This window comes from Diospyros lotus, chromosome 1 (genome assembly GCF_014633365.1).
Source record: "Diospyros lotus cultivar Yz01 chromosome 1, ASM1463336v1, whole genome shotgun sequence".
NCBI lineage: Eukaryota > Viridiplantae > Streptophyta > Magnoliopsida > Ericales > Ebenaceae > Diospyros > Diospyros lotus.
The window spans coordinates 35,764,723-36,047,131 of record NC_068338.1 but is presented as its reverse complement, the minus strand read 5'-3'; the positions used below and the strand labels follow the sequence as shown (position 1 = coordinate 36,047,131).

Sequence of the window (282,409 nt, the reverse complement as noted above, 5' to 3'; positions counted from 1 at the left end):
CCATACATAAAATAATTTTCCAAGAATTTTGGAAAAAAAATCAGAAAATACTTATGTGGCACGTGCCCCCACGCGTGGCGCGAGTGGGCTGGAGGATTCGACCTGTGCGTGACAGTCACGCGCCGATTGTCTTCTTCATTTTTCCGGTTGCCGGCGATGCTCAGATGCCCGATTTTCTTACACCGATCGAAAGCCCATTTCTAGTCGATCACGATGCCACTGGTCTCCAATAGAAATGTCACTGGAAAAGCCCCCAATCAGGCATTTACAAGCGCGGTGCGGCGGTCCGCCTCGCTTTTTCGATCAGCCCTCAAAACACCTCAAAAATTGACGAAACTTACCAGAAATTCTCCTCTTGCTTCAAGGATCAAAAGCCCCTTATTGGCTTCCCTCGATTCGCCCTCAAACTCGAGCGATTTGGTGTTTCAAAATCGGCCAAAACCCTTTGCTATTTATAGGCCAAAATCGACCCCACGTGGCCAATTTTCGGCCATGCCTTCTCCCACATGCCTCCTAGACTACCCTTGGCCATGCCCTGACGAGATTTTCTGCCCAAATCTCTGGATTTTTCAGTCTAATCCGCGGCCAGATCTGCCATGCTTTGGCACATTTTCGAAAATTGCATTTTAGCTCCTTTGAAACTTTCTTTTGCATTTTGGTCCTTATCCTCAAGCCCATGATCTTCCCAGTATCATCGTTAAGACCATCAGGATTAGTACTTCTCATTTCTCCCTTGAAACTTCCAAAAAATTACCGTTTTGACCTCCCTCTGGCAAATTTAAAAAATTGTACTTAGGCCTGACTAATCGTTTTGACCCTAAATCCACTCGATTCAACCCGAAATCACTTAAGGGTTGTTCTATACATCAATTATTAGTCCTTGACATGCTCTGTTGACTTTTTAGATGTCTCTTACGTTGATTCGATTTTCTCAACCCGGTCGACAGCTGTACCGAAAACTGTTCCCGATCCAATTTCTTTCATCACCAAAAATCATAACTTATATTACTTGATGACGCTATGCTATTTTTATTAATTATCTAGGGTCCGAGTCACGCCCTTTGGTCGATCCCGTGATCTATTTTACTATTAAACCCACTTTTTGGTATTTTAAACTTGCCCAAATCACGTGATGACCTCACACAAATATGGGGTATTACAATGTTGACAATAGCCCGAGTAATGTTTCTATTAATATTTATGATCCGAAAAGATGAAAAAATATTGATATTAAGTTAAGAGACTTGTTAGTCGAAAAATGAGAAGGCAATCAAATGGGGAAAGTGATATAGATTTTCCAAAGGATGAAACTTCTAGGCATTTCTCCACTTTTTATTAAATGAGGAGGCAATCAAATGGGGAAACTCATAATAGAAAATGGTTGGTATATTCAAAGGATTTTGACAAAGTTTATTGCTTTTGTTGCAAACTGTTTGGTACAAAACATAGTGGGAGCCAATTTGGCAATGAAGGAACTAAAGATTGGAGAAATCTTAGTACTAGGTTGAAAGGTCATGAAACAAGTAAGGAGCACTTACTTAACATGGATGCTTAGTTTGCTTTAGAATTGAGATTTTCTAAGTGTAAAGAAATTGACAGGGATGTGCAAGTAAGAATTAGTAAAGAAAAAGAACATTAGAGAAATATTTTAAAAAGAATAATTGTTGTGGTAAAAGCTCTAGCTAAAAATAATTTGGCATTTTGTGGAACTAATGAAAAGATTTATCATGTGAATAATGAAAATTTTTTAAGTCTTATTGAGATAATAGTTGAATTTAATCCAATATTACAAGAACATGTCCGGCGTATTCAAAATGGTGAAATTCATAATCATTACTTGGAACATAAAATCCAAAATGAATTGATACATATGATAGCACATGAAGTCAAGAATATGATTTTGAAGAAAATTAAAGAGGTAAAATATTTTTCCATTATACTTCATTGTACTCCAGATTTAAGTCACCAAGAACAAATGTCTCTCATATTAAGGTATGTGGATATTTCAACTGGTCCAAAAATAAGTGAAGAATACTTTGTAGGATTTTTAAAAATGGATGACACTTTTGAAAAATGCCTCTTTAGTGAACTTATAAGAGAAATTGAAAATTTGAATCTTGATATCAATGATATAAAAGGACAAGAATATGATAATGGATCTAATATGAAGGGAAAACATCAAGGTGTTCAAAAAAGACTATTGGAGATCAATTTTAGAGCATTATATACACCATGTGATTGTCATAGTCTTAATTTAGTAATTTCTTATGTTGCCGCCTCTTGTGTTAGAGCTATATAATTTTTTGGAGTTCTATAACACATATATTTATTATTCTCTTCTTCATCCAAAATATGGAAAATATTAAAGGATAACATATCTAACTTAACTGTCAAATCATTGTCACAAACTCGTTGAGAAAGTCGTATTGAAAGTGTCAAGGCAAGTAGATTTCAAGCTCCAAAAATATGAGATGCTTTGTTTGATTTAGTAAAAAATAGTGATGATTCTAAACTAAAGAGTGAAGTTAAATGTCTTGCAATATATGAATTAGAGAATTTTGAATTTTTTTTAGGCATGATTATTTGGTATAATATTTTGCATGCGACTAATTCAGTTAGTCAGAGCTTTCAAAGTGAATATATGCATATTGATGTTGTTATAGATCAATTAAAAGGTCTTCTTTCTTTTCTTGAAACTTATAGGAAAAACGAATTTGAATCTACTATGATTTCTGCCAAAAAACTTGCAAATGAAATAGAAGTAGAACCCATATTTTGTGAAAAAACATGTGATTTGTAGAAAAAAATAATTTGATGAAAACGTTGATGATAATAAAACACAATCTGCTGAATAATTCTTTAGAGTTGATTATTTTATATACATGATTGATCAATTCATTTTTGCACTTTGAAATAGGTTTGAGCAATTTGGAATATATGAAAAAAAATTGGATTTCTATGCAATTTCAAGAAATTAAAATCAATGGATAAAGTTATTTTAAAAGAGTATTGTTTGAATATTGAAAACGTTCTTAAATTTAATGAACTTTGTGATATAAATGGTTTAGATTTATTTTTAGAATTAAGAGTGTTAAGAGAAACTTTTTAAGAGAAAAAAAATAGTCTAATGGAAATTTTTTATTACATCAAAAGAGTCGATTCTTTTCTGAATGCATATATTACTTATAGAATATTGTTCACAAATCTAGTTTTAGTAGCTTCAGCAAAAAGAAGTTTTTCAAAATTGAAGTTGATAAAATCATATTTGAGATCAATTTTGTTGCAAGAAAGATTGAATGGATTACCTATATTATCTATTGAACATGATTTATTAGATAAACTTGATTATGGAGATTTAATCAATAATTTTGCATCTCAAAAGACAAGAACAATTGATTTTACATAAAAATGAATATAGTTCAATACATATTTGTAGAATGAAAAGTTGTTCATTATTGGTAAATTTTATCTTTTTAATTCTATATATTAGTTTAATGTTTTGTTTTGTTTCTTTTTATAAGAGAATTATGAATGTATAATTTTTTGTTTACAATGACTTTTTTAGAGTTTCAAGAAAAATTAGTTTTGTTTTTCTTTGTTTATTGTAGAAGGTTGTTTGGGTTTTTTTTTTTTTTTTTTTATCTCTGAGACATTATATTTTAGTCGAAAATTTATTATCGTTAAGAGATTATTATATTTTGAAGTTGACCAAATTTTAACTTTTTATTTTTTTATTTTTTTTAATAAAATAATGAAATGTTTGTGTAAAAATGTGTGTTATTTTTTTTTTTTATAAAAAAAAATTAATACTTTTGAGAATGTCTCAACAAATTTTTTCGCTTAAGCTCCCAAATTCTTTGGGTCAGCTCTGATTGAACAGGGGTAAGGAATGCACTTTTAGATGAAATAACCAACTAAAATATTAATTCAATATTGCTTACTTTTCTCAATAAGTGGCAGAAGGAAATTGATTGGCAAGTGGTATTTTATAACTATAAATTATTATAATAAATTTTATTTACTAATAAATAAAAATAACGAAATAATTAATATTCTAACTTGCCCACTAAATATAAGATGAGAAAACATTACTTTTCACCTAAGCACCTCAAGCTCCTACAAGGAAAGCAAACCATCTATAAATAATAAGATATGCCCAAAAATAGATTGGAATAAGAAGGAGAAAAGACTCTTTAATATTGTGTTTTTGTTATTTATATGTAGTGAGTTTTGAAAATTAGTATTTATAACATTAAAGTTATTATTGACATTTATGAAAATTTGTAAGATTTTCTTTGGTCACGGTATGTCTCAAACACAAAACATATAATGGGGTGATTAATAACATTAAAAAAAAGAAGTAATGCGCTACCAACTCCTCCACACCATGACATATATGTAAATAAGTATAAGTATAAATATAAATACAAATATCAATTTATTGGGCTATTAAAAATCACAAATTTGTTTATTTAGACTTTTTAGGTAATGTTTCAGCCATCACACCCTAAAGATCTAAGTTAAAAGACGAAAAAATATATATAAGCATTTATATGGTTGATTGCAATAATGTAAAAGATAGGATGATATTTTTGAATAAGTTTCCTTTTTCTTGTTTAGTTCCCTTTCATTTTTGTAATATATAAATATATTCATACGGATATAATGATAATAAAAGCAAGATCTTAACTTTTTTTTATCAGCCATGATAATAAAATGTATATATATATTCGAACACTGCTTTATTATATAGATTTAGTATTTTTTTATTATAAAATATTAACAAGTATACAATAATTTTAATTTCTATTTTTTATTTAGTGTTTGTATTTTTTTTATAATATTAGTGAATATTATTATATTTTAATCTTAATATTATATACAGCGTGACTTTAGGCACGGGTATACACTAGTAAGCATATAAACCTTGTTAGTAATGCGTATTCCAAAATTATTTCTTAACATTTTTTAATATGATTTATTAGGCCAAAATAAAATAATCACAAATTTTGAGCTTTCTTCTTTACCATACATCACAAGATATTATTGAGACTATTTTTTTTTTTTTTTTGAAAGACCTATACTCGTTTTACCCATCGCAACTTGAAAACCTTTTTTTTTTTTTTTATAAAAAAGTAAAATAGATACGAGGCTCCATTTTCAAAATTTTTGGGTCAAGACATATATGTCCGTGTTAATTAATTTAATCTTGAAAGGTTTTTGACTACATTAAAACTAACTATAATGAGATAAAGACTAGAGATATCATTCCATGGTGTCCCTAAACCATCTAGACTTACCCTTCCTTTAGACAAAAAATACATAATGTTTCTTCAAGATTTGATTTTTTTTACTTTTTTTTTTATCCTAAATGGAGAATAATTTGTTTAGTTATTGTGTTATGCAAGAATAACTTGATATAAAGAGTTGTCTGACGCAAAATGACTAGAACACATTTTCTCTTAATATATATAAAAAGCGATCACAAACTTTAGAGTGAGGGTAAGGTGATGCTTGCCTTCCTGATTAGGTGATGCACTGGCGAAGCCACGTTATGGCCAGCTGGGGCCTTGGCCCCAACTGAATTTTTTATTTTTTATATATGTTACTATAGATAATTATAATTTTTTTAATTTAGTGAGAACTAAAATTATAATTTAGTCCGAACTAAAAATCTTTCTTGGCTCCGCCACTAAAGTGACAAGCCATGCCTCTTAAAGACAACATATTAAACCTTCACCATTCCTTATAAATTTTGTGCCTACCTTTTAACAAACATTCAAATAATATCTCTCGGTCGATTCATTTTGTGTCAAAGATCAAAGCCATGGGCTCAAGATTCATTAATTCTTCATCAAATGTGTTTAAAGGTCTCTGTCTCTCTCTCTCCGTCACTTAAAATCATACTATTTTATGTTATTCTGATAATAGTTTTTAATTTTTTACAAAATGATAAATTAAAAATTAAGGACATAATCTTTTGAAACCCATAAAAATTCAATATCATATACATATGTAACATACATTTTTAGCCCTAGAGCAGATGACTGTTGTAATTAGCATTTAACTTTGACCCTTAATCTCTACAAGAGAGGCTCCGCCAGTGCACTATTTTCTCAAAATTCAATGATTTCAACTCATTTTCGAAATCAATCTACTCTTAACCGTATTAACTTGTTTTTGTCTTTTTCGAATAGATGTTTTCTTTGCAAGGTGGATGCGAAAAGACAACCACCTGTTTTTTGAGTGCCCCTATTCCCGAGAGGTGCTATCTTTCTTTTGCAAATCGAAGAAATTTAGCTAGCCGTGGTGTCAATGGGATACAGGTGTGCGATGGGCAGCAGCTAGATGGAGTGGAAAAAATCCTTAGTAAGGGGCGAATAGGTTGGTGCTTCATGCTTTGGTATATTTCATCTGGAGGGAACGTAACAATAGGTCCTTCCATGATTAGGAGACTTTCTCTTCTCAGTTGGCTCACCAGACTTTCTCTTCGTCATGTCTGGCGGCTTCCGAGGGATCAGACCGTTTCTTCTCATTGAGTGATAGCTTGTTTGCTTTGGAGGCTGGTTTGTGATCTAGGTGTAACGACCCGAGTTTTCAAGATAGAGAGAAAGGTGGTCTCATGTGGGCTTTAAAGGAATTTTGTGGGTGTTTTGGGAGGTTATCGTTCGTAGGTTTTTGGTTTTGTATGAGTTTAGTCGAGTCTTCAAGCTAAAAATTTCAAAATAGTCAAACTGAAACCTATATTTCGAAACATGACCTCTATATTTCAAAACATGCCCTTTATATTTCAAAACATGCCTTCTATGCTTCGAAACATGCAAAACAGAGACTTTTATTTTGAAACATGGCTCTTATATTTCGAAACTTTCTCAAAGGAACACTACGCAACTTGCATTGTTTTGTTCATAACTTTTGATGCAGAATTTCGAATTGAGATTCGTTTGAAGCATCATAATCTAGACTTCGAGGGCTTCAATTTGATATATATATATATATAATATTTCATATTTTGGTTATAGTTTCAATCGGTTAAGTTTTTCCTCAACCCAAAATTTAAGCATAAAGGCCACTAGGATGTGGGGTTTAATTATGTATGTGTGGAGTGCATTTGGATATGAGAAATCCCTATTCAAATGTTTTTAAGAGCATTCAGATAAAGGCCACGCGTCCTGTTTTCCTCTCGTTTCTATGTTTTTGGCTTGCTTTGTGGTTAAGTAAAGAGGTAAGGTGGTGAGGTACCAAGGTATGGGGAAAGTCAGTCAAAGTATGGCTGAGAGTAAGGGGTAGTTTACCTAATACCTATAAAGAAAATTAATGAGGGATGGCTGGGAATGGGTTTGACTCACCTAACCCATGTAAGAAATTGATTAGAGGGATGGTGAAGCATGGTGAGGGATGGAGTGAAAAATCATGAAGATGTGATTGAGATGAGCTTTGGGTGTATTTAAATAGAGAGAGAAGCTTGGATAAAGGAAGAGAATAGAAGAAGAAGTCTCAGCAATAGTTGAAAATAGAAGAAGAAAAGAAAAGAAGTTAAAAGAAGAAGAAGTAGCAGCTAACAACAAGAAGACGGTTGAAGAAGATCATCGCATCAGAAGTTTAAGACAACCTCCCTCCCCTCTCTTTTACTTATAATCGTTGCGATGATCCATGAGTTATTTTCTATTTTTGGCTTCATTAAAATCCCTCTTTCAACATGAAAATAGGGTTTGTTTCACCCTATTATCCATTGGGAATGATGTTTTCTTGGCTAGGTTCAAATATATGCAAGATTTTGTGGCGTCTTGCAGGAAGATAATGTATGGGTGCGGGCTGGTTCTCGAGTTTATTGAGTCTAAGTTGGAAATATTAACGTTAAAATAAGGGTTTATGCTAAAAGAAAGTTTAATGACTGTATGAAATGGAATTGATCGGGACAGGTTAAAGATCTTAATGGGGAAAATGAAGGAAGAGGACGGAGAGCTATGTTAATGATCATAATGGTAGCATGTATGAAAAGTTACAAGAAGGATTATGGGATGCTAAGTTAAGATACATAAGTTTAATATTGTTCGTATGTGGTTAAAGGTGTAGGGTACAAAGCTACTGGCTCTCAACCGTGGGTCTTGACAGTAGATGGCTAGATGTATGGGTGCCAGCTATCAGCTGTTATAATAAGCGATAGACGGGTCGGGAAAGCTGGTACTATCGGTCACCACCTTGATGTTTGTGAATGTCTTGATATGATTGTGATGCATGGGAACAAGTTGCACTTAGTGGAGGGAAATCATGCTTTGTATGTGTGGGAATGTATGAGCATTGGCGTGACCCGGTTGGCCTAAGAGCTGACTTGGGTACTTTAGATGAGCATTTTCATTTAGAGCATTTCGCATGTGTGTGTTCTTATGTGGGTGTAGCATGGCCTGATATTTGGTTTATGGGGGTCTTGTCATCACATTTATGCTGCAGATGCCATTGCATAGTGAGGATGAGTGGCTATGAGAGGTGGGTTTGACCCACAGTAAGACTATGGGGATGAGACCCACGGCGGCAACATGTTATGACGAGGTTATGTTATGAATGGCAGGAAAAGGCATGTATGTCAGGAAAAGCCAAATGATGCGACGAAAGGCATGGCAAGGGAAATGATATCGTAGTTATGATGAGCTGCTCTCAGGTTTGTATGTGGGACTTGGGCACCAATGTGTGTATGTTATGTGGGCCCCAAGGACCGTTTATGTGCAAGCTACTTTATGTTATGCATTCAGGACAGAAGCACGTATGGTACATGGCATGTATGATATACTGCAATTGTATGAAAACATATGAGGTCTGAGGGAAGTTCTAGTTAGGGCTTAATGCTTATTTTCTTATGTTTGCTGAGTCTTGTGACTCACTCTTGCTATTGCATCATTCCAGGTTCATGTGTGGTCGAGCTATGGAGCTAAGAGGCCTAAAGGAGTCAATGTATAAATGTTGCGTATAGGGTCATCCCGACCGTGAAGATTCTGGGGATGTGCTGGGCTATAAGGGATCTAATGTTGTAATCCTTACTAGGAGTTTTTGATTGAGTTAGATATATGTGAAGTGATGTTGTATTCACCACGCTCTTATGATGTAAAAGAATAGTGAGGAAGAATGTAAGGTATTCTTATTTAAATTTTTAGTCGCGGCCTCATGAATTTGGGGTTGTGACACTAGGAGTCTTATGTTTGATGTTAGTTTTAGTTTTCTCTTGGGCATTGTATATATCTTTAGTTTTTTTTATTTCTTTTATTTTATTTCTATTTTTACTTTTATTTTATTTTTGACCGAGTGGGTGATCATGGTTGTGTCTTAGCCCCTGGTTTTCTTTGTGGTTCGAGATTTGCCTTGGCCTTGGTTTGTAGCCAATTTGGCGTGATTTTTGTTTTATTTATTCTTACTTATACAAATATATATATATATATAGTTTAGACAAGTTCGAAGCAGAATACTACAAATGGTATTTAATTTCATCCATCCATGAATTTTGTGTCAATTAATTACTTATTCATATATAAATAACTTTATCTTAATCTTAATTAATAATGATCATCATATATAGGAGATTAATGATATACCCAGGTGGGAACAAGGACAAAGGTGGGTAGGGCTATATTTCGATATTCTTAACATTAGTGGACACAAGTTTGCTCCTTGTCGAATGGGAGCTCCATGTTGTCTTTAACTTCTTCGTGTACGATTAGCATTATGACAAGTACTTCTCACTCACAGGTATATAAATGTGGCATGGTTTTGTTACAAAAAGGTAACTTCGCATATACACCGACTTTATCCATTCAATCTAATTATATATGTAGGTTTTAACCAACCTATTTTCTCATCCAAACACAGATCAAGCGTAGTAAACAGAAAACGAAAAGTTCCAAACCACAACTCACACACACAAACAAAGACACAATGATATACGTGTTCGGATCAATAGATCATATTCACAGTAGAGGCTCCGCCTCTAGTCAATCCACTAGATCTCAAGTTTTACAATCGATTACAAGATATCAAACGGAAGTAAAACAATATTACATAAATACAATTGAAACAGAAACCAAAAACAAGAACAAGAGTAGATCTGTTCTATACCGATCTCGCGATCAAGGCTAAGTATATGTTCTTTCAGTCAACCAATCTCTCACGCCTCAGGCGTTTAAAACAATATAGAGATTAAGCAATAAAGCCACTTATCACACGATCTTACTATGGAAACAACCAACCAACCGATCGAAAACAGAAATCAGAACGAAGGATTCACGGGATGTGTCTCGCTTCAAGAAATCGCCAACTAGGGTTTTAGAGAGAGAGCACGAGAGAAATATCAAAATGTTCTGGAGATTAGGGCATCAGATTGCCCTTATATAGCAATGCCAATTGGACCAAGAAATGGGCTGCGCCAGTAATGAAAATGCAACACGGAAAATAGATATGGGGTCAGCCCATAATAAACTCAGCAGCCCACAACAACATAACATGCATGATAATTAATAGCATATAACAGCAATTAATATAAATAACAATTACATTCAAAAGAATATAATATGCATCTCAATATCATATAACAGCATGTCATCATTCTGATAAATCAAAAGAATGCAAATAAAAATTCATTTAAACAATTTGAATCACACAAAATCAACAATATACATGCACCAACTTGTTGCAAACAACCAACTAAGGCGTTTCCACGCGATGAAGATAGAACGAGTCGAGGTCAAATTCGTGGAGCTTTAAGTCTTTAATGACTCTTCCAATGGGTACTTGATCAATGACGAGTACGTGTTCTGTGCTAAAGTCTTCATTCTGAAGCAGACTCGCAAAGCTGAGTGCTTGTCGGTTTTGGAAAAACCCAATGTCGGTAGCTGCACCTGGTCGACGATCAAGCCCTTTTCTACTTTCACCTCGAATCGTTACGAGTTGCAGTGGTTCGTCGCTGGAGGCCATAAATGGTACATCATTTCTTTTGTGGTATGACAGTCAGTGAAGTTAACTAAACCTCACAACCCGTGTAGCTGAATTGAAAACATGTAAGGAAATTCTACTCACAACCCGTGTTTTTACTCTTCACAACCCAAATCTCATAAAATTCCACACTAATTTTAAAATTCCTATTTTATCCCTCCCACAGCCCACAACCCACTTTCTTCTCTAACCGTCAGCCTCCGCCTTGCCTCTCTCTTTCTCTCCTGCACACAAACATACACACACAAACACATACATACACACACACACACACATATATATATATATACACACACACACATGCGGCTGCCATGGCCGACCCAGCTACTGGGTCGGCCATGGCGACCGACCCCCCACACACACGAGCGCGCACACGCACACGCACACACTCTCTCTCTCTCTCTCTCTATATATATATATATATATATATATGCGAAGGCATATACACACACACACGAAAACCATGGCCACGACCATGGCAGTAATCGGGCAACCCAGCGTTCCCCGACTGGCCCGAGCTGGGGAACGATGGGTTCCCTGACTGCTGGCAGTCGGGGAAACCAGGTAGTTGGGGAAACCAGGTTTCAGTCATGGGCCTTTTTTTATTTTTTTTATTTTTTATTTTAATTAAAAAAATTATTATAATAAAATAAAATTAAAAAATAATACAAATAAATAAATTTTAAATATCTACATTTTAAGTAATTATAATTTAACTAATTTTAAATCATGGTATTGAATTTTTAATACTTAAAAAAATTTAAAATTAGTTAACTTATCTTATTAAATTATTTAAAGATACACATATTGAAAATTCTACCATCATTTAAAATAATTTTTTAAATATATATATCATTACCTAATTCAATAAGATAAATTAATTAATTTTAATTTTAATTTTTTTAAGTATAAAAAATTCAGCACCTAATTAGGATGATTTAATACTTAAATCATGTGTATCTTTAAGTAATTCAATAAGATAAATTAATTAATTTTAAATTTTTTTAAGTATTAAAAATTCAACAAGATTATTTAAAATTTAAAATTAGTTAAATTATAATTAATTAAAGTACAGATATTTAAAATTTATTTATTTGTATTATTTGGCAATTTATCTTTGACAATTTAATTATATTTGTTATTTTTCATATTAATTATACTTTTACACTTCATATTTTAAATATATGTGTGAGAATAATATGAAATCAATGATATTTTAAAAGAAGAGTAAAAAAATTTAAAAGGCCTAAACTTAAAAAAAAATAATAAATACATTAATAAAAAAAATAAAAAAATTTAAAAAACCCCCACACCTCGCGGTGCGGAGGTTTGAGAATCCTCCGCACCGCTGCTGAAACCCCAGCACCGCGAGGTGCGGAGGTTTCCATGGCCGCAACTGCCATGGCCGCGGCCATGCTTTTGTGTATGAATGTGTGATATATATATATATATATAAGTGTGTGTGTTGGGTTCCATGCATGGCCGCAGCCATGGCAACAGTAGCCAGGCTATGTGTGTATATATATATATTTATATAGGTATGTGTGATATATATATATATAAGTGTGTGCTGGGTTCCATGGCCGCGGCCATGCTATGTGTGTATATATATATTTATATAGGTATTTGTGAGTGTGTATATATATATATAAGTGTGTGTGCTGGGTTCCATGGCCGCGGCTGATGGGTCAGCCATGGTAGCTGCATGTGTGGGTATATATATATGTATATGTTTGTGTGTGTGCGAGAGATAAAGAAAGAGGCAGAGACTGGTGGTCGGAGAAGAAAATGGGTTGTGGGCTGTGGGAGGGATAAAATAGGAATTTTAAAATTAGTGTAGAATTTTATGAGGTTTGGGCTGTGAAGAGTAATAACATGGATTCTTAATAGAATTTCCCTAAATGTTTTCAATTTAGCTATATTTCATGTGAATATTATTTGGTTTTAATTTCATTAACATTTCAATGTTATTTGGCTGAATTTAATATCAATCATTGATCTCTTATAAGTGGTCATCATGTGGCTAGCATTTTTTTTCACTCTCAATATATAAGGCTGCTATCCAAAACCCAATCATCACTTTTCACTGTTGCAATCAAAGAAATCCTAAATCGGCACAAAGAGAGGAGACACAACCTGTGAATCCTCTGATTGGTAAGAACCTATGGTGTATTGCTCTATCTTCAATTTAATTAAATCGCTTCGTCGAAGGAGGTAAGGTCAAGAGGCAGTGGTAAGTACAATGTTTGCTCTTGATGTTGGTGCATTCTTGTACTTGTTTTCTGATTTCTACCTTCTTTATGTAATACTATAATCAATTTGTTCTTTGTTGAATCGGTGTAATCGCTTTATACTCTCTTTGATATAGTGGATTGACTAAGGGCGAAAACTTCTACCATGATTAGAATCCAGTTACGGATATGAACATATATATCTTGTATTTTGTTGTGTGTTGTGTTCTTGGTGCGATTGGTTTATTTCGATTCGATTTCTTGACTTGGTTCTTGGTTTCGTTTGTTGGCCAATCAAATCGATTGAGGGAAAATTAACATAAAAGTTTAAAATTTAAAATACAACTTTTCTTTGTTTCGCAAGAGGATTCAGATGTATCCTCACGGGAAGGGCGATGGGAAGGGCAACAATGTTTCGAAGTTCCTGTCTATATATGGACGAGTCCTCGCTTCTATCGAACATTCAACTCGTTGTGAAATGTATTATCCGCATGCTTGATCAAAATGAATCCAAAGCAGACCCATTTGAATTTACAAGTGAGATGATTACAATTAAAGCTAAATTTAATATCATACTTGACAACAAAATCTTTATGATTAATTAATTTTGTGGGATCCAATTGTAGGTGACAACCATTTTGGAGCATCTAGCTTGGTGTGGGGTGCTCCAAAGTTCATGCCATTGGCTAAGCTCAGTGACCCAAACCAGACCTACTTGGTGGGAGACACTTGCATAATAGAAGCTGGTGTTATTTTGTTCGGAACAATCTCCACAGTTTCTTAACAATTGAGATGATTTTAATAGCTGTGTCTAATGCGATTAACAAAAGTTGATGTATAATAAATAAATTCTGAGATATTTATACCTTTTCTTGTTTTTAACCGAAAGTATATTGTGTACTCTTGATGGAATTTAAAATTACTTTAGAAGAATTAATCTAGTCGAGTAAAGATTTATTTCCAATAAAAATAGGGACAGTTTTTTGGGATATAGTAAATCTTAGTTGTTCCCCTGTATATGTAGAGTGGTATAATTTTGTTTAAAAAAAAATTGAAGTTGCCCGTCAATGGAAACTGGGCAAGTTGGGCTTTGATTGTTAGAGCCCTGGTCTAGATCAATATAGTTGGGCCTCAGCAGCATTCTTAATTGAGGAATTTTACTGTTTTGAAGAAGGCACAGATGAGATTACTTGTATTTTCCAAGTAGATAAACCCGCTTTTACATTTCTATAGAAATAGAGTAGTGTTTAATTAATATATATACATATAAACAAGTATTCAACGTAAAATTTACTAATCATAGAGTAGTGTTTAATATATAGAGTAGTTAAGGTGTTATTTGTTTCAATGTAAAATATTTTACATTAGAAATTACTTTTCATATTAAAAGAGTGATGTGATGACGGACAGAACATACTCATGAAGGTGAGAGATAGGCAAAAGGGTTGACTGCCTCCGCTTAAAACAGAGATGAATTGATTTATTATGTTACTTGCATTGTACAATTGATTGGTACTTCATCAATTGGATCCGAATATGAAAAAAATGACATTTTGCTCGTTCGGAAGATGGAAACTCAAATGTTAAATTGGAGGGTCTCTATACTGAATATCAAATCCAAAAATTCTCCAAGTAGCCTCACAAGGTGATATGTACATATTTATTTCATTGAAACATTTTTTTCAGAATTGTATCTGCAGGACTCTTGTAAAAAGTTGTTGTAACGCAATCATGTCCCTTGTTAACATATTTGAATAAATACTTTATCAATCGAGATTGATTGCACCACTCAACATTCATATGAGCATCGTATTTCAACAACAAATAGCGATTGTGAGGAATCACAAATCTGTTATCAAGCTCAATACCCTTTTGTGACTCGTCTTCCATCATTCCTCTTTCTGTACACCAGATAGCCATCTTCATCAATATTGATAAATTCAACAAATTTTTTCGAAAAATATTTGGTACAACAGTTGTTCGCCATGCATGGCAAGAAATTCCTTGTAATGCCACATGGTCTGTGCACCATGAAATCTTTCACAGCATAATAATAATGAGGATCTGAGACCTCATTAGGAATTTTGTCCGAGATTATCCTATCAATATCATCTGTCATGGGATATTTATCTTCTGATGAAAGGAATAACAAAACATATGCATGTAATAGCCCATGTTTCTAAAACTCTATGGTGTACTAACTGCATTAAAATTCAAAGGTGCAATGATGTAAACAACATTTGTATTATATGTGACCAAAACTAAATAACGTTAAAAAGTTTATGAAATTCTTATGCAAAAGAGCAAATATTATACCTAATCTGACTATTCTAAAAATTTTATTTTGCTTAAGATCCTTAATCAAACCATCCAAGTTCATTTTGAAAATCTAACACACAATATCAGGTCGGTCATCAGGTCTTAAACCTCTGCTTCTTAAAAATTGTATTATCTCTGACCACTTTGAATTACACATAAAAGTAATAAACATATCAGGATAATCAACCCATCAGCATATAACCATCACGTCTTGGAAGTTTTGTACCATATATTGTGCTCCACCAGTAAAAGTAGATGGTGATATGACACGTTTACCCTATGTCGTTAGATTGGTCTCTCTTCTCAAAATTACATCAGATAAACCTCTATACATATCTAATCTCACCTCTTTTTGATGACTTCGCATGTAAGCTAACCGAGATGACTCAACCATCATGTAAGCATCCACCACAAATTGTTGGAAAAGCCTTCTTAAGAATAAAAGTATTGGCGATTCACATTCCCTTTCTTGCAATCTATATGCAAAATACTCTCTCATGCTAACCTTTTTCTCTCCCACTCGATTTTTTTGTACTTGCATTTGTAAGCAAAATTTTTCAGTATAACCATCCTGACCATACAGGAAAAGCAAAGGATATTGCAAGCCAAAATAAGAAGGATGCAATTCATTGATATGTTTCAAACCAAGAGATGTATCGAAATTGCCGAGAAGTAATCCTGCAACTTCGTCAACACTTGGCATATTTCTCCTTGCGTCACGATCCCTTTTCCCAATCAATTTGAGCCTCAGGTTCAAGCAATGCTCATCATGTATTCTATCCCTAACCATCCTGAACGACTTCACCAAGGCATTATTCACATCTAACATAGACTTTAATTCTGATACAATCTGGGCATGGAGCATGTTTACATCACTGTTTTGCCTGTAAGAATGCCATGATTTGAATAAAATTCGAACCAAACACAGAAAGTTAGAGCTCCATATGGGAATGACAGAAGTGGAAATTGTTTTTAATAATTCAAGGTAAGAGAAAGAGTTATTCACCTAACAGATTGCATCCTATTCGTGACTTCGTTTTCAATGTCGTAAATATATAACTGAGCAAATTTTGGGTTTGAACCTTCAGGTAGAAATAGACTTCCAATTAAATGATAGTTTTGGCCATGCAACCTGAACACAGAAGGAGAATTTCCTTTATTTATACTCAGATCTATATTCCCTCCCATCGAAGTAAAGCTAAACATATTGTTGTACGATGGAATGTTATCAATAAAAATGCCCTCTCTTCTCATTCGTCCCAAACAACAATTCATTAAGCACTTGAGGCAGACTCTACATACGTGGTAGCTGAACTTTTCCTTGCATACAACATAAAGGAAATTTTGGCTTCAACGATTTGTAGTGTCAATCTACTCTCTTGTTGTACCAAAACATAGCTCCGCAAAATTGACATTTGTGGACAAGATCTCCAACATCGCAGTAATCTGAAAATATTTAAATATATTATAGACTATAATTGAAATATACACATTATAATTTTAGAAAGTATATCTGAAGATAATATTAATAAAAAATTAGATGATTAACCTATAATTGTAGATATAATGAATTGGTATACATATCACTTCAAACTGCTGTATAAGTCGCTTTGGTTCGAATGCTCAAAGGAACAAATTGTAACAAATTTTAAAAAATAAAAATGTACTGCACTTGTTAAAAACAATAAAAAAAAAATTAATAAAAGCTAATTTGTTTTGTGAACACTTCATGAGATCAAATGAAAAAAAAAAAGAAAAAGAAAAAAGATCACAACAAATATGAATATCTGACATATAAGTCAAAAATATGCCCAAAAAAATAGCAAAATAAAATAATACAACAAGGCACCTTGAGAACTATTCCCAACATAATTACTTTCCAAGCCCTCTCCTACAAAATCGAATACTAAAAATAGTTATATCATATTAGATAACCAAAAAACCAAGATATGAAACCATTATGAAAAGCATAGGTTGGTAAGCGTGTACCATCGACATTGGCTTCATCATCAAGTGTGATATCTGACATAAAAAGAAAACACCATAAATAAATAAATGTTGTTAATACTACAATTATCAGGGCCCGCTCTCAAATTTTTCCCGCTAGCATAGGAAGTTCAAGAGAAGGTCCGTTAAGTATGGATACAGATACTCAAAATTTTCAAGAAATTTCTTTTTCGAATTTTCTCACTAACAATAGGAGCCATAATAATTTACATATCATTCTGTACATTATCATTTTGGGCTTACTGCCCATATATTTTCAAAGTAAAAAGGGCACTCAGGTTTTAAAATGAACTCTCTATTTCTTGCCCTCAACATACACCCACGAATCTTTGAGACCGGTACATCTCTGTACACATCTAATCTGAACTCGTCCCAAAAATATCTATCTTCCATTACCTAGAATTACAAAAGAAACAATGTGAGCCATAAGGCTCAACAAGTATATAGCAAAGGAAGTATCCATAGCATGATACATAAAGGCATGAATAACTTAGAGCCAAAGAAAGACCATTACCCAACATCCAGATACCTATTGGGTTCATGCCTTCTAGACTGGACAACAACATTCTCAAAGAAATATACTTCCTTTTGGTTCATTAACCCATATTCCAAAGTGAGCCATAAGACTCAACAAGTATATATACATATAATACCGAGAGCACGAATGAAGGAATGGGTACAAAATAGGGTACACCTGACTTCTCAATACAATTTTAAATTCATCCTTCAATTCGCATTAATAAAGCCATTTCATAATCAAGCATATATTACAACAAAGGGGGAAATAAAGTTAAGGCATGGATAAATCAAAGTGGAATAGACCATATTCTCCAATTACGAGTAGCATTTCCCATTTAGCTCCAATCAATAAAATCATTCTCATGCCATTTTCATTATGCATTTTATGCACCGATTCATTCCCCAACAATACATAAATCTTCATACTTCACATTGGTTCTCAAGTCCTTTATTCACATGCATAAATGCATACATATATATATACAAAATCGATTTGTCACTCATTGGCTCGAGCATTGCCTATCGGGTTTATGGCCACCTTACCCGCATCAGACGTTCTTTAGGATATCCTTTTTTTCCCTATTTGCGGAACATAGCCGCCGCGTCAAAATAATAGCAATAGGGTGCAAATCGTAATGCCATGCAATGTTCATGGAATCTCACATAAGTATAACACACATGTTCTATTATAGAAGTGTACAGTACATCATGCACATTTAAACACTCAATAACATATTCACTCATGAGCCAATTCATGCAATATACATATCTTCAATCACATCCTTTTATGGCCACTCCATTTTATTTAAGGGTAATTATTTATCTGGAGTTATCAATGCATCCCCCATGAGACTCCATGAACATACCAACCAAGGATATTTCTTAACAATCTCCCAATTGATTATTATTATACCTCCTTATGCAAGTCAATTGTATTTTTATCTTATGAATCCCATGTATTTACATATATATATATATATATATCTTCAAGCACATCTTATCATTTAGAGGATTGAGGGATATCTAAGGGAGCATTGAAAAACAATTTACTTTAACACTCTCACTTGATTTGGGCTAAGAAAAGCTTTAATCAACTCAAATCATATCCAAAATATATTATATTATATATCAAATCGAAACCCTCAAAGTCTAGTTTATAACACTTCAAACGGATCTCAATTCTTAATTCTACGTCAAAAGTTATGGCCTAAAAAACGAAGCATATGCAGAGTAGTCAAAGCTGCGGCCGAGTCGACTCGGCGGAAATCGAAGTCGACTTGGCCCGAGTCGACTTGCCCAAAACCGAGTCGACTCAGCCCGAGTCGACTTGACCTCCTGGGTGAGTCGACTTGGCCGAGAACGCACAAAAAGGGCCAAAAAACCTCCAAAACCCCTCAAAATGACCAATAAACGCCCCAAAACAATCCCAAAACCACCCATGGCTAATCTCCTAACCCCCAAGTTGTTATTCCATGAAATAAAGATGGAGAAAACAAGCCCCAACGAGACTATAACAAAGACCCGACAAAGCTTTGATATAACAAATGGCTTGAAGAAAATATATAACTGATTCCAAAATACTTTTTAACCATAAGAAAATAAAGAACCATGAGACATTCGACATCACAATAGAAAATAAAGCAAGCTTGCACAAAATAAAATAAATGTGCAAGAAGAACTTGCCTTAAAAGAAAACCAATGAAGCTTGTTCAGATGCCAAATGATCCATCTTCTTGAAGCTTCAAATATAGCAACAAAAATGGAAGAAAAAGAAGATAGAAGAGAGGGCCATGAGAGAGAGATTGAGAGAGGAAGAATGTGGTCTCCCAACTAATACCCCCCACAAATGACCATTATGCCCTTCACCTCTCACACACACACAAAATATCCCATGGCCATTTTAGACTTTTTCCATTTTCTATTTTTTTCTTTCTCATTTTCTTTATTTAACCCATTATGAAATTCCTTAATTGCCCTCACCTTTTTCAATAAAGTAAGGACCATTTCGTCCCTTTGCATTTTGCATTTTCTTTCTTCTTTTCTTTTAATCCCCAAAATACAATTATATATATATATATAGTTTCATTTATTTAATTCCATCTCTCATATTATACACATAGGCCTAAGCCCAATTCAAAAAGTCCACTCACATAAATACATGGGCCCAAGCCCAACTCATTGGCCCAATTAAATATAGTGGCCCATTTCCATTAGCCCACCAAAAGGCCCTCAACAAAACTTTAAGCCCAATGGGCATTCACAACATTGCAAAAATTAATATATACAAAATCTCCACTTAGCTCAACCAAAGCTTTCAAAACCCAATCCATTAATTTAATACTTAATTTATTTACATAAATTTTGCCACATAAAAATATATATAATGCCCAGGCCCACTTTACTAATGGCCCAATTCATTTTAGGCCCATGGGATTTCTTTAAACCTATCACATTCATTGACCTTAAACACTTGGCCCAAATGGGCAACCCAATTCATGAATTTAAATATATAAATTTTGACACATAAGAATATTTCCTAACATTTAATTTAATAGAGCAAATTTTTAAATTTTCATAATTAAAATATTAATAAACTTCTAGACCCACTAACGGGTCGTTACAAGGTACACTTAGTTTGCTGATTTTTTATTTCTAAATATTTTGGTTGTTCTGGATTTATGTCTAGGCAATTTGTTTGATTTACATGTTTTTTGTTTTCTTTTATTATTTAGTTTTTTTTTCTTTTTAGTATTAAAAAGAAAATTGTGAACAAAATATTTAGAAATAAAAAAACAAGTAAATCAAACAAATATTATGGTTAACTTCATTGAGTTATTAAAAATATTATGGTTAAATTTATTGTTATAAAAACTAATATATTTTTCACGGTAAATTTTATATATTTTGTATTTTTAGTGTTTAATTTTAAATAAACATATTAAAATTGGTTAGTGTATTTTTAGTGTTTACTTTTTATTATATTTTATTTTTAATATTGCATTCCTTATATATTTTAATTTAAATATTTATCTAATTAATTTCTCATGTTATTTTTAATTTTTACCTAGTGTTTTATTTTAAATAATAATTTTAATCTATACCTTTTTAATTTTTAAAATAATTATCTAATTTATTTCATATGTTAGTTTTAAAATTTTTAATTAAAATTTTATTTATTATTTATTATTTATTATTTTTATATTTTAAATAGAATTTTTTATATTTTTAATAGAATTTTTTTAATTTTTTAATGTATACACTTAAATATTTTCTTATGACAATAAAATATATGCTTTCTTAAATAGTAAGTTTATTTTTAGTATATAATTTTTTTACATATTTTATTTAAAATTACAGTATTTTTCATTAAAAATATATCTAAAAAAATAAACATTATTTATATGTGTATGCTTAGAGTTGCACGGTTCCCTAGTCCAATTATTACATATCAGAATAACTAAAGAATTAATTTATAAACAATTAATAAACTTTACATTTTAATTTCTAAGCATTATAAATAATATAAACAATTAAACTAAAACTAAACTAATAATATAAAATAATCATTAAACTCAACAACTAATATAAAGTAAATTACTAAACTAACACAAAAATAAAATAACTACAACTAAACTAACACAAATAAATTATACTATTAAACTAAACTGACACAAAATAACTACAACGAAACTAACATAAAATAATTAAAACTAAAACAAACTAAAAAATACAAAATAATCACCTTCACTGATGAGCACCGCAAAGAGAGAAAACTAAGAGAGTGAGAGAGGGGGGGTGAAATGGGAGAGAAGGCTTGTACGGAGTGGGGAAGAAGGGGGGGACATTTTAAAGGGAAATCTATGACGGGGTTGACATGTCCCGTCGCAGTTCTGCGACGGGACAGACAAGTCCCGTTGTAGATTGTGACGGGGCGTCAGTCCCGCCGCAGATCTGCAACGGGACTGACATGCCCCGTTGCAGACCTGCGACGAGACAGTTTCGTCCCGTCGCAGAAATACAACGGGAGATTTATCCCGTCGCTATTTTGCGACGGGACAATGTATCCCGTCGTTGATTTGCGACGGGATATGCCATCCCGTCACTGATTTGAGACGAAAATAGCTATTCCGTCGCAATTTTGTGACGGTAATTTCAAACCGTCACTAAACCACTTTAGTGACAGCTTTCCATCACTAAATCCGTCACAAATTAGTGACGGGAGCATCCCCGTCACAAAACCTGTCACTAAAACTGATTTTTCTTGTAGTGAAACAATCATGCTTAAGAGGGACAACCTCGACATATGAACTCGGGAATCACCCCATTGTCATTGTTAGGCTTTAGGCTCCTACTCAAAAGTATTCCAAAACCCAACGCAACCTTAGCCCCAAGAGTGTCACATCAGCACTATCCCCGAAATCCACGACACCTCGGCCTTAATGCTATTGCTCAAAGGAACCTGGGGTGGTGTCCACTCTTAGCCCCGCCACTTGAGCCAACAATCGGGGTGGTGTCCACTCTCAGCCCCGCCACTTGAGTACCGTATGGTGAAGTCCATCTCAACCTCGTCCCAAGTGGGTCACATGGCATTAACCCTTGGCACGCATTCCGAGTGCTGACACTTGAGAGCTACGTCACAGCTTAACAACCCATGTCCCACATGGACAACATAACATGCCAATGCCGAAAAAATCATAACATACATGACTTAAAATCAGCAGTTCGATGTATGCAATCGTACGAAATTCAATGAATGTTTAAATAACCGTTTGGACAGACCATCACAATAAACCAAGCCATATGGATGAACACTCATAGTAAACCATTCACATGCTACTATAAGTCTTTTCGGGTAGAACCACTCACCTTTAGGTGCAATTCAAATTTTTTCTTGAAAAGCGCGATACGCCTCAATTTGCATGCCCACCTCGAACTTCGCACAAGTCACTTCGTCTCAACCCTCAAGGCACCCTAATCATCATATTTATCTAATAATTATAATTTTTCCTTAATTTTCTCACATTTTCCCATTTTTCTTCTCTAATAATCCAAAATAAATATCTACACAACTATTTTCTCAAATATTTTTACATAATAATTCATAAAATAATTTTCCAAGAATTTTAGAAAAAAAATCAAAAATTACCTACGTGGCACGCGCCCCCACGCGCGGGCGAGTGGGCTGGAGAGTTTGGGTTGGCGCGTGGCAGTCACGCGCCGGTCATCTTCTTCCTTTCTCCGGTCGTCGGTGATGCTTCGATGCCCTCGAAACCGGTACCTCTTGAAAGCCCACAAAGAGTCGATCCCAACCTCACTGGTTTTAGGCCGAAAGGCCACCGGAAAACCCACCAAACGGCCGGTTACAGGCGGCGGTTGGCAGTCCGCCCAGCTTTCCAATTGGCCCTCGAATCACCCTCAAAACACCTCAAAAATTCACAAAACTTACCAGAAATGCTCCACTCGTCTCAATGATCAAAAGCCCCTTATTGGCTTCCCTCGATTCGCCCTCAAACTCGAGCGATTTGTTGCTTCATTTTCGGCCGAAACCCTTGGCTATTTATAGGCCAAAACTCACCCCCCACGTGGCCGATTTCGGGCCAAAACTCCTCCCACACGCCTCCTAGACTACCCTAGGCCATGCCCTGATGAGATTTGCTGCCCAAATCTCCCGATTTTCCTGCCGAATTCGCGGCCAGATCTGCCCTGATCTTTCCAACACCATCACTAAGACCCTCAAGATTAGTACTTCTCATTTCTCCTTTGAAACTTTCAAAAAATTATCGTTTTGACCTCCCTCGAGCAATTTTTAAAAAATTACACTTAGGTCCGATTGATTGATTTGACCTCAAATCCACTCGATTCAACTTGAAACCACTTAAGGGTTGTTCTATACATCAAATATTAGTTCTAGATACACTCCGTTAATTTTTTGGACATCGTCTATAACGATTTGGTAATATGACCTAATTGGCAACAGTATTTTTTGTTGTACCGAAAATTGTTCCCGATCTCATTTCTTTTATCACTAAAAATCATAATTTAAATCACTCGTCGATACTATACCATTTTTCTTGGCTATCTAGGGTCTGAAGTACTCCCTTTGACTAATTCGGTCGTCCAAAGCTGTGTTAGTGTACCCTATAGTCTTATTTTGTCTAAAATTCCATTTATACCCCTTATCAAATATCATTTTTATCCTCAAATTATTCCCGAGTATTACACCTAAGGTTCATGCCAGGGCTAGAATGCTATCAAAAGCTATTATAGGGTGTCAATTGATTTTATATCTATGGATCATACATTCATGAAAACTGTTTTAACACTTATTTAGAAGTTTCATCTTCTAATTTGGACTTTGTCCCTGAGATATTCAACTTTCCAAGTGAGACAAGCAATAGGAAAGGAAAAAAGATTATTGAAATGTGATTATACTGGTAGTTGTGTAATAAAGTCATATATCCGTGTTAGGATAAGCTGTGAGAATCTTGTTAAAAGGCATATTTCACCTATTTTTATGTTAAATTTGTCTGCCAAATTTTGTAATTTTTGTGGTTATTGAAAAAGATTTTGTATGAATTTACTTCCTATACAATTACAATATTTTTTTAGGTTTCGATTTTACTTCCGCAAGTGGCTAGTTTATCGTTTCTTTAGCTTATCATTTGGAATATTAAATATATGTATGTTAAGGATTTTTAAATACAACACTGTGGATTTGAGAGACGATATTGTGGGAAGAGAAAATATATAAATAAAAAAAATCTTAGAATAGTGACATGTCTTGGGAGGGTGGGTTGTTACAATCTACATCTACAGAACAGAATAAAAAAATAAATCAAGTTTTTTAATTTCCACTTCAACAAGGGCCTGCTTGAGGCGTCAAGCATCGAGTTAGGCAAAGAAGCGAAGTGATGATGGATCTTCTTCTTCGTTCACAAAAATCAAGTAAACGAATGGATAGCATTGGAAACACGTAAACTCAACTTAGCCAACACCCAAATCCATGGCTTTGGTTGCACACTAAAACTCTCAACGTCGTAGTCAAAGCCCCACTGCCTAATCACACTCCAAAATCAAAACTCTGTTGTATATTCTCTTCTCACCTTCCCTTCTCTGCTTCCCATCATCACCCCCATTAAAAAACAACATAAGCAAAGAAGAAAAATTAATGTAAAAGAAATGAGAATATATAAATATATGTATGAATGAATGTATGTACATTGTACAGACACGTAAAAATAGCTTAACCAGTCATAACTACTGTCGCTAGCGGTCGCCAACGACCACTGCCGATCGAAGACTCCCACGATCAGAGCTTATCATTAGAAACACCAAGTCAAGAGGATTAACATACAAAAAAGTGGGTCAGATTTAACGATTGGATTTCGTAAATTTGATTTTTAATTTTCAGTTACAACTTAGAAACGCACTGCCAACCTCAACCAGACATCGTGGCCGGTGGTTTTCAACGATCAGAGGCAACCACCCGACACCCAAGAGCCCATCGACCAACATATTCAAAAACTAGCAAGATCCAACAACCGAATCTATGTAGATCTAAGCTTAAAGTTTCGATCAAACTCAAATATCACGTATGTACATATATATCATGGATTCATGCTGAAAATCATTGTGGATGGGTTTAAAAGACTTACTTCCTTCTAGATCAAGGCCAATGGAAACGTGCGGCGAACAATAGATCATAGAGAGAGGGTTGGAGCTATTGCAATAAAGAAAGTTCGGTCGCACGGGCGGGAGAGAAAGAGAGAAAAGGAAATGGGGAAAAGGATAAGTAGAAGGGAAGCATGAGAAGAGTGAGAGAGAGAGAAGAAGATATTGCTTTTGGGTTGCCGTTTCCATCGAAGATATTGCAAATCTTTTCCTTAAATATCACAATATATATCTCACCAAAATATAGTGAGATTTCATGGGGTGGCTAAATAGCATTACTCCTTGAAAAATACAAGCAATATCATATGGGCCTCCTTCAAAACTGAAAAATTCCTCAATTAAGAATGCTGCTGAGGCCAACTACATTGATCAGGGCTCCAACAATCAAAGCCTAACTTGCCCAATTTTTGATGATGGGCAACCTCAATTTTTTTTAAACAAAATTATACCATTCTAGATACATAGGGGAACAACTAAGATTTCTACTATTAAGATGCGTTTGATTGCAAGTATAGAATTTGTATGAAAAAAATAATTTTTAGGCAATTAAATTGCCTAAAATTAAATATCATAGAAAATATTAATTGAAATTATTTAATTACCTTAATTTTTTACCTAGAAATTGTTGTACTTTTTCAACTTTTGATATTTGATTGTCATTATTTTTCATTGAAATAATCACATACACAAATTAATAATTAACTACATAAAATAATTAGTTATACACATATTCAAAAAATAAATCAAATATATATACACAAATTATTCAAAAAAATAAATCAAATATACATAGAAAAATATATATACACCCAACCACTGCAAGTCACCGCCCAGCCATAATCGTCGTCGTCGTTCAGCCACATCCACTCCTATTGTCGCTGCCGCCGCTACCACTCTCCAGCCACTGCCCATGGCCTCGCTGTCGTCGATGGCCAACACTACAAGTTGTTGTCGTTGTCATCACTGATGTCATCATATATAGTCGCTGCCATTCTCCAGTCACCGCTCGCGCCTTCGCCGTCGCTGATGGCTGCCTCTGCAAGTTTCTATTAGTGGGCAATGGTGGAAGGGGAAGACCAGCTACTAGTGGGTGGCTTTTTCCATTTCCATGGAAAATGAAATCTTACCTGTAATACCCCATGTTCGTATGAGGTTGCCACGTAATTTCGATAAGTTTAGAATATCGAAAAATTGGCTTAATAGCAGTTATAAGTACCGAATCGACTGTAGAGAATGCTTCGGAGTGAAATTGTCTAAGGAAAATTATATGGTCTCGATGAGCTTATCGAGATAGGATTTATGGTATCAAAAGAAATTGAATCGGGAACAGTTTTCGGTACAGCTAAAATACAGCTGTCATTTAGGCTATAAAATCGAATCGTTGTAGGAGGCTCCCGAAAAATTAATGAAACCCTAGGGGGGCTTCGGTTTTGCGTAATGAACAACCCTTCAGTGGTTTTGGGATGAAACGACAGCTCGATAAAAATACTGGGGCGAAATCGTCCTTTTTAACTAGGCTTCAAGTTATTAATTTTGTGTTTTTGATATCGTAATGTCAATTAAATTCAGTGTTTGAGGATATTATTGTAATTAGATAATTATTCTAATGAATTTAAGATAAAATTGGGGTTAATTCATAATTTTTATATATATTAAATGTAATGTATAATATATATGTAGTATATATAGATTCAAATGGTTGTGCGCGTGAGAGTGGCCAATAGTTAGCTTCTGTGAAGCTTTAAATGGCCAAGATTTTGGCCGCAAAATGGGGAGATTGTGGCAGCATTTGAAGATTTGAGAGATTTAGCAATTAAATGTAACATGCAAAATATATAGATATATATACTTGTCCGTGCGCATGTGTGCGTGAATGAGAGCTTCTGTGAAGCTTCATTATGCTGCAAGATGAATTAATTGCTGGAGTGATGGCCAAGGATTTCCTGCAAGATTCAGCATCCAAGATTTGCGTGAGATTGGAGAAAATGTCAGCAAGATTTGAGGAAAATGGCAGTAAGATTATGATAAGATTGAGTCTATGTGTGATATACAATTTACACACACACACACACATATATATATATACGTTCATCCATGGCTGCCTATAAATAAGCAAAGAAGTTTGGCCAATTGAGAAGCATCAAAGCAAGGGAAAAAGAGAGAAAGTGTGTGTGTGCGTTGGAGCAGAGAGGGCCGAGAGGGAGGTAGCAACTTGCGGCTACCATGGCCGCAAGCTCTCGCGAGCTAGAGCAGAACAGAGGAGGCCGACGAGTTGAGGAGGCTGGTGCAGTAGCGGCGGCAGGACGAGAAGCGGCCGGTGGCATCAGAGGTAGCCGACAACGGTCGAGAGGCGGTCAGAAGCGGCAACTCGCGGCCATGGCAGCCATGGCCGCGAGCTCGCCAAGTTGGGTGCGAGGCAGGGGCGACTGCAGTGCTGCGCGAGCAGCCTCTAGCGAGGCCGATGCTCGGCCGGCGGGAGACGCCAGCAGCGGCGAAGGTGGCAGCAAGGCCGACTGGTGCAGCGGGCGGCGGTTGTCGCGGAAGTTGCAGGCGGAAAGGAATAAGAAGAAGAAGAAGAAGAAAAAAAAAGAAGAAAAGAAAAAGAAAAAAAAAAGAAATGAAGAAAAATTAGGAAAATAAAGAAAATGTGGAGAAAATTCTGAAAAAATAGGAAATAATTGTTTATTAATATTTCAGAGTTTTTGGCGAGAAAAGCGGCCCAGGCACAAGTTTCGGGAATAGGGCACGCATACCGAGGAAGCCGGAGAGGCTAAGTCAAGGTAAGTAAAAATTCTTAGAAAATTCAAGAAATTCAGAAATATTATTTTATGAATTTTCGTAGTGAAATATTTTAGAAATATTTAATCTGGATTTATTGAGGAAAAATAGGAAGAAATAGAGAAAAAATTATAGAAAATGCCAGAAATTATGAAAAAATAGGATTTAATGTTTATTTAAATAATTATGGTGATTATGATGCTTTGAGGAATAAGTTGAAGTGACTTGTCAAATTTTGAGGTTTGCACGCAAATCAAGGCGATGCACGAGGCAAGGCACGAATATCAAGGTAACCCGATAAGCTATAGAAGGTAAGTGGTACTTCCCAATTTAAGTTAGTTTATGGAAAATGTTTGGTTTGTAAGTGATTTATGTTTCTCGAAAATGTTTTCATCATATTGACATGCCTTGATATGTATCCATCACGTAGACTGCATACATGACATGACTATGAAATGCACGAATACACGTTGATATCATTGATCACTCGCATTTGAGGCCGTAGGGAGTACGAACTGGCACTGTTGCCTTCCCAAGGGTGCACCCATACACCTCGGCCTCGAAAGAGGTGACCGCAAAAATGGTAGGTAGCATGAGGGGTGCAGTTGACACCTACGATGAAAGACATTGTATACACACATGACATAGCATTATGTACCCTTACTTAGATGATTCATCATCTAACTTGGGCTTTGCCTCTGGAATATTCAAACGTTCCAGGTGGAGATTGTAGCAGATACGAGGATAGATGAGGCATGAAATGGCACTTATCAGAGTGCATGAATAATGGAATGTATGTTACGTAGCCCCTGTATTTAAGTTCTGCTACTTTAGGTTCTGAACGTTTTGAGGAATGTTGAAGATGTAAGAATTTATCTATGATTAATGTTAAGATATCAGGTTTCGATCTTTACTTCCGCATTTGATGTGTATAGTGATTCTCTTTTGAGATTAATGTATGAGAATTCTGGGACGGATTCCAGAAATGATGTGGTTTACCTTTAGTGATTGAAAGAAAAAAATTCATTATCCCAGAATTGTCTCAATTATAACACGCCCGAAAAAGCGGGGCGTTACATTACACCCTCCCCAATGAGAAAATCAATTCTAACAAAAGTGGGAAAAGAGTATGACGTGATCACAACTTAAAAAATATTTTTCATGTAAAATTTGGCCAATTAAACACCTCAAAAGGTAGAATTTGGGTGAAAAATGGTATTTTCCATAGAAAAAGAATGCCAATCAAAGAAACCCTTAATTAGTCAATTTAAGCTAGAAGAAAATCCCAAAAAATAGTCCCTAATTTTGTTGGAAATAAATCTTTATTCGACTGGATTCATACTTCTGAAGTAATTTTATATTTGTTCTAAATTCCATCAAGAGTGCACAATGTACTTTCGGTTAAAAACAAGAAAAAGTATAAATTAATATCTTGAAATTTATTTTATTACCCATCAACTTTTTTTAATCGCATTAGATCGATACAGATATTAAAGTCATCCCCATTTTTAAGAAACTGTGGAGATTGTTCCAAACAAAGTAATAGCAGCTTCCATTACGCAAGTGTCTCCCACCAAGTAGGTCTGCTTTGGGTTTCTGAGATTAGACAATGGCATGAACTTTGGAGCACCCCACAGCAAGCACGACTCTCCAAAATGGTTGTCACCTGCAGTTGGATCCCACAAAATTAATTAATCCTAAAAAATTTGTTTATGATATTAAATTCAGCTTTTATTGTAATCATCTCACCTGTAAATTCAAACGGGTCTGCTTTGAGTTCATTTTGATCAAACATGCGGATGATACAACTCACAACGAGTCGAGTGTTCGCTGGAAGCGAGGACTCGTCCAAAGACAGGAACACCGAAACACTGTTGCCCTTCCCGTCGCCGTACCCTTGAGGGTATATCAGAATCCTCCTACGAAACAAAGATACGTTGTATTTTAAATTTTAAACTTTTAGTTAACATTACTGACTATCATCTCATACCACAAAAGAAATGATGTACCATCTGTGGCCTACAGCGACGAACCACTGCGATTCGTGATGATCAAAGCAGGTTTGAGCAAAAAAGCGATTGATAGTCCAGGTATAGCTGCCGACGTTTGGTTTTTCAAAAGTCAACAAGCACTCAGCTTTTCGAGTCTGCTTCAGAACGAAGACTTCGGCACCGAACACGCAGGCGTTGTTGATCAAGTACCCATTGGAAGAGTCATTAAAGACTTGAAGCTCCACGAATTTGGCCTCGCCCCATTCTGTCTTCATTGCGTGGAAACGCCTTAGTTGGTTGTCTGCAACAAGTTGGTGCATGTTTATAATTAGATTGAATAGATAAAGCCGGTGTATATGCGAAGTTAACTTTTTGTAACAAATCATGCCACATTTAAATACCTGCTAGTGAGAGGTACTTGTCGCGAAGCTGATCGTACACGAAAAAGTTGAAGACGGCATGGAGCTCCCATCCGACAGGGAGCGAACTCGTGTCCACCAACGTTAAGAATATCGAAATATGGCCCTGCCCGCCTCTCTGTTTGTTCCCACCTGGGTATATCGTTAATCTCCTATATATGATGATCACTAATTAAGATTAAGATCAAGATATTTATATATATATATGAGTAAGTAATTAATTGGCACAAAATTCATAGATGGATGAAATTAAATACCATTTGTAGTCTCCTACTTCAAACTTATCTGAACTATATTTCTCCAAACAAGATCTCAAAAGTGAGTTGAATGATTGAATTTTGAGAAGGTAGTGTGCTGGCGGAGCCTCTCTTCCTGAAATTAATTAGCATCAAAATTAAATGCTAATTACAACTATCATCTGCTCTAAGGCTCAAAATGTATGTTAGATATGTATATGATATTGAATTTTTATGAGTTTCAAAAGATTGTCCTTAATACTTTTAGATTTATCATTTTGCAAAAAATAAAAACTATTATCAAAATAACATAAAAACAATACGATTTTAAGTGAGGGAGAGAGAGAGAGACCGTTAAGCATATCTAATGGAGAATTAGTGAATCTTAAGCCCATGGATTTGATCTTTGAGACAAAATAAACTGGACTGAGAGATCTTATTTGAATGTTTGTTAGAAGGTAGGCACAAAATTTATAAGGGATGGTGAAGGTTTAATATATTGTCTTTAGGAGGCATGGCTTGTTACCTTAAGGAGAAGGGCTAGCATCGCCTTACCTTCACTCTAAAGTTTGTGATCTGTTTTTATATATATTAGGAGAAAACTTATTTTAGTCATTTTACATTAGACAACTCCTTAAATCAAGTTATTCTTTCCGTGTAACACAATAACTAAACAAATAATTATTCATTTAGGATTAAAAAGTAAAAAAAAAATCAAATCTTGAAGAAACACTACATATTTTTGGTCTAAAGTAAGCAAGGGTAAGTCTAGATGGTTAAGAGACATCGTGGTATGATATCTCTAGTCTTTACTTTGTTATAGTTAGTTTTACTGTAGCAAAAAATCTTTTAAGATGAGGTTAATTAACACGAACATATATGTCACCTAAAAATTTCGAAAATTGAGCTTCCATATCTATTTTATTTTTTAAAAAAGAAAATTAGGTTCTTCAAGTTGCAATAGGTCAAACGAGTAGGTATTTCAAGAAAAAATAGTTTCGGTAATATCTTATTGTGTATGGTAAAGAAGAAACCTCAAAACTTATTATTACTTTATTTTGGCCTAATAAATCATATTAAGAAATGTTGAGAAATAATTTCGGAATATGTATTACTAACAAGGTGTATATGCTTATATATATATATACACACACACTGTTTTATTATCATGAATGATAAAAAAATGTTAAAATCTTGCTTTTTTATTATCATTATATTCATATGAATATATTTATATTTATATTTATATTTATATATTACAAAATAAAAGGGAACAAAACAAGAAAAAGGAAAGTTATTCAAAAATATCATCCTTTCTATACATTATTGCAGTCAACCATATGAATTTTTATATATATTTTTTCGTCTTTTAACTTAGATCTTTAGGGTGTGATGGCCGAAACATTATCTAAAAAGTCTAAATAAGCAAATGTATAATTTTTAATAGCCCAATAAATTGCTATTTGTTTTTATATTTATACTTATGTACATATATGTTATGGTGTGAAGGAGTTGATAGCGGATTACTTCTTATTTTTAATGTTATAAATCACCCCATCATATGTTTTGTGTGTGAGACATACTGTAATCAAGAAAAATCTTACAAATTTACATAAATGTCAAAATAACTTTAATGTTATAAATACTAATTTTCAAAACTCACTACATATGAAATAACACATAAATAACAAAAACACAATATCAAAGCGTCTTTTCTTCTTATTCTTCCTATCTGTTTTTAGGCAAATCTTGTTATTATTTATAGATGTTTTGCTTTCCTTCTAGGTGCTTGAGGTGCTTAGGTAAAAAGTAATGTTTTCTCATGTTATATTTAGTGGGCAAATTAGAGTATTAACTATTTCGTTAATTTTATTTATTAGTAAATAAAAATTGTGATAATAATTTATATTTATAAAATACCACTTGCTAAACAATTTCCTTCTGCCACTTATTGAGAAAAGTAAGCAATATTGGGTTAATAATTTAGTTGGTTATTTCATCTAAAAACGCTTTCCTGTTTTTGCTGTTAAATACATTGCTAAGAAAATTTAGAAGCAACATGGCCTTAAAGATGTTCTGTGCAATCGTTTGGGTTTCTGTTTTTTTCGATTTGAGACCCTTGATCAAATGATAAATATCTTTGAAGCAGGCCCTTGGCAATTTGCTGGCCACCCTCCTATTTCTTAAGGTTTGGGAATAGGGTATGCTTCTTACTCAATATTCTCATTCATCTATTCCCTTTTGAGTGAAAATTTATGACATTCTTTTAGAAGGTTGGACTAGCAACGGCTTATCTATCATTGTGAGTGCCCTTGGCCGCCACATACATGCAAATGCAATAACTGAAGACTAATTGCAACTAGGTTTTGCCAAAATTTTTATAAAGTTTCATATCTCTTTCTCCTTTCCAGGTCATATTGAGTTAATTCAAGGACTTGATGTTTCTCGAAGAATCGAAAATCTCCAAACTTTCGGTTGAATACGAACCAATAGCTTTCGTTTGTTTGCAAGCAATATTGTGGAGTCTTTGGTCACTCTTTGGTGAATTGACCAAATAAACTTAAATAGGTTTATGTCCCCAAGCAAGTTGTGTCCCACACTACTACTAGCCAGGGGCTAGTGAATGATGGTTTCTCTTCGATTCATGTTCCTCTAGAGTTGAATGCACAAAATAAGTCTCCCCAGTTGAATAGCTGTTTGAGAGGCCTTTTCTTCGTCAGGTCAGGTGTTTCCCTCGAGCCCAGTCATTGAATTCTAGTGATGTCCAAGGTACAATGAATGATATTCTAATGGCCATCTCGTATTCTGAAAATGGACTATTATTAAATGAATAAATTTTGCGAAGATTAAGAATGTTAATAACTATTATAAATAGTTAATTATTATACATTTAATATATATTTTAATTTATAAATTTTTATATATATTAGTTTACATGTATATATACTTTATTTTATATTTTATGCACATGAAATATATTAATTTATATATTTAGAGTTTAATTTCTATATCTATAGATAAAAAATTTATATTTTATAAATTAATATTTCAAAATTTTACATTTTATAAATTTGAGAAGGAAAAAAAATTTCGTCTCAAAATCTGTATCAATTTGAGAGGAATTTTGAGACGAAAAATATCTATCTTAAATTGAGATGGACATAGAGACGGAAATTAATCTGTCTCTAATTTGATACGAATTGAGACATATTTTTGGGACAAAAAAATTTTCGTCTCAAATTAGAGACAGATTTTTTTCCGTCTCTATATCCCTCTCAAATTGAGATGGATTAGTTTTCGTCTCTAAATTAGTCTCAAATTAGACATTACTTATTTTTCGTCTCTAAATCAATCTCAAATTAGAGATGAATTTTTTTCGTCTCTAAATCCATCTAAAAAAAAATCCACCTTTGAATTGTTGTTTTCTTGTAATGAACAGGTTCTATTCTCTAATACAGGTTCCATTAGTCACTCAAACCCCAAGATTGTCCATCTAGGGATAATGATCTAATAGATCCAATGAACGTGATGTTTGACTCCGATGATTTATCTTGCTTGCCTTCTATGGATCTCATTGCGAAAACAAACATCAAAAGAAAAAAGATCAACAGGATAGTTAGATCTTTAAATTGTCTGGGTAATAGTTTTTGTTGCTTCAGATGGTAATGTTAGCTTTACGTAAGTTGTTAGCTTTTGTTTGTGTTTTGCTTAGGATATGCCTTAACTTGTTATGTGCTAATTCTTTCATTTTCTGGGTAATGAAATTGTTTATTTATAGAAAAGAAAAAATAATTTGTAATTAAAGTCAACTCTCTCAAGTTTGACTTCTCCAATAAAAGGGATCCTGGAAAATCCCACACAGTCCCAAGCTCATTAAAGTTAGGATAATGCTATTCGGCTAGAAACAGTGCCCGAAAAAGTGCCACCCCATAAGAAAATTACAATATCACCCATAGTCTAATTGACAAAAATACCCCTATTCTAATTTCAGTCCTTCCCTCCCTCCGACGCTCAATCTCTCAGTCTCTTCTCATTTTTCTCTCATTTTCTCTTTCTGTGTTCTCTCTTGTTCAACCCTATCCATTGCAAAATCTCTCACTCTTCTTACTATCTTCTCTCTCACTTGCTTCCTCTTGTGCTCTCTGGTTCGACCTTCCCCATCGCTCAAAGACAAATCGGCCGTAGTGCGAGCCTTCTTCTCGGAACGAAGAAAAGTCGTCATCTTCCGCTCGTGCAACTTCATCTCCGACCCTCTCTCGGTCTCTTTCATTCTGAGGCACTCTCACGTCTCCATTGGCTCAGATCTACAAAGAGGTAAGTCTTTTAGACATTTTAGTCATATGCACATCTACGCGTTTTTTGGGTTTGACTGAGATTTTAATGTTAGATCTATGGAGATTGGGCCGTTGGATCTTGTTGATTTTTGGGTATGTTGGTTGATGGGCCCTTGGCTATAGGGTGGTCACCTCTGGTCGCCGAAAACCACCAGTTACGGTGGCCGGTGGTAGCTGTTAGTGCATTTTTAAATTTGGCCAAAAATTAAAAATCAGATCTGCTAAAATCTAACCGTTAAATATGTCATATTTTTTTGTATGTTATCTCTCTTAACTTGGTGTTTGTGATGGTAGGCTCTGATCGTGGGAAACTTCTGCCGGTAGTGGTCATCGACAGCGTTGGTCGCAGCGGTTACATACATACATATTCTTACATATTCTATTTTGTAATTATTTGAATTTTATTGTAAATATTGATATTTAATTGTGAATTTGTATGAACATGTGAAGTTAAATTGAATTTGTGAAGGTTTAAATATTAATAAATTAAATTGAATTATATTTGTTTTGTGAATTTTTAAATTAAAATTATTAAGTTTATTTAAGAATTGAATGATAAGTACTTATTGTTAATTTTATTTGAATTTAGATATTTATTAAATTAAATATTAAATTAATTTAATATTAAATTTATATTTATATTTATTAATGTGTATAAAGTTAAATTTTAATTTATTTAATATAATTTATTTAAATTTATATTAATGTGAAAGTTAACTGTGAAAATAGTTTTATTGTAAATGATATAATAAATATATAGTAAACCAACACTTAAAAGTGTATTGTACACTTTATTAAAAGGAAAATTAATTTTTTATTCATAAAAAGAAAAGTCTGACCTAATTTATATTTACATTCACTCGTTGGATTTATTTATATTTATAGCCACTTAACATGGCATAATTCATTTATATTTACAGTCACTTAACATGGCCTAATTTATCTGCAAGGAGAAAACTAATCTATTACTCTACCATCATAGTGGAAAATGAGTTGGGTAGGTCCTTATTTACGAAAAAGTATCTTTCCTCTTTTAAAATTTTATTTAACAATACTCATTATGTACATATATATAATTTATGAATCTTAATATTAAATAAAATTTTAAAAGAATAAAAATTTTAATCAAGATCATAATTTACTTGATAAATTAAAATAGAGCAAATACCAAATGAACAAATATTTGAACAAAAGGTTGGTATCGCCCATGATCCTTCTCCATCTATCTGATTAGAAAAATTTAAAAGAGTACAACTCAATCTCTATTATCACATAGAATTATTTAATTATTTTTTAAATTTTATTTAATATAAATTTAAAATATATCTACACATTAATAATTTCAAACAAAATTAACAAAAAGTACTTCCCATTCAATTCTTCGATAAACTTAATTATTTTAATTCAAAAATTCACAAAACAAATACAAATCAATTTAACTTTAACTTTCACAATATTCAAATATCACAAATTAAATATAAATTCAATATTAACTTCAACATCTTCAATACAAATTCATAATTAAATATCAATATTTACAATATAAATTCAAATAATTACAAAACAGAATATATAAAAATATGTATGTATGTAACCGTCGCGACCAATGCCGCCGCCGACCACTGCCGGTAGAAGCTTCACACGATCAGAGCCTACCATCACAAATACCAAGTCAAGAGAGATAACATACAAAAAAATAGGACATATTTAACGGTTATATTTTAGTAGATCTGATTTTTAATTTTTGGCCAAATTTAAAAATGCACTGACAGCCATCACTGACCACTGTAACCGGTGGTTTCCGGCGATCAGAGGTGACCACCCGATAGCCAAGGGCCCATCAACCAACATACCCAAAAATCAGCAAGATCCAACGGCCCAATCTCCCTAGATCTAACATTAAAGTCTCGGCCAAACCCAAAACCTATTTAAACGCACTACCGGTCGCCACTGGCCACCGTGGCCGGTGGTTTCCAGCGATCTGAGGCAACCACCCAACACCCTTATCCCCATTGAACAACATACCTAAAAATCAAAAAGATCCAACAACCGAATCTCCATAGATCTAAACTTAAACCTTCGGCCAAACCCAACACTCGCATATACCATTGCTAATAAAACTAAGGACTTACCTCCTTGTAGATCAGACTCGAATCAAGCCAAGGGACGTCGGAGACGCTATCGCACGAGGCTGGAGAGAGAGAGAGATGGCCGGAACGAGCCTAAGGGAGGCCAGAGGCTCGGTCGGACGTGCAGGAGAGAAAGAGAAAGAGATGGCCTGAACGAGAGGAATGGAGGAATGAGAGGAAGGAGGGTCATGCATGGGAGAGTGAGAGAGAGAGAGAAGGCTAGAATGAGAAGAAGGAAGGTCACGCAGAGAATGTGTGTGAGAGAGAGAGAGAGAGGAGGGAGACATGGGTCAGGCAGAGAATATGAGAGAGAGAGAAAAGAATTTAAATTTTTAAATTTCAGCTACCCTATTTTCATTGAAAATATCGCGAGATTTTGAAGATAATTTCGCAATATTTATGGGGTGGCACTTCTGGCCGAGTACCACGACAAGATGGCTTCTGAAGGCCAGAGGGAAACTCAGGTTTTCTTACATGTTTGGAGCAGTTTAATTATAAGAACGAAGCATATGTTAATTACACGTACCCGCTGCATAATTCATATTCGCCGGAGATATTCCCACCGCTGCCTTGCCTGTGGCCAAACCTTACCCACAGCCACCTCAACTGCACATTGTGCCCATGATTACCCGCCACCTCAGCTGGTGCAATACTCTCCTAGAATTGGTGGGCTATGCATATCCTACATATAGCGGGCACTTGCCGCCGCCTCAGTCGCTAGCGAGGTACTCCGTACTCACAGGACACCGATTATTTTCATTAGAAAAATAGAAATGGGTTAGATGATTTTCATTATAGGAAGGCAAGGATGGGTTAGATGATGCTTGTAAAAGGATAATGGACCATAAAGAGGAGCCAGGGGGGACGAGGGGGTTGTTGTTAGCATGCAAAGGCAACTTAGGCTAGATGAGACTAGTCGTCATCAGCGATAGGGAAGGGCCATGGCAGTGGTGAATGGGAAGGTGATGAATTAGTACTGTTGGTGCTGAAAGATCGCTGGAGACCCTTAGAACTCCAAGAAAGCAAGGAAAATTGTTGACTGACTGGCATAAAGACCAATATAACAATTAGGAAACATCTATCAGAAACCCTAGTAAAATATGGAGAAGTGATTTTTTTTCTAGCAAAGAAAAGGATGTGGCTTCCTTATTGGGCCTCGAGGAGATGCTTTAATGTGAACAAAACTAAGTATGCAAATGAAAAAAAAATTATTCGTAGACATTTTTGCGAATAACTAACAAATTTAAATTTATATAATTCAATTTAAGTAAACATCTCATTAAACTTAACGTTGATCGTGCTTTAATAGCTAGAAAATGTGTAATTTGGGCATACGACATACAATAAATGGTTAATCGGATTCCTTTAACTTTGGTAGTCTGATTGTAAATGTCAGTTAAGCATGTAGAGATCTTAACTTAAGGTGTGTGTTGTGTTTTTTAAATAATATTTATCTATAAAAAGAAACAAGAGATGTATTTTTGCTTGACAGCTACCCTTTTGTATTACATTAATTATAACTTAGAAAGCGTGTGTTGTATGTTAGGCCTGTGCACTCATCAACATCAATCCCAGAACTATACATATATTTCATAAGAAGAGGAACAAAATGCACTTAGCCATTTTTTTCCCTAAAAACACAACAAAATTATACAAAAATAATCTAAAATTTACAATTTATTTATCATACTATTGGCCTCCTAACGCGCGCGCGCGCACACACCCATATATTTAATTAGCTTAGTTAATTATTTTTTCTCCTTATATTCTAAAAGTTCTTCAGATCATACTCGCTTTGATCATTTTCCATTTAATCAAAGCTCGCAAGTCATCCCTACCTTGAGCAATTACTTGCGTGGAATATCAAATACCTCATCAGCCTGCCTCAAATTCAACCCCTAGAACCTGTATCCATAATCTATCAAAACCTTCTTCCCCAATCCGGCCCCTTTTCCGGCAACCACCTCGCTCTGCCCCACCAAGTGAACCACCCCATCTTGCCATGCCTTCTCCACCACCTCAACCTCTATATATCTCCAACTCGTAACTGTGGTTTCCATTGCTCTCGCTGTTGGGTTGCCTGTCCATCTGTTCATGATCATTGTGGTTATTCTGAACTATCATGGTGGAGAACTTGCAATCGTCACGAATGAACTCCTTGAGCCTCTCCACCAGCGTTCTCTCGAAGGGTTGGTCCTACTTGCTCCTCACGTCAATGTACGCATACCTCACCACGCACCAGAACACGTTCAGCTCCCTCGGCGGCATGCGGCGAAAGAGGAACCGCTCCTCCCGATGGAACCTTGCCCGTCGGCAACGATTTAAAAGGCACGAAGACAAGCACAGAGTGCAGCGCTGGCACGTTGCCGAGATAGTGCTTGAAAATGGGGGGAATCCCGTGGACAAGCTCTGAGTAGAACACGGCGAGGCCAGGAATTCAGCGCAAGTTGATGTTGTTAGCGATCTGCTTCACCTTCTCTGGCGAGATCTTGTGCTCGAGCTCATGGTAGTATTTCTTTCAATATACATAATTCCATATGTACATTACCGCGATTAGAACCATGGCAAAGGACAAGGGGAGATACCCTCCTTGATCAAATTTATAGAGGATTGAGCTCAAGTAGACCAGCTCAACTGAGCCGATTACGAGAACGTACAAGATGACGAGAGCGATATTGGCTTTCCATATCATGATCATGATCATGTTCATGTCAGCGTCATCACAAACAAGACAGCAATACCTGCATACAAACCACACACTAAATTAGAACACAAAAACAATGTAACAACAAATGATTTAAATATATATATATATGTAGCAGTATTAATTAAAATTAATTACCATATGCATTTCCAATCTTGGCTGTGGTTCTGAAGCCGGCAGTGATGGCAACGTTGCCGTGGTGCTTGGGAAGGAAAAAGGCTTGGCCGCTTCACATGCTTATTTGAATTGACCGGACAGTGAAGTGGCCGACGTCGGCCAATAATGCTTCAGTTCCTGTTTTATAATCATCCAAACAGAATTTTGACAATTAATTAGTTATTATTGCCTTAATTAATCAAATGAATCATTTTAATGTCCAGGAAGAAGGGAAGAGAATTATTGCCTTAGTTATTATTGCCTTAATTAACCAACAAATGTTTCTTGTTCGATGATGTACCAAGGAAGAAATTGTAGACGCCAATGCCAGCGATGCACAGGAACCAAACACAGATTAAAGGAGACTGATGTCTCCTTTTGTCAGTTCCGAATCTTTGGACCATGAACATCACGATTAAGATGGAGACTGATGTCTAAACAATCCGATCTGCAATACCCAAAATCATTATATTAAACCTAAATTACACTTACAACTTGAACATAGCCCAAAAATTTGTTGGTGACAATTAAGGGCCTCCAATCAATCAAGGCCCAAAAATTTACACAGTTTAACCGATGGAACCAACCAAAGCCCAAAAGGAGAAACATCAACCATATACTATATTATTTAGTGACAATTAAGGGCGTCCCTTTTACTATTATTTGTATATTTTGCTTTTAAAGAAATATTAAGAATTGGGTCTGTTGATGACGCTCCTACCCTGGTCTGATCGAGTAATTGACTAAGGGAAAGGGAAGACAAAAGCCAACATATTCTGCTGCCATATTTATTAAAATAAACAAATAATTGGCTGTATGCAATCGCGTATATCAAAGTACAGGAACACACTTGTTTGAGGTCAAATGTCAAGGACAATACAGAAATTCTAAGTACCTTTATATATAATTTAATTTATGTACAGAGTACAGTGGGTGGAGATGGGAAGCTCAATAATTTCCTGGAAGAAGCAAGAATCGGTTCAATGTGCCAAAAAGAAACAAAAAAGTAAATAATTATTTTAGAAAAGAAGAGCGAGTGGGAGGTGTAATTAAGTGTACCTTCGGTCATGGCGGAAGTGGCTTCCTTGATTCCAGCCACGGCTGATAAAACTGCAGACAAGTTAGAACATAGAAATGTCACCAGTTGTCTGTCCTAATTAAGTCAAGCCTCTGGAATTAACGGGTAAGATACGAAACCAATATATTTTATTTTAGAACAAATTAACGGATAATAATGAAAATCGTACGTTGTGCTCGAATTAGAATAGATTTGAGTTTAAAAAGGTTAAATATACTGCAATCTGTTGTTTTTGTTTCCCAAAGAGGCACAAGGCTATGACGAAATATTCGGATTTATCTTTATAGGTTTCAGCCCGGGACTGAAGTACCATCCAAAATACCACCCATTGACAGCTCATTAAAAGTCAGGCCATAAGCCCTTAATTAGGCATTTGGAGGAGAAATGGGCTGAGCCCATTTGCTCAAGGCTTAAGGAAGCCCAAGCCGAGCTCAAGCCCAAGCCAAATGACCCTTTGCAACCGTACCCTAGTACCACAATATAAAAGGCATATTTTCTGCCTTCTTTGCCCTCATTTGACGGCCTCTCTCTCTCTCTCTCTTCCTCTCTTTGCTCTCCCGATCCTTTCCTTCGATGGTTGAGATTCGTAAGCTGGTTCTTTCCTTCTTCGGTCAGATCTCATCTTCTTGGAGTGATCTTCCTTTCCTTTGGGAAGCCCATGGTCGGTCGGTGAGTAGCCTCTATTTACTTGGCGCGACAGATCCGTTTGAGGTAAGCTCTCGGGTACTGTTCTTCGTCTCATATCTCTATGATCGTTCTTGTTCCTTGGTGGATCTTGTGGTGAACGTTACCTATGTGGTTTTGGGAGAAGATTGGTGTTCTGGTCCAGAGGGTTTAGGGCTCCGATTTGGGGGTCTTGTGTGGCTTGTCCCTTGTGAGCTTCCGTGAAGCTTGGTGTCCCTATTTTGGTGTTACTTGGGTGGTATAATTTGGACTAACCCAGATCTAAGCCTTGACAAGTTATTTACAGGGAGTTTCTCTTGCTCTATCGTGTTCTTGGCTGGTTTGTTCGATATCTATTTGTTTTGATTATATATTGCTCTAACCTCTTTTCTGTTTTGGATTAGTTGTCTTCCGCAACAAATGGTATCAGAGCCTTGTGTGGCTCCTGGGTTGTGCAAAAATCAAACCCTAATCGAAAAAGCCCTCTAGTTTCTTCGATCGATTTTTTCACGGTAAGTGGTTCTAGGGTTTACTTGAAACCCGAATCGGTTAACTCCTATTGCTTTGTGCAGTGAATGATTCAGGGTAAACCAACCCCAGATCCGTGATCATCAGTCCGAGTAGCTTCGCCCTGACCGGCACGTGCCAGTCTACACTCCGGCTGGTAACGGCGCGTGTAGTGACAGACTTTGGCGCGTGAAGGTTGGCAGGCTCGAAAGATCCGACCCGATTCCATTCTAGATCTCTCTCTTGAGATCTAGCTCGGTAAATTTTGTATCAGCTTTAGTTATTTGTTCTGCTGTTACTGTTCTCAATTTTTTTTTGCCGATACATTCCTAGTGCATTCTGATAATTTACTGTGTGTGATATCAGTTATTCTTGGCTGTGTGCAAATCTATAATACTGATTACTTTGTAAATCAGTCTTCACTACTCTGTTTAGTCCTGATCAGTTCTGTTTTATTAACCTCTTGAGAATTTGCTGCCTGAATTAATTTAAAACTGTGTGTTTGTATTAAATTTAATTAGGCTGCATATTCTGCGTGAAATTCATATACTTAGTGAGTATGACTACACACTTTGAACTAGGGGTTTTCAATGGGAATGGGGACTTTTCTATTTGGCAACAAAAAATGAAGGGAATTTTAGTACAACAAAAGGTATCTAAGGCCATAGATGGTAAATACCCTGAAGGTACTAAAGAAGAACAAAAACTAAAAGCTGATGAATTGGCATACACTTCAATAATCTTACACCTCTCTGATTCAGTGTTAAGAAAGGTAGGAAAACTTAACACAACTAAAAAGCTATGGGAAAAACTGAAAAAATTATATGTAAAGAAGTCTACACCAAATAAACTCTATTTGTTAGAAAAAATTTTCAGTTTTAAGATTGACCCCTCTAAGGATCTAGATGGCAATTTAGATGTCTTCAACAAATTAGTTCAAGATATCACTAATTGTGATGAAACAGTATCTGAAGAATATAAGGCTGTGATCTTATTAAATGCAATTCCAGATATCTATAAAGAGGTAAAAAATGCCATTAAGTATGGTAGGGATACCTTAACACCTGAAATTGTTATAGATTCTTTAAGAAGTAAAGAAATGGAACTTAAACATGAGAAAAGGCATGGTGAGGTCCATATGATGAGAGGTAGGTCCCAATTTAAAAATCAAAAGGGAAGTAGTAAGAAAAAGGGTAGAAGTAGGTCCAAATCCAAAAACCGAGGAAAGGGGAAAAAGTGTTATGGGTGTGGTAAGATTGGGCACTTTATTAAAGATTGTTATGCAGAGAAAAATAAAAATAAAGAAAATGGTAAGGATCAAGAAGAAGCTAATGTAGTAACCTCATATGATCCTAGTGAAGTCTACATGCTCTTAGATTCTGATTCCACTGAAATTAATGTTGCTGCAAAATCATACATGCATGAATGGATCTTAGATTCAGGAGCATCATTTCATGTTACATCACAAAAATATTGGTTTGAAAACTTGCATGAATCTGAAGGTGGGCATGCCATAGTATGCAGTAACTTAGCATATAAAATCATTGGGGTAGGAAACATCTCTGTTAAGTTAAACAATGGCTATGTCTTAAATTTAAAAGATGTTAGATATATACCTGAAATGGCTAGAAATTTAATTTCAGTTGGAGAATTAGAAAAGAGTGGTCTTACTGGAAAAATTGAAAATAGGGTGTTAAAAATGTTTAAAGGATCAATGGTAGTATGTAAAGGGGTAAGGAGAAATGAGATCTATGTATTAAATGCTGAGGTAATTAATAATCTAGGATCCCATATAACATCAATCAATCCTGATGTCACTATCAAGTGGCACAACAGGTTAGCACATGTGAGTGTTAAAGGGCTTAAGTTGCTAAGTGATAAAGGTGTTTTTGGTAAGGACTTTGTGTCTGATATCCCTTTCTGTGATCATTGTGTCCTAGAAAAACATCATAGGCTATCTTTCTCCTCTAATGTTCATAGAGCCTCTAGAGCCTTAGAATACATTCATTCAGATCTTTGGGGGCCAGCATCAAAACCCACATCAGGTGGTGATAAGTATTTTTTGTCTATGATTGATGATTACTCTAGGCGAGTTTGGGTTGTTCTCTTAAAAGATAAATCAGAAACTTTTAAAAGTTTTAAAAATTGGAAAACTCAAATAGAGAATCAAACTGACAAGAAAATAAAATACCTTAGGACTGATAATGGCTTAGAATTTTGCAATTCTGATTTTGATAACCTATGCAAGGAGTATGGAATTACTAGGCATAGAACAATTCCCTACACTCCTCAACAGAATGGAGTAGCTGAGAGGATGAATAGGACCCTCTTAGATAAGGTTAGGTGTATGATGATTAGTTCTAATATACCTAAGTCATTATGGGGAGAAGTAGTTATGACTGCATGTTACCTAGTTAATCTTACTCCTTCAGCTGCATTAAATGGTGATACTCCTTATGAAAAATGGCATGGAAAATGTGTCAACTACTCAATTCTTAGAACCTTTGGTTGTGCAGCCTTCACTCATTAAAATGAGGGAAAATTAGAGCCGAGAGCTAAGAAATGTGTTTTCTTAGGATATCCTGAGGGAGTCAAAGGGTATAGGCTATAGGATAGAAACCAAAAGGGAATAAGAATTATTGTTAGTGAAGATGTCGTATTTAATGAATCAGAAATGCCTTGTACAAAGCCTTGTGGTGACAAAATTAATGAGTCCTCAAGAAGAGTTGAAAAACTCAAGCACCCAAGCCCTTACGAATTCAGATCAGGTGGAGAACACTTCCTCAACCTCTAGTGAAGTAGAAAGTCAAAATCAACCTGAAGTAAATGAGGAGAGAGAAACAGTAGAAGATTTTCAAAATGACTAGCCATCAGTTTCTGATTACCAACTAGCTAGGGATAGGGAAAGAAGGTCTCATAGGTTACCTCAAATATTAGCCTCAGATTTTGAATTATCCTATGCAAGCTATCAAGACCTAGCTGAAAATGAGCCTAACACATATGAGGAAGCCATAAGAAGTAAATACTCAAAAGAATGGATAGAAGCAATGAAAGAGAAGATGAGTTCCCTCAACAAGAACCAAACTTGGGAATTAGTCCCTAGACTTAAGGATAAGTCCATTGTAGGTTGCAAGTGGATTTATAGGGTTAAGGAGGGTACAACTGATAGAGAACCAATAAGGTTTAAGGCTAGGTTAGTAGCCAAGGGATTTACACAAAAGGAAGGGGTAGATTATAATGAGATTTTTTCACCAGTTGTTAAGTACACTACCATTCGTGTCATGCTTGCATTAGTTGCATATTTTGACTGGGAACTTGAACAACTAGAGGAAAGACTGCTTTCTTGCATGGTGATTTAGAAAAAAAAATCTTTATGTATCAACCCAAAGGTTTTGAAGACAAAAGAAAGCCTGATTTTGTGTGTTTCTTAAAAAAATCCTTATATGGTTTAAAACAGTCCCCAAGACAGTGGTATAAACGTTTTGACTCCTTTGTTAAAACAATTGGTTTTAAAAGAAGTGAGTTTGATCATTGCTTGTATTTTCAGCACAAAAATAATGATGACTGTGTGTTTCTTTTACTTTATATTGATGATATGCTTCTTATTGGTCCTGATGTCAAAAAGATAAATAACATAAAATCTGCATTAGGTGGAGAATTTGACATGAAAGACCTAGGAATGGCTAAGAGAATCCTAGGTATGGAAATTGAAAGAGATAGGTCAAATTCTATGTTATTTTTGCATCAAACAGCATATGTGTTAAAAATTTTAAAAAGATTTGGTATGCATGATAGTAAATCAATATCTTTGCCTTTAGGAAACCATTTCATATTATCTAAAGATAAATCTCCTGATAATGAGGAAGAAAAGGAATATATGAATAGAATCCCTTACTCAAATGCTATAGGTTTTGTCATGTATCTCATGGTATGTACTAGGCCAGACCTAGCCTATGCAGTTAGTACTCTCAGCAGATTTATGACAAACCCAGTTCCCTATCATTGGGAAGCAGTGAAATGGTTATTAAAGTATTTAAGAGGCATCTATAATGTAGGATTAATATATAAACATAAGTCTAATAATGTGATATTAAAAGGGTTTACTGATTCAAACTATGCTGGTGATAGAAATAATAGGAAGTCCACATCATCCTATGTATTTACTTTGTGTGAATCATGCATTAGTTGGAAGTCTCAGCTTCAACATATTGTTGCCCTCTCTACCACCGAGTCTGAATACATTGCTGCTATAGAGGCTATTAAGGAAGCTCTGTGGTTTAAGGGATTGCTAAATGAACTATGTGTTCTTAATGAAAATGTGACTGTTTTCTCTGATAGTCAATCTGCAATTCATTTATGTAAAAATCCTGTTTTTCACGAACGCACCAAACATATAGATGTGAGACTGCATTTTATTCGTGATATCCTATCTCAAAACATTATTAGATTGGAAAAAGTGCTTTCTGAATATAATCCTGCTGATATGGGAACTAAAATTTTGCTTGTGGCTAAATTTAAAAGCTGCCTAGATTTACTTAACATTGGCAAAATTACTTGATAGTTGCTTATGCATCATCTACATTATGTTGCATCTTGCTGTACATGTTTCTGTTTGTGTTTGCTGGCCTCTTTGGGAATCAGGTGGAGATTTGTTGTTTTTGTTTCCCAAAAAGGCCCAAGGCTATGACGAAATATTCGGGTTTATCTTCATAGGCTTTGGCCCGGGATTGAAGTACCGTCCAAAATACCACCCATTGGCAGCCCATTAAAAGTCGGGCCATAAGCCCTTAATTAGGCCTTTGGAGGAGAAATGGGCTGAGCCCATTTGCTCAAGGCTTAAGGAAGCCCAAGCCGAGCCCAAGCCCAAGCCAAATGGCCCTTTGCAACCGCGCCCTAGTACCACCATATAAAAGGCATCTTTTTTGCCTTCTTTGCCCTCATTTGACGGCCTCTCTCTCTCTCTCTTCCTCTCTTTGCTCTCCCGATCCTTTCCTTCGATGGCTGAGATCCGTAAGCTGGTTCTTTCCTTCTTCGGTCAGATCTCATCTTCTTGAAGTGATCTTCCTTTCCTTTAGGAAGCCCATGGTCGGTCGGTGAGTAGCCTCTATTTACTTGGCGCGACAGATCCGTTTGAGGTAAGCTCTCGGGTACTGTTCTTCGTCTCATATCTTTGTGATCGTTCTTGTTCCTTGGTGGATCTTGTGGTGAACGTTACCTGTGTGGTTTTAGGAGAAGATTGGTGTTCTGGCCGAGAGAGTTTAGGGCTCCGATTTGGGGGTCTTGTGTGGCTTGTCCCTTGTGAGCTTTCGTGAGGCTTGGTGTCCCTATTTTGGTGTTACTTGGGTGGTATAATCTGGACTGACCCAGATCTGAGCCTTGACAAGTTATTTACAGGGAGTTTCTCTTGCTCTATCGTGTTCTTGGCTAGTTTGTTCGATATCTATTTGTTTTGATTATATATTGCTCTAACCTCTTTTCTGTTTTAGATTAGTTGTCTTCCGCAACACAACCTAACAAGAGATAGTATCAATTTGGCAAGCAATACCGGGTTGCTTCTTCGCTTATTGACTGAGGAAAGAAGCAAGAAAGTGAACCTGAGATGCAACGAGTGAGGACGCCGTCGCCTATGACCATGGAAGTGACAAGCATGGTGGCGAAGAGCAGGAAGAACGTGGCGAACCGACTGTTCTCCAGCTTCGACTTTAGCTTTGACGCTAGCCGGAGGCCGCAACTGTAACGTCCCGTTTTCCCACAACGTGCATTACCTCGAGATTTCGGAATATCATATACATGACATAAACCTCTCGACATACATTCCTTCATCATAGACATTTCTCGACAATCCCAATCGTACTTTCTCAGCATATCAAAATTTAAAAATTTATAGATTAAGACAGGTATTATCAATCGCATCAGCGGAAGCAAGATCGAAACCTCAATGATATATATATCCGACAAATTCCTGTTACAATTAAATATCCAGATCGATGTTTCACACGAAAATATCAAAATATTACATAACCTCTGAACATCGTAATTATAAACAAAAACTTATTAAAACTAAACATAGCAGCTACATCTCGATGACATTCTTTCTCTTGGCGCCACTGCTTTCACCTGGAACGTTTAAATATTCCAGGGACATAGTCCAAATTAGATGCTGAATCATTTAAGTGAGAGTTCAAAAATATTTTCATGCAGATATGTAAAATTATATATAAAATCGACAAATCATGACATGCCCCAGCCTAAGAGAATCCCACATAGCACTTAGCCCTAATCGGGGAAAATGCAATTTCTCTAAAGGCGACACGACCACACGACCCATTGGCAAACCAATCCTGCTTAAGAGGGACAACCTTGACATATGAACCCGGGAATCACCACATTGTCATTGTTAGGCTTTACGCTCCTACTTAAAAGCATTCCAAAACCCAACGCAACCCTAACCCCAAGAGTGTCACATCAGCACTATCCCCGGAATCACGACACCTCAGTATTAATGCTATTGCTCAAAGGATTGTGGGGTGGTGTCCACTCTTAGCCCCGCCACTTGAGCCAACAACCGGGGTGGTGTCCACTCTCAGTCCCGCCACTTGAGTAAGGTAAGGTGAAGTCCGTCTTATCTCGTCCCAAGTGGGTCACATAACATTAACCCTTGGCACGCATCCCGAGTGTTGTCACTCGAGGGCTACGTCACAGGTTACAACCCACACCACATGCCAATACCGAAAATCATAATATGCATAACTTAAAATCAACATTTTGATGTATGCAATTTATCGTACGAAATTTAATGCATGTGTAAATAACCGTTTGGACAAACCAACACAATAAACCAAGTCATAGGGATGAACACTCACAGTAAACCATTCACATGCTACTATAAGTCTTTTCGGGTAGAACCTCTTACCTTTAGACGTAACTCTGATTTCCTCGAAAAGCGTGCCCGACCTCGTTTCTCGTGCCAAGCCTACTATAGTTCAATCTTGAGCCTCAATGTAACCTGAGCCTCCACGCGCCCTCACGCGTGGGCGAGTGGTGCTGCGCATGGCAGCCGCGCGTGTACTGCATGCGCCCTTTCTTCTCCGGCGAGTTGGTCGCCGGCCGGCACCGGAATTTGCCCCCGATCACACCAGCTGGGAGCCCACTTCCAGTCAATCACATTGCCACCGGTTTCAGGCCGAAAGGCCACCAGCAAGGCCCCCGATCAGGCAGTTTCAGGCGTGGCTCAGCGGTTTGCCCAATTTTTCGATCAGCCCTTAAATCACCATCAAAACAACTCAAAAATTCACGAAACTTACCAGAAATGCTCATCTTGCCTCAAGGACCAAAAGCCCCTTATTGACTTCCCTCAATTCGCCCTCAAAATCGAGCAATTTGTTGCTTCATTTTCGGCCGATACCCTTGGCTATTTATAGGCCAAAAACGACCTCCACGTGGCCAATTTCTGGCCATACATTTCCCCACACGCTTCCTAGACTACCCTAGGCCATGCCCTGACGAGATTTGCTGCCCAAATCTCTCGATTTTCTGGCCGAATCCACGGCCAAATCTGCCATGCTTTTGCAGATTTTCAAAAATTGCATTTTAGCCCCCTTAAAAACTTCTTTTTGCATTTTGGTCCTTATCCTCAAGCCCCTGATCTTTCCAACACCATCACTAAGACCCTTAATATTAGTACTTAATATTTCTCTTTTGAAACTTCCAAAAATTACCATTTTGACCTCCCTCGGATAAATTTAAAAAATTACACTTAGGCCCGATTGATCATTTTGACCTCAAATCCACTCGATTCAACCTGAAACCACTTAAGGGTTGTTCTATACATCAAATATTAGTTTTAGACACACTCCGTTTATTTTTTGGACATCGTCTATAACAATTCCGTATTACGACCTAATCGGCAGCTGTATTTTTACTGTGCCAAAAACTGTTCCCGATTTCATTTCTTTCGATGCCATAATTCTTTTCTCGGGATGTTTGTTATCGATGTATCATTTTCTTTAGACATCTAAGTCTGGAGGTACTCTCTCTGACTAATTCAATCGTTCAAACCTGTGTTAATGTACCCTATAGTCTCATTTTTTTCGTAAATTCTATTTATACCCTTCATTAAATACCGTTTATATCCTCAAATCATTCATGAGTATTACAACAAGTGTTCAACAGCTCCAGCTGATTAGTTGAAACATCTCGGTCTTCCGCCTCTTGGCTCGGAATCAGACCCACCTTCGCGTATCCGCATATCAGTGAGAGTACAGTACAAACGTTCCGCTTGAAACAATTGATTCATTCGTGTAAAATTGTCAATAAATATATATGATAATTAATTAGTATTGTTATTGGTATTTGTTAGATTATGAAATATTTCGTTCCTCCAAATCAGGGATTTAACAGTTTTAGTCAACTTTTCCCATCTGGTACATATACAGTCATGTACAATGATATCAATATAATAGATACATTTTTTATCCTTGCACTTTTGCGGTATTATTATTATATTAATTCATGCTTGATTCTTAGATTTATATATCTTACAAAATAATTAATTAAGGTGATTTTCAGATACGAGAAATGAAAAATATAATTTTTATATAAATGAATCAAGAGGTACTTGATTAGAGGAGTCAAGGTGATGGTGTAGAAGATGAGGGGGAGGACGTAGGCCGAGAATGTCGTCGCCATGGTCGGTGAAGGTGGAGGCGTAGACGTAGAGCGGCGACGTGCCGATGTCGCCGTAGACGATGCCGATGCTCTGGAAGACTGGAACGCCAGCTGCAATAACACCTACCATTTCGCGGCCCCTTTCGAGGAGCCATGGCCACCGTCGCCGTCCCAGTCGGCGGGAACCTTGCGGGATTCGATGTCCAAGGAGTCGTATCTCCTCAGCTTCTGTCATGAAATGTTTCTGCCCTTCAACTGCTTTGTTCGTGCTGATCTTGATCGGCAACCTCACCCTCCTTTTTCTCCTCCCAAACTTCGGCCCTATCTCCTATTCCATCAATATTGTTGCTTGACATTTCTTTTAAAAGGTTTGATGAGTTTGAATATATAAGTTTAGTGTGTACACATATATATATATATATCATGATATAGAAATAACAAAATTTAAAAATGATGAAACTGACTAATAACATATATAAACTTTGGATTAGATAAACTTTGGACTCATTAATTATTGAGAAAATTGAGACATTTGTGCTAGTTTAACAAAGATAAGTTGTATTTTAAATTTTAAAATAATGGAATACATATATGTCGTTCCGGCAAGGGTGGATCCGAATCCTCCTGCAAAACAATGATAAGTTGTATTTGTTCTAAATCCCATTAACTTTTGTTAATAGCATTAAATACAGATATTCAAATCATCTCGATTGTTAAGAAACTGTGGAAACTGTTCCAAACAAAGTAACATCAGCTTCTATTACACAAGTGTCTCCCACCAAATAGGGTTGCTCTGGGTCATTGAGCTTAGCCAATGGCATGAACTTTTGAGCTCCCCACTCCAAGCATGACGCTCCAAAATGGTTGTCATCTGCAGTTGGATCCCACAAAATTATTTAATCTTAAAGATTTTGTTGTCAAGTATGACATTAAATTTAGCTTTAATTGTTATCATCTCACATGTAAATTGAAACGGGTCTCCTTTGGGTTCATTTTGATCAAGCACACGGATGATAAATCTCACAACGAGTTGAGTGTCTGGTGAAACTGTGGACTCGTCTAGAAACAAGAACGCCGAAACACTGTTGCCCTTCCCGACGCCGTTCCCACGAGGATAGATCCGAATCCTCCTACGAAACAAAGATAAGTTGTATTTTAAGTTTGAAAATTTTAGTTTAACATCACTAACTATATATCATACGACAAAAGAAATTATATACCATTTGTGGCCTCCAATGACGAACCCCTCTGACTCGTAACGATCCAAGGTGAGAGCAGAAAAAAACTTGATCGTCCAGGTGTAGCAGCCGGTGTTGGGTTTTTCCCAAGGTGACAACCACTCAGCTTTGCAAGTCTGCCTCAGAAAGAAAACTTCAACACCGAACACGCAGGTGTCGTTGATCAAGTACCCATTGGAAGAGTCATTAAAGACTTGAAGCTCCACGAATTTGGCCACACCCCATTCCGTCTTCATCGCGTGGAAACGCCTTAGTTGGTTGTCTGCAACAAGTTGGTGCATGTATATAATTAGATTTAATAGATGAAGTTGGTGAAGTTAACTTTTTGTAACAAGCCGTGCCACATTTAAATACCCGGAAGCAAGAAGTACTTGTCGCCAAGTTGATCATACACGAAGAAGTTGAAGATGGCAAGGAGCTCCCATTTGCCAGGGAGCGAACTCGTGTCCGCCAACGTCAAGAATATCGAAATATGGCCCTGCCCACCTTCGTCCTTGTTCCCACCTGGGTATATCGTTAATCTCCTGTATATGATGATCATTAATTAAGATTAAGATCAAGTTATTTAAATATGAATAAGTAATTAATTGGCACAAAATTCATGGATGGATGAAATTAAATACCATTTGTAGTCTCCTGCTTCGAACTTGTCTGAACTGTATTTCTCCAATAAAGATCTCGACAATGAGTTGAATGATTGAATTTTGAGAAGGTAGTGCACTGGTGGAACCTCTCTTCCTAAGATTAAGTGTCAAAATTTAAACGCTATTTACAATGGTCACCCGCTCTAAGGCTCAAAATGTATGTTACATATGTATATATGTGATGATACTAAATTTTTATGGGTTTAAAAAGATTATGAAATTAATTTATTATTTTATACAAAAATAAAAACTATTATCATAATAACATAAAAACAGTATGATTTTAAGAGAAAGATAGAGAGAAAGACCTTTAAACACATCCGATGGAAGATTAGTAAATCTTAAACCCATGGCTTTGAACTTTGAGACAAAATGAACCTGGCCAAGAGATCTTATTTGAATGTTTGTTAAAGGGGAGGCACAAAATTTATAAGGGATGGTAAAGGTTTAATATGTTGTCTTTAAGAGGCATCACTTGTCACTTGAACAAGAAGGCAAGCATCACCTTACCCTCACTCTAAAGTTTGTGATCTCTTTTTATGTATATTAGGAGAAAACTTGTTCAAGTAATTTTGCATCAAGTAACTCTTCCATCAAGTTATCCTTTTAATATAATAAAAATAACTAAACACATTATTATCCATTTAGGAGAAAAATATAAAAAAATCAAATCTTGAAGAAACATTGTATTTTTGGTCTAAAGTAAACAAGGATAAGTTTTGATCATTAAGGGACATCATGTATAATATCTCTTCTCTGTATTCAAAGTCTTTATTTCATTGTAGTTAGTTAATTATAATGCAACTGAAATCTTTTAAGATTAGATTAATTAACACGAATATATATGTCATGACCTGAAAATTTTTAACATGGAGTCTCTCATATATGTTTTACTCTTTTTTTTTAAATGTAGATTTTTCAAGTTGCGATAAGTCAAACGAGTAAGTCTTATAAAAAAAATAATCTCAATAATATCATGCAGTGTACGGTTAAGAAGAAAGTTCAAAATCAATGATTACATTATTTTGGCCTAATAAATCATATTAAGAAATGTTAAGAAACAAGTTTAGAATACGGTATATATGCTTTTATTTATATATATATATATATTTTGTATTATCATGACTGTTAAAATCTTGCTTTTATTATCATTATATACACGTAAATATATTTATATATTAAAAAATAAAAGGAAACAAAACAAGAAAAAAGAACCTTATTCTAAAATATTATCATTTCTTTTACGATATTACAATCAACCATATGAATTTATATATATATATATATTGTCTTTTAACTTAGATCTTTATGGTATGACGTACGAAACATTACATAAAGAGTCTTAAATAAAAAAATGTGTAATTTTTAATATCTTAATAGAAAGTCTAATAAATTGATCTTTATTTTGGCCTAATAAACAAATGTATCATGGTTTGTCGACCAATTTTGGCCTAATAAACAAATGTATCATGGTTTGTCGACCACCCCCCCCCCCCCCCCCCCTTTTATGCGAGACATAAATACTATGATGAAAGACTAAAAATTTGTCTCCTAAGACATTAGGTCAAGTGATAGATAAATGATATATTGGGATTAGTATCAATAGGTGACAAGTTTGATAATCGATCTAAGTAAGGGTTAAATGTTCGCCTGTGATTTATTTCCTTTATCAAAATTGAGGGCACAAACGACGAGAACCGTGCAGGGACGATAATCCCAAGAACAATAAAAATATTACAAATTTACATAAATGTCAAAATAATTTTTGTTGTGCCAAAGAAATTAGAGGAAGAAAATTAAGGAAATTTTTGGCCCAAGCTCGGGGCAGTGCACCGCAAGCTCGCAGCACATTGCTGCAAGCCCCCTCAACTGACCACATGGGCTTGCGGCATTGGATATGCTATGTCGCAAGCTTGTGACAACCTGTCGCAAGCCCTAAGCATGGGCTCGCGGCAATCCAAGTGTGCCGCGAACCCAATCGTTTGGGCTCGCGGCACACTGCTGCAAGCACCCAAGCTTGAGGCAAGTCGAAGCCACGCGTGCTTGCCAAGAGGGCCTTGCAACCAACCCAACCCTACGGCATGCCCAAAAGCCTTGCGGCAATGTATGTCTTCTGAAAAAGCCAAGAGCCCCACTCGGCAAGTGCCACGTGTCAACACCAGCCACTCTTGAAAATCGCGCCCTATAAATATCCAGCTAGAAGACAGTGAGCAGGACTTCTAATTTTGGTAAAATCCAGACACTTTGAATGCACATTTATTTTTTTCGTGAATAGTCATTGAGATTGAAAACTGACTTTGGATCGGAGGGTCTTTGCGGGGGAAGATTCCCACGAGCCTTCTAACTCATTTTCTCAGCAATAACAAGGCCAAATCCTTGCAACGAACCTAGTGGCGAAGGAAAAGTCTTGCAGCGAATCTCGTGACGAAGCTAGTGGCAAAATCTCGTGGCGAAACTAGTGGCAAAAATCTTGTAGCAAGAGATAGTGGCGAAACTTTGTGGCAAGAGCTAGTGGCGAATCTTAGAGCTAGTGGTAAATCCTTGCGGCAAGCATTCTAACGGCAATCTCCCTTAAGACGACATTTCTTACGACAACCTAACTTCACCCGACACCGAGCTCGAGTAGATCCCACATTACAAATTTTAATTGTTGTATTTTAGCAACAACAACTTTAATCTCGTAAATAATACAAAGTATCAAAAATCATTACATATGAATAGCACATAAATAACAAAACACAATATCAAAGCAGCTTTGGTTCAATTCTCCTTCCTCCTCCCATCTGTTTCTCTGGACAAATCTTGTTATTGTTTACAGGTGTTTCGCTTTCCTTCTAGGAGATTGAGGTGCTTAACTAGGTGAAAAGTATTCCACATGCCTGGCTTCTTAATTTAGCTCCTTCTTCTTCTTCTTCTTCTTTTATTTTTCAAACAAACCTAATTTGTCTGTCATACTTATTTTTTATAAGAATGAATGCACCCATTTGTGTTCCATCAACCAATTAAGAACACATCAAAGTTAAAATAGACCACCCTCAAACTTCAGCTATATATTAATCTTGGACCCAACAAATATAACTCACTACTTAGACCATTTGAATTACCATCCGAAGGTAACAATTAATTGTTTTTTTTTATTAATTTCAAAAACATTTGGATGTTTGCATAAATTATTGCTCTCATTAGAGTATTATTTATTATAAAGTGTTATATTAATTGACCTTAGATTTTCATCATCTTTACCAAAATTTAACACATCTATTTTAAGTTTGCATATATTTCATTTTATAAACAATTTTCTTTTATAATATTCGTATGTAGTTTTCTAATGTTTTATATATATATTTAGTGGGCAAGTTTGAGTATTAACTATTTCGTTATTTTTATTTAATAATAATAATAATAATAATAATTTATAGTCATCAAATACCACTTGCTAATAATTTGTATTTAAAGTCAACTCTCTCGAGTTTGACTTCTCCAATGAGAGGGAAATCCTGGAAATTCCCACCTTCCGAGCTCATTCAAAGTCAACTGCTTCGCTCACTTATAAATCAACTTCAATCAATGTGACCAATCTCCATCGCCGTTTGGTAATCGTCGGCCTAAAATGGCGTACAGACCTTTGGAGATTACAGTTCTCTCGGCCAAAGGTCTCAAAGACGTCGGCCACTTCTCCAAGATGGACGTCTATGTCGCCGTCCGCATCTCTGGCGATCCTCGCAGCGAACACGTCACGCCGGTCGACCAGGACGGCGGGTCCGACCCCTCCTGGAACTACACCGTGAACTTCGCCGTCGACGAGGCCCGCGTTCAGACAAATAGTCTGAGTCTCGTCTTCAAGCTCCGCCACGAGCGGAAGCTCCTCGGAGACAAGGACGTTGGAGAAATCCACGTGCCCGTCAAGGAGCTCTTTGACAATGCCGGCAACGCCAAGTCGCCGGTCTTGGCTGAGTACCACGTCAGAATGGCCTCCGGCAAGGCCAGAGGGAAACTCAGGTTTTCTTACATGTTTGGAGCAGTTTATAAGAACGAAGCATATGTTAATTACACCCACACGCCGCATAATTCATATTCGCCGGAGATATACCCGCCGCCGCCTGTGGCCGGACCTTACCCGCCGCCACCTCTACCGCACACCGCACCCACTGCTTACCCGCCACCTCCGCCTGTGGGATACCCTCCTCTGCCAACGGAACCGGTGGGCTATGGATATCCAGCATACAGCGGGCACCCGCCGCCGGCGGGGTACCCATCGATGTGGCCGGGATATGGGTATACGGCGCCGCAGCAACAGCAACCGAAGAGGAAAAAGTCCGGGCTAGGATTGGGAACGGGTTTAGTAGGGGGTCTGATCGGCGGGATGTTGATCGGAGACATGATGTCTGATTCTTCTGGTTACGAGGCAGGATATGATGCCGGATTCGATGATGCCGATGGTTTCTAGTTTTCCGGTGATCCATTCACTATTAATTGGTTTGAATTTCTTTGTTTCCATTTCTTGTATCTCTGGCGTTTGTAATATCTGTGGCTTGTGTATGCATGGTTGCAAGTTGATACGCAGCAACATGCAACATGCACGGTTAACTTAAAGTTGATCGGAGAATGAAAATCTCTTTTTTTTTTTTTTTGCTTGCAACTACGACTGTATCATTTTATTATTATATATTTATAGTTTCAGTTTATTTTAATTACATTCACTCAATTTTCCCTCTAATTAATGTGATTAAAACTTGATTTGCTAATTGCTGTTGAATTTGGAGGGTGCACCTGGTGATGATTAACATTACACTTACCCTATTTTATCATTATTTCAATTCATTTTGAAATGACAAGGCACCAATTTTTTTTTTTTTTCAAAAAATTAATTACAACTTGACAAAATCAACTCTTAATTTCATCTGCACATTCTCTTTGGTCACGTACTCAAAGATTAATGGTTGATAGTGCTTACTTTTTACAAAATTCTTATATGTATAGTAGTAGTCTTATAAATATAAATTATTAAGATAAAATTTTTAGTTTTCATAAATAAAAGAAAGGGGATTAATTAGGTTATTATATTTGTAAATTCTGTATATACATGAGATGAGACTGTCGGTTGTGAATGGGCTTGGTCTTATTCAAATTACGGGCCTGATTGGGCTGGGCCCAAAATAAGACTGTACTTGGCGTGCGAACGAAGTAAAGGTGGGTGCAACCATGGGGTTTTAGAGTGCAAATTCATGTCGCCTTATCAACGGAAGATAAATGGATTGATATAATACAATAGATTTGGATTTGAATGTGTTTGATTTTTTATATTTAAAAATATTTTTATTAATTAGTGCAGCCCGTAGATGATAATAATTAAGGAGAAGAAGAGGAATTATAATACTGAATGAACGTAGTTTAATTAATTAATTTAGGTAATAAAGGAGAAAGATGAGGCCAAATTTGTCCTTCGAGAAGAGTGACAGAATAGAGAAATATCGTCTCTGGTTTCCGTACGAACTACGAACAAAACAAGTGCCGCTTCCTTCCAAATTCTCGGTCTCATCTGCAGCACTACACGTCAATCCCCGAATTTACAGGCAGAAATAATAGGAACGGCAATGGCGATCTCACTGCAATTTCTCCGAAATTTCGACTAGAGATCTCTTGTCTTCTCCCCATGGACACTCTCCCTGCTTTCTCGTCCACTTCTTGGCCAAACCCTAGCCCTAGCGCCACCTCCAACTTCAGCGACCTGTCTCAGATCCCCGACAACATCCCTCCGACGATGCTTCGAGACGCCGCCGAAGACGAGGACGATGCTGTTCTTGGCCCACCCCAGCCCGCCCTCGTCCAAAGCCCTGACTCTAATTTTCACGATCAACGGCACTCTCACTCCATTCCTAATCTGCTCCATGTTTCATTCAATCAGGACCACGGCTGCTTCGCCACCGGCACCGACCGCGGCTTCCGGATCTACAATTGTGACCCCTTCCGCGAGATATTCCGCCGCTATTTCGATGACGGTGGCGGCGTCGGCACCGTTGAGATGCTTTTCCGATGCAACATACTTGCTTTAGTCGGCGGCGGCCCGGATCCCCAGTACCCGCTGAATAAGGTCATGATTTGGGACGACCACCAGAGCCGCTGCATCGGCGAATTGTCGTTCCGGTCGGAGGTTCGCGGCGTTCGGCTCCGGCGGGACCGTATTGTGGTGGTTCTGGAACAGAAGATCTTCGTTTACAATTTTTCGGACCTGAAACTGTTGCACCAAATTGAGACGATTGCCAATCCGAAAGGGCTTTGTGCCGTTTCGCATGCTGCGGGTTCGTTCGTCTTGGTTTGCCCCGGGTTGCAGAAAGGGCAAGTTAGGGTTGAGCATTACGCGTCCAAGCGGACCAAGTTTGTCATGGCTCATGATTCCAGGATTGCCTGCTTTGCCCTCACGCAGGACGGGCACTTGCTGGCTACGGCCAGCACGAAGGGCACTCTCGTGAGGATTTTTAACACGTTTGATGGTTCGCTGTTGCAAGAGGTACTCTCGCTCTAAGTTGCTTTTTGACGTAACTGCTAATTGCTTCTAGAAATCTCCAGATTAGGTTTATCGGTGTTGCCTAATTGTTTGCGTTCTTAGTTCAGTTGATGCAGTTACTTTTCTATTCCTGTTTCTTGATGACTTCCTTGATATGAAGGCAGCTGCCAAATTTTGAATTAATTTTCTATATTTTTTTTTTTTTTTTTGGGGGGGGGGGGGGGGGGGGGGAGGGGAGCGGGGGGCGACCTGTGTTGAAGCAAATAGTTATTATTAGCTGAATTAGTTTTCCAGCTTAACATGTACTGTTTAACGTAGCGTGATTAAAACATTCCAATTTTGTTAAGAGTTGCGCATATAAACATAAATTGGTCTTTTGGTTTAACTGATTCAAATACAGTCTCTTGTCTTCGTTCCTCATATGCCTTCTGTTGCATGTGTTTTCATCATTTTCTCTGTAATGCATTCCATCTGCTAGTGTTGGCTTAATTGGGTTGAAACAACTGGATTGACTCTCAAAATTTTATTTTCCCATTCCTCTACCAAGCTAAATTAAATTCATTGCACTTGCGATCCATCCATTTGAGGTTTAAGGCACCTTTTGTGCAAATGCCTGATTACCATGCCAGGTGAAGGTCTGGTTGAAAGGAATTTGTATAAGGCATACATAAATATTGTTGGTGAAGAGAACTGAGTGAACAGTTACTTGGTCTGAGTATTTGTGTTTTAAGATGTAGGACTGTTGGGTGAGTTTGCATTTCAAAATTTTCATGAGGTCAACTGACCTGTTTGTCCCTTTCTTAAGTTTGTGTATCATGTTTATGTGGTACCAGTTCATTAAAGGTGAAGTTTTAATGATGGGAAAGTTTTAGTCTGGATCTTAGTCCTAACTTGTTGTCCTTAAGACCGCCACACACTCTCAGCAAACTATCCCTCAAGAACTCACTGATTGTACCCCAAAATCTAGACACACAAGCACTCGATACAAGAATAAGAATAGAAAACAGCAATAAAACACAACAAGATACACCAGATTTTATCCTGGTTCAGTCTCATAAATGAGACCTACATCTAGACTGCCTTAGGCCCATGAAATCTCCACTATCTTGAAAACCTTACATCAAATTACATGTACCAGGAAACCCTCTCTTTTCCTCAGTCTAAAAAACCTAGACTAAATAGAGAAGAAAAACCCCAAGAGAAATACAGAATAACCCTTTCTCTCGGCCTAAAACATCTGCTCAATCCCTCACAGGATAACCCAGAGATCTCACCACTATTTCCGAGCCCTCCCAGCCCCTATTTATAGATCATAGAGGAGGGCAAGACAGTTACAACCAACTGCCCTACCTGACCGAAAAATAACCAACTTCCGGTCAGCTATAAACTACAAGGAATACCCATTACATCAAGTAAAAAATATGCTAACAGATTTATACAAGAGAAAAAACTAAGTACATAAACTAATCTAAGACAAATGTCTTCACAATTCTCCACCCATTTGAATTAGATTCTCTGCACCTTAGCTTCCTGCACTCCTGCTCCACCTTCAATTCAGATCTGGAATAAGATTCAGCTGCTTGATATGATGTTGAAGCTTTGAAACTAGAACAGCTTTAGTAAATATATCTGCAGCATTATTTTCACCTGTAACTTTGATTAGATCAACAAGTTTATTTTCAATGATATCCCTGATAAAATGATACCGAATGTCTATGTGTTTTGTCCTCTCATGGTGAGCCTGATTCTTTGATAAATGTATGGTACTTTGACTATCACACATCAAAGTAACTTTAACCTCTAAACCTAGAAGCTCTCCCACTAGCCCCTTAAGCCATATAGCCTCTTTAATTGCATCAGCAACAACTATATATTCTGCCTCGGTAGTAGATAGAGCTACCACATGTTGGAGGCTAGATTTCCAACTAATAGAGGATTTCCACAATTTAAACACATAACTAGTTGTGGATCTTCGTTTATCAAGATTAGCAGCATAATCTGCATCTGAGAAGCCTAAAATGCTAGATTTTTCACCTATCTTAGCTCCACCATAGGACAATACATTATTGCTAGAGCCCCTTAGGTATCTAAGCATCCATTTTACAGCCATCCAATGAGGTCTACCTAGGTTTGCCATGAAGCGACTAACTACACTCATTGCATGAGCTAGATCAAGGCGAGTACACACCATTCCATACATTAGGCTGCCAACAGCGTTTGAGTATGGAATTTTCTCCATTTCTTTTCTCTCCACCTCATCTTTAGGGGATTGTTTTGATGATAGCTTGAAATGAGGTGCAAATGGCACACTCACTGGTTTTGAAACAGTCATACCAAACCTAAATAGCAGCTTTTCTATATAGGATTTTTGGGATAAGAATATTTTTCTATGCTGTCTATCCCTAGAGATTTCCATCCCTAGAATCTTTCTAGCCTCACCTAGCTCCTTCATTTCAAATTCAGCTTTTAATTTCTGCTTAAGTTGTTGAATTTCTCTATGGGATTGACTTGCAATAAGCATGTCATCCACATATAGCAGTAAGTATATTGAAATGCTAGGAGATATGTGCTTAAGATACTCACAACAGTCATAGGAGCATATTGAATATCCTTGGCCTATCATAACAGTATCAAATCGGCGATACCATTGCCTAGGAGATTGTTTGAGCCCATAGAGAGACTTTTTGAGCAAACAAACTTTTTCCACCTTATCCTTAACTTCAAAACCTCTAGGTTAGGTCATATATATCTTCTCCTCCAACTCTCCATGAAGGAAAGCTGTAGTAACATCCATCTGCTCCAATTTCAAGTCTAATTGGGCAGTGATGGCCAGCAAAACCCTTATTGATGTATGCCTTACAACTGGGGAGAAAACTTCATTATAATCAACCCCTTGGACTTGAGTAAACCCTCTAGCAACTAGCCTAGCTTTGAATCTAGGCTTCGAATTTTCATCATCAGCCCCTTCTTTTATTTTGAAGAGCCATTTGCAGTTTACAATTCTTTTCCCTTTGGGTTTCTCTACCAGTTCCCAGGTATGTTTTTTCTTAAGGGAAGATATTTCTGATTTCATGGCTTCTATCCATTTTTGGGAATCCTTGGATGCTATAGCTTGGTCATAGGATTGAGGCTCTTCATCAGAAATTTTGGAGGCACTATATAGAGCATAGGCTACTAAATCTGAGTAGCCACAAACCTAAGAGAAGGCCTATGAACTCTTCGCTGCCTATCTCGAGCCACACTATACCTATCAGGGTTTGGGAGATCTCCAATGCTGGAATCAACATCATTGTTCGCCTCTTCTTCCTCATATTGAGAGGTTTCAGCATTCTGCTCTTCATCTTGAAGCTGGTCATTTTGGTCCAAAACTGATCCAGGTTCTATCCGACTTATTTCAGACTCTATTCCATGAATGTCTACCTTCATTGTGTCCCTCTTTTCACCTAGATCCTTCTGGGTTTCATTTGTGCTTAGACTCATGGTAGTTGACTCATCAAATGTCACGTCCCTTGTGATTATTGTCCTAGGTCCTTCTGTTTCAAGGTTCCATAGTTTATATCCCTTTACACCGGTTGGGTAACCTATAAAGAGGCATTTCTTGGCCCTAGGTTCAAGCTTGCCTTGCTTCACATGAGCATAGGCTAAGCACCCAAATACCTTAAGGTGGGAAAGACTAGGCTTGTGGCCTGTCCATTTCTCATAAGGGATTTGCAAATCTATGGCTTTAGATGGGGTTCGGTTGAGAATATGGGTTGCAGTGGACACTGCTTCCCCCCAGAAAATTTTTGGCAAATGTGCATGAAATAACATGCATCTTACCCTTTCTAAAATTGTCCAATTCATCCTCTCAGCCACCCCGTTTTGCTGGGGATTTTCAGGCGCTGTTAAGTGCCGAATTATGCCATTTTCATTGCACATTTCACTGAATTCCTTATTGCAGAATTCCAGTCCATTATCTGTCCTAATGGCTTTAATTTTCTTGCCCATTTGAGCCTCTACCATTGTCTTCCAATTTCTAAAGGTCCCATAAGTTTGATCTTTAGTTTTTAGTACATAAACCCACAACATTCTAGAATAGTCATCTATGATCGAAAGGAAATATCTAGAACCTCCATGGGTTGGGGTTTGGGCTGGTCCCCACAGATCCGAGTGTATGTAATCTAAGATAGACTTAGGTGAGTGAATGACAGTCTTATTAAACCTAAGTTTTGCTGCCTTTCCATAGATGCAAGACTCACATTTGGACAAAACCGAGACTTGGTTATTTTCTAGAATCCCTTGTTTAGCTAACTCCTTAAGCCCTTGCTCACTTATATGTGACATCCTTAGATGCCACAGTTTTGCCAAATCTTGGGATTTACTACTTACTGCTACAGCCTCACCACTTAAGGTGGAGGCTTGTAAGATATAAATGCCATTCTGTAGTTTGGCCTTCATGCAGACAAGTGACCCCTTGGTCATTGTTATGGCTCCAGTCTCCCCTTTAAATTTTAGGCCATTTCTGTCCAATTCTCCAAGGGAAACCAAGTTCCTCTGGAGATCGGGCACATGTCTGACTGCAAAAAGAGTCATAACAGTGCCATCATTCATCCTCAGCCTCACATCATCCACTCCAATAACCCTGCACTCATGGTCATTGCCCATCAAGACCTTACCCCCATTGATTTCTCTATAATTTTGTATCAAAACCTTCCTTGGGGTCATGTGGTATGAACAGCCCGAATCCATTACCCAATCATCATTTCCAGCCATTTCAGTGACAGTTAATGCCTTTGAACTATCATACCCAAAGATCAACTAGGTTTGCTCTACCATCGGATGATTTCTTTTCAGCCATATCTTTCTTTCCTTTAGGGCAGTATCTCTTGATATGCCCTTCCTCCTGGCAGTAGTAACATTTAATAGGGCCCTTTCCATTCCTAGACTTTGATCTAGACTTTCCCTTTTGAGTCCTTTTTGGTACTCCTAGACCTTACGGTTAGGGCATCACTAGGGGTGGATTTTACATCCATTTTTATTCTCAATTCCTTTGAGTTTAGGGCTCCTATTACATCTTTTAAAGATAGCTTGTCCCTGTCGTGTTGTAGAATGTCTACAAAGTTTTCATAAGACTTAGGCAATGAATAAAGAAGAATTAGGGCTCTATCTTCATCCTCATAGTTTACTCCTATATTCTCTAAGTCAAGACATAACTTATTGAATTCATCTAGATCCTCTTGAAGTTTTTGATTTTCTTGCATCTTATATGTGAAGAATTTGACTTTCAAATATAGCCTACTGGATAAAGTCTTCTTTAAATAAAGAGACTCCAATTTCATCCAGATTTCAGTGGCTGTTTTTAATTTTGAAACTTCTCGGAGAACTTTGTCTCCAAGACTCGAGATAAGCATGTTGTATGCTTTCTTGTTAATTTCCTTATCCTCTAAAGATATGGTTTTAGGATCCTTACCTTCAGGGCTTCCCTCGGTAGTTACCTCTTGTTCGATTGCTTTTTCCAATCCAAGACTACACAACAGGGCTTCCATTTTGATCCGCCAGAGACCAAAATCATTGCTGTCGTCGAACTTCTCCACATCATATCGAGTGGCCGATGAGGGTGCCCTAATCGCCTACCAAAATCGACTCTAGTTTCTCGATAATCTTGATAGAGTTGCTGGAGCTGATCCCTGGAGCTCTGATACCAGATTGTTGTCCTTAAAACTGCCACACACTCTCAGCAAACTATCCCTCAAGAACTCACTGATTATACCCCAAAATCTAGACACACAAGCGCTCGATAGAACATACAAGAATAAGAATAGAAAATAGCAATAAAACACAACAAGATACACCAAATTTTATCCCGAGTCAGTCTCATAAATGAGATCTACATCCAGACTGCCTTAGGCCCATAAAATCTCCACTATCTTGAAAACCTTACAGCAATTACATGTTCCAGGAAACCCTCTCTTTTCCTCAGTCTAAAAAACCTAGACTAAATAGAGAAGAAAAACCCCAAGAGAAATACAGAATAACCCTTTCTCTTGGCCTAGAACATCCGCTCAATCCCTCACAAGATAACCTAGAGATCTCACCACTATTTCCGAGCCCCCCCAGCCCCTATTTATAAATTATAGATGAGGGCAAGGCAGTTACAATCAACTGCCCTACCTGACCGAAAAATAACCAACTTCCGGTCAGCTATAAACTACAAGGACTACCCATTACATCAAGTAAAAAATATGCTAACAGATTTATACAAGAGAAAAAACGAAAAACTAAGTACATAAACTAATCTAAGACAAATGTCTTCATATAACTAATGTTTACTTTGAAAATAGAATTGGAATTGAGGGAGAAATAAAAAGAAATGAAGGAAAAACAGACAGAGTAAGAAGGGGAAACTGAGAGAAATGAGGGAGATAGATAGGAAGTAGGGAGAAACAAAGAAATGATGGAGAAACTAGAATTATGAAATATTCATTCAATTCTGATGTGATCTTTCCGCCATTGTGGGTTATGGCTTTATATATAACGATATCCAACAGTTTTACAGAGCGGTTACCACTACTTCATAACTGCTCAACTGCATTAACTACTCCTAACTGTAAATAATAATTACAATTAAACTATAATTACTATTATATTTACTATTTTATCCTTGGGATCATGACATTACCTCCCCCTTAAAAGATTTCTTCTTCCAATCTCTATTTCCACTATTTGATCCATCTTCTTCCGAAATGTGGTAAAGTATTGTCTCGAGTATAGGATAAGAAGATTAGTTATATTAGTGTATTTGAGGGCCAATGAAGCATTAAATAGATGTTTATATCCCAATCATGTAATTAGCGATAGTTGGGGGGTTAAATTGTAAATATTTAATAGTCTTCATTGGAATATCTGCCCACCTTTATAAATAGAGAGCAAGGGGTGTGTGTGCAATAGATTTTTCTCATTCTATGGTTTGCAAGTGCTGATTGTTTTTGAGAGGAAGGCTAGGTGCTGTTTGTTTTGTAATCTTGGGGGGAAAACAATTGGGGTGCTTGGGAATAGAAGGGAGAGAAGGCCACTGCTGTACTAATCGAATTCTTGTAAATAAGACTGCTCTCGAAGGTGGTTCTAAGGCTGGATGTAGTACCATTCACGTAGCATGAATTAGGATAAAATTATATCTCCTCATGTGGTTTGTGTGTTTCATTTCTTATTTTGTTCTTGATTAATTTCTATTCTTTATTATATGTTTGTGTTGTGGTGTGTTGGCCAATGAGTTGTGAGTGATTGTGAGAGGTATTTGATCGGTTTCTTGGAGGATTACAAGGTTGCTAGTGCTCCCAATTATAACATAATGTATCATGATTTTTCTATTCAGTCCGCTTCAATTGTGTCATGCACCAAGGTTTAACGTAGGGTTTGTAAGGGAATTTGGAAGAAATCAAGAAAGAGAGAATAGAAAAAGAGGGAGAATTAGACAGATAGAGAGGGAGAACAACAAGAATAGAGAGAGAACTGGGAAATCAGAAGAGAACAAGAGAGAGATTAGAGTTGAGAGAGAAACAAGAATTCAATTATCATTTAACGTAATGATTTCTGCACAGCTCTAGTAGCTTTATATAGCTACTTCACTTAGGTAAGTAATTATGTTACAAAGTAAAATGGAAAATACAACTAAAATAACAAAATAACTTCTGCTAATTACTTTTATATCCTTGGGGTCATGATAATTCCCCCCTTCCTTGAGAGAGATCTTGTCCCCAAGAACTCACAGCGACTTGCCACTATTTGTCATCCAATCCCAGCTTTCGCTAGCTGTTTTGTCCTCCTTTCTTTTTTTCTCCTTCTAAACCTTTTTCTCTTTTCTCTTATGTCCTTTTTCTCTTGCTTTTCCTACAAACATAAAATGTAGACCTCAAGAATCCCCATGTCAAGACTCTCTTCTCCCATTGATTCGTTAGTTCCAATAATTTCCTTAACCTCTACTAAGATCGGTTCAACTGCCAATATATCTGCAATATCCCATAGATGTAGTAATTGAGAAGTGTAGACTCACTTCAATTGTTTCCTTTGCTCCTCCAAAGCTTTTTCCTTCTCATTTTTTTGAAGATCCACCAAGTAACTTTTGAACAAATCTTCACGCTCTACAAGTTGCTCTATCGCCTTGAATTGTTCATCCTCCTCAACCTTTACATAAATGCTTTAAAAGCATGTTTTACTTCTTGTTTGACGGCGTACATCATGGGTTTACCTTCAATAGATTTCTCCTCCAATGGTGCTGTAGTGACTATTCTTGCAATTGCCATTCCTATCCTGATTTATAGTCGAGTTATCTAATGAATCAATATTGTTTTTCAATTCAGATTGTTCCTCAGTTTCTGGTACGTTAGAAATTTGAGGAAGTAATCCGACACCACCTTCCCCACTGATAAATGATGCTTCAGTCAGGAATTCTTGATCCAATTCAGTTGATTCATCAACTTCCTGCAAATCGAAGGTCTTTGGTAGGATTCCTGCTCCTGCCGAAATCGGTTTTGTAGTGGATCTTGAAAAAAAATTCCTTAGGTAAACTAATTCGGAATCTTTGTGAAATAAGAATCATTAAGTCATCCAATTTTTTACTAAGGTTAACGACTTTCTCTTGGAATCCATTCTCTATCTCCACAGTTCAAATCCTTTAAAATTTGCCTCTGAAACATCAACCTGTCAATTGCCTCTTAAGCAGTTCCCAAGAACCGTACAACCAAGAGGCGTTGGAAATCACCAAAGAATTGATGGCTTTGCGTCAGCTTCAAATCCGAGCCAATATTCACAATCGGAATCGCCTGAAATCACGTTTTGACTGATACCCAATTGCTAGCCTGTTAACATCCGGAAGTTGCTGATCTGTACAGCTTCGATCAGTTTCCAAGAAACTATCGCCTCTATTGCAACTTCTTGAAATCACCTTCAATCAGCTTCCCAGGAAAGCCTTGCTCTAATACCAAATGTCATACACCAAGGTTTAACCTAGGGTTTATAAGGGAATTTGGAAGAAATCGGGAAAGAGAGAATAGAAAATGAGGGAGAATTATGAAGAGTTGAGGGAGAATTAGATAGATAGAGAGGGAGAATAGAAAGAATAGAGAGAGAACAAGGAAATCAGAAGGGTAGGAGAGAGAGAGATTAGAGTTGAGAGAGAAACAAGAAGTCAATTATCATTTCACATAATAATTTCTACATAGCTCTAGTAGCTTTATATAGCTGCTTCTCCTAAGTAAGTGTCATGTCTTAAGCCTGACAAGTTCTTCTTCTTAATTCGATTTGAATTAGGAAGTCTCTCGCAAGAACAGAGAACATAAAACATAGAAAGATAAGAGAGAGAGAATAAGAGTAAGGGAGAAAAGAGAGAGATAATAGAGAAGAAGAAAGGAAGATAGATTGGAATTTCTATAGTATTCTCGATGATCAATCCATGAAAGAATTTGGAGAACTTATACAAGGCGCTGGAGGAATTTCTATAGTATTCCCCTACTGAGGTGGGCCCTACATCCTTCACGGTTGTAACAACCTACCTCTACCCCTAACCTTTTGCACATGGCAGCCCATGGCTAGTAACTAACTACTATAACAACAATTACAGTAGTAAAAATTAAAATTGCTATAAACTATGGTTCCTTTGGTGATAGTAAGTAATTATGTTACAAAGTAAAACAAAAAATATCTAAAATAACAAAATAACTTCTGCTAATTACTCTTATATCCTTGGGGTCATGACAAATTGTTCCTTTTGCATCCTCCTTTGCTCCTCTTGAGCTTTTAACTTAAGCGCGTGTTTTGCTTCCAGTTTGTTATCGTACACCATAGGTTCATTTTCAAAAGATTTCTCCTCCAATGGTGTCACATTGATTTTCCTAGCAATTAGCATTCGGTTTGCATAGGAAGAGGTGAGAATGTTCTGTCACATTCTAGGGGTATTTTTGGTTTTCTGTTTGTCACATGGCCAAGGGTAGCTAGGTAATTATGTTCCTATATTCCATTAGTATATCTTCTCTTTTGTTTTTCCCTTTGTTGTCTTGTAGCTTAGGTGGTTACATTTTATCTTTTCCTTTATTGTCTTGTAGCGTAGGCAGTTGCTGATTGAGAGGCTATGTATTAAACTTGAGCTGTAGGGATTGATGAACGTTCTCTAATTTCTCCCTTATGTTCTTCCTCTCTCTCGAATACTCTTTCTTGCTATTCTCTCCCTCCCAACTGATCTCTCCCCCAAATTCTTCTCTTAATATTCCCGATTTTCCTTTCATACCCTAGCTCATCTCTAAGGGTGTGATAATTGGTATCAGAGCTAGCTTTCTGGCCGCCTGTACATTGTTGATAGCTGCCCACTTTAATTGGAAGTTCTGACCCATACTAGTGAAATTTCCTTCCGATGCACAGTTGTGTGTGTGCGGTTGGTTTGTGTTGCCCGCTTTGGTCGAAAGTCAATGACAGTGTTGGAAGCGACCAGGGTGCCATGGAAAGCTGTCCACCATGATCGAAGTAATACTTCAACCTGTTTTGGAGAGGTGATTCTGAGCAAGGCAACCAGGAGGCAGTAATGGCAGAAGGGACGAGGATGAAGCAGCTTGAGATGTGCTTGGACACCCTAGAGCAAGGAATTTTTCAACGATTGAAGTTTAAAGTTGAATGGTTGGCGATTGAATGGTTAGCTTTCTTGTATGTATTAGCTTACACACAAAATGGAAGTTAAGGAATTCTATTATCTTCAAAGTTCCTTTTGACATGGTATTAGAACCGGCCTTCTAAGGGGCTCTTTTTTCCGATCTCCAGTGCCTTTCTCAAGCGTTTGTTATCGCCACCTTAGTGGGATAATCAAGGCCTCATTTGCCTCTTTTCTTCACCCAATAAGCCCTCTTTGGATCCTTTTTTCCTCACCCGATCTTTGATCATTTATTTGTTCACCCGATAGGATAGAATGTCTACTGCCTCTAACACGAATCCTACACCGGAGACGATGGAAACCAGTAGCACCACGAAAGTTCCGTTTGCTGGAACGGACAGTACAAGCAATAGAGGAGAGTTGCAAAATCTCTAGGCGATCTGTCGGTTGAATGGGAAAAATTATTTGAAGTGATCCTAGTTGATCCGTACTTTTTCTCAAGGGAAAAAGGAAACTAAGTCATTTCTTGGGGACTGGTCCTGAGGAAGATTCTATGTTTGCAACATGGGATGAGGATGATACCTTAGTGATGTCATGGCTATGGAATTCAATGGTACTAGAGATACGATGATGTTCTTAACAACTGCGAAAGACATATGGGAGGCAATCAAACTCACGTATTCCAAGGTGAAAGATGCTGCACAGATCTATGAAGTAAGGACCAAGATTGTTGCCACCAAACAAGAGGTAAGGTCTTATCACTAAGTATGCCAATACATTGCAAATTTTATGGTAAGAATTGGATCATTACCAATGCCTAAAGATGAAATGCAATGAAGATGCAGCATTACAAAAAAGGTTTGTGGAGAAAGAAAGAACCTATGGAGTTTGATGTGGTAAGAGTTCAAGTTCTTGGTAAGGAGGATTTATCTTTTTTAAATGAAGTAATCTTTATAATTCGGGTTGAAGAAGGGAGAAGGGGACTGATGCTAGACGACTCTCTAATAGAGAGATCAGCACTAGTGTCACTAAAGGCTCCTAATAGGGGTCCTAAAGAGAAGACGGCGGCTGGAGATAGAAACTCTCTATGGTGCACCTTTTATAAAAAACCTAGGCATACCATGGATAGATGTTGGAAGTTACATGGAAAACCATCCAAAGGAGGACAGCTGGGGGGCCAAAGCCAAGCCTATATGGCTAATATGGCTAGCAACCAACAACAAGCAAAACAAAAAGGATCAGAATAGGGAGAAGGCTTGGATCTCAAGCGGGCAGAAATCGAGAAGCTAAGGAATTTTCTAGAATCTCTTGACAAGAAAGAAAAAGGTACCTGTTCTCTTGTACTTATAGGTATTTCCTCTCATTCTCTTACCCTACATGCTTCAAGAATAACCCAACCTAACTCTTGGATCCTAGACTCTGGGGCAAAAGATCATATGACCCCTCTTTCCCATTATTTCATTACCTACAGCCCTTGTTTAAGTTCCAAGAAAATAACCATAGCAGATGGGTCCTTAACCATCGTTGTCGGCCAAGGAGATATCATTCTCAATGAATATCTTACACTCAAGAATGTTCTCCATGTCCCTAAATTATTCACTAGCCTTATTTCCATTCAAAAACTGGTACTAGACAACAACTGCAGTGCTAATTTTTATCCTACTTTCTGTGAGATTCAGGGACAGAAATCAAAGAAGATGATTGGGCTTGCTAAGTCTATGGCTGGCCTATATTATCTTGAGGGACCAAATGAGTAGGAGAAAAAGGAAAAGGTGAATTTTGTGTCATGTTTGGTGCAATCTAGTAGAGATCAGATTTGGTTACATCACTATTGCCTTGGTCACCTCTCATTTTTCACTCTTAGAATCATGTTTCCAGCTTTATTTAGGAGTCTTGATGTTAAAAATTTTCAGTATTCAGTTTGTGAATTTGCTAAATATAAGAGTGTGACTTATCCTTCATTGAATAATAGAACTTCTGTTCCATTCTCTCTCATTCATAGTGATGTTTGGGGCCCTGCAACCGTTCCCAATATTTTTGGGGCACAGTGGTTTATAATGTTTGTGGATGATTGCACTCAAGTGATATGATTATTTCTTATGAAAAATAAATTTGAAGTGAGCACTATTTTTCCTAACTTCTATAACATGATTAGTACTCAATTTGGAGTGAAAATCAAGAGACTAAGATTTGATAAAGCTAAAGATTTCTTTAACCAATTCCTATCAAATTTTTTCCAACAAAAAGGGATTATCCATGAGTCCTTTTGTCCCTATACTCCTCAACAAAATGGGATGATCGAGAGGAAAAATGGGCATCTATTGGTTGTTACTAGAGCACTCCTTTTTCACCACAATGTTCCTAAACATTATTGGGGAGAAGCAATTCTAACTATCACGTCCCTTATCAATCGGTTGTTTTCCCAAACTCTTGACTCTCTCAACCCTATGCAACTCCTAACCAAACACTTCCCTAGTATTCATATCCCTAGTTGTTGGAAACCAAAAATTTTTGGGTGTATATCATTTGTCCATATTCATAATCCTCATAGAGGCAAATTAGACCCTCAAGCTCTAAAATTCATCTTCATTGGATACTCATCTACCCAAAAAGGCTATAGATGTTAACATGCCCTTTCAAAAAAATTCTCTGTGTCACCTGATGTGACTTTTGTGGTAAACATGTCTTATTTTGAGCATTCTCATAATAGCCAAACAGTCACAGATAGAGACCAATTTTCATCTCTACCTGATCTGGACTTTTCTTATTCTTTGCCTTATTTTGGTATGGTTAATTCTAAGGAATCATCAAATATGACTCAGGAGGAACCTACTCCAAGTGCTCCTCCCTTACAGGTCTATTCAAGATGGAAGCGGCTAGTTTCTAGCCCTATGCATGTCCAAGAATCCAATTCATCTCTTGAACCTGCTACTGATACAAGCACTAGCAGTCTCCTTGAAATCTCATCAAGTAAATCTCCTATTGATCCCTCTGTATCTATAACCGAACTTATTGAACTTGTGAGTGAGCTTAAAATCTCTCAAAGTGACCTTGAATGGCCTATTGCCCTTAGAAAAGGCACTAGGACCTATACCAAGCATCCATTGCATGTGTTTCTATTCTATTCGAAGTTATCTACCCCACATAAAACCTTCCTAACCAGCCTACATACCATACCTATTCCTGAGAACTTTACTGAAGCTATAGTGGATGAGAATTGGAGGAATGCCATAGAAGTTAAAATGGCAACCCTTGAAAAAAACCAAACGTGGGAGCTAGTTCAATTACCTAAAGGAAAACACTTGGTGGGATGTAAATGGGTTTACATAGTCAAATATAATTCTGATGGGACAATAGACAGATATAAGGCAAAGGTAGTGGTTGAGGGATACACTCAAGTATATGGCATAGATTACCTAGACACATTTGCCCTTGTTGCAAAGCTAAACACAGTTCGGGTACTCCTATCTCTAGTTGCTAATCTAGGCTGGTCATTGCTGTAATATGATGTAAAAAATGCCTTCTTGCATGGAGACATAGAAGAGGAAGTTTACATGGATTTACTGTCTAGATATAGTCCAACTACCCAAGATCATGTAGTGTGCAAATTGAAAAAGGCTTTATATGGCCTTAAAACAATCTCCTAGGCCTTGCTTTGGCCGGTTTACGAAAGTAATGTTTACTCTAGGGTATAAACAAAGTCAAGAAGACCATACCCTCTTCGTACATCACTCAGCCATAGGGGGAGTGACAGCTTTACTTATGTATGTGGATGATATTGTTGTGACCGGAAATGATGAAGAATGTAGGAATAAACTCAGGGAATGCCTAAGCAACGAGTTTGAAATTAAAGAATTGGGGAGATTGAAATACTTCTTAGGCATAGAAATTGTCCACTCAAAAGAAGGCATTTTTATTTCACAACAGAAATATATTGTGGATTTGCTAACAGAAACTGGACTATTAGGTTGTTAAGGCAATCGAAACTCCAATTGAACCCAATCATAAATTGGGGGAAGTTCTAGAGGATAATGAAGTTGATAAGGGGTCCTACCAAAGGCTAGTGAGTAGACTAATTTACCTAGCCCATACTCAGTCGGATATTGCATATGTAGTGGGGGTGGTTAGCGAATTCATGCATGATCCGAAAGAAACTCACCTAAGGGCAATTTATAGAATACTACATTATTTGAAAAGAACACCGAAAAAAGGTATTATGTTCAAAAGGGGAGAATGCATGACACCAATATTATTAAAAGCTCAAGGCACATAAGGGTGTTGGAGCCTGAGGCGCAAGGAGAGGTGTGCGCCTGATAGAACTAGGCGTATGCTTACTAAAAAAAAAAAAGAAAAATATATATCCTACTTGAAAAATAAGGTATAAAATAAGTCATAACTCCTAATGACATATTTACAAGTATGTTATTAAGGAAATTAAAAAATTCAACATATATTAATGAAAAGAACAATAAAAAATGCCAAAAGATGTAATCTAAAAGTCTTTAAATCAACTTAAATTAAATCTTAAAAAAAATTATAGGTCTTAAATCTTAATCAAGATTAACTAATTCTGCATTTTAAATAATCTAAAAATCATCCTCATCATCAAGATCAAACATTTTTATATTTTCATCATTAGAAGCATCATCTCTAATATCTTCTTCCACATCATCTACTCCTATTGTTGGATGATTTATATGGTTTAGAAGTGTGATGATAGTTTCATACATTTTTTTGATAGGTAATATACTATACTTGAATTTGCATCTTTCTTTGTTTTGGTGACTTAATGTTGCATTTTGTTATTGCATGCCTTGAATTTGTTCAATTCTCCCTATCCATCTTCATCTAGTTCAAATTTAATTGGAGCATTTGAAGTAGTATCCTTTTTACTTATTGTCAAATTTGTAGTTGAAACAATAAATTTAAACCCTAAACAGTAAAAAATTAAATAAAGTAACAAACAGTGAAATAAAAATCTTGAAAAATAGCTAAAAAGCCCAAGGCGCCTTGGGCTGAGGTGCGCCTTAGGCATGCCTTTTGGTCTGTTTCTGCCTGGAATGCTTTCAAGCGCCTAGGGTGCACCTTGGTGCGCCTAGGGGCGCACCTAGGCGCGCCTTTAATAACACTACATGACACTTGAAGTCTATACTGATGCAGATTATGCAGAGCCAATGGTGGATAGGAGATCTACATCTGGGTATTGTACCTTCCTAGGGGGTAAGGCTTGGAAGAGTAAGAAACAAGGTGTAGTGGCCTGGTCAAGTGCGAAGGCAAAATTCAGATCCATGGCTCTAGGAGTTTGTGAGTTGCTTTGGTTGAAAATATTACTAGATGACTTGAAAATCACTTTGGTAACACCTATGAGACTTTATTGTGACAACAAATCAGCAATAAGTATTGCTCACAATCCAGTCCAACATAACAGAACTAAACATGTTGAAGTGGACACATTTTTTATCAAAGAAAAATTGGATAGTGACTTGATTTGTACCCCATATATATCATCTTGTGAATAGCTTGTGGATATTCTAACTAAAAGGTTACCTGCAACCATGTATCAAAAGATAACTAGCAAATTTGGAATGGATGATATCTATTCTCAATCTTGAGGAGAAGTGTCAACGATTGAAGTTTAAAGTTGAATGGTTGGCAATTGAATAGAAGAGGATAAGGAGCCGAGAAGATAAAGCTTTATTTGTTTTAAGTTTTTAATCTTTTATGTAAATCTATAAATTATGAAGTTATTGTTGTAATCTAGTCCTACTAATTAGGATTGTAATTTGTTCTTAGTTTTTCGGAGAATTATTAGGAGCTTTCTTGTATATATTAGCTTACACACGGAATGGAAGTTAAGGAATTCTATTCTCTTCAAAGTTCCTTTTGACAGAATTCGACAACACCAAGAGCAGCTCAATGACATGATGGACATGATGGACGTTGGCCTTCGACAGACCCAGGAGGAGCTGGGTCTATTTAGAGCAGAGGGTGCAGCCACTAGGGAGGAGGTTGCCAACCTCCAAGGGGGGGCCTTTGGGACGAAGTTGCTGGAATCGGACAGCAGCTGAGCACCATTTTGAGCTTGTTCTCACGGTTGCCAAATGCTAGCCTTCTGGTGGACTTTCCTCCAAGGCTGACCACAGCCCCAATCTTGACTGGAGCAAGGGAGGGACCATCGGTCACCAACCTGGTGGGCATGGAGGAACGGCCAGAAAGTTTCCAGCGAGGCCCTCCTATAAACTTGAACCACACACCGATGTCAAGGTTAGAAATTCTGGCATTCAAAGGGGGTAAGCCGCGCTGGTGGGTCCAACGTTGTGAGGGATTCTTCCACCACTACCGGGTGGAAGAAGACCAGAAGGCGAATCTGGCTGCCACTTACTTTAATGACATAGCAGACTTGTGATTCCAAGGCTGGAGTGGCAAGAGGACTGTTCTGATTTGGGAAGAGTTTGTAGCAGATTTCTATGTCCACTTCGGGGAGAGAACCATGACCAATGTAGTGGAAGAATTCAACAAGCTAGGCAGGTCGGGTTGGTAGAAGAGTATCAAACCAGGTTTGAAAAACTAAAATCATTAGTGGTCATATCTTATCCCACCTTGAATGAAACATATTTTGTGTCTAGTTTCGTAAGTGGGTTGAATGATGAATTAAGACCAACTGTGAAGATGATGCAATCAGTAACCGGGCAACGGGCAGTGGAGACGACAAGAATGCAAGAGTTGGCATTGGAGGCTATTTGGAAAAAGAACAGAACGGTAACAGAAGGGCATCCTAGTGCTGCTAAATCTTCTATTATGGGGTCTCGAAGAAGACTCAGACTATGCTTCAAATCCGAGGACAAATTCAGTCCGGGCCACCAATACAGGAGGCAGTTGTTGCAAATGGAAGGTTTGGAGGAAGACGGTGAAGTAGGAGGGCCAGCCGGAGTCGAATAAAGGAATAATAGGATCAATAGAATAAGTTTCTTGGGGACAAGAAACATTTGGGGGGGGGAATTTGTCACAGTCCAGGGATATTTTTGGTTTTCTCCCTCTCTCGAATACTCCTTCCTGCTGTTCTCCCCCTCCCAACTGATCTCTCCCTCAATTATTCTCTTAATATTCTCGATTTTCCTTTTATACCCTAGCTCATCTCTAAGGGTGTGACAGTTCCACAGGTTCCAAAATGGCTGAAACCTAACCTCCATCCAGCCTAGAGTTAGGTGCCAAGAGCATACATCTCATCAAATGCCAACTTTCATATCCAACATGATTTATGACTGGAATAACTAATGAATATACGTTTTTTACCAATTCAGATTGTTCATCTTCTTTCAACGGAAACTCATTATCTTCCAAAATTTGTTCATCCTTCTCCTTTAACAGAAAGTCCTCCAGCAAGTTGACTTGCGGAGTTCTATGGATCTAGTCATTTTCTAGCAAGAGTGGATCTCCAACTGTCACAGGGACTGATCTCTTTTGTTTAATAATTGGATCAAGATATTCCAGAGAAAGTAATTTAGCTGGAAGACTAATTTGGTACAGTTTGGCCATCATAATCATGAGTTCGTCTAGTTTGCCTTCAAATCTATCCATAGAAGCTTCAAACGTCCAGTAACCATCAGCTATGGAGAAATTTCAAAAAAAGCTAGATCTGAAGCTAAGGAACTGCTCTGGAACTGCCTCCAATAACCGCCTTGTTCTTATCGAAATCAACTACTAGGAACCCTAGATCACAGCCGAGAACCAACTGCTCTGATACCAAATGTTATGACCCTAGTCCTAACTAATGTTTACTTCAAAAATATAATATGAATTGAGGGAGAAACAAACAGAATAATGGGGGGAAACTAAGAGAAATGAGGGGGAGAGAGAAAGTAGGGAGAAACAGAGAAATGAGGGAGGAACTAGAATTCTGAAATATTCATTCAATTCTGATGTGATCTTTCTAGCACTGTGGGTTATAGCTTTATATATAAAGCTATCCAACAATCTTACAAAGCAATTACCACTACTTCTCCACTAGTTCATAACTGCTCCTAAGTATAAATAATAACTGCAATTAAACTACAATTACTATTATATCATTGGGGTCATGACTCTGTTGTCTACTTTAATACTAATAAATTTTTTAGGCTTTTCTAAGGGAGTTTTAAGGTGAAATATTTATGCAAGTTCAGAGACCATACTATTTTGTGTTTGAATTTAATCAAGAATGTATAATGTAAGATTATCCTGTATGTCTATTAACTAAGGTGCTCATCAAATTAACAGTCTGAATATTTTTTTCATTGGTTGTGGTGTTTACTGATTAAGTGCTTAGATTGATATCTTATTTGTCATTTCATCTTCATTCATCCTTATGACTTAAATTTATGTTGCTAGGGTTGTCTGATTAAAGAAACCAACGATGTATTAGTAAACAGAACACTTCTTTTTACCTAGAAGTCTTAGTTGTTTCTTCACCTGAAACAAAGGAGATATGTATTGTTGCTTGGGCTTGGTTATTGCTCTAAAAGGGGTTTTCAGGTTTTGAAACTAGATAAAATCAGGAGACTGTACACACACACATAATAAAGATAGACTCAAGGGGATGCATTTGGTGAATTGGTTTGAAAAACTTTTTAATGAACTTACAATACATTAACACAATGGCTTTTCAGAATTTTCAATTTTTTTATTCTTAAAATTGTGAAGATAAGAATAAATAAATAAACAAAAACGTGGAAACCATTACTCAATGAGCTGATGTATTCTAGATCTCTGGTAAAGTCCATTTAGCAGTAGATTCTAGAGGGAAACCTTACTTTGTTTTATCCTTCTTTTCTTTGTCTTTCTAATTTAGGATGGATGGAAGATAATTTAAGATCTATATTTGTGCTGCCTCTTTCATGAAAACAATGTAATCCTTCATTCCAAATCTTTTAAGGCTCCAAAAACCTTGCTGATATATGGAAAGCAATGGTATAACTTATGCAGGTTAGGAGGGGGGCAGATAGAGCAGAAATTTACAGCCTGGCATTTTCTTCAACTGCCCAGTGGCTAGCAGTCTCAAGCGACAAGGGCACTGTTCATGTTTTTGGTCTTAAGATTAATTTGGGAAACCTTGGGAGTGATAAGTTACATGGTGCATCTGATCCCAATCGTGCCATTTCATCGCTCTCCTTCATAAAAGGTAAAAGTCAGTTCTTGAATCACCATATAAGTATAAACTGCCATTTTTTGTTTGTTCAATTAATTAGTTTCTAGCACTCTGCATTTCTTCTTTATTTAACAAAGGCATATTTGCATTTGAAGCAAATTTATCTTTCCAATACAGTTGGAGAAATTGCTGACAGTACTTTGATGGAGAGGATTTGGGTAAATAAGATTCTGGAAACAATTATGTGCATATTAATCACTGCAGGGGTGGCAAAAATAGAATTGCTGTTGCCAGAGGTTCCTTCTTTTCAATTAGAAAATTGTCATAGTAAATGTGTGTTCTGGTGTAAAAACTTTCAATAAGATGTCATGAACATAACAAGGTAATTTCTCTTAGAGAAGGATTCCTTCATTTCTTCCTTTTCCTTCATTGCTTTCTGAAACAAAAAGTCCTTCAACCATGCCAAAGATTTTAATATTGCATACTATCACATCACTTTCATCTGTCTTTGGCTACCTTTTCTTCTGCATTGAACATGATGGACAAGATTTACAGAATGAAGCTACAGGAAGGCATTTAGGATATAACTCATTGATGGACCAGGAATACACCATTCAACTGGTTCTTTTCTCTTGGCACAATCTCAGTTTTACAAGATATGTTTGACATATTATTGTGATCTTTAAAGTTTAAAGAATTAGTTTTTTCTGTGCTATTGACAATGCTTTGACTTCTGGATTTTGAGTGAACCAAAGACAAATTGGTGTATTTTTAGATTGTTTGGGACATTCGCTAATGGCGTATCTTGTTAAAACAGAGATTGGAATTCTGTTCCTTTATTTCTTATGCAAGTTCAAATTCATTTTGTATTTAGAGTGATTTTGGTCTCTGTTTCTTCATTTTGAATTGTGGGATCTTTGATGTTACTTGTTTTGCAGTAGTGTTGCCCAAGTATTTCAGCTCAGAGTGGTCTGTAGCTCAGTTTCGTTTGCTTGAAGGTTCACAGTACATCGTTGCATTTGGTCACCAAAAGAATACTGTGGTAATTCTTGGTTTAGATGGAAGGTGTGTAACATTACTCTGACACAATGATTTGGTACTTTAGAAGTCTGGTATTGTTCTTATGCTATTGCTTTTGTGGGATAGCCTAGTTACCACTTGGGTTTTTATGAAAGCAATATGGCTCAAAGTGACCAAAGCATTTTATACTTTCCAACATCTTATCTTACCATATAATAAGAGGCAACTACCTGTATCTGACTTTGCTTGCCTCTTGATACCTACCCATTTCTTTCTATCTTGTTCTTTCTTTTTACCTTTATTCTTCTCTTTTAGGTCCCTCCATAAAATGTTGAATCCTGTTTCATCTTGCTATTTGAGTTTCTTCTCATCTTACAGAAGGGCCTGTTTTCAGGCAGAGCTCCTTCGAGAAACCTTTTTGATTATTTTACCCTTTTTATGGATTGATTTCTGCAGTTTTCAGGTCTTCATCCACTCCGAAGGCCCTGCCCTTGGGGCTCTTCTAGTAAATTTTTGGTTTGATTCTTACCCTTTTTTGTCTCCTCTCTCCTGCATCATCTGCTTCTGTATAAGATGTAATCCACTAGCGTTTGTGTTCGCATCAATTTTGCCTGTCCTTGTGAGTGTTGAGTCAGGAAATGCATGGTAACAGTACAAGCAAACATGCTTCAGGAGGTTGCTTGGTAGAATTGCATATTTGGATGACCCAGTTGTTTTGGTCGAGTCTTTGTCTTCATCCTCTGAACCTTTGAAGCTAAAGAGCTTTAAATGTCCCTTTTTTGTGGTTCTGCCAGTAAGCAACTCTGAGGGTTTTTTGGCTAATTTGAGGCAGATTTAGTGTTGAGAGTGGCTTGTTAAGAGAGAGATCCAGATGGGTTATATATAGAAGTATAATAGGGATTAAGTTTTTGTAGGTAGAGAAAGAAGCAAAACGAGACAATGAGAAAATAGATGGTTGCAGACCAAGGAGAAGAAAGAGTGTGTAGTAGGAAATGCAACACAAGGACATTAGGGACTCAATGAAGTGTTGCAGTTTTGTCTTCCAGGTCCATCCTTGTGTATCAGTTTACCAATAAAGGATCAAATAAGAAGAAATGGAAAGAGAGAAGGCCCACACCCTTTTGTGTTTACGTGGTCTCTGTTTATACTCTGAATATTTCCATTCCAGAATTATCTTAATTAACAAAATGAAAAATTTTGAGGTCATCTTTCTCACATCAATGTCTACACACAAGGGTGTCAACAGTAACCTGGAAGTAAACGTTGGGCAAGTCTAATTTTATAAGCTTACGTGCTTGTGGTTGTGCAGCTTTTATCGATGCCAGTTTGATCCAACAACTGGTGGGGAGATGACTCAGTTGGAATATCACAACTTCCTGAAGCCAGAAGAAGCATTCTAAAGAGGGGAGCGGGAGGGGCGTTGTGTACCTTGAAATTTTTGTGGTCGTGGTCAGGGTCGGGAATGGGTTACCAATACCATAGTATTAATACTCTTTGGCTTCTGTGATCTCTGTCTCGTCTGGCCAGCGGACACAGAATATGATACGATGTAAATACACATGCATACATACATACATACATACATACATACAGGATGAGTGTGTATATATATATATATATTGTGTAATGGTACGCCACTATTTTTAACTACTAAGAGGTGTAACAAGAAACAAACGAAGCACGAAAAAGAGCGAGGACAAAGATGGACTCGTTGCTCTGTGAATAGCCCGCTAATATTATTTTGATCGATCAATGCCATATAATATTATCTGTTGATATTTGGTCTTTATATCTCTTATGTTTTAATAATATGTGGACTTGCTTTCGGAAATCGATATGTTTCTGATCAGCGTTGTTAGTGATGATTCGTTAATTTGTCGTCCTCTAATAATTCTGATGATATTTTAAGCCTCTTGGATGCAGGGATCCATGCCCAGAACCAGAAGAATCGTCCCTCGTTCGTACATAATGTATGATAATTCTTGACATTGTATTTTATGATGTGCGAAAGAACATAATTTATTAATTCTTATATCATTAAAAATATTTAGAATAACACCTATGCAGGAGTAGGATCCAAACAATGTGCTTGGTGATGGTACACTGGATATTTCCACTATTTTATAAGTATAAATGAGGGTAATTTAAAAATAAATAATAGTTCAGATAAGATTTGCAATGACTGAGCAAAATTGTAATATTGGCCATTGTTCACTTAAATCGGCGGTTCTTATCGTAAGTCCAAATCTCAATGGTCAAGTCAACAAACCGGACACGATGAGCTTCCGTAAGCATATTCAACTCAATTAGTTTTGAATTTGATCCAATCCAAGAAAATGATGCTGATGCTCATTAATTTATTATAAATAAATGTAGCACACAGCTCAATTCCTGTACAAAATAATTTCCTCGTTCATCTCTCTGTTAAGATCGTCAAATCCTCCAAACTACAACCACAATCCATGGCCACAATCAAGCTCCACGCATTCGTCATGTCGGCCCCGGCGCAGCGAGTCTTCGCTACCCTCTACGAGAAAGACCTCCCGTTTGAGCTTATTCCCGTCGACATTCGCTCCGGCGAGAACAAGAAACAACCTTACCTTTCCCTTAACGTACCTAATTAAGCACTCGCATAAATTTATATTATATATATATATATAGCTGTAGTTTCCTCATCTTCTTCTTCTTGTTTTGATCGTTCTGATAATATCGTTCGTCCTGTTGATACAGCCTTTCGGCCAAATCCCAGCCCTTGAAGATGGGGATCTGAAGCTCTTCGGTACGATCTGATCACCCAGATCAGTTTATATTATTATTGATAATACGCATGCATCTAATCACTCGATGATGCATTTTAATGGCCGCGTTGACTTGTGGGTTCTTCAGAATCGAGGGCGATTACGCGGTACCTCTCGCACGCTTACGCCGACAGGGGGACCCAGCTGATATTTGAGGACTCGAAGAAGATGGCGGTGATGGCGTCGTGGGTGGAGGCGGAGGCGCACCAGTTCGACCCGGCGGCGTTGAAGCTGGCCTGGGAGCTCGTTTTCAAGCCGATGTTCGGCCAGCAGACGGACCACGCGGCGGTGGAGGAGATCGAGGCGAAACTGGAGAACGTTCTGGAGATCTACGAGGCGCGGCTGGCCGAGTCCAAGTACTTGGGCGGCGACAGCTTCAGCTTGGCGGACCTCCACCACTGCCCCCTGATTCAGTACCTGATGGGTAGCCCGGCGAAGCGGTTGTTCGAGTCGCGGCCCAGAGTCAGCGCCTGGTGCGCCGATATCCTGGACAGGCCGGCTTGGTTGAAGGTGGTGGCACTGAAAACCAGCCACTGAAGCGGTGGTATCTATGGAGTGCAATTTTGTTCACCCCCTTTGACGGGGTGAACATCACTCTCACAAAATTTTGAGGGTGAAAAAGCAACGGAATGGCCTGAATTAATTAATTGTCGTTCCGTTGTTTTTCTACCCTCACAATTTTTGTGAGGGTGATGTTCACCCCATTAAAATGGGTGAACAAAATCGCACTCGTATCTATGGGAGGGAATCATTATCGCCGTGCACACGTGAATCAATTTTCTATTATGTTTAGGGAAATTCTATTAAGAGCAACGGTTTTACTTTTCGCAGTTATATTTTAATATATTTAAAATATTTTATTTTGAAAAGTCATTTTTACCTTTACATTCATTTTCTTCCTCAATCAATTACCCGCCACTCATTCCTTTCAAAACAGCCATCTATCCCTTCCAAAACGAAGACAATATAATAAAAAATTATCATATCCAATATATATAATACAACAAAAAATACACATATATATACATTAACACAACAAACATATATATATATACATACGCATACAAAAGGAAGCACACAAACATATATATAGATATATATATATATAGGAAGGAAGCTCGACGGCCATGGCCGCCGAGCTTCATCAATCACTCCCCCGAACCCTGGAGTTCAGGGAGCTTGAAGCTCCCCGAACTCCAGGGTTCGGGAAAGCTCGGCGGCCATGGTCGTCGAGCTTCCTTCCTCTCTTTATATATATATCTATATCTATATGTATGTGTGCGTATATATATATATATATATTTGTGTGTCTGTGTGTGCGTGTATATATATGTATGTGTGTGTTTGTATATATCTATATGAGATTCTGGGCGTGATTGATGAAGCTCAGCAGCCATGGTCGTCGAGCTTCCTTCCTATATATATATCTCTATATGTATGTGTAAGTATATATAAATATATATTTGTGTGTCTGTGTGCGCGTATATATATGTATGTGTGTCTTTATATATATATATAGTGTGCTATTATTTATTTTCATCTATTTTTTGTGTATTGTGAAGCTTGTATTTGTAAATCGAAATTGTTGAGATTTGAAGATGTTAAAGAAATGAATGTTTGTGAATTGCTACCTGGCATTCGGGAACGCTAGCCTTCCCTGAATGCTGGAGTTCGGGGAAGCTGGGATTCCCTGAATCCCAGAGTTCGAAAAATTCCAAATTCCCCGAACCCTGGAGTTCGGGAAACATTGTGTTTCCCGAACTTTGGAGTTCGGCAACATGATATTAAATAAAATTTAGGAAGAAATATGTATTTATTTTTAAAAAAAAATTAAATTATTCAAGTCCAATACTTATATAAAAAAATTAAGTATACAAAAATATGTTAATATAAAATATATTATATTAAAAAAATATGTTAGTATAATTTCATAAAATATAAAATATAAAAAAATAAAAGATGTGTTCCCCGAACCCATGAGTTTGGGAAATTATGGATTTTCCTGAACCCACACATTCGGGAAATCATAGTTAGATAAAAAAAAAATTAAGCAAAAAATTATATATTTGTTTTTTAAAAAAAATAAATTATTTTTATCCAATACTTAAATAAAAAATTAAGTATAAAAAAGTATGTTAATATAAAATATGTTAATACAATTATATAAAATATAAAATATAAAAAAATAAAAGATATGTTCCCCGAACCTTGGAGTTCGGGGAACTACGAATTTTCCGAACCCACGGGTTCAGAAAATCCGTTATTAGATTAAAAAAATTAAGTAAAAAATATGTATTTATTTGTATTAAAAAATAAATTATTCTATTGCAATACTTAAATAAAAAATTAAGTGTAAAAAAATATATAATATAATATATTATATATTTTAGGAGCCTCCGAACTCTAGAGTTCGGAGGTAGTAATTTTAATAATAATAATAATAATAATATAGCATTATATTAACTTAAAATAGTGGAGGGTCCATGCAAATTGAAATCTGTAATATATTTTATTATATAATATATAAAATAGAAATTAAAATATATAATATATAAAATAAAAATTGAGAGCCTCTGAACTCCAGATTTCGGAGGCACGGGCCATTTCCAAAACCCAGGTTTCGGAAGTGGCCCAACTCTCCGAAATTTAGGTTTCGGAAGTGTTGGACGCTTCCGAACCCTAGAGTTCGAAAATGGCCCAACCCTCCGAAATTCAGGTTTCGGAAGTGTTGGACTCCTCCGAACCCTAGAGTTCGGAGGCATAGGCCATCTCCGAACTCTAGGGTTCAGAGGCGGCCAGCGCTTCCGAAACCTGGAGTTCGAAGGCGCGGGCCGTTTCCGAAACCTAGGTTTCGGAAGCGGCCCAAGCCTCCGAAATCCAAGTTTCAGAGGCGCAGGTCGCCTCCAAACCCAGTTCAAAGGCCATGCTGCCTCCAGTTCGATGGCGGTGACCAATCCGGAACCCAGGCGGCCACCACCTTTGCCTATCGAACCTCTCACCTTCTAGCCTCCAAGTTCAAACATGTAAAAATTACCCGTGTTATCAGCAAATGCAGAGCAAAGAGACGCGGCTATAGAGAAGGGGACGGCAACGAGTGGCTGTAAAGAAGGGAATGACACGATGTATGAGATATATAAGGGTAATTTTGGAATATAGGTGGCTGCAACAAGTAATAATAGTAGGTGTGAAGAGTATTTGTTAAATTTATTTTAATTATGGCTGCGAAGAGTAAAAACCTGGTTGCGAATAGAATTTCCCTTATGTTTAACCTTGGAATGATGGTCTTTACGCATACGTCGTCGTTCGTGTCCTTAATTTTAAGGCTTAATACATTTAAAAGTTTTTCAATTATTACAAAATATGACATTGAGTCATTCACCTAAAAAACCTCAAAATTCAATCTTTAAACAATTAAAAAAATACATTTTTAGTCCTTACCGTCAATGCGAGTAAACGATTCCGTTATATTTGTCCCAAACCTATATATACACATATATATATACATATACACCCGACTTTATATACATATATATATTAATACACAAACACACTCAGGGCCATAGCCATGGCAATCACCGCCATGGCCGCGACCATCACCTATGCCCCAAACCATGGCCCCAAACCATGGTCGCGATCATCACCCACCCCCCAATATACACAAACACACGCACACATATGGTCGTTATGAATGCAACCATCACCCACTCGCCATGGCAGCCGCGATGAACGCGACCATCGTTGCGAGAGAAAGAGCTGGCTTCGACAACTTCTTCTTCAATGCCCCCACTCGCTCCTCCTTCTTCCCCGACTCCGCCACAACATTCGACGGTGATCTCCCTTCCACGATCCCCTTCAAATGGGAAAATAAACCCGAAATTCTGAAAACCAAGAGAGATAATAATGAAGAGAATGATAATGATTTTGAGTTCGAGTTCAGTGGGTCGCTGGAGCGAGCCTCGGTCTTCACCGCTAACGAGCTCTTCGACGGCAGCAAGATCAAGCCCCTAAAGCTGCCGCCTCAGCTGCAGTTCCCCAATCACGACTTCGCCTATTCTCCCAAATCATCGATCAACAAGAAAGCTCTCAGAGAATCCCTCTCGCCAAGACACAAGAAAAAGGATTTCAACCCTTTCCAAGCCGCGATGGAGCGGGCTTTCCAAGAAAATGCAAGCCAGGAGCGAGGATGAGGGTGGGTCAGAGAGAAAGAGAAAGAGAGAGAGAAAGAAAGAGGGCCACGACCATGGCCGTCGGCTTCCCATTCGGTTGCCACCGCCATAGTGGCCTTCGCCGTCATCTGCTTTTGTTGGAGTGGGCTACATGCTGCGGCCACCGTCAGCCACCATCTGCTTCTGTTTGGTATATATGATATACAAAATTGTAACAACAAACGGATGTAAACGTGTATTTATATACATGATGTAAACGTATATAAATACAAAATATGATGTAAACACACAAACAGATGTAAACGTGTATGATATACAAATTTTTGTTATGTCACGCTCCTTAAACAATGTGTGATGTCACGCACAAACGGATGTAAACAGTAAGGACTAAAAATGTATTTTTTTAATTGTTTAAAGATCGAATCTTGAGATTTTTTAGGTGAGGGACTCAATATCATATTTTGTAATAGTTGAGAGATTTTAAGATGTATTAAGCCTAATTTTAATAGAGAAGATAAGTTATAAATGTAAAACTTTTATCTTATTACGTAAAGTAAGAATCAAACTTACGATTTATCAATACAAGCTCGATATAACCGCTCAACGTGTACCCTATAAACTTGTATTATGTTTCATCTTTGGTGTGTTTTCAGCCGTTCCATTCCATTTGGAATGAGTTTTTGAGTCTCATATATTATTGCTGCCTGCTATTCCTTTTTGCAGTTTTTTAGTGCTCTTCTCACTTCACAGTGCTATTTTTATTTTGATTTGATAAATTATTATTATTATTATTATTATTATTATTATTATTATTATTATTATTATGAAGTTCAGAAAATCAAAATCCCCATAATGGCATTAATTAATTTCTTTTTTGTCCCTTCATTTTATTTTAATTTTATTTTGGCACCATTGATTGCATTCATTAATTAATTTCTTTTATCAAATTTATTATAAATAACCTCTTGTAGTTGTTTTATTATCTCCATATTATATAAATTGCAATTTTTATTTGTGATATTAGAAGTATTTTGAAATTAATTTCTTGCAAACATCAATATTCTGGAATCTAAGCATTTATCTATTTATTTGATTTTTATTTAGTTTCAGTTTCAGAGTCCAAAAAAGAGAACAATTCTTCATATAGTGAGTTAATTTAAAAAAGCCAAACGCGGTCCCCCCAAACCAAGAGTTTGGGGGGGCGACCAAAGTAGATGCTTCTAGATCCGGGAATATTATATATGAATTATTATTATTAGATTATATTTATTAATTAAGATATGAAAAATATTTTAAATATTAAATATTTTTAATATATTTATTAAATTTATCTGGTGATCTTTAAAAAATAAATCATGTGACTTCTTAATTTAATTTTTTAAGATATATTTATCTCTCACATTTTAAAAAAATATATATTTTAGTTCTTATAAATAAGAAAAAAAAATAACGTTTGTGTCCTCTAGTACATTTTAAAAAATTTAACAAATAATTTGATAAAAATTTTAAAATACTTGTCAATTTTATTTTAATTATTTTATATCTTGATTCAAAATATTTCTTTCCTATCTTAATATTTTTTTATATTATGAATTTTAAAAAACGTTACCTTAATATATTATTATGGTGGGGCCATGAGCATGTTAATTTCTAACCATGGGGCCACTGTGGAAAGTGAAACCAGAACAAGCAGCGTTCACGTGGAGTGTGTATTGAATTCAATAGATCACGTGATCACATAGGGGTTAGACCCTGTCCCCCACGTGGATGGCTATACTTAATTTATGGAATTCATTTTTTTAAAAAAAAAATATTTATTTTATTTTGGTGGATTTTATATTAATATTATAATTTGGATTTCATTTTTAGAATTGAATTGAATTTAACAATTTTTTCCAAACATGAAATGAAAGGTTAGAATTAGAAATGAATTTCACAAAATCTTTTGAAATAAATTCGCTCACTCATTCATTCCAAACAAAGCCAAGTTATGGTTTATTAAGATAATAATATATTTTTTTTAATGTCTTTGATGGACCAAAGGGGGTAATATGTCTTTACCTATACTTTGATTTTAACCATCAAAATGATTATTAAAAGTTAATTTAATTCCTAAATCAAAACAAAAGCAAATAAGATATATTTTAGAAGGAGAACGAAGAAGAGACTTTAACGTCACGGCGCACGTAATATGATGAATTGATTAATAATAATAATAATAATAATTATAATAAAATTAGGAGACGTTTCAAAATAGACAGCATTTGAAAGGAAAGGAAGGAAAATAGTAAAATTATTATTATAGTGATTAACAAATAGAGAGATGTTGAAATTTTTTAAATTAAATTAAACAAACAGACAAGAGATGAAATCAAATTCTTAAAAATCAAATCAAAATAATAATAATATATTAAAAAAAACATTTTGTATTTTCACCCAAACTCTAGAGGATTTTAGAAGAGAGAGAGAGAGAGAGAGAGAAAGGGGAAGAGGCAGGGGCAGGGGCAGGGGCAGGGGCCAGTCGAAGAGTCATTTTATTTTTACTGCCCCCTCTCTATAAAGGCATCTCTTGGGTATCTGTTAGCCTTGTCCATTTACAGTCGTTTTACCCTCACTCCTCCTGCCCATCCCATTAGCGACGATGAAGGTGTACGGGCACGCCGTCTCGACGGCATCGCAGCGAGTCTTCGCTTGCCTCTACGAGAAGGGTCTCGACTTTGAGCTCGTCCCCGTTAACTTGGTCACGGGCGAGCACAAAAAGGAATCCTTCCTCTCGCTCAACGTAAGTTCAGATACGCAAAACCTATGAAAAAGAAAAAGAAAAAAAAAAAAGAAAAAACTGACGTTTGAGTTTCCTTTTTTTTTTTTTTTCTTCTTCTTGCAGCCCTTTGGTCAAGTCCCGGCCTTCGAAGATGGAGATCTGAAGCTCTTCGGTATGAATTTAATGTGTGATGTGCTTGTATTTTTAATCTGATTCTGTGTTTGTTTGACGGATGGGTTTTGAGTTTTGCGGGATTAATTAATGAATCGCAGAATCGAGGGCGATTACCCAGTACATAGCACTAAACTATGCGGGGAAGGGGAACAAGCTGGTGTTCGACGACCCGAAGAAGGCGGCGACGATGACTGTGTGGAAGGAGGTGGAGGCGCTGCACTTCGACACGGCGACGACGACGCTGGGCTGGGAGCTGATCTTCAAGTCGCTCTTCGGCCTGGCCACCGATCCCAAGGTGGTGGAGGAGAACGAGGCGAAGCTGGTGAAGGTTCTTGACGTGTACGAGGCTCGGCTGGGCCAGTCCAAGTACATGGGCGGCGACGCCTTCAGCCTGGTGGATCTGCACCACCTCCCCAACATTCAGACGATGATGGGTACCGACTTGAAGAAGCACTTCGAGTCGAGGCCCAAGGTGAGCGCGTGGTGCGCCGATATCCTCTGCAGGCCGTCCTGGGTGAAGGTGCTGGAGATGAAGAAGAATCAAGCTTGAAGTTAGTAGGGGATTTTGGCTCTGATTATCTATCTATCCCTCCCCGGTCTTTTGTCGAGTTTGTTGACGCGGGTACAGGGCGAGTCAGAACTGGAGGAGGAGGAGTTAGTTTGGCACACCACCCGAATGAATGAATAATAAAATAATAAATAATGAATGAATGCTTTTCTTTTTAATTGGTATTTGCCACTTAAATTACTGGAGGGAGATTGAGAACATGGCATGGCACCATCAATAATAAAGGTGTCCTGAGAGTGAGCGTGGGTTTGGCAAAGGCTGGCCGAGAGGAGGACGAGGAGCGATGAGTCCCACGTGATACCACCACAGGGAGCGGGAAGCGTGCACTGTGCACTTTTTTTTAACTCTAGCGCTCCCCCGCTGATTGATTGCTCACTGCCCCACCTTTTAATTTGTCTATTTTACTTACCTTACAATTAATTAATGTATGATTTGATTTTCCTCCTTTGCTAACGAAACGAATGGATGAAAAAGATAAAACACCACTAAACTAACTAAAATAATGTCGAGGAAAGTAGTAGTAACCAGTTCAGTATTTTATTAATTAATTTCTTCTCCAAAAACCACAAATGAACGTTTGAGGGAACAGCCGTAGCATCATAGTCTCTTACTCACAACCTCAAGTACTGTGACATATAGAAAGGCACTTAATTGGCTGGTTGAAGTTGGAACTAGCTAGAAAAATTGGGAAGTGGTCCATGAACTGATGATTCAATTGAAATTACAAACAAAGACATGAAACAGAATCCACTCCAGAAACAGAAAGACCCTGCTTGCTTCTTGTTAACTACTGTCCCTCCCGGCTAACCTACCCACTTTATTTATTTGTTTTATTTTTAAATATTGAGAAATGTGATGTAATTTGAGAGATATAGACATTATCAATGTCAAACCCTTTGCAGAATCAAGGTATTTTTTTATAATTTAGATTGATACATAAATATATCTTTTTTTAATAATAATTGTGTTTTGGCAAACACTTGTCATTCTCTTCTCTCTCTCTCTACGTTGGGGGGTGTGTACTGTAGGAAAGAAAGCAAAATGCAATCAAGACAGGGCTCTCCTCCACCTGTAAAGTAAAGCTTCCTAAGCACCCACCATACCCTACTACCAGCTCAGTGGCATGAATTAGCGATTCTTCTCGGGATAAAAATAAGGAAGGCGGAACCCAGTCCTTGGCTCTGTCCTGGCGTCAACGTCGTCAAGTTATCATCGAGAATAGAATCAGAGTAGAGCAGCAAACAAGTTTCATTTGCATTCATTGGCTTTGGTGCTATATATATATTTACTCGGCTCTATATATCTTACATATAAGGGCTGCTAGATAACAGTGATTTGACACTTTTTTTTTTTTTTTTTTTTGTTTTCGTAATAGATTTTAAGTAGTTTGGGATTCAACAATGCCCGATGAATCAATATCTGAGTAACATAAAGAACTTCCATAGTTGTTGAGTGAGGAGTCCAATGCGCACAAAGAAGAAGTGGGCTCAATAGAAAGTGAACTAATTAGACCTTGTTTTATTATAATATAAACTGGAAGCTAGAAAGATGCTTAGACTAAGGTAGAGTGCTGTGCTGCCACCAAAAAAGCCTGTTTCATGCTAGGCTAGTCGTCCAGATCTACTATAACCGAGCCACCTTTGCCATATCCACAAATACTTCATCCTACCAAGTGTAAAGCCATTTTATAGCAATTCAAGACAATAATAATAAAGTAGAAAAATGATAGCGACTTGAACTGGTCAAATTAAAGTTAATTATTTATCAGTCTCCCTCTCTAAGTCAATAATGGTTGAACTACCCTCGAATCAGAAAAAGAGAAAGAAATCAACAACTATCAAAATTTGACTTAATTCATTGAAAAGAGAAAAACGATAAAAAAAATAAAAATAAAAGAGAAAATATCAAAATATGTTCATCGTATTAACAATTTTAACAACAATTAAAAGAAAACATAATTAGAGTTAAAGAGTAAAAAATACTATTATCATGTTTTAAATATTAAATATATAAATGTATATATTTATGGATGTCAAAGATAACAAGTCTAATTTAATTTAGGGTGTTAATAATTGATGGGTGGGAAGAAGAAGCATATCTATCTATCTATCTATCTATCTATCTATCTATGACATCCAGTGGGTGGGGCGCGTCTTTGAAAGAAAACCAAACTAAACCAAACCAAATCAAAAGTGGTCTACTGACTCTCCCATCAAAGAGATTATTAGTCATTGGGATGAGATTCATATTAAATAAAGTGATCGACGAGTCAGGCATTTAAATCTTTTTGTCTTGTAATAATTAAATTGGTTTCATTGTTCCAAACTTTTCTCAGCCAGAAATCAGAAAGTGATGGGGCCATCTCTAACTCTAAATTATGTAGAACATATGGACGTTGCTATTTGATTTCACCAAATAATTTGAATTGGTAGTGCTATTGCCACTGCTAAATTGCATTGGGTACGTATATGTTAGGTGCAGCGGTTTTGGATTTGTAGCTATATTATATATATAGCTATTTTGATTATTTTCCGTTTGGTTTTATATTGGGATATATAATTGAGAATAAGTGGTGCCAGCAGACAGAAGATTAACATGACTTGACTGTGCTGCTTGGTGGTTGCATTGCTGACCCATGCACATATAAAGTAATATATATATATATATATATATAAGAATTAAGAGTAGTGCCATCTGCTAAGGGGGTGTTTGGCTTATCCCCTTTTTTTTTTATAACTTTTAAGTTGTGTAAAACTTAAAAGTAGATAGTGTTTAAATAAATGTACTTTAAGCTACTAATTAATAGTTATGTGTTTGATTTAAAAAAACTGATAAACTATCAAAATTTGATAAAAAAACTAAAAAAAATATGATATTGAATTATGTAAAATTTTACTATTAAATATTGATAAATTATATATAATTATTAAATATATATTAATATAATATTATTATATATATATGTTTATTATTATTATATATATATACATATACACACAGATAATAACAACAGTGAAGGGATAGCATAGGCGAAGGAGATGAGAGTGGAGATAGCGATGGACAATGGTCGATGAGACAACGGACAGCTAGCGATAAGAGAGAAGTTTGAAGCAAATGGGAACGATAGCCAACGAAGAAGACGATGAGAGCAGCAATCGATGGGACGATAGCCAATGGAAAATGGTCAGTAGGGGCGACGGCCATGATCGATGGTGGCGGTCGAAAAAAATGGAATGACGAAAGGCAAAAGTTGAAGAAGAAATGCATGTCTAAAAATTAGTAAAAAAAATAAAAATAAAATAATAAAATGATCAGTCAACGCTGTTAACTTATATATTAACAACGTTTTGTAAAATCTCCCCTCACCAACTTTTATAAAATAGTGTGAGTCTGTGATAATAACATTTAAGTTACTGCATTCAAATACCTAACCAACTTTTACTTATAAGCTTTTGATACAACTTAAAAGTGAGCAATTCTAAGCACGGCTTTGACATATGGAAGGGCGCGACACATGCCGTTTGGTTCGTAGCACCTACTACTACTAGTCTCTATTTAAAATTTTAAAGGGCGGGCCAGGTTGACGGGTTGCACACATCAAATGGCTGACTCCCCAGGGGACAAAGTATACATAGTACATACCCAAAATAATAATAATAATAATAAAACAACAATCAATAGCTGGTTAAGTTGCGAATTCGCATTTGAATTTTTCTAGATAGACGGACCATTTTAGCTCCAAGTTAGGTGGTGTTTGGTTTATCCATTTGACCGTTTATATGCTGTTAAATTTATTTTATTAAGTATTTGACAAACACCCGAGTTTAAATGCTTTTAAACTTAAAATCTTTTTACGAATATTTTGAAAAAGCTCATATCCCTCAACTTTTCAAAAAATAATGTAAAGAGCATATTGCATTGACCAGTAAAATATCCGTTTTACGCACAAATAAAGTATATAATTTTAATCATATCCTCATCTTTATCTTTTGCCTTTAGTGTCGTTACCAAATCGATATCTGACCGTTGCCATCGTTTGTTGCCATTACCATTATTATTGGCCTGGCCCCAATAGTTCGCCTCTCATCATCCTCTGTCGCTCCAATCGTTCGCCTCTTGTAATCATCCCAATCGTCGCCATTGTCATCACCCCGTCACCTCCTCCGTTCTATATATATATTTAACATATATATATTTTAATGTATATTAAATTAATATATTTAACATTTTTATTAAAAAGTAAGATTTTTATAAATTTTATTTACATCATTCAACATTATGTCTATTTTTTATCTTTTTAGTCAAATTTTGATAATTTATTAACTCTTTTAAATTAAATACATAATTATTAATTAATATTTAAAAAATATATTTATCCAAATACATTATAGCTTAAATATTACTCAATTTTTAAATTTTATACGACTAAGGGTAAGCCAAACACCCCCCTTAATCAATCTAATGATCAACTCATCAGACAAGACTTCAAACGGATCATTCTGGAAGGGAGAAGACAGAAAGACCTGTGAAAGTCGTTGCCCCCCTCCCCTCCCCTTTTCCTCTATAAATTCCTCGCTCTCCCTCATCACACTCAACCCCTCTCTCCCCTACATCTCGGACTCGCCCACCATGAAGGTCCACGGAGCCGTCTTGTCCACTGCGACGCAGCGAGTCCTCGCTACCCTCTACGAGAAAGACCTCGATTTCGAGTTCCTTCCCGTCGACCTGCGATCCGGCGCCCACAAGCAAGAGCCTTTCCTCTCCCTCAACGTAAGTTACTACACAAAGTCAAATCCTCGGCCAATTCTGTTCTTGGATTGTTCTTTTTACTAACAAAATAAGCGTTTTTGTTCGTGGCATTGATGTTTCAGCCATTTGGCCAAGTGCCGGCTTTTGAAGACGGAGATTTGAAGCTCTTCGGTACGTACGATCATCTAGTATTGTTCAATTAAAAAGAAAAACAAGATCGTGATTTTAAGTACCTGTTTTAGCGATGATTTGTTGATTTTTCTGGGATTTTTCAGAGTCGAGGGCGATTACGCAGTACATAGTGCATACTTATGCCGACAAAGGGAACCAGCTGATATACCAGGAGGCGAAGAAGATGGCGATCATGGCGGTGTGGATGGAGGCGGAGGCTCACCAGTTTGACCCAGCGGCTTCGAAGCTGGTTTGGGAGCTTGTGTTCAAGCCGCTGTTCGGCAGGGAAGTGGACGGCGCGGTGGTGGAAGAGAACGAGGCTAAGCTGGGGAAGGTTCTGGACATCTACGAGGCTCGGCTGGCTCAGTCCAAGTACTTGGGCGGAGACAGCTTCAGCTTAGCGGATCTCCACCACCTCCCCAATATTCATTGCTTGATGGGTACTCAGTCCAAGAAGTTATTTGATTCGCGCCCCAAAGTGAGCGCCTGGTGCGCCGACATCCTCGCAAGGCCGGCTTGGTGCAAGGTCCTTGCCATGCGAAACAACTAGGTCTTTCAAGTCCTCGCAGTATTCTATCTACTTGGCTACTACTGCCCTGTATTGGGTTTCCTCTCCTGTCTCTCCTTTGTTTCTAGTGTTCTGTTTTCCATCCTTTTATTGGATGAGAAATTGTAACCCGTCCGATCTATGTGAGTTTGAAATATCATGGTATGTTAAAAGGTCACAGCCGTCTGATCTGTTTGGATTTGTTGGGCGGTGTCCTTGATGATGCAGCCCCTCTGTTTTCGAATTTTGAACCACTAATTGAAGACTGCTGCTAAATGATGCATGCTTTGTAATGCAATCGCTGGAGACTGACTATGTAGTGAGTGATTCTTAAAAATTTTATGATGAAGAATGGCAAATGTTGGCGGTGATAAAAGAGCTGAATCTGCAAAATGAAGAACATCAATTTTTTAAAGTTGAGCAAAAGAAGTCATGAGGTGGGCTCTGATGGAACCCAAAGAAAACCACAGAGACTAAATTTAATTTCGTTAACTTTAATCAAGTTATAAGAAAAAAAAAAACTAGGCAATTCAATTTAGTCAACTTCAATCAGATTATAAACAAAAAAAAAAAAAATTAGGGATTCAAGAGATCCTTAACTCTCCCTAAAAACTTAATGCAAAATTCTTTCCCAACTTTTGCCAATTTCTCCACCCTCTACATATTCTCCTTCCTCCTCTTCAAACATATTCAAAAAATTATGTTTCGCACTTGATGGGTTGTTACACAACCCAGTAATTTCCTCACTCTACCCCTACATATATGGCTGGCTATTATGTCAGCCAATCAATTTACAACCCTGCCCTTGCCCCTTGGACTTTTTTTGATAAGTCTAGTTGATCAGGGGTCTATCATTACCCCTTCCCCCCCCCCAAAACTTTCACCTTGTCCTCAAGGTGAAAAAATGGAAATTGTTGTTGGATCAAATGATAAGGTTCTCAAGTAACTTTCAATGGGGGTAGTTCATTCCATTGTATAAGCACCTCTAATCCCCGTAATTTCTTCCCGGTTCTTGGCCGAACTCTTAGCAGTGTCTCCGATTCCACCAACATCTCAAAGTCTTCATTCAGTTGTCGAGGAAGCTCCACATTAGCTTCCAATGCCCCTTTTTCCTCCCATAGTTGGGACACGTGAAAAACAAGATAGATTGGGCAATGAGATGCTTCCGAACCTACTTCCTTCTCAATTTCAAATGGACTATAATAACGAGCAACCAACTTTTCATTTGCACGAGTTGCCAATGATTTTTGTCGATATGGTCTTAACTTCAAATAAACTAAGTCTCCTTCTTTGTACTTCAACTCTCTTCTTTTCAAATCTACTTCCTTCTTCATCATTGTTTGTGCTCTTATCAACTAGGCTTTTAATTTCTCAAGGATTAAATCTCTCTCAATCAATTGTTGCTCCACCATTGAAACAGAGGTAGTTCCCTTCTCAAACCTCTCTTCAAGGGAGCCTTCTTGGGTGGGTCGAAAGTGACTCCTCATTAGGAACTTGAAGTCCTCCCAATCCTTCACCTTTTGTTGCTTTTCCTCTCATTGGAACCACAACAGAGCAACACCTTCCAAACATAGTGTTGTTGCATCTAACTTCTCATCATCAGTCATCCCAGTCACCGCAAAATACCATTTGACTTGAAATATTCAGTCGCCCGGATCTTCACCTTCGAAGAGGGGCATCTCCTACCGTCGCCCTCGAATTTTCAGTCACCACCCCTCATCGGAACCATCTGCTTCAGCACGTTATACCCCTACTTTCGGCATCGCCTCAGAATCCTAAATGAATTCCAGAGGCTAGCCTCCCAACTTCTCCTTGTTCTTCTACTCCCGTTCCTACTCTTCTCATCTCGTTCCCATCCATGCAAACTGCTCCAGCAAGTTCACGACATTCTTCTCCACTGATTGAACCTTACCCCTCTTGTCATCAACTCCCCATTGTATGCCTTCCAATTCACCTACTCGGTCCATTAGGTTCACCATCAAGATATGTGATGCTCTTATACCTAAATGATGGGAACCCAAAGAAAATCATAGAGATTGAATTCAATTTCGCCAACTTCAATTAGGTTACAAGAAAAAAAAATTGGCATTCGAGAGGGGCTCTTAACTCTCCTTAAGAACTCAATGCAAAATTCTTTCCTACCTCTTACTAATTTCTCCACCCTCTATATATTCTCCTCCCCCCTCCTCAACCGAATTCTATTTCGCACTTGTTGGGTTGTTACATAACCCAACGATTTCTCCACTCTATCCCTATGCACATGGCTAGCTATTATGCTAGCCATCCATTTTACAACCTTGCCCCTACCCTTGGACCTTCTTTGAGAAGTCCAATGGATCGGGGCCTGTCAAGCTCACCTCCTTGAATGTTGAATCCATAGTTACCTAGTTCGTTCTCTTCCTTTAAGAACTACAAATTAGTTTGTAAGTCCCACTTCGCAGTGTATTTTCAAACTGGTTCGTAGTGGTGCGCGCACTGGGATGCTACAATAAACAAACTGAAGCTGAAAATCAGTGCTATATTTGAGATTTTGGGGCCCTGAAACAAAATGTAAAAATGGGCTCTTGAATTGGTCGACGAGGGTGAGCCACCGGGCACCGACCACAATGGCGAGCTGGCGAAGGTGCAAAACTACGACGAAGTGACGAGCAAGAGAGAGGTAGTGAGTGACGGAGAGTGAGCCACCAACCACGAAGGCGAGGCGAGCCGACAAGGGCAAGGAAGAAGGGCGACAGAGCAACAAGAGGAAAGAAAGGTAACGAGCAACGGAGCAACGATAGGCAAGGACGAGGGGCGAGGGGCTAGCCACGAGGGCAAGGGCGACAGAGAGAGTGACGGAGCAAAAGAGGCAGGGCAACGAGCAAATTAGTGAAAGCAAGAGGGAGAAAGGCAGGGGCGAAGCTTTGCAAAGGAGGTGGGCGGTTGGGCAGTGGGCCCTTACAAAGAGGGAGATTTCCAATTCATGGGCCCAAAATAGTCAAAAATTATGAATACCAATGCAATATTTTTGTTTTTTGTTTTTTAAAATTCTGACTTAATTAGCATAAGTCAATAAATAATATTCGCCAATCAAGTAGCCTCTTTAGCGTGTGTGTATATATATAGTGAAATTTTCTTTCTAATTAACATTGTTTAAATTTTATCTAACTTAAAAAAAAAATATGAAATTATATTAAATTCATTAAATATATATAAATTTGATAATGTAAAGAACGAACGAGCAAATTTTTTAAATATACCACGTCTCAAAATAGCATACCAACTAAACCTACCGCCTAGCCTAAGTACCAAATATCTAATTAGGTGAGTACCACATACCAAACTCGAATCACTCGTTTCAAAAAATTTTGGTTGAATCCATGCTTCTCTGATGGCGTGTAATTCATTCGTCTAGGAGCCCCAAATTCCATCTGTTTCTCTGCCAGAGATTGAAATCACAAGCTTCACGAGAAGGTTTCAACTTTCAAGGAGAAATGCAAAGATACTTCATTTGACCGTGGACCAATTTATGTCCTAGGAAGGAACAGATGGAAGGTACTAAATGTAAAGCGCCTAAATCCCATTACTTTTACTGCACTTTGTGATTGCGCGTTACTGTCTGTGTTAGTAACTCATATGGACGTGATCCTGAGGTTGAAGCTCAACTGTGCTGAAACCCAGATCCTTCTTCAGTCCCCTCTTCTTCATCAAACTCCTGACCCTTTCCACTTCCCCAAATCTTCCCATTTGTGCGTAAAGATTAGACAGCATAACGTAGTAACCACTATTTTGTGGATCCAAATCTATTAGTTTCCAAGCTGCAACTTCACTCAATTCAAGGTCCCCATGAGCTCTACAGCCAGCTAAGAAAGCTCCCCAGACAGCTTTAGTAGCCTCAGAGGGCATTTCTTTAATGATCTTGAAAGCTTCTTGGAGACATCCAAGCCGCGCCAACAGATCAACCATACACGCGTAATGCTTCACGCCCGGATGAAATCCATACTTCCCATCAACAAGTGAAGAGAATATTTGCCTTCCAATTTGTACCAACCCAGAATGGGTACAAGCACAAAGCACTCCAATCAAAGTAACTTCATCTGGTTTAACCCCTTCTTGCTCCATTCTGGAAAACCATCGGACCGCCTCCTCCCCGCTCTTGGCCAAAGCTAGCCCTTTAATAACAGCATTCCATGTAAAGACATTATTTTCCTTCATGATTTGAAAAACAGCTATCCCCTCTTCAATTCTCCCACATTTCCCATACATATCAATCAAAGAAGTTCCCAGGATCACGTCCAGTTCCCACTCACTCTTCCTGATAAAATCGTGTATCCAGACCCCCATCTCAAGAGCCCCAGAAGCCGAGCAGGCCGATAAAGCATTCACCATCGTCACTTGATTCGGACGTATACCTGAAAACTGCATCTGCTCGAAAGCAACCAGCGCATCATCGAACTTCCCAGCCTCCCGATACCCCGTAATCACAACAGTCCACGAGACAACATCTCTCTGCGGCATTTCATCAAACACCTTCCGGCACAAGCCTATATCCCCGCTTGACGCGTACAAGTTCAGCAACGAGTTTTGGACATAGATGTCGTTGAGATGACCCATTTTTACGATCTGGGTATGCACGCTTTGCCCTCGTTTAACATCGCGAAGGTCAGAAAAAGCCTTGAGAACGAAAGGGAAGGTGTAGTTGTTCGGAACAACGCAGCTGCTCTGCATGCGGGCGTGCATGGATATGGCCTTGCGAGGGAACTGGGAGTGAGAAAAGGCTTTGATGAGAGCGTTGCAAATGAAAACATGGGGCCGACGGAGCGGGGCGTATAGAAGATCGGCGTGGTCTAAGAGGCCGGAAGATTGACAAGCGGCGATGAAATGGTAGGCAATAGTGGTGTCGGCGTAGAGGCTATGGAGGATGAGTTGAGCCTGGATTTGGCGAATGTGAGTGGGCGAATTGCATGTGGCTAAGAGATGGATGATTCTGTTGGCTGCTGCAGCGTTGAGTTGTGGCGGCGGCCTCATCGGTGGCAAGGGCCAGGGAAGCGTCTGAAGACTTCCATGTCAGGGAAAAACTACAGGTTTCGGTCGCCGCAGTCTCGATATAGATGCGTGGTTCGCCGAAATTTAGATTTTTAAAATTATAAAAATAAAAAATAAACAATGACTATGACAGTCTTAATGTATTTTATTTCTCTAAATTAGACGATTATTAACAAATGCTTTTTGCTTCACCTCTTCTATTTTTGGAGAAATACTGATAAAATATTAAATATCATTAACACAAAAATGTTTTTGACTTCAAAGCAGGAATAAGATAAAAGAATGAATGCGCATCCGGGGAATCGAACCCCGGTCAGTACCGTGGGAGGGTACTATGATACCACTACACCAGATGCGCAACACATTAGCGGCTGTTGGCCAGATATAATTACTTACTTAAGCACATTCCGCTCTTAATTTTTATTTGGTTTTTTGGCCTTTCCGTTTTTCCTCCAAAGCCAGCATCTAGGTTGAAGTGCCGAAAAGCGGGCCGGAGACGAGCGATTTCTTGTTCCCAAATTCCGGCGAACTTGCCACTTGCAAGCGTCCTTCAGTACAGTATCATCGCCCGCGGTAAAGATGAGGATTGTAGGGCTCACAGGTGGAATCGCCTCCGGGAAGAGCACCGTCTCTAATCTTTTCAAGTCCCACGGCGTCCCCGTTGTCGACGCCGACCTCGTCGCTCGCGTAAGCCTCACTCTCCTCAATTCGACTATCTTGAGAATCCAAATTCATCTGCTTGTATGAGAGGGCCCTAAATTACAATACGAAAGAGCTGAAGTATGTCGAATAGATATTAAGAACAAAGATCGGCGAACTTCTTTGATATTTTCAATACCGATTGGCCGATGCCTTCTCCTCCGATCCGTTGAGGCCAGTTCAGCGATAGCAAAGTAACTTGTAGGTACTACAAAACTGAAGCTAGCGGTTTGAAGATCCAATGTTCGTGAAAATTAACTTAAATTGGTGTCTAACGTGTATTGTTAATTCCATTAGCTGATAATTGGTGTACACTGGCAAGTAAATCTCAGTAAAAGCGCGAAGACTGACAATTAAGAACAATGGTTTTATGTGTCTCTATTGTATTGTGTTAAGGAAGTTACAATTCTTCACGAACCTTTTATGATGACTTTTGCCCCCTTTTTATTGGGTTTTTGTTTTTCATTTTATTTTTCCTCGGATTCATTTCCTTAAGCGATGAACTTCTCTTTGTTGCGTTTACTCTGCATTATATGGCACTGTTCCTATGATGTTGGTTGATAATTGATGCAAGGGGTTAATTCACAGGATGTTCTAAAGAAAGGCACCGGTGGCTGGAAAAAGGTTGTGGCTGCATTTGGTGAGGACATCTTACAGGATAATGGAGAAGTAGATAGAGCAAAGCTAGGCCGCATAGTATTTGCTGATCCCGACAAGCGCCAGCTACTTAATCGGTACATATAGCTGGGGGTGCATTTGGATGTTCAATGGTTGATGAATTATTTTTATTGTGTAATTTATATCATTTAGACTGTGGAAAACATATCCCCCATCCAACTGGGAAAAAAGGAAAAAAATAAAAAATGTATATAATATATAAAATCATTTGGATGAAGGAAAGTATCCTTGCTGCTTTATATGCTCATTTATCTCATGGATGTGTAGCTTGTTTCAAGCTTATTGTTACTTTCGGGAACTAAATTACTTGACCATATGGAAATCTGTACAACATTTGTGGAAATGGCATCATTTGGTATGGAATATTTACTATTTAGTTTTAGAGTTTATCTTTTACTAGAGCCTTAGAATTGTTTATTCTCTCATAAGCCTTGGAGGCTCGAAGTTTTCTTGTGAGTTACCAATAGTTAATTATAGCACACCATTTCTTATTTTATGGTTTCTTGGGAAAGTATGCCTTATTGTATTTTTACAACTGTCTTGAATTTTTCTTTACTAGTCCTGGACATAGATCACCAGAAAACTGCATTGACTAACTCATCACAGCTACTTTTTCACTTTAGCCTTCTGGCTATTATGTGTTTGCAGGCTATTGGCACCCTTCATTTCGTCTGGTATTTTGTGGGAAATTTTGAAGTTATGGATGAGGGGCTATAAAATTATTGTTCTTGATGTCCCTTTGCTGTTTGAAGCCAAGATGGACAGGTGGACAAAGCCAATTATTGTTGTATGGGTTGATCCTGAAACACAGCTTCAGCGACTTATGGAAAGAGATAGAACATCTATTGAGGAGGCCAAAAACAGGATACAAGCTCAGATGCCTCTAGATTTGAAAACGACTAAGGCAGACATAGTAATTGACAACACTGGATCAATAGAGGAACTGAATGAAAGTTTTAGGAAAGTATTAGTCAAGGTCACAACACCATTGACATGGACTGAATTTGCACTTTCCAGACAGGGAGCTTTTGTGGCTTTTGTATCAGTTTTTATTGGTGTTATCATATGCCAGAAAAGTTTATAATGCAGCATCGTAGTGATTATCATAAAAATAAATTCAACTCTTACATCTCAGCAAATCATTTTTCTGCTTTATTCAATTGGATTGTAAGAATGATGTAGTTGAGGAAATTCAAGGTGTCCGAAGCTGTTGTGTGACTGTTAACACGCATTGCCTAAGCTGCTACATTTGTTCAAACTTTTTTGCATTTAAGTTTATGTTCAATGGCCATGATTCACATTGTCAAACTGTCCACTGGATCTTTTGACTAGATCCCGATTGGAGTTAATCTGTTTTTATTTGGTGCAGCAATCTTGTTGACTGTCTGTGTTATTTTTTCATGTTCTTGCCAGTGGGAGGTGTGGCATCCTATAGCAGTTAATGGCTGTTGATTTTTTTTTTTGGCATTGTAAACCTTGAGAATTGCGTGCTTTTGTGTTTTGTTTTTTTAGGTGATTGCCCGAAAAAAATTAAACAGGTCTATGTCCCAAAGCCTGTTGTGTTCCAAGGTGCTCATACTAGCAAGGGGCCAGAGACTGGTGGTTTCTATCCGGTCCCTGTTCCTACAGAGTCGAAGGCAGTGCATATCTCTCTCCAGTCGAGCAGTTGTTTGAGACGGCCCTCTCAAGGAAAGGTGCTGTGTACCCCCCTGCCCCAGCCATCGAAATCTGGTGATTTTCAATATAAGGTTAATGATCCTCTCGTGGCTAACAGGTTTTGTTCTTTAATGCAAAATGATCAGAGTACCCCTTCAGTGAGTGGCTTGGATCCTCAAGATTGTCATTATGGGAATCCTGATGTTGATGATGCGATGAATGCCATGTTTGACTCTGATGAAATCCCTTAAATGAATAGAGGCAAAAATGCATATGGAATCTTTTAGAATTCCCTCTGGAGTGGAATGGCCCAAATTTATTTTCTTAATAAAGTAATTAGCATCCTTTTTTCTGTCCTTAAACTAGAAATGGTGTCCCTTGTGCACCGGGCTCTGTACTTTGTGAGGGTCAAGGGAGTGTCATTCTTATTATGCAGTTTTACCTTTATTTTTAAAGAGGTTACCACAACTTGAACCCTTGCCCTTCAAATTACAAAGGAGCAAGCTTATCATTGCTTTTGTTGATCAACATTTGCAGTGAACTGGCATTTTGATTCATGTTTTCTAATCTGAGCGTCAAAATATATCAATATCCATTTCCCACTCTCACCAGCACACTTGTCTTTGGTCTTAGTATCAACCAGTTATGTGCTTCAAGTAATATAAAAACTTCAATCCTTGTGTGGCTGTCTTATGTCTCTCCCGCACCAATTAACTTTTTAATGTTCATCTAAGTGAAAATCTGCTGCTTTTCTATTGGCTGGTGCTTTATTAACCATCCCAGCAGAGAAATCCTGCTCTCTCGAAGTACACTTCGTTTTTTTCCACTCCCTAATCATTCAGTATGAGGTCACGTACCACTACATTGTAGCCACCATGTATTATTGATTTTTTGGGAGATTGGTGGCTCAGGATAGCAAATTTTCCCCCATTCAAGATAAGCATAAACAAGTATGAGTGCAAAAATTCTCACAAGTCATTCTTTGAGCCATAAAAAGTCTATCTAAACCATTGGCTCATTTAAAGTTGGACACTAGTGATTCATGAACCAAGTGCTTTTTGCTGTTTTAAAATTCTTAGCTTCCCCCAAGTATTTTGTCCTGTTTGAAGGTATTGTACGTTAGTCTCTGTTATCAGATGGAAAGAAAACTCCTTTAGATTACATTTTCTATTAGACAATTCTATCTCCAATATTTAAACTATAGGAGATATTTCTTATTAGGTTCTGTATTTGTTTCCTTGCCATTGGCTCCAATATCCAGTGGCATTTTTCACTTGTTATGCTTTTGTCTGTTATTTCTGGATGAGCTCACAGTCAGCTTCCATTGGCTAATGTAAGTGCTTATTGCTTGCTCAATCATAGAGTTGGCTCTTTTTGCATTTGTTGTCAACCTGATTTTTGTCACCGGTGTGATCAAATCTTTTTATTGATCTGCTGTGAAATTAATTATATTTGTTTGCACCATTGATTTTCACAAGAATATTGGATGTGCAAAAGTTGCGAATGCAATGGACACACACCTTGGCTTCTTTTGAGGCAGATCAGGATATCTGATATAAATGGCAGGCAACAGTGATTCGATTTGTCCCTACATCCGGGAATTGTATTTACTTTGTTAAGCACTCACTCAAACAGTAATCTCTCTCTCTCTCTCTCTCTCTCTCTCTCTCTCTCTCTCTCTCTCTCTCTCTCTCTCATACACATTATTTACCATCAACTATCGGCCCCCTTGCACCCTTCCCAACCCAAAAGAATGAAAATAATCCAAAAGGAAAAGACCACCATCCTTTGTTGAAATGCTAAAGGGAGCTAGCCATTTGATGAATGTCCCGATGCAGGTGGGGAACTTGGTTTCGGATGACAAATAGGTTTGTTGCGGTCTTGTCAGTGCTTGTCAAAAGTTTTAAGTTGGGAAATTCTTACTTTAGATCTTTGCTTGTACTATGTTCTACTGTTACCAACCCTTTAATTATGATCCGAGGGCTACCCCCAGACAAGCCACTAACATCCTTTTCTCACCAAATTGTTCCTTTAGCATCTACCAGTAGCCAGTGAATTACCTTTATGGCTTATCCAACTTTCTCGGTTCTTCAATTGAACATTACTGTCATGACAAGCATAGATATCGGCATTACTCTTCCAGCACCATATGCATCCCCAGTCATTTTTGACACTGTAGACAATTACACTTGACTGGCCCACCCCAAGATATTTACACTCGGGGCTCATATGATCTTGAAAAGTTGAAAGGTACCTTGGCTCCATGCACATCCAGATTTGTTCACACTAATTCCATATCTGCAATCGTTTGGTTGTATACTTGTATCATGATGGCTGGTGTTGGTGCATTAAGGATCCAGACGTGGAAATATTCATGAACTTTGGTACAATCTTAGTATCTTACTTTCCCATATCCCCAACTGGGGGGTAGCTTTCGCGCATTTGACTGCCTTTTTTAGTTTTTGTTTGTTCCGTAAGTAGTGTTATTGTCCTTTGTGAAAGCTGGGAGAGGGTGTCTTTGTGTACGTAGTCTGGTCTTTACTTTCGTTTTCACGACTTAAAACAAGTAAATAGAAGGACGATGACAGTATTTACAGGCAACCAAAACATTTTTCTATTTGTTAGATGAAACTTGATAAGTATGATGGTGAAACTCTTTACCAATTCATGGCTGAAATTGCAGGTAAGAGTAAATATCATGAAAGCTGTTGGATGAAGAATCTGATGCGACCCCATCAAAGGGTTTGATGTGGAGTGAGTGGAGTGGAGCAGAGCAGAGGACCCCGCATCCTGGCTTTTTGCCACTACCAACTTCAATGGTATCAATTATCAGCTCTTAACATTTTGTTGCTCAAAACCTAATTAATTTTTAATGTGCTGAAAGTTCTCGAATCATTTTACCAGAAACGTCACCACATTTCTGTTAGTTGCTCTGTATCATAATGGATGCACAGCGCAGATATATCTGGTACTCTCGGGGCCTTTTGATCTCTCTCTCTCTCTCTCTCTCAATCGCTTGAAGCTGTGCTGCTGTGACCACGTACAGTTACGCTGCTAGCTACTTTCAATTATCAACTTCTACTCGAAAGTTGAGACAACAGGGACTTCATTCTCCTTGAAAATTGTTCTATAAATGGTAAATTCCTCAACAAGTCTGCGAGTATCACTGGGTTGTATTTTTTTTATTTTTAAAACTCAAAATTATCACAATTTCTTCAATATACTTTTGGTTTTATAATATACTTTTATTTATAAAATTATTATTATAGAAAATTATTTTGTAATCCGATTCATCCATCTCAAGGTTATTTGAGTCGTGTAACTAAATTTATTTCACTTAAAAATTATTCTTGTAAAGTTATGAAGAATTATGATGCACAAAACGTTTTGTAATATTAAAAAAATATTAAAAATATATTTTTGATTTGAAAACGCATTCCGTCCACGGACGAACAAGATGAATTTTTTTTTAATTTTTATTCAAAATTTTTATTTTTTTAAAATTTATTTAAATGTATTATGAAATTTATGTTTATTTTTATATTAAATAATTATTTTTTATTAAAATTATATTTACAAAAAAAAATATTATATTATTTTATTTACATATTTTTTAAAATTTTTCATTTTATATATTTTTTAAAAATAACATTTTCTCGTTTTCGTAATTCTTTTCCACTTCCATTTTCACGCATCTAAGTTATGGAGAGGGATATTTTTTTTTATTAGTTCTTGTTATCTGATTTAAAAATTAAAAATAACTTTTAAAACCATAACCTTATGCAAAGAGAGCCCGCTAAACCTTTCGAGTCAGTCAGTGGTTTACACCAAGCAACTCGCCCTCAATGGATTTGAGAGAGGTGTGTGTGTGTGTGTGTGTATTTGTTTATTTAAACCGCTAAAACATGGCAGGGCCAGTTGGGCAGTCCCAAATGACGTGTCCTTGAGGCAGTGGTTTAGTCTACGTGGAGCTGACCTGGCTGTATGCACTCTTCAAACTAAACACTTTTTTTCCCATTTAAGTCCCCCTCCCTCTTAAACCTTTGCCCATACAAACCTCTCCCCTTCCCTTCCTCTCCACTCAAAAGCCACTCCTTTTCGTTGCACTCCACCACCCCCCCAATTAAACCCTCATCTCTCTCTCTCTCTCTCCAGCAGTGAGATATGGCAACAAAACCAGGTGACGAAGGCTCATCAGAACCGCCCCTGAAATACCGGACATGGATCTTGAAGGTCTCTATCCACTGCGAAGCCTGCAAGAAGAAAGTCAAGAAAGTTCTTCAGAACATTGATGGTACTACTCTCAAAATCCCCTCTAAACATAATTCATATGCTTCATCCACTTCCTTTTCTTCATGGACAATCTGTTCAGTTCATTTCCTAATTAATTAGTATATGTTTCGTTTTCAGGTGTTTATACCACCACGATTGATTCTCAGCAACAAAAGGCTACGGTGACCGGGAACGTGGATGGGGAGACGCTGATCAAGAAGCTGGCAAAGACCGGGAAACATGCCGAGCTCTTGCCGGAAAATTTCGAGAAGAAGCCCGGCAAGTCAAAGAATAACAAGAAACAAACCAACCCTGAAGGTGTCGGAAATCAACAGAAGGGTCCCGAAGACAAAACTGGAAACCCTGCTAAAAGCGGCGGCGGCGGCGGAGGAGGAGACCAGTCGCCGGCGGACAGCGGCGAAGAAGGTGATGAAGTCGAGGAGTCTGCTCAGCCTGCTAGCGGCCCGGCCAATGGAGGCAAGAAGAAGAAAAAGAAGGGTAAGAAGGGAAATAAAATGGAGGGTCCAAATGGTGGGGATGCTCCGGCGGGCACTGGATTTCTTCCGCCGGCCGGTGGCGTGAACCCACCTATTGGGTCGATGAATCCTGGCCCTCCGTCTCATCAATTTGACCCCTATCAACCGGCGGCCTACTATCTTCCCCCTGCTTATGGACTGAGTTACAATGCGGCGCATCCCAGTACCAGCTCTTCATATTATGCTCCGATGGTGCATGCATACACCCAGACACGCACAGATTATCCGCCACCTCCACCGTCGAATCCCATCCATGCAATCAGCCACGATGATGATGACAACTACTATGACGATGATGAGGGTGGATGCTCAATCATGTGAGAAAGTTTTCGTCATATATATGAGACATGAATTTTTATATAAATGAATGTGTTATATATATATAAGTATGTATGTATGTTTAGCACTATGTATAAGAATTAATAGAATTGGAGGGTACGTATATGTATGATGGAATTAGGGTTGGAAATATTCAAGAGAAATAAGAGCACTAGTTTGGAGGGTTTTCAATGATTTTTGCTATTTTCCTTTTCTTTTTTTTTTAATTTAGATTTGCTTGATCTCCTTCTGGGTCCTCGCCTAGCTACGTGTATATATAAAGGCTTATTTCGCTCACAGAAATGCTATTTTTACCAAGTTAAAGTAAGTAAATTGTGCCACGAAAGCAAGAAGGATGTGTTAGTAATATTTTTATAATTGAAATATAATTCATTGAAAGCGTACAACGAATACATCTTGGTTGTGTAAATATAAATGTATAAGGATATTATCTAATTTCTTTTTTAATTTACGGTGATTTAGGAATTGGTTTTGCTTTTAGAAAGGAAGGTAATGTGTTTGGTGGAAAACTGCATGAGGGTGGATAAGCCTTTTGCTTTTGGATGTTAGGGGTATTAGTAGACAAGCACTTTGGGATGGAGGCTTGGCTGTGTGGTTATTTGTAGCATTTCCTTTGTTGTTAAGTCTCTGAATCAAGTAGCAGCATGTGCGACAAACCAAACACCCCCCCCAAAAAAAACCCGCTATTTGCAACTATGTTACAGTTTTTTTTTTTTTTTAAATTTATGCAACACCACCAATTACCAACTCGATGAGTCAATGAAGTGATATCATAATATTAGAAAGAGCTTATCTAATTTAGCAGGTGTACTATTGGGTCACAGTGATGGTGGTAGTTGGTTGCCTCCTCCCCAGAAATAGATTGTGGTGGTGGTTATGATCTTGCTGGGGGTTCACTAAACAAACCCCATCCATCCCCACAGCCAAATTACCTAATCCTTCCCAATCCCCGTCTTTTGTCCTTCTCTCTCATCTAAAATCAGTAGTTAAGAAATGGCAATGTAATCCTACATATCTTGACTCAAATAATAGCCCATTGTTCGTAATGTACATATGCTATTTTCATGACTTTGAACTAGCAGTATTGAATAAATTAGGAGTAAAACATGAGTGGAAGATAGACGAGGAGAAGATGAAATATCGCCCGGGGTGGGAATGATTGATTGATATACAGAATCTGGAAGGTCCCAGAGCTTAGCTTAGCTTTGCTTTGCTTTTCTTCACCATCACACTAGCTACTTTTACAAGGTCCCCCCGCCCCCCCTCTTTGCATGACTGATTTGTATGGCCAAGCTAGCCACAGCTGCCTTTTAGTCAGGGAGGGGGGCTGTGAAGTTCACAGAAAGACATCAATGGAGGTTTTCTCATCTGTAGCCGAGAAAACAAACAATGAGAAATAAAATCTATTTTCTTCTCGGGCTTTAATTTCTTTGACTGTGAGTTCGATTGATGCCTAGCTAGTATTGAAATGAATTAGGATGATATCCATGGAATGTTCATGAATCATGACATGCGAAGAAGAATCTCAATCTAAAAACCCACAAAAAAATAAAAAGAGAAAAGAAAAAAGAAAAGATTTACAGTGAAGCACATAATTAATAGATGTAGAGAGAGAGAGAGAGAGAGAGGACAATGCATGGAGATTGGAAGAGGTGAAAAAGATGGATCAACGAGCTAGAGGCCTGAGAGAAGACAAGAAGTATATACAAGAAGAACATTATCTATTCCATTAGGATTTAGGGAGAAGCAGCACTTGTGAAAGAAAATAGAAAATAAAACCAATCAAAATCACTTCTTTCCGCATTAATAATCTCTGTACCTTTCCAGTCCCGTGATATATTCTCATCTTTTCCTTTTCAGCAAACAGATTCAAGTTTTACATCCTCCAATCCTTCTCTCTCCCTCCATTCTTTTCTATTCTTGCAGCATAAATTTTGGAATGGGGGACCAGCAATTGGCAACATCGATCGATCCTTGCATGATGCGGTCGGTGTGCGGTGAAGATTGGGCCGCCAGTTCTGTCCAAAGCGATCCATACAAATTGGCTGAATTGCAGTACTGTTATGTGTGTTGTCGACGATCAGTATATGCTTCAATTCAATGCCCGTATGTCCAATTAAACGATTACTATCGAGAGAGACCCGACAAGCGCTTTCATCGCAGAATATCCATCCGCCTGTGAGAAACAGTACCTCCACAGTACATTCCCGCCCATGGATTCTCAGACTTCGCTTTCTTCCTTTCTTTCTTTCTTCCTTTCTGTCTGTTCTGTAAAGAAGATGATCAACGACCTTGCTTTCTTCCACCCTTTCCCATCGCTCTCTCTCTAGTCTCCCCTCCTAAGTCTTGGGTTTGTTGGAAGAAGATCAATCGGCCTCGAAGATGAAAAGTTTGGGCCCAGTTCAGTTGGTAAACAGCCGAGCCCTAGTTGACGTGCCTCATAAAATGGGCCTTACGCAATGCTCACTTGCAGAGCCCAACAATGAAGCCTTGACAAAGACAATAATGTTGGAAAAATAAGGAAAGAAACCCTTGCGTTTTGCGTCTCTTTCCAGACGTTGTACATAGCCTCATCTTCTGAACAAATATCCAGAAGAAGTTGAAGAGGAGAAGGGGCGATTTGGATCGGGGAATCTGGAAATGGCATCGCACTCATCGCAAGAAGGAAAGCAAGCGAATATAATTGATGGAAAAGCAATCGCGCAGACCATCCGATCTGAAATCGCCGCCGAAGTCAGCCAGCTCTCCCAGAAATACGGCAAGGTCTCTCCTCTCTCTCTCTGTCTCTCTCTCTCTGTGTTTGATTTTTGTTGTTTCAGATGCTGTTATTTATTTAGAATTTTATATTATTCTTGATTCGTCTGCAGTCCGTTAAATAATGAATTGTCTGCTTGAACTATATATCTGTGTTTGTGCTTCATGTTCTCAAATAAATGAAAAAAAAAATTGATTTTCAACAGTCTTGGATTTCGTTAGATTCGCCTCTTGAACTGCTAAAAATAGGAGGAAAAAGTAAGCAAGAAGCCTTCGGTTGGATCACTGGCTAATTGGCACCTCATGTATATTTTTGCATCAAGGACAAATCAATTGTACTGCTTCTGTCAAACCTAGATATGAAAAAACAAAAATCCGCTTTTCAAGCTTTAGCTTTTTCGATTTTACCAAATGTCTGAGCTTCCATACTTTTTTTTTTTGGGGGGGGGGGGGGGTTGATAATGAGCTTCCATTTATTAACTGTAAGAATGTATTAAAATTAACTGTAAGAAGGTCGACATTGTTGGTTTTATTGCAGGTCCCAGGTTTGGCTGTAGTCATTGTAGGCTCCAGGAAAGACTCTCAAAGTTATGTCTCTATGAAGCGCAAAGCATGTAATGAAGTTGGGATTAAGTCCTTTGATGTGGACCTGCCAGAGCAAGTATCTGAGGCTGAGTTGATGAGCAAGATCCACGAGCTAAACGCAATTCCTGATGTTCACGGTTAGTTGGCCCTATTCCTAAGAAGTGCTTTTATGTAGTTTGTTATCATTTCATGTTATCATTAACAAGATCTTTTTGGTGAAGTTTTTCTGTATTTCATGTGTTCTCTTCCTGTATTTTAAATTTATTTGTCATAATGTTTTCAAAATATTCTGTCTTATTTTTCTAGATACATGGCTTTTGCTAATGTTGCTGGATGCAATTGTTAAAACCCATTCTCTGAACTAGAGCAATTATGCAGAACAGACATCTCCTTGCAAGAGAGTTATGTATTCTATATGTTTTATACACAAAGATGATCCATCTAGAGCTCTTTGATTTAATGTAATTCGAATTTCTAAGTTTTTGATAGCATTTGCCTTCTCCTTGCAAGAGAATAGAAGTCCTTGTCTTGGTTATGTTTTGGCATCCTAGAACCAAGTATTTTGAGAGAATGCTAGGCCTAGCTCAATGCTTCTTTTATTAGAGTGCCCTCTTTTTTAGTTAAAAAGTAATTTGCCCAGATTATGTTTTGCTTGGGTGCAGGCATATTGGTTCAACTTCCTTTACCGAAACACATAAATGAAGAGAGAATCTTAGGTGAAATCAGCATTGAAAAAGATGTAGACGGCTTCCATCCTCTGAACATTGGCAAGCTTGCGATGAAAGGCAGAGAACCTCTGTTCCTTCCTTGCACCCCCAAGGCAATACCTTCTATCTTGGAATCAATACAAGCTTTACACTAAATCCATGCTTCTTGAATTTGACCTTCATAGTGTTTTAGAATTAGATATCAGTCTGAACGAGAATCTCCTATGTGAAAACTCTTGGTCAACAGGGATGCCTTGAGCTTCTGTCCCGAAGTGGTATTAGTGTGAAGGGAAAGAGGGCAGTTGTGGTGGGTAGAAGCAACATTGTTGGATTGCCAGTTTCACTACTACTTCTAAAGGCCGATGCCACCGTTACAATTGTTCATTCACATACCAGTAACGCAGAGAGCATCATCCGTGAAGCAGACATTGTTATAGCTGCAGCAGGACAAGCAATGATGGTAACCAGAGGCAAATTACAGATTCATGTTCATCTATATGCCATAAAATTTTTCTCACATTTGTGATGTCTTCTTGCGTATTCATTTTCCTGACAAAATTCATGGCAGTTCTCCCACCCCTTTAATTCCAGAAACAACTTCTGATTATGTTACTTCTACTGTGAGACTTAAAAAGGATAACTTGGTGCGGCATGCCGCATGCATTTCATACTAGTCTGGAGGTCTATTGGGATACATAAATCTTCCTGCAGAACAAATTCATTTGCTGACTTGAGTTGTAATTCACTCGACTCAAGGTTTTGTGGGTTATGTTGACCTAATTGACTTAAATCTAATATCAGATTAAAGGTGGCTGGATCAAACCCGGTGCTGCAGTTATTGACGTTGGCACGAACGCCGTAGATGATCCGAGCAGAAAATCAGGATACAGACTTGTGGGAGATGTGAATTTCGATGAGGCGTGTAAAGTTGCAGGATGCATAACCCCGGTCCCGGGCGGTGTCGGCCCAATGACTGTCGCGATGCTACTGAAGAATACCTTGGAGGGCGCGAAGCGAGCAATGGAGCAGCCCCAGTGAAGCACAGAGCAGCCACCACAATCCCAAAGTCTTTGGGTCGGGACGTTGCTCATTATTTCTGAAGCTAAAATTTTGTTAGAGAAAATTGTTCATAAGTTGTTCAATAGTAAATAATGCTTCTCTAGCAACCAAAATGTTGTAAAATTCGGCTTCATCATCTTCCCCCTGACAGGAATCTGGTCAATTAATCATTTTTTTTCCTGTTATATTATGATGATTGAACTACACTGCTAAGCGCACAGGAAATCGTGATCTTTACTATTATTATTAGGAGTTAATCTGAGTTTCACCTCATCCTTCTTTTGAGGGTGTATTTGGATGGAATAAGACATTGGTCTATTATATAAAATTAATTCTCATCAACTCTTTTCGGCTTTGCTTTAAAAGTTAAGAACGCATTTTAAATCCAGAACAGTGTGAGACGTCACATATTTTTCCTTCTAATTTGACCAATAATTTATACTTTTTTACAGACTCACCAGTCTCTCTCTTTTGTTTCAGATGGAAGCCCAAACCAACAGGTCTACTCTGGACGGGCCAAGCCCATTTGCTAAATGAGTATTGGAAATGGCGACAAAACAGAAGGATAGACAAAAATTCTCCTTTTTATTATCATTCACTAATGCTGATATTTTCATCGAGTAACAAAAAATGACTCTAGTTTTTTCTTTCTATTAAAAAAAAAAGGTCCTTAATTCCAAAAGGATAATTGAAGGTTGACCAAAAGTCAACGCGAACAAGATGGGGGATCAAAGAGCATTCAGCATGGGAATCAAATTCATTGTTTCAAGTCATCTTTTTGTTACCCAAAAAGATAAAAGAATTAAACAGTTGAGAGAGCTGGGAAAAGAGGCCCCCCCCACGCTATATATCCACAACCACAACGTTAATTTGCGGGTAGAGACTGACGGAGACGTCCGCCGAACAGATAAAAATGTAACAATCGGTGGTGGTTATGGTAATTACCAATCATTACGCAGCTTTTGTCGTCTTAGCCTTGCTTCAAAGTTGCATCATTCATATACATATATGAAAGCAATACAACTCCCACTTCCGACCTGAAGCTTTACTTTCCTCCTCCTTTTTTGTTCGTCCACTGACAAATATTGTGTCTATTACTGTAGCCTGCCTCTACCGACGTATATACTGGCTTTATGGCCTCGTTTCTTTTGGCCCCTGATTTTGCTCCACATCAAGGTCGCAATGCCAATGATATCTTGCTTTTTGCATGCTAGCTAAAAGATTTGAAATCTACCTTGTTCCTACAAATTCAACGCCTTATATGATTTAATGTAACCCTCGCTCTACTATATATGTATCATCTTTTAATCCTGCTGAATAGAGCTAGCTATATATGCATGAATAGATCTAAAGAGGACCTAGAAAATTATCTGTTAAGGTTTAGCTAAGCTAGATCACCCATCTCAAACCCATGACCACGAGTCTTAGTAATTGTTTTCTAATTAGGGTTTGATGAAATCTTTAATATATATTAATTTATTCAAATTTTAAAAATAAAAAACTAATAATATATTATTATAAAAGAGTAACGAGTATCATTAAACTCCTAAGCAGCGCCACCATTTATGTTTAGCAACAAGAAAGAAAGAAAAAGGGAAAGAGAACAGTGGATTACTGTGCATATGGGCACAAGCATAGAGAAGATAGACTAAATGTTGAGAACCAGCCCCCACATTTGATGAATTTATAGGATAAAGTAATTCCCCATCAATTATGGTTGGATGTGTTGACATTGTTGGTTGAGATGTGCATATATATATTTGAGCATGATCACGGGAAGTTTTAAAATTAAAGGGTTTTCATTTCATAAAGAAAATGAGTAATTAGTATTATAGTGTGGTATGGTCTAATTAGTTATTGGTAGGTGATAAAATTGTTAATTAATCTTGAATGTTTGAATCTTAATGATGTTACTTTTATCATCTCTTATAATTTGATAGTGCCTTAATTATATAGTCAACAAATTTAACATGATAGAAGTCTATATATGATGCTTGATATATAAGAGAGACTTACTAAATAATTAATCATATTTCTAAAAAAAATTCTCTTTTATCTTTTGACTCACACCAATAAACAATTGTCTCTCTCCCATATATTTTAGTGCTGCTTCCTTCATGTTCATGAAGATAATTTGGTTTTGACACATGCACATTGAATGTACAAGTGGATATCTATCACATCCCAGTAGCATACATGCAGCTAACATATACCTGCCACTAGGGTTCAACTTTTTGGCAAAAGGAAGAGATAAAGTTTCAGAGAGATTCAAAGAATGAGTGGATGATGATGAATTGGGTTGAGAATAATTAAAAAAAAAAAAAAAAGAAAGAAAGAAAGAAAAGAGGAAGGTATAGTCTTAATGGATATTATGACATAGAAAGATGGATACCCACTGAGATTAGCATATGTTTTATATATTATTGCAAAAACATTAATCTTTTGATTTTAGTGTAGTGATGAGAGAATTGTTGCATGCGCATGTAGGGGCACGCCCAGGCAGAGTGCTGAAGTTGCTGACGAATCCAACACAATATTTCAAACTGATGGGCCATTTCAGATTGACTTGAAAATCCTTTGATTCAACTCTAGCTAGGTCGTCACTCTACTTTCTCTCAAGAAATTCCAAATTATCCGGAAAGATTCATCATTATGTACACAAAGCATACATATATATGGGCTGGTTTTGTTTTTCCAAATTCCAATTGTACTCATCTTTATGTTTTTACTATTGACCTTTTGTTGGTTGTACTTTTTTTTTGTCTCTTTAATTATATTGCTTGTATATATCTTGAGTTTTTTTGGACTTGGTTAGCTTAGGCTTCATGATAGCGTATATGTAAGCTTTAGCCATACTTTTGGCTTTGTGTGTTTTCCTTTCCTGTTAATCTCAAAAGCTCTCAAGTTATATACTGGCTTTGTATGTGGTTAACAATATTGAACTTATATAACTCATCTGAATCAGAATATAAATAAACAAACAGTTGATGAATTTAACAGTAGTAGTGAGATACATATATATATATATGTATAAAATATTGGCTCTTCCGATTGAAAAACGAAAGTCCCACGACATTATTTTAGCCACTGAATCTTCCAAACAGTTGGTGAATTAACAAAAGGAAACAATAAGGGTATTGATGAACCCTAGCTAGCTAGCTAGTGATTAAAATGATCGACCCAGAAACAATTATTAACTCTTTCAAGGTTTCCACATTGGATCTCTAGGGCTAAAGAAGCAAGCCTTCACACTGGAATCAAGCAGCTTCAAAGCCGCATTATTCGATTTGATGCACCTCGGCGTCTTGTACTGGTTAATGGATCCTCCCTGCTCGATGAACAAATCCATCAACGCTTCGAATGTCCCTGGCTTCACCACCCGGATCTCCAGCGGTCCCACCGACTTGTCGTGGGCCCGGCACCGTCGGTACACGTAATCCAGCTCCTCCTCCATGGCGGCGCAGCATTCCCGGAGCACCTCCAGCGACGGAGCCACCGCCGTCGGCGAGCAGTTCCTGATCTCCCAGTAAATGACGTAGTGTCCTGGCACCGACGAAGCGTCGGCGTAGCTGGTGTACTCGACGAGCAAGGCGCCATAAGGCTCGAGCAGCTTCTTGGCCTTGGTGACGCTCTTGTGCAAGTCCTCCTCGTTGGTCTTGTCGTTGTCGATGCTGAGAACCACGTTTCTCCGGCAGATGAACCGAAACTGTGGGGCTCGGTGGTGGAATCCGGTCACTTGGAGAACATCTCCTATCCGATATCTATATAGTCCTAGCTCGCGCGTGATGCCACAAAAGGGAAACAATTAACATCGATCATCCCAACTACCCAGTTTTTATGTTAGAAAGAGAATTCATCACCATAAGCTAATATAAAAAAAAAAAAACTTAGAAACCATAGTTACCGGCAAATGTAGTAACCACGAGCTCATAATAGCAGCCAAGCCGGACCTCCACCAAGTCGACAAGCTTATCTTTGGGCACTTCGTCTTCTTCATCCAGATCCATGAACAATGTCCCATTTTCTCCCAGAGGTATGAACTCGAAGTAACCCATGTTCGGCAAGAGGGTAAACACAACCTCAGAAGGCTCACATAAAGGTTTCAGATTCACGCCGAAGTAACACTCAGACGAAGCGTACATCGTACAAACTAACGGCAATTCCCCGTTGGTGTAGTATTCCAGCGACGGAATGTACTGTGCCATCGTGCCCGTCACCACCGCTTCAATGTACTTAGCCTTGGGCCAAAGCCGGCAAACTATCCCCTTCCACGATGATTGCCCGCAGATGGCCTCTATCTCGCCAGCGAGTTCCGGGTCTGGCGCCGAAAGCACGACCGACATGGCTGACCGGCACTCGGCGTCGGTGATGCTAGGGTTTAGTTGTCCCGTTCGGATGTCCTGGCATAAGTCTGGCCAGTTGTCTTCAAGGAAGGAGATGGCTCGAAGGAAGGCGGAGGCGAAAACGGCGCCGAGGCGGAGGACTTGGCGACGGTGGAGGAGGCCCGCGAGCAGTTGGCAGTACATGCTCTGCTTGCTGTCGCTGGACAGGATGGCCTGGTCGGGGCTCGTGAAGTCGTTGAAAGGGTCGCGTGATCGGCACTTGAAGTGCTTGCTCTTGTAGTAGCTGGTGAGAACGGTTCGAGCTGGCAACCCACAAGGAGTTGACATTTCAGATTTCACAAAGTAGAGGAACATGGCCTTGCCCTCGTCCAGTCCACTGATGTACCTGGATTAATCACAATGTGGTCTGCTAGTCCATATCTTATGAATCAATCAATGAGAAAGTTTCATGGCCAAAATTATTACATTATACATGGGGCTACAAGATTTTATATATGGGTTTCAATTCAAGGCAACTAGATTAATCGTCTTAGAATTTTCTCTTGAAAAAGGCTCATCCTTGACCACGTACGTCCATCTTTCAAATGTTCAAAAGGGTTTCCTAATGCATAATGAGTGGAAATTAATGTACGTGAAAAATAAACCCAAAATGACAAAGTACATGAACGTTATTATATATAATTATGTGTGTGTGTGTGTGTGTGTGTTGACAATATTTTCTCATAAAGTTAATAACCCTAATGAACTTGAGCTTAGCTAGCTAGAGCACAAGCCTGCCTTCATGGAAGAAAATGATTTACAAATAGAAATTTTATTAAAATGCACACACACACACACCCGCACACACTATGTTAATTTCATAATTGTAAAAATATTATCTTCACATTATTTTAGTGATACTTAATTACAAAATTGGAAAAGAAACTATTTTACTTTCAAGGGAGAAGGGTGCTTTTGTGGGGTAGGTACCACGATCGGGTACCCGACGTGGTACTTTCTATGATCATTGGAACAACGAAGGAAAGAAAGAAGCTCAAACCTGATCAATCCCATGTGATCTTTTAAGATAAACAATATATGTATAATTTGCCCCCAATATTATTCTTGGTGACATCAACTACTTGATCATTCTTGTCTGGTTGATGTGCTATATATTAGAATTTGGATGGTGATGCATTTTTCCACTCAAAGTGGATAATACAAGCACCCCCCACACAAGTTGGTGTAAATCACCCTAGCTAGCTCTCTCAACAAGTTTGTGTGTGTGGGTAAAGTGGAAACCCTAAAAGTAGATTTACATATATCTACATCAAGAATGATCAGTTTTCCAGGAAAATCAATAAAGCAAGAAGAATAATTTAACACGTCCAGAAAACACAAGGTGAACCGGAACAAAACAAGCAAGCATCATATCTTACTGGTTCATGATGGGCATGATGAGATTGTACAGAAAGGTCCGGCGGTCGAGATCCTCGGCAATCGACGGCATCATCTTCGGCTCGCCGGCCGAAGTGCCAGAACTGCAAGTGTATGTATATATATATATATATGCACAGACATTCAAAGTTTAGATTATTTTGTGGTTCAGAACCCTTACATTATATGTAAGTCGTCAGTAGAAAATTTTGGTGTCTCAAAACTATGTTTTATATAGCAGAGAAAGAGAGAGGTGACCTGCAAAGCATCTCGGTTATGGGGTGGCCGCTGATGAGGGAAGAGTCTTCGCCATTGGCGATTCTCTGGATATAGGGACGAACACCATTGTAAGTAATAACCGGAACACGTCGCTTGAACTCCAAGACATCGCTTGATCCAGCCATGTATTTTTTCAAATACTCGGTCTCACCATTTCTGGCTAAGATCTCCCTCAAAATGCTCTCTTGAACTTCATCAGCCTTGCCTGTTAACTTCTCAAGCTCCTTCAATGCCTCCTCGCCTTTGTATTCCAATCTTTTCCCGTCCATACTACTAGAATAAATTGATCGAGAAGAAACTAAACACAGCTGAATTATATTAGTACAAGAAGTTGGTGATGTAGAGTTCTAGAGTTTAGAACTCAAAAGGGTATACGAAGAAAGGGGAGAAGATGGATGAAGAAGAGTTATACAGTTCCGATCCTCAAAGGGTGTTTATATATATATATATAAATATACATATATAAATTAATATGATTCTGCTACGCAAATTGTTCTAAGAATATGGTTTCTCTTTCTGCATGATTGGTACTCCTATAAGAGGCAATCTGTTTGGTTCCGTCCATAAAGCGCTCCCCACAAACTTTTCTTGATTTGAGATCACTGGCTTGGCCGTATGATGCACTATACATAAATCATCTCTGAATTCTACTTAATCAGTTTGGTTTCTTTTTCTTCTTATTAATTTTTTTTTAAGTAACATATAATCAGTTGGTTTCTTAATTTTCCAAATATGCGCGTATACGTCTGCACATGCACATTACCATCATCAAAGGATCTCAGTTTGCCTCGATGATTTAAATTCTAATATTGTTTGTTCACATAATATACATGAATACATGGGTATATATATATAAATAAAATGATTATATTCTTATAAAAAGATATCAAAATAATAGTTTTTTTTTTAAGTTATAAAATGGGTGTTCTAATATTTGATTAATGAGTTACTAACATTAATACGAGAACTTATAAGTGCCTCCATATATCTTGGCTAGGTTCCTTTGTCACTCAAAGTTAAGTTGTATGATTGCCCTTAAATCGCACCAGCATTTACATATCTAGCTAATCCAAATTTAATGGCATTGTATTATAAGTATCTTGATAATTAAGGCGTATCATATTGTTCCAGAGTGCTTGATGCCTTTAATCATATCTCGATGGGCACTTACTTGTCTATTATATTATTATTATAAGTAGCTTGATAATTAATTAGGTGTATGATTTCCTTTAAGAGTATCTGATGCCCTTAAAATCCTACCGGCACTTACGTACATATCAATTGAGTATAATTAAATTTGATAAGATTATATTATAATTACTATATATAGCTTGATTGCATATTTCATTCAAGAATGTTTAGTGCCCTTAAATCGTACTAGCACTTGCATATCTATTTACGTAACACACAAAAAATAATAATAATAATAATAATAATAATAATAATAATAATAATAATAATAATAATAACTGCAAATTTTCATGGACAGAGTGCAGGACAAATAAAGAAAGCCACGTTGAGTTTACAGCCTTGTTGGAATGCATTGAACCAAGGTTAAAAGTACATTTTAATTAATTTCATGCGTTCCCACGTATATTCTAGTTCCGACAAGATGGAGATGGTTGGTATCTGGTTCCACATCATTGATCATATGTGTGTGTGTGTGTGTGTGTGTGTGTGTAATAATATATAATATCTTCCACAAGCATAAGCCACTGTACTCTACATTTCTTTTGCTCTCTTGGGTTGTCTTGTCTTGTCTCATCTCGCGTAATCCATAGAAAAGCTGAGCAGATCAAAGTTTCTTTCTTTATCGCATCAGTTCTCTCCTTTTGGTTCTATGAGAAAATAGAATGTCATCACGTGTAAAATCCTTAACAGATCAAAACCCTAACCCAACTTCATTCCTCATAACCTCAAGGGTAGCTCAACGCCTCAAATTACTCCGAAAGCATCAAGTGAAAACTATTTTTTAGGATCACGATGGTCACTTTTTGAGTTGGGTCATATTCAGATCATGTATGCAGGCCGGCTGGTGTGCTTCATTAAAGACTAATCGGACAAAGGCCGAAATGCTGTATTACTAAAAGAAAAAAAAAAAAACTCAGTTTACAAGTTAAGCTAATTAGATAAGTACAAATATCAAGTTGCAGCAGGAATCAAAAGGTCATTCGAAACCCACATCGATATTCAAAGGCTAAAATAAGCATCAAAATGTCAAATTAAGATTGTAAAATGTATATAGCTAGGACTGGGTTGTAAGGATCAAAGCGTAGCTCTAGCTAGCTAGCTAGCTAATTAGTAGGGAGGGAGGAATTGCATGCAGAGGAAACAATTAATGTCAACCATAGAATTATATAATTAAGATTAATTCCAAGATGCTCAGAGAGAAGAGAATATAGTGGCCGGTATACGTACGTAAATAGTTACCTACTGTGTCATTTTCGGCGGGTGGTGCTCGCCGCGCGCGCGCATCCATGCTTATATATAAATATAAATATATATGTATGTATGTATGTATGTATGTATGCACACGCACTTTATTTTAAAGCTGGAGCTGGGTGATGAGGGTGACAAATTAACACATCACCACCGGAGGGTCTGCGGCTAATATACGTAGTGTCGTGACAAATATGGCAAGACAATGCATAGTGCTCTAGAGCTATAGTGCATTGGGAGAATTATTATATGGCCAATGGAGGAGAGAGAAAGCAAAGTTTCCATTCCATGGCGACCGAATGGAGCACCCAGACCCAGCAGCTAGCTAGCGTGCCTCCACTCAAATCATGGTGTCCTCCATTATCTTCCTGGATGTATTCTCCGTACGATACTTGCAGCAGCAGCGCGCGGCAGCAGCAACCATATATTTTATATTATTATTATTATCTATATATATATATATATTATTATTATTATTATTATTACGTGCATGTGATGATTCTATAAATCGATCCAATCATTATCATGCATACGAGTAATAATATTAATTAATAGGGTTTGGTCCTTTGGATGATTTAATCCTAGCGTTCATTCAAGAGGCTACAAACAAAGATGATATATATTATTCTGTAATTTTGTGCACAAAAAGATTAATCTATTTAAATAATGATTAATCTATTACGTACGTACTGTGTGTTGAAATATATGGATAATCTAAATAATCGATCGGTGGAGGCCAAAGTGGGACCTAGCTAGTCAATAAACAGGGGTAATCATCATGAACTGAAAGTAATATATATATATATATATACATATATATATGATATATCCAACAGTAGTATTCCTGCGCCTTGTCCGTACCAATCCCATACCACCCTATATGGTATATGCATGTATATTTTGCCATACCTGAAGTCCTAAATCATGTAACAAAGACAAAGAGAGAGAGGGGATGGAATGAAAAGAAATATAAAAGAACTCTTTCAGGAGGAGGAGATAAAAGTAAAATTAGTATTGCAATGAAAAATAGATGGAAATGTTTTATTTATTTATTGTAATTTAAAATTTTATTTTGTATTTCTCTTAGATTGATTGGATGGATGGAAAACTTAATTACTTTATTACTTCAAGTTTAAATTTGTAATTTGAGTTACTAACAATCTTATCTTTATATTGAGAGAGTAGAAGAAATGGTCCTTTAATTCATTTATTATTTTATAGCTCATAACCATCCCTATAAATTTGGAGAAGACATTTTTCATTCCACTTTATTAATACCGTCCAGATGCTGACGATGATGAAAACCACAAAGTAACAATGAAACAACCCCATCACATGAGGAAGGCCTCCAAGTCAAAAGGTAAAGGGCAGGGAGAGAAGCTTTTTCCGTAAAGAAGAAAATATGTTTTGTCCGAAAGCGAAAGCAACGGCAACAGCAGAAGCATAATAATAATAATAATAATAATAATAATAATAATAATAATAATAATAATAATAATAGAGGGGGGAGGAGGAGGAGGCAGGCAGGCAGGCAGGCTTTTGGACAAAGCTGAGCCTGAGCTGCTTGCTTTTTTTAGTTGGGATGGGGGGGCAAATGGACATTTTTTTTGGGCTTAAGAGTGTGATACTCCTGAACAAGGAGAAGTCCATCGCATTCGCAGATGACCCAACCAACCAACCATGCCATATGCTTTGTCGACCAATCCACATTATCCTCTTCCCTTTTGCCCATCCAGCTGCAGTAATGGACGTGACCTAGCTAGCTAGCCGAGACATACCATACAAGTTTGCTGCATCCTTCAATCTTGAAAGGTCCCCATCTTAATTAAAACATCCGTCTATTGAGTTGCAGTTGGAATTGCAAACACAAAAGCCAAACCAGTCTTCATTAATCATATATAAAAATTAACATCTCACATTAAAACCAGATCTCAGAATGATCCATACAAGAACCATAAAGAACATAAACACATCCCATCAACTATCAGTTAGCAGAGTACCCCCAACACTCACCAACAACACCCCTTATAAAATGACTCAAAAAGTTATCTAGAAATAAAACAGGAGCTTTTATCCAATTGCATAGCGAGGTGATGAACCTCAGACCTCATCCATTACTGTCGAATTTCAGCTTTCTTCTTTTGCCAAAGGCGATCCAGTGCACTGTCAGCGTCTCCCTGCATTACCACCACCACAGCCACAGTATTAGCTCAGCAATTTCCTCGTACAGTTGGTCCGACAAAACAACATTACCCAAGAAAAAGGAATTCAATGAGGGGGATCTGCTCAATACTTTTAAGGCTATATTTTGAATAAGGATTTTAATGCAAAGGAAACAGGAAAAAAAAAGAAAAAGAAAAGCCTTAATAACATAAAAATAATTTAAGTACCATACATTTTCCACAAACAAAAAAATATATATTTCCTTTCCTCGCTTTTTTCCTTCCACAAACCCTAGTTCCGGATGTAGGGTAAGAAGACTAGTGCAAATTAAGTAGATGATCACTGAGGCATCTCAGTAACACAAGCACTGGCCAGCCCTTGCAGGGTGATGGGCCATGTAACTAACCTATGTGAAGAGAACCCAACTAGCCCAGCTGGTTAAACCAAAAAACCAAGAACCAGTGAATGAACCAGTTTGGTTCATTTTATTATATTTTTATACTGAATTTGTGTTAAAATTACTATATAGACTTTTCTAAATGTAGTATAAACTGTATAATGCCCCTTAAGCTTGCATTTGGATAAAAGGATTTCAAATAATGTCATTTTAAATTTTATCATCTTAAATGGCATATACAGATGCCATTTCAAATTATTTGATTTTTGGTTCCAAATCCTAGGTAAATTTGGACCCAAATCTAAATGCTTCCAACAATTATGTAACCAAATAATTAATTTGAATTTTCAAATTCTTTTTTTTTTTTTTTGCTGGATAAAAGTACGAAATTTCAAATTCTAAATGAGAAATGATAAGGAATGAAGTTTTGTCTGTTATAATATTATGATGAATTCCATTACTTTTTTATGTTTTAGATTTATGTTCTAATTATTGTGTACTTATTTATTTAATAAAAATAAAGCCTTATTCAATCCCAGTTCAACCATATACCCACCTCAACCATTTCTAAGTTGATACTTGGTCTGGGTTTCAATATATTCAAATTGACCAAACTTGTTAAATTAAAATTTTATCTTACAACATGCTTTAACTGTAAAATTGTATAATACATGGGACAAGAAGTTGCAATTTTAATTTTTCTGCCTTATCTGTCTCACTCTAAATTCAGCATATCCTTTCCCAGCCCCTCCCTCCCCAAGACACGCATGCAAACCAGAACCAATCACATCTACACCACCACTATTTCCATTTTCTTTATTAAAAGTTGTCTAGAGTATAGGATAAGAAGATCAGTGAAAGCAGTGTATTTTGAGGGCCTATGAAGTATTAAAAAGAAGTTTGTTTCCCAATCATGTAATTAGTAATAGTTGGGGGGTTAAACTATAAATATGTAATAGTCTTCACTGGGATATCCGCCCACTATTATAAATAGAGGGCAAAGGGGTAGCCGAGAGAGGCAGATTTTCTCATTCTATTGTATCGAGCGGACATTCATTTAGAGAGAAAGGCTAGTGAGCAAGACAGCCTTGTACTCTTGGAGAATGAGTGTTGAATGTACTTGGGAATAGGAGAAAATTACTCAAGCTGTTGTATTGATCATTCTTGGTAACAAAGAAGGCTGCTCTTGGTGGGTGTTTGAAGGCTGGATGTAGGGTTGCAATCATTGCAATCCGAACCAAGATAATCTGCTTGTTCTTCTTGTTGGTTCGTGTTTCTGTCCTGTTTTTCTTGTTTCTGTTTCATAAAATTGTTTGTTATGTGATTGGCAATAAATCCAAGAGGGTTACTGAGGGTGTGAGGGGATTGTTCTTGCCTAAATATTCTCATCTAAGTGTGACTTGATCAGTTTTCTTGTGGGATCTAGTGACTGCCAGTGTCCCTAGGTATAATAAATTGATATCAAAGCCAAGAACCCTTTCAAGAACTGCCAAGAACCCTAGAAATCTTTTGTTTTAATCCCTGTCATGGCTTCCGCACCCTCTTCCGCTAGATATGACAGAGAAATTTGATGGGTCAAATGATTTCGGTCTATGGAAAATTAAGATGAGGGCGTTGTTGGGAAATTTGGGATTAGAAGAAGCCTTAGAGGCCGAAAAGAAATTGCCCGAGAATGCCACTGAAGAACAGAAAAAAGATTTCAGTCAGCGTAGGAAAGAAATCAACAAGAGGGCCTATAATACTCTAATTCTAAGTTTAGGAGATAAAGTCCTTAGGGAAGTTTCAAGGATGGAAACGGCTGAGGCTTTATGGTCTAAATTAGAGTGTCTTTATATGACAAAAACCTTGTCAAATAGGTTGTATTTAAAGGCAAAGTTTTTTACATTTAAAATCCAAGAAGGGCAGAAACTAAATAATCACACAGATGAGTTTAATAAACCGTCTTGACTTAGAAAACATAGATATTAACTATGATGAGGAAGATAAAGCCCTTTTATTATTGCATTCTTTGCCAAGAACATATGAAACCTTTGTTGATATTTTAAAACATGGTAGGGAAAAATTATCCCTAGAAGATGTTTTCGGGGCATTGAACTCTAAGGAATTGCAGCAGAAATTAGAAGGAACAGGTTCAGCTGGGGATGCCCTAACCGCTAGAAGTAGGACTGAAAATAGAGAATTTAAATCTAAAGGGAAGTCTAGGTCCAAGTCTAGGAATGATAGGAAACCAATGAAGTGTTTTCACTGTCATGAGCAGGGTCACATCAAGAGAAAGTACCAATGAGATATGGAAAGAGTTGGGTTTAAGATACTTATGCACTGTTTTTGAGTGCTAAGGAACAAGCTGGAAAATGGAACCTCTTGTATAAGAAAAGGTGATGCACTCTTGTCCAAATGAATGGCATGGAGCCGTGTAAATTTGGGGAGAATCTTGGACTTAGGTGGAAGATCCCTTAGGTTTAATGGAATTAAGGTGCTGGAAATGAGAAAAGTCTAGGAAAAAGGCTAGACAAATGGCCATTGGTTAAAGCAGCACATGAAGGCTTAACTTTGGATCAAATAGGTATCACGAACAGCTAATTATCCCTGTGGAAACTAAGGGAAAAGTGATCTTATAGTGTAGCCAAGGAATAAGAGGCTACAGGGAAAGGTAATCAGGATTGGTTGCTTAGAAGGTCTCTCTAGGTATGATAGTAATTCCTTGGGTAAGATATAAGATTGGAAGAGTTCAAAAGGGTTAAAATTGAGTGCATGTGGAAGCTGTGAGTGTTCCAGTGGTATGCCTAGCATATTGAGAGGCAGCTTTATTGGTATTTTCTCCAAAATAGAACTCTCAAGGTGTACCTGAGTGTTTAGATCAGTGTTTGAGAGCATGGGAGGCATGAGATTGGAATAGGGTTTGGACAGCTTAAGGCAGCCTTGGTTACCCTAATCTTAAGCATATCTTGGTAGACTGGTAGGTAGATAGATGAGAATTAAAAGAAAATTCGAGCAGTCTTGTTTGTTTGAAGTAAGCATTAGAGGAAGAACAGTGGTTAAGACTAAAAGGCCGGTTTTGGGAGCTAGGAGTAAGTCTAGGAGTGTTAAGACCAATCCGAGTAAGGTGCCTTGTTGTTGTGATGCTGTGTAAAAGTTTGAACCCTTTGGGATGGAGAAATAACATTTAAGTATGGATTTGATTTATGGTGGAGTGTACATAGACGGAAAGTTATGTATTTTAGGTTGCTGATTGTAGAGCTGGAACCCTAAAAAAAAAGAATGCCTAAGTAGAGAAAGTTGAAATGGCCAATGGGTAGTTCAAATTGGCTCAGATTCAGTCCCACCATAGAAAGGACAAATCATATTGATGTTAGGAAAGATATTCATTAGGGAAATCCTTGAGAAGGAGGAATCAATCCTAATTAAAGTTGCATGAATAGGTTATGCAGCTGGAAGTATGATCCAAGGTGTCCCATTGTTGAAATTTACAGCATTGATTTAATATTCTTAATGTTTGTTTTGTGTTTAAGTGATCAGGTGCAGCAGGAAGAACTCAAGAACCTATGAGAACTGGTCAAATTCATCTATTGGAAGGCCAAGACTTGAATGGATGAAGGTTGAATTATACTCAAAACAATGGTGGAGAATTGTTAAAATTTGTCTAGAGTATAGGGTAAGAAGATCAGTGAAAGCAGTGTATTTTGAGGGCCAATGAAGTATTAAATAGAAGTTTATTTCCCTATCATGTAATTAGTAATAGTTTGGGGGGTTAAACTGTAAATATGTAATAGTCTTCGTTGGGATATCCGCCCACTATTATAAATAGCAGGCAAAGGGGTAGCCAAGAGAGGCAGATTTTCTCATTCTATTGTATCAAGCGGACATTCATTTAGAGAGAAAGGCTAATGAGCAAGACAGCTTTGTACTCCTGGAGAATGAGTGTTGAATGTATTCGGGAATAGGAGAAAATTACTCAAGCTGTTGAACTGATCATTCTTGATAATAAAGAAGGCTGCTCTTGGTGGGTGTTTGAAAGCTAGATGTAGGGTTGCAATCATTGCAATCCAAACAAGGATAATCTGCTTGTTCTTCTTGTTGGTTTGTGTTTATGTCCTGTTTTTCTTGTTTCTGTTTCATAAAATTTTCTGTTGTGTGATTGGCAAATAAATCCGAGAGGGTTAGTGAGGGTGTGAGAGGATTGTTCTCGCCTAAATATTCTCATCTAAGTGTGACTTGATCAGTTTTCTTGTGGGATCTAGTGACTGCCAGTGTCGCTAGGTATTAACATTCTTCACAATCATGACTTAAAAGAATCAGCTCCCATCAGCTATCTACCTACAGTTCTACCATCAGTACATCAACTCCCAACCCCACAAACAACAGTACTGCAAGACTTCATTAAACAGAGATCCATCACTGCAGCAAGTGCTCCCCTGCTGCAATTACCAGCCGCATCATTTAACAGTGTCCAACACTCAAGTTGCCAGCAAAGTTTTCTCTGGTTCACCGGTAAAGCACACAAAATAAGTCTTAACCGGGTGCTTTGCTCCAACACCACCAATAACTAACTTGATTTGTTCTCTGGTTCACAAAACCAGAAGTTGGATTTCTAGGTATAGTCATGATTCAGTTGACTCCCAAGGATTAGTTCTATCACAAAACAAAATTTTGGATTCAACATGGCAGCAACAAGTTCAGAACCCATCAAATTCCATAGATTGGTTTTTTGAACCACGTGATGGACAGTGTCAAAAGACGTGAATACATTGGTAGTAGGCATTCAAGGTAATTGGATTCATGATAATATTCACACTGGTTGGCCTAACTACACAAAACAAGAAGGGGGAGCAGACAAGTGCTGGTGGTCTTTGCCGTAGACCAGCCCAAGTTTTCAGCAATCAATGCTCAATAGAGAGATGGGAAGTGTCCAAGTTGGGTGGTGAGTACTATTGACCGGTGACTGATCAAAGTGGACTAACTTTCGATCCATGACCTTCAGCTGGATGTCAGTTAAGTTTATTGAAGGATAACATTTGTTTTATTAATAAACCTCATAATTGGATTTTGATATTTATAATAAAATATGTGGACTCATCCTTCGAGTATATGCACAAATACTGTTGTAAGAAAATAAGACAAGTCATGCTCAGAAGTCATAAGCACCATCAGTTATCAGAAATCCATGAACAGACGTAACAATTAATGGTTTGGTTCCCAGCTCATTGAAAGATTATATCTTTAAAGAAAAAAAAATTAAATTTAAGAATATATGTACTGAAAAGATGAGAAGGCTAACAAAAGTCAAAAAAAAAAAAAAAAGGAAAGGATATAATGGATCAACAAATTGGAAAAGCCACATTCAGGTATGGGAAGCAGTAAGCACATCAAGAAAGAATCTGCTTCAACTTGAGAACTCGCAAGATAAAAACAACCCACAGGTAAAATTTCCATTATTTTCATCTTGTTGGTAATTGTGGAAAAAATGAAAAAACTCATATTCATCAACTTTATAATTGCTCTCAATCAAAGCACTCACTTCTCACGTCATTCTTGCCATTCAGGTTCTTGGACATCATCAATAAAAATCTCATTGCATAAGATTGTCAATGTCCAATATCAAACTCATTCATACTTCCTTCGATAATAACTGTGCACAAATGGCAGCATAAGATGGTTTCTAGTCACCAAGTCTTTTAATCTCAGTCAGAAAGGTAGCATAAAGCACACTAATATTTACAAGGCAAGTAAAGAACCAATAATCTGAACTAGCAACCACATAAAGCAACATGAGCCAGAAAATGCGGGAATTCATACCTGGCTCATGCAGAATTCATATCATATTAAACAAGACAGAAGAAGAACCTGGGCCCTGACAAAACCACAAAGGGCAAAAGTAGTAAATTGCCCAGTATAGATGCCATTCTCATCCAAGTGTCCAATATTAATCTGAACAGATGCATGGTCCTTGGCTGTAATTAACCTATTTGTTGCAGAACTGCCATGGCATGCAAGATATAGCTATTAGCATAACTTATACAACAGGTGACACTACAGTATCCATACAAAGTTATTGAATCGCATACCATTTCCTAGGAATGTAAAGGTCCATATTTTGCCCCTCCTCGTTCTGCATCTTTGCTTTAGTTTAAAAGCCTAGAAGATTCAAAAACTTTTACAAAGTCAAGTCAGTGCATAGTTCCAGAAATTTTAAAGAAAAATATACATCAATTTGAAGCTTGAGGTACATACAAAATTTTTCATAGACCCGGAGATTATGAAATATTAGTACATTTCCAGTAATGATGTCACATTTTTAAAATATAGCTTATATATTAACAAAGAATTTTCAGAATATACAGTTATGGCTAAGCTTCAACACCCCCTATCATCCCTACACCGATACCATTGGAAGCAACAGAAGATACCCATTGTTAATATACTCACCTACCTACCATGATAAAAAAGCTAAGTTTGTCATCAGACTTACTCCATTACAGATAAATCCTTTTCGCTACCTATACACAAAACAATTCTTCTTTTCCTTGGGCAGAGCAAAGGAAGGAGGGTTAGAAAAATAGATCCAACTATGCTGCAGCCTGCAGAATGTAGCAAAGTGCATCACCCAATGTTTCCAGGAATTATACAGATCTGAAACCCCTATATGCACAAGCATACAAATTAACAACCTACTAAAAAAATTAAGCACAGGAATCAGAACTACCAACACCTAAACAAACAAAATCTTTGCCTGGAGTACCTCAATTGTCATCTATTCCATTGCCTTCCAAAATCACATCTCCTCCCATTGCACTGTCTACCTCTAAGACTTCAAAGGAACCGCAACTACCAACACTTGCCCAAACAAAATCTTTGCCTGGAGTACATCAATGGTCACCTACTCCATTGCCTTCCAAGATCACATCATATCTCCTATTGCATTATCCACCTCTAAGGCTCTAAACCCAACGACCCACCCCCTCAAAGATAAAAAAGACTTGGTCAATAAACAACAAGAAACTTCACATTTGAGCAACAACGTGTACTTCTCTTTGGCCTACAAAAGCCCCCCCAAACCCAGGAAAAAACGGAAGGGCGAGATCATCAAGTACCAAGCAGAGTAGTTGCCAAAATTTAGAACCTTAGACTTGGCAACGTCCAACACTGGGCACCAACCCAGACGAATGTTCTCAACCGAGCCCTAATCTTGGATGTTTCGCTGAAACAAGAGTGCCAGCGACATAGCAAAAACAATCAATTTGGCATGAATACAGGCCAACTTATCATTTATCAAGTAACCAAGTTGAGAGGCCGATGGTTAAAACAGTCTCTTATTAAATTCGTAAACCAACAAAGCTTTTTCTCACCAGAATGTTTATTACGGAAAATAAAGGAAAGTAATCCAAACAGGGATCAAGTTCAAGCTTAACAAATTCAACCTTGGAGATAGAAAGAGAAAGGTACCTGATAAGCGTTCCGCGGTAGTTTCGTCTTTGAAAGGGAGGAGTGACGAGCGGCGGCGTTCCAGAACTTATTTATAGCAAACCCTAGCGCTGAGAGTTCCAATACCCCCAATACGACGCCGCTCTTAATCTGCCTGTAAACCCTAGCGCTGATGTATTGTCATACAATACGACGCCGGTCTGAATTCGCCTCTATGCCCCTGAGGTTTGTGCGTTGGCATTCAGTTAGTTGCATAACTTTTAAATATTGCATGAAGTCCCCTTAGGTTTGTTTATTTTAAATTGAAATTAAACCCAAAATATGAACGAGAGAGTGTGAAATAATAATGAGATTGGATGACGTGATTTTTGATTAAAAAAGAATAAAAAATTGGTTGCGGTTGCGGACTCATACCTGAACATGGCGGACTGGGAGTAAAATTGGTTACCCTTACCCATATCTTCTTCTTGTTCATGTAAATCCCATTCAATGGCTGTGGCTACTCTTACCCTGCAACACCGCTTACTGCTCTGCCCATCAAATTCAACATCAACGACATGGTTTCCCACCGGCTGCACCCTTTTGGCTACCCAGAGAAGATCCAAGCTTTGTCTCATCCGTTGCTCTGCTGCCTCTTCCCCTTCGCCCCCGCCATCTTCCTCGGAAATCGATGCGGCTACGGCCGAGTCTTGCGTCAACCTGGGCCTGTCTCTCTTTTCCAAAGGCCGGGTAGTGCCCTGAACTTCCTTTTTGAATATTTTTACCTCTTTCTCTCTTTTTTTTTTTTTTTTTTTTGGCTCGCGGCGGGGGGAAGGGGGGGGGGGTTATATATGCAATGGGTAATGCTGAATTTTCCGTACAAGTTCTCGTTCTTTGTCAAGTTTGATTATCTGATCCATTTCATGCTCTTATGGGTTTGATAACATGAAATAATTCTATCTCAAAATAATTCCAAAAGAGTTCCCATATTCACCTTTTGCTAAAATTCTTCTAAGAATCAGAACGTTGGGAATTAGCATAAAAATATTAGAATCTACACAAGAGGCATCAGGCTTCATTAAACCTATGGAAATGTTGGAGATTGAGATTGTTTCTGATGCTGAAGTGGTGTTAAAAGGGATCACGGAAGATGCATGTCATTGCCTTTAGCAGAATTCTCAAATTTGTATAGACGTTCTTATTAAGCTCCAAGGGAACCAAGTCATTTATCTTTGTTACATTAAGCAATATTTGAAGATAAAACATCAAACTGGATTGCCACTGCTGCCAATCGTCAGTCCTCTTCTTCGTCCTGCTCCATCCAACTGGGGGTTTGCTCCAGATTATAGGTTTTGATCCTGTTTGGGTGTTTCTATCCTTTCCTAGAACACAACCAAAAACAAAATGCATATTTAGAACGTAGAAAATCATAAATCCTTTTCTGCTTATAATTTCTTATAGGTGAAACCCCAATAATTTCCATAAGAAGATGTAGTTGGTGATTTTTCTGATGTTGGTTCATAAGGTTGCGTAACAACATGGAGTACCATATAGTAGATAATGGTAATCTCAAATGAACCAAGTACCGTGGATTTTTTTTTTTTTTTGGAAGAGCCGAGCTAAGTTGAGTTGGTCCTATTATTCTTGTACAATTTTCCAATTGTAACCTGCGAAATTATTTTTTGTTTATGATAATTTCTTTAGTCATCAGATGTTTTGAAATTCTATCACCTAGACAGGGATTATTAGATAATTCGCCTCAAGTATGTTACATGTATATTTCTTCTGGATTCTAGGGACAGTGAGGTGTAAGGTTTTGCCTTTTGTGTGTGACAATTAAATTTCCAGGTTAAAGATGCTCTTGCTCAGTTTGACAGAGCGCTTACTTTAAATCCTAATCCTATGGAGGCGCAAGCTGCATTTTATAACAAAGCCTGCTGTCATGCCTACAGGTGGCTACTCCCAGCCTTCCATCCCCTCTTATTTTCTGTCATTTTACTCACTATCTAACTGCACCACATATGAGCTAATATTACTTTACTGCACTAGAGTTGCAATCTTGAAGCATTATTGAGAGAAAATTTATCTTTTTGCAGTCTTCCATGAAGTTGCTTCAAATCTCATTGGAATGCAAGCTGTTGTTTTTGTTGCTTATGTGACTGAATATAAGCATACTAAAAGTCCCTCACCACGTGTTGCAGAGAACTCAGCATTACAATCTGTCAACCAGACAACTAAAATGAACACCACAGCAAAATCTTTAACTCTTCAAATATTTGTACAAATAAAAAATAATTTTAGCTCAAAGTCCCAAAGGAAAGCTTACAAGAATAGAATTGTGAGCATCAGTTATCTTAAAAGTATATGGAGAAATGAATTTCAGTCAACTACTTCTCTTCAGCCAAATTTAGGGTGGCCTGGCAGATTGTAAAAATCTCCTTAGATGCACATTCCAGATGAGGAGTGTTCCACCAGGAAAAAGGATGAAAACCATAGGAATCCTGGAGCTTGTGGGATGACCAACAGAATCTCTGAAACCAAGTTGCCAAAACAGATCTAATTGAATTACCAGCACGTGGAATGTCTTTCTGGAAAGGGACAGGAATGGGTGTGAAAATGTGCGGAATTGCTGTATTATAGGGGCACACTCCTTTTAAATAGTTGAATGTGTTTTTATATTTATAGACACAAATTGATTGTTGTGGAACTTGATAGCGCTAAAATGTAAAAAAAATTCCACTCAAATTTCAAGTTTTTGTCATATCTGAATAAATCATGCAAAGACTGGGGAATATGTTATTCTAAAAAAGCCTATTGTTTAACATGTGATTCTTTCTTCAGTCTTCTCTGGTAAACTCCTTCCTAACCAATTATTAAGTCTCCTCTATGTATGACTTCATTAATATTACCTTTTTAAAAATGGATGGAACCAAACAACAGATGGGATTAACTTTTCAAATTGCTGAATAGTATATCCGAATGGTAATGTACCATATGCATAAATCTATATTAGAAACCTTAATCACCTGGGCATTTGTATCAGTCTAGGTTTTCTTATCAAACTACTAGATACTGCTGATAGGTTTCCAATGCAATAACATTATCAGAGGACAGATTGCAAGCATAATTGTTGTAATTGTATCGAGAGGAATAAAAAATTGTCAAATGGAATTGAAATGTATGTATGTACATATGATGTTTCCTTGGATATCGGACGGTGTGTGTTGATGTTTCAACCATCTCTTTTTGATATGATGTGGTCCTTCTTTGAACTGAGCTGATAGATACTGTTTTTGTGTTTTTTCTGAGGAAGAGGGGAAGGAAAGATGGCTGCCAGTTGTCTGCGCACTGCCTTGAGAGAATATAACCTCAAATTTGGCACAATCCTTAATGATCCAGACTTGGCCTCCTTCAGAGCTTTGCCCGAATTTAAAGAATTGCAAGAAGAGGTATGTTACTTGATTTTTTTTTATAGTCTCATCGCTTTCTGCTCATATACATTTTTCTGAATCCTGTGAATGTTATGTCATGTGCTAATGTCAAGTTTGCATTTATTTTGTTGAATAAGTGAATGATATAATTTGAAAATGTGAATATTATTAAATCCCCGCAAGTTCAAGTTTGGATATATTATATCTGGTAACTTTTGATTTTATTTACAGGCTAGGTTGGGTGGGGAAGATATTGGTTACAGTTTCCGAAGAGATCTCAAGCTTATTAGTGAAGTCCAAGCTCCTTTTCGGGGAGTCAGAAGATTTTTCTATGTCGCATTTACAGCAGCTGCAGGAATTTCAACGTTCTTCACTATACCTAGGCTATTGCGTGCAATTAAGGGTGGTGATGATGCTCCTGATTTGTGGGAAACTGCTGGAAATGCTAGCATCAATGTCGTAGGTATACAGCAATCTCTTTATCTTCTGAATCTAAATATTAAGAACACCATACGTTATATTGGAATTGTCGATTATTTGAACTAATATTTTAGCATTATATGACGATTATCATTAGTTATGCATTTTGAAACATAACTAAGCTTTTGAATCAGCAATCCTACAGGTATCGTTGTTCTTGTCGCATTGTTTTTCTGGGATAACAGGAAGGAAGAGGAACAGCTTGCACAGATATCACGAGATGAAACACTGTCAAGGTTGCCTTTGCGGCTTTCAACTAACCGGATTGTAGAGCTTGTGCAATTGCGAGACACTGTCAGGCCAGTTAGTACCAGCACTTTGCCAGATTATTTACATTGAAAATCACTGACACTCAAAACAATTATTTAAGGCATGAATGAATGAACCTTGTCTTGTCATAGAAACTATGATCTCTGATCCATCATTATCCAGGCATTTCTCTAGTGTTTGGTTGCATGGTAAGTGAATTAAAGAATCCTGTTTACCTTCCTTGCCTAGGAGAGTCTGAACTTCTGGGAGGGTGCTGCTGATGAGGAGAAAAGGATATTTCTCTTCTTAGAAGGGGGAATGTCTGTGGGGACAGGGAGATGTCCATCTTCCTCTGTCTGTTGTAGGAACAAAAAGAAAATGGTCTGTCCTGGTTTTAGTTTGTGAACTCCCACCATGTCAGCTAGCCAAGTGCAAGTTGAACGCAGCAGCAACTCAGATCAAATCCCAACAGGGAGTTATGGTACGGGTCCTAAGGATGGCAACAAATTACTGTGAAAAAGGGTTGGGAAAAACAAAGAGTAAGAAGCTTTTCCTCTATTTTCCTTCTAGACGAACATGGTGCAAACCCCCCACCGTCTTTCCTTTCCCTCTTCCTAACAAATGACGGAACACATCCATCCAAGGGGTTTTTTCCACCAAGGGTTCCAAGTGCAGCTGTCATATGATTTTATCTTTCAGACCAATTATTTATTAAGATTTTTTTGATCTTATATATCTATTATGATTAGCTTCTTTCTTGCTTTCATTTCCTAGAACTTTATCAAGTAGTACAACTAGACATTTCTGAAAATGCAGAACGTATCTGTATGCCTGCATTTTCTGTTGTCTTCATTATCTTGATATATTGATGTTTTAACTTCTGGTTGCTTCAGGTTATTTTAGCTGGTAAAAAAGAGACTGTGTCTTTAGCTATGCAAAAGGCTGAGAGGTTTCGCACTGAACTTCTCAGGCGAGGAGTTCTTTTAGTTCCAGTTATATGGGGAGAAGGCAGGGAACAACAAATGGAGAAGAAAGGCTTTGGAACTTCTCAAAAGGCAGCTGCTTCTCTTCCTTCCATAGGGGTAAGATCAATGAATTTTTGTATGAATCTTGCACTGCCCCCTTTTTAGCAAATGATTTTCTCTACTGCATTCTCAAAATGACTAACACCCTAGCATAATGAAATGCTTAGTAACTGAATGTGGGTAGCAATTCAATGAATGGTGCATGTGAAAGATCTTGTGCTTGCATGTGGTGCACTTGTTTGAAATTGTGCCCAAAATGCCATATGCCCCTTGGCACTAGAGTTTTTTCTTTTTTTTATTTCCATCTCCCAAGTATTGATCAAAACTAAAAGCCTTTATTGATTCCATTACGTATCTGAACACTATCATGGCAGGAGGATTTTGAGAAACGAGCCCAGTCAATAACCGCGAAGTCAAAATTGAAAGCTGAGATTCGGTTCAAGGCTGAGGTGGTATCACCCGCAGAGTGGGAAAGGTAAGCTGATTGTAGCATATTTTTCTACAATATTTGATTCATGAGAGAAAACTCCACTTTCATAGAATCTTTGCATTTGTACATCCTTTTCAGTTTATTCCTAGAAAAGAATATTTGGATTTGCTTATAAATTGCAGACTGTTTTGTGTCTGAAGTAATGATTGTTGTTTTCTACATGGAGAAAAGAAAATGGTACTCATAGGTTAGTTTCTGTTAGAATTTTGGTGTTTGCTTCCTTATGATTACTGTAAACTTTCATAGGTGGATAAAGGATCAACAGAAATCAGAAGGAGTTACTCCTGGTGAGGATGTGTACATAATACTACGCTTAGATGGTCGTGTTCGCAGATCAGGGAAGGTCAGTGTCTCGCAATTGATTTCCCCATCTCTTCCTCGCGATTGAATCCAATTGTAATGGGGAAAGCCTGAATATCTCCTTACACAACACAAGTCCTAACATACATTTCTCCTCGATGATACATTTCCTTAACAGAATGTGTATGTAGGGAATCCGAACACCATTCTTCTCCAACACCTTCACCTTTATTTGTAATATAGCATCCACTGGCTTATATATTTGCAGGGCATGCCTGATTGGCAACAGATTGTGAAAGAGCTCCCACCAATGGAAGCAGTACTGAGCAAGCTGGAAAGATGACACAAATTTGCTTGCTTCATCCACATTCATCAGATCAACTATCCTAATTTTTCGTATTTCCCAATGAATTTTAATTTATTTTTTTTTTAGATTTCTCATCTGTTCTACGTGGTTATTCCTACTGTAAAGTACAGATTCTTTATAAATCCATTATTATTATTGTTAAGAATGGTGCCTCCTGTGCATGGTTGATCCAGAAGAATGGCAACGCTGTTCAAACTTCAATGCCGAATAGAATAGAGCTCCCGTTTGGTTTTGTTTATGTAATTTTCTTTTGGAATTCCCATTCTATTGATTTCTTCCCCTCTATTAGCTGTAACCTTGAGAATTACAACACTTGGGCTTGAGAATTCAATTTTCAAGGGTGTATGTATCCACATAAAGTCCCATCATTTGATGATTGTTTCAAAATCTTCTTTTTTTTTTTTTTTTTTGGCTGAGTAATTTTTTCTTAAATAAATTTAGGTAATGTTATACAAAAGAAAATTTAGACCCAATATTTTCTTATAGAATAAGTTAGTTAAATGAGATAATTTTTGTGTTTGTGTGACAAAAATGGGTTGATGAGTAAAAAATAACAATAAAAATGATAACATAAAGTCAATTTTAATCGTCTTATATCTTATTTTATGTTTTATTAAAAATTATATTATTTAATTTTTTTTCCACCCCAACATCAGATTATGAATCCTCTAACCAACCCTACTGTTCTAAATTCTTCATTAAATTTATTCATTTTAAAAATTGAAATGATGTATGATTATCATTATTTGACGACTTTATAGCTCTAAATAAAAATTTATAAAATAATCATCAAATTAAGTTTAAAGTCCATTTAAATAATTCTAAAAATTTAAAACCATTCAAATTCTACAATAAATAGAGTTTACATTAGCTCTACAGAAAATTATGTATAGTAAACATAAATAAAGCTAAGAAATTCCATATATAATGACAATAACAATAAATAAAGCCGTTCAAGGGATAATGCGGGCATAAATAAAATTTATAATACTATAACTGTAATTTGAATAGTATTTATTCATAAAATAAATATTTATCATCCCCACAATCCATAATTAGATTGCCTTGAAAAATCTTAAATTCGCCCTAAACCAATCAATCAAACGTAATTGACACTATTTCAATTGATATGGAATCAATAAATAAGTTCAAGTAAAAAAAAAAAAAAACATTTAACAGTAACAATTAAGCTAATATTGTCAATTTAACATGTGTTCTTATGCAAGAAGATATAAACATAAAATATTGTTAATGCAGTGTTAATTAAGAGCATTAATTTTACAATAAGGATTGTTGCTGGGGATCAGAGTGGGCATTGCCCTTTTGGTCACCTTATCTATCCTTTCTAATAATACGAGATTGGAATCTAAATAATTAGAAATTTTGAATTTAATATTCAATAACACCTAAAATTTAAAAATTAGAAAGAAATGGGTAGGTTTGTGGTCAACTCCCCCATATAATACTTCATAAATTTTTCACACACGAAGCCATCCTAATGAGTTGAAGGGCCAACTAAGTCAGCCCTAATAAGGTCAAACTAATGTTAATTAAAATGAGTTAAATGGAGGATTTCATTAAAAGAAGAATGGGTTTTCACTCAATTGCATGACATGTCGATTGACAAATATTTGGAGACTTAATTGAGGAAAAAAAATTACTAAGTGTATGTCAATCGAATTTATAATAAAAGAAAAATTATGAAAATCAAATAAAAGTTTATAAAAAATACCGTATTAGTTATGAATAAAGAGAGTTAAAAAGATAAATATGTGTAGTTCAATTCTATTGAAATAATATTTAAAATGGGTGATTATTGTAATTGTTGGTGGATGTGATCTGATTCAAAAGACTCAATTTAAAGTTTGACTTAGTCCTTCATTCATCAATTTATAAATATATAAATGTGTATAACCATGCATGACTCATTTGCAGATATAAAAAAAGACTGGGAATGGTATCATTTTCTTGGGTAGGTTTTGAAAAGGTCATTTTGATGATGGATGCACATTGCACACAGGTTCTTGAGAGCAATAAGGATGGGCTTTGAACTTGCAAACAAGTCATTAGATTGAGAAGATTCACAGAGCTTACCCCCAATATTTCTGGCATTATTATTTTGGGGTTAGGTTTTGTTTTGTTGTAGCAATTAATTGGCATTGTTGTTGGGTGGAATATTAGGACAACTGACCTGTCGATGGTTGTTGGATGTGCCGATGCTCTTGCCTACGTTGCTACCATTTTAACCCTTTATTCTCCCTCTAATTTACAACATGCAATGATTTTCTGTTCCAAGAGCTAGCAGTTGAGCAAACAGGGCAAAGTGGGTACTTTTACCTACTATGGCCCTGTTGATTAGTCCATTTTTTGGCTGAGGAGTTTTTCACTAGCTATTGACTATGTAATATAGTCTTCTATTACTCAAACTGAGGCCGACTAAAAATAATAATTTAGCGAGAGAGTTGGGTCGAGATTACTAATTTTGATGGGGAAAAAAGAAAAAAAAAATTGCAGTTGGTTGGTACATCCCCATCGTGGAAGATGTATACATGCAAAGCAGAAAATAAAGAGAGAAAATGTCAAGTGGGGGAGTGGCAATCCGGAGGATACAAACAATAGCAATGTCATTTTCTTTAGACTAAACTATAAACTAATCAACATAAAGCCAGCCGGCAGAGCCTCCCTCTATTGCAAGAAACCATCTTTCGTTCTCAGTAACAACTTCAATTCAATTAGGAGGGAGACGAGGAAGGGAGAAAGCCTGAAGAATAAGACAATGGCGAACCATCCCGGCTTCCCCCACCTGATGATCATCTCCTGTTTGCTGGTCGGAAGCCTGGTATTGGCGGTGGAAGCGGGCGGCGACGAGTGGAGCTGGATGCCGGCGAGGGGGGGCTGCCGGGGGACGATAGAGGAGTGCATGGCGACGGGGGAGCTGGAGATGGAGTCGGAGATGAGCCGGCGGATACTAGCCACCACCAAGTACATCAGCTACGGGGCGCTGCAGAGGAACACGGTGCCGTGTTCTCAGAGGGGCGCTTCCTATTATAATTGCAAGCCCGGGGCGGAAGCCAACCCCTACACCCGCGGTTGCAGCGCCATTACTCGCTGCCGCAGCTGAAAGAGTCGGATTTGGCTTTGGGTTTCATTTGTTTGCATGTGTATTAACAATAACAATAACATGGTATGGTTTTATCTATCTTGATGTTACATATATATATATATATATATCAACATATTATTATGGTTTTCAATTAATGCATTTTTAAGTTTGTTTAAATTTTTCAGTTTGGAGACGCTCTATATTGCAATGTTTGCAAAGATTTATATGATTTGCAGTTTGCTGCTTCGAATTTGTTTGTTTCTTTCTCTCATCCTTTTATTTCATTGTTTTTCTCTCTTTTTTTCTCATTATTTTCAGTCCAACCCGATCTATGATTTTGTATATATCATTCACTTACCTTAACCTCGTCAAATTCATAAATTTTAATATTTCTTATCCTAATCATATACTTGTGAAAATCATGATGAACACACATGAATGTTCAAAAAATTTTTTAATTTCGAAAGCACAAATCTTTTTCATTTAGTTAATTTGATTTCCATTCTAGAATGGATTTTAACTCCTCCAAAATAAAAAAAGTGATGCTTCCCGGAACTATTTCGAACAAAAAAAATTCTGAAAATATTCATTTTTAATTACCAAATTTCATTTAAAAAAAGAAACGCGTTTTAATTAGACTAATCCGAGCTTAAGAGCTTTCCAGGCCATCTTCATCATCAAAAGAAATTCTCGCCAGCAGCGGTTGTTGAAAATGGACTAAAACAGTAAAAAATAAAGAAAGAAACGTAAAGGTAAAGAATGTTCAAAGGCAGGAAGTGGCATAATCCTGGTAATAAAGCAAATCAGCAAAGCTAAAGAGAAAATTAGGACAAAGCGTACTTCATTATGTGAAGGATTCAATCTGTTAACCTCAAAGCAAAGGATTACGTCTAGAATAGATGTCCTCAAATCCCAAATAAATAAATAAAGACAAAGCGTGACTTAACAAGAACCAAGAACCCAATGAACCATCTCCTCTACAGCATCAAATGAACAATAATTGTCCACTTTGAACAAATGTATTAATTGGCTCTACATACACAAGCATAACAAAACGTCTGAGAAAGCCATCCTTGGGATATGGAAGCAAGCAAAATCTAACTACATCAGAGTCTTGTATTTGTGTAGTAATCTCGCCGTAACAGCAGTTCTAATTGCCATCAAAGATTTGTAAAATAACAAAAAGAACACAATGGCAATGATAGTGAAATGATTTTTGCATTGCGACATTCAACCAACACTAAGCAGAGCCCTCCTCTGGCTTGATTTCTTCAGGATTTTTTGATGGTGGCAAAGGAGATGGAGAGCCCTCTGCTCCCATCTCGGTCCTGAGGTCATTGATGCTCTGCTCCAATTCATTTATCCGGACTCCCATTTCATCGAGTACTATGCAGTTAAGGAAATTTCCTTTGATTCAAGTAGGAAAAGAACAAACAAAAAAATGAAAGAAAGAAAACACTAGCCTTTCACATACAAGTGTGCACGTTTCAAACTCTCAAAATTTTTTAAAATATATATATAGAAAGAGAGAGAGGGAGCAATGAATTTGGAGGATAACCAAATATTAACTCCACCTCAGCTACCTAAGTGTAGGCTGAAATGGGAGCTAGTAATGAACAACAATCACCTTATCCCAATAGGCAGAACCAGCTGCGTGAATTCTAGTTCACCACCCAAACGCTCATTTTATATCTGGAGAACGGAAGGAAAGGGTGTAACTATCAAGTGAAAGTGTATCCAGACCTATTTAAATCCTCAGAAGCAGAATATAGTGGACAACCTCATAAAATTATGAAGGCCTTTGAGGAGCTAATCAGCCGGGATTGAGTAACTGTTTCAAAGAGTTCCACGCTTCTATCAATGTGCCAAAATTGTAATAGTGGAGATCTTGAAATGCTTGACCAGGACGAAAAGAAAATACAACTATAGCAGTGCACTCCACAAAGGGAAAAGATACAAAAAATTTTCATTCACTGTAAAATGTGGCCCAGTTGCAACAGCTTTATTATCTACTAAAGGTGTACACATGAGATTTTTGTGATAACTTTTTTTTATCCAAAATAATAGCAAATAATTATTTAATATAATATTTATATTGGTCTAATGGCAGTTTAATAATACAAAAATAAAGAGATCACAGAGGATTGATTTAGCTATTTCCTACTAACTGAATGTTAAATTTCTATTACATTTTTACCCTTTCCAATAGAGAAAATATATTGCCCAATTATCAAAATTCTGGAATTAAATAAAAGCAAAAGGTTATTTTGAGTAAAGGAAAACTTTGGCGGGGGGCTTCACACACCAAGGTGAGGACAGTCCTATCCTTATATAAGAGTTTAGATAATGCTTATGAGTTCTAAAAATAGAAACTACTATCATTGATGAATCACAACAAAAACAGAATGAAAAGGATATTCTTGGTAACGATGGATTCTGACATTGTCTGGAACCTAGCTTGCTGCACCAAATAAAAAAAAGGACAAACAAATCAATGACTATATCAGTTTCATGTAACAATATAAGATCTGTGCATTACAACTCACCATCTGTTGAAGAAGGTTCTGTACCTGGAAGAAAAAGTTAAGAAACAAGTCAATAATGAAGTTATAGTAACACGAAATAATAAAAAGGAAGAAAGACATTTTAATACCCTTCAACCAGATAGGGGTGTGGGGGAATGTTTTCTTGCACAAAATAATAACAATAAATTACAGTGGACAAGCTTAATTCATCACAAGCTAATATGAATAATCAAGGGCATACACTGACAGAGAACACAAATCTTGAGTTGCATACGTATATTTGCATATGCATTTATTTATATGTATTATGCATCCAAAATAATGGCTTGTAAGAATACCAAAAGGATGTCCAATTATCAGTATGCACTATTGCTACCAAATGTATTACAGCCAAATGGAAGCCACAAAGTCCTGAAACTTCTTATCAGGGGCCAACAAATTCAAGTATGATGTAACTCACAAAAACTGTCATATCAGCAGTGCTTTGCTTTGGATCTTCGGAATCTTGTCCATCCTGCCAGCAAAATCAGTCAGTTACAACTTCATAAGATGCGGTTTGAAACCAAACTACAAAAATACATTAGAAGATAAAGTTTAATGCCAACCAAACAGACAAGTGAGAGAATGGAGAACTTGAACAACCATATCAACTTAAAAAACTTATCAAATCTGTTCTATCCATTCAAAAAAGAAAATTGATATTTTCACCAAAAAGGAAGGTCAAATTAGCTGGCTGAGAGCATGAAATGTCCTTTTTGCACTTGCATGGAATTCTAAGCCAACAATTTGGTGTGTCCCATCAGTGAAAGTATCAATGTCCTTCAGAAAATATGACCAATATTTTGAAGAATTTGAATCTGAAGCTACTCCTGGAAAGCAGGTCAAGTATGCCAAATCCATTGCTTTACAATTTGAAGAAGATATGGACACTATGATAATATAGTAAGATTAGAATATAGCACAGAAAGATTTAAAACATATGGAGTTTCTTACTACATTTAACATGGATGATCCAGTTCACAAGGAATATAACTAGGAATTGTTTGGTTGTCTTTCTCCTAGTTCATCAACAATGATTCACTTAAAGCAATAACATCACACCAAGCCTTTATCCCACTATGTGGGATTCAACTAACACGGAAAAAGATAATTCCTGATTCAGTTGGCGAGTAGGCTTCCAAGTCAAACTCCAGAGGAACAGAGGAGAAAAGTGACAACATAGACTGATGCGTTATGCATAACAAAAATAGTGAATCATTTAATTCCTAGTTTCCCAAATCCCAATAGCAAGATACAAATGTAGCCTCTTTCTGTCTATCATCAGTCTTCAGTGGGTGATGTCAAACTCAGAAGGAGACCTAGTGCACTTGTGGACTTAAGTCTACCATCTCAAAGAGAGGTGCACAAGCATATTTTTATGCTCAACAGAAACTATAGAATTTCTACGATTTAAATATGTATTGCTTGAAGGCAATCACCCAAAGGTGTGTACTTCCAGGTATTTCATTCTGTCTCTTTTTTGCTCAATTATTGGATGACTCAGATCATCCCATGGCATGTGGGTTCTTTTCCTGTTTTATTCTTTTGATCCCCCTTTAGGCATTCTACACAATGCTATTACTTAAAAAAAAAATAATATGTTGAATTATAAGATACAGAAAGAAAGGCAAAAAGTTGTCCTGTGAGACAGTGACACATAATTTTTTAGCTAAATTGTGCCCATCACATAAGGATTAAGGGATCCAAGTCCAACAAACAACTTCAACATACTAACCTAATGCTCAATGTTAGTCTCCTCAATTTCACATTAGCCAAGAGAAAAATGAATTGTCCTACTCAAAGTTACTGAAAAATGTGTTAGAAAGATATATCACACAAAGAATAGAGAGAGGGAAGCATGTGCATAGGATATTACATGCATGTATATTGAGTTCTCTCTCCAAGGCCATAAAGAAGGCTTTATGTAGACATAGAAATATGGATCATTGAAGCCCCAAAAGACAACCAATAAATCTAGAATAAATAGTCCACAGAGGGTGTTATGGTTGAAGCATGAATCATAACAATGCAAAAGAATCAACATAAGAAAGCCTAAAATAATACACACTTTGTAGGTAACGTGAACCAATATGGTCCATTTTGGATTAAGAGATACTAAAAGAGAGAGGTCATTGGCATCAGTTTAGATTTAGAGCCATTCTGTCCTCCAGAACATTCACATGAGAAGGTGCACCAGCTTTAGGACAATAATTACACACCTTACTACTATCAGAACTTTTCTACCTTCTTTTATGTGTACTTTATATGGTTCATCATGTTGTTATTACAATATGTTTTCCATCTGGCCTATAACTACTTTTGTTTAAAAGTTCATTGTAGAAGTTTTCTGCACTTGAGACATTCTTGGTAATAAAAACAGGTATGTAAATTAACCAATTACAACAAGATTGCTGACCATATCAAGACATAAGTAACAATAAAAATCTCATCTAACTGATAGGGTAAAATATGAGATATTGTAACAACAAACTCCATCAAAATTCACATTACTAAATATGCTGTATCACGTGCCCTTTTTTCTTAAATCCAAACTTCGCCCAGAGATCAATATTTGCGGGGAATTTCAGATTCAGCTATCCCAGCCAGCACTTCTTCATAACAAAAAATTTACTGGCGTGCCCTAACCGTTATAGGCCCTTAATTTTCAACTCCACTAACATTGCAAAGCGATAAAAGTTAAGATCCAAAACGAATTGCGTCTACAGTTTAGATTTCCTGAAACGGCGAGCTTTTGTGTAAGCCCTAATGGCAAGAACGACGACGCAGCAAAAGACATCAAACAATCACGAAAATGAAGCGTTCAACAGCAAATTACAGGCATATAACCAAGAGAGATAAAATTCCAAGAACTTGCCATTTTTCGCTGGGTCAGAGGGGGCTCACTCTGCTCTCTGTCTTCCGCTAGTCGGCTACTCCGCTTGCGTGGTTCTGTGTGCAAAATGCAATTAGACACAAACTAGTACAGGCGAGGCGAGTAGCCTGATGCTAAATAAATACGAATTTGTGGACACACTTTTTCCTCTACGGTTTTTTTATTTACAGGTTTGCCATTCCGCAAAGCTTTGAAATGTCGACACTGCCCCTTCCATGGATACTTATTAAAAGTGTCTTATGTTTTTCTGCTTCTTCAGTTGAAAAAATACATACATTGTCACTTATTGGTTGTATATATTAAATATTCTTTTTTCTCTGTCATTATAACCTTAATACTAAAAAAACCATTCTATTTATTGTATTCCCATTTCCAAATTTCGTCCGTCCTTGTCGCATGTGGGCATTTCTGCCATTAGATTCGAGGGCCTTTTGGTCAATTGAAATTTGTAGATCGCCGCCTGTTTGCGTTCAAATTTTGAAATTCAAGTACACAGCTCTCTCTCTCTCTCTCTCTCCCCTTCTGAACATGGGGGGAGTGGGGGGCATCAGCACAAGTCTTCCAAAGTTCAATTGAAAAATAGAAGGAAATGATGAGTACACTTTAATACAAGATTTCAGCAAAGCACAGCCAGCCCTCTTAACAAATTGGCCGGCCCTAATTGTTATCCCAAAAGGGGAGAAGAATAAACTAAACTGAAGCAAAAGATGACGTATAAAGTAAACTTTCAGACAGAAAATCAAGAAGAGAGCATGGAATGGACAGACAGACATCATCTTCTCTTGCTTTTAGTGCCGACTGGTTGTTCGCCTCGGACACAAGGATATTCGGGCGGTGCAGACCAGAGGCCCCATAGTATAATTAAGTGAACCAAAAGCAGCAGCAAGGATGAATAAGTGTTCGAGGGATAGATGTTCCAGCAACATTCCACCATTATAAACAACATTAAGCTGCAGAATGGATGGCACCAAGTCAATCAACTGATGCCATTGGCATGTTAGCAACAGTTGAAGATGATCGGACAAACATACCGTAGTAAGGTGGGGAAAGATGTTTTCCATAGTAGGTATGGCAGACTGTAGAAATACCTGCAGACAGAGAACGGTTTACTGCCTATGAATAATGCCCTTCCTCCTTACCAAGCAAACCAAATAAATAAATAAATAAGGTTCTTTAGGGTTTAGGAATTTGTATGCTGAAGATCCAAGGTTTCGTCAATATATAACTACACTATAGAATCATTTTCAGGGCAATGCCAGGTATGCATTTGTTCAAGTAGCACACAAGAAGCATCCAAGTACTTGGCAAAAAAGAAAAGACATGGATGTGTAAAGAACCACACCAAGAACAAACACACAGAAAGTAAAAGCAAAAAATCAGGTATGCTATGAATAAGATGTGCAGCAGCAACTTCTATTCTAAACAATTTGCACTATCAAATAGATGGTCTGGTCTGCCCTCATCTTACAACCCTAAGGCAGCTCTATTGTAAACCAAAATTCATGCATCCAAACAAGGGTTCTTAAGGCCTAAGAACCCCAGAAACTGCTTTTGCAATTTCAAATGGAAATGTGATATTCCCCGATGCAGAATGGTGATACAACTGAAAGAGCCAGAACAAAACTGATGCCATCCAATGCAAGAGAATCTAACATTCAAATGACCTAAAACTAGCTGTTTTGGTTGAGAATGACAGAAGAAACCAAAGCATATCCAGAGGACATGGTGGACCAGACTATATGAGACCAAGCACTTAACTAACTTGTAAATTGCAACAAAACAATTCTAATGTTAGAACCAGGGGTGCAATCCAATTTTGATTCCTCCCCATCCGCTTTGAGCCTTTAGAGGGGATGATCCAGCTCATGCCTAGAGTGTGGCCCCTGCTGGGTGGGTACGACTTTGCTGCCAGGCAGTTGTTGGATCGATGGTCAAAACACTATGAGCAAGCACCAAAGGAAATCAGTCTCCAAAAGGACACATAACATAAAAGCAGCACATAAATGGGCAAATTTGTGTGTAGATAAATGCTAGGGGAGGAAAAAGCCTAAAAGTTTCCATTGAAACCTACATGCTGTCAGATGATACTAGTTTGGCAAGAGATAGAATAAGTCCACAAGTCCTATTGCACCAAGAATAAAAGAAGAGGCAGATCATTCAGCAAAGCTAATCTTCAACAGTTCTACATATGTAAGGGGTTTACGGGAATGCAACCTAGCGCACATGCTATACAATGATATTACGGAGGCATAATCTGTGGCTAAAGCCACTAATAATCACATATCAGGTTCACAAGAACCAAAAGGAATCTTGTTGAGCAACACTTACCATGAATAGAACTGATAATGCAGTGATCTGGCACATAAAATTCCAATGAAGTTCCCAACAAACATAGTAGTAACAATATCTGAATCAATTATAAATTTCTTAGTCTCCAGTCCAGAGAAGGACATATACAGAAGAATGAAAAGGCACAAGTTTATAAAATAAATGCTAAATTGAGGAAAATGTTGCATCTTATTGAAAGAGAAAAGACAAAAAAAATGGAGATTTATGACTTACGCTCTTCATTTAGAAGCTTCATGTTGGAGGCATGATTATGAACATGCTGAACAGGGAAGGAACTTAAAACGGCAAGTCTGAGCTTCATAGCAACATACTTAGAATGTAAGAAGCTCAAAAGCCCATCTTCATGCCTGCCAAAGATAAAATAAAGAGAATAAAAACTTCAAATAGACTGGAGGACAGTCCTTTTGCTGTACCCCTCTCCCCTGCCCACCTGCTATTCACTCTACCCCTCTATTATTTCAAACTTCTATGTTGCACATGCCACCATTCCATTAAACCAACAATATCAGTGGGTACTCTCTGCAAAGCTCATCCACTTAATCTACTTGTAATTAAACAAACAAATAAATCTATCCAAAAAGCAGAAAGCAACATAGACACGAAAACCAGAGAGAATTTGAACATAGACATTAACAATTGCCTTATAGGAAAAACTATTTTATTATTCCTGCTTAAATTTGAATTTTTTTTGGCAAAAGGGAAGGGGCAGAAGTTTTCATAATCAGAATATCTCACAATTTGCATCTTCCTTTATTTGATTTTTACTGACATGAAAGAAAATAGGGCCTACTTACTTGCACCATCTATAGTGAGCGAACACTGCAAGTAGTATCAGGTGAGTAATTAGCAGAGATATAGCAAACTCCTTTGATACAAAAACTGGTTCAGGAACAAATTTGAAGTTGACAGACCTGATAAATAAAGTAAAAGTCAGTTTATCAATAAACCAGGATGAAGCACACGAAAGGAATAACTAAGACAATATCATTTGCAAATAACATCCAACAAGGCACTTCTTCTTGGACGTGCTTTCTAAGTTAATTGATTATGAGAAATAAGAACAAGCTAAATGCAAATCCTTGACATAACAAATTGTAAATGAAAAAGTTTCATAAGTATCTCCTTCACGAGTCCTAACACATGTTTTTGTTGGACAATACATGTCCGTAATAACCTACATATAAGCAATTCAAATTCATATATTCCCTAACACCTTTCCTAAGACTTCACTGGGAACTCTGTCATAGGTCTTTTCCAGGTCTGTAAAAACATCATATACAAATCTTTTTGTTTATCACTGAACCTTTTCATTAGACATTTCAATAAGTAGATAGCTTTCATTGTTGACCCATCAGACATAAAACCAAATTGATTTTTAAAGACCTTAGTTTTTCTCCTTCACCTTTGCTCAATTCCCTTCTAATAAAGTTTCATAGTATGATTCATTAGATTAATCCCTCTATAATCTTAACAACTTTGAATATCTCATTTATTCTTAAAAATAGATTATAAAGTGCTCTTTCTCCACTTGTCCATGATCCATTTTAATTTAAGGATCCCATTAAATTGTTAAAAAAAAGATGCCCTATTCTCACATGCATTTCCATGCTTCTATCTGAATATTATCTGGACCAATAGCTTTACTATTCTTCATCTTTTTATAGCTTGCTTTTGATTTCTGATTCAAAATAAATTGATAAATGTTCATTTGGATGTTATTTCATTTGCATGTGGGTTTCATGTGGCATTTGGCTTTATTATTATGTTGATTGGCTGGATAAATTGTGGGTCGTTGATCATCATTTTAAAACCCTTGATCCAAGGGCTGCCATCAAAAGCCCCTTTGTATATAAGGCTCCTTGGCATTCCAAGTGATAGAAGGCACACGATCAGAAGCTCATTGCGCGCGCACGCGCGAGAGAGAGAGAGAGAGAGAAGTAGTAGCGGACGAAATCGGAGATCCAACACGACAATCAGGTACTGTCCTTGCATGGTTTTTTCATGGGATTGAGAATGTAAGATGAGTAGACCATTGTATTTGAGAGTGTTGTAATCGTTGGTTCTTTTAGCGTTGTAATCTCTTTATTTGTATCATCTTCTTGGTTTTGATTGTTGGTTTTGATTTCGTTGTAATTGCTGTAAATCTCCGTAAATCCATTATCTATCATTTTAGTATATTGATTAGGGTGAAGCCCTGCCGTGATTAGGATCTGTTTTGGATCTAAACACATATATGTTGTCTCGCGTATTCTGTGTGTGTGTTGTGTTTTTGCGGTTCATTTCATTTTTGTTCTTTTTCATTTTCTTGGATCTTGGTACTGCCGTGAATGTTTGTGTGGATTGATCACAGGTTTAACACTTGCTTTATTTTATTTGGATAAACACATCTATAGAACAACAAATTCCTATCTTTTTTTTAGTTAATTACATGATCCAACATAATACTTGCTTCTCCACCTTCATTGAATAACTTTGAGAAATAATTATTCCAGCTCTCCTTGATCACTCCCTCTTTTACTAGCACCTTTTGATTTTGTCTTTTATGGATTTCACTTGGCTCAAATTCCATTTTTTTTCTTTCTCTTTGTCAAGAACCCAAGGATCCCCAAGGATATAATAGTAATATGTATTATATGCAATTCTCTTTTGGTTGTACTCTTCTGCTATAGCTGTTAGTACCTTCAGTTGTAAAGCCTATAAATAGGCTAGGTTAGTTAGAGAAGAGACAGTTTTGAATGATAATTAATTTCCATTCTTTTCTCTCAGATTCTCTCTCAAGTTCCCTCTCGTTTCCCTCTGGTTTCTCCCTGATCTCTCTCTCTTTCTCTCTGTTTGTCTGCAATTCTCCCTATATCCTTGCTATTATCTCTCTCTTTCTGCTCTAATTCTCCCTATCTTGCTGTTCTATCTTCCCCGATTTCTCCCAAATTCCATTCTAAACCCTAGGTAAATGACACTCTTACTTTAGGCAACCTAAACATAAATATATATATGCATTGTGTCAAGTCAGTGGTACACATTTTGCTGAGCTTTTGATTTCTTCATTAATTGCCTTCTTTTCTACCATTTTAGCCAAAATATATCTCTTCAGGTTTTCCTGTGTTATGGCATATATGTAAAGCCTTGTAGCAAGATCTTCTGGTTTTGATTTTTTCTTGTAGCTCTCCATTCACCACCAAAATATAAATGAGATTCTATAAGATTAACAGGTCTTTTTGCAATTAATACATTTTCATGTGATGACTATATTACAATCAAGGTTTATGTGACTCTTTAAAACAATTGCCCAGCATTACAACGCGGAAGGACTTCAAACAAGAAACTATCCAGCACAATATCCAGGACTTCACCAATATTTTCCTTTGCTTTTATATTTCTTTTCTTGAGTTTTATCATATATAATTTCCAATTGTTTAGAACTATTAGTTAAGTGTTTTAATGGCTTCAAATCATGAGACATTAGACAAGCTACTACTATTTTCACAGCTTAAGATTTCACAAAAGAGGCTTGCTTATAAGAAGAATAAATAAGATGACATGAACAACAATTTTGTAATCTTCCATGAATGATTAATAGTATATTCTAGGAAATAAGGCACAATTTTCCACCATTAAGCTCGGGTCATTCCTTACCAATAATATCCCAAAATCTACCATAAAGTGAAGAATCAAAGATTATTTGCCCATGTCATCCATTAATTAATAAATCAACATGTGCATTTCAGGTTAGCATGATCACAACTTTATGCAACTTTAATCAAGTTCAAGAGTACCAAAAGTGGATGAACACCCGTCCAAGATTGAAGGCTCTTGATATGTATGCAGAAGGATTTGCTAACATAAATGGAAGCCCCAACAGAATCTGCAGAACCATATGCCAATTTTTTTGGAAGATAAATAAGTATCTTGAGAAGAAAACTCTTCCATCACATGCTAATTGCAGTTGAAGTCTGACTCACCTAATCATATGCAGAAAATGGAAATATGTCTGATTATTCTTCCTCACTGTACAATGCTATTATGTTATACGTATTTCATAAAATATTACATGGATTAAAACAAAAATTTTCAACAACAAAAGTTATCCACAAAATGATGAAAGGGCATTAGGTAGCAAAGAAGTGATCCACCCATATAACTCGCACCTAAGGTCAGACTTCATTCATTCATGGATTATGATGCATAACTATACAGAAAGATAAATGTAAGAACAGCACCTGCACGATTGCTGCACCAGCCAAAGCTGAAAACACCCCAGTTATATCCATGGCCTGTACCATGTTTCAGGAATAAAATTGAAGCATTGCTTCAGGAACTCAACACTATACTCCAGATAAAACATTTAATTTAAGTTTATTTCAGAAAACAAAAATAAATTTAATGTACCTTTAACATAAGTAGGAGCAAGGGTGGAGCATAAAGAAGCACATTCATTTTTACTGAGACAGCTCCACTGCAATAACATGACAATGAAACTCAAACCAAACGACTCAGTGTTATCAATATTCAATTGTTCAATTAAAATATCACCTGAAAATAATCAGACCGAGATGCCACTTTTGGTAAAGAAGTAAGGCCAGTGCAGCATGGAAGAGGGCCATGGCAACACAATCATTGAAAAGACGAAGCACAAAGATGGAATGCACTCTTTTTGATAGACAAAGCAGCGAAAGGGCCCACCATGGAAGCTGTAAAGAGTTCAAAAATATACAACACATAAAACACGTGATGCAGTAGAACTAGCAATGAGGAATGGAGCAGTTTCTGATATATGCAAGTAAGAACAAGTTGCACGTTAGAATTCATGCATGCATGCACATCTATTTGCCTTAGAGTTGAGGAATAGATACTATCCTCACAAAGTTCTCATGTCACTCAAACAAGCATGTTAAACTTTGAATTCCATGCTTAGAAAATGGACGTCCACTTAGTCTTCTGCTTGATTTCATTCTCAATCAACATTACATATACAAAATATTAACAGCTAAATTTCACACACAAGCTTAAGACAAGAAAACTCTTAGTTGTCAACCTTGGATATCAGAGAACTGCCAACCTTTGTTTAGCCAAAATACAGTGATAAAACCTATTACTTCAGTTAACACAAGGAATGTTCCATACCACATCAGTCCTCACATAGATGAACAGCACAATTCCGAGGTTTAGCAAGTATAGAATGGCAAACAGAATCTGCACTGACATGAAAAAGTATGAGATATTAATTTTAGTATATTCTTGTGGACAACAGTAAATATCTGATTGCCTATAGAATATAGTCATAAGCCAAAAGTATAACTACACAATCAATATTTTATTGGAACTTGGATTGATCAACCGAATGTGATGGCAACCATGATTCAGTTTTCAACATCAGAGTCGCATCTAAATCATTTCATTCCTTTAACTGGGTTCACATAACTTGATCAAATAAGTCCATCAATGACAGCCTTCCATCCTGAACATGCATGTGATGGAAGGACGACAATGCCAAACTCCATGGTTACTGTAAGTAACAAATATCATATCTTACTAGTCAAAATTCTTGAGACTGGAGCTTAGATTTGCTTTTTAGCACTTTCTAACTTTAGAAGGGTGAAGTAGTCAACATTGCGTAAGGGATCTGTGTTGTAAAATTAATTAACACTCGTGGGAAGGATAAAGTTTAGTCATGAAAATTAAAAAAACACATATACATATAAATAAAATGGAGCATACTACAAATGATAAATGGGCATGCTGATTTTCATACCAGTCATCCAGTAAATTTAAGATATTCAGCATGCTACAAGACGTTGGTGAATTGCTCATCGGTCATGTGTATTCTTTATGCATTCACTGATCAAAATTGAAAATTTTGAGAAACACAATATAATTTCTTGTGAGGGAATAATTCTATACGTTACCTGAGCGGGGTAAACCTGCCCTCCAGTAAGAAACCGTATGGCAGAGTAAATATAGAGAAAGCCAGCTGGGTACACCAGAGGGCCAGTGTCGCCTGCCAAATTACTGTAATTCCTAACCCCTTCAAGAAACCCACGAACCTGCTTGCCAATCAGTAAGATCAAATAAAACGCCACATGAAACATAGTAAAATTGAATTATAGGGGTTTAGGAATCGTACCCACCTGTGACATATAAGCGTCCCAATCAATCTTCGTATCTGAAAATGTTGCAATAAATACATTATGGAAAAAGGAAAAACAATTACAAAGAAAGAAAGAGAGAAGAGGAGGGATTCGGTCTTACAGGGTACATAGGCGATGATTAGGGCGACGAGGAGGGCGTCCATAAAGAGCAATGCGAAAGCGAAGCCCAGTTTTGGGTTTTTGAAGAGTTTGTGAGCGGAGACCGGTGATCTTCTGTGAATGGATTTCTCCCCGGAAGCGGGGGGCTGCCGCGCCATGTCTACTCCGTCGAGAACAGTAGTTACAGATCGGGTCTCGACAGTTCGGAAGCTGTTCAGCGCGGGTGGAAAGTTGGAATTATCGTCCCCCCACTTCCAACCCTCCTCTGTCCAAAACACCGTCGTTTAGCTCAAGTTCGGAAGTATGGTGTGGAACTCCCCCCTTTGCAAGCCCGTTTGTACACTTAGATTTGGGAAATTCTATTTTTAATCCTTTTTTTTTTCTCTACGTAACCTATTTTTAATATTTTTAAAATATCTTGAGATGAAAACTCATATTTTCTATTTATTTAAATCGTTGACGCTCAATCACCTATTATTACTCCTCAAGCGCGTACACTCACTTTTCTCACCTAGCATCGCCACAGTCACTTACTCAAAACTGAATATCGCGCAGCAACTATTATTCAGCATTGCTCAACCCAGTTCTCCTCACCATAGCCAATTAACAATTACAGTCAACGATAGAAGATTATTATACGCAAATGTTTACGCTAGATTTTGACGAAGAAGATAACAAGTATTTATGTTATGGCGAGAAACAACACAAATCGATTGAAAGATAAAGTCTATGAAGTATTTGAAAATTTTTTGCATCTTTGAATTTCTTTTTTATCTAATCACATTGAATCAATTGACGAGGCAGATTGAGTGTCAGGGCAATTTGAGCCCCCTAACCGAAGATTCGAGGGAGTCGATGTGTCCCAGACCGAAGAACTCAGGAGCTTAAGGATCTCTCGAATCCTTGAATTTGGGAGAGTCAATATTTCCCGAATCCAATGATTCAAAGGCTTCTTGAGTCTCCAAATTTAAGGATTCGAGAACTCAAGGATCCCCCGAGTCCTTCGATTCAGGAACTGCATGAGTCCTCGAATCCAAAGATTCGAGACTACTTTAAATTAGTAAGGTCCAAAACTTGTTAAGTATCAATTAAATAAGTGTGTTCTTCTTATATTGGGGGATAACTAGTTCAAATTGGCAAGGTCCTATAACTATTAATTAAATAAGTGTGTTCTTCTTATTTATATATATATTCAATTCTCAGTTCAAACACAAAAAGATGGTTGATTTCTTAATCAACATAAAAATCACTTCACCTGATCAAATATTGTAAATTCCAAACAAATGAGAAACCTAGCCAGTGGGATTCAAATAGCAACAACTATAGCTAGATCGATATAAGACAACAAAAAATTATTAATATTTTTAAAAATTAAAATAATTTCTCAATACTATCAAATAGCATGCATCTATATAATTTATATATAAAAATAACATAATTTATGTCGACGTTCTGATTTGGTCAACGGAGATTTGTTGACCCGTACTCGTATGGTAGACCCGAGAGATGAACAATGAGGTATCTGGTCTGGTTTGCCAAGCCGACCACCCGTCCCTGCAAGATACTCTGAAGCCCAAGTTAGTGAGCAAGTAAGCAAATATATTGGATGTTTTTATGTTAGTCGTAAATAATCCGTACCCTGTCCCTTAAGATGGCTGGTTGATATATATATCAACAAAAAGCTTTATTGCCTGCTCCGTATGTGTAGAGGCGATGGGATGGAGTAGTCGGCGGGGGTGTCCCTGCCGCGACGAGGTATTGACGAGACCCTCATTAATGAGGATGAAATCTGCCATTAATGCGGACGAGAGCTGTCATTAATGAGAATGAGATCTGAAGGGGATGTTTGGAAATCCAGATGCGACTGTAATGATGTTGTTCCCAGAAGGCCAGGATGGGACTGGCATGGGCCGAGATAACGGGCCCAAAGAGTCCAGTCAAGGCTGCCATTGGCTTGCTGGTATGCTACAACACACGCCTCTTCTGTGATGCGAGCTGACGGGCTAAGCCGACGAGCTATGAAGGTCGTTGGGAACTTGCCTAGAGTGTAGCTGGGGGCCGTTTGAATATGCCAAAGAGTTAGAGATGCTACTGGGAGATCGTTTGGCCCCGATGTTTGACCCTAAGCTTCAGCACTATCTGAGCTCGCTTTAACGAGCTCGATTCGATTTATTGGGCCTCGAGCGTTTGGGTCGAATCATCATGTTGAGTCCAGCCTACACAGAGTGGAGCGAGAAATACCCATAACAATTTATAACCAGTTCAATCACATAATTTACATACACTATGGATAAATTAAATGACATAATTTATATACACGACGGATGAATTAAAAAAATAAGATTAATTAAAAAATAAAAAATATCCTTCGGGGGCGCCTTGAATCCCCGAATCTCGAGATCCAAGGCTTGGGGGATGCCCCGAACACTGGGGTTCAAGTAATTTGGGGTTCCCCAAACCTCGAGGGTTAGGGGCATCCCCCAAGCCTCGAATCCTGAGATTTGAGGGTTCAAGGCATCCCGAACCTCAGGGTTTGGGGCTTTGGGGAATGTCCTGAACTTTGAGGTTCGAGCGATTTGGGATTCCCCTAACCTCAAGGTTTGGGGGATGCCCCGAATTCTAGGGTTCGGACGATTTTTGTTTCCCAAACCCCGAGATTTGAGGTATCTCTCAACCCCCGAACCTCAAGATTCAAGACACCTCGAATCTATGAATTGAGGAAAAATTAATTCTCCTGAACCATGGGTTCAAGGAAAATCAATGGGTGCAAGAATATGTAATAGTTTATAATATATTATATATTATAATATATATATAATAGTTTATATAATATAATTATAAACTATAATATATGTATGTATATATAATAAAATTTTAGTTTTCTCATAAAATATGTATGTATAGTTTTCTCATAAAATATTGTTACAAATGCAACAATATTTTATGAGAATGGCTTCATATTATTATATTATATATATATTGTGTTTCTCTCGAATTCATTATTTTGAAAAAAATCATTTTTCCCGAATTCATGAGTTTAGGAGAATTACATTTTTTCCGAAGTCATGGATTCGGGTCATGGATTCGGGTGCTTTCAAAGCCCCCGAATCTTAAAGTTTGGGTGTGATGATAAGCAACCACATTCGTCGCAACCATCAGTGGGAGCGACATGGTCGTCAGTGAGAACTTTGTGATGATGGGTGATCACAAGTGAGGGACTCCAACGAACAAGGCAGGTGAGGCAAGTGACTCTGGCGACAACAAGAAGACAATGGTTTGAAGAGGGTTTGATCTAAGAAGTGGTCTAAAGAGGGTTTGTTGCGCGTAAGGGTGACTTTTGAGGAATAGGTGCTTAGAGGGTATGTTTGGGGTTACAAAAAGTAATCACTCTGATTGTAAATAGTAAAAATTAAAATTTTACTTATATTGATTACGGAGAGCAAAAATTATGGCTGTAAATATAATTTCTCTTAGGATTTTTAAAGGTGAGTTTGAATGACTATTTTACTTTTTTTTTTTCCTTCCAAATATTATTTTATTCTTTTTTATCTTCTCTTCATTTTGGTCTAGTAATTGCCTCTCACCACCTTCCTCTTGTCATTTCCGTCATTGCATTCTCCAGTAATTGACTCACCTTTTGCCGATATATCATGTTTCATTCCATAAAAATAAAACTCGATAGATTTCATCTATAAACCCACCAACCCACCTAAAGGGACTCGCCTTTTGCTGATATATCATGTTTTGTTCCATAAAAATAAAACTCGATAGATTTCATCTATAAACCCACCAAAAGGAAAAACCCTCTGCCCAGAAATCGAAACTTCATCCATCCCATCATAATTTTTTAAATAAATTTTGAGTATGGGATTAAATTATAATATGATTGAAAATTTAATAATTGTTATAAAATAAAATAAATTCAAGAACTAATTTGTTATAAAACATAAAATTCAACCACTAGCAATATTATTTACTCATGAATTATAAAATTTATTATTCATGTATAGACATATGTAATGAAACTTAGTTTCAATTTCAATTAATAATCAAGTTCGTGTTTAATAACAAATCCGACTGCAAATCCATTGATAGATCTAAAGTTGGCAAATTGTCTTTAAAATTGCAAGCTTGTAATTTAAACTTGGTGCGTTGTTATTATTCAACTTAAAAAAATAAAATCAAATCATCTGTAAGTAAAAACTTAGACAGAGTTCAATATTTAAACTTTCAAAACAATAGCATTTTACTCATAAAGCTATATATATATATATTTACATTAGTTGAAAACAATAAAGCACAAACTTTTCTTTCATAGTGGACATTTAACCAATCACAGATTTGAAACCTCAATCAAGTAAATTGAATCCTGACTAAAGACGGGGCCTAGTATTGGGCGGCGGGCGGGCTCCACTGTCGACACAAGAAGTAGAGATGGCAATGAGTAAGAGACTAATCAGTGACAAATACTCTAAATGTAAAATTCATTCAAGGTCAAACTTGATAATATCTAATATTATCATTTGATCAAATCAGGTGATTGTACATTTGTGTGACTATGAATTCGATTGATCTGATGATGAAGATGAAGATGAATCCCTCAAAAACAATCCCTCAATACTACATATACTAAAACCACAGGGACGAGCCAAAACATGAAAAGAGTGAAGATGAAGCAAACAAGACTATTTGAATGCCCGCCCGTCTTACTCATTCTCGTTGTGGCAAAGCTTTCTCAGAGTTATGGAGGTTCTCTGTTTCTGATCAATATCTTTCCCCTCCCATTTCTGGAAACCTGGCTTGCGATTTATCTCGTGCTTCCACAGGTAGCGGGCTTCTCCCCACATCAAGACTAGAGATCCCGGGCTCAAGTACACGGGGATATTCGTGGATGTTTCTGATTCATTTACATTGCAACTGCTATCTTCACTTTCAGCCCGGGAGAAGTGCATCACGCAAGATGACTCTAGCGAGACAATGGCAATTCCATCGTCAAAGCGCAAAAGGTCAACGTGTGAACAAATTCCCTGCACAGAAGCCACAAACCGGGATTGTCATCTCAATCATCAGCATACAGATAGTTAACTGTCATGAAACAGAAATTTATTATGATTGATTCTGGAAAGACACGAAAGGTGTAGTCAGCTACATACAATCATCTCTACCTATGGCCTTAAGCAATTTCATTTGTGTCGGCTAAAAATCATGTCTCACCTCACCTGGTTGGTATACATTTACAATTAGTTGGTCGAACAAAGGCTCTCTCCAAAGTAGATTTGATGGGAAAATGGAAACTTCTTTATCTTCATCGTAAGCCATTATGTCCACATATTCAGAAGCATCCTCACTAAAATGCACCACCTCACGAATTAAATTAACGAGTTCAATTGCCCATTTGGGAAGGTCTCCAAATCTCATAGCCTGCACTTGAAAGAAATACACGTTGAAAGCTTCGGTGTAGAAACACATGAAAGACTTAACTTGAGAATAGCCAGATCTGGCATGGTTACAGTGTGACTAATCTTGATGTGTATCATACAACTAACATAAAACAATGCCCCATGTAATGTAGAGTCGAACATGCAGTTCAATCTTTAACCACAATTTGGAAGGACAACTGACTGTTTAAATGAGAAATCAAATTCACAATTTCCATCCTCATCTACCACACTGCTCTTACGATAAAATACATACAATTTTAAGAGGAAATATAACAGAATAAATCAGAATCTACTTACTGTATAATATCTAAAAGAACTAAAACCAAGAATCTGCTGCCACATCTAATCCACCCTAAACTAGGTGGCAAAAGAAAGGAATGGGTGAAAACACAATAAGAAAAAAAAAAAGCTGAAAATTCCTCCAGTGATGGTTACTTTTTTGTAGAGCAGCCTCGTTAAAACTTCCAGATTGCAGTTTCATTAATCCCAAATAAGGCTACAAGCTCATACTTGAAGAAAGTATTCATATTCCAATAGTATTCAAGGAGAAATCACAATAAAGTATGAAAGGCCCTTTACTGTTGGGGTGAACTACCTAACAAACATGGATCGGAATTCTAAATGATTAGAAATAAATTTTATCAATCCAACACAATCCAAAAATCACAAGAAGCAAGCCCCTTTAACAGTAACATCCCATGGTTAACTCCTATTTGATGACTAATTTCATTATTTTGATCTTTAACTCCAATACTCTTGTGATTAACTTCCAATATGAAACTGGCATAGAGTTGATGCATCAAGATAAAACCAATTCAAAACGCATACTGATAGGCAAGGAAATGGGAGCAGGAAACATTAGATATTAGGTTTAGGATAATGCCAGTCAAACCTGGTTGTGAGAGGGTGCAGTGAACCATCCTTCTGCACTCCAAGAGAATGATGATTTACAGTAAGAATTTAAGTAATCACCAAAGAAAAAAATTGTGAAAAAATAATTATTCTACGTATGAGCAAACATCGAGTACCGTTGTGAATCGCAGCGAGCAGTGACGATTGCCGGTGAGGAGATAAAAAGTCTCTGCAAAGAGATAAGCCCTTGATTTCACTGATTCGTTCCCAACTAGGGTTTTTCTCAAAGATTGACTCGTGAGCGCCGTTGTTCGGATCTTGCGAGGGGATTTCTCGTTTTTGCAAATCGTCGTCGTCTTCGCTGTCGGATGATTCGCCAAACGCGTCCCTGAGAAGATCTCTGTGATCCTCCATTTCCCTGCCCAATTGTTCCGGCGCCGATCAGGGCCGCTGTTCAGCTGCTGCTTTTCTTTTTCGGCGAAGCCAAATAAAAGAAACCGATTTTGATTCCGAGTTCAATTTAGTCATTTAGTCTCGACAAAATTAAATACGTTATTACATATATTTAAATTTAAAATAAAATTTAATTATTATATCTAAAAAATATTAAATAAACCATTATATTTTTAAATTTAATGTCACATTAATTATTATAATAAGTATTTTTTAACAATAGTCTAATTCTATAAACAATATTAATTCACTATTTTAAAATATATTTTTGTTCTCTTAAACTATTATTATATTTGTTGATTACCCTTAATTAAAGTTTAGTGCAAAACTCATACGTCACCTGCAATATATAAACAGAATTTTCCAACTTTTTTTGTCCCTTTCTTTCACCACTACTAAAATAACAAACAAAACCCTAATTAATTACTAAAATAAAATACACGAGCAAAGGGAATCAACTGGCAGCCCACAGCTTCACAAAAGCCGATACCCCAGCCCATCGCCATCGGTACGGAAAAGCCCATCGTCCAGATAAGAAGCGAAAGGGGCCCACTAATATAAAGAAGATAATATATTCTTATTAAAATATCATCGCACTAATTGTGGACCATGTTGAGTGAAGATTTGGGTTGGACCCGCATGCCTAGTAAACTGCACCTCAGGTTGGTTTCCTTGACCCAAAGTTTTAATTTTTTGAAAATTTAAAACTATTTTTTTGTTTAATAATAAAGTAAAAATGTGAAAATAAACAAGTTATAATATAGTATACATATGAACTTATAGTAACACTACAATTCATATCTTAAAATAATCTAATGTGCTAAATTACATTTTTTAACATATTTCACTTAATTTTGTGAAATTGTAGAGATAAACTTTAAAAGGTAGTTTGGTGCAATTTTTTAGCATTATATGTAGTGAATATAACTTCTTAAGTTTATATTAAAACTATATGATATCTTCAAAATTTACATTTAAACTAGTGCTCTTATTTTCTTTAATATATATATTATTTATTTTTTTCTTTTATCTTATTTTATTTTTCTATTCTCTCGCATAACTACTCTATTCGTTATTAGCTCTTGTTCTCTTTTTATTCATCATTATTTACTAGGTTTCTAATATTTTTTTTTAGCACTAATTAACACCATTTCTTATTTCGTTACAATTGACCATCTTTTACTGTCAAACGTTATAATTTTTATCTTATTTATCCTCTATTAAGTTTTAAATTGATAAATTTCTATCTTTGTATGTTTTGAATTCAAAGAATTTAAATGACTTTAATACTAAACTCATTGCCAATCACATGTTTGTGTTTTTTTTTTTTATGATAGAATGAGATAATAGTATTTTAAAATTTTTCATAAAACTTAAAAGGAGATGGGTGTTATTTTAAAAAATATAATGATACTCGATGTAATTTAGACAAATTTTAAGGTGATATGTGAAATTTAACATAATTTAGAATTAAAATTTAGATAAATTAGGCTATTAGTTATTCAAGTGTACTCTGTAATAAATTAATTATTATATTTTATGATTAAGTAAAAAATCGAAAAATTAAATGTTAGTAAAAAAATAAAAAAAATCAATCATTATGATTATAAAAATTAAAATATATTAACTTGATTGAATTAAGAGAAAATGTTATTTGCCAATTGCAAATTTATAAAAATCACGAGTGAGAGACAGAGAGAGTTGAAAGCTCCTGTCAGTCTATTCATTCCATCCATCTAAATGAAATATGATCAGAGAGGGTAAAAATTTGATTTATTCAAACTATTCCAATTACACTAATTGAATTTGTCAATTCAATTTAATTTTTTTATTATATTGGTTCAATTAAATTAATTTTAAAATGACAATAATTAATTTAATTTTCTTATATTTTGTTACGAGTATTTTTCGCTCTATTCTTTATGAGCTGGGCTTAACCTAGCAGATCGGCTCAATCGCATGAAGCTCAATAGACCCTGAACTGAGTTCATTGAAACGAGCTTGCACATTGTTAGAGCTCGAGCTCAGATCATATAACCAAGTGAGCTTTATATGAGTGAGCTCCCAACTATACTTTGAGCGAGCTCCCAACAACTCTTGTAGTTCCCTAGCCTAACCAATCATTGTATCATGGGAATGTCATATGCTAGAAAATGTTAATAGGCTAGGAGTCCTCCCAGCTGGGCCAACCTAACCCCGTTTTCTTTACCCATTTGATCAGTCCATGTCAGTTCCATCCTAGATTCTCGCAACAACATCATTACAGTCATGGCTGAATTTTTGCACGTTCACCTTAGATCTTTTATTCATTAATGACGGATTTCATCCATATTAATGAGGGTCCTGTCGGCACCTTACTGCTGCATTGGCATTTTCGTCGATCCCGAATATTTTGCTCCATCACCTACAGACGTACAACATATGCAAGAGGACATCCACTCTCCCATATATCAACCAACTCTTCTGAAAGCCCTGGTACGTTTTTTCTACCAACTGGCTGATACCTTGCATTTTGCTTACTCGCTTACTTATTTGAGTTTCGGAATACTTTGCAGGGGTCGATCGGCTGGTGGACCAACAAACCGAACTAGACAATTCCCATTTTTCTCCTTCTCGGATTCATTACGTCAGTGCGGACCAACGAATCATAATCGATTAATTCCAAACGTTGACATATTCTAATAAGTTCAATTTAATTTTTTAATTATCAATTAATTGTGCTATCTAGGTTCGATTTAATTTTATTTATTAATTTAATTTAATTAATTAATAGATTTCCACGGATTCGCTTATCAAATCAACTCTTTGCACCCCTAAATAGGATGAGACGAGGTTTGGTATTTAAATATAAAAAATAAATATTTAAATAACATTTTAGTATATATAATATATATCTCTTCGTTTCCTCGACGAGATGCTTCTGGAAATCTATTTGGCCTTTCTCTGAACAGGTCGAGTTAATCTAACCGTCCTGGAGTTAAAACTTGGCCCCCGAGCAGCTGCTGCCGGTCTTCAAATGTTGACGCGTTGGATGAATCGTCCGTCCTAGCGCGCGCCACGTGGCGAGGCATTGAATGCTGCCCTAGACCTCGCGCGATCGCTTTTACATCTAAAAGAGGGAATTCGTTGCACCGCTTCCAGTTCCATTCCCACCTACAAACCCATTCAGTTACATCCTTCATTCTCTCTTTCTTTGTTTTATCAATTCCCCAACTCACGGGTTCTCGCGCCGCGAGGGTTTTGCAGGGTTCAGAAATGGCGGAATCTTCTGAGGCCAACCAGCCCACGGAGACGGTGAGCTTATTTACCGCCACCGCCACCGCCACTACCACCATCATCATCATATTAGATCATTCTTGATTATTTGATTTCTAGGGTTTATGATTACTCAATACTCTTAGAAATTCAATTTTGGACCTCCTTTAGATTCATTTATTTCGAATCTCTTCTTCTGAATTAGTAGGCTTAGGTACAGTACGGATCATGGATCTTGGTCTCTGATATTGTTTTCTTGAATAGAGTTGTGATTACCGCTGATTTTTTTATCATCGATTCTTGATTGAAGGTTGAGGATAACAGGAAAATGGTTAAACATCTTGATTTCGTCCAAGTCGCAGCGATTTACATCGTGGTTTGCATCTCAAGCCTGTACGAGTACGCCAGGGAGAACTCCGGCCCGCTCAAACCAGGCGTCCAGACCGTCGAGGCCACCGTCAAAACCGTCATCAGCCCGGTCTACGAGAAATTCCACGACGTCCCTTTCGAGCTGCTCAAGTTCGTTGATCGGAAGGTAAAGATTTCTAAACTCCAAGCACTTTCCAATCGAGAATTCTGACTAAGTTGTCAGGTCATCACATCACGTGACTGGCAGGTGGACGAGTCGATTAACGAATTGGACCGCCACACGCCGTCGCTGCTGAAGCAGGCTTTGAACCAAGCGGTGTCGGCGGCCCGAGCCGTGGCGTCGGAGGTCCAGCGGGTCGGCTTGGTGGAAGCAGCATCGAACCTAACCAAGAAAGTGTACACAGAGTACGAGCCCACGGCTAAAGAACTCTACACCAAGTTCGAGCCGGTGGCTGAGCAGAAAGCGGTGTCGGCGTGGCGGTCCCTGAACAAGATTCCCCTGTTCCCTCAGCTAGCCGGAATTATGGTCCCGACCGCCGTCTACTGGACGGAGAAATACAACCAATCGGTGGTCTACACGGCGGACAGGGGGTACCCGGTGGCGGGATATCTGCCATTGGTGCCGATAGAGAGGATCGCTAAGATCTTTGAGGAGGCTGAGCACGGACCATCTGTGTCAACGAGGGGAGAAGCTGTGGCGCAGTGATGGGATTTGCTTGTGTTTGTGGGGTTGTGATAGATTGGGGAAGCCATGGATATTTTGCTTTTGTATGTGTTTTGGAAGTTTGGTAGATCGATAAACAAAGCGATGTAAACTTTCAAATTAAGTAAATGGGTGCGAATGTTATATTTCTTGCTTGTGTTGGTTTTGAGTCAGACCTGAATGATGATGATGATGCAAAGGGAGATGATTGGGAACAGTGACAGAGGAGTTCATGAGGGAATCCTTGCAATGAAGAAGAAACGATGAGTATCAACCCATTGAGGAACCAAAAAAAAATATATATATTTGACATTTGTATTTATACACTGTGATCTGTGATCGTATTCAAATTTATTAAGCGGCCGAATTGAGAGAAAAGTCGCTTGTCCTTGGGATTAGTCGGGCGAACTCAGAATTGGGTTATAAAATATATATATATATACATATATATTTGACTTATAGGTTGTACATGATTAATTTGTATTTAAAAAAATAATATTTTTACTTAAAAGAGAGTTTTTCTTTAAGAAGATAGGATTAAATTGTCAGTGTTGTATGTTATGTCAAGACAAAGAATGAATCCTTATCCTGGTAGACTATTAATTATGGTAAATAAATATATATACCATAGAAAATATTTCTGTGTAATATATATATATTCGTAATACAAATTTTAATTAAATAAAATATTGTTTATTATTATTACAAAGCATAAATTATTAATCCTTTACAAACATGCAATGTAATTATCATGCAATAAAATAGTTGTATACTATAAATCGTAATATTAACGTAACACGTTTTTTAATATAGTAAAGACATTATTGATATATATTTACTATAGTAGCGCGCATTTTTATGATGATAGCTTTGGACCCAATTTCATGAAAATTTGCCAATCCAAACCAAGTTCCCAAACAAGCAAAGGATGATGATAATAATAATTAAGACATGGCAGTGATTCTTCTGACATCGGGCAAAGGATAGAAGTAAGAACCATGGTCGGGGTAGAAATGCATATAATAATAATAATAATTAAATACTTGGATTGCAACTGAATGAAGCCTGCAGCTTCTTCTTGTGCAACCTAGCACCTCAACTGAACTGAATATATAAACACTAATAAGACACACCACGCAATACTGAAACCAAACAGCCAACAAATGAAATAAAGAAGCCGTCCCAGAAGCCTTATAATAGGGCCGACCCCTAGTCCTACTACATGAATGCACAGCACTAGAAACAAAGGCAGAGAAATTAAGTCTGCAAGGAGAAACAAGCATTTATAGATGTGATTAACTCTCCCACAATGTTGCAATTAAGATCAAACCAGAAGAACATTTTCATCTCTCTTCGGAATGCTTCAATCTATAACCCATTTCTTTCAGTTGAGAGAGAGAGAGAGAGAGAGAGAGAGAGCGCTTTATAGAAGTGGGAAAAGAACTCCAATTTCTTTCTTCCCAAGCGTAGGAATGCTGTGAAGTATGGAAATGGGAAAAACGGTCCAAAATGTTTTTTCGAGCCGTTTATGTAATTTTTTAAAAAATATGAGCCATTTCAGAATTTTGCAAAATTGGTTGAAAACGTGTTTTCGCGCATGATTTGATGAACCCTAAAAAATTGATCTACCTCTTTCCTTTTTCCTTTCTTCTTCTTCTAGTTCGATCGCACTCGCCCTCTCCACCATCAGCTTCTAGTCTGATTACTTTGTTGCCCTCCGTCGTCTACTTCTAGAGCCTTTCGCTTCAGTTCTCCCTCGATTTCAGTCACTCTTGCCATTTGTTTCCAGAGCCTCTTGCTTCATCACCCTTGTCGTCGTCTTCTCCGGTGTTCCCTGGCCGCCGATCGTCCCTTCCATTTTGTAAGTAACCCTCTCGCCTTCCCAACTTCATCTGTAGAATTTTGTATGTGTTTTTTTGTGACTATTGGCAAGGTTGGAGTTAGCCTTCACCTTTTTGAGCCCATATAGTTGTGAAACTTCTTTGATAATTAAAAGACACTGATAGTTATTTGTTGATCTTCTGACATATTTTGACCATGAGCACACCCATTCATTATTATGGTGTTTTTACCCCATTATAGACAAGTGGGACTTTCTACATTGAAAGTAAAAAATACCTTGTGATTTTGAAATCGGATTTGGATTATGTCACCTTATAGTTATTGATTAATTCAATTGTATTAAATACAAGGTGTTGATACTAAAGTATAGGTTTTGAACTCAAAATGATTACATTTGAGCAATCATAAATACCAAATACCCAATATGTTTTGTTGAGTGATAATACAAAGGGTAGATCATTTTTTATTTTACTCATAAATGTAAAACTATCAGCAATAGCTTAGTGAGATACTTGAACGAGGATTAAAGATTTCAAATTTAAGTGTTCTTTCCAAGCCAACAATCTGTATGGGTTCTAGTGTTGGTCCATTGTTGTTTGAATTAATATGATCTTTTTTTTTTATTGCTAATGCATTATACTACAATTCTACGCTTCGAAAAATCTGTTGGTATTTTCTATCTCTAATTCCTTGCTTTTCCATGTATTTATGATTTATTATATCAAAATTTGCTTATTACATAGATTATAAATTTGATAAAATTTGATCTTATATTATGAACCATATATTTGATCATCTATTGATTTATTAATTTAATTCATAGGTCATATGGCTCATTCAACTTCAAGTTCAAGATCTAGCTAGTAGCAATATTTCATCAAAAAATAAGAATGAGAATAATAGTCCGTTATGAAAATATGTGACTAGAATAGAAAAAATAAGAGAATGAGGGGATAGTTGGAAATGGACTTGCAACTTTTGTGGTTTGTAAAAATTTGGGACATACACAAAAGTTAAGAGCTTATCTATTAAGTATCAGCGAGAAAATGATTACTTGTAAAAAAGTAAGTCTTGAAATTATAGTTGAGATGAAAAAAGTTGAAAGAAAAGTTATAGAAAAATTCTCAAATTTACAACATAAGCAAGTGTCATTACCAACTAGTAGTGTTTCTTTAGGACTTTCTTTGTCTTTACATGAACCAAGAGTTTTAGAACATTTAAAGAAAAGAAAATCTATGGATTCACCTATTGGTAAAGCTTTTGGCATGCAAACTAAAGTACAATTAGATGTTGAGATTGCTAGAATGTTTTATATTGAAGGTTTGTCTTTTAATCTTGCTAGAAACCCATATTATCTGAGTTGTTATTCATTTGCTGTTAATCATCCATTGGATGGTTATATACCTCCGGGTTATAATAACTTGAGGACCACATTACTTCAATAAGACAAATGTTGAAAAATTACCAGAACCTATTAAAAACATTTGGTTGGGAAAAGACAAATATTGAAAAATTATCGGAATCTATTAAAAACACTTGGTTGGGAAAAGACAAATATTGAAAAATTATCGGAATCTATTAAAAACACTTGGTTGGGAAAATGTATTAGCATTGTTACTGATAGTTGGACTGACCCACAAAAAAGACTTTTGATTAATTTTTTGGTTGTTTCTAAAAATGGTCTAATGTTTATCAAATCTGTGAATTATTTAGGTGAAACAATTTATTGTTAATTTGATTAAAGAGGTAATAAATGAAATTGGTGATCAAAAAGTTGTATTGATAATTACTGATAATGCTGCTAATTGTAAAGGAGTTAGGGAAATCATTGAAGGTATGTTTCCACATATTTATTGGACTCCTTGTGCTGTTCATACACTTAATCTTGCTTTGAAGAATATATATGCAGCTAGGAATTTAGAAAGTAATCAAGAGACATATAATAAGTGTCCTTGGATCACTGAAGTGCATGGAGATGCTTTGGTCATAATTTTTTTTATAATAAATCATTCAATGAGATTGGTCATGTTCAATCGATTTAGTTCTTTGAAGTTGCTTGCAGTTGTTGAGACTTGATTTGTTTCTATTGTTGTTATGCTTAAAAGATTTAAACTTTTTTTAGACGTGTACTTGAAACAGTGGTTATGAGTGATGAATGAACACAATATCGAGATGATGACCAAGAAAAAGCTCGATTTATTCATGAATTGGTTGTGAATGAGAATTTTTGAAAAAAAATTAATTATATTCTTGCTTTCATAGCACCTATTTATGATATGATTAGAATTTGTGATACAAACAAACCATGCATTTATTTGGTTTATGAGATGTGACATTCTATGATTTTTAACATAAAAAGGTTATTTATGATCATGAAGGTAAACTGCCAAGTGATTTTTTATCATTTTTTCATGTCATTCATCATATTCTTCTTACTTGATAGACAAAACATAGCACTCAATTACATTACCTAGCTCATTCTTTGAATTCTAGGTAATTTTCAAATTCAATCTCCATTTCTTACTAATTTAATACTCTATGTATTATTATTATTTTTTATTTTTAAATTTTTGTTGATTTTGTCTTTTGAAGGTATTATGGTCATTATTGTTAAAATCCCGATTTTATGCATACGATTTTACGATTCGAAGACCCCCAAACGATTCAAATCCCATGTAAAATCCAATTTGGGATAAAATCTTATAAAATCTCGATTTTACATGTACGATTTTACGATTTTACGCTTCAGAGATCCCCAAACGATTTTACGATTCAAAGACCTCCATTGATTTAAGTTGTAATTTAGAAGATGCTTCCAACGTGTAATACCCCGAGAGCCCAGAAAAGTTAATATATATCGAGGATAGTGTAAGAAAGGAAACAACACCAGCTGGATACCTTTTGGGCTGAATGTTGGCAAAGAACTCCCAAGTTAAGCGTGCTTGACCTGGGGCAATCCAAGGATGGGTGACCCCCCTGGGAAGTTCGTGTAGGCCCATCAGGGTAAGTTGTTCCGGTCCTTCCTATCACTCGATGCGGGATGTTACAAATGGTATCAGAGCCGACCCCCGAGCCTCTGAGCGCGGCGGTGGGGCAAACCTCAGCGAGGAGGCTGAGTCCCGAGGGGAGTGTGAGGCCCCTATGGGGGGTGCGTGTAGGCACCTTAGGCGAATCTCACATCGGCCATGCACGGGGGGAGATCTGGGACCAGTTGTAAGGTCGCATGACGAGGACGTCATGTGCTTAAGGGGGGAGAGAATGTAATACCCCGAGAGCCCAGAAAAGTTAGTATATATCGAGGATAGTGTAAGAAAATAAACAACACCAGCTGGATACCTTTTGGGCTGAATGTTGGCAAAGAACTCCCAAGTTAAGCGTGCTTAACCTGGGGCAATCCAAGGATGGGTGACCCCCCTGGGAAGTTCGTGTAGGCCCATCAGGGTAAGTTGTTCCGGTCCTTCCTATCACTCGATGCGGGATGTTACACAACGTCTCAATGTCACATAGCATCTGACATTGGAACTTATACAATGAATTGTTATATTTTGCCTCTAAATTGGAACTTGATTTAACATTGATTCCATAAGTTCCAATGTCACATAGCATCTAACATTAATTGCATAAGTTCCAATTTACTTGATTTAAATTATAATTTTTACTTGATTTAACATTGATTGCATAAGTAAATCAAGACAAACAAGTAATTAATTAATGGACCACCTAACTCCAAATCGGGATATTACTTGATTTAATCAATGTTAAATCAAGAAAAAATTACAATCTAAATCTAATGGAAGACGTTGGAAGCATCCTCTAAAGAATTTTAAGCTATATTTTACCTCTAAATTACCTATATTTTGCCTTTAAATTGCCTATACCAACCTGCTAGTTTTTGAGCTATATTTTGAAAATATCATCTTTTGAATTATAATAAGAAAAAATTAGGTTATTAAATGATATTAATTCATTTTCTACAAAATTATATTATTATAAACATATATTTACAAAAATTAAAGGATATTTTTAATTATCTCTAAAATCTTACGATTTTACGATACGATTTTATGGACCCTTTGTCGATCCCACTTAAAATCCCGATTTTAACAACCTTGATTATGGTGATAAATGACTTCAAGAAAAAAAGATAGAATGTCTCCACATATAAATGGAGATGTCTCCTCATAAATAATAAAGTGTTTTAGGAGACTTTTTCCTAATCCAGATGAGTCTGCTATTGTTGATAATGAGTTTGTTGATTTTTTTTTTCAAAAGTGGGTCTCATTTAGAGATCCAGATGCTATCTTGAATAACTATGACAGAGAATCTATGAAGTGGTGGGCATGTCATGATTCACATGCTTATTTGCTTCAAATGTTAGTTTTTAAGGTGTTTGGACAACCTACTTCTTTATCTTATTATGAAAGGAATTTGAGTACTTATTTTTTCGTTCATTCATTTAGAAGGAATAAATTAACTCCAAAACGTACAAAAGATTTGATTTTTATTCCTAACAATTTTCGTTTTTTTATCGAGAAACACCTCTCAATATTATGACGAGAAGACAAAGATGTGAGATGTAGATAAACATGAATTTGAGAATATGAAATATATAAATGTTCTCGAGTTTACTATTATCTCCTTAGATGAATCAGAATTGGAGTCTATACTTTTTGATGAAAATGTTAGCCAGTCTATAGAGACATGGAGTGATAATTAAATGAACTTTTATAAATTATATTATATTTGATTTTGTTATTAAAATTTATTGTTTGTTTTTAATTACTAAGTCATATAAGAATAATAGAACTTTTTAAATATTGTTGATGATTGTTTGAATACATTATAAACTTTATGTTTATGTTTGTTTGAATACATTATAGAATTTATGTTTATTGTTTATATTTGAATATTTTTTTATTTTTTCTATATTAAAAATTATATTTATAAAAAAACTCATATATTTTTTAAATTTACAGTTTACTTTGCGTTTCCGTTTCCTACTTTTTTAGAAAAATGTCATTTCTGCGTTTCCGTTTCCTATCAAAAACGTCTCCCATTTTCGTTTCCATCCAACCTAGGAATGTAGAATTTGGAAGTCATTATTCAAAGTACAAAAAATGACAATGTATCAAAACTTTATTCTACTTCAGAGACATTTATTTGAAGCATATGAGAAAAAAACAAAGACGAATTAACTATTGATTGCAGGAATATAGAAACACTCTGAGCTGAACAGCTGGCTAGGAAGATGAACTAATGAATGAAGGAAAACAAGTTTATGATGTCAAAGCTGTGCTAAAATCATACTCTGGATGTATAATCCCATAACTCCTCCATTGAATCGCTCAACGGTAAGCTCTAGAGAAAAACGGCATCTTCATATATAGAATATAATTATTTTCAAGACGGGACTACGATATTCTGAGCATGAATATGTATGACAAAAAAATTTAACAGTTAATATGACCGAGTAGAATAAATTGCGCAAGCTGATACCTCAGAAGAAGATAAACTTCACATGGCAAACTCAAATTATTCAATGAAACATATATCAAGACAATGAATACAGTGTTCCCTCCGAATTCCATCTCATATTTAATAAAATTCATTACGCCAAAATATCCGATCAAGTTCTAAACCAAATAAACGCAAACCAAGGTGATAAAACCACTGCTTTAGCTAGAGATAGAGCAAAAGACTGCAAAAAGAACGAAAATTGATCTAGTAGATCGAGTAATTATCACCAGCAGCTGGTGAGATTTTCCTGTAGATGGAAGAGATGATCGGAATAATACCTGCAAGTGCAATAGCAAGATGCTCTGAGCTGCTACTTCTTACAGTGACCTGCCCACTGAGCTTATTGTTGATTCCTGCTCGAACTGCCACCTTGGAACTGCGTCCAATGGAGAACTGAGCTAGTGTGTTAAACCCCAAAGCCCAGTCCCCTCTCCACTTTATAAGAGAGAGTCCATACGTGGATTGAACTTGGCCAACTGGGTAATCAATTTCCCGACGTTGCAACTCAAAATTAGCTCCATATGCTGCATCACCCTGACAATGGATGGTCCCTGCACTACCTACCAAAGCCCATTGCTTTCCCCAAGCAATCTGATCCTCGACCTTCACCCCAGTTGCTACATTCTCACCTAAGAAGGTAATGGATATGCCAGCAGCTGTCTTGTTCTTCTTCAAATTTTTGAATTTGGTTTCTCCCCTGACAATGTATGCAAGCTGCTTTCCAATAGTTTGAATATCAAAACCTGCCATACTTGAGCCATTCTCTCCATGTTTGGCAGCCACTGAGGAATCCAAGTGGATGCTAAAATCTTTCTTGTCCTTCGTGATTTGAAGAGTAACTGCTGCTGGGAACCGGCTCGCAATGGCTAAACTTTGTTCAAGGTTGACACCATCATATCCACAGTCATGGTCCCAACCATGTGTGTCCAGAACTGGCCTGGCCAAAAATTGTGAAGTTGGCTCCAAAAACCTGTACCTGAATGCTGGATTATCACTATCAAAAGAAGGTGGCAGGACCATGTCAGGTAACGGAGTTGACACAGGAGCAGCCCCTCCATTTTCCTGTTCAGCATCTTCTCCTATGAAACCATATTCATTTGCAGCATCCTTCCCTCTCTTCTTCAACTCTCTCAGTCTTTTCAACTCTTCTCTCCATTGCTTCTTTTGAAGGAGCTTCACCCTATAATCATACTCCTCAAAATATGCCTTCTTCTGCTCCTTGCTAAGCTTAGCAATTTGAGATTTCCTAAGAGGCTTGAATGGTGGGAGTTGATCATACTCATCTTCCTCTTCTTCTTGGTCAGAATCTGATAAATCTGTCAAGTCAATATCAGAATCACCATTGTCAACACCCTGGTCACTGGAAAGTTTTGGGTGTGCCCGGGTCTGTAACATCGAAGACAACATGTATGGAAGAGGAGGTGACCGTACACGGAAGCCAAAGAGCTTCCGATGGTCAAATGGATCTTGAGGCTTGGAGAGAGAACTTGTTTCTGATAAGATTTTCATGGAATAGCACAACAGCAATAACTGCGGTTTCCAAGTTTGTCCATTAGGCAGCACCTTTTGACCTTCCCTGTTTTTCCGACACAAGGGATGGTTTTCAACAAGAGAAACGGGATTCATCAAACTTGGGCTCATCATACGCAGGTCACCAACAGCATGTCCAATGGACTGCTGGACAACGTGAGACCTTTGAGTAACAAAAACCTCATAACTCAAAGGAGAACCAGATGGTCCATCTGGAGGTGCAGAAGCAGCATGTGTAAGGGTTACTATTGCACTTCGCCAGATGGATGGGCCAAGGGTACTGGTGATTGTCTTAAGCAATGGCAGATCATTAAGATCTCTAGTCTGGGAGTCCAGCCTATCCACATAGAGGACAATATCTGGGGGACTTTTCTTGGTTAACTTCTTTATTGATAACAACAGTCTGCGGTTAAAAGCCTGTTCCATAACAGCAGGCCTGAGACCTGGTGTATCAAAGACCTTGATCTTAACTCCATTAACCATTCCAGTAATCTCCTTTACAGATGTAGTGGCAGGTTCAAAAGCATCAATTAATGCCTTGTTTTCGCCAAAAATAGAATTTATGGTTGCACTCTTGCCAACTCCAGATTTTCCTAGAACAAGTATGTTCACTGAAAAGTTCAAATCATCTTTCCCCTCAGCTTCAAGTTCTGTAGCAGTCCTCTTAGCAGCATCAAGGTTAAAAGTTTGACTGGTTTGTCTACCGGCAACAAGTGCTAGTCGGTATAGAACCTGGGCTGCTACAGATTCATCGGAAGAAACACCTAATCTCTGAACAAGTCTCAAGAATTTCACCCTTATTTGTTGTATGTTGTCCAGCTTCTTCTTCTCTTCTTCACTCAAGTTGTTCTCTGATTCTCCCCCAGTTGTAAGACCTGAAGGAGAGAAAAGATTGGAACGATTTGGCCGGGTAGCAGGTTTGAAAGATCGGGCTGAGGATCCCAAACCAGCTGGACGCTCAATTGAGAACAGTCTAGATCCATCTTGAGAGGTTATTGTGATGTTACCACTGTCTGAGCCAGCTCCTGTTGCTGCTTTCAAAAGAGCTGCTAATGCTGCAGAATCAAACAATTCCTTCCCATCTCCTTCTTCGTCAGTGTCTGCTTCTTCATCTGAGTCTGAGACAATCTGACCATCAATTCCCTGTGGCTGATCTTGAGAACTCTTGGCAGCAGAAAAAGAACCGATATCTGATCCTCGTTCCAACTCCTCAATAAACTGTTTGGCAGCTTCAGAGCTTCCAAAGATCATACCATCAGTCTCCCCATCTGATACCGAGTCACCAATTTCCCCTTCTTCATCGATATGGTTGTTCACTTCATCTTCATCTTCATCTTCAGCTTCCAGTATTGCTGATGAGTTCTGATTCAAACTTGGTTCATCAGATCCAAGAAGCAGGGATTCCTCTGCAAATTTCCCTTCCAATCCATTATCAGTAGGACTTGCAGAGGCAACATCGCTTTCTATGTGTTTTGCATCGTGAACTGGATGTTGACCATCATCTCCATCTAATTCCTTTGAAGACCCATGTTCATCTCCACCAGCAGCAAATTTTACTGTAGTTTCAAACTGTTCAGGCTCAGAATCAGCTTGTTGCCCATTCTCTATTATGCCTGAAGGCTCAGATTTTTCCACTTCAATACCACGGTTAAATGAAATTTCTAAATTTTTGTCAGAATCAACATTGCCGGTGTTCTCAACAGCATGGCTAGTTTGATCAGCCCTGTTAGCCAACTCCACATAACCCTTTTCTGGGCTTTGTGGCCCTTCAGCTCTAGAATCCTTGCTCAGTTCCATCTCTCCATCAACAGCAACTTCTGGTTCTGACATGTTAACCTGTATGGCACCCGCAACAGAGTCTCCTTCAGTTGTGAATTTCACTCCTTGTTGTGCTTCAACTAGCTCCTTGTCTGCTGGTCCTGAACTCTCATAATTATTTTGTCCATTGTCATGGCTTGGCAGTAAGGACTCGTGAACAGCCTCAGCACTCCCATTAGCCTCAGCAACCATAACAGAATCCTCAGTGTTCAAAGCTTTGTACTTATTGCCCTCTTCAGCCCTCTTCCCATTCTCCACCACCTCCTCAGTCACCATGCTCCCTTCAACCCCAGAATTCATTTCCTCGTCCAACTGTGAAGTTTCAACCACCCCATCCGCCTTACTACCCGCTGAAACCTCAATAGTGCCATCTTGGATGACTCCCAAACCTCCACCTTCCACAAAATCATTTGGAATTTTGTTCTCAACAGACACCGGTAAAATCACTCCCAACCCTCCTCCACCCACCAAGTAATTTGAAATTTTGTTCTCAACAAGCACCGGTTGAATCACTCCCAAACCGCCTTCTTCCACCAAATGACTCGAATTTGACTTCCCACTAGATACCGGTTCGGCCACAATTTCAGGCTTCCCCACGAAGCCCTCGGCTGCAATTGGTACAGACTCCACGGCCTCAACAACGCCATCGCCAACCACTCCAACCTGATTCCCCGTCACAACTCCATCTCCCTCAACCCCATCGTCCGACGTGGCCACTGCCACCGGCGGCATTTCAGTCTCCGGCTTCGGGAATTCCGAAGAACCCCCCAGAACCCCACCGATTTTCCCCCCCTCGATTTCTAGGGTTTCTTCCCCGGTGTCGGCCACGGGCCGCCTCCCCCGCGCCGTCTCGAACTCCTCTTCCCCACTCACAAAACCCCCATCCTCAGAACTACTACTCTCACTACAACTACTACTGCCGCTGCTACCCTTTTTCAAATCATCCGTTTTGACGGAATTATCAATTCCAGACAAATAAGGAGACGAAGGTTTGAGAAGAGAAGAACCTGAGGGGGAGTCCCAGAGCTGAGAAGCGGCTTGCTTGGAGGAATCCATGGACTTGAGCGCTCGTTCTTCTACTCCAAACGAATACCCAAAATTAGGGTTTTAGGAGAGACTATGGTATATTTGGATTCAGGTTTGCAACAAGGGGAGGTTTGGATTGGAAGCCGCACAGCGAAGAAGAGGAGAGGCGAGGCGACGGAGACGATAAGGTTTTATCAGAGAAATAGGGAGGGCCTGTGTTTGGCTCTTTCGGAAATGCCGCCGCAGATATTTTTATATTTTGGTTGCCACATTTTCCTTCTAAATCAAATTTATAAAAAATAAATAAATAAATAAAGAGAACATTTTATTTCCCATCAAAACACTGCAAAAGCATTCCTTCCAGGGATAAGCTAATGCTATGTTCCTTCAACATTTTCACCTCAATTAAAATTGTGCATGTTTATCGTTTTTTTTTTTTTTTTGAACTTTTAAATCCTTTCTAAATGCTTTGTTTGGTTGCGTCTAAATGAGAACATTTTTTGAGGAATGGCTGGGCTGGTTGCTTTCCGAGTGCTTTTTGTTTGGGAGTGTGGAATTGAATTGGGATTGGGCCCAGACGTGGTTCTCTCGGCTTCCTCTTATTCCTCATCTACAACGCATGGCCTAAACTTATCTGTTTCACCTCTCCCTAGTTTTAGACTTATCTCCAACTCCCTCCCCCTTCTCCTAAAATTCAATTTCAATTCAAATTTATTCACCCAATTAGAAGTTGCTGCCTTCCTGCCTGATTCTGCGCGATATCAATATGGATATGCCAACCCAACTGGGCCTCCTTGGACAGGCCCATGGGAGCCCATCAAGGTAACCCATCGTTCTGAGATTTTATTATACAAGTTTTAATTTGAAATGTTCAAGTTCCGATTTATTTTATTTGGGTTTTTGATAAATGAAATTAAATTGTTCCGATAAGTGAATTTAAATTTTGAATATTCTAAATTATTTGAATCAATTTAACCCGTCCAAATAATTTAAATTAAACTATTTCTTTTTACCATCATAACAAATATGTGCATTTATAATTGTGATTTGTGAAAAAACAAAAAAAGTAAATGTTAACTGTTATCCTAAATGCATATTATTTTTAAATAAAATGTATTTATTGTATTTTATTATTCATATTTAATAATAATTTTAAAAACTAAGACACCACAAATATATTTTATTTTACTATTTAATTATTACTGACAAATAATAATTAACTTTACCTCAAACCCTGTACATAAAAACTAAAACTCACGCTATATCTCGTAATTGCCTTTTTCAATTTTAAAAGCAAAAGTAAAAAAAGGAAGATTCTGCTCGAATTGAATTATTATTACAAATTAAAGGAAAAAAAAAAAGAGGCAATTTTCCTTCTTATATACTTGTGATTTGACTTTAGCATGTCATAGACACGTAAGCAGCCAATGATTGCATGTGATGAAAGCCATGCGCCATGCTATATGATTAGGCTGCGCTATTCCTTCCCCACCTTAGCCGGTGCACGTGAATCCAAGCTTCCCAACCGCTAATTTAATTATGAATAAATTAAGCAGCGCCAGCGCCAGCAGCTCAGCTGCAAGACATCTTACTTGAAACAATCATTATAATTTCCAATTTACCCCAACTTTACCTGCATCTCCCTCGTTAAGACACTTGACTTCTTCGCTCCGGTCCTAAGTCCATACTTAATCACCTTATTTGGCAATATAATTGCCGTCCGTCTGTTTAATGGCACCTCAATCATAGCTGAAAATGGCAATGTGGCCCATGTTCAGGTTTTACTCTTATCTTGTTTTGGGGTTCTGGATTTAAGAAATTGGACGGTATATATTGTTGTATCAAAATAAAAATTATATAAATTTTATCTAATATGTCTTTAGTCTATGCTTAATTATATAAATCTTTTATATTTTTTAAAAAAATTATTGACCAAGACTTCTATGTGCAAAAAGCACTTTATCTAACCTAGCTAATCTAGATTATCTTAACTAATTTAATACATTTAATTCAAATTTATTAAACTTAAATTTTTAAATTTAGAATCACTGACCATTTTTTTATTTGAATACAATAGTTATCGACTCAGGTCGTTTAATTGTTAAATTATTTCGATATTTTGTTAAATTATTAATATTTTGAATCCTACTTTAACGATTCAATAAGTTCGAAAGTCTTTAATTGAAACCTTAATTTTTATTTCATGAATCATTAATCAAGTTAAAGTGAAAAGTTTACTCCTTACGTTTTAATTTAAATTTAATTGAGATCTCACCTGATCACTCAAGTCAATTTAATGAACTTATGGGTCATTTTATTTATTTTTTATTTTTTTAGCACCCATGCATAATTGTTTTCTATTTTCCATTTTACCTTAAAAATTTAAAGCATTTCACTTGAATTAGCTATTTTCTAAATTGATCCCAAAATTAAACATAACCCGCATATCGACTTTGAGTAATTTATGTTTATATCGACTTGAATTCAATTTTGTAAGTCATGTCCCACTTTTTATCTTCCATGAGTCTGTTGACCGATCAAAGTTTATGTTAAAAAAAATTAAATGAATTGTTGTGTAATATTTAATATTTTATTTAATTGTACTGATAATTAGTGTCTATTATTAGATTACATTTTACTAATAAGGCATTCTTCAGTTTCTCTTTAATCTATCACGGTCTTTAACTAGATATTATCTTAAATACATAATTTAATATTTTATTTAAATTAAGAAAAGCTCAAGATATAAAAAATTGTCCATAAGTATTAAAATATTATAATTATATGGGGTTTAAGAATTCAATAGAATTATAACTTTGCTTATTTTGCTTGGAATATAATATCATGAATTAAAAATGAATTCCAAATATCATATTTATTCTAATATAGAAATAAAACTAAATAAATAATTTGACCACATTAACTTTATTAAATTAATTAAGGGAAAAGATAATAAACAACATTAAACATTTGATTTTATTTGAAATGTAATCTACAAAATAAATAATATTAAATTACATACTTTTACACTATAAACAAAATTAATTAAGGATTAGTGCCAAAATAAGATGGCACAATTATCACATACGTATAATTGGATATTTATTTGAATATTTATCGTTGAAAAATATTACAATTAAAATAGTACTAAAAATATGGATCGAACAAATATTTTGTCCATATCTTTTAAGAGTCATTTTTGGAATTGAAGTAGAGGGAATTAGAAGGAGAATCAAAATTGAATATGATTGAATTATTAATAATAAAATATTACTAAATTGTAGTGTTATGTTTAATATGTTGAAGAAATGAAATAAAAAAACAATTAAATTACAAAAGTATCCATAGTCTGGAAAATAATAATATATTGTTGATATTCTAAAAATATTATATTTTGGAATTACTATTCTTTTATTCCTTAGTGTTAATAAAACATTATTTTTATTTGTTGGGTTTTAACAAAATATTTTTTTTTGTTTTTTAAGCAGTAATAAATATTATAATTGAAGATTAATTATTTTTTATTTTTTCTGATATTATTTTTTAATTTAAAAAAACATGGGTAATAAATTAATAATTACAACAGTTTATGATAAAATAAAACGAGAATTTATATCATCGTTTACAAACGCATTAAAGGTGGGAGGTCGGATGCAGCAGCTGCCCGCCAGCCATTTCCCAAACCAGTCCTCATTCCTCACCACATTTCACCCAAACTAATTTTTTTTGATATTTTATTATTTTATTTTATTGTTTTAATCTTAATCCCCACTTCCGCCGCGGCTTCGTCTCACACACTCTCTCTCTAAAATAATAATAAAATAATTTTAAAATATATATATATATATAAAGCGGTGGGAGCTCTATATAACTGATCTCCCGCAATCATCCACCGCTTTTCTACCTTCTCTTTATATAAATCCCCCTTCTGATTCTCCGCAACAAACTTTGGATCGAAGAAGAAGAAGAGAGGAAGAAAGATCAAAGATGGTTGAGACCAGGCGAAGCTCGTCTTCCTCGAAACGTCCGCTCTCTGCACCTCTCCCCAGCGGTAAACGATCCAAGGTCGGTTCAGTTTCTTCCCCCTGTTAGGGTTCCATTTCGTGATTTGTTTTGGTAATTTCTTTCGATTTGTGGAAATTCTGTGAGTTTTGATGCGGTTGCATGGCGTGTTAGGGGGCGCAGACGTCTTCGTCGACTAATAGGCCGCCCTGTACGCCGCCGGCCGAAACCCTAGGTGTGGCGAAGGAGGCGGGGTGCGAATCTCCCGGCCAGGAGGTTCGATCTCCCGATCCGCCTCGCGACGGTGGGCTGAAATCGCCCGATGGAGCCGATGCTGCTGTGCTGGAGAAATCGCCGGATGTGGAAGTGGAGGGCGAGGCCTTGGTGTCTCCGAGGTCTTTAGGTGTGATGTTTTGTCTTGCACATGCTCCCACTTAGCTGTGATGCTGTTCCTCTGTTATAGTTTTTGCTGATACTTGTTTTTTCTTACTTTCCGTGTGTTGGTCTTTAGGTGATTCAACCTTGGCGGCGGAGAAGACGAAGCCTGCTGCTTCAGCTCGCCCAAAGAAACGGCAGCTGAAGTCAAATTTCAAGGTCGCTTGGGGAAAGCTTCTTTCTCAGTGCAATCAGGTTGGTCGTTGTTTGATTTTTAGTCTTTCGTCACCCGCATCGGGTATATTTTTTGGAAAAGAAGAAAAAACGTATATACTTGGAATCCCACAGTATCATCCATTCAAGTTCCCGCGTGCACTTAGCAGTAGGATGGAATATTAAGGCTCTCATAGTAGATAATGGTTGGTCTGGAGTCTGGACTGAATTAATTGGTTTGAGTTCTATGTCGTTTAATTTTGAATCCTTGTTTGGGTAAGCATTTTTGAAAACACTAATGACTATTGTATAACGTGGTTTAGGTATTACTTGGCATGTGAATATGAGGTTCTTTGCTGAGTAAGTAGATTGAAGCCTGTAAGGGATATAAAATTTGGGAGCGGGCATGGGTGCTCAATGGGTACCACTTTTTCATGTAGGCGATAATGCAAAAGCTACTGGCAGCAAGTCAGTAGAGAAAAACCTGCCTAAGAATTACGATGGACATCAAGTATATGGAGAGTGCTGAGGGTTGCGGCAGGAGTTATTGGCAAGTGGCAGCAGAAAAAGAAAGCTTTTGAGTCTGCTTATGGATAAAATTGAGAGTAGAGGCTTATTTTACAGAGCTGCTTTTTATTTTATTTTATTTTCCTCCCGGTGATAGATGATCCCTACAAGAATGCCAATTTCCAAAGAAAATGGTCACTTGATCATGCCTTGATTCCGTAGTGATGGGTGGATAAAGTTGATAGTGTCTGTAGTGGTGTAGTGGCAGCGTATAATTAGGTATGGCTGCGTGGTTGTGGTTGTGGGTGTAGGGCAGAGGGAAACCCATCTTCTGGTTAGACTCTCTTTCTTGTAATTGCTGAGGGCCAATCTGCCTTATGAGATGATTGAGGCCTAGTTCTAGGCTCTAGCCCTCAAAACTGTTGCTTGGAGTGAGTTCTAGTCTCTGCATAATCTAGGTTGGGGATGCTTGATAATCAGAGGTTCATGACTAGCTTCTCAAAAGATTAGCATGGAGGCACCAAATGGATATTGTAGGGAGTACATGTAGAGCAGAGCCCTTGGTGGATGTTCTATTGGAAAAATGTTGTTGTTGCCCAAGGATCCTTGATTTAGAGCACCCTTGCAATTTAATGGCAAATGGAGTCTGGGATGGAGAGTAACACGGGTTGAGTTGTCAGTGCTACAAGTGTCATTACAATAAGGTGGCATGAATCATGTGGATTGAATTGGCTGTGGGAAGGGCACCATGTATTTTTCTACTCAATTGAGGCTTGAGCAATTAGGAAAATCTATATGCTACCTCACAAGGCAAATGCTCGTAGAGATATCATGGGAGAGTCTAAAAAATATTATGCAGTTCATGAGTTAATTTACAGTGCTGATATTTGGAGGCATCATGGAAAGCACTTTCGAAGAGAGATTATGAAGATTCATGTGTCTCCTGACTCTCCTCAATGAGGTTGGCATTGGGAGAGTCATGGCAATATTGGTATTTAGAGGAAGAGATTATGGAGACATGAATTGTTGGTTTGAAAGTGATCTAGTTTGTAATATGGGTATGGACGAATGCTCCATATCTCGAGCTTAGTATTTTGTCTTTTCTCATTCACCAACACAATGTTCTCACTTTTATTAAACTTACATTCCTCATATTCGGTTTTTGACTAGTTCAACTTAAAATTTTTGGGTTCTTAGGTGTTCCTCCGTTATTCAAACTTAATATTCATGGCTTCTTTTGTCTCATGCCTCAAGAAAATATCTTTTACAAAAAAATTCACCAAGGCATTTATTTTATTCTATTCTTTTTTTATTTTATGTGTGCGCTTTACCTGCTTGTCCATAATAAGAGCAAATAGGTAAGGTTTCAAAGGTAGATTTCAATGTTGATTATTGATGGAATCCAATTGTAATTGAAAAAGTCTTAATAAGTCTATCACACATTTCTGCTTGATGATACATAAGTGTCCCTAGTTTATGAGACTCCTTGTTTTGCAAGGGTTGGGAGAAGGCCTCAATTTTTTGCTTGGAAATTTTTTCACTTATTCCAACTGGTGTTGAATTTACATGTCATCTAGAAGCCCAAAGTTTTGTGACTGTTGAACTCTGCTAATCTCAAAGTGATGTCTTGGTTTACGACGACCAACTTTGGTACCACACGATTGCTGAATAGGTATCAGGTTTCTCAGGTGTTCCACTGTACCTAACCTTCAAATTGTGATCACATCTTGGAATATTTTGTTCTTTCTGATGACTTGGAAGCCTGCACAAGATTTATAAAACTCACGATTAGGGCAATCCAATCTTTCATGCGTTAGGTGGAAGTCTGTGTATTAGATGATGAAGAATTTACATGGCTTTAATTATGGCTTTCTTCGTTGGTAATGGGGTTTATTCTCTCCTTATTTTTGTTGACTATTTGTTTCTGCCATGGTTTTATTCAGGCAAAGGCCAAAATAATCTTTTTGCATTTGTAACCTGAACACCATTTCTGGATAAAATTGATTGATTTCAGCGTGTTCAAATTTGATAACCATGCTGTTGGGGATTGTCTGGGTCTAATGGATTGGCATTGGGATAGCTTGGTCTGATTGCAGCCCCAGACATTGTTAATCTTGAATGAGGAATTTTTTTTCATCTTTTTGTTAATCTTCAGATCTGATTTAGCATATTGACTGTCAGTTCTTCTCTGATTTCGTTCAACCATTCCTTGGTTAATGGTTTTCACATTTTTGTTTTAAAGCATCTTTACCAAGTAATTGTTTTATTTTGTAATTGCTTTATTTTCTTTTCATATGCAATGGGAGAATCTTTTATGTGAATGCATCTTGATCAATTATTATGTGTTGGTCTTTAATGCTTTCATGTTTTTTATTTTCTGCAGAATCCTCACATTGTTATGAGTGGTCCTGTTTTTACGGTTGGTCAAGGCCGTCAGTGCAACTTGTGGCTGAGAGATCTATACATAAGTAAATCTTTGTGTAATCTAAGGCCCACTGAACCGCGGGTATAATTTTCTGCAGTTACTGGCTTTGTTGTTTGTTGCATTGCAAATTTGTGTTAGCACTTATAATTTTCTTTTACTATGCTTAGAGGGGTGGTTCTCCTGGAACCTTACTTGAGATTACTGGGGGAAAAGGTGTCGTCCAAGTAAATGGCAAAGTTTATCCCAAAAACTCCATCATACCTCTGAATGGTGGCGATGAGGTGGTTTTCAGTTCATATGGCAGACATGCTTATGTATCCTTCTATTAACTATATTTCTGATCATACCAGCTTTATGTTTATTTAGTTTATTCTAGTTATTATCGCATTTATATTACTCCAATTGGTCTTAATATGCTGTCATCCCTCATAACTCCTTGGGAGAAGAAAGCAAGGTTCCTTTACATATTTATCAGATTTTCCAGCAACTTGTCACTGATGATCTGGCTGCTACTGGCATGCCACCTTCATTAAGCATATTAGAAGCCCATGGTACTCCAGTAAAAGGATTACGCTTGGAGGCAAGATCAGGGGATGCTTCAGCTGTTGCAGGAGCATCGATTTTAGCATCGTTGTCAAATCTCCGAAAAGAATTGTCTCTTCTTCCTACACCATCTAAAAATGAGGAAGACATGCAACAGGGTTCTGAAGTACCAACACTACCATCTGGGTGTGGTATATCCGATAATCATATTCTGGATTCTGAAAAGAAGGGAGCTTCTGACCCTGATGATAGGACCAGTGCTTTGGAAAGTGAGAAGGCCATTGTTCCATCTTCTGATGCTGTTGATGAAATTCCAAATGTTGATCCTGTTGGATTGGATGCTTCCGGGGATACTGATATTGGCAAGGGCTCTGGGGAAACTCGTGAATTGAGGCCCCTCCTGCAGATGCTTGCAGGATCCTCTGCTTCTGAATTGAACTTAAATGGCAGCATATCTAGAATCCTTGATGAGCAGCAGGGGGAACTCAGAAAACTTCTCATGGATCTGGATACTCCAGTTCAGGTATTGACAAGGCGCCAGGCATTTAAAGATGATTTAGAACAAGGAATCCTCAGTGCCAACAACATTGAAGTTTCATTTGAAAACTTCCCATATTATTTAAGGTTTGGAACTTCAGCCTCAAATGCTAGGCTTTTACTACTGTAGTTTCTTTTGTTAATTTTCTTTGCAACCTGCATGGCAGTATGTTGCAGTCTAGTCTCATGAATGGTCTTTTTTATATTAAATACTTATGAGAACATTTCAGTAATCTCATACTGGCGTGATAACATTATCTAGTTTTTTGCTATAAAATTCTTGCTTTTGCTCAGTGTAGTTTTTCTTTTCATTATTTTTATTCACATTTTTGTTGTTTTATTAGCCTCTCAAATATTGACATGTTTTTCACTTTTAGTCTCAAAGGTTTAATTATGAAAGCTAGTTTAGTGGTGTGCTATCTATCTTAATGCCTGTATATATTATAAATGCTCACATTTTGGTCTATAGCATAAATATTATAAATGGTACTGGATGTAGATGTTCAAACTGGATCATGTAAATTCAATATAGAAAAAATTTATACCTGTTAGGCCATTGAATTTCTTGATGCAGAGGGTGGACAAAAAACAAGCTAAAATCTGGAGTGTTATGAAATTTATTCTTAATAGTCCATGATGACAAAACAATACACAGAATGCACTTATAAATCTGATTTCTGATCAAATCCATCCCTCATTGGTTGTTTGAATTAATTGCGAACAACTTCAGGAATAAGATGATTGCATGCCTGATTATTTTTCATATTGGAAGTTGGTCGACTATGTAATTTTTTATAATAGAGTTACTAGTTTGTATTGGAAACTCCTGTTTGCTTCATTGGTGCCATTTGGTGGGGGAGAGGAGTTTAAATGGCAGTGGGAAAGAGAAGCTGAGGAAGTATAAAGGAGTTGATAGATTTGAAGGACAAGAAAGATCCTATCAGATTGATACTTTTGGTTGTAGCAGATGTGGATTGAGTAATGCTCTATACACTCGAGATGAATATATATTTTGATTTGACAAAGGAGTGCATATATATATTTTTGGATCTACTTCAACGCTGTGGGCTGTTCTGTTTTCTGCTGCATCAGCTTTTGCATTTGTACTTTCACTTTGTTGGTGGAGGGTTCCAAGTGATGGCTTGAGCATTTTCATTTGTGTGTGCGCAGATAATTTTTATGGAAAATTGTTTATTGTAGAAAAATGTTCCATAGTTTATATGATGTATTGTTAGTTTTTTTATTATAGATCATGGATTCATTATTATGGATTTATTAACTTACTAAAATTACTTGCTGGTTTGACCTTTACCCCTAGGCCCTCGCCCTTTTCTGCTCCAATACCCCAGTCTGGATTTCAAAACATTGCTTCTTATATAACTAAATTGATGATATGTAGATTATTTTGTGTAGAGGAAAAATGAAACAGGCTGAGAAAACTGTAGATTCTTGCTTGATTTATTCTTGAGTAGTGTATTGTATTTATACACAACAACTAGGTTATCTCCTACATTTTAGGAACATTTTTGAATATGTTTTGAAGATAAAATACAATAAGAATTAAAAAACTGCTGAGATATTTTGGATTATTCTGCTGCCTTTATCCCTTTATTCTTGGAGTTTTCTAATCTCCAAATCACCTTATCACTTTATCCTTTCATCTCCTATTTTCCAGCCATAAAATTAGGAGAACAATCCAGCTATTACTCGAGTCCTCCTTTGAGTAAACTGTTATTTTATTTCCACAATATCTTTGTGATATCTCCAACATTTTGCGTTACTTAACTAAATATATAGGATATGTTCATGCATAGAAATGGATGGAGTGGAGACTTTATCTAGCCAACCCCAGCCAATGGGATTAAGGTTTGTGATTTTTATTATTATTCATTGAACATTTCACTGTTAAAAAGGATTTTTTTTTGGCTGAGAAAATAGTTTCTACAGAATGTTTGATTATGATAGTAAAATGTACAATTTTTTACAATATTTACCATATTTTAAAACCAGTACTACAGTCCCGTTTTTGTCCCATCTACAATATTATTTGCTTCCCCAGCTGATTTAGGGTACTCCATGTTGAGGAAGGTATGAAATGCAGGACCTTTACCATTGATCACTATATTTGGGGAAAAAACATATTTGCTGCTTGTTTGATAACATTCAACAATGTCCAACTCCTTTGCATGTATGAAGTTATGCATTCTTGGTGGTTATGTATAAATGTTTATTGGGTGGTGTAGTTTTCCTTTTATATTTTAGTTTGTCTCATTTCTGGAATTGTCCAACATATTCACATTTTTTTTCTTATTTTTTTTTTATCTTTGTGGAAGCATGTAGTGTTTGAGCAGTAGTAGATTCATCTATATTGCTGGTTGTTAGTAGTAATGCTATTTGTATTGTTGTTTAGGCTGGTATAAGGTGGCTTTATTGTGTAAGATTGTAGTTTTGTGTTCTGCTGAAGTGGCACACTGTATATAAACACAGCTACGCTCCTCTTTGTATCTTTGATTCATTCTTGTTATTCAGTAAAAGATTTCCTGCGAGTTTTCTTTCTCTCTCGCATTCTGCCTTTCTCGTGCCCTTGGGTTTATTACATGGTATTAGAGCCATAGCTCTACCTCGATGGCTTCCAATCCAATTCTTAGCTCTTCTTCTCCACCACCTCGTTCTTCCTCTTCCTCGTCATCCACCTGGTAGTCAAATTTTGCGGCGGTGGCTAAGGCCTTTAGTTTTATTCCTATCAAGCTGGATTCCAGCAATTACATTTTCTAGAAGGCTCAAATACTTGCAACAGTTTGAGCCTTCGATCTGCTACCAATCCTCAATAAATCTCCGCCTCCAACGAAGTTTTTGATAGATCTAGAAGCAGGTGAAGCTGGATCTCCTGTGATCAACCCTGACTATCTGAATTGGATCAGATTTGATCAATTGCTGCTAGGATGGCTGTCTTCTACCATCGACAAGGAGGTGTTAGGTGATTCATTGTGAATCATTTGCCGAGGTATGGATTTCTTTGGAGAATCTTTATTCCCTTCAAACCATAGCTAAATCTTTTTAGTTGAAGTAGTAGTTAAGATCTATTAAGAAAGATTCACTTTCGGTGAATGGTTATATCCTAAAAATCAAAACTATAGGACATTCTCTTACAGCCATCGAAGAACCATTGAATGATAATGAAATTTTACTTGCAATTTTAAATGGTTTGGATCAGGAGTATGAAATTGTTGTTAGTTTAATCACATATCAAATGGATGATGTTGATTTAGAAAAGGTGCAATATCTATTGTTAATGCATGAGTAAGGCTAACAACTAAGAATTTGCCACCTTCCTCTACTATGAATGTTAATGTGGCATCATATGCATCACAGAATGGTAATGGTGTTTGTAATAATAGAGGTGGTTACGTACCAAGGGGTGGTGGTTATGGAAATAGAGGTGATAGAGGTCGGGGTAGAGCATCTAGTAGGAAGGTTTATTGTCAGTTATGTGGCAAACTGGGGCACTTTGCAGATAGATGTTATCATCGTTTTGATAGAAATTTTCAATGAACCTATAACCAAGGGTTTGGAAGGTCTAATGGTGGTGTTCAGTCAAATCCAAGAGCATTTATGGCTTCTCTTAGTGATTCTAATGGAGCCTGCATGAGTGACGTAGGTTCGGTACAAGGGGGCTTCCTATGGCAATTTTTCTCAACCACCTAAAAATCTAACTCAAACTTCTTTGCTAGATCCCTTGTGGTTTGTTAACTCTAGTGCCACAAATCACATCACCTCTAACCTCAACAATCTGTCACTACATGCTCCGTATAATAGGCAGACAAAGTGGCTATTAGGAATGGTAAGACACTGCCTATCTCTAATGTAGGGCTTGGTCAATTGTATACTCAAACAAATCCTAGTTCAATTATTTCATTGCCTAATGTTCTTCATGTTCCAAGTATGACGAAAAACCTAATTAGTGTTTCACAACTTATTCGTGATCACAATATTGTTGCTGAATTCCATGGTAATTCTTGTTTGATCAAGGACAAGGGTTCTGGGCTGGTGCTATTTCGGGGACACCTTAAGGATGGGCTCTATCGACTGATTCCAACATTTGTTCATGTTGTTCCCAGCACCTCGGCCTACTCCACCAAGCCTTTGTTTGATAGTGCTGATTTTCCTTTGAATAAATGTAATAGACAAACCTCATTTTGTCATGAGCTGTCAACTAGTGCAAATGTAGCCCAACATACTAATGTGTACCAACAATTGCATGCCAGATTAGGGCATCCATCTTCCAATGTATTGAAATCTATCTTGAATAAAATTCATGTTCCTTATTCACATTCAGATCTTTCCTTTTGTTCATGTAAACTTGGTAAATTGCATCAGTTTCCTTTTGCTGATTGCGAAATCAAATCAACTAAACCTTTGGAGTTGATATATTCAGACTTATGGGGTCCCTCACTTGACATGTCTATTGAAGGATACCGGTATTACATTGTTTTTGTGGATGCATATACTAGATACACTTGGCTATATTCTTTGAAGCTTAAGTTTGATGCTCATTCCACCTTTATAGTTTTCCACAAGTTTGCTGAGCTTTAATATCGGACTAAACTTAAAGTGTTGTGTTTGCCTAGAGTTTATGCAGTTGAAGATCAGTAAAATATTGGAGATGCATAGGCTAGAAGATTATATCAATTAGGGTTAAAATACCAAGTGTAATTATTTAGTATTTCGGGGGGCCTAATTGTAATATTTCAATAGTAGTTAGTTGTATTGAGGTGTCCGCCCTTTCTATAAATAAGAGGGCATGGGAGGCAGTCGAGATTCATTCCAAGGAGAGTTTCTATTTCATCTGTGATCGAGCGTTGGGTTTCATTCTTGAGAAAGAAAGGCCGAGTGTTTAGTCTTGTGTATTCTTGGGAGAATGAGTTGTGTGTACTCGGGGATATAGATGAGGGTTAGAAGCTTGATGTACTACTCGTTTTTTATCTGAATAAAGGCTGTTCTGTGTGTGGGTGTTGATTGTTGGACGTAGGTTTTCCAAAGGCATTCCGAACCAGGATAACTACCATCTCCTTGTTGGTTTGTTTTATCTTTCTGCAATTTCAGTTTGTCTGTTTTCTTAAATTGGTTTCTAAATTATGCGTGTGTGCAAGAATTCAAGTGGAATTCTCTTCAGTTTGGTCTTGTTTTGATAGCCCTAATATCAACATAAAGTCTTACAAATAGATAATGGGGGGGAATTTAAAGTCTTTTTACCCTATCTTTATAGCAATGGGATACAACCTCGGTTTACCTGGCCCCTATACTCAGCAACAGAATGGTGTGATCGAAAGAAAACATAGACACATAGTTGAAATGGGCCTCACCCTATTAGCTCATGCTCATATGCCATTAAAGTTTTGGGTGGAAGCCTTTCGGATTGCTGTCCATACAATTAACTTGTTACTAGCTTCTCCCATCAAGTGTAATACACCTTTTGACCTATTATACCACAAACCACCCAATTATTTCTTGCTACAACCATTTGGTTGTGCTTGTTTTCCCTACCTTAGACCCTATAACAAGCACAAGTTTGATTTCCATTTTGCCAAATGTGTCTTCCTGGGATATAGTCACACTCAAGCTGGTTATAAGTGTTTGCATCTATCGGGAAAGGTGTATGTCTCTAGACATGTACATTTTATAAATATATGAACTTGATTGGTTGGAAGTGGGTGTTCCGGGTAAAGTATAATTCTAATGGGTCTATTCTTAGACAGAAGGTTAGGTTGGTGGCCAAGGGTTTTCTTTAAAACCCTGGCGTGGACTATGCAAAAACTTTTAGTCCGGTTGTTAAGGCTCCAACTATTTGAGTGTTGCTCTCATTAGCAATGACTTTTGGCTGGAATATTCAACAAGTGAATGTAAATAATGCTTTCCTTAATGGTGATTTGACAAAAGAGGTGTTTATGGTTCAATGCGAGGGTTTTGTGAGTTCTCAGTTTCCCTCACGTGTTTGCAGATTGAGGAAGTCACTTGATGGCCTCAATCAAGCTCGTCGAGCTTGGTATACAAAGTTGAGAGTTGCATTACAGAGTTGGGGTTTTTCCAAGGCCATTTCTGATGCCTCTTTATTCATTAAGTGAGCCTCTGGTTATGTGTTGTTTGTTTTGGTCTATGTTGATGACATTTTTCTTACTGGTTTAGATCCCACAGCTCTTAAGTCTTGTATTCATGACTTGGATACCTACTTTGCCCTTAAGACTTTAGGATTAGTCAATTACTTCCTAGGGTTTGAGGCATACAGGGATGATAATGGTATATACTTGACTTAGTCTAAGTATACTTTTGATTTGTTGAGGAAAGCTGCAATGTAGGACTGTAAACCCTGTGATATACCTTTGGCTTTGGGTGTTTCTTTGACTGATGAGGGTGATTCATTTTCTAATCCGTCATTGTATAGGACTATGATTGGCTCGTTACAATAGATTGATTGGTTCGTCTAGTATCAATAGGCTCATCTAGTATCAATAGATTGATTGGTTTGCTTGTCTCTTCAGAAAAGGAAAAATATCTCCTGCAGTTGTTTCCCGAATCTGAGTGCAGATATTTTCATTTCACATTTTATCTTCATGTTCCTTTGGCACTTAAGTAGAACATGATATACACTGTTATTGTCTTCATGTTTCCTTTGGTTGGATTACATCTGAGGTTATAATTAGTGAAATCTTTTGTAAATTCGCTTTTTAATTCTGCCACAGTTCCCCTTTTCTCCTGTTCTTTTCTTTTCCCTTTTTTCTAAGTCAAGATAAAACTATTAAAAATGTATTGATGATGAAGCATGGACACTCCAAAATGAGTGCTATATCTGTATTAGTATTGGATCGGAATTGGTCATTGCACATGGCAAAACATTTGTCAAACAGGCAATGCAGTAAAATCTTTGTTCCAATGTTTCTTTTAATTCTTATTGTAAATATAAGATGTTAGGTGATGTTTTTTAAAGAATTCAATATATATAATGATGGTTTTATTTGAAGTGATGGATGTTTATTGACTACTAAAGTTAAATAGCTTATAGGTATTTGTGGTGTCATGGTATATGATTGATGCAGTGAGTTAAATTTTATTTTTATGTTGAGTGATATCCTTTACGTTGATTTAGTTTCATCTTTTTAATGTTTTGATGGTTTATTGATATTACATTGTATAGAACAACTAACAAATTACAATTTAGCGTATTGTTGCAGTATTTCTGCTCTCATTCTTCACAAACTTCTGTGTGCTTCATTTGTATAGCGCTTCTTGGGGCATCAAGGGCTACCATCAATTTAGACTTTCATAAGTAGAATAAATCAAAATAAAATTTATTTTGCATTCTTGCAGCTCTGTCTATTGTGGTTTTGAAACTTTAGTTGCCCTCTGTACCATGTATCTTTGTTTTCTTTATTGGTGAATGTGCCTCAAACCAAAGTTGTGCTCTGTTCACCATAATTAGAATGTGAAAAATCATAATCAATTTTGGACAAATACTCAAATGTTTTTTTTCTTGAAAACGTTATTCTGAATAGCATTGGTGCATTAATTAGCTTCTGGAGGAATTTACTTTAGGTGTAAGTTTATTTAATCTACTTCTGCTATTAATTGTTATGAGTTGATTCAACCATCTGTATCAATGATTTTTAAGTTTCTAGAAATGCTTTCATATAAGCATCTGTTCTTCCCTCCTTGACTTCTTGATCTTCATTATTTAAGATGATGTTTGGGACTTACATATTATTCTTGCATCATGACAGTGAGACCACAAAGAATGTTCTGGTCGCATCCACTTATGTACATTTGAAGTGCTGTAACTTTGCAAAGTACACATCTGATCTCCCTACCGTGTGTCCAAGAATACTGCTGTCTGGTCCTGCTGGTATAATCTAATTTCTGTTGCTATATTTTCTTCTCCCAGACCCCTCCCCCCATCCCCCGAAAAAGAGAGAATAGAGATAAATAAGTTTGTTCATGATGTTTCTCCTAAACTTATCTGTAGGTTCAGAGATATATCAGGAGACACTGACTAAGGCACTTGCCAAATATTTTGGTGCTCGACTTCTTGTAGTTGATTCCCTGCTACTGCCTGGTGTAAGCTTCTTCAATGTCTTTATTTCAGTAGCTCTTGCATAGGAGTATTGTATTTTATTTTTACCAGATTCATGTTACTTCGTAATCTTCTGATTTCATGCTAATGGTCTTTCAGAGCAATTTTTATGCGAAATAATTGACTGCATGCTTCTAATTTATGCAGGGTTCATTGCCAAAGGATTCTGATGCTGTGAAAGAGAGTTCACGACCTGAAAAAGCAAGTGTGTGCGCCAAGCGGGCTGGGCAGGCAGGTTCAGTACAGCCCAGAAAGCCAACTTCAAGTGTAGAGGCAGAGATAACTGGTGGGTCTACCTTAAGTTCTCAGGCACATCCTAAGCCTGAAGCATCTACTGCATCATCAAAGAAGTACACTTTCAAGAAAGGTATAATCCATTTCCAATTATTGCATTCATGAGGAACAGATAACAAGTTAGCTTACAGACTCAGGCTGGTTGTCTTCACCATTTTACAATCTTTTTCTGTTGAACTCCTTATCTTTGTTAACTCATGTAATTCTCAGTTACATCGGTGATTGCTATTTTTTCAGGTGATAGGGTTAAATTTGTGGGGTCCTTACAATCTGGATTTACTCCTCTGCATCCTCCTTTAAGGTATCTTGTCCAGTGCCACAAATAAAATTACAGTTGCTATAGGATGACTTAATTTTGATATATTCTTGTAAGCTTTATGTATTGTTTTATAATTTTATGGGAATAGCAGTTGAGTACGTCCATGACTTGACTTGTATTTCTACCCAGTAAGCAACTTATTTTTTTTTTTGCCTGAAAATAATGAACAACTTCTTGCAAGCTTTATTTAAGGTTGTATAATTACATAGGAATATCAGTAAGTACATCCATGACTTGACTTGCATATGTACCAAATAAACAACTTCCTGTATTGTTACAGAGATGTGAATCTGATTGGCAGCCTACCAGGGTTTTGCTGACAGGCTTTGGTCAGGGTCAGACTCAGATTGGCTGCTGGAGCCTCAGTTTTGTCTAGACATCATCATGATCTCTATGGCAACCCTTGATCTGACTACATAACTGGATGTCTGAGTCTTGAGCATGTAGTTTTTCACTTTTGGAAAGCTAGGGGTTAGGATTGTCCTAATTTTCTCAATGATCTGAAATAACATTGTTTTAAACTAAAAGCATCTGTTTTTTAAGAGGTAGGTGGAATAGATTAGCTGCATAATGTATAATGGTTGGCCACACCTCCTGGATTATAGAAGGTAAGCATGTGAGATTACCATTTCACTGCAATTATGCCATGCACAAGGGTCTATCAAGTGGAAACATGGGATCACAATGGAACACAAGCATCAGGCCAGTCCTTGCCCACTGAGTGCTTTGTTCGAATGACTTGGTTTATAAGCCATGGATGAGGGAGTGAACTCAATGAATTACTATTGGTCTTGTCTTTAAAGTCAAGGCTAAGGCTTATGAAATTGAACCAATTAATTATTATGGACCCTGCCTCTAGAGGCAAGATAAGGGCTTACTAAATTTGTTCAGTTGCAAGTGTATTGGGATATTTGGATATGCACATGGAAAATAGATACGGGTGAAGAACCTGTAGACAGTAAAATGCAATGCCCATTGCATGATATTTTAAGATAATCTGATTTTGTTTTTCAGAAATTACTTTAAATTAGATATAGCTTTGTGGTAAAAAGAGAGTTCTCACTTATCCATGTTAGCATTTTGAAAGTTCTCCTAGTATTAAACAAGTGCTTATTTTTCTTCAAATATTATTAAAAATTAGAGGATCCAATGTCCAAATCAGTAGGTGTTTGAGGCATATCTCTACTTTTACACTTGTCTTTTTCTGTGGACTAGAGTGCTCTAGGGAAATAGAAGAGTCTTGTGTAACATTGATCCAGAGTTCTCTCTTGGATACCGATCTATTCATTTGATATTAATCAATGAAGTTATATTCTTTAAAGATGTTAGTACTTTACCTTTCAATCTTTTATCTCTTATTCACTGTGAAAGATATTTGAAACTATGACAAGCTAAAAAATAGGAAACTATACTTTGAACTTTTCATGAAATTTTAGAAGCAGTATTCAGAGGGATGCCTAGGAATTATATTTGAGCTTTCTTTTGATGTTTCTTAAGCTAATCGGTGATTTTCTTGAAATATGTATCATTTTTAAGAAGCATGGTTTTAATTGGATTGGGCATTTAGTCTGGTTTGAAGAAATAACTTCTTTGTCTGTTTGTAAATGGCTTTATTGGATCTTTTTTCTTTAGTTCCATGCCCAACCTTACTAAGGAAGCAGCAAAATCACGCATCAAGTATCTTAAAATTTTAAGATGAAGGAGAAGGATGTTGAAATAGGTCTAACATGGGTAATTATTTTATTATTATTATTTTCACAAAAAGGATGGGTAGTTAAGACCTTTAAGAATAGCAATCAATGGTATGCCATACATCTTTACAAGCTTGGCAACCCTGCTTGATTTGATGTTGGCTATGTGTTGTTCCACATAGGAAACTAGGAAAAAGATTGAGAAAAATGAGACAATGCTGTAGTAACGTTTGTGGAAATCCCCATGTTCTCTTTCTTATACTAAACCTTTCTCCCATGAAGATGCAGCAAGGATGAATTTTTAGTGTGCTCAATGCATCTGGATGCAATTCATCATTGTAATTCATTATGTTTAGTTGATTGGAAAGAGAGTAGCTTGATATGTCTCAGTAAGTGTCAAGTGCATGACCCCTAAAGTGAACAATGTTGCCACCTTTCACACTAAGTGGCTATATCCACTGGTCAATTATTGCTGTTGATTATCTACAAATATAATTTTCATAATTAGACTAAAGCAAAGCATGCATGTGGTGGAGATCCTGAGTCTTTCCATTACAGTTGGAATACATCAATGATCTGCATTAAGTGCTTATCCCTTTGCCTTACTAATGGATAAACTCACAAAATATATCCAAGCAGAGGTGTGCCTTGCTGTATGCTATTTGCAGATGACTGTGTCTTGGTGGATGAGACAAAAGAAGGCATGAATACTAAGCTTGACAGATGGAGGAATACTTTCGAATCTAAATGTTTTAAGTTGAATGGATTGAAAATTGAATACATGGAATGTAATTTTTGTAAAAATACAAGTGTGGATGATGATGAAGGAGACGATGAAGATGGACAGTGGTGGGCGACAATAAAAAAGACAAAGAAGATGGATGGTTTTCTGGTCGACCAGGAAGATGTTCAATTTACTGTAGCTCTTTGATTTTACTTGAGGGATGAAGAAGATGGAATGTGGTGTTTTTGATTTGGGTGGAATGCGTTTTGTTTGATTTAGGCAGAAATGGAAAGAAATGACTGGAAAGGATTTTGAATTCCTTCCAGTTTTTTTTTTGGATATTTTTGAAATGTGTTTTGCTTTTTTGGAATGAGAATTGGGGGCCGAACAATTTCCATTTCAAAATTATGAAAACAAAATGGAAAAACTGGAAATGCAAATGATTTCAAACAGGCCCCGTTGTGTTGAATCTGGCAAAGTCTGCATCAAAACTCTATTTTCATAGTTGACTTGAAAACTTGTATTCTTTCAGAAAGTTTAGTTATATGTCCACTGATAAAAATATCTAGTTGAATGACCCATCATATCTGAACCAACTATATTGACTTGGTTGATGATTGTCGAGGTGTCAAATTTTGTTATACCCAGAATATATGATGCTTTGTCCTGCCTGAATGGTTTATTTGTGTGCATAGGCTGTATATGTATTTTGATAATTGACACAAAATTTGGCAGGACAGGTACAAGAGTTGTGTAGCTGCCTATGAATTGTTACTAGTTGCTATACTTACGAGTAAATACCAGGCAACTGTCCTGTTGATCTAAAATATATGCTTGGATAGGATGTAGATTGTTGTGCTATATTGTGTATATATTTGGAAAGGTTATATATCTGTGTGGATCTGTTTGCAGGGGTCCAACCTATGGTTATAGAGGCAAAGTTGTTCTGCTATTTGAAGAAAATGGTTCTTCCAAAATTGGGGTTCGATTTGATCGATCAATTCCAGACGGCAATGATCTTGGAGGACGTTGTGAGGAAGACCATGGATTCTTTTGTGCTGGTGACTTTTCAGCTCTGTTTCTCATCTGTTCTTTTGTCTTTAGTTTCATTTTGTGCTGCCTCTCAATTTTTTTCCTGCAAAATTCTTGCCTATTTTTGTTTCCATTCCCTGTTTCTGGTTGTTGGTAGTTTATTAATTTTATTTTATTTTTTGTTGCAGCTGACTTACTTCGCTTAGATGGATCAAATGCTGATGATGTTGACAAGCTTGCACTAAATGAACTCTTTGAGGTAGATGATGGTCCGCTATCTTTTATATGCAAGGATAAATCTACATTCTTCATTCTTTTATGTTCCTGTTGTATATATCGGATAACAAGTCTTGTTATGTATTTAATTATGACAATCTAGCTGTGTTATTTTGAAGGTTGCCTTGAATGAGAGTAAAAAGGCTCCACTAATAATATTCCTGAAAGACATAGAGAAGTCAATTGTTGGGAATCTAGAGGCATATGCAACCTTCAAGAGTCAGCTGGAAAATATGCCAGAGAATGTAGTTGTCATTGCTTCCCATACCCAGATGGATAACCGCAAGGAGAAAGTATGAACTTGACATTGTGGAATTAGTTTTTGTTTAGTATTTTACATATCCAAGATGGTACATAATCTGTGCATATTCTTCAGTCCCAACCAGGTGGACTTCTGTTTACGAAGTTTGGGAGCAACCAAACTGCATTGCTTGACTTGGCCTTTCCGGTATGTTAAATTCAGCTTCCCTGTGTGTGCTTGCATGTCTTAACATTTTTCTGTTGCTACATCATTCAACTCCATTCAGATTTGTGCTTCCGTGGGCTAAATTATTCAGCAACATTTTCATTTGTTTTATAGTTAATGAAATTGGATCTCGCTTAAGATCAGAGCTCATACTTGTGATTTGGTGTTGATTTTATGCTTATGTGGCCATTCTTGCTCACAAATTTATATTTTACTAATTTCTGCAATCTGGATGAAGTTTCAATTGTTACCAGTGTTTGTAGCTGCGTTAATACTAGCTAAATCTAATTGTTCTGTTTTGTGATGAAATATGGGGTTTTAATAATTGATTGATTCAACTTAACCTACATTTTAACTTCCTCTTCTTCGGCAGCAAACCTTTATAATTGCATTCTTACTTGATATATCTCTAAATCCTGTGCTCAGAATTATGTATTTTGTTATCTGCTTCAGCCAGTTTTGTACAACTTGCTATATATTTAACATGGTGTGTGTCAGGCCAATGTATTAGTTTCTTAACCTCTCGTTTGGCAGTAAGGGTATGGAATGGAATTGGATGGAATCAGGTTTACCTTGTTTGAGAGGAATATTAATAATATAATGGAATTGGATGAAAAGGGTTTCCATGCAATCTCTTGAAAAGCCCCATATCTTGTCTCCCCCAATTTGGGGGAGAATGGATGAAAAGGAAGTGGGGGGAAAATTTTTAATATTGTATATGGACAAAAGTAGTTGCAATATTTATATATCCATCTCTTCTATATATCCAGTATGAGGGTATATTTGTCATTTTCTGGTTAATAATTTTCCATTCCATCCATTTCCATAGCTATCTTAAACAAGGAGAAAGTACATCCCATTACTTTCCATCCCCTCGTCTCTCAAACGAGGAGAAAAGATTTTCCATTCCATTCCACATATTTTCAGTCCATTCCATTCTCTTCATAATTAAATATCTCCCAAACATACCATGTTGCTGTTCAGGATAACCTTGGTAGACTACATGATAGAAGCAAAGAAATACCTAAAACCATGAAGCAGCTCACCCGTCTTTTCCCTAATAAAGTGACTATTCAGATACCTCAGGTATTGAGTCCACATCATTGAATGGTTTGGTAGTTTTTTTGTGATCATTTGAGTAAAACGGTTGACTTCTCTCCCCCCCCCAACTGTGGCAGGATGAAGCTTTACTTTCGGACTGGAAACAACAATTGGATCGGGATATTGAGACCTTAAAATCTCAGTCTAACATGGTTAACATCCGCTCTGTGAGTAAAATCACCTTTTGTCTGAGAATTGTTTCTTTCAATTTAATTTTCCATTTTTGTTTTTCAGTTTTGTGTATATGTCATTCTTTGAGTTTTTGTTTGAAAATCTACTTAAGAGTAGTATGAGGTGAGATGCCTGAATGTGACTTACCTGTGAGGTGGGGAGATCTTGTACCTCATAGTTTATGTTCACAAGGTATTTAGATTCTCCACAAAGTGCCATGCTGTGCTTTGGCTGTATAATTGAATTGCTGTTGCCTCTCTCTCTCACATGCGCGCGCGCAGAGTCTGATAAGCTGCCAGTCAAAGGGTGGTGGGTTAGGATGAAATAAAGTGCTCAGCTGTCATATAGTATGATAAAATTAAAGTACTATACTAACTCATTTTGTTATATTGATGCTGAATTGAACAAGCTTGTGCTGAATCCTGTTGATTGTGGAATATGGATTATGAATTTGATAGCTAGTTGTCTCAATTGTTAAGTTTTATGCTCCTAGTATCTAAGACCAATTTCTGGATTTCAGGTTCTTAACCAGAATTGCCTGGAATGCTATGACCTTGAAACACTGTGCTTAAAGGATCAAGCCTTGACAAGTGAAAGTCTGTACCGTGATGAATTATTTTCCATTCTACAGTTTTGATTTATGGATTCTTTTTGATTTATTTATGTTTTCTTCCTCTTTTGAATAGCTGTGGAGAAAATTGTTGGCTGGGCTTTGAGTCATCATTTTATGCGTCACTCCGAAGTATCAGTTGAAGATGGCAAACTCACAATTTCCAGTGAAAGGTTGCCATTATTTTCAACTATATCGTCAATATGTTGTAATAGTAAGAAAAAGCTGATTTGGCGTGGTTCTCTCTGTGTCTTGATGTTAACAATGTCCCGTGTCTTGAATTTTGCAGTGTTAGGTATGGGATCGACATTCTACAAGGAATTCAAAATGAAACCAAGAGTCTGAAGAAATCTCTCAAGGTAACATTGATTGCACAGTTGCTTGATAATTCTTTTTTCTTTCTTGCTTTCTTTTTTGTTTGGTCTTTTTTTTTTTTGGGGGGGGGGGGGGGTTGTTGTGATTAAATGCAGCAAAATTTTGTTTGTTGCTCTTGCTCTTGCAATGTGACTCTTTAAGGTTTTTTTCAGGATGTGGTTACTGAGAATGAATTTGAGAAGAGGCTCCTTGCTGATGTAATTCCATCTAGTGATATTGGGGTTACCTTTGATGACATTGGAGCCCTAGAGAAAGTGAAAGATACATTGAAGGAATTAGTTATGCTGCCTTTGCAGAGGCCTGAATTATTTTTGAAAGGACAACTGACAAAGGTTAAATTGCACAATCATTTACAAACTTTCCTTGAATCATAATCAAGTTTCCTTCTGTAAATCAGTCATGAGTTCGAGATATTTTCTCATTTTTTTCCGCTTTTAATGAGCTATTCTCGTTTCAGCCTTGCAAGGGAATATTGCTTTTTGGGCCACCTGGAACTGGTAAGACAATGCTCGCAAAAGCTGTTGCAACTGAGGCTGGTGCTAACTTTATTAACATATCAATGTCTAGCATTACTTCGAAGGTACTTATTTTTGTCATTTTTACTTTGCAACATGTTTTGTTTGTACTTCTGTCAGCATGATAACTGGAAAATTTGTATTTCTTGCAGTGGTTTGGAGAAGGAGAAAAATATGTCAAAGCAGTCTTCAGTCTGGCTAGTAAAATTGCTCCTAGCGTTATTTTTGTTGATGAGGTTGGCTGATTTTTCTGTTGAATGGTCACAAGTTTTTTTGTTCTCTTTTGACTGTCTCTTTCCTGTTTATGGTATTGGTTTCTGGTCTGTTAACATCTGCGTTGCTCACTGATGATAAAAGTTTCTTTGTTCTAATTTTCAAGTGCTTAACTTATTTCTCTTCTTCATTTGTTGAACTCTCTCCTCTCTTCATTCTTCTTTTAGGTTGACAGCATGTTAGGGAGACGTGAAAATCCTGGAGAACATGAAGCAATGCGCAAGATGAAGAATGAGTTCATGGTGAACTGGGATGGCCTGCGTACAAAGGATAAGGAACGCGTGTTGGTTCTTGCTGCCACCAATAGGCCCTTTGACCTTGATGAGGCTGTCATCAGGAGACTTCCCCGGAGGTTAAAATTATGCTATTATGTTGTTTTGTTACTTATCATACTAAGTCTCTTTAGTCAATGATTGGACCTACAATCTATTTCATGCCAGGTTGATGGTAAACTTGCCAGATGCACCAAACAGAGAGAAAATTTTGAGAGTTATATTGGCCAAAGAAGAATTGGCACCTGATGTTGATCTTGAAGTAGTTGCTAATATGACTGATGGGTATTCAGGAAGTGACTTAAAGGTTGCTTCCTAATTGTTTATGATTATTTATTATTTTTCTGGAAAGTGTAATTTTTTTTCCTATTTTTAGTCAATCATCTCTTGCTAGATATTTGATTTTTCTCCCTGCCAATATTCTGTACTCATGATAAAAGTTTCCTTGCAGAATCTGTGTGTGACAGCAGCGCATTGTCCAATAAGAGAGATTTTAGAGAAGGAAAAGAAGGTTAGATTTAGATGAATATCTGGTTTATTGACTTGAAATTTTTACAGATCCTTTTCACATGTCTTTACAAGTTCTTTTGCTCCCCCCTCCCCCACCCACACGGTATTGTCTATCTTTTTGGGCTGTGTCTGTTCTCTTACCCACTTGTGCAATTTTATCAGTTGGAAGTCTTGTTTTTCATCCTTTTTTCCTTGTCTGTGTTGCTGTTTACCATGTTAATTAATTTCTTTTTTTTTTCCTTTTTTCTTTTTTTGTGTGTTGCTGTCTACCTCTTCAATATTCCAAATTGAAAATTTCCACAACCACTCAAAGCCTATACATTTTTAGTGAATTATACATTCTGCTGGAGTGAATTATCCAAGTCGTATGATGTGGCACAAATGTTTTTGCACAAGTGATTCAGAAATGTAGATTATGGTCCATGTTTCCTCCCCCTATAATATACTAATAGAAGTATGGAAATGCATGATAGGGGAGGGAATTTTTGGGTTAATGAAATTATGTAATGTGATCTTTAAATCAAGTAGCATGCCAGATGAGTGGAGGAAGAGCACTTTAGTTCCTACGAACAAGAATAAAGAGAAAAATCAAGGTATTTGAAAACTTTCATGCTTGGTAGGTCCAACAATGAAAGTTATATATTTGTTGAGGTGTCTACTGGGAAAGGTATAGAAATAAAGAAAAGGATCTACATATGGTGTTTATAGATCAAGAAAAAGCTTGTGACAAAGTTCTAGAGAAGTCTTATGGTGGGTTTTAGAGAAGAAAATAGTTTGAATTGTTTACATACAAGTTATTAAAAACATGTATCATTGTGCAGAAACATGTGTTCGAACATGTGGAGTAGATAATGAGGCTTTCCCAATTACAATGAGATTAAATCAAGTATTTGCATTAAGTCTTTACCTAGTTGCCCTAGTAGTGGATGAACTCGCTAAACATGTTTAGGTAGAGGAGCCATGGTGTATGCAATCTATAGATGACATAGTGCTGGTGGATGGCACAAAAGAAGGTGTGAATATTAAGCTCGAGATATGGAGGAGATTGAAAACCTTAGTCTAAAATATGTGTGGATGATGTTATGGGAAAATTTGAAGATCAAATCATACTGAAAGACTAATTTGAATATCTTGGATCAATCATCCAAAAAGATGGGGAGATTAATGAGGATGTTATCCATAGAATTAAGGCAGATGGTTAAAATGGAAAATTGCATCTGATTTTTTATGTGATGGTAAAATTCCATTAAAGCTAAAAGGGAAATTTCATAAAAAAAACTAGCAAATGTTGGACAACAAAGTACCAATATGTGCAAAATATGAGCCTAATCAAGAAATGATATTAAGATGGATGTGCAACTATACAAGAAAGATCAAAGGGAATAAGGTTACACGTAATAAGATTGGAGATCTCTTATTGAAGATATGACGTGAGACATGATTAAAATGATTTGGTCATATAAGAAGAAGACCACTACAGAGGCATTTGTCAGGAGAGTTGATGGAATGGAACATGTGGTTAGGAAAAGTGGTAGAGGAGGATTAAAAAAGATTTGGTGGAAGACACTTAGGTTTCATATTAAATATATATGGGCCTTGCAAAAGATAAGGCAATGGATTGATGAATGGAAATTCAGGATTCATGTAGTCGACCTGCACATAGTGGTATAAAAGCTTGATATGTTATTGTTCCTCCACTGACACACCCCCCCTCCCCCAAAAAACACCACAAGCCGTGTTCCCATTAGGTGGAGTGGGTCAGGTATATGAATTTTAAGACCCCCCCCCCCCCCCCACCCCCCCCCCCCCAAAAAAAAAAAAAGAAAGAAAGAAAGAAAAAGAAAATAGAAAATACTGGATATTATTTGTTTTCACATTTTGGTTTTGGGTTGAGGGGAGGAAACCATGGGCCAGAACTTACATTTGTTTGTTAGCCTGATCCTTTAATGAAATTGTTAATTTAGTGAAGGTAACCACTGCCCTAAGTTCTTTTTTTGTACGCGCACACCCCCCGTGGGGCCCCTTAAAAAAAAAAAACTCCCTTTTTTGCATTGGCCTGCTGAGTAGCAGGCAGGGTCTTTGTTTAGGGGGTACCATTTTCTTGGATGGTCCTCTGTACCTACATTGTTGCTAAGTAACTGGTTTTTTCTCACTATGGTTAGGGGTTTTATTTTGGAAGAATTAGTCCTTATCATGCAAAGATGCATTTCTCTTCTGCTTTGCTTCTTCCATATCTTTTCATTCAATTGTTGCACACTGTTTTAATTTTCTTAATCTTGTGTTTCCAAATCAGCTCAATCTTGCCTCTCCGTCCTTTTCTGGTTTCCTTTCTCTCTAAATTTTGCTGTAATAGGTCGTGAACTGGGGCATTAAAGCAATTGCCTTTTTACCCTAATTCTTCATGAGCAATTGCCTTGTTTTGCTCATGTCATTTTAGTGCTTGAGTTGGTTTGGATACGAGACAGCCAATTGTTCACATATTCTTCTGATTATGAAGAATGTTCTTTAGTGTAAATGACTATTTTCTCCTGTAGCTAGCTAATCTTATAATATATTTTCTTAACTTCAGGAAAAAGCTTTAGCATTTGAAGAGAACAGACCTTTGCCTGCACTACATAGCAGTGCAGACATCCGTCCTTTATGCTTGGAGGATTTCAAATATGCACATGAACAGGTATGACTATTGGAATGGGAGAACCACAAGCTAACAGCTATTACATTTAATTTCCATATGTTTTGTGTATGCAGTATACTAGGAATACGAATACCATGATGGATGATATATAATTTGTTGGTTCTGATTGCTTGAAATAAGTGAACTCTTGAGAAAAATGGAGATGTTCTGCATGTATAACTCGACAAACTATATAATTTTTTGCCTCTCCTTTAATCACTCAAATCAGGAATTATTTTCTCTGCTAGACCTTACTTCAATCTCATTTTTCGTATTTCTATCCATGTTCGACTTTGTTAGGTGTGCTCAATTTTCAAAACTTATTGACAAAATGACATTTTCTAGAACGTTTTATTATGGCACAGAATATTGGAAATTTTCACTTGCTTGGTGATTGAGCTGAATACATGTAAAGCTGAAAGGATTTTAATTTTTAATAGCATGATTTTTGCCACCCTTTTGTTGATCTGCCACAAAATGAGAAAGCACTACTTTTCTTGTTACTCTTGTTTTTGTAGTTTATTTTCATTTCAGCTGATATTAGCTATGTTTTCAATTATAACCAAAGTTGAGGCTATTCGTGTACTCAATTGAGTTTCACTTGAAATATGTATGGGGTAGATTTGATGACAGTAGCCATACATATGCTTGTGTTCTTGTTACTGAGCAATTACTTTTGACTGAGGTGAATTGGTGATCCATGTTTGAATTTAAAATATACTTTATTTTGTTCTTCACACTACTGAGCAACTATGTTCTTTTGGCTTTAGTAGTTTTAGATAGTTCCAACAATAACATTCTCATTTGATACTAATCAGTGTAGCCTTTTGTGACCTAATGGGGTCAAGCTTGGTGTGGCTGGGGCTTTAGCTTGTCAAGGAAATATAACTTGACCTTTTGACTATGGCAATTGAGCTTATTATCCCAAGTTTGAATTACCAAAGGAGGGATACTTCAGATGCTGATGTGTCCATATTCCTATTGATGTAACCATGCATGCTTGTTTGGGGTTAAATATCTGTACATCTGGTGCAATTTGGAAATATCGTTCTGTCTTGAAGAAGTATTAAGGCAGGGCTTTATTTGGCAATTTGGAAAGATCTCCTTTTCCATTGTGATTCATTTGTGGAATGGGGCCAGGCTCGTGCCATTTATATCTGAAAGTGGCATCTAAGGCTATGCTTGCTGTCTCTAGTGAAGTCCAAATTAACTATTGATTATGTGACAAAGTTGAGTTGTGTCATGACTAATGTGTGGGCTCACTGGTCTGAAAAGGAAAATTTTCAAGGCATCAAACTGGATAAACAAGGGATATTTTTTTAAAACAACTCAAGATTAGCCAATTGGATCAACCAAAATCTGCATGTATGGTGGACTTGGCTAATTATAGTTAGAACACAGAATGGAAAAATCCAATTCTTGTTTGGAGTTTCAGGCGTCACAGCCATATTTATACCCATCACATATTGTGGTTATCCTTATCCAGTTTTTAACATTCCAATGTCTCTTGTGCATATAAAGCCATAACTGATTCTGGCATATCCTTGTCTGGTTTTTGGCTTTGTAAATCATGTGTTACGGGAGCATACATAGGGACATGAATGTACACATGTTTGGTGGATATTTTGTACTTGATTTGGATGATGTAAAATAAAATTAGGGAGCATCAAACCTAATTGTATTTTATTTGCAAATGCAGGTCTGTGCAAGTGTGTCTTCGGAGTCCGCAAATATGAGTGAGCTTCTTCAGTGGAACGATCTATATGGAGAAGGTGGATCCAGGAAGAAAAAATCCCTCAGCTACTTCATGTAGATGAGGTATTTTGAGTGTATAGAAAAAAGTTCCCTGTTTAGTTTGCAGTTCCTTTTTAAACTAGCAAAGCCTCTTTAGGTAATTTCCCGAAACCTATTCCCTATGTAGGCCCTGATGTATCATATCTAGTTCAGGGATTTGCTCCACCGTCCCCTGTAAATTACAAAATATATTTGCCTGGGTTTATTTTATACCAATTTTCTTTTCTCGGTTTTGGCTACTCAAAGGCCACTTTCTTTGTACATACAATTTGATTAATTTAATAAGGAACCTCAATTTTGATATTTCTTGGAGCCCATCTTTTCCCTGAAACTGGATTAAGGGTCAAAATATTTGTTGCAAATAAAACAAAATAAAAGAATAGATTAGATCAGCTGCTGCTGCTGCTGCTGTTGATTGATCTAAACGAAAAATTGAAAAGTTGTTTGTTTAGGCAACTGACCTCCTGTTAAGGTAATTGCAGTTTGCACCACATGGACATGGATATGTTACTCTTTTTGGTGGTACTACTAGTCTGTATAGTCCCTCTATTTTTGTTTACGTTCTTCTGGCATAAGGGTCACTCGTGTTTAGAGCTTTTTCTGTGTGTTTATGTAGATACGTGTTTTCTTTATTGTTTTTTTTTTTAATGCTTGGTAAATGTATTTTGATACGTATTGTGACGGAGGTGGCTGATCCCCAAGACCTGAACAGAGAATGGAAGTGTGTATATATGTTTGATTAGTGTGGTGTTTCAATTGAATATATAACAAAGAGAGTGGGTGAATGTGCTGTCTCACTTTTTAATATAACAAAGAGAGTGGGTGAATGTGCTGTCTCACTTTTTATTGGCTAAGTGGGGAAAGTGCCTTTATATATTTGGTGGGCGTGGGCAGATGATAGGCTGGCTGTTCTCGTCTTTCTAGTTCTAGGAATTAATAATGCTGCGTTGGAGATATGGAGTTCGGGGGGAGGATCTTACCCTTATCCTTTATATTTTGGATGGATGTTTGATGAGAAAACTAAGAGAACTGGTTAATTCTTATCTTTTATATTTGATAGTATTTGTTAAAATAATTAAGATGAGAGACTATCAAGGTAAAATTGAAATATTTTTTAGATCAAGATATAAGATAATCAAAATAAGTCTAAGAAGTATTTTAAGATTTTTATGAAATTATTTATTAAATTTTTTAAAATGTACTAATAGATATAAATATTATTTTTATTTATTTATAAAGACTAAAATATGTTTACCTTGAGATAGAAGAGAGATAAGCATATTTAAAAAAATTAAAATAAAAAATTACTTGACTTTTTTTTTTTTTAAATATCATTAGATAAATTTAATAAATATGTTAAAAAGGATAAACATTTAAAATGCTTACATTTTTTGTTTCATATCTTAATTAATAAACACAAACTTAAAAAACTCTTCTAACCTTTTCTCGTTTTTGGTATTTATCTCCATTCCCTTCATTCAATTCAAATAGAGCCCAAGGGAGTAGGACGAAGGTTTTACTATCAGCCAAACATTATTTTGGAATTTTCATTTGTTTACAAATTAATTAATTAATTAATTAATAGGCGCCCCTTCAACATGTGCTCCACGTGAGTTTTGTAAGGGGACGGGGGTATTATATTTTTATTAAAATATCATGCACATAGATTTCTTTCATTACAGTAATTCGTTTTTAACTTTCCATTCTTGGAAAAAACTTGTATTTTTAAGAATTATTATTTTTTATTTGAAGGAAAAAAAAAAAAAGAATCTCAAGAGCTCAAATGTTGAGGTAGGTAGGATGCAATGCATGTCTCTTATGTTGTCTACATACTAGATCAAATCATCATTTAATTATAGATAAAAAAAAAAATTATATCACAGAAGAGAAAAAGACTGTTACTGTTGTTTATTTTTAATGACGATGGTCAGGACATTCTTTTTATTTAAAAAAGAATGTTATTTTGAAGGGTAAAATTACACAAATAATTTTGTAAAGTTAAAAAGAGTGAAAGTAAGTTGATAATTAATTTCATGCAAAAATTTATAACTCTTTCGTACCATTTCCCAATCAAATTTGAAATCCTAATATCTGGCATCGCGAATCCACTTTGCATATTTAATATTTTTGATGCCATAGAGACCGCACAATAGCTAGCTAGTGGAGGGTTGGAAAGTAAACTCAACAGCGAGCTCCAGTCACCTTTGTCCCAGTTTCCTTCTTCTTCTTCTTCTTCTTCTTCTTTCTCACATTCTGATCCTCCATCAATCAGATCCCATTGACACGTCCTATCAACCCTTCAGAAGCCTCAACTTACCGATGGCCGCAACGACTCATTCATCCACCTTCCTCCTCCCCTCGATTCCCGCCGACAACGGACACCCCCGGACCTACGCCCTCGTCTTGCTCAACCAACGCCTCCCCCGATTCACTCCTTTGCTCTGGAAGTACGGTACGTCCCTCTTCTCTCTTGCTTCATTCGATTTTTTCGTGTTCGTGCGATTTTATTGTCTGATGCCGCCGTCTCGTTGTTCTTGTTGCTGTTGTCGGTGTAGAGCAGCACATCTTCGTGTTTGCGCCGACGGTGGAGCCAATCGCGTCTACGACGAACTCCCCCAGCTTTTGCCTCACGAGGACGCCGTTGATGTTCGAAACAGGTTCTTTTCTTCTTCTGCTGTTTCGAACGCTGAATTGGATTCTTCCTGGAAAATTGGCTAGTAGGTTCGGATTCTTCAATTCTTACTGGTTTTGGACTTGTGACTGTGGAGGGGAATGGAGAGGGGAAATCAGGACAGGAAAAAGAAGTAATGGTGATCTTTGTGGACTTTTGAGTTTTAATTGCTTATGGAATTCCGGAAATTAAGGAAACTTGTAGGTAGCTGTATACTTTTAGGGTTTAGGCGAGCACGAATTGCATTCTATTGGGTCGTACATCCCCCCCCCCAAAAAAAAAAGGGAAAAAAAAGGCGAGATCCTTTACTTATTTTCTTTCAATCTTCTGATGATCTTGGCGTCCAATGGAGTATTTATGATTTGATTAGAATTTTTAGTTTTACATGTTCTTGACATGGTTTTGAATCAATTATTAGTGTACAAACTATAAAGATAAAAACTTTTGCACTCTTACCTGCTTCTAACAGTTGAAATTTACCTCTCTTTTTCCCCCTTCGTCTGGTCTTTTATGCCTGATCTTTTGAACTATTTTGTCAATTTTTTGGTGCGTTACTTGCATATTGTTTGAATGGTTTGAATTGGTGCCTTTATGCAACTACGGCACTTCTGCACTGAATTAATGCATTAGCCTTTTACCTTTCTATTCAGCAATTTTGCATGTTCCCTTTGCAGGTTAGGGGTTCTCCTCTTCGTGTTTTAATTTTCAATTTTGAGTTTTAAATTCATTTTTAATTTTGTGTTTTAAGTGTCTGTTTTGAGATCGCAGAAAACCGTTTTTTTTTTTTTTTTTTTTCTGTAGCGTTTTCTATGTTTTGAAAATTTTGAGTATGTTTGTGATGAAAATAATCAAAATGACTTTTGTTGTTTTGAGTTTTTTTTTTATAATTTTTTTTTTATTTTCAAAAATATATTTTTAAAAATATGACAATAAATATGTTTTCATTGTCTTGGAAAATTAAAAACTGAAAACGGCTTGAAAACAGTAAAAAGAACAGGGCCTTAGGTTCTTTTTACGTTGTTGGGTGCCCCCCCTCCCCCTCCCTCTTCTGGGGGTGGGGGGCTGTTTGTAAAATGTAGAGTTTAAATGAGCAGTTTAGTTTGCATGAAAGTTTCACTGTTTGTAGTGGCGTAGTCAATTGGAAGAGTATGGTCGGAGAAATTTTTGCCAGAGGCCAAACAGGTAGTATTTGCTTATTTTTTGGCTAAAGGAACCATATTTTGTTCACATGTGTATATCTTGTGATAGTATTTCATGGTCTTCCCTTTTCTGTTGTCAGAGGCCAAACAGGCAGTATTTGCTTATTTTTTGGCTAAAGGAACCATATTTTGTTCACATGTGTATATCTTGTGATTGCATTTTTTTTTTTGCTAGGTAAAAAACTATCTTGTGATTGTAATTATTAATATGTTGTATATTATGTTGAATGATGTGTATTATTATCAGGTTTCTTTGAACTTGGTATGCATTTTCCTTCTTAGTTTGGTAGTGTGTTCCCAGGATCCTTGTTACAAATGGATCCTTTTGGGATATTACTCAATCAATGCATTTGTGCCAGGTACAAACCAGATGTAATAAAGGGCGACATGGATTCTATTAGGCCAGAAGTCTTACATTTCTACACAAATATGGTAAACTAGCCATATTCTTTTTACACAACTGATTGGGAGTTTTATCAGATTTTTTTTTCTTTGATCTTGCTCTAGCAGCATGTGCATGAATTTTGTATAAAATTTTATCTATTTATTGAAATTCTTAATGAGGAGTGAAGCTTTATTTGATGCAGTTGCACTGAACAAAAAATTATGATGCCTTAAAGCCATTGAAAAGTTCTGCAATTAGTGACCTTCCTGTTCTTTTATCTAAAATAATGATCCATGTTGGTTCTTTTTCTGCTCTCACGAATTCATGATGACATTTTTGTTGATCGGGAGAGGGGTGTGGTAGGGGAAGGCATGGTGGGATAAGGAAAGTAATGTAAAGGTTGTGCAAATAAGTGCCCTCACGTTTTCTCACTGCTTTTTCATATTTTGTTTTGTTGAATGTCTGTCTGGAGCAGAGAATGTCCTTTGAGAAGAGGCAGCCTGATGTAGGACACTAGTAAATTTTAGTATTGTTTTATTATTCTATTTCTTTCCTATTTTTGATTTGTTTCCTATTTTCTTTTAATATCTTTTTGTTTCCTTTAGTAAGTAGAATCCTAATTAGATTGGATTAAGGAATCCCAGTTAAGGTAGATTTTTTTGTCTATTAGTTGTTTATAAATAGTCTTTTAGATTGTACTTGAATGTAGCTTCTGATTAATGATATTGATTTGAGTAAACGAGTTTACTTTTGTGTTCTGGTTTAGGGTTCTGCATCACAGTCTATTGCTCACTTTCTTTGTGTTGATTAACCACGGTAAATGGAATATTTATTTTATTTGGAGAAGATGAACTGTCATCCTGGCTTTTCGTATGAGTTTTCACAATCATCTTAACAACAGTACAAGCAAAGTTTAGGATAAACTATAACTTAATTATAGTTTTACTTTTGTTTGTTAGGATATGATGTCAACTGGTTTATATTATAATGCAAGGTTCCCTTTCTTTTAAATTTGTGATCATTGCTCTTCACTATGTGTATATGCAATGCTCTCTATAACTACAAGTCTCAGGTACCTGTTTTATTGACCATAGGGTACCAAGGTAGTGGATGAATCTCATGATCAGGATACCACAGATCTCCACAAATGTGTAGCATTTATTTGTGATGATACCCAAGACCAGGACAAGTCCAATGTGAGTTAACACAATCTTTTCAAAGCTATTATTGGAATCTGCTCTTATTTGTTAAAGCTACGACTTCTCATGAGATACTTAGCTGGTTATTTCAGTGCAACATCTAGCCAATCCATTTCCAAAACAATTTCTATTGAAAGTAAAAATTTTAGTGAAAATCCATTATACAAGTAGTCCCTTGGCCTTTTTCACTGCTAGCACTTATGGCACTCTTTCTTCTGTCACTACTTGAATTAGGGTTTTTGTTTCTGTTTAAATTGCAGCTGTGCATACTTGCTGCTGGAGCACTTGGAGGAAGATTTGACCATGAGATTGGAAACATCAATGTTTTATGCCGTTTCTCGTCCACAAGAATTATTCTCTTATCAGATGATTGCCTCATCCAACTTCTTCAAGGGTCTCTACGTCACGAGATCTATATACAGTCCTCTGTTGAGGGCCCACATTGTGGACTTATCCCCATTGGAAGGCCATCTAGAAGCACCACAACCACCGGTCTCCAATGGGACCTCAGTAAGTATATAATTACACTAGAAGGGCACATTGGTTGGTTTTACTTGCTATATAGGAATGAGCAGTGATCCTTTACTAGTCACTGAAATGAACTGGCATGTTCATATGAGGACCATTTTGGTTGGTTTTAGTTTTACTTGTAGGAATGGAGAGTGCCCCTTTCCCAGCCATTGAACTGGCATTGTCCATATGAGGGCAATTTTGGCATGGCATGATACCAAACCCAACGTTGTGGTATTTCTTGTTCTATTTCAACTCTGAAGCATTCCAACTTTGTATTCTTCCTGTTGCAGCTGATACAGAAATGAGATTTGGCGGTCTGATAAGCACGTCGAACATCGTTAAAGCAGAGAAGATAACAGTGCAGTCTGATTCAGATCTACTTTGGACGATATCGATAAAAAAACCGTAGGCAGCAATGGTTACTCTCTCACAAATTCTCCAGCCCTACACACCTGCAGCTTTGGGGGGGGGTGCCCATATATTCTTATGATATTTTTTATCCAATAATTTTTTTTTTTCTAGTGTTGTCTAACATTAAAGCAGAATTTGATTTAAGTAGTCTCATTGCTTGCTTGCTTGCTTGCTGCCGCTTCCAGTGATGTTAAGCATCTCTCTATTCGTTAATGATTTAGGTTTCGTGGCAAGCTGCTAATGGCTGCAATGTGAAATTAACAGTATCTAATTCCTCTATTCATGGTAGTGTAATGAGAATAATTTATTGCTTTTAGACTTCCTCTTGCTTTTAAGTTTTTCATCTACTTGCCTAATTGAATTCCTAATTATAGATTGATATTTTGTAGATTAAATAAGGGCATGAGGAGACCACCATCCGTTGGAGAAATGTTGGTTTTTGTAATTTGTAACTACTTTTTATCTTCATTTTGCCAAAATATATATTATATATACATATTTATAATTTGAATTCATGACTTCATGAGAATAATTTTACTGTTATTAAGACACCTTATACTTGAGATTTGTTTCAAATTTAGGAATAAAAGGACAATTATTATATATTTTCTTGGACTAAAAGTAATGAGAATTAGACTTCTTAAATGGTGAATGAAAGGGGTCGAGGTAATTTTTTTATTATCTTGCAAAGAATGGTTAATAAATTATCTTGATTTTTTTTAGATAAAGTATTATTATCTTTTTAACTTATATTTTATTATTATTTTTCTTGTGGACTGCACGAAAAGAAGAAAAAATCTAAAATGGGTGAAGTTAAAATGAGATTGGGATGTAGTCATATTATACCCATATATACTAGGGAATGTAAGGGACCAATTAAATAGCCAGGAGAGGAAAAAATAGACTAGAGTTGGAGGATAATAGATTAGGGTATTTATGATGTTCTAAAATTCTGTTAATTTTTGTATTGTTTATGGGTCTGTTAATTCTTGTTAGCATATTGGGTATTTTATTTATCCTCTGCCTTTATAGCAGAGAGAGAAAATAGACTAAAGCATAATATTTAACAATTGTTTTACCACATTATATTATTTACTTTACTTTTGAAAAAGGATAAATATTGATTTATTATTATTATTATAAAAGGAGAAAGTGGGGGTGTGTGTGTGCATGTGTGTATCGGTATTTGTATTTTTGAAGCTTAGGGCAATTTCTATCTATAAGGAAGGAAGAAAACATTAAGAACAGTGAAAACCACCCAAAAAAGCTAGAAGGAAAAAGTTGGTACCCCTTGGCGTCGCCCGGACTCGAACCGGAGACCTTCAGTGTGTTAGACTGACGTGATAACCAACTACACCACGACACCACATGCCCAGCTCGGTACAATAAAAGATCTCCAAATCATAATAACACCTCCATCCAACTTTTTTGGCGGCAGACGGGAGAGGCTGAAGGCCGTATAACTAGGGCTCTCTCTCTTTCTCTACACGTTGTTCGGAATCTGTCGAAACACCGATTTGTCAAGAGGCTGGACATGCTGAAAGTGAAAGCCTTCGGCTTCCTAAAATCCTTGTTTGTCAGTACCTAGGGTTCATCCTATGGGCAAATTTTCTGTGGAGAAGTACGAAATTGTTCACAACCATAGTGGCAGTCTGAGAATTATTGGCGACACAGTTTGTCCACAGTGAGTCCTACATGGCGGGCGTAGTGGCTACACCGGTTGATTCCCCCATTCGGCCCATAAACAAAGGCGTAGTTCACAGAATTTGCGCAGGGCAAGTGATACTCGATCTCTCTTCCGCCGTCAAGGAGTTGGTGGAGAACAGCTTGGACGCCGGCGCCACCAGCATAGAGATTTCCTTGAAAGAGTACGGCGAAGAGTTGTTCCAGGTCATTGATAATGGTTGTGGCATTTCGCCTAATAATTTCGAGGTACTTTAGCATTGGAATACTAATGCAATCCATTTACAATCTCACATGGTGGCGTGGCGCGCGTATAGAAAAAAAAAAAAAGCACACTAATTATGGTTCATTGCATATTTGATGCATTTGCTGAGTAGTCAGTCATATTGATTCTCAATATTTTATTGTTTCTCACTGAAGATTCTCCAGTTGTAGAAAAATGTGCCGTTGTTGCTTCCTAGAAAATTGTTCTTTTTTTGCTCTTTCTTATCGATCAAATTCAGAAACATGCTGTCAGCATTTTGTTAGGCGTTCACCGTGTTTTATTATTTTTTGCAGGTTCTTGCACTCAAGCATCACACTTCCAAATTAGCAGATTTTCCCGATCTTCAATCATTGACCACTTTTGGCTTCAGAGGGGAGGCACTGAGTTCTCTATGCGCTTTAGGGAATTTGACAGTTGAAACAAGAACAAAAAATGAATCAGTTGCCACTCACTTGACTTTTGACCATTCAGGTCTCTTAACTGCTGAAAGAAAAACAGCACGTCAAATTGGTACCACTGTCACGATTAAGAAGTTGTTCTGCAATTTGCCAGTGAGGAGCAAAGAATTTCATCGCAACATACGCAAAGAATATGGAAAACTTATTTCCTTATTGAATGTGAGTAAATACTACCATATCTTTTTATTACATTTTGTCTCATTATCTTTAATTATTTATCCATTTTTATGAGAGTAAACCACCATGTTTTTGGTTATGCAAACAACACGTTGTCCAAACAGATGGTATAATATTTCCCAGTTCATGTGTAGAAGGTGTGTGAGAAGTATTTCATTGGGTTGGAAGTCCTGGGGCTAGTCTTTACTTGTTTGGAGGCATTAGTATTGAGTTTATAGTTAAATCCCAGCGTGATGGATTGTTAGCACAGAATGGTAATTCACTTGTGGCAATCATGACAAAGGAGTTGGTGAGGGCAATATGATGCTAGCTGCAGAGTAGGTTGCCATTCACACATTGTGATAGAAGTGAGCTTTAGGAAGCAGACCTTGTTTCTAACCTGAAAGTGGTATTGACAATTGTCTGATGTGATAATGAGTCTTGGGAGCGTAATGAGAAAGATATGTCAAAGTGCCTGGAGAAGCTCTGGGCCCAGCTTGCCTTCACTGTAGATAAGAATATGTCTTGAAGCCATTCAACTATTCCCTCCTCCCCCCCCCCCCCCCCCCTTCGGGCGCTGGGGAAAGCAGTCATTCCAGAATCTGAGAATTCTTTCTAAGGGCAAAAGGACTAAAATAGTTCTGAGTGGAGATTCTATGGCTATGGAATAAGTGTTTGATTCTTGCCACAATTGTTGGTCCATTTAGAGTACCAATGATATTTTAGTTGTATTACTGGGTGTTTTCTTGTGCTTTTCATATTGTTCCATGTTCTTGTTTGAGTACTGTCTGATTCTAAAGCAATGTGATTGTCTGCATACGAATTTTGTGCATACAGAATTCTAAGCTTGATGCTTGTGTCGAGAGCTCCTCATACATTGAAAAGTGAAAAGCTGATTATGTTGGCTACTTGGCAATTAACAGAATGATTTAGGACTTGGTTGGAGAAACGTCAGTCAGATATTTAGTTATATTGGTGATTATTTTCTTATTGCACTTCTGTGTATTAAATTATGTTCTACTTCACTCGGGATTACTGATGCTTGACTTGGTAAGGCTATCTTCTTGTTTTTATTTATTTCAATCTGGTAACAGAGTACAAATTGACTTGAATTGTCCATCATCAAGTAGTGCAGAATCCTTGTGACCACTTTTTGTCAGTATTATCAACACTTCCCACATGATCCAAACTTCTTTGATTTTCAGGCATACGCTCTTATTGCAAAAGGTGTTCGTCTAGTTTGCACAAATACAACTGGGAAGAACATGAAATCTGTAGTACTCAAAACACAGGGAAGTGGTTCCCTCAAAGATAACATCATAACAGTTTTTGGCATGAGCACTTTTTCCTGTTTAGAACCTGTGAATTTATGTATATCAGACAGCTGCAAGATTGATGGTTATCTTTCCAAGTCTGGATATGGAAGTGGACGCAATTTGGGTGATAGACAATTCTTTTTTGTCAATGGTCGACCAGTGGATATGCCTAAAGTCAGCAAGCTTGTGAATGAATTATATAGAGGTGCAAATTCCCGGCAATATCCCATTGCAATCATGAATTTTATTGTTCCAACTGCATCTTGTGATGTCAATTTAACGCCTGACAAAAGAAAAGTTTTCTTTTCTGATGAAGGTTCTATTTTACACTCTTTAAGGGATGCTTTAGAAAAGCTATACTCACCAAGTCATGTAAGTTATTCTGTTAACAAATATACAGAATCCACTAAGGATGACAATATGTCTAAGGCACATCCTGGTCATGAAAGATCGCCATTATCACTGAAGCAGCTGTCTCCAGTTGGCAATGATTTTGAGAAAGAATCAGGCAACAATGGACAATGTGGAGATTGTGACATACATGTCGCAATGGCCAAAGAGGGCATTCAAGACTCCACTAGTGCAACAGTAACAAAAAATCCTGGAAGTTCTGTTGGTGAAGAATTCAGTATTAGAGATCATGGAAGCAAGAAGGCTGATAGAATTTCTCGGTGCCAGGATGGAGAACTTATTAGAGATCATGGAAGCAAGAAGGCTGATAGAATTTCTCGGTGCCAGGATGGAGAACTTATTAGAGATCATGGAAGCAAGAACGCTGATAGAATTTCTCGGTGCCAGGATGGAGAACTTACAGATCATCTGAATAGTTCTACAAGTGATGAACAGGCTCAGTTCAACTTGAGAGTGGAGAAAGAAACTGTTAAAGCTAATCATTCACCTAGTCAGGTAAATATCATACAGTCATCACTCACCAACTTTGTAACCATAAACAAGAGAAAACGTGAAAGTATTAGCACAATGTTGTCTGAGGTGCCTCTCTTGAGAAATGGACCTATTCTGTGTCAATCGAAGAAAGACAATTCCACAACATATCCTTCAGTTTTGAGAAATTCGATGGTCAACTGTCAGAATCTTGATGGATCTGATGAAGATTGCATGAATGAGCCTAAACCTCAGCGTTCTTCTTGTTTTGGAGCAGATGAAGTCTCTATTGACACAGACATTCCACTTAGTAAATTTTCTTTTCTAAAGAATGGAGAACCTGAGAAGGTATGCCATCTTAGTACTTCTCCTTTTCTAAACACTGGTAAAGGAGAAACGTTCTGTTTTATTGAGTTAATTAAAAAAATCCTTTGACTTGATGTATAAATGTTATTGAACCTGCTTTTGGCTGAAATAGTTGTAATCACTAGGAGAAGTATTATCTGGTTGACTCATCTGTTGGTAATTGTACAAAAGAAGCATCTACTGATAGATTTGTGTGTTGGTAAATGCAGATGCACCTTCATTATTCAATTGTTGCTTAAAATGCTTTATTTCATTGTTTCCTTCTGAGTGCACTGTTATATTTTCAGGTATTTAAGAACGACAAGAAAGATTTACCCTTTGCTGATGTGCTAGTAACTGCTCCATCTAATGAAAGTTTCGAGAATATGATAGATCTTTCGGATGCAGCTCCTATAATACAGTCTTCTGGTTCACCTTCAGATTCTCCATTGCCTTCTTCTGGTTTAAAGAAATGTTCTATGTTGCAATTTAGTTTTAAGGACTTGAAGACAAGGTGGCAGAAGAGGCTCTCCAGATTGCGGTCCTGCAATTATACATGTGAAAGAACAAAGATCAAAAGGTCTCTAAAACATTAACTTAGGAAAAAGTTGAGGTGTTTCTTCTTTCTTACTAATGTAGCTCTTAACAATCAGAAATAGGTCCTTCACTGCTGCAACGCTAGAGCTTTCTCAACCAGTAAATGAAGAATGGAAGGCCAGGGCTTTGGCTGCAGCTACTAATGAGCTGGAAAGACTATTCAAAAAAGAAGACTTTGGCAAAATGAAGGTTGGTTGTATGATTCTTTATTTGGTTGCTGAAATTGATGCATTATGGCATTAGCTCATGTCAAAATCTTGCCATGTAGGATTAGATAAAGGTTAGTTGTTATTGTTGTTCCTCCTTATAAGTTCATTTTGGTGACAACTGGCAAGCTATAATTGTTCTCTTTTCCTTTGTTCTCTAGGTAATTGGTCAATTCAATCTTGGTTTTATCATTGGCAAGCTAGATCAAGACCTGTTTATCGTGGATCAGGTAATTCTCTACATGCTTCTGATACATGTTTAAACTAGTGTTTTCCTGCCACAATACTTCCTCATCAGATGCTATATTTGTGAGATCCATTTGGCAATCATTGCACCTATGTTCAAAATTTCAAATTCATTGGCATTCACAATTACTTAATATTGAAACTCAGTAGTTTTTTTTTCTTGATTTTCAGCATGCTGCAGACGAGAAGTTCAATTATGAGCATATTGCACAGACAACCATCTTGAACCAACAGCCTTTGCTTCGGTAAAATTAATTACCTTGACTAAAGCAGTCTTACTTAATGTCTTCGTGCTGTCAGAAGAGAGGATATGTATAACATCTTAGTGGATGTCTAAATGATTGGATGTTGTCAATATTGAAGGATGATCATTTTTCTTGCATGTAGCTTGTTAGAGCTGAACTATATTTTGCTAAAAATATCAAGCTGTTTCATTGCATGTCAATGTGCAATTTCTAAAACTTGGATCTCATTTTAATAAGACCACATAAGTTAGAAGCTGTTTGTGAAGTAGAAAATTTGCACTTTGAATATATTTTTTTGGCTAAAAATAGCAGAAGCAAATTACATCACCTAGGAAGGGCAAACGAAGAAAAGGGTAAATGGGGAAATGTTTCCTGGTTAATCAAGTTTGTATTCAGTGATCATATTGGAGACAAGGATTGAGATATATTCATGCCATTGGCTGGAGGCATATTTGCCCCAAGAAAGAAAATAAGCTACTGATGTGAAGCATCCTTGGTATGAAGCTAAAACATACCCTACCCATTAAAATAGTGTAAAGATCATGAATGAGATGCATGGCCAGCGCTATTAGGATATGTTTAAAGTTCATCTAACATAACCAATTAATTATTTGTAAATCTATCTCTTATTGTTATCCGCTTGCAGTGGATTGTTTTTGTTTTAACTGGCATTCATGCCAAGCATTCTCTTGTAGAAATTAATTTTTATTTCATGTTTTCTGACAATATTCATATGTAGGCCACTAAAGTTGGAATTATCTCCTGAAGAAGAAATAGTTGTGTCCATGCACATGGATATTATTAGGTATAAATTCCTTATGAATCTGTTCCACATTTAGCTTCATACTTTTGGACTGTTTTCTGTTATGTAAAATTTTTACTTGTCTTTCTGGAGAGAATATCTCCACACACAATAAGGTACTTATGGTGTTTGCATCCTTCTCTTTTCGGCTGCCAGGAAAAATGGATTTAGTTTGGAAGAAGATTTCCATGCTCCACCTGGGCACCGTTTTAAATTGAAAGCTGTTCCCTTCAGTAAGAATATAACTTTTGGAGTGGCAGGTAATCCTTTATTCGCCAAGGTTGCATGTTATCTAACTAAACTTTAACTTCTTGTGTGTGCGCGTGTGAGAGAGAGAGAGAGAGAGATTTCATGTGACGCATGTGCTTAGTCATGCATGGAAGAATCATTTTTTCAGCAGATTGGCTAATATTAGAAGTCATTAGCCTGATCTGATGAACTAGCCAAAGAGTTGAGGCATTTATTTCATGTTCCGTGGCAGAGGTTGAGCGAGTGCAATTGGTTATAGGGGGTCATCTCAGACCCAAGATACTGTTCCCACAGGATGTGCACACCCAGCTATAGCAGCAATCTTTTTGAAGCCTGGCTGCATGAGCACCTTTCAGGTGGCATGTCTGTTTTGCATGCAATTGATGGATGTGGAGATGTAATATTTCTCTTTAGCTTCTATCATTAGTACTAGCAGTTGTCTTTCCCTTCTCTTGTTATGGCATATAAGCTAGAGGTTGAGCTTCTCCAATTTTAAACCGCTTTTTTTTTTCTTTAGTTTTCATCTTTAAACCTCGTTACCCTTTTAGCTCTGCTATGATTTTGACCTATAACACACAGACACGGAAGAGCAAACTAGTGCTCCAAGATATTATCTATTGATCACATAAATGCATTGTGTTCTGCATCATTTATAGCACTGTGTGCTTCTTTTATCCACCTGAACTAGCTCGTCTTGCTGAAGTGCCATGATGGATGATGCAGTGAATTTCATATTCCTGAACAGATGTGAAGGAGCTTATTTCCATTCTTGCTGATAGCCAAGGGGAATGCTCAATGATGGGTAGTTACAAAATGGACACTGTTGACTCAGTTTGCCCACCAAGAGTTCGTGCAATGCTAGCTTCTCGCGCCTGCAGATCATCCGTTATGATTGGAGATCCACTAGGAAGAAATGAGATGCAGAAGGTATTCCCATATATACCATATATAATTATATCCTGCCTTACTGCTATCATATTTACTGCGTCAACATCCATTAATGAAGAAACAAACTAGAATTCGAAGACAGCAAATAAGAAGAGACTAAAGAGAACATCTAGGCCTGATTTTTGTGGTTTCATCTTGTGAAATAATAGCTTTAATGGTACGTGGATTGGGCTATGTTTGATTGTTTCAGATCCTTGAACATCTGACGAATCTCAGATCTCCCTGGAATTGTCCACACGGCAGACCAACAATGCGTCACCTGGTCGACTTAACTGACGTGGGTAAATGGTTAGACGAACATGACAGTACTCTCTGATATTGGACCTTCCTTGCCTGTTGATTGATTTACCAACCTATCCTGTTCCCGTGCCCACCACCATCTTCAACTTATTTCTTTATAAATTCTGTAATTTATTACACAAATAAAGAAGATGAAGAGAGTATGACCTGATGTAGTCATTGATTTTGGAGTGGAAGTAGGAGCTATCTTCCATTGTAATTTTGGAGTGCGAACTACAATGAAAGCAAAAGCACATTTAGATTTAGTTGATACTTTTTACTTATTTAGCTTTTTAAGTTGTTCCATCATTTGCAAAAGATGAATGAAGGTGATGGGCTCATCGGACGGACATCAATATTCTGGCTGGTGGCTGGTGGCTGGTGGCTACTATAAACTACAAAATCTGAAATTCCAATTTGCATTGATTTTCGGGCAAATTCTTTTGGTACAGATATTGATTCATGATATTATACTACAAGTGTGTACATATAAATTTCAAAAAGTACCCTAGAAACTGGAGAAAACATTATAAATATTTAAGAAGAGTTCACATGTCATCGCATCAATATAATTTTACAAGAAGAAATATGGGAAATGGTTTATATGGTGAAATTAAAATGTAGTGAAAATAATAAAAAGATAAAAACACTTGGGGCAGCTTCTTTTGGAAAACATTTTTTAATCTTACAATTAAATATATTTTAATATTTTATGTTTTAAAAAATAATATTATTTATTTTTAGAAAACATATCTTTAAAATTTTAGATTCAATCATTTCATAAAAAAATTAGAGATGAAAAATGAAAAAAAATATATATATTTTCTGAAATAGAATGGACTTTTAGTTTTTGAACTTGAATAATTCTGTAACTAAATTAAAATATTTGTATCATATATTTTATTTTTATGTCACGCCGCGCGACGCCCGCTTTCTTTTGCTCTTCTAAAGGTCCGAAACCGGAAACAAACACAATTGAGAGAGAGAGAGAGAGAGAGAGAGAGAGATTATATTACAAATATATATATATATATATATATTACTTCATTGAAGGCCGCTGGATCTTTCCTTTTTGTAAAACGCTAATTCGATCAAGTTTCTCGCCGTGTGCGTCTCGCCTTTCTCTCCCGATCTGGTAATTCGCTCTTCTATCTCCATCTTAGGGTTTTACTGTTCAATTTCTGCGAGGAATTTAGTCCTACTAACTCCTCAGCTTTCCACTGCTTCCCAGTCCGATATCCTGTGTATGTATGTATAGGTGAATGGGGTTGTTGAGTTTTTTGTATGCCTATTTGATGTGGTAGCTTCTGGTTGCCTCGCTCTCTCTTTCTTTTCCGCTGACTTCGCTATTATTGCAGCTTCTTCTTCCCTTCGTAGCTGTCACGTTTTGCTTTTTGCCATCCGAAAATGGTATTTCACTTTGACGTGATTTTTTTCTTCTTTTTATTAAGTGTTTGCTAGTTCTTTCCTTCAATTTTTCTTTCCCTCCCTGACTCAATTCTTTGGTGCTCAGCTTCCACTGTCTCTACTCAAGACGGCGCAAGGCCATCCTATGGTATGATCTTCGCTTCTTTTATGTTATTTCAGTTTTCAGGTTACTGTAAGCGCTTATCTTCTGTTTCCATGGAAACTACTTTCCAGACGAAGACGACCCCCCCCCCCCCAAAAAAAAAAAAAAACAATAAAGTTCATGCTCAAACTTGTCTATTGTAGCAGTATCCTTCACTATTGATCTCAGGAAATTTTCTTAAACTTAGCCAGTTGATCTCAAGGGAGATATTCCTCTACATGTGGAAACATTTGTGTGGTTCTTTAGAAACAAATATGGTGTTGGCTAATATTTTTCTTGTAGATCTCCTACAGTTTATTTCCTTAGCTAAACTTATCTATCTTCCTGGTTTTTGTCTGCTGATGCAGTTGGTGGAACTGAAAAATGGGGAGACATATAACGGGCATTTGGTTAACTGTGATACTTGGATGAACATACATCTCCGTGAAGTCATCTGTACCTCTAAGGTCTTTTACCCATTCATTGCATTTATATTTAATAATACACTTGGAATTGATTTCTTTCCAATGCTAAATTAACAACGGGTCTCATTGGAATGCACTTAAATAGGATGGAGATAGGTTTTGGCGAATGCCCGAATGCTACATTCGGGGGAATACTATTAAGTATCTTCGGGTCCCTGATGAGGTATGCTGATTAGCTTCTGACTACAAATATCATGGTGTTGTCATCCTTTTGCCTGTTTCTTTCTCTACATTAGTGAGATCATTTTAGTTGTTTTGATGACATAATACGGATACTTTGTTTCACATGAAAATTTAATTTCTTGTTAATCTATCACATATTCTTTATGGATCATTGAAGAAGTAGGTTTTGTCCTTGACCTTTTTGGAGACTAGATGAGTGTCAACAAAGGGTTTAAGAATAATTGAAGAAGCTGCTTTTACCTTAATCCATTTGAGATTAGATAAACATCTGCAAGGGCATACAGGCTTTTACACAACTGCAACATTATGGTTGTGTGTTCTAGTCCATAGCAGATCAGGAGAACTTTCACAATTTTTATTTGATTATGTGCTTTTATTTCCCCATTTTTTAAGTTATAGTCTTTTGGTCCAAACCAATAACTGGGATTAAGTAATGGGATTCCAGCCAATCAGAATTCTTTGGTTTTAATCTAAGAATCTCAGAATATTGTGATGCTTAAAATGTCATTTTGATGTTTCCCTAAGATTATCAAACAGTTCTTATTTAAAAATTCAGTTACCCTATAAGGTTTAACTGTAGTGGAGAAACTATCTTTAAACTCGCTTTTCTACTCAGCAACCTTTATTTACCATAACTTACGCCTTCCCAGCTAAATTGCATAAGCATTGCACATGATTGATTAAGACATTGTGGAGGGAGGGAGGGTTTAGTTGAGTTTGGTTGAGAAAATAAGTAAATGTAACTCTATAACTTCTCTCCATGGAAAATCATATTAGACTCTAAAATCCTTGTTTAAAAATTGGGAGTTAATAAACATTGTAGTTCAATGAGTTCTCCAATGTCTTCTCCCATTGGTTGATGTGGTTTTTGAGAATTGTTGCTAGCTTGGCTTCAGTCTTTTCTGTTGATGTGTTTTGTCAAGCCAAATTTACAGCTGCAATGTTATCTACCTAAGTATTTAGACGTTAATTTGGCAGGGGGCAAATTAAGAAAAAGCCTGTGGGACTGAAATGTTAAAATCTGGTTGTGTGTCACTAGAAAATGCTAATACCCTGGTGAGTTTTAGATTTGTACAGAGAGTCCAAAATTGATACCTTTGATTCAAAACTATAAATATGGAGATCCCATAGTCTTTTTGACTAGGTAGTGACAATAAGGTTGCACCTTTTTGACTGGAACATCATAAGGTTCCAAGTTGTGGTAAAGCTTCTTTGCAAAACAATGGTATGGCTGCATGCAAAAGATGACCACCCTCCAACCCTTGCATAATGGGGAGGAAAAAGATAATGACTAAAATCTAAGGAGAGGAAAAATGTGTTCCTGGTGCATGAGGCTTCCCACTTTGATAGAGTGTGGAGAAGGTTGTTTTTGTAGATGGTTTTGCACTTACTTTGAAGAGGCTTCCACAACTTTAGTCCATGACTGTTAGTAACAAATTAGCAACTGCTGTTACTAAAACTTGCCCTCAAAATCTATAGAGTGATTGGACAAAATTTATAAAGTTGGTCATAATGTTCCGAGAAATGTGTATTTGGCATGATTGGTATGAAAAAGATAGATTGTATTCTATTATTTCATTTGTCATTTAATTGTAAATTCCTTTGTAAATAATTTAGACACTAATCATCATAGATGCACATATATATTCCAATTGTATCATAATTTTGATGAGGCATATTAAATTCCCGTTCCCGTTCTCTATATAAAGATCATACTTTCTCTAGGTGGCTTAGGTTTGGCTTGGCCGTAAGGTGTGTTGGATTTTTAGCAAATTATAACAACTGGAATTTTTTAATACCACTGGATATTGAGAAGGTGACAAATACAAGCAATATAACTTGTTTTGGCGGAAGCCATTGGTATTCTAGGCTACCTGCTTGATAAAAACGTAGAAATTGTTATTATTAAAGTTTCTAAAGACTAACAAAGGGCACATGAATGAACACAAAATTGTGCAAAAGCAACTCATTTCATTGTTTACTGCAATAGATGAATGAGGCATTTAAACTTAGTGCATGAAGAAAATGAACAGGCTTTAGTGGTATGTGTGCATTTGAATCTAAATATATTTCCTGCATGAAAGTTATGTTGTGTTGAGGCAACTGCTGCTGCTTCAAGGTCTGGAAGTAACATAGTATAGCAGTGTAAAAATGAACTGATTTAGGACATGAGCTGATTGTGAAAACTCACTCCTCATCAGTGAGTGGTGGTTCTCCCGTCGAAAAGAAGAGTCCTGACTTTATAATTCTGTTTTTTTTCTAGAAAGAAATTTGACCTGTAATTCACTTTAGTTTCTGGGAAAAAATATTGATTGATTACTTTGGCAAAGAAACCTTCTTTTTGAATGATATTATTTCCTGCAAAAGCCTCACCCAACAAGAGAATGATAGATGGCCCAGAAGCCATTTGGAGGTTCTTTTACTTTCTCCTATATAAGAATCCATTTGTTGAAGCAGTTCATACCAGTGGAACAGTCAAAGTTGGACTTGAAAGTTGGGAGTGACATGAGGAAAGGTTCATTTTAGCTGGTATTGTTAGGCTGTGGCTGCTGCAAATACAGTATGATACTCTATTGTCTCAAATTATGGAAAAATATGAAATTTATAATATCAGGTACTTTCTTTTGAATAAGATCTTAGAACCTTGTTATTTTGGCCCTCTTATTAGTTACAGTTTTATAATTGGTTTCTCATCAAGGATATTTTAGGTCTGTTCCTTCTAACTTTGTGTTCGTCAATGCTGTATTGCTGTGTTTCAGATGCCCTAACAGCATGTTCACCTAATGTTTGATTATGCTTTTGGTTTTCCAGGTGATAGATAAAGTTCAGGAAGAAACTAAGAGCCGTACAGGTACTGGACTTTTGACTCTCCTATAAATACATTCTTTCATGATATTCACTTTAATGAGAAGACATTCATAGCTTTCAAGGAACAATGGCTTCTACCTTCTTTCCTGATTTACATATATATGGTCTTGTGCCCATTGGTTTAGCACTAATCAATTAGTACATATACATATCAGCACATCCCTGCTTTCTTTGTCTGGTTTATATGAATGATTATGAGTTTATGCTGTCAGCAGGCAGTATGGAAGTTTCTAAGATCAAGTGAAATCATTTTCTCAAATTGCCATTGTCTGTTGGTTGAATCTCAGATAGGAAGCCACCTGGAGTGGGGCGTGGAAGAGGAAGAGGCCGAGAAGATGGCACCAGTGGTCGGCCAGCAAAAGGCATTGGCCGTGGCTTAGATGATGGGGGTGCTAAAGGGGCAGGTGGAGGGCGAGGCAGGGGTGGAGCTGGTGGGAAGACTGGTGGAAACAAAGGTGAACTTTCTATTTCATTTTTGTATCAGTTACAATTTTTTCTTTACAAGACTTGCATTTCATGGCATCCATTTGATGTGACCCTTGTAAGTTTGTGAAGCAACCATGATGTCTCAAATTGGATTGTGATAACATTTCTGGTTGGATCTAAATCCAACATATGTTATTATTCATATCCAACATTTCATTTTGGATGTGTCCAAGGGGGGGTGGGGGGAGGGTGGCTCAGTAATAAAAGAAGCGTCCTCATCTTTTGGTCCTTGACAAAAAGATTAGATGAGTCTAAACTGCATTTTCTTGCATGGATCTTGTTCTATTCTTCTATGCTCATGGTAGTTTGAGCTATTGGCTTGCAAAGGTCAAATTGTGTCTATTAGTGGACCTAAAATGCCCACGTTTCTTCACAACCAAGTGTCAAGGGGTGAGGCTATAACTTGACATAGGCTGTCAAAACTCAAAACTGCTGTGTTTGCTCTTATGCTTTTCACTTCCAGCTTGATATACTTGGCTCTGATTTCACAATCTTGTGCCCATGGGATTCCATTCTTAACCTGTTGGCAGGGGTAGGGCGTGGCAGATGATATAAAAGGCTGGGTTGCTGAACAAACCGAACTGAAGGGGTTTTGCTATTTTTAAAGGCATTTGGCTCCCCTCTTCAGCATGACTCAGATTATGTTGTTTGCATTGTGGTTCTGGGATGTTGTCAACTTAAGAGACGAGGACGTGTTTAAACTTTTTAAGTCTGAAAAATTGACATGGATGGAAGGTGGTACTGTTTCGAGATCCATATATATTCTTTGGGTTCAGTTTTTTTCGTGGATATTATTTCCGTACTTGTTATGGTTGTAAGCCATTCTTAATTTCAAGTAACTAAATCCAATTACCCCCCCTATTGTTTCCTTGAATGGTTCACGGGCTCTCCATAATGGTTGGTATTGTTCTTTTGACTCCTAATCTATTCCCAATCATGATGGCTGGTCAGGCTGATATTGGCTTTGTATGCCTCCAGGCCAATTCTATTCATGTAGACTATAATATGTGCCCTTCTGTGTTGAAAAACAAGTCTTATATTTTATTTGAATAACACCACGTAATCTTAAGATGTCTTCTAAACACATGGAACGAGTTTTGGTGATGCTTGATTTACCATATTCCTTACGTGAAACATTTCATCTTCAATCGTTACATGTATTGTACAAATAACGCACCAAAATAGCTCAACTGCAATTGAAACAGAAAACATCAACGGGTAAGCATCAAGGTCGCTAGTAGGGATGATGCCTGCTTTTCCTGCGAGTTTTGCGCGGCTTAATGACTAGTTCGCTTGAAATCCAAGAACGACTAGCATCGGACGATGATTCATCAGACGACCAACAACATAGACGGCCATCCTCGCCGCCCGTCCACGCGAAGATGCCTCGATTATGGGTTGCACCACCCGGCATGCCTAACATAGGCAATACGCTTCTTACAATACTTGTGTGACCGCCTTGGAGAACAGCTTCTGGAGATCCAATCGCTCCTGGTCCTCTGAAATTCACAGGGAAGTAGCCCAAGGTGCCAGCACTTGTTCCGCCAATTAGCCATAAGCGATCATCCCCCGGGCAATAGCAATCAACAAAATAATCAACCTGTTGCAAATGAAGCCCCATTAGAACATCGGGCGTTAAAAAAAGCTCACAACTAAGAAACTAAAGTTTAATTTCTTTGCGTATGCAAGTAAACACTCGGAACAAAGTAAGCTTATGGTCCGCCACAAAATGTATAGTAGTGAAAGAATGGCAAAGAAACTAAAAGAGAGGTAAGGTTGGGCTCGGTTCAGTGGTATGAAAGAAAAACTGTAATGCAAGCAGCTTAGTGTATGTACGGATTGGGAAGGCCATATCGCATTTGTTCAAAAAGAAAAGGAGTTAAGAGGAGATAGAAACGAACGTGGTCCAATGCTACCCTATTCAACGATCTTGTGACCTAATTACTTGTACTTCTGTAGTCACATCAGAATAAATCAACTTAACTAGGCAGGGCAGTTTATCGCTCCAGGGCTCAATATTAACTGAGCTCTACTTCTAAGCCTTCCTCGCCTTGCAACCATGCATATTAAAGATAGAACCATCAATAAGATAGCAAATGTGACAAGAGACTACATTACTGGAAAATACTAACATACATGAAATGTGACAGAAGACTATATTGGTGGAAAATACAAACATACATGATCTAATGACCATCTGTCAGAAGCCAAGGAACGGGCATTCTCAAAGTTCACCTCAACTCTTGCATCTTTCCAGTCCCATATGCTAACCATCCAACAAAGTTACAGTACAAAGAACATCAGGAAAAAATATAGAACTAATTAGGGTTCAACTCATAAGATGTGGAACTGCACCATCATCCAAGATTTAAAAATAAATCAGAAATGATTCTCTATGCTTAATAATAAAGTCCTCATGTAATTTCATCATGCAGGCAGTAATACCTTAAGGTCTCAATATGCGTCAAACACCAGAGCTTTTGGCTTGCTTCTCCAAAGAACCCCACTTTTCCAATAGAAGTGCCCACGTTAATCACCTACATTGATTGCAAGATAAAATTGAGACAAAAACCAGAAAGATAGGGGATACAAATACATATTGGGAAAGCTAGCACCATCAACAAATCTACAACCTGAGATCTTATAGATCACAAGAAAAAGTACAAATATATAGTAGCCATTAGCTCTGACAGCCTTATATGCTGAGAGCTGATCGATGCTGTCAAGCTTCTAGATAAATGAACATACAAAATGGAGAATAACAAAATTTAACATCTAGGATTGTTGAGAGTGCTCAACCTCCACAACAAGTAATATAAGGAAATAAACAATTATTTACTCCAGCTGGGTGTAAACTGTAATTCCAAAGAATTAATAGAAAACAGAAGTGGGACTGCACACAGGAAAGTTAACTATGTTTTATATGGCACGCTAAATTCAGCATCCATGTGGTTGACTGTCACTACATGAAAACAAGTTATGTCCAAATGGCCCAGATGAACATGCTTAATGCTCCTCCAAAGGGGGTTTCAGCATACATGAAGAGAATTCATGAAGCACATTGGAAAAATTGAAATGAAATAGAACATGGCAAATGCTTCACAACCAATAAAACCACATTGATTCACAGATCAGACTTCCCAACCAATTACACCATGTATGAAAGGATCATAGAAATAAGTAGCTTCACAATTGGATGATCATGGCTATAACCAAAAAGCCCATGAATGGGAAATATCCAATTATGTTCTATATTACCCTTAATTATTAATCTCATTCAAAGCGAAGTATTCATCCATTCTAAAGGCAAGAAAAATAACAACAGAAAAGTAAATGGAAGAACCATGTAAAGGTTATCGATAGATCAGTAAAGGATATGCAACTGTTGCCTCGTAAGTGGTAAACATCACTTATATAGAAACCGAGACTGTTTGAAAGGATTTGGTCACATTCCTGTCCAGATTGTTATGATAAATACATGAATTTGTCTAGTAGTTTATTCTAGATAAAGTAGTTGAAACACAATATTAAAAGAAGCAAGGCAAGAGAAGAAAAGAAAGTTTCTGCACTTACTGACTCCAGGTGATCATCATCATCGATGTTTCCACCAGTATCAAAGATACACATTAGCCCATCTACGGAAGCAGTTAGAAGCTTGTTTTGATGGGAAGGAACAAAGTGAACCTATAAAGTATCATTACATTACAACTATTATCAAGAATAGCTCATTTCTTTAAAAAGAAATTGTAAAATTATTGCATAAGCACACAAGATATGCAGAGACAATGACATATGATTTGGAATATATACAGGAAACTACTAATGTAGAAACATAAAAAGATATCAGATTGCACCTGAGTAACATCTTCCATGTGAGATTCCTCCAAGCAGGCAATCTGCTTCTTGGTTCTCCAATCCCAGAATAATATCTGCATGAAATTAATCTTTCATAACAGACATAAAGATACCAATAAAATAGCAGAATCTGTTATTCCACAATTGCCAATGTTTGATCACTTACACCATTCCACATTTTAGAAAACACATTACTTAATCATTCAAAAAAATTTACAGGGGGAACCTCCTAATTACCACCAGCTTCATCTGCAACCACTCCCACTCCAGTTTTTTTTATCTTTTTAAGAAAATCATACATCTTCTACGTGTTAGTCTTGAGGAAGTCAAAACTATGTAGACTCCAAAACAATCTGGTTATTTCTTCCCCCCAACAGGTCTCACATATCGCCAATGCTTGCCACAAAATTGAACTGGAGATGAGTGAAGTGGTTTCTAAGAGAGTCACATGGATTAAGAGTGACCTATAGAGAAACAATAACTTTGCCTGGTAGTGTGGACAGCCATTAAGGGAACATGAGTTCTGAAACAGGGATGATATATGGTAGTCCAGAGGTCTGGTAATGGAAGTTCCAAAAAATCACCTACCTTGTTCTGAGAAAGATTTAAGTTTTGAATAGGTCCAGGCAGTGGGATACATGCTTCTGAGGAGAAAGTAAAAGTACTGTTAAGTTGCCAGATTTTAAAAGATTTTAGAAGATCATGAGATTTCAATGGAAAATTAAATGAGAGGAAATTTAAAAAATGGGGTTGAACTTAGACCACATAATCTGCCCCAGCAGCCATAAACTAAATGATCTACTCCACTGTTGTTGTCTTGACTAAAGTAATGGGCATCATCCAATTAGTTTCCCACGCTTCATTTTGCGATTTTATAATCTAGAAGGTTGTGCTGCCCATCAGGTCATCCAGAAAAATGACACAAACTAAGTTCACGCAAGAAATGTTTACATTGTTATTTAAGTATAATCTCAAGAGCAAATCTAAACAGTGCATTCTCATGGAACAAAGGAAGATGTGGGCATTCATATGAGAAGGACAAAATAAGTGATAACTCTATAGATATATACAAATTTCTCTGTTACTACGCTTGTCAAACACAGTCACATATGAGCTGAGAAAAATTACTAAGCAGTGAAGATCCACTATGTACAATACCTTTCCAAAAAAGATACAAAACTAGGACAGTTCTAATATCACAATCTCTCACCCAAAAGTGCTAACTGAGTTAGCATTTAGCCTCCATAACCAAGTAATATGCCAAAAATTTTCCAAGAATACTACTATGTTTCAGGTCATGACAAATCCCCTATCTTAATTCCTGGCATTCTCATCAGGCCACAGATCTCACTTCGCTACAAGTCTAAACCATCGTCCTTTCAACTTTCTACGTCAGAAACATAAAAATAATTAAACAGATGTCAAGGCAGTCCCTCAAATAAGAGAATAAACAAGTTTTGCAGCAGTATAACTAAAATAAATTCTACATCCAGCAGAGAATCAACTTCATATAGCATTTATTTTTAAATACCATAAAATAGAAGGAATATTAAATGTTGCAGATAAAACATTCCATGATTTACTACAAATCCCAATTATATTATTAAAAGCAATCCATACCTGAGACTTGCACCCAGCGGCAAGAAGATTATCACCGGGCCCTCCAAACGAGAAACAGAATACCTCTTCTGAAGAACCAGCATTTAAACAAGACACCTGCACTATCAAACTTCCAATACAATCAGAATTAAGCCCAAAAAAAAATAAGAAAGCAAAGAAACATGCACGTATAGAGAGAGAGAGAGACATGGACCTGCTGGTATGATCTAGTATCCCAAGCTCTGATGGTACCGTCAGAAGAGCACGAGTGCAAGATATGCGGAGTCAATGATGGAGCAGAGAAGGATATCTGATTGATAGTCGAAGAATGGCCTTTGCACTCCCCAAAGTATTGACATGTCTGCGGTGAATAGAGCTTTACAGCGTTGGTCGACAGAGACACAGCCATCGACGTCCAGTCATCCCTAACATTCCAGTCCCCAAGGGAATTGACGCAGCAAAAACATCATTAGATTAGTTACCTAAAGAAAATTTTGAGATTCGGAAGAAAAGAGACGAACACGAGGGGGGGAAACCTGGGAACGATTTGAAAGACGTAGTGGTCTCTGAAGTTAGTCTGGATGCTGTTCTTGAGTGCAAATCGGTTGAAGTTATTTGAATTGGTAAGAGCATTGGGGTGTGGTTCTTCCACATCCATCTGTGTAACCTCCATCTTCCCTTCCCGTCTCTGTCTGTTCAGAAGCTGAAGCTTCAAAATACGGGTTTTTAGGGTTTGGCTGAGACTCTCTCTAGGCGGCTTACAGTATTTAGTATTTTTTTTTATTTTATTTCTTGAAATTCAAGGGTTCAGTAATCTTTAAAAATTTTGATAAAATTTTTAATATTGATAGATGTAAAAACTTAAATAAAACTGTAAATTATTTTATGATTTATTTACAATTGAGATTTGATATATAAAATATTATGAACTCACTCTATAATCACTTTTATCAATCAGAATTAAGCCTAAAAAATTTTAAGAAGATGTGTTTATTTAAATAAAATTCAAGTGTTTAGTAATGTGTAAACCGTTAAATTAATCGAAGTTTGTTTAAATTTTAAAGAGTTTTGACTTTAAAATTTTGATAAAAACTAATTTGCAATTCAATATTAATTGATGTAAAAATTTTGAAATTAAACTGTAAATTATTTTGTGATGTTTCTATGATTGAGCTTTCATGTATGAAATCAAGTGGCAGCCAGCCAACTTTTTATAATTTTTAGAAGTTTAGGGTTTAATTCATAATTTTAGGAACATGGTGGGCCAAGTTATAAATTTTTGAAACTTAAAGGTCATTCCATAATTTTATAAACATAAGGGTCAATTCAAAGTTTTAAAAACTTTTAAGGCCCAATTTCATAACTTAAAACCAAGCCCAATTTTAGAATCTAATTTTAATTATGAACGTACCAGCTGTTTTCTCTTTCATTTGGTGTTATCATTTTGGCTGTAGCAATAGTTTGTTTTTATAGTTCCACAATTTTGTTTTGAGTGACGGCGGGCGGCGTTAAAGAAGGGAATTTCGGGGGCAGATTTTGATCAAGAAGATATGTTTTGTGCTAAATGTTGCGATTTTGTGTGTTTTAAGCTCAAAGAAACAAACACATCAAAGATCTTAGGGTGGAGAAGCAGAAGCAATGATGAATGATGACAGGTCTATATTATTATATATTCTATAAAAGAAAATAGACAATTTTATGAACTAACCATTATTCGGCGTCAACCCCATTGCGGAATAATAGATTTCCTCATATATTTTGCTTTAAAAAGGTGTTAAGAAAATCTCGCCCACAATTTTTATTTTGTTACTCGCTGCACGAAAGCCATGCCCGTGCGCTGAAATCAACCAACTAGGCATAACTGTTGATGGACCATCATCCTTCTATTCACCCTTCGAAACTTTCTTAAAAGACAAAAAACACTCAAAACTCACAATCTCTAATCCTGTTGCTGTTGCATCCACTTCTTGAGCACACACACCCCCTTCCCACCTTCTTTTTATACACCAACGTCCACCAGATACATCCGCCAACAAAGTTGATAAATCAAATCAAGGGCAGCAGCAAAAACAGTGATGATATAAAGCTAGATTATGCTCACATTGCATTATCACCTACCAAACCCTTGAAATAAAATACATCCACCAAATCCCAGTCAAGATAAGAAAAATTAGATGCTGCAGCACCTAACACACGCAAGTACTTGTTACCATGCAAGTCCGGGCCAAATTGACACTCATTCTGTTAGAAAGAAACTAAAACTTTCATCAAGTTGAATGGAGAAGAAATTTAGCCCCACAACACAGGCTAAATAAAAGGTACAAATCCCTCAACACCCTCAACTAAGAAACTGTTCAAGTGCTTGGTGCAGCCTCAACCTTCCCCTCTGCGGTTCCTTCCCCCTTGTCATCTTCTTCTAATTTTGCTGCTTCTCCCGTCTTCCCAGCATCTTCCTCTTCTGGCTTTGGCATTTCTTCATCTACATGACAATAAATAAATAAGCACACAAACCACAAAAACTACTATTGCTGGCAAGCATTGGGAACACAAGGAAAAGGATAGTTCTAGCATTTCAACATAAATGTCTCGACCTAGGAAGTAATAATTACTTCCAATATTTTTTCTGAACCTAATTTTATGCATTTAGTAAGTCACGAAACTCTTGATCAGAGTAACTTTTTTAGTTATTACATTCTAACAAATAAAGCGGATGGACAAGGCCCACGGGAGTTACACATGGGTTCCCTAGTCCTCTCAAGGGTCAGATAAATCTTAATACTTGTGATCATGTCCCATCTCTTCAACAAGTGACAGCACATCACTATCTATTTATGGTTTCTACTTAGTACAGGCACTTGAAAGTTTAATTCCTCCCGTAATTTTGCAGGTTCTCCACCTGGCTCATGATGTCATAAAGATGTTTTTAGTTTCACGCGGCTCACTTGGTAGCCACTGGTTAACATCATCATGATAGTTCATCCCTCCAAATGGAAACCTTCATTGCACACTTCTCCACATGGCCCATAATGTCACAACATTATCTTAAGTTTCATGCGCTCATTCACATTTAACATTGCGAAAGTAGCTCATCCCTCCAAAATACTAGTGGCCAAATTTGTTTAACAAAAGGGATAAAGTGATGTTGACTCCACAGGTAGTCCAAGACAAGTCATCCATGGATGGAGCGAATGACAAGGAAACCAAATTTAATACCTTAAGTTTCAAGTGCTCATTCACATTTATTAACATCATATTGATAGCTCATCCCTCCAAAACATTAATGGCCAAATATGTTTATAAAAAAGGGATAAGGTGAAGTTAACTCCACAGGTAGTGCAAGACAAATCATTCATGGATGGAGTGAATGACAAGGAAATCAAGCTTAGTACCTTGATTTGTTTAGCTTAGTTTGGGTAAAAGAAAGTGGAGCTTGGTTTTTTTAGCTTAGTTTGGGTAAAAGAAAGTGGGTACAAAAGAGTATGGGCCTAATGTACAACGTGTAAAGAAGACGTGCCAAATATCCCCAAGAAGAAGATGACACTGATAACTTTAAACCTTACGCCATCAATAAAATCATTCTACAAATACAACACCTTCCCCACCCAAAGATTAACTCCAAAGGGTTTCACTTTCATCAATTTTAAGATGGTCACCCTTTGACTCACTTGACACCCAAAGGGAGGGTCTAAAGGAAGGGGGAACAAACATGGTCTACGAGTTCACAATAATCAGAAATGCAAAAACAAACTTCATGGTGAATATTACATTTGCACAAAGATGAAACATCATAAAACCATATTAAACCAAAAAGAGAATTCAAACAATTCAAGCAGGCAATGCCAGGAACCATCCAAATGTCTGATACATACAAGCATACCAACTAAACATATATTGAAGATGCACATAAGGTGCCCATGAAGCACAAATGTTGCAATTATACGAAAAAAAACACTCTTGTTTTACTAAGAATGGATATGTTAACAAAGCAAACCATCAACAGAATAATGCTTAACCATTATGATATAAAAAATAATTCTTAAGTTTCTTACCGTCATCACTCTCATCAAAGTCATCTCCCATTCCTCCCATTCCTCCCATTCCTCCCATATCACCAAATTTCTGTCCATATAATAACAAGCAAAAAATCAACAGAGGATCCTATAAATTAAATTCCAAACAAAGAACCAAAATCTGTGATATCCTTACAGAGAAATCCATCCCTCCCAAATCAAGGTCACCCGGACCTAAGCAAAAGAAATAGATGTCAAGCAATTAAAAAAGGAACACACAACATTTAACCTCATACATAATAGTTTTTGAGGACCAAATATTAAACTGGTGGGCAAAATACCAGTATCGTCATCTTCATCGACCCATTTGTCCCAGTCTACTTTCACGTAGTGTGGCGTCTTGCCATCTCCACGCAAAAGTTTCTTCCACCATTTCTTCTCCGCTTTCTCAACAACACAAAATATGCTCCTCACACCTATATTTACTTTGCTGTCCTGTAACAACCAGATTCAAAAGTAACAGAATAAATAACTAGATCAGATTTTTCATGAAAATCACTCAAGATGGAAAAAGGAGATCAAAAGGAGTTAGGAATTAAAAATGTCTTAACATAAATAAATTCAACCACAGCAACAAATGGATCTGAGCACAGCCCTACGAAATTCTTTAAAGCTACCACATCAGAATACAGTAAAGATTGAAATATACTAGTATAAACCATTTCTGACAGACTAATTCCTCCAACCTCTAAAAGGATGGGCGTAAGCACAGGCTGGTTAGGCTATTGATACATGCCAGGACAAAATAAGTCAAAAAATTCTTACTTGCTTACCCAATTCAGGAGGAAGCAAGTGGACTGGTTTGAAGGGACTAGTTCGTATTGAACAGGGCCCCATAACTCATGCATCAACTTGTTGCAAATTTACCCCCAAAAAAAGCCAGAGAGCTTGAGTAGTGTTCAAAGCATGTCCTAGACAAGCTTACCTCAACATTAACTTTGTCAAAAAGGTCTAGCTTCACTTCATAAAGGTTGTTCTCTGCTCCGGCACTACCAGAGAATGTAAAAACTCCATCTGGCTCAAGGTTGACCTTTGCATTCTGTGCATCTGGCAATTGAACAGTGATGTAAGCCTTGTCCAATCTCTCTGCCCACTTCACCTCAGGATGCCGACTATAAAATTGAATATGTATTAGGAGATAACTTAACCTTATTAAGAAAGATAATCACCAATACATAATAAAATAAAGAGAAAAAGAATTACCGATGATAACTAACGTGGATCTAGAACAACCTAATATGGGGGAAATTATTTCTTAGCTTCTTTGAAGAACAAAATCTACAAACATAAGCAATTGGACAAGAAGAACAAAAAGATAAAACAAAAGCAAGACTACCAATATTAGCATACAGACGCATTGCAACTAAAAGAGGTAACATGACAACTCCATCTTGCTGCGCAGGACAAGGTAAAGTAACAGTGGAGATGGATTGGGTGCAGGGAGAAGGCAAATCTCGAACAATAGTGTAAAAAAAAATTAAACCATGCCACGGTTTCAATAGATGAACAATCATCTGCTCATGCAGTTTGGTATAAAGCCCTAAGTTTGGGTCTAGCATACTGTTTCAATGGAATAAAAAATCATATGATTCCATGAGTTTCCTGTCCTTGTCAAAAATGCTTAAAGAAAATTTTCAAGCTAATATAGGTGTTACCAAAGACGATAACAAAGGCGTGGCCAATTGGACAGCCCTCCATACATAAAAATAGATGATGATAGTAATTCCAAAAACAATTGCCTCAATTAGCTAATGCAACTAAAAAAAAAAAAAAAATTCGTATGAGTTCGCATACATCTCGAGTTTAATTCAAACTAAGGCAAATCAAGTATCATTTTTTTTTTTTTCCAAAGATAGCATCTCAAGTCACCGGCTAACTCTAGATATTCCACCGAAGGACAATAGCAAGTAATGCCCATCTACCAACGACAATGCACCCTGCTACAAGATTTTTTTTAGGGGATTTAAATAACTGAAACATATCTGACCACCAAACTCTTCCCGACAAAATAAAGAGCATATTGATGACATTCTCCACTTAAAGGTGATCTTCTTCGGTGACGGACAAAAAGGAAAGGTCTTACAGGAGTAAAATTAAGACTTGATAATCAAGCAAAAAAAAAAAAAGTTCAGACTTGATGAGATGGGACGTTAGGGGAATCATAGCGCCTTAAAATGTAGGTACTACAAAACAATTCAGGCCATCAGATTTAGCAATCCACGAAAATGCATCGAGAATAAATGAAAGAAAAACTAAATTAGAACGCTTCTGATTTGCCATAGCGCTCTCTTCTTTAAATAGACCACAAGTTCAACAGAATCCATCCGCTACCATATGTCAGGTAACAGGCCATAAAGACCAAAAAACGCCTATACAAGAACACGGCAATAGAACTGCCGAAGTCGAGCCAAATAAACAACAGCCAAAAGATCGCGAAACAGTCCAACGGAGGATCGGGTATTGAGAATCGAAAGGAGTAAGCGAGAGTACCTCATCTTTCTTGCTAACGCGGGGTTGTGTCTCGAAGAGGAAAGTGAAAAATGAAAACCCTAGAAACCGAGCTGCGAGTTATGGCGGAGACCCAGCGTCACTTCGGAGTCCAACGCTTAATACTTAAAGCCGCCCCAGAAGCGTCTGGAATGTTGTCGCTCGCACGTATTTTGCCAATTATCAGGGAATCGGAGGGCCGGGAGGAGTCCATTATGAAGGACTGGTGGATCGACGGTCCAAATTGAAAGATCCTTAGAGGCCCGGTACCATTTGTTGATGGGCTTGGGCCCGCGGGACATGGACAGATGGATCCGCTGCGTTGCTGGACTAAAGCTCATGAAGTTGAACTAGGGGGTTAAATATTGATGATGTTTTGTCTATATATAATGCATGTTTAAAGATTTATCACGTCTTATCAACAAAATGTTTATAGATAATCAAATGTTTAAGTGAATCTCATGAAAAAATATGCATTGACTTATGAGTCAATATAGTTAATATCTTGGGATGAAAATCCTCATCGTGTAAATTTAAATTTCGGGTTACATGACCCAAAATTTTAGGGCAAGTGTGACATAAATTGCAAAATTTGGATTTTTTGCATATGAATAATATTTCTCGCTTTTGGACACCTCATCTTTCCTTTAAATTTTTGTTTAGATTTTACTAAAAATAAGATCTAGCAAAATCAAACTTAAGACTTCGTTTAAATTTTTTTTTTTTTTTTTGTTATAATATTGTGTTGTTGATATAAAATTCTCCAAAAAAACATATAGTTAAACAAATAGAATATGATATATTGATATTCTATTTTATGTTATTTCATCACTTTACATTTACTTGTTTAATAAAAATACATTCCAATTCAACCCTTCATCCTTTTAACTCTCTCCCCTTTCTAGTTTGATACTGCAATCTAATTTCCTAAATAATAGTCTATATTTTTCTTTAGGCGATGATCAGTCCATTATTTCATGCGATCTAACTTGATGAATATAGAGCCAGGAAGCAGTCCGGGCCCAAAAGAAACTTGAGTTGGGCTAGGCCCAGTTCTACATCAAGGCTCACAATTCTCTGAAAGCCCATAGCCTTATAATCTGTCACAGGGACACGCAATCATAATGATTGGAAGTTCTTTGAGACGAAAAATGAAAAAATTGAACAAAATTCACGTTGTTTTTTATTTTGGAGTTTATTAGGTCGCCGAATAATTTATATATACACATGTTTCAGAAATAGTGCAAATATAATTTGTGAACTTTGTAATCCATACAAGTTCAAGTAGGGGCAGATTTAGGAATTGAAAAATATTTAAATTTTAAAAAGTTAATGTAATAAAATTCTTGTATAATTAATGATAGGATTTGAGTTTGAAATTAATGATAAAAATTAATTTTGAAAAGTTACTATTTGGGTTTATTTGAAATTAATGATAGGATTTGGGTGGGTTTGGTATTGGAATTATATTTTTTTACTTATAAATGAATTATGACTAGGAGTAGAGAAGTGCACCGCACAGATTTTGAGATGAGCTCTTATTTTTTTTTTTTAACTGAGATATTATTAATTTTTGTATACTAAAAAATTAAATCTGATAATAAGTCTCAAGACAACTTGTCTCAAGACAACTTATTAGTAGATCCGCCCATAAGTTTAAGCATGTTAAGAAATTTAAAACTTTAATAATGCGAAAAGCAAATAATTAGATTTCTTCTACCATTTTAAATTATTCCCTAATGATAAAGGAGACAAGAAATAAATGTTTGACAAATAATTTAATTTGAATGCTATTTTCTCTTTTAAGTAATTATATATTTAATATTTTCATCTTACTTTGCATGTCGCAAATACAATTGCAAGGCTAATCTAAATCATGTAACTAGGGGCCGCATATGAGGGGGAGGGGGTGTGGGGGGACGGGTTGTAATCTGTGTCAATTTTCACTCTCTCTCTCTCAAATTTGTTTATGGATCTAACTTACGAATTTGACTCATTTGAGAGGAGGGGACAAGCATAACTTGCGGATTTAAGATACATATTTGAGGGTTAACTTTTTTCACATTCGTCGGTATGTAAATATCTAAAAAATATGATACAAGTTCAAAATAGAAACAATTTTTCTTTTTCTTAAATGTCTCCAAAATCCACCCCACCTCCATCGTTTGGGTTTTAGGTGAAGTGCAAATCTATCGTCCATGCATGCAAGGAAATAAAATATTTATTTTCAGAGTATAAGTTAAGTGGTTAGATTATGATAAATTAGAATTCGTATTAAAAAATTGTGAGTTTGATTTTTTGTCATACGTAATCAGATAAAAATTTTATTTATAATTTTTTTTTGGGTCAAAATAAAAAACAAAGACAACAGGAAATTGCGAAAACATGATAATCCTGAGAAAAGGAAGGATCCACTAAATGCCCATCTCAGCCGAAAACATCGTCCAGAAACCTTCACATCAGACCAGCCTCTGATTGCGAGAACACGAAATCAATTGGATGGATCCAATTCACTCGCACCGCAAACGACCAGACAAAAACCCAGTTTCTTGAGCTACGAGTATTCACTGACGCCGCGACAACCCCCTCTCTCTGTCTCTCTCATCTTCTACGCATAGGGCCACACAGGCCTCTTACGGGTCAAACTCGTGGAGCCGTCTTGCCTGACGTCACCGCTGACATTTTCCTGTTTCTAAATTCTAATCGTCTATCGTGGACGAAAAGAAAGCCAATAGTCTATATTTGTATAATAACGTAAATTAAAAAAATTAAAATTAAGAACTAATAAACGCCACAAAGTCATTTTTTTTTTAATTTTATTAAGACATTATTTGTTTTGGCGTTTAACACATCAGTTGGCTCTGTTAAAATAGTGGATTGACTAAACACCACTATTTTGACAAAACAGTTGGCTCCCTAATTACATTAATTTTTGAAATTTTGTAATTCATAATAAATTAACCTTTATCTTTTTATTTTTGTCATCTAACTATTAAATTTTAATTTTTAATATAATTTATTTTTTTTATTTTTCATCAAATTTTGTTAATAAAAATTGACACAATATACATTCATATAAATTCAAAAATCTGTTGGTGTTAAAATTAACATAAACCTCACAATTAAATGGTTTTAATATTTATATTAATATATATTATATTAGTTTTCATTAACTTGAAGAAAAATAAAAAAAAAAGAGTAAATTATAATAAAAATCAAAATTTAATAACTGCGGTGACAAAAATAAAAATACATTGATCATATTATATTATTTCGTTTATAAAATATTTTAATTTAAAATTATTTTAAAACGTGTATATTACTTGAATAAATGTCACTTAATAAATATAAAATGCATTTTAAATTTATAAAAAAACAATTATCATGTATTTAGATAAAAACACATTAGAATATGATCAAAACCATATTTATGCCCCTGGAGTTTGTTTTTCTACCCTTAAAATTTTTGTGGTCTCAAATGTTTACTTGAATTTAGGCCAAAAGCATTATGTTCTTGAACTTTTGATAGTTTCAAATGTACTATTGAATTGTGTAAAATTACTTATTTAAATATATGACTAGCAAGTGATGCGCACACATATTAACATAATAATTTTTTAGCACCTATTTAACTTATTATCTCTTTTTTTTTTTTTTTAGTTATATCTCATTTCTCTCTAATGTCTCTTACATTTTATTTGGTTGGATTACGTAAGTCAATTGGGTTAAACATGTCATTAATGTGCTCTAATCAATAATCACCTCGATGTTTGGGGAATTGAAGATGGAACTAGTTTGGGGGTAGCATTTCTTGCAAAAGACGTTGAAGAGAAAGAAGACACAGTCGAAGAAAAAGATAAAATTGAGAAGACTCTGAAGAGAAATAAAAGGTTGGGGAGATGTAGTTGAAGAGAGAAAGAAGTTGAGAAGAGATTGAAGAGAGATGAGGAGTTGGGAAGATGTTGAGAAACTATCACGTTAGCGCACGTGTATATTACTTGCTAATTATGAATTTAAATGAATGATTTACATAGTTTAGAAGCATATTTGAAATCACAATAAAATTATAATTTCATAAAATAAAAAAAAAACACAAACACAGATAAAAGTTCGAGAGAGATAAATATACTTTTGATCTAGATTCAAACACATTTGAAATCACAAAAAGTTTAGAATGCATAAAAAATACTTTTTGCTATTAAAGTATAAAAAAAAAAAAACTAATTTCAATCCAACCTACATTTATTTTTTATAATATGGGTTATGAAATATTTTAAACATTCTTGAACAAAAGCATATAAAAATAGAGAATTATTATTGACATTTAAAATATTTTATAATTCAAATAATAAAAATAAGTATAATTTAGATTAAAAAATAAATTCCTTAAAATATTATTAAATTATGATATTTTATTGACACGGTACCTGATGCGTGGATATTTGTATGCCCGGACTCCGGAGAGGGTTTCTTGATTTGCCACGGCTGTTGAAATATCAATAGAAAAAACAACAAAATTCAAAAATATTCGCTCGCTCCACGGAACACGTGATAGACAAGGATCCCCACTATCCATCCTGTGCTGAAACTGAAACCGAAACCTCCCTTCCTTTCATCTCTGCCTGCCTCCAACGTCCACGTCCATGTCAGCCCCGCACGTCAATTTCATGACTCCATTTTTCAAAACTGATCATGCAAATTCCTAGCAAACCTATCCTCAACCTCGCCATTACTCAAATCAAACGAAACATTATTCAATTCAATTATAACCTTTATAATAATAATATATTCTTTCGCGAATCGATTGAAATAAATATATATATATTCATTCAAATACAAACTGTCAAATCAAATGAAATTTTGAGAAATGATATTTAACGTATTATATTAATTTAAGTAGATAATATATTATAAATATTTATTTTATATATTAAAATTAAATAATATTTTCGTAATGCGAAGCATAACAACGTGGTTCGCCACGGCGAGTACTCTGTCGAAAGGATGGGCAATCAAAAATAGTAGGGACAGTTGCACTTAATTGCGAACCAACGAAAACATTAAATTCGCTGCCCCCATTTTATTAATTTATCAGAGGCCGTAGGAGTCCGCAGTGGCTGGATTGCCATAAATAATGTCGTCAACATTTTTGGCGGCTTGTGAGACGGATGTGATTCGCCTGTCTGTCACACCGGAAAAGCCTCGATTGCATGCCCACTTAATTTTAAATGGAAAACTTGCTATATGTATATTTAAAAACTTGAAAAATTATCCAAACATTGTAGGGTGTGGGGAACTTCTTGCTCCTGTAACGTCTTTTCCTTTCTGCAAGTAATGTTAAAAGTGAAAGCCTGATGTGTTTATTATATATAGTTTATTCATATTATTATATATATGTATGTTATACCTTTTAATGTGATATATTATATATTTTTTATATTATACAAAATATTATTTTATATTGTATAATATGTTGACAATTCTGGGTATCATATAAGTTTTACAGTGGACCTTATAATGACATTAATTAATCTTAATTAGTAGTCATTTATTTTAGTATAAAATATTACATAATTATGTTTACTATAAATACATTATTATACTAGTAATAATTTAATTTAATTATATTATTATCTTAATATAGTATTACCAATGTAATTATAAAGATTCTTCATTACGGTGGTGAGTAGCTATAATACTTATTTAAGGAGCAATAAAGGCACATTAAACAGTCCGACTAGTTAATTAAATATTTTAAAATATAATATATTCATTGTCAATTAATTAAATATTAATTAAAAATAAAATACACTTAAAAGCAATAATTAGGAAGGAAAGCTAAAATAAAATCCTAGTCTATCGTTGTTGTGGGAGTTTTCTAAAATTTTATTTATTTAAAATTTACATTTAAATCTTACTTTTTCATATAAATAAATAATATTGCGTGAATAAAGATATTTAGCACCTTATATCAATGTATCGTGACTAATCTAATCTATAAAATGAACTCAATGATTGAGGTTTGAAGAGTTTGCTTTCTTAATAATTTTCACTTTGACAAGTGCCTGCGTGCTGAAAATCATTGCGGGCTTTGGTGGCTTGAACCTTTCAATCAAAGCATTAACAGTGAGAAGATGACAAAAATTAAAGATACAACAATTTGATTTGCTTACGATTTTTGAATAGTCGGACCACTGTCCTATTTGAACAGTGCTAGTTAGCTCAACAGATCAATCAAGAAAATTATAGAAAAGTGTTAAAAAATCAAAATATTATTATTTTATTAATTTTTAAAAATTGTCAACGTCTTATTTGTTGCTCTCTCCTTTTTTCATAGCTGCTGATGCAATCATTGACTGTTACGTCGCCATTGCCTTGCTGTCTCTCTGTCATTGTCTCGCCTCGTTGTCGTCCTCCCTTCGACAATTGCTAAGGCGATAGAGTGAGGCGGCACAACAATCAATGATTGTATCAGCGATTATGGAGAGAAGAGAGAGCAACAAACAAGCCCGTGACTATTTTTGAAAATTTGTAATTGGAGCGATGACATCTTGGTTTTTTTTTATATCTTTCGATAAGCCCCTCAATTGTTTTCTCGAACAAAGTAGATTAATTCGTCATTTTTGATTTTGAATTAAAATTTTATATTAATATCAACTATAATATAATATATTTAGTGGCGGAGCAACATTTTGGTCAACTGGAGCCTTGGCCCCAGTTGATTTTTTCTTTTTTTATATATATTAGTATAAATAATTATAATTTTTATAATTTGGCCAGGATTCAAATTATACTTTGAGCTGGACTAAAATTATTTCTTAGCTCTGTCACAGAATATATTAATATATAAAGATGTGTTTGATTGTACACGATAAAAACAAAAATTAACTTTAAAGGAAAATCAAAACCAACCCCTCAAGAATTGATTTTTTTTTATTTTGAAAAAAATATGACATTTTTGTACTTGGATAGAAAAAAAAATTATAACAAAAATTATCAATTAAACACCTAAAGTTAGAATTTAACTAAACAATATATTTTTTATGCCAATCAAAAATACCCTAAATGTTATTTCCTATATTATCACGTGCCAATTAGCAAATGTTCATTATTTCATTCGCGTTAATTGTGGCCCTCATCTGACCGGAAGCAGTATTAAAATGGTTGGTGTACCAAAAGTCAAGTACTCCCACATATAGACGTGGAAATTATAGCTCAATACTGTTAACGATTCCACCATTGGATGAGAATCCCGTGGATGTCAGTGTCCTGCCGGTTGTTATTTGCGTGAGGATGTGTATCATATTTTACCTCTTAAGATTCTACCAACTCTTTATTGTTCTTACATTACTTACTTCATTTATTCTACCAACTCTTTATTGGTCTTACATTAGTTACTTCATTTGTCAAATCATCATATATCAATCATCATATATACAGTAAATCGAAGAAGATGATATGTGACTTACTCTTTGCAACTCCCCCAATTCAACAGCTTTTTATATAGTTATTATTATTAATTAGTAATCATATTAAACTTATGAAAGTAATCAGTTCATAAACGACAACAAATTAAAATTCAAAAAATTCACTCATACTTATTACAAAAATCATTGACTTCATCAATGGGAGCATTCACCAGAAGCTTGATAATGTAATAGGTGTTAGAAATTCTAATCTCCCTTTAATCAATCATCACAAATATACATATTAAACACTATTACAAAATAAAGATTTTAAAAATTAATTATTAATTTAAAATATATATATTTTAAAAATAATCTCTGAATCATTTGACACGACACATTTGAAGTATGACTATAACAGATTCTGATTTCTCAGTTTTTAGGAAGCTATTAACCTAGTCAAGATAGTCTCTTCACAGAGTGCAAGAAAGTTTATTTTTTTTAGAAATAGATCACGATTTTTTACATAAGTTTATATAAATAAAGCTAAATATATTTGGTATTTAACAATGAAATTTAAGGGCATATACATATTCGAGGTCCTTAATAACAACGTCAATTAATTTATTTGTTATTTCACATGATTCTTGAAATTTAACATTATCTTTGTCAACAACCTCTCCAATAATATCTGCATTAAATTGGGCTAAGATGTTAATTATAATTAAATTAAAATATCATAGTATTAAAATATTATGCATACCAAATAATTCGGTTTCATCAACTTTTGCTGCACCCAAAATTTCACCAAATGGCCTGCACACATAATTACTTGATGGAAAATTTTCATCAGTAGCTTCCACAACAGTCGTCTTTGCCATAAAATTCAATTTGTACTTATATGTTATACTCTTGAATTTCATGTTGTTGTATTCGACTACGAAGTTAGACATAATGTACAGGTTATCCTCACATATCAATGTTTTGAACATCTATATCAATGAACGTTTGACTGTTGTATAAATCTTACCACCCTATTATTTTTAAGGTAAGACGTAAGATATTATTGAATGACACTTGAAAATCTATTATTTTCTATATATTTTCTCATTTCCATCCAAGTCTCAATAAATTTTTGAAATTATTATTATGTTGATTATATATTTTCTCCTTTCCATCAAAGTTTCAATAAATTTTTAGAATTATTATTCTGTCAACTTAAAGATTGAAAACTAAATTAAATATAATTTTTAAATATATTTATCTTTTCTATCAATTTATTTGACAATAAAACTCCATAATTAAATGTTTTTTTTCTATCATTCATTAATTCACAGTATGAATAGGATTATTATTCTATCTATTTAATAATTTTTATCTAAATTAAATGTTTTTGTAAATTCCTTCATTGAATCATAAATCTGTTTTTTTGAGCTCTGCCTCCATCCTTTTTTTTGTGTGCCTTAATAATATATTTATCTTTTTCTGTCAATTTTATATATATATATATCGTGAAGAATTAAATATTTTTTTTATCCTTAATGAAATCACAATAAAATTGGGATTATTATTCTGTCAATTGAATAATTTCCACCCAAATTAAACGTTTTGATTAGTTCTTTCATTAAATCATTAATCTGTTTTCCTGAGATCTATATATTTCATTTTTCTTGTGTGCCTTAATAATATATTACCCATTTCTGTAAATTTAATATATATAATAAAGAAATATTTTTTTGTTTATCCTTCGTTAAATCAAGGTATGAATAGGATTATTAGTAATCATAACCGTAAATTCTTATTCCAGTTGTCTTTACATTGTTTCCTCATTTTTTTATTATCTTAAAAATATGTCTACAATTAAATAAAACACTTTTTATTATACTTATCATATAGCTGTGAATCCATTATTTTTTTTTTCATCTTGTTTTTGCATGTTGATATGTATGTGTTTTTTTGCCCTAATCATATAACTTTTATTGTACAAATCATATATTATTAAGTGTTCTTTTCTTTTTTTTTTTTTTTTCAATCATTGTATTTAAAAAAAAATAACAATGTATCTTAAAATTTATATAAAGGCTCAGAAAAGTACACGTTCCTCATTACAAATCTTAAAAGAAAAATACAACATGAAAATTATGTAATACGTGTTGACACATTTGAAATTTGATTATTCTATAGAACGGATGAAAAAAAATATATATTTATATACAACATTTAAAATAAAGTAGTGCGTAAATAGGAAAACTTGTGCATTTGTGAAGACTATCTCAATATTATACGTTTTTGCCTTATTTTCGAAGCAAGGAACCTCTCAAACCCTTACAACTCGAACTTTTAATCTCCATTGAGTCTTCATAGAGTCTACTTCATTAATGAAGTTACATCGTCCAACCATTTTTTAGTACAAAATTAATTTATAATAAGTTGGATGTGTAATTTTTTTTTTTTTGCAAAGCAAAGAACAAATGAGGTAATTTGTTACGACATCTTAATTTATAAAGGATTGAGTAAATAGATTTGAAATAAATTTATTTATCAATTAAATATCAAAGATTAAAATTTAACTAGAAAATATATTTTTTATGCCAATCAAACATATCCTAAATATTATTTCCCGATATTATCAGGTGCCAATTAGCAAATGTTCATTAATTTTTGCGTTAATTGTGGCTCTCATCTAACTGGAAGCGGCATTAAAATGGTTGGTGCACCAAAAGTGAAGTACCCCACGATGGGCCTATTATATATATACGTGGAAATTATAGCTCAATACTGTTAGGATTCCACCATTGGATGAGAATCCCGTGGATGTCACGTGTGGATGGCTTGCGTATCATATTTTGTGAGGACTGGTTAAAATTTTATTTTAACAGAAGAAATATTTTATTATTTTATTTTTTAAATTTTAATAATAAAAATAAAAAAATATTAAAAATCATGATTAAGGACGATTATGTGACTTTTCTCATTAATAAAGTTAAAAAGATCACGTGTGTCTTTGTGTCTAACATCTCCTCCAATATTTTTACTCAGTTTGCTGCTATGGTTGAGCTCGAGCAAGTAGAACGGCCATTGATGTCCCGAAAGAGGTTCTTCCTCGTGCTCTTCCGTCCGTCGGCAAATGTTTCGGGTTTGGCGCAACTGGACTCTCAGTGATAAGCCAGGAGGAGCAGATTCAACAGCTCATTTGTGCGTTTCATACAGAAAGTGGTCGGCGACCTTCTGGTTCTCGTCGTCGTCGCGCAACTGGACTCTCAGTGATAAGCACGGATGATGGTTTGGGGTATTGGTGGTCCTAAATATTCCTCCACATAGTTTAATATAATCCTTTCTGTTTTAAGAACACATATGTCGGGGTGACCGACAGCTAATTAATTATTAGCTACAAAACTAAAAATAATAGTTGTTGTTGTGAGAATTTTATATAAAATATTATTAAAATAACACGACAAGGACAAATTCATTGTTACACTTGGTAACGACAAAAATTAAAGTAAAATAATATGCCACATTTAACAAATAATCCCACCTAACACTGGATGCAAATCAGTGTAATTTTGCATATAGTTAGTGATTTCATCTCGTAACCCAAAATACTTTTATGCTCCATTGTCATTTGCCTTTTAGCTAGGTTACATTACACCCTTTAATTATATGCAGTTTTATGCTTTTTTAACTCGATCCAATTAATTAATTGTATATAACTTTATGCTTTTTAAAGAGCAACTGATTATCATAATCATTTTCTTATGTAAAAGAGGTAAATTTACAAATTAAGAAATGTTTATATATATATATATATATAGATTGAACAAGTTTTAACTCTTTTGTTTTATTTTTATAAAATTAGTCTAATTAATAATTTGTAAAAGTTATCAAATCTGGAAAAATAAGAAGAAGACAGCTCCCCAGACTCGAAAGCAGAGACTTGACTTGACTTCACTGCCCGAAACAACCAGAATGATGGCCATCAACAAGATCATCGTCGTTATATACAATGGCCTTCTTTGGTGTAAAAATAACACGAGGATAGCAGTTTGCCAACCATTAGAAACCATAATTGGATGGATTCCTGAAGAGTGAAGACAGAGGAGCCGTCCAGAAAAGAAAGCAATTAATGAAAGCCGAGAGGAACTCCGCGCTGTCGCCATCTGAGACGATCACCATGGCTCCACGTATTTTCCACGGGACTCCACTGGCACTGATGATTTCGGTCCAATAGTCATTGTTATACTATCGTTTTACACAACCAGCCAGCCATACTTTTGTTTCCTCGTCTTGTTTGTAGTGGCATCCTCGGCCTCTCTTCGGCCTGTTGAAGAGGCCAGCCACCTGATTATTCTCCTTCTGGATGCCGGATGCCATTACTATTATTATTATTATTGCTTCGCTCGCGTTGGAGCTTCAATTTCAAGGCTCTGTTCCTCGGTGAGTTTCAGCTTTTTCCTCCTTTTTTTTTGTTTGTAATTTCTTGTTTGATTGAAGTTGAACACTCTTGTTCTACACGAATTAATTCTGGTTCGTTCCGCTCTCTGATTTACGATCGGCCTTCCAAGTTTCTGCCATTTTTGTTCTTTCCTCTGCGATTACTGTTTTCTTTTGTGTCTTTATAATCACCGTGAATAAATTTAGGATTTGTCTTGAATCCGACATGGCATGGATTTCTGAGCTGGACATGGTCAACTTTTATTCAGATGAAAATAGAAACGAAAAGCGGTTTGAATTTATATTACCCTTGGTTTCTACGCCTAGAACTATCTTCCTTCTTTGTATTTGCTGTTATTTCTCTCTTTATTATCAGCATTTAATCGCTGCGAATAAATGTCGGAGCTCTCAGCCACATACCATTTCTTTCCAATTCTTGCCCTCTCTTAGATTTTGGCTCGTCTGAAATTTTCCTGATGGAAAAGCCGTTTGAATTTCCGATCGGCCATTCCGTGTTGCAGAGCTTTGTTTATAAGACTGTGTTTATAAGGGACACCGCTCGGTTTCCCGGTTCTCTGTCTTTTTCATGCTTCCAAACGTTAACCATGAAAGATTGTGTGGATATTGATTGCATCAAAAAGTTAATTGATGTTTGAAATCTTCACCTCCAGTAGAGCAGTTGTGCTTTTTCCCTCCTTTTCCAGCCTTCCGCGGAGCAACTTTCCGAAGTCATCTCGTTAATTTTGCTTTTAGATCTTGGCGTTCTGAAAATTCGACTCAAGAGTTTTGTCAATGGCGGCCAGATTGTTCTTTCTATGTTTGTGGATTTTTCTTTTAGTTGTCTAGTCGTAAGAAATTAAAAAAAAGAAATAGAAAAAAAGGTGAATTAACTTCAATAAAATATAGAGCTAGTCTGTTACAACTTACACAGGTTTCATGGAATTATATTAATCTCCTTTGGTTTTCTCCTTCACAGAGGACTAGAGAACGGCGATTGATTAGGTTGAAGAGCAGATCAAAGGCACGTTCTCTGGGGTTTGGGTTATGTTTGTGAAAATGTCGTCTGCCTCTTGGTTCACATCTTTTTCATGTTCGAGCTCTGTGATACAGTCTTCGGAGGCGGCGGCTATTTCACCCATTTTCCAATGGTTAAGATTCATCTTCCTATCGCCATGTCCTCAAAGGGCTCTCTTATCTTCAGTCGATATCCTGTTTTTGTTGGCTCTCTTTATCTTATTGATTCAAAAACTATATTCCAGATTCGCTTCCGGTGGTCACCCCAATCCGGATGCGAACAAACCTCTACTTAGAAACCAAAGAACCGTTCTTCGAAGTACTTTGTGGTTTAAGCTGTCTCTGACTGCAACTGTTCTATTAGCAATAGTCTACACAGTTTTATGCATTCTGGCCTTTGTTAGACGTAGCCAGTTGCAGGAGAAGCTTGTGGACGGCCTATTTTGGTTAATTCAAGCAATAACTCATGTGGTGGTTACTGTATTAATTGTCCATGAAAAAAGATTTGAAGCTGTTACCCATCCTTTATCGCTTCGAATTTACTGGGTTGCCAACTTCATCATCAGTAGTTTGTTCTTTGCTTCTGGTATTATCCGGGTAATCTGTCTCGAGCAACCAGATCCTCATTTGAGACTGGATGATGTGACTTCATTTGTCACTTATACGCTATCAATTTTACTTCTTATTGTTGCAATAAGAGGAACAACTGGAATAACAGTGACAAGAGAATCAGAATCGGTGCCAGATGCAGAAGATGAACTCTATGAACCCCTAGCGGGCAAATCCAATGTAACTGGCTTTGCTAAGGCTTCTATCATCTCGAAGACCTTTTGGCTTTGGATGAATCCCCTACTGAGTAAAGGTTATAAAACTCCTCTCAAAGCTGATGATATCCCTACCCTTTCACCAGATCACAGAGCTGAAAGAATGTCTCAGCTCTTTGAACGGAACTGGCCAAAGCCTAGTGAAAAATCAAAGCACCCTGTTAGGACCACATTGCTTCGGTGCTTCTGGAAGGAAATTGCCTTCACTGCCTTCCTTGCAATCGTGAGGCTGTGTGTCATGTACGTGGGGCCTGTTTTGATCCAAGCATTCGTTGATTTCACCTCTGGGAAGAGCAGCTCCCCCTTTGAAGGATACTACCTTGTAATGACTCTTCTCATTGCCAAATTTGTCGAGGTTTTGACCTCGCACCAATTTAATTTCAATTCTCAAAAGCTTGGGATGCTCATCCGGTCCACGCTGGTTACTTCATTATACCGGAAGGGCCTGAGGCTGTCATGTTCGGCAAGACAGGCACATGGGGTTGGACAAATTGTAAATTACATGGCTGTAGATGCTCAGCAGCTCTCTGATATGATGCTACAGCTACATTCCATATGGCTTATGCCGCTGCAAGTTACTGTTGCCTTAGTACTTCTAGCTCGTTACCTTGGCGCTGCAACAATTACAGCTCTAGTTGGACTTCTAGCAATTTTGTTGTTTGTTGTGTTGGGTACGCGTCGGAACAACAAGTTCCAATACAATGTGATGAAAAACCGGGATTCACGGATGAAGGCAACAAATGAGATGCTCAATAACATGCGCGTAATCAAGTTTCAGGCTTGGGAAGACCACTTCAACAAGAGAATAAACTCTTTCCGTGAATCAGAATTTGGGTGGCTAACCAAGTTCATGTACTCTGTATCAGGAAATATCATCGTTATGTGGAGCACTCCATTACTTGTATCTTCCATCACGTTTGGGACTGCAATCCTATTGGGGCTTACACTTGATGCAGGGACAGTGTTCACAGCGACAACACTCTTTAGGATCCTCCAGGAGCCAATCAGGACTTTCCCGCAGTCTATGATCTCATTGTCACAAGCAATGATCTCACTTGGAAGGTTGGACAAGTATATGATAAGTAAGGAGCTTGTTGATGAGGCGGTGGAGAGAGAGGAAGGGTGCGGTGGCAGAATTGCGGTGGAGGTGAAAGATGGAGCCTTTAGCTGGGATGATGAAAATGGGGAACCTGTGGTAAAAAATTTAAATTTGGAGATCAAAAAGGGAGAGCTTGCAGCTATTGTTGGCACTGTTGGATCAGGGAAATCTTCCCTCCTGGCATCAATTCTTGGCGAGATGCACAAGATATCAGGGAAGGTCTGAATATCATTATGAATCTTTTTTCCCCTTTTTTCATTTAGGTCTCCTAACAAGTATATAAATGTAATTTTTTGCAGTTGGTGCAAACCATGCAATTGCTGTTTGCCTTTTATACACCTTTATCAATTCTTATAGGGGTCACTGCCAAACATTCATCCTTCTCTGTTTACTTGTCAAGGAATGAGTACATTGATTGTCATCATTTTATTTGCTTGTAGTGTAATGTGATTGATGAGGCTATTGTAATTCATGGTAATTCAGAGTTTGCTTATTGTTCACTTAAAAATATTTCTATGCCATCTTGTTGATACCTTCACATTCAAATGCATTATGTTGGTGGATAATTTTATATTCTAACAAACCTATATCCTTTTACTCTTTAACAGGTCAAGGTTTGTGGAACAACTGCCTACGTTGCACAAACGTCATGGATCCAAAATGGAACCATTCAAGAGAACATTCTTTTTGGTTTACCAATGGACGGAGAGAGGTACAGGGAAGTCCTGAGGGTCTGTTGCTTGGAGAAAGATTTGGAAATGATGGAGTATGGGGATCAGACTGAAATTGGGGAGCGTGGCATCAATCTCAGTGGTGGGCAGAAGCAGAGGATACAACTTGCTAGAGCTGTTTATCAGGATTGTGATATCTATCTGCTTGATGATGTGTTCAGCGCAGTTGATGCTCATACTGGATCTGAAATATTCAAGGTGAAATATTGATTATAGTATCTATCTGAGAATCCGTAACCCTTTTTCCTAGTTTTATGTACCATCTAAGTTACCACGATTCATTTGATTCATAGAGATGCAGTGATAAGTTCACTATTGAAAGCAACATCATTGCCAAATTTTAGAGATGTTTTTTAGTATTTAGCAAAAAGTGCACGATCTGAGCTTTATATTTTATAGTATTTAGCAATAAGAATTTGTAATCGAATATATATAGAAAAGTATTACAAATTGTATTTTGCAGGTGGAAGAATGTAATATATATCTCAAATTTTTTACTAAATACTTTTTGTTTCATATTCAATTATAAATTATTTGACAAGCTGAAAATTTTAGATATATCTTACATTCTGCTACCTGCAAAATACAATTTAAATAATGTAGCTTTGTGGAAGCCAAGTCTAATAGATTTTGTATACAATTCATGCTTAATGCCTGCATTTCTCACTCAACACATTAATGCCATCCAAGAAACTAGTAAAGGTTTGGGTTTCAGTTACTATCTCTCATCTTCCAGTAAATTCTGCAACCATTGATATAAACAATAAAATTAGCAGTATTTCAGAACTATGTCAAAGGAAGGATACTTTTGATGTCTTCAGCGTACCTTAAAGTTTCTTCATGTTTGTTTGGCAGGAATGTGTCAGGGGTGCCCTCAAAGATAAGACCATTCTACTTGTGACTCACCAAGTTGATTTCTTGCACAATATTGATGTTATCTTGGTAAGTAGAATTCATTATCCAAGTCTCCTTATGATCCTTTTAAATTGTTTATTCGTGGAAGTATTGGCTTTTTCTTTGTTTTTGATCAAATATTTTATTTCAAAACCAGGTCATGCGAGCTGGGATGGTTGTGCAATCAGGAAAGTACAATGATATTCTAGAATCTGGTGTGGATTTCAAAGCATTGGTGACTGCTCATGAAACATCCATGGAACTTGTAGAAGTGGAAACTGGCATGTCCAACGAAAATGATCCCAAACCACAAAAAGTTGACCGGACATTTTCTGAGCATGGGGAAGCAAATGGAGAAGACAAAGCTGTAGAACACTCCAAATCTGATAAGGGTTCCTCTAAACTCATTAAAGAAGAGGAGCGAGAAACTGGCCGGGTTGGAGCACACGTTTACAAACAATATTGCACTGAGGCTTTTGGGTGGTGGGGTGTATCATTGGTGTTGATAATCTCACTAATGTGGCAATCATCTCTAATGGCTGGTGATTATTGGTTGGCATATGAAACTTCAGAGGAACGTGCATTGTCATTCAACGCATCTCTTTTCATTAGTGTGTATTCGGGTATTGCAGCAATTTCAGTGGTGTTGATATTGATAAGGTCCATTTTTGTCACGGTTTTTGGGCTTAAAACTGCTCAAAGCTTCTTCAAACAAATCATTTACAGCATTCTGCATGCTCCTATGTCATTCTTTGACACTACACCATCCGGAAGAATACTTAGTCGGGTAAAAAGATTTTTAACACCGAACTGGATATTTGTGTTGCATCCAAATTTTGTTTTAGATTGAGGCAAGCTTTATTTCATGATGGGTCTTAATCATATCCTCTTTCATCGCAGGCATCAACTGATCAGACCAACATTGATGTATTCCTGCCCTTTTTTTTAAGCATTACTATTTCAATGTACATCACGGTGCTCAGCATCATCATCATCACGTGCCAGTATGCTTGGCCAACAATATTCTTCTTAGTTCCGCTTGCTTGGCTTAATTTATGGTACCGGGTATGAGCATTTCTTTCCCATCATTACTTTACTAGCAATTTGAAATTTGCTACTTTGGCACGGTGGACAATAGTAGCAATCGTGTTCCCTTTTGTATACCGTGCGTACCATTATGTGTATTTTACAGTAACAATGTTGTTTCTTCTGGTTCCAGGGATACTATCTTGCAACATCTCGTGAACTAACTCGACTAGATTCCATTACCAAGGCACCTGTTATTCATCACTTCTCAGAGAGCATCTCTGGTGTTATGACAATTCGCTGTTTCAGAAGGCAGGGAATGTTCACCCAGGAGAATATCAACCGAGTGAATGCAAATTTACGTATGGATTTCCATAATAATGGATCTAACGAGTGGTTGGGCTGCCGTCTGGAATTGATTGGGAGCTTCATCTTCTGCGTCTCTGCAATGTTCTTGATCTTGTTGCCCAGAAGCATCATAAGGCCAGGTATCATCTGAATTGTTTCCAAGTTTGTTTCCATGCCAAACACTGTATTCAAAAGTAGTTTCCTATTAGATGCTGATATTAATAACAACATTTCTAGACTGTAATCAGGGTTGTACTTACTAGTATACTATGAAAAATTAAATCTAATAATGTCGGATTAACTTACTTAGTAACTTGACTTGTGTTTTGTTGCTGCAGAGAATGTCGGATTAACTCTCTCGTATGGCATGTCCCTGAATGGTGTACTATTCTGGGCCATATACATGAGCTGCTTTGTGGAAAATAAAATGGTTTCTGTTGAAAGGATAAAACAATTCACAAATATTCCATCTGAAGCTGAATGGAAGAAAAAAGATTGTCTTCCCTCTCTAGATTGGCCTAACCGTGGGAATGTTGAGCTCAGAGACCTCCAGGTGCCCTGTCTTGGATGAATTTCGATTCAAAACGTTTATTCTTGATACCAGACGTTTCTTGGCTGAAGCAACATGATAACGTAGAATGGATTCTCACAAGATCAATCTGAATTTTCAATAGAATACCAACAAAAAATCTACAGCATAATTTACGTTCAAACATGAACTGCCTTTGATGCAATCAACTAGGTTTCATAACTTTTCATAGTATCTTTTCAAAACGATGGACAGGTCAGATATCGTCCAAATACTCCTCTGGTTCTTAAAGGCATTACGCTAAACATTCAAGGTGGAGAGAAGATTGGCGTGGTTGGCCGAACAGGGAGTGGAAAGTCGACGCTGATCCAGGTGTTCTTTAGGTTGGTGGAGCCTTCGGGCGGGAAAATTATCATTGACGAGATTGACATATCCATCCTCGGTCTTCACGATCTTCGTTCTCGCTTTGGAATCATTCCTCAAGAACCTGTCCTTTTCGAAGGAACTGTGAGAAGCAACATTGATCCAATCGGCCTGTATTCGGAAGAAGAGATCTGGAAGGTAAAACCTGCCTTTTCACGATCCAGCCATTGTTCTTCTTGTATTTCCATGTATCTGATAATCTATTTTGGCAGAGCCTCGAGCGATGCCAGCTCAAGGATGTGGTGGCTGGAAAACCCGGAAAACTTGATTCTTTAGGTAACATTTCTCATCAGAATCTGCACCGAAATTCGGTGCTTCTGAACATGTGAATCCGGATCAGACGTTTACATTTCTTGTGTCCAACTTTTCAGTTGTTGATAACGGAGACAATTGGAGCGTCGGCCAGAGGCAACTTCTCTGCTTGGGACGGGTAATGCTGAAGCGCAGCCGGCTCTTGTTCATGGACGAGGCGACAGCTTCCGTTGATTCACAAACCGACGCTGTGATTCAAAAGATCATCCGAGAGGATTTCGCCGCCTGCACAATCATCAGCATCGCACACAGAATTCCGACGGTGATGGACTGCGACAGAGTCTTAGTCGTAGATGCAGGCAAGTGTTTCTTATCCTTATCCTTATTTCCTCTTACCACTTTCTTTTCCGGCTCAATTTAGCTGCAACTCTGTGATCTGATTTTCCGGTGACGGAAATGAACAGGACGGGCGAAGGAGTTCGACCGGCCATCTCGCTTGCTGGAGAGGACGTCGCTGTTTGGGGCACTGGTTCAGGAGTACGCGAATCGATCATCTGGCCTCTGAGATAACTGTGCTGTTCGCATAATTGTCGTATAATTGGGGTTGTACTAATCACTTAAGCGTCAGGATTTAGGAAGATTGAAGTATAATGCAATTAATTAATCAGATACTAATACTGAGCTTAGCTTTATTCTGATGCATTTATACGTTAAGATTATATATGCCTATCTTTTTTATGGTTGTGTTATTTGTATAGAAGCACTTTTACATATTAGTTTTGCAACACCTAGAAAGTTTGAGTTGTTTCAAAAATAGTTTAATCTGATAAAAATATGAGTTTTCTGAAAAATTAGTATCTAAATAATTCAAAAAATTAATCGAATCAACTGCAGGATATACCTGGAGCTTAGATACGTACGAAAAAGGGTATAGAGTTGACAAACATCTCAAGGAATGATTTTTAACATCGAAATAAATCAAATCAAAGACAATTTTTGATACAGCATTACTTTAGGCTAAAAATTTGAATTGTCGTAAAGAACTTTCGATAAGTCAACAAAACCTTTAAAGGAGTCAAATCGTACATAAGGAGCAACCCAGAAGTAAATTCGGGATAAAACAAAAGAGTTTATAGTCAAAACGTATGTTCGGGGTTAAGTATAATTTTTAAAATTTTCTGATGGAGATCAAAATGACGTTATTTCTAAATTTTCGGGATGTAAATGAATAGTTTAGAACTTAAGGGTCTCAATGAAAATTTTGAGAACACCAGGGGCTTTGTAGAAAGGGTTAAAATGGAATTTTGAAACTTGAGAAGGACAAAAGTGAAATTTTCTACACTTCCTACTACCATGGCCAACCAAGCTGCCTGACCCACCTCCCATCACTGATTTCGATCGTGGAAGACTCAAGGGAGTGGGCTGGGGCCTTAGAGCTAGGCCTAAGCCACCATGGCTGGTCCTTGGTCGAAAATTGGCCACGTTGACAACCGATTGAGTGGAAATTTTTTGTTGTTTCTTGACCAAAAAATCGAGGATGTTGGAAGCCGGATTTTGGGGCTTAAACAAAGGAAATGGGTCGACCTCAGGCAAGCAAAAGCATTATAGACCTTAGATTAGATAGCCATAAGCGTTTGGAGGCTCGATTTTGGCTATAAATAGAAGTCCAAGAGACCAAGGGTTTTTAGAGATTCAAACTCAAATTGCTCTTATTTTAGGTTGAATCGGTGGCTAGGGACAAGGGGCTTTTGTTCTTGAATTGGTGAGGGTCATTTCTAAAAAATTTGGAGGGTTTTCGTTTGGTTTTGGTGAGGTTTCGAAGTTTTGCCAGAAATTCTAAGCGGTAGTTTTGGCCGAGACTTTAATCGGCCGATTGGACCATTTCCAGTGTTCCTTTCAAACCAAGTTAGGTACCATTGTGATTGACTAAGATGGTAGATCAAGCCAGGAGCAAAATCCAACATCGCCCGTGTACTGGAGCTAGAGAAGATGACTGGAGCATGAAGCTCATGTGCCTTCTTTCACTCACAGTCCACACGTAGGGAGCGTGGCCAATAGGTAATTCCAAAATTTTGGGAAAATTATTTTAGAATTTTCGGTGCAAAAATATTTGGAAAATGTTTGAGTGGTATTTAATTTGGATTTTTTGGAGAGAAAAATGGAAAGAAAATAGAGGGAAAATGTGAAGAAATTATAAAAAAAAATAAGTGTTGATGTTTATTTGAATGAATATGATGGATAAGGTGCTTTGTGGATTAAGGATTGAGGATTGAGTGTTTGTGTGACTTTTGAGGTTTGGTACAAAAATTGAGGCAGTTCGAGGCGAGTGGTTTTATCTCAAAAGCTTAACGGAAGAATTTGCTCGGGGGTGTGTCTGGCTATCCATTTACACGCTCTAACGGAAGAATTTGCAAACTTGACCCTCAAGGCAGAACCACAAGGTGACACAATAATTGTAACACAGATGTGGTTACAAGTTAATTTGTGGGATGAGATTAAACTGGCTACAGCTTAGAAGGGGAATTTGGAGCAATGGATAGATGAGAATAGACTACCTAAGCAACTAGGATTTGAGTATCGTAATGGAATACTCTGAATGAATGGACGGGTATATGTGTCGGCTTTGGGAAAGGTACAACAGGAGATTCTGAATGAGTCCCATCGAAGACCCTATACAGTACACCCCAGAGCTACCAAGATGTATCGTGATCTTCGGGAAGTGTATTGGTGGCTAGGAATGAAGAAAGACGTAGCAGAGTTCGTAAGAGCATGTGACACCTGTCAACGAGTAAAAGCCGAACATAAAAAACAATCGAGAAGCTTGCAACCTTTGGAGATTCCGGAATGAAAATGGGAGCATGTAACAACCGATTTCAACATGGGTTTACCTCGGACCTTGAGGAAGGTTGATGCTATATGGGTTGTGGTTGACCGACTAACAAAGTCGGCACATTTCTTACCTATAAGGAGCATTATGGGTGCTGAGCAACTTACCCAACTCTATATCCAGGAAATTGTTCGCTTGCATGGAGTTCCTGTGAGCATTGTATCAGATAGAGATAGTCGATTCATGTCAAACTTTTGGAAAGCTGTGCAAGAAAAACTTGGGACCTAGCTGAATTTTAGCACAGGCTATCATCCTCAGACAGACGGTCAAACTGAACGGGTCAAATTTTGGAAGACATGTTTCGGGCTTATGTACAAGATTTTGGAAGCAATTGGGAAGAATATCTAAGTTTGGCGGAATTTGCTTATAATAACATCTATCAAGCAAGCATAGGAATAACCCTATATGAAGCATTGTATGGACGACGGTGTCGATCACCAGTGTGCTGGCTCGAAGTAGGGGAGAAACAGCTTGCCTAAACAGATCTTGTGAAGAAGGCAACACAACAGATAGAGATAGTTCGTAAGAATATGAAAGCAGCCCAAGATACGACAGAAAAAGTACGCAGATTGCCAGACCCGACCTTTGGAGTTTGCGGAAGGAGATCTGATGTACCTTCGAGCTACCCCAATACACCCAGCATTTAGGCATCAACGAAAAGGAAAATTGGGACCTCGGTACTTGGGACTGTATCGAATCAAGGATCGAGTTGGACCACTTGCCTATCATCTGGAGTTGTCAGAGGCATTAATTGGACTGCATGACGTATTTTATGTTTACCAGTTACGGAAGCATATATATAATCCAGACATGGAAATGAGCGCTGAGGATGTTGAACTTCAACCTAATATAACATTTGAGGTGTAATCTGTACGAGTGCTAGGACACCAGGATCGCCAATTGAGACGTAGAACTCTACCAACGGTAAAAGTGCAGTGGAGCTAGCACTCGGAACATGAGGCGACTTGGGAAATGGAAGAGGAAATGTGCGAGAAATATCCTTTCTTGTTTGATAGTCACAGTTAATGTTGAGGATCTGTGTGATAGAATAAAGTGGACAAAATTTCGAGGACAAAATTTCATAAGGAGGGGAGACTGTAATACCCTATACTTTGAAAAAAAGAAAAATTAATTAGTGAGTTTATGGTGATTTGTGTGGTTATTGGTTAATCGTGGGATTGAGATGAATTAATTATGAATTATTAAATAATTGTGGCTATGAGGATATTTATGAAAATAATGGGGAAGAAGGAAATAAATTAAATTAATAGGTTTTGAAATTTTAGGGAGTAAGTGAAATAGGAGAAATAAGGTGTGTGTGTGTGTGTGTGTGTGTGTTGTGTGCAAATTCTGGAAAGCTGGGGGCTGTAGCGTGAATTCCAGAAATGGCCAACGATCATATTAAGTAAATTGTTAGGCATTAAATGGATGAAGGAGGCGGCGGGCACGAGCGGTCGCGGGCGCGCACGAGGGGAAGGTCGCACGCGCGCGCATTGGGGGGGGGAGGATGATTTTTAATCAACCAAGGCGCCCCAAAACGGTGCCGTTTTGGGGGGCCAAGCGGCGCTCATGAGGGCACCCAAGCGCGCCAGCGACACACCAGGTCGCGCCACGTGGCGCGGCCGTGTCCCCCTCACTCGGCCACTCCCCTCACCCTTGCTGCCACGTGGCAGCACCTGGGGCCATCCTTAGGCCTCAACCTTCACTTCTTCTTCCGATTTCTCCTCCTTCTGGCACCTATAAATAGTAGTGTTTTCACTGCTGTTAAACACCATAAGTTTTAACGCGCTGAAACTCTGCCCGTGTGTATATGCAAGGTATAAAAATATTTTAAATTTATTTAATAGTACTAATTATAAATTAATGACATGTTTAGCTAAATTAATTAGTAATGTAACGGTGATAATTAAAATTAATTCTGGGTTTAATTATTTTTATTTTACAATTGTATAGGAAATTGGGACGTGGAACCGACGCAAAGCAAGTGATTAACGCGTGATAAGATTTAATATGATTTGTGTGCAAATTTATTTTAGCATGGCTTGTATTAGACTGTGGAAGAAGTGTCTAGGCATTGGGCTGTAGATTTGGGTCGTGTGAGTCTCGAGATGGGGTCATAAATGAAATTAGTGGGGCCACCAAAATCCAGATTAGGGTGAGGTGGACCGGCCTGCATGCATGATGCACTTCACATTAATCTATAATTGTCATGCATTTTAATTTACTGTAACTCATATTACCTTTACTGAGTCCTCGATACTCACCCCTATATTTTTTCCACTAACCTAATAGATGGCCCAGGATCCAAGAAGGGAAAGGCGGTGCTAATAGATAAGCCGCCAGTTGGTAGCGACCGTTAACCATGAGGGTGTTGGTTAACCCCAAATGTTAATAATGTAATATAATTATTGTGTGTTAACTATGAGTGACGGTTATGGTTTAACTTGAAATAAATTGGAATCAAGTTAAGGTTCCCACTATGAGTAAACCCAGTAGGGTAGGGAACTTGTACCTGTCGGCTACGGTCGAAAACTGAGATATGTCTAAATATGTTTGGTGGTTGAAGTAATTTATTGAGCTTGTTGGTATTCGTTTATTTGAAATTGGATTTATACTCCAAGGGCCTAATCAAGTACGAGACTCGGGTGAGTTTCAGCTGCCTATGCAATTTACTCCCGAGTTCTCGACCGGTCAAAGGCGGTGAAGCCTGGACCCCACTCAGGGCACCCATATCATTTTAAAGCTTTATATTGGCAGGGGCATAACCGTCTTTCATAGCAGGCTGGAGTTATAATGTGGGTTATGGTGGCACCCGGTAGTGAGGTCGGGGCGTCACACTAGGGCATCTATTTATGTGAGTCAATGCATCATACATATATGTTATTTTAACCTTCTCTTGGAAGATTTATTTTCTAATGTTGGATATTTGTCCTTGAAATATTCCACATTCCAAGGGAGGTGAGTGGCCGAAAAGGCAAATGAGTGATTAAGGCATGAACATGATGTAAGTTTTTATGGGTCCTATGCCAAGACTAGGACTAGTATTTTAGTCGGTTTCGTATTTGGTTTTAAACTGTTATTGTAATTTTATGTTGGACAGAGTGATGTCAACGTATGAATCTTTTATGCATTAATTTGTGAGATCATTAGGTTATGATTGTAATGCCCCATTTTTCGAGCGCACTAAAACTCAGGATAATTCTAGGATAATAATTTTTTTTTTTATAAAAACTAAGACTAAACCATATCATTATTCTTATCCATCCCAAAATTTTCATTCATTTATCTCCAAGGAGAATCATCATAAATATCAAATGCGGAAGCTATAATCAAACCTAACATCATAACATTAATCATAAATTAGTTTTTACACCACGGGAACATAAATTTCTCAACATGACTTAATACATAACATAAGTTCTCAATTAACATTAACCCTAAATAGGGTTCTACATTATCATTTCTCAAAACGTTCAGAATTCGAAATAGCAGAACATCAATATATGAGTTACATAACATACATTCAACTCATCATATAACTCATCATGCACTTTGCTAAGTGCCATTTTATGTCTCATTCATCCTCGTTTCTACTACAATCTCCATCTGTAACGTTTGAATATTTTAGGAGCAAAGCCCAAATTAGATGATGAATCATTTAAGTAAGGGAACAAAACATTTAATGCTCATGTATGTATGCAATGCACATAATATCATAACTCTCATATTTGGGTCGACTGCACCTTAAGATTACCCGCCATTTTTTCAGTCTCCCTGCCAGACTAGGGTGTATGGGTGCACCCGTGGCAAAGTAACGAAGCCAGTACCTAATCCCAAACTCATGCAATGTATAACCGTGAATCTCATCATGCTCACATGCATATTTCATAAATCAAAACATGTAAATGCAATCTACATGACATATTCACATCAAGACATGACAATATGATAAAATCATTTTACATAAAATCGGATTTTGTGTTGAACCACTTACAAATCAACTATTTTCATAAAACTAAATCTAGTTGGAAAGTACCACTTATCTTCTCAAGCTTATCGGGCTACCTCAATATTCGCGCCTTGCCTCAAAATACGTAAATCGTCTTGATTTTTGTGTCAATCTCAACATTCGCACAAGTCACTTTAACTTAAACCTCAAAGCACCCTAATTATCATATTTATTTAAATAAACATTAAAACCTATTTCTTCATAATTTCTTTATTTTTTTTCTCTATTTCTTCTTATTTTTTCTCAATAAATCCAAACTAGACATTTTTTAATTATTTTCTCAAATATTACACTATAACAATTCATAATATAACATTCCTAAATTTATGAAATTTTTTAGAAAATTTTACACACATCGACTTAGCCTCTTTGGCTTCCTCAGTATGCGTGCCCTGACCTTGAAACGCGTGCCCAAATAATTTTTTTTCTTGTCAAAATCTCCGAAACATTAATAAATCTCCGTTTCTTATTTTTCTAAGATTTTTCTCTATTTTCTTTTTTTCTTTTTCTTTTATTTTTTATTTTTTCTCCCTTCTTCTTCTTCTCTTCGTCTTCCTCGCCTCTGCGCGCACAGTACGCCTGCGCACGCTGCCGCTAGACACCCGCTACGGCCCACCTCCGCCAAACGTCACCGCCTACCAGCTCGCCTCCGCCGACCACCGCGCAACCTCTCGCCGCTGCACGGCGTAGCCTCCTCGTTGCGGGCCCACTGTTGCCCAGCTCCTACCTGCTACCGCGACTGCCATGGTCGCATCTGGACACTACATCGCTACTGACCGCGGCCTTGCTTTGGCCTCCAGCGGCGCCTCCAACCGCCTCGCACCTCGCTGCCATCACCAAGCTGCTCCGTTGGCCCCCCTTGCTCGTCGCGGTGCTGCAATAGCAGCCTTGCGGCTGCCATGGCCCCGCCTCCATCTCTCTTTCTCTCAAGCTTTTGCCCCTCTCTCTCGGCCACTCATTTCTCCCTTTTAGCTCTCGGCTATAGCACTCAAGCTCCCTCTCTTCTCTCGACTTCTCTCACAGCTCTCACCCTCTACCTCTTCACACACACACGCACACACACAACATATATATATATATTATATATAACCTTATCTCTCCAACAATTATTCCAGATTTTTGTTGCTGACAATTGCTCTAGATTATCTTTAATTTTTCATCCTAATGCATTTAATTAGGGCAAAGTTTGTCCCTTAATAATTGCTGCAACTTGCTTGGTTGACGGGCGCGCGCGCGCGCACACACACATATATATATATATTATATTTTATATATAATACTAGTGGATAATCCATGCGATGCATGGATATTGTAAAAAAAAAAAAATCGTTAAAACGAAAATTATATAATTTAGTAATTACAATAAATAAAAATTATAATAAAAAAGTAAAAATTAAATAAAATAATCATATTACAATCATAAGAATACAACAAAAGAATTACAAATTTTAAAAGATTTCCTTATATACATTCAAGGGTAGACGAACAATAAAAAGCACATAACTCTATCTCGACACTATGTAAAAAATAAACCTAAATTAACATGTAATACAATAAGTAATGCGTAAAAAAATACAAAAATTACACGATAACAGAAAAAAAATAAAATAAACGATAATCAATCTCTTTATTCTAAAATATGTATTCAAGGGTAGAAGTTTTTATTTTTAATTTTCATATGTATTTGTCTCATATGTGCGTATCACACGAACTCTCAAGGCTTAATTTTTCCTAATTGCATTCATATCACTCACTTGACATAATAGTGGTGCTATGTTATATCAGAAAACCAAATTGGATAAAAAAAAGTTTAAAATTTACTAAATAAAAATAAAGAATAAGAGAAAATTTAAGAAGAAGAATTGAGAAAGAAGAAGATCGGAAATGGAAGTGTTGAACGGGAATGAAGAGGAAGAAGAGACAAATATTTGTTTTCTTTTATTAATTTTTCTTCCTTCAAATTCTCCAATTTCTCTCAATTTATCAAATTACATGTCACCATTAAGTTTCCCTTTTTTTCCCACACTTTGCCACACAATCTGAATCTTAACATAATTTTCAAAACACAAATTTAATTTGTATTTAATTTTCCCAAGTCCAACATATAGCACATCTTCGGAGTAGACCAATGGGAAAAAGGAGAATTAAATAAATGACAATAAACAATTAAGTTGAAAAATAAAACTATGACATTTAAAATTATAAAAAATAAATTTAAATTAATTAAATTGTATGTAAAATAAAAATAATTTAAATAATCAATTAATTATATAAATAATAATAATCAAATTTTCAAAATTGATTATCCATACATGACTTTATATATTTCTCTTAATAATTAATTACCATATTTAAGATAGGTCAAATTTTGAAAGAAGTAAAAACAAAAAAGTTAAAAAATAAAATTATAACATTTAAGTTATATTTAAAATTATAAGAAAATAAATTTAAATTAATTAAACTATATATAAAATAAAGATAATTTAAATAATCAATTAATTATATAAATGGTAATAGTCAAATTTTCAAAATTAATTATCTATGACTTTAGATGTTTCTCCTACAATCAATTACCACATGTAAGACAGATCAAATTTTAAGAAAGTAATAAAAAATATAAAGTTAAAAAGTAAATTATAATATTTAAAAATATAAAAAATAAATTTAAATTATTTAAACTATATATAAAATAAGAATAATTTAAATAATCAATTAATTATATAAATAATAATAATTAAATTTTCAAAATTAATTATCCATATATGACTTTACATATTTCTCCTGACAATTAATTACCACATTTAAGACAGATCAAATTTTTAAGAAAATAACAAAAAAAATAAAGTTAAAAAATAAAATTATAATATTTAAGTGATATATAAAATTATAACATTTAAAATTATAAGAAAATAAATTTAAAATAATTAAACTATATATAAAATAAAGATAATTTAAATAATCAATTAATTGTATAAATAATAATAATCAAAATTTTAAAATTAATTATTCATACATGACTTTACATATTCTCTTTAGCAATCAATTATCACATTTAAGACATGTCATATTTTTAAGAAAGTAATAAAAAAAATAAAGTTAAAAATAAAATTATAACATTTAAGTTATATATAAAATTATAACATTTAAAATTATAAAAAAATAAATTTAAATTAATTAAACTATATATATAATTAAATTAAAATAAAAAAATTTCTTGGCATTCGGTATTCAACGGTATTACCTGATATCTCAAGAGTTCTCCCGATTTAAAAAAATCTCATTTTTTTGTAATTTATTTCAATTAAATTTTGTCTCTTCATATATCAGCATACTTACATATTCTCCAAACACTATTTAACAATAAAAAAATATATTTACGTGTTCCAAGAACTACACGATTTTCACAAATTTAGACTTAATTAATGACTTATAAAAATTCCATTTCGGGTAAGTAAAAAAAATTAAAAAATATAATAAAATATCTAAATAGTAACTGGAAATAGGCGAAAAAAATTTTGACGGCTATTTTGTTATAATATATATATAGATTACATATTGAAACCCCAATTTCATCTCTATTTTACCTGCAAAGTTCACTAATTGCATTTACATCTCCGGACATCAAATTTATTTGCATTATGATACAAAAAATTCAAAATTAATAATTCAAGATTTACTCGATAAGAACGATTTCATCCCTACGCCCTCACCGGACCCTTGTTTCATCCCAAAACCACTCCAGAGTTTATCCTTACACTAAATCGAAGCTCCCTTAGGGTTCTATTTATTTTTCGGAAGTCTCCTACGATAATTCAGTTTTTTAGCCTGAATCGAAACTATATTTTAGCTGTACCGAAAACAGTCTCAATTCCGATTTCTTTTAACACCATAAATCTTATCTCAGGATGCTCGTCGAGACCATATTTGTTTTCTTAGACCGTTACACTCCGGGTCATTCCCTGCAGTCGATTCAACACTTTTAACTATAAGAAATTACACTTAAGTTTTTAATCTTTTGATAATTTCACCTATGACCCACATTAAAATTACTCTTGAACCCTTTATAAAATTTGGGATATTACAATGATTACACTTCTGTTTATGATTAAGTTTATCATTCCTTAGTTTTATTTTGAGAATGTTATTCTTATACAATTATGTTAAGGATTTTAATATGATTCGAGTATGTGTGAAAAAAAAAATAAAAATTCTAGCATAAATTTTAATGCCATAGAAAGAAATTAGCGATATTTGGGATATACAATGGAGCAATTTATCACGATATATTGTCGATAAATTGGATCTAAATGAAAAAAATGAGACAGATAGATAGGATAAAACTCACCGACAAAGATTTCATTCTTTACCGGCGATCACCCAAATCAACTGAGGATGGAGCGGGCGGCGAGCAACAAGGTAGGCGGCATGCGGTCAGTGAGCGGCAAGGGTGAGGTGAGTGGCGAACAACGAGGGCAAAGGCGAGGTAGGTAACAGTTGGCTAGGCAAGGATGCAGTGGGCAACGACAGTTGATTAGGCAAGGATGCAGCGCAGGCGACAAGTAGTGAGGGTGAGGCAACAACGGGCGGCAAGGGCAAGGTAGCAACTAAATGAAGGCTATGAGAACCAGTGCTGGAGAGGGAAGGGGAGAGAGGAGAAGATAGGATAAAATGACATGTGAGAATAGATGAAGGGATAAAATAGTCATTTAAATTTTTGTAAAACATCCTATAAAAATTCTATTTGTATAAATAGCATTATCCTATTTTTTTTAATGCAATGTGTTTAATATTAACGTAAGCACTAAGCTTAAATCCCCAACAAGGAAAATAGAATTAAATCCTATTTTTACCAGTAAAAGAAAATAAAACAACAGTAGTCCATGCGATGATTCTTTACTACTACTACTACTACTACTATTAGGGTGTTTGTTTGTGAGTTGGATTTGCTCAGATTTTATCTAAATGCAATTGGTGAATCATTCATGATCAGATACTAAATTTCGGACTAAGTATTCCCTCCATCACAATGCAAAAGTCAAACTAATCAAATTCAATTAAATTTCAGTTAGATTATTGAGCTATGTTTTGGTTTTTAAATTTATATAATTATATAATTTTGTAATAAAAAAACTTGTGACTTATGTAAATAATATTAAGATTTGTAGCATTTGTTTTAATATAAATTTAAAAATAATAAATATAAAAAAAAATAAAATAACATAAAAATATATTAACGACTCAAAAACTTTATTTGGTGATGGTTAAAATCTCTAGATTAGAACCCAAAGAGAGAAAAGCAAATATAGTAATATAAAAATTAAGAAAACTAATATGTTGCCGGACACGAACCCCACTATCGTAAAAATAGTTGAGTCCCGGTGATGATTGTCATTCTTTTTTAAAATTTAGAACTCTATTCTTCTTAATGGATAATTGCTCTAACCTTTTTTCTTTTATGAATTTTTATTTTAAGTTTAATTTATAGCGGAGGAGTGTTTTAGTAATAAAAAGGAAATGTAAGAACTACAAACAAATTGTAAGGGAGGGGTGTTTGGTAGAAAGTCCAATTTACAGGAGGTTGGGGGCAATTTAGTCCAAATCTAATCAATGGAACGGCCGCGTGTGGTGTTGTTCTACCATAAACCCTAGCCCCTCTGCCGGTCCATCGCTTTCTTTCTCCTATTCTCCTTCTTCTCCGTTGCTCGAAGACACAGAGATGGGGAGATCGCGAAGGAAGTACAAGAAATCGAGACCGAAGGTTCAAGTGGGACTACCCAAGAAGAACCCTCGCTTATTCAAGCCGGCATTCTCTCTCCCTCCGAAGCTCCGTTCCATAGTCGAATCCTCCGGTCTTAAATGGGACGACAAGGCCAGCGTAATTCACAACTACAAATCCTTTGGCGTCGTTTCTAACCCTAACTTTCTTGGTGTCCGATCTCGCACTCCCCACATCGTCGAAATCGGCTCTCTTCAAGTGCCCCCTAATCTCGACGCCGCGGGCTCCGATTTTGACTCCTTCGATTCCGGCAGCGACCTCGAAGAAGACGGTCAGTTCTCTCTTCTACTTCCGGCTTGTTCCCAATTTGTTTCGTGCCGGGTTTTGGTTGTTTTGGATCAACAAAAGAAGTTCTTTAATAGCTACTGATTCCTGCACCACTTTTATGTTTTTCATTGAGTAGTTTCCGTAACTAAAATACCTACTTGAACCCCGAATAGAAAGATGGGAAGTTGGGAAGACTAATTTATGTATACATGTCGAAAAATCAGCTAAGGTGAGAGAAGTGCATGTTGTTGCTGCAATTTTGTCTCTAATTAAATGAGAAATCACCTAAAAGATGCATAATTGTTTTATTGATTTGTCTGAGAGTCTGAGGCTCCTCGAACTGTTATGTTTCCCAGGTTTTTGAGTTATGGAGTTTAAGGTAGAGACGTGTTCTAAGAACTCCTTTAGCTCACCCCCTTTTGGTGCACCTATACGCAATTCAATTTCCCTATACCTTAGTACTTAGCCTTGTTTATTGTCAACTTGCTCGAGAAGTTGTCCTTGTACTTGCTGAATATGGTCATAATGGCTATCAATTCCTGTTCTGGTATTTGAATGCATTTTTCATATTTACTTATCAGCCTTCATTAGTTGTATCTTGTTCTTGGTCTGTCCTGTCTAATTATGTTAGCATAGACAAGTAATCACAGCTTTTAACCAAATTGATGTGGCAGAATTGGCTTTTATAACTTCTAACTAAAGTTCCCATAAAATGGCTTATAATTGAAAAAGAATACGATTGTCACATCATTCTACTGAATATGCTTACATATAGTTCCATCAGAATGGTGTTTGCTATTATCAAATCAAGCGGTTGCCTCTTATCTTGATGCTAAGTTGCCATTTGACCTGCATATTCACTAAATTCCACACCCAGTGTACGTGCCATACATGTCGTTTAATTTCTTCTGAAGAGGTGATACTGATTGATTAAACTCCGGTAGTCGACTTAGTATATGTTGTTTTGGTCATGCCCGTCTGGTTAATGACAACTTCTCTCCATCTTCTTATGTTTGGTATCTAAGAGAAGCCAATTCTAACTAGGTAATTATGCTATTCTCACTATTTTTCCTGGTGAAAAATAATTTCCATGTGAATGCTTTGTGAAAATTTGAACAGTTTGCACAGAATATATTTCAAAATAGTTGCTTGTTGATTGAACTTGTACTTAAAGCAGTACAAACTACACACAGCAAGGAAGGCAACCATGGTGTAGCGTTGCATCATGCCTGGAACTTAAATTTCATCAGCTTTTTGCTGTTCTTTACTAGGGTATTGACAAAGACGCATTTTGGTTCCTTTGTGATTCACAGACTTGAAATCAGCGCTTGGAAAGAAGCGAAGGGACGGGAAGAGTGCACATCCGCAACCACTGACAACCATGCAACGCCTTCATATTAGCAGGCTTGTAGAGAAATACGGAGATGATTATCAGGTACTAAGCAAGAACAAAAGAAGTTTATATTTGTGCAATTTATGGGAATGTCATTGCCCCTTCTCTGTTGTCCTCTGCAGAGCATGTTCATGGATACCAAACTTAATAAGATGCAGCACTCAGTGGGAACTTTGGAGAAGCTATGCAAAAGATATTGCATGTATAAAGACAAAAATCCCTTGATCCTGGGCTCTTGAGCATGATCAAAAAGTTTCACCAATGATCGATCTCAGAAGAGAGCGGATCAAAAAGTTGTTTCTTAAATGTTGAAATGAGCTAGCTGACAGGACTTGTATTCTATTTGATATTTAAATCACATATGAAGTTTTTGCATACTAGTTCTGGTAAACTAGTAACTTATTGATCTTCAGATTACACGGGCCTGGCCTGGGTACAATTAGCCTTGTATTCTTGGGGATCAGAGAATGGCCGACAGTTGGGCATTATAAAGCAAGATCTTTTGTTTCCCTTTTGTTTGTAACCATCAAGTAATTTGATTTCATACGCATATATGCCTCTGCCTCTGCGATCACTTGCTAAGAATCTAAGTCACAAATTTTTGTATTGTATATTGGTCAAAGAAAATGATAACTATAAGGCGATTATCGTTGACATGATTTATTCAGAAAACAATAAATGAATAATACTGGCTTCCAGTGAGAATGGCCCTTTTTATACTCGATTTTTTTTTTTTTTTTATAAAGAAAGTAAATCTATTTCTCGGCAAGATATTATGTGGCAAACATCCTTTGGCAATTATTTGTTTACATTCATTTACATAAGTAGTGAAGGGGACGGAAAGTAGAGATAAGATAATGCCCCAAAAAGGAAAACAACAAAAGTCTACAATTGTTGTGATCCATAGGCCGCGACGTCGTTGCAATGGAAGCGTTAAAATCCCGCATGACACAACACTCCAATCACGTGCTTAGATGTCTAACACCATCTCACCATCTCTCCTCGTCTTAAAGCATTTGTCTCTCGCTTCTTCTTCTATTGTCGACTGTCCGGTATCATCTATATTCTCCTCCTCCCGCTCGTTGCAGAAACTTCTACAAAGCGAAGAAAATGGCGACGCCGGAGAAACAGGTTGTGGTGATCGGAATCGACGACAGTGACCACAGCTTCTACGCGCTTGAGTGGGCTCTCGACCATTTCTTTGCTCCGTATGCTCCCAATTTCCCTTTCAGTCTCGTCATTGTCCACGCCAAACCTTCTCCCGCTTCCGCCATCGGACTTGCCGGTCCTGGTAACTGTTTCCTTAGTTCATCTCGTTCCGTTTTCCTATATGTACGTGTACCATGTAGTGAATTGATTGTCTTGGCGATGTTGATAGCGAGTTAGGAGAGGTTTTCTTGTGGAATTGCAGGGGCTGCCGATGTTCTGCCGTACGTTGACTCCGATCTCAAGAAGATTGCCGCTAGGGTTATAGAGAAGGCTAAGGAGATCTGTCTCAGTAAATCGGTATCAATCAATTCTAATCTGTATTTGTGCTTCTTTATGTGTGTGTGTGTGTGATTTTAGTTTGATTTTGTTAGCTTTTGCTACACTCTGAAGATCATGATCCCTGTACATGCTACTGTGACTGTTGTGCTTCTGAATTCTGTTCTTATGAATTCTTGTTATTCTGCACAGAGGTAACTAGAGCTTCATGTGAAGTGATTTAGGATGCTTTTACTTTCGGTATGCAGAGGTAGCCCTTCATTTAATTGCAGAGGAGAACTCTTTTTAAGCAAGATGGACCTGGTGGCCGGTTATCCTTTCGAAAAGTGAAAGCCACCTAAAAATTTGTGATGTACAAGGCGCTGATTAGGTTTTGGGAATACATGAAACATATGCTCATATACATGTAGGGCTTTGTTGGTAAACTTTGGGTGATTAACTATTAATTCAAAATTTTCAACTTTTGGCTTATAGGGCAAACACAATTATGATAACCTATCAGCAGATCTCTTTTTTTTTTAAACAATTATGAAGGTTACCAGACAAGTTTGTGCAATAGTTGCTTGGTTATCTGGAGCGCCTTTATTACAAAGGAAAGATATTTGACTGCTGCAACTAATTGCTGTTAAAAAAGAACATATATATGGTAATTATAAGATATATTCTCATCATGGATCTTGATTTTGTCCTCGGATATTTCTCTAAAAAATTCTGTCATATCTCATCAATAAATTCTATGGCCAACAATGCTAAGCATGTGAACTTCTATGGACATGTATTAGGAGACATTAACTCTAATAATTCCCATTTCTGTGCAGGTGAATAATGTGATGCTGGAAGTTGTGGAAGGTGATGCAAGGAATGTTCTCTGTGAGGCTGTAGAGAAACACCATGCCTCCATGTTGGCTGTGGGTAGTCACGGTTATGGAGCTATAAAAAGGTATGGATTCATCATATTCCTTGGCATGCGAGATAAATTTAGATATTTCAAACAATTAATGGGATTATAGGTCCCATACACGGTCTATGCATAAATATTTTTTTTCTGATATGAGCACGTATATTGTCATAACATTCACTGTTTAACTGATTTCTTTTTTTGCTAAGTTCAGAATGTAAATTATATTCCTACACTCTTTTAACTTATTTCACCTGAGCATTTGGAGATAAAATGGCAAGTCCTCTTGAATGATCAGTTGTTCCGTCATCAGGGAAGGAATGAACTTGTTCCACCTCTACTATTATTAGTGATGTGCTGAACTTCTAATCAGGGCTGCTGTGAAGTTTAGTGTGTGTGTTTTGGTTGCTTCTAGTCGTAGGCCTCTGGCATACTTCAATTGTGGCCACTTTTTGGTGAACTGATATGCAATGATCATTTTCTTATGCAGACAGGACTTACATTTTTGCTTTTGATTTTCTTTTTTTGGTTAATGAGAGAACCGAGTATAGTAACTTGAAGTTTCATTGGTGATAGCCAGAAAGCAATTTGAGATTTGATTATATTCAAACTCCGGTTCTTGCAAAGCAAAAGTGCACTTTCTGTGATCAAACTACGAATTTTTGTGTTGATTGAAAAGCTAAATATAGTCTGTTTGGCAACGTCAGCCGCCAAATTTCTCTTGAGTGTACGTGTACTACTGTCAATTAACAATTGCACATCCTAAGATTGAGTGAATTTCTAGAAACAAAATTACCCTATATTTGAGATAATTGCACATCATATCCATATATAAGCGATTTTTGTTCTTATATTTGATATCATCTTTTCTAATCGAGGTTCCAATTTCAAATTTTATTGCAGGGCTGTTCTGGGCAGTGTAAGCGACTATTGTGCTCATCATGCTCACTGTAGTGTGATGATTGTGAAGAGGCCTAAGCACAAGCACTGAGCTGCATGTGTGTGCGCTTTAATTGAGTGAACAAACATAGCCGTTGATATACAAGAAGTACGAGTGCCGTATGTTAAAGTGCCTTGAATTGTTTGAATGCTATTCTGCTCTACTACTATTCAATTTCAAGCAGCTGAAACCAAACAATAATGATCCCGTGTAATAACAGGCATTGCCTATTTATCCTATTCAGGACTATATATGACGATTTATGGCTTCTCATATCATATTTGAGTTCTTCCTTTTCAGGAAGAACTTTCACAATTTTATATCCTTGAGCTGTGGGATTCAACACTATTCAAGTGTTCAGACATACATGGTCCCACAACTGCTTTATCAGAAAGAGGCCTACAAAATTTATTCGTCTAGTTATGACTTAGGTAGAAAGACGAGTACAATGCTCTCAATCCATACTTAACCCGCACGTAATAATTAATATAAATGTACAGATGCATCACTTATTTTGTTTGACATAATATTAGTGCATTATTATTCATATAAGGTCAGATATAAAGTATCTTATCTAATCCGTAATTGAGATATATTGAGAGGGGGCAATTGTTCATCAAAGTTTCAAAGATTTCACTTTAAACGTAGTTTAAAATTTTTCTTAATTTATCTCGCTCGAATGCAAGGAGAGTGGATCAATTCTGTGGACATAGTTTTTAAATTTCATTGATTGAATATTTGTGAAATTTACATATAAAAGCAATTCTGTCAACTTTGAGATTATAATTTTATAGAAAATTTTGTAACTCTTATTTTAATGAGTGTGACTACTTATTAAGAGTATAATATAGTAATGATGTTATTTTTTGATAATGTAACTAATTTGTTGAACTTAAATTTAAACAGTTAGGTTGCGTTCTCTTTACTGTTTTCAAGTTATTTTTAGTTTTTAATTTTTTAAAATAATGAAAACGCGTTCTTTTTATTATTTTTAAAAATAAAAAAAATTATAAAGAAAATTTAAAACAACAAAAAGTTATTTTGAGTGTTTTTATTTAAAACAAGCTCTAAACTCAAAACATATTTATTTATTTATTTATTCATATTTTATTATTGTAAGAGAAAAAATATTACAAAATTTATTAATTTTAAAATGTATATATTTTTTTAATAATATATTAACATTAAATATTTTTAATTTACTGAATAATCAAATTTATTGAATAAAATATCATTAAAAAATTATTTTCAAAATTTCAAAGAGAAAGCGTTTTTTAATTTTTTATTTTGAGAAATAATTTTTTAAAATAATAAAGAGAACGCGTTTTTAATTTTCTAAAAATAAATTACCAAAATAAAAAATTAAAAATAAATTCAAAACTCAAAACTAAAAATTGAAAAGTAAAGAAAACGCAATCTAAGTATTTCTTTTTTACACCTTACTTTGTTTATTTTATTTATTCAATTAAATATATGATGGGTCGTAATATTATATTATAGACATCTATCTACATTAAATCTTAGTTTCTTCTTCGCATTAAATCTGCATTTATTGTTCATATTATTTGCACACTTATATGTACAAGTTTTTAGTGAATATTTATTAATTAATGATGAAAATAAAAATAAATGATTAAATATACTATTTAAAGAATATAAGTATGATTGTTAAAAATAAAATACTAATATGTTAAATGACTATGGATGAAAATGTATATGATATTTTTATTCTTGAAATGATTCATTCCAGAGATAAGGATTATCTTAGTTTTTTCTTTATTTTTTTATTTAATCATTCTCACACTTTGATGTGACAACAATAATATTTATACATTCATGCCCATTAAATGCAAACAAATTAAGGCAAAACATATATAGACAAATTAAGGTAAAACATGTATAGTTTTATCATTGAATACAGTAATTTTAGAATATAGGTTAAGTGATTGGTCATAATAAATTAAAATTCGTATTAGTAGATTATGAATTCGATTTCTTACCTTACGTAGTGAGATAAAGTCTCCACCTGTAATTTACATTCTTTATCGAAATTAAAATCACGAGCGACAAAAAATGCACAAGAATAATAATCTCAAGAATTAAATGTGCAGAGATGGAATGATTGCAAATTTAATCCAAGAGTAAGGCCTCCATTCAACTATTCTAATACATAAGATTTAAGATCAATTTAATCTATCGGATAAGATACAAAGTTACTCAGTATAATATTATGATGATTAAAAGTAAATTGCATAAGTTTATTTTTTAAGAATGAATTACATAAATTAGCTTATTGTACAATAATACTAATACTAACACAATAATTCCTTACACATTGTCTTGAATTTATGTTCATTTTTCAAATATATATATATATATATTCTCCACTTTAATGGTTTATATTAGTCTAATCTTGTTTTAATTTAATAAATAAAAGTTAAAAAGACGAGACAAGCTTAGTTAAGGATGGAAATTGATTTTTAATGGGTCTTAATTAATTTTATTATTAAAATAAACCTACAAATAATGTTCCATTTACATATTAAATATAAGTGTATCAAAAAGATCCAAACCAATCACGGGAACAAAACATTTCTTATTCATTTTTTATTTTAAAAAATTATACAATAATTTAATTGAATCCTATCAAACCTGTTTCTAACCACCCTAAGTCCTAACTACTACAACAACCACAAATGATTTAGGGCCTTCCCAGTCCCCAGTGGCAGCGGTTACACCACCAAATAGGGTAGTTGTTGTGTTACAGGTAAAATCTTGTTAAAAGATTAAAATAAATCTAAAATTTTAAAATAATATTTTAGGTTAAAAGGTGTAAATTTTGTTGTATGCGAGAAGGTACCATGCAACGCACAAACTAAATAACTCCAACACTCAAAAATTCATCCGAATATTATAAGAAAATGATAAATAATTATTCATAAAGAATTATAATTATAAAAGAATTTCAGAATATATGGGATAAACATCATCTATAAAAATTTAAATTCTAATGGTTTCCAAAATGTCAGAATTCTAATCTTAACAGGTTCTAAAATATGAGAATCGTAACACTAACAAGATTATAAAATGTCAAAATAGACGTTGTATGTGAGAATTTTAATTCTGAACTAATTTAGATTACTTTATACTCCTCTATAGATAGACATACACTCATTTCAGAAAATATACATTTCTAATATTAATTTTAATATGGCCTTCATCATTTTCAACGTTTAACTTAAGTATCGAAGTGTTTGCGCGAAAATCTTTTTATGCCCTCTAATTGTTTTTTTTTTTTTTTTTTGTAGGTATCGACGAATTAGCAATAACATTTTCAATTAAATAAATTTATTATTGTATGTTAACAACAACAACAATAATAACATATTTTGGCAAGTAAATAACAGTTAGAATTAATACAATTTATCACCAGATTAACCACAACATAATGATAACATTTTTGGTAATTAAATTAAAAAACAAAACACAACCTAAAAATTACAGTACAACACATAATATTTCATGATCAGTAATTTAAAAATGTAACACCATGCGATATTATAGTACAAAGCATCACCACAATATGGCAATATTATTATGTGACAAGTAAGTTAAAAGTATAACATACATAATGTAATATCACAATACAAACAGATTTGGTAATATATTATAGCATAACAAATCACCACAATATCAATATGGTGATAATATTTTATTTGATGGTAAGTAAACTAAAAATGCAACACAATCCAATATATAACAATACAACACATCACGATAAGGTGGTAATAGCATTTTATGGTAAGTAA

The 282,409-nt window shown here is 36.4% G+C and overlaps 30 protein-coding genes, 2 non-coding genes and 1 pseudogene across 52 annotated transcripts; 19 read left to right on the top strand and 14 right to left on the bottom strand.

The window, feature by feature from the left end:
* Positions 1-29,822: 29,822 nt before the first annotated feature.
* LOC127797028 (uncharacterized) lies at positions 29,823-31,593 on the bottom strand. Its single transcript, XM_052329489.1, has 6 exons — positions 31,501-31,593; positions 31,170-31,284; positions 30,895-31,064; positions 30,512-30,794; positions 30,252-30,421; positions 29,823-30,168 (listed from the first exon to the last, which is right to left on the bottom strand). The coding sequence occupies exons 1-6, from the start codon at positions 31,541-31,543 to the stop codon at positions 30,011-30,013; spliced, it is 939 nt and encodes a 312-aa protein (XP_052185449.1). The 5' UTR covers positions 31,544-31,593; the 3' UTR covers positions 29,823-30,010.
* A 7,832-nt stretch (positions 31,594-39,425) lies between these two features.
* LOC127791730 (potassium transporter 5-like) lies at positions 39,426-51,742 on the bottom strand (annotated as a pseudogene).
* A 166-nt stretch (positions 51,743-51,908) lies between these two features.
* On the bottom strand, positions 51,909-53,669 carry LOC127814013 (uncharacterized). Its single transcript, XM_052355223.1, has 6 exons — positions 53,577-53,669; positions 53,248-53,362; positions 52,979-53,148; positions 52,607-52,886; positions 52,347-52,516; positions 51,909-52,257 (listed from the first exon to the last, which is right to left on the bottom strand). Exons 1-6 carry the CDS (start codon positions 53,617-53,619, stop codon positions 52,100-52,102), a joined length of 936 nt encoding a protein of 311 aa, XP_052211183.1. The 5' UTR covers positions 53,620-53,669; the 3' UTR covers positions 51,909-52,099.
* Positions 53,670-56,862: 3,193 nt separating this feature from the next.
* LOC127814271 (protein SRC2-like) lies at positions 56,863-57,973 on the top strand. Its single transcript, XM_052355684.1, has one exon. It carries the CDS (start codon positions 56,879-56,881, stop codon positions 57,713-57,715), a length of 837 nt encoding a protein of 278 aa, XP_052211644.1. The 5' UTR covers positions 56,863-56,878; the 3' UTR covers positions 57,716-57,973.
* A 752-nt stretch (positions 57,974-58,725) lies between these two features.
* On the top strand, positions 58,726-82,318 carry LOC127797079 (autophagy-related protein 18a-like). 3 transcript variants are annotated; one of them, XM_052329596.1, is made up of 4 exons: positions 58,732-59,776; positions 79,347-79,542; positions 80,448-80,574; positions 81,839-82,318. In XM_052329596.1, the coding sequence occupies exons 1-4, from the start codon at positions 58,922-58,924 to the stop codon at positions 81,927-81,929; spliced, it is 1,269 nt and encodes a 422-aa protein (XP_052185556.1). In that variant the 5' UTR covers positions 58,732-58,921; the 3' UTR covers positions 81,930-82,318. The 3 variants fall into 3 exon arrangements, with proteins under 3 accessions (XP_052185564.1, XP_052185574.1, XP_052185556.1); XM_052329604.1 differs by lacking the exons at positions 80,448-80,574; positions 81,839-82,318 and adding an exon at positions 79,687-80,438 and having other exon boundaries at positions 58,726-59,776; XM_052329614.1 differs by lacking the exon at positions 80,448-80,574 and having other exon boundaries at positions 58,728-59,776.
* A 538-nt stretch (positions 82,319-82,856) lies between these two features.
* LOC127797095 (glutathione S-transferase-like) lies at positions 82,857-84,212 on the top strand. The gene is made up of 3 exons (XM_052329627.1): positions 82,857-83,141; positions 83,260-83,308; positions 83,416-84,212. The coding sequence occupies exons 1-3, from the start codon at positions 82,992-82,994 to the stop codon at positions 83,862-83,864; spliced, it is 648 nt and encodes a 215-aa protein (XP_052185587.1). The 5' UTR covers positions 82,857-82,991; the 3' UTR covers positions 83,865-84,212.
* A 2,825-nt stretch (positions 84,213-87,037) lies between these two features.
* On the top strand, positions 87,038-87,514 carry LOC127791650 (uncharacterized). The gene has a single exon (XM_052321659.1). The coding sequence runs from the start codon at positions 87,038-87,040 to the stop codon at positions 87,512-87,514; it is 477 nt and encodes a 158-aa protein (XP_052177619.1).
* A 2,559-nt stretch (positions 87,515-90,073) lies between these two features.
* LOC127797102 (glutathione S-transferase-like) lies at positions 90,074-91,154 on the top strand. The gene is made up of 3 exons (XM_052329640.1): positions 90,074-90,275; positions 90,378-90,426; positions 90,527-91,154. The coding sequence occupies exons 1-3, from the start codon at positions 90,135-90,137 to the stop codon at positions 90,976-90,978; spliced, it is 642 nt and encodes a 213-aa protein (XP_052185600.1). The 5' UTR covers positions 90,074-90,134; the 3' UTR covers positions 90,979-91,154.
* Positions 91,155-95,574: 4,420 nt separating this feature from the next.
* On the top strand, positions 95,575-96,641 carry LOC127793545 (glutathione S-transferase-like). Its single transcript, XM_052324296.1, has 3 exons — positions 95,575-95,766; positions 95,868-95,916; positions 96,021-96,641. Exons 1-3 carry the CDS (start codon positions 95,626-95,628, stop codon positions 96,464-96,466), a joined length of 636 nt encoding a protein of 211 aa, XP_052180256.1. The 5' UTR covers positions 95,575-95,625; the 3' UTR covers positions 96,467-96,641.
* Positions 96,642-99,654: 3,013 nt separating this feature from the next.
* LOC127797134 (pentatricopeptide repeat-containing protein At5g66520-like) lies at positions 99,655-101,543 on the bottom strand. The gene has a single exon (XM_052329716.1). It carries the CDS (start codon positions 101,468-101,470, stop codon positions 100,067-100,069), a length of 1,404 nt encoding a protein of 467 aa, XP_052185676.1. The 5' UTR covers positions 101,471-101,543; the 3' UTR covers positions 99,655-100,066.
* A 232-nt stretch (positions 101,544-101,775) lies between these two features.
* On the bottom strand, positions 101,776-101,846 carry TRNAG-CCC (transfer RNA glycine (anticodon CCC)). The gene has a single exon. It is a non-coding gene; the product is annotated as a tRNA-Gly (tRNA).
* A 76-nt stretch (positions 101,847-101,922) lies between these two features.
* Positions 101,923-104,090, top strand: LOC127807531 (dephospho-CoA kinase). Of its 2 annotated transcripts, none has more exons than XM_052345452.1 (3): positions 101,923-102,175; positions 102,776-102,921; positions 103,472-104,090. In XM_052345452.1, the coding sequence occupies exons 1-3, from the start codon at positions 102,068-102,070 to the stop codon at positions 103,947-103,949; spliced, it is 732 nt and encodes a 243-aa protein (XP_052201412.1). In that variant the 5' UTR covers positions 101,923-102,067; the 3' UTR covers positions 103,950-104,090. The 2 variants fall into 2 exon arrangements, with proteins under 2 accessions (XP_052201412.1, XP_052201420.1); XM_052345460.1 differs by having other exon boundaries at positions 101,924-102,175; positions 103,514-104,090.
* Positions 104,091-104,361: 271 nt separating this feature from the next.
* Positions 104,362-109,867, top strand: LOC127807521 (heavy metal-associated isoprenylated plant protein 35-like). Of its 2 annotated transcripts, XM_052345438.1 has the most exons (5): positions 104,362-104,613; positions 107,205-107,340; positions 107,426-107,657; positions 108,434-108,815; positions 108,932-109,867. In XM_052345438.1, exons 4-5 carry the CDS (start codon positions 108,686-108,688, stop codon positions 109,648-109,650), a joined length of 849 nt encoding a protein of 282 aa, XP_052201398.1. In that variant the 5' UTR covers positions 104,362-104,613; positions 107,205-107,340; positions 107,426-107,657; positions 108,434-108,685; the 3' UTR covers positions 109,651-109,867. The 2 variants fall into 2 exon arrangements, with proteins under 2 accessions (XP_052201398.1, XP_052201389.1); XM_052345429.1 differs by lacking the exons at positions 104,362-104,613; positions 107,205-107,340; positions 107,426-107,657 and having other exon boundaries at positions 108,303-108,815.
* Positions 109,868-112,188: 2,321 nt separating this feature from the next.
* On the top strand, positions 112,189-114,979 carry LOC127807515 (bifunctional protein FolD 2). Its single transcript, XM_052345418.1, has 5 exons — positions 112,189-112,431; positions 112,961-113,144; positions 113,670-113,827; positions 113,962-114,174; positions 114,516-114,979. Exons 1-5 carry the CDS (start codon positions 112,309-112,311, stop codon positions 114,750-114,752), a joined length of 915 nt encoding a protein of 304 aa, XP_052201378.1. The 5' UTR covers positions 112,189-112,308; the 3' UTR covers positions 114,753-114,979.
* Positions 114,980-117,824: 2,845 nt separating this feature from the next.
* On the bottom strand, positions 117,825-121,200 carry LOC127812483 (putative indole-3-acetic acid-amido synthetase GH3.9). The gene is made up of 4 exons (XM_052352885.1): positions 120,791-121,200; positions 120,535-120,636; positions 118,678-119,501; positions 117,825-118,544 (listed from the first exon to the last, which is right to left on the bottom strand). The coding sequence occupies exons 1-4, from the start codon at positions 121,078-121,080 to the stop codon at positions 117,976-117,978; spliced, it is 1,785 nt and encodes a 594-aa protein (XP_052208845.1). The 5' UTR covers positions 121,081-121,200; the 3' UTR covers positions 117,825-117,975.
* A 3,908-nt stretch (positions 121,201-125,108) lies between these two features.
* On the bottom strand, positions 125,109-133,344 carry LOC127799130 (40S ribosomal protein S21). Of its 3 annotated transcripts, none has more exons than XM_052332884.1 (4): positions 133,251-133,344; positions 131,873-131,942; positions 131,652-131,784; positions 125,109-125,427 (listed from the first exon to the last, which is right to left on the bottom strand). In XM_052332884.1, exons 2-4 carry the CDS (start codon positions 131,920-131,922, stop codon positions 125,365-125,367), a joined length of 246 nt encoding a protein of 81 aa, XP_052188844.1. In that variant the 5' UTR covers positions 131,923-131,942; positions 133,251-133,344; the 3' UTR covers positions 125,109-125,364. The 3 variants fall into 3 exon arrangements, with proteins under 3 accessions (XP_052188844.1, XP_052188838.1, XP_052188851.1); XM_052332878.1 differs by having other exon boundaries at positions 131,873-131,958; positions 133,251-133,332; XM_052332891.1 differs by lacking the exon at positions 133,251-133,344 and adding an exon at positions 132,277-132,301 and having other exon boundaries at positions 131,873-131,958.
* Positions 133,345-133,631: 287 nt separating this feature from the next.
* LOC127799122 (protein LOW PSII ACCUMULATION 1, chloroplastic) lies at positions 133,632-139,884 on the top strand. The gene is made up of 9 exons (XM_052332867.1): positions 133,632-133,958; positions 135,057-135,160; positions 136,522-136,657; positions 136,871-137,102; positions 137,265-137,422; positions 138,262-138,450; positions 138,768-138,868; positions 139,130-139,226; positions 139,452-139,884. The coding sequence occupies exons 1-9, from the start codon at positions 133,719-133,721 to the stop codon at positions 139,524-139,526; spliced, it is 1,332 nt and encodes a 443-aa protein (XP_052188827.1). The 5' UTR covers positions 133,632-133,718; the 3' UTR covers positions 139,527-139,884.
* Positions 139,885-142,217: 2,333 nt separating this feature from the next.
* LOC127811308 (rapid alkalinization factor-like) lies at positions 142,218-142,804 on the top strand. Its single transcript, XM_052351049.1, has one exon. The coding sequence runs from the start codon at positions 142,327-142,329 to the stop codon at positions 142,669-142,671; it is 345 nt and encodes a 114-aa protein (XP_052207009.1). The 5' UTR covers positions 142,218-142,326; the 3' UTR covers positions 142,672-142,804.
* A 791-nt stretch (positions 142,805-143,595) lies between these two features.
* LOC127807232 (heat shock factor-binding protein-like) lies at positions 143,596-148,230 on the bottom strand. The gene is made up of 5 exons (XM_052344915.1): positions 148,093-148,230; positions 145,639-145,692; positions 145,200-145,223; positions 145,072-145,114; positions 143,596-144,036 (listed from the first exon to the last, which is right to left on the bottom strand). Exons 1-5 carry the CDS (start codon positions 148,093-148,095, stop codon positions 143,894-143,896), a joined length of 267 nt encoding a protein of 88 aa, XP_052200875.1. The 5' UTR covers positions 148,096-148,230; the 3' UTR covers positions 143,596-143,893.
* A 460-nt stretch (positions 148,231-148,690) lies between these two features.
* On the bottom strand, positions 148,691-156,997 carry LOC127807215 (dol-P-Man:Man(5)GlcNAc(2)-PP-Dol alpha-1,3-mannosyltransferase). Of its 2 annotated transcripts, none has more exons than XM_052344896.1 (13): positions 156,706-156,997; positions 156,585-156,619; positions 156,363-156,500; positions 155,581-155,649; positions 154,990-155,147; positions 154,846-154,912; positions 154,677-154,730; positions 154,233-154,321; positions 151,254-151,370; positions 150,673-150,806; positions 150,439-150,517; positions 149,142-149,198; positions 148,691-149,060 (listed from the first exon to the last, which is right to left on the bottom strand). In XM_052344896.1, exons 1-13 carry the CDS (start codon positions 156,860-156,862, stop codon positions 148,883-148,885), a joined length of 1,332 nt encoding a protein of 443 aa, XP_052200856.1. In that variant the 5' UTR covers positions 156,863-156,997; the 3' UTR covers positions 148,691-148,882. The 2 variants fall into 2 exon arrangements, with proteins under 2 accessions (XP_052200856.1, XP_052200864.1); XM_052344904.1 differs by having other exon boundaries at positions 156,581-156,619; positions 156,706-156,855.
* A 4,194-nt stretch (positions 156,998-161,191) lies between these two features.
* On the bottom strand, positions 161,192-163,516 carry LOC127803462 (uncharacterized). Its single transcript, XM_052339740.1, has 4 exons — positions 163,174-163,516; positions 163,038-163,069; positions 161,919-162,125; positions 161,192-161,731 (listed from the first exon to the last, which is right to left on the bottom strand). Exons 1-4 carry the CDS (start codon positions 163,409-163,411, stop codon positions 161,411-161,413), a joined length of 798 nt encoding a protein of 265 aa, XP_052195700.1. The 5' UTR covers positions 163,412-163,516; the 3' UTR covers positions 161,192-161,410.
* Positions 163,517-166,487: 2,971 nt separating this feature from the next.
* Positions 166,488-167,932, top strand: LOC127795103 (stress-related protein). Its single transcript, XM_052326560.1, has 3 exons — positions 166,488-166,744; positions 167,016-167,240; positions 167,322-167,932. Exons 1-3 carry the CDS (start codon positions 166,706-166,708, stop codon positions 167,778-167,780), a joined length of 723 nt encoding a protein of 240 aa, XP_052182520.1. The 5' UTR covers positions 166,488-166,705; the 3' UTR covers positions 167,781-167,932.
* A 7,180-nt stretch (positions 167,933-175,112) lies between these two features.
* LOC127805610 (translocase of chloroplast 159, chloroplastic) lies at positions 175,113-179,743 on the bottom strand. Its single transcript, XM_052342362.1, has one exon. The coding sequence runs from the start codon at positions 179,538-179,540 to the stop codon at positions 175,341-175,343; it is 4,200 nt and encodes a 1,399-aa protein (XP_052198322.1). The 5' UTR covers positions 179,541-179,743; the 3' UTR covers positions 175,113-175,340.
* Positions 179,744-183,380: 3,637 nt separating this feature from the next.
* LOC127800822 (uncharacterized) lies at positions 183,381-209,634 on the top strand. Of its 3 annotated transcripts, none has more exons than XM_052335666.1 (28): positions 183,381-183,575; positions 183,696-183,915; positions 184,024-184,142; positions 186,991-187,113; positions 187,200-187,346; positions 187,508-188,199; positions 189,910-189,978; positions 195,885-196,006; positions 196,127-196,218; positions 196,382-196,601; positions 196,766-196,829; positions 200,175-200,323; positions 200,483-200,553; positions 200,690-200,863; positions 200,947-201,018; positions 202,021-202,122; positions 202,215-202,304; positions 202,829-202,904; positions 202,995-203,091; positions 203,208-203,277; positions 203,446-203,625; positions 203,751-203,873; positions 203,961-204,044; positions 204,249-204,433; positions 204,522-204,660; positions 204,805-204,864; positions 207,433-207,537; positions 209,237-209,634. In XM_052335666.1, exons 1-28 carry the CDS (start codon positions 183,498-183,500, stop codon positions 209,348-209,350), a joined length of 3,837 nt encoding a protein of 1,278 aa, XP_052191626.1. In that variant the 5' UTR covers positions 183,381-183,497; the 3' UTR covers positions 209,351-209,634. The 3 variants fall into 3 exon arrangements, with proteins under 3 accessions (XP_052191626.1, XP_052191618.1, XP_052191633.1); XM_052335658.1 differs by having other exon boundaries at positions 183,687-183,915; XM_052335673.1 differs by lacking the exon at positions 189,910-189,978 and having other exon boundaries at positions 183,382-183,575; positions 183,687-183,915.
* Positions 209,635-211,473: 1,839 nt separating this feature from the next.
* LOC127793583 (thiamine pyrophosphokinase 1) lies at positions 211,474-215,875 on the top strand. 3 transcript variants are annotated; one of them, XM_052324363.1, is made up of 6 exons: positions 211,474-211,778; positions 211,887-211,988; positions 213,561-213,633; positions 214,681-214,782; positions 215,046-215,295; positions 215,589-215,875. In XM_052324363.1, exons 1-6 carry the CDS (start codon positions 211,651-211,653, stop codon positions 215,705-215,707), a joined length of 774 nt encoding a protein of 257 aa, XP_052180323.1. In that variant the 5' UTR covers positions 211,474-211,650; the 3' UTR covers positions 215,708-215,875. The 3 variants fall into 3 exon arrangements, with proteins under 3 accessions (XP_052180323.1, XP_052180321.1, XP_052180324.1); XM_052324361.1 differs by having other exon boundaries at positions 211,474-211,783; positions 211,892-211,988; XM_052324364.1 differs by having other exon boundaries at positions 211,614-211,783.
* Positions 215,876-217,001: 1,126 nt separating this feature from the next.
* Positions 217,002-217,075, bottom strand: TRNAV-AAC (transfer RNA valine (anticodon AAC)). The gene has a single exon. It is a non-coding gene; the product is annotated as a tRNA-Val (tRNA).
* Positions 217,076-217,162: 87 nt separating this feature from the next.
* On the top strand, positions 217,163-224,670 carry LOC127788374 (DNA mismatch repair protein PMS1). Of its 8 annotated transcripts, XM_052316607.1 has the most exons (12): positions 217,169-217,641; positions 217,951-218,274; positions 219,477-220,473; positions 220,747-220,817; positions 221,123-221,394; positions 221,468-221,600; positions 221,779-221,847; positions 222,035-222,108; positions 222,848-222,913; positions 223,067-223,170; positions 223,905-224,086; positions 224,298-224,670. In XM_052316607.1, exons 1-12 carry the CDS (start codon positions 217,405-217,407, stop codon positions 224,421-224,423), a joined length of 2,655 nt encoding a protein of 884 aa, XP_052172567.1. In that variant the 5' UTR covers positions 217,169-217,404; the 3' UTR covers positions 224,424-224,670. The 8 variants fall into 8 exon arrangements, 7 of the variants coding, with proteins under 7 accessions (XP_052172543.1, XP_052172535.1, XP_052172559.1 ...); XM_052316583.1 differs by lacking the exon at positions 224,298-224,670 and adding an exon at positions 223,392-223,515 and having other exon boundaries at positions 217,165-217,641; positions 219,477-220,817; positions 223,905-224,045; XM_052316575.1 differs by lacking the exon at positions 224,298-224,670 and adding an exon at positions 223,392-223,515 and having other exon boundaries at positions 217,165-217,641; positions 219,477-220,817; positions 223,883-224,010.
* A 689-nt stretch (positions 224,671-225,359) lies between these two features.
* Positions 225,360-230,831, top strand: LOC127808911 (sm-like protein LSM4). Of its 3 annotated transcripts, none has more exons than XM_052347627.1 (8): positions 225,360-225,521; positions 225,745-225,796; positions 225,900-225,941; positions 226,304-226,402; positions 226,506-226,583; positions 229,415-229,454; positions 229,759-229,926; positions 230,488-230,831. In XM_052347627.1, the coding sequence occupies exons 2-8, from the start codon at positions 225,794-225,796 to the stop codon at positions 230,505-230,507; spliced, it is 450 nt and encodes a 149-aa protein (XP_052203587.1). In that variant the 5' UTR covers positions 225,360-225,521; positions 225,745-225,793; the 3' UTR covers positions 230,508-230,831. The 3 variants fall into 3 exon arrangements, with proteins under 3 accessions (XP_052203587.1, XP_052203598.1, XP_052203608.1); XM_052347638.1 differs by lacking the exon at positions 225,360-225,521 and adding an exon at positions 225,529-225,634; XM_052347648.1 differs by lacking the exon at positions 225,360-225,521 and adding an exon at positions 225,542-225,630.
* Positions 230,832-230,977: 146 nt separating this feature from the next.
* Positions 230,978-236,137, bottom strand: LOC127808904 (WD repeat-containing protein GTS1). The gene is made up of 8 exons (XM_052347615.1): positions 235,948-236,137; positions 235,626-235,836; positions 235,433-235,528; positions 233,812-233,886; positions 233,531-233,641; positions 232,403-232,494; positions 232,139-232,223; positions 230,978-231,557 (listed from the first exon to the last, which is right to left on the bottom strand). Exons 1-8 carry the CDS (start codon positions 236,082-236,084, stop codon positions 231,192-231,194), a joined length of 1,173 nt encoding a protein of 390 aa, XP_052203575.1. The 5' UTR covers positions 236,085-236,137; the 3' UTR covers positions 230,978-231,191.
* A 1,350-nt stretch (positions 236,138-237,487) lies between these two features.
* LOC127790261 (uncharacterized protein OsI_027940) lies at positions 237,488-242,137 on the bottom strand. The gene is made up of 6 exons (XM_052319637.1): positions 241,972-242,137; positions 240,407-240,593; positions 239,763-239,916; positions 239,618-239,655; positions 239,461-239,530; positions 237,488-237,890 (listed from the first exon to the last, which is right to left on the bottom strand). Exons 1-6 carry the CDS (start codon positions 241,974-241,976, stop codon positions 237,766-237,768), a joined length of 579 nt encoding a protein of 192 aa, XP_052175597.1. The 5' UTR covers positions 241,977-242,137; the 3' UTR covers positions 237,488-237,765.
* An 11,235-nt stretch (positions 242,138-253,372) lies between these two features.
* LOC127806154 (ABC transporter C family member 14) lies at positions 253,373-261,683 on the top strand. The gene is made up of 12 exons (XM_052343247.1): positions 253,373-253,808; positions 254,782-256,961; positions 257,351-257,671; positions 258,329-258,415; positions 258,525-259,154; positions 259,268-259,432; positions 259,587-259,881; positions 260,080-260,294; positions 260,526-260,831; positions 260,906-260,969; positions 261,065-261,304; positions 261,410-261,683. Exons 2-12 carry the CDS (start codon positions 254,850-254,852, stop codon positions 261,508-261,510), a joined length of 4,536 nt encoding a protein of 1,511 aa, XP_052199207.1. The 5' UTR covers positions 253,373-253,808; positions 254,782-254,849; the 3' UTR covers positions 261,511-261,683.
* Positions 261,684-273,459: 11,776 nt separating this feature from the next.
* Positions 273,460-275,787, top strand: LOC127801177 (uncharacterized). Its single transcript, XM_052336082.1, has 3 exons — positions 273,460-273,888; positions 275,198-275,319; positions 275,400-275,787. Exons 1-3 carry the CDS (start codon positions 273,558-273,560, stop codon positions 275,514-275,516), a joined length of 570 nt encoding a protein of 189 aa, XP_052192042.1. The 5' UTR covers positions 273,460-273,557; the 3' UTR covers positions 275,517-275,787.
* A 467-nt stretch (positions 275,788-276,254) lies between these two features.
* On the top strand, positions 276,255-278,873 carry LOC127801184 (universal stress protein PHOS34). Its single transcript, XM_052336094.1, has 4 exons — positions 276,255-276,568; positions 276,689-276,783; positions 277,581-277,702; positions 278,564-278,873. Exons 1-4 carry the CDS (start codon positions 276,388-276,390, stop codon positions 278,649-278,651), a joined length of 486 nt encoding a protein of 161 aa, XP_052192054.1. The 5' UTR covers positions 276,255-276,387; the 3' UTR covers positions 278,652-278,873.
* Positions 278,874-282,409: the final 3,536 nt, after the last annotated feature.

Excerpts from the sequence above, each read along its gene's own strand:
- LOC127807232 (XM_052344915.1), bottom strand. Across the intron at positions 145,224-145,638 it reads CTGCTGATATGACAGTTTTT|GTACAGAACCTTCTTCAACA; the intron begins GTGAGTTACATC and ends TTTTTCTTCCAG. Across the intron at positions 145,115-145,199 it reads AGAACCTTCTTCAACAGATG|CAAGCTAGGTTCCAGACAAT; the intron begins GTGAGTTGTAAT and ends TATTTGGTGCAG.
- LOC127791650 (XM_052321659.1), top strand. The coding sequence starts at position 87,038 with ATGGCAGCCGCGATGAACGCGACCATCGTTGCGAGAGAAAGAGCTGGC.
- LOC127800822 (XM_052335658.1), top strand. The coding sequence starts at position 183,498 with ATGGTTGAGACCAGGCGAAGCTCGTCTTCCTCGAAACGTCCGCTCTCT. Across the intron at positions 188,200-189,909 it reads AACTTCCCATATTATTTAAG|GATATGTTCATGCATAGAAA; the intron begins GTTTGGAACTTC and ends CTAAATATATAG. Across the intron at positions 203,092-203,207 it reads CTCACAATTTCCAGTGAAAG|TGTTAGGTATGGGATCGACA; the intron begins GTTGCCATTATT and ends TGAATTTTGCAG.
- LOC127806154 (XM_052343247.1), top strand. The coding sequence starts at position 254,850 with ATGTTTGTGAAAATGTCGTCTGCCTCTTGGTTCACATCTTTTTCATGT. Across the intron at positions 260,295-260,525 it reads TTGAGCTCAGAGACCTCCAG|GTCAGATATCGTCCAAATAC; the intron begins GTGCCCTGTCTT and ends AACGATGGACAG. Across the intron at positions 260,832-260,905 it reads CGGAAGAAGAGATCTGGAAG|AGCCTCGAGCGATGCCAGCT; the intron begins GTAAAACCTGCC and ends CTATTTTGGCAG.
- LOC127807531 (XM_052345452.1), top strand. The coding sequence starts at position 102,068 with ATGAGGATTGTAGGGCTCACAGGTGGAATCGCCTCCGGGAAGAGCACC. Across the intron at positions 102,176-102,775 it reads ACGCCGACCTCGTCGCTCGC|GATGTTCTAAAGAAAGGCAC; the intron begins GTAAGCCTCACT and ends GTTAATTCACAG. Across the intron at positions 102,922-103,471 it reads AAGCGCCAGCTACTTAATCG|CTACTTTTTCACTTTAGCCT; the intron begins GTACATATAGCT and ends AACTCATCACAG.
- LOC127797095 (XM_052329627.1), top strand. The coding sequence starts at position 82,992 with ATGGCCACAATCAAGCTCCACGCATTCGTCATGTCGGCCCCGGCGCAG. Across the intron at positions 83,142-83,259 it reads AACCTTACCTTTCCCTTAAC|CCTTTCGGCCAAATCCCAGC; the intron begins GTACCTAATTAA and ends CTGTTGATACAG. Across the intron at positions 83,309-83,415 it reads TGGGGATCTGAAGCTCTTCG|AATCGAGGGCGATTACGCGG; the intron begins GTACGATCTGAT and ends TGGGTTCTTCAG.
- LOC127811308 (XM_052351049.1), top strand. The coding sequence starts at position 142,327 with ATGGCGAACCATCCCGGCTTCCCCCACCTGATGATCATCTCCTGTTTG.
- LOC127795103 (XM_052326560.1), top strand. The coding sequence starts at position 166,706 with ATGGCGGAATCTTCTGAGGCCAACCAGCCCACGGAGACG. Across the intron at positions 166,745-167,015 it reads CCAACCAGCCCACGGAGACG|GTTGAGGATAACAGGAAAAT; the intron begins GTGAGCTTATTT and ends TCTTGATTGAAG. Across the intron at positions 167,241-167,321 it reads TCAAGTTCGTTGATCGGAAG|GTGGACGAGTCGATTAACGA; the intron begins GTAAAGATTTCT and ends CGTGACTGGCAG.
- LOC127797079 (XM_052329596.1), top strand. The coding sequence starts at position 58,922 with ATGGACACTCTCCCTGCTTTCTCGTCCACTTCTTGGCCAAACCCTAGC. Across the intron at positions 59,777-79,346 it reads ATGGTTCGCTGTTGCAAGAG|GTTAGGAGGGGGGCAGATAG; the intron begins GTACTCTCGCTC and ends TAACTTATGCAG. Across the intron at positions 79,543-80,447 it reads ATCGCTCTCCTTCATAAAAG|TAGTGTTGCCCAAGTATTTC; the intron begins GTAAAAGTCAGT and ends CTTGTTTTGCAG.
- LOC127808904 (XM_052347615.1), bottom strand. The coding sequence starts at position 236,084 with ATGGAGGTTACACAGATGGATGTGGAAGAACCACACCCCAATGCTCTT. Across the intron at positions 235,837-235,947 it reads GTCTTTCAAATCGTTCCCAG|GGATGACTGGACGTCGATGG; the intron begins GTTTCCCCCCCT and ends CTGGAATGTTAG. Across the intron at positions 233,887-235,432 it reads CCGCTGGGTGCAAGTCTCAG|ATATTATTCTGGGATTGGAG; the intron begins GTATGGATTGCT and ends AATTTCATGCAG.
- LOC127797102 (XM_052329640.1), top strand. The coding sequence starts at position 90,135 with ATGAAGGTGTACGGGCACGCCGTCTCGACGGCATCGCAGCGAGTCTTC. Across the intron at positions 90,276-90,377 it reads AATCCTTCCTCTCGCTCAAC|CCCTTTGGTCAAGTCCCGGC; the intron begins GTAAGTTCAGAT and ends TTCTTCTTGCAG. Across the intron at positions 90,427-90,526 it reads TGGAGATCTGAAGCTCTTCG|AATCGAGGGCGATTACCCAG; the intron begins GTATGAATTTAA and ends AATGAATCGCAG.
- LOC127801184 (XM_052336094.1), top strand. The coding sequence starts at position 276,388 with ATGGCGACGCCGGAGAAACAGGTTGTGGTGATCGGAATCGACGACAGT. Across the intron at positions 276,569-276,688 it reads CATCGGACTTGCCGGTCCTG|GGGCTGCCGATGTTCTGCCG; the intron begins GTAACTGTTTCC and ends GTGGAATTGCAG. Across the intron at positions 277,703-278,563 it reads GGTTATGGAGCTATAAAAAG|GGCTGTTCTGGGCAGTGTAA; the intron begins GTATGGATTCAT and ends ATTTTATTGCAG.
- LOC127797028 (XM_052329489.1), bottom strand. The coding sequence starts at position 31,543 with ATGGGCTTAAGATTCACTAATTCTCCATTAGATATGCTTAACG. Across the intron at positions 31,285-31,500 it reads TCCATTAGATATGCTTAACG|GAAGAGAGGCTCCGCCAGCA; the intron begins GTCTCTCTCTCT and ends AATTAATTTCAG. Across the intron at positions 30,795-30,894 it reads CAAGTACCTCTCACTAGCAG|ACAACCAACTAAGGCGTTTC; the intron begins GTATTTAAATGT and ends AACTTGTTGCAG.
- LOC127807521 (XM_052345438.1), top strand. The coding sequence starts at position 108,686 with ATGGCAACAAAACCAGGTGACGAAGGCTCATCAGAACCGCCCCTGAAA. Across the intron at positions 108,816-108,931 it reads AGTTCTTCAGAACATTGATG|GTGTTTATACCACCACGATT; the intron begins GTACTACTCTCA and ends TTTCGTTTTCAG.
- LOC127790261 (XM_052319637.1), bottom strand. Across the intron at positions 239,656-239,762 it reads CGATGAAGATGACGATACTG|GTCCGGGTGACCTTGATTTG; the intron begins GTATTTTGCCCA and ends TCTTTTGCTTAG. Across the intron at positions 237,891-239,460 it reads CTTTGATGAGAGTGATGACG|ATGAAGAAATGCCAAAGCCA; the intron begins GTAAGAAACTTA and ends ATTGTCATGTAG.
- LOC127807515 (XM_052345418.1), top strand. The coding sequence starts at position 112,309 with ATGGCATCGCACTCATCGCAAGAAGGAAAGCAAGCGAATATAATTGAT. Across the intron at positions 112,432-112,960 it reads TCTCCCAGAAATACGGCAAG|GTCCCAGGTTTGGCTGTAGT; the intron begins GTCTCTCCTCTC and ends GTTTTATTGCAG. Across the intron at positions 113,828-113,961 it reads TCCTTCCTTGCACCCCCAAG|GGATGCCTTGAGCTTCTGTC; the intron begins GCAATACCTTCT and ends CTTGGTCAACAG.
- LOC127793583 (XM_052324363.1), top strand. The coding sequence starts at position 211,651 with ATGGCCGCAACGACTCATTCATCCACCTTCCTCCTCCCCTCGATTCCC. Across the intron at positions 211,779-211,886 it reads TTCACTCCTTTGCTCTGGAA|AGCAGCACATCTTCGTGTTT; the intron begins GTACGGTACGTC and ends TTGTCGGTGTAG. Across the intron at positions 213,634-214,680 it reads TACATTTCTACACAAATATG|GGTACCAAGGTAGTGGATGA; the intron begins GTAAACTAGCCA and ends TATTGACCATAG.
- LOC127797134 (XM_052329716.1), bottom strand. The coding sequence starts at position 101,470 with ATGAGGCCGCCGCCACAACTCAACGCTGCAGCAGCCAACAGAATCATC.
- LOC127808911 (XM_052347627.1), top strand. Across the intron at positions 226,403-226,505 it reads AAGTCATCTGTACCTCTAAG|GATGGAGATAGGTTTTGGCG; the intron begins GTCTTTTACCCA and ends GCACTTAAATAG. Across the intron at positions 229,455-229,758 it reads AGAAACTAAGAGCCGTACAG|ATAGGAAGCCACCTGGAGTG; the intron begins GTACTGGACTTT and ends GTTGAATCTCAG.
- LOC127799130 (XM_052332884.1), bottom strand. The coding sequence starts at position 131,922 with ATGCAGAACGAGGAGGGGCAAAATATGGACCTTTACATTCCTAGGAAA. Across the intron at positions 131,785-131,872 it reads CTTTACATTCCTAGGAAATG|TTCTGCAACAAATAGGTTAA; the intron begins GTATGCGATTCA and ends ATGCCATGGCAG. Across the intron at positions 125,428-131,651 it reads GTGGTTTTGTCAGGGCCCAG|GGAGACGCTGACAGTGCACT; the intron begins GTTCTTCTTCTG and ends GTGGTAATGCAG.
- LOC127807215 (XM_052344896.1), bottom strand. The coding sequence starts at position 156,862 with ATGGCGCGGCAGCCCCCCGCTTCCGGGGAGAAATCCATTCACAGAAGA. Across the intron at positions 156,501-156,584 it reads GGGACGCTTATATGTCACAG|GTTCGTGGGTTTCTTGAAGG; the intron begins GTGGGTACGATT and ends ATTGGCAAGCAG. Across the intron at positions 149,061-149,141 it reads TCTTTCCCCACCTTACTACG|CTTAATGTTGTTTATAATGG; the intron begins GTATGTTTGTCC and ends TCCATTCTGCAG.
- LOC127799122 (XM_052332867.1), top strand. The coding sequence starts at position 133,719 with ATGGCTGTGGCTACTCTTACCCTGCAACACCGCTTACTGCTCTGCCCA. Across the intron at positions 138,451-138,767 it reads CTTCTCTTCCTTCCATAGGG|GAGGATTTTGAGAAACGAGC; the intron begins GTAAGATCAATG and ends CTATCATGGCAG. Across the intron at positions 138,869-139,129 it reads TCACCCGCAGAGTGGGAAAG|GTGGATAAAGGATCAACAGA; the intron begins GTAAGCTGATTG and ends AAACTTTCATAG.
- LOC127793545 (XM_052324296.1), top strand. The coding sequence starts at position 95,626 with ATGAAGGTCCACGGAGCCGTCTTGTCCACTGCGACGCAGCGAGTCCTC. Across the intron at positions 95,767-95,867 it reads AGCCTTTCCTCTCCCTCAAC|CCATTTGGCCAAGTGCCGGC; the intron begins GTAAGTTACTAC and ends TTGATGTTTCAG. Across the intron at positions 95,917-96,020 it reads CGGAGATTTGAAGCTCTTCG|AGTCGAGGGCGATTACGCAG; the intron begins GTACGTACGATC and ends GGGATTTTTCAG.
- LOC127814271 (XM_052355684.1), top strand. The coding sequence starts at position 56,879 with ATGGCGTACAGACCTTTGGAGATTACAGTTCTCTCGGCCAAAGGTCTC.
- LOC127805610 (XM_052342362.1), bottom strand. The coding sequence starts at position 179,540 with ATGGATTCCTCCAAGCAAGCCGCTTCTCAGCTCTGGGACTCCCCCTCA.
- LOC127788374 (XM_052316562.1), top strand. The coding sequence starts at position 217,405 with ATGGCGGGCGTAGTGGCTACACCGGTTGATTCCCCCATTCGGCCCATA. Across the intron at positions 218,275-219,476 it reads AACTTATTTCCTTATTGAAT|GCATACGCTCTTATTGCAAA; the intron begins GTGAGTAAATAC and ends TTTGATTTTCAG. Across the intron at positions 222,109-222,847 it reads AACCAACAGCCTTTGCTTCG|GCCACTAAAGTTGGAATTAT; the intron begins GTAAAATTAATT and ends ATTCATATGTAG.
- LOC127801177 (XM_052336082.1), top strand. The coding sequence starts at position 273,558 with ATGGGGAGATCGCGAAGGAAGTACAAGAAATCGAGACCGAAGGTTCAA. Across the intron at positions 273,889-275,197 it reads CAGCGACCTCGAAGAAGACG|ACTTGAAATCAGCGCTTGGA; the intron begins GTCAGTTCTCTC and ends TGTGATTCACAG. Across the intron at positions 275,320-275,399 it reads AATACGGAGATGATTATCAG|AGCATGTTCATGGATACCAA; the intron begins GTACTAAGCAAG and ends TGTCCTCTGCAG.
- LOC127812483 (XM_052352885.1), bottom strand. The coding sequence starts at position 121,080 with ATGGACGGGAAAAGATTGGAATACAAAGGCGAGGAGGCATTGAAGGAG. Across the intron at positions 120,637-120,790 it reads ATAACCGAGATGCTTTGCAG|TTCTGGCACTTCGGCCGGCG; the intron begins GTCACCTCTCTC and ends ATACACTTGCAG. Across the intron at positions 118,545-118,677 it reads CGTGGTTACTACATTTGCCG|GACTATATAGATATCGGATA; the intron begins GTAACTATGGTT and ends CGCGCGAGCTAG.
- LOC127814013 (XM_052355223.1), bottom strand. The coding sequence starts at position 53,619 with ATGGGTTTAAGATTTACTAATCTTCCATCGGATGTGTTTAAAG. Across the intron at positions 53,363-53,576 it reads TCCATCGGATGTGTTTAAAG|GAAGAGAGGTTCCACCAGTG; the intron begins GTCTTTCTCTCT and ends ACTTAATCTTAG. Across the intron at positions 52,887-52,978 it reads CAAGTACTTCTTGCTTCCGG|ACAACCAACTAAGGCGTTTC; the intron begins GTATTTAAATGT and ends AACTTGTTGCAG.
- LOC127803462 (XM_052339740.1), bottom strand. The coding sequence starts at position 163,411 with ATGGAGGATCACAGAGATCTTCTCAGGGACGCGTTTGGCGAATCATCC. Across the intron at positions 163,070-163,173 it reads GCTCGCTGCGATTCACAACG|AAGGATGGTTCACTGCACCC; the intron begins GTACTCGATGTT and ends CTTGGAGTGCAG. Across the intron at positions 162,126-163,037 it reads CTGCACCCTCTCACAACCAG|GCTATGAGATTTGGAGACCT; the intron begins GTTTGACTGGCA and ends TTTCAAGTGCAG.